Here is a 235,553-nt window from a genome sequence, read left to right as displayed (position 1 = left end):
CATATCAATTACTTGTATAAAGAATGTCTGACTCCTAGTATTTGCCTGTGGTCCCTTTAGGAATAAACTATCTGCTTGTGTAGCCAGATGATCTCCGGGATTCCTGCCACTCTATGATCAGTTTAAAGCATCTGGAAGAAGCAGAGCACAGCACTGCAGACTGTAACAGCGCTAGGGCCACTGCAGTCAGAGCAGAAACTGGAGATGTTGAGAGGCTTAATTAGGGTTTCTGAAATGCTCTGGTGAAAGGTGCCATAACACTGCAATGTTGTATTCCCATTTCATGTTGCCACCGAGATTTCAAATTACTGCAAGCATTTGCACCAGAATATCATGGAAATTGGAGGGTCTTGCCACAGAGCGTCTGTCCAGTGGGCCACAGAACCAAACAAGAAAGTAAGCTGGGTCTGGTACTTTATGCACATGCAGAGAATTCAATAGCAAGCTGCTCATTAACAAGTTGAGGTGCTTTATGGTGTCCACGCATCTCTTCAATGCAACTCTATTTCTTAATAAAAGTAGCGTTCCAAATCAGAATCACGTTAAGTTGGCTTTTCTGGAGACAGAAGAGCAAATCTACAAAGGAATAGTACTGCATGTAACACCTACACAATACCAAGTCCATCTAGTGCCCAGTACTATAAAGGTATGAGATATTGAACTTCTACGGTCCAAAGCCCATAGACCAAACCATTAGAATCCTCTGCCCCACAAGCCAGTAAATCCAGTCTCCAACCACATTGTTCATGTGTGTGCGTGTATGCACAAAAGTGATTGCTGGTCTGTAATACATTTCCTTGCCTCAAACACAGGTTACATGGAAATGAATGAATGAACAGGCATCCCACACCTGGCTGTGTGCTAAAACAGCTTCTGAGTGCACTAAGTGACTCCGAACTTGGTGCAGAAAAGGACAATGCTTCTGAGAGGAATGGGGGCTGATGGGAGATGAGACAATTGCATGACCATCCATTCCATGAAGCAAGCTAAGCTCCATTACACCTTACTGTGAAAGATCGGAATTGGGATTTTAACGATCTCTTGTTATTTAAAAGTGGTTTGCCAGCAGAGCTAGGGATAAGCAGACTAAGCAATTGCTCGGGGCCCTGAGCGGCTCAAGGGGAACCCTGTATTCACTTTTTAGTATGTGTTGGGGGGCAAAATATTCCTGCTTAGGGCCCCTAATGGGCTAGCACCACCTCTGTAATAATTGCCAGACTTGTTACTTTGCACATATATGTCACCTTCCTGAGGAGCTCAAAGTGCCCTGCAAAACTTCAAAACACCCTTGTGAGGTGGGTGAGTTTTATGCCATTTTACAGGAAGGGAAACTCAGTCTCACAGAGATTAAGACCTTGTGTACACTGAGATTTTAGCTACCAGTTTCAAAACCAGGGTAAGCCGCAAATTGCATTGCACCAATGTAAACTGTGCATGCACTATGGATTTGCACTAGTGCGGCTACACCAATGGCTAAAGTCCCAATATAGACAAGGCCTAAATAACTAGCTCAGTGAGTCAGTGGCAGATCCAGGAATAATGCCATGGAGCAGGATTCAGTAGGACTAAAGTCCTATTTTGTATATTGGCAATCTGTGGGGAAATGGGCATGACCAGTTCATCACCCCATAACCCAGGGGTCTCAAACTCAAATGACCACGAGGGCCACATGAGGACTAGTGCATTGGCCCGAGGGCCGCATCACTGACACCCCCCCTCACTGCCTCCGACCCCGCCCCCACTCCACCCCTTCCATGAGGCCCCGCCCCTGCCCCATCTCTTCTCTATCTCCTTCCCTGAGTGCGCGGCTCCCTGCTCCTCCCCCTCCCTCCTGGAAAGTGCTAAGCGCCACCAACAGTAAAGCACCTCACTCAAAGGACAAAACACGCACTTAGGCTACGTCTTCACTACAGGGGGGGGGGGGTCGATTTAAGATACGCAAATTCAGCTACGCGAATAGCGTAGCTGAATTCGACGTATCGCAGCCGACTTACCCCGCTGTAGGGACGGTGGCAAAATCGACCTCTGCGGCTTCCCATCGACGGCGCTTACTCCCACCTTCGCTGGTGGAGTAAGAGCGTCGATTCGGGGATCGATTGTCGCGTCCCAACAGGACGCGATAAATCGATCCCCGAGAGGTCGATTTCTACCCGCCGATTCAGGCGGGTAGTGTAGACCTAGCCAGTTAGATTTACTTCTGTTAAAGCCCCCCCACTGCACTGGGCTGCACCACCACTCCACCCCTGCTCCGCCTCTTCCAGGGGTAGCAGGTTTGTAGAAATTTTGGTGGTGCCCAGAACCTGCCCCCCCAAACTCCACCCCCCACCTGCCTAAGGCTCTGGGAGGGAGTTTGGGTGGGGGAGGGGGTCTGGGGTGCAGGCTCTGGGATGGAGTTTGGGTGCTGGGGGCAGGCTCTGGGATGGAGTTTGGGGATAGGAGGGGGTGCAGGGGTGAGGGCTGTGGGGCTGGGGATGAGGGGTTTGGGGCATTGGAGAGGCTCAGGACTAGGGCAGAAGGGCAGGGGAAGGGCAGCCGGATGGGGGCACTAGGACCCTCCGGCAGCAGGTGATGCCAGAAGCCAGCAGAGCGGAGTGGAGTCAGCATGAGCTGCAGGCTCCGGGGCGGTGAAGGGGCAGCAAGTGAGCCCGGGGGACACTCGGGGGAGACGCGTGGGGGTGGCAGGTGGGGCCGGGGAAGAGACCCGGCCCCAAACATTGGGGAGCAGGGAGCTTAGCTGCCACATAAAATAACTCGGGGGAGGGGGAGGCGGAGAGCTTGGTGGGCCGGCCCGCAGGCCGCGTGTTTGTAAATAAATTAGGTCAAACCTTTCTTCTCAAAAATCCTGTTAGAGCTCTTGTTTTCCCTCCTTTCCCTGGCTGCACCACACTTCCTTCCCCTGCCAACACATTTGTCTGAAATGTAAGACCCTGTGAAATGCGAGGCACACAGCACTTGGTATAGTCAGACACAGGCTCCTGAGGGAGAGGGCAACTGGGACAGCAGGAGCAATGGGGCTGGTAAGTGAGTGTCCTTTGATCTCAAGCCAAATCCCTAACACACTGCAAGATGCATTCTTTAGTTATCTTTCCTCTCCAGAGGTCATTACTCTCTCTACATACAAATCTCTCCCAAAAACCCATTTCAGTTGTGACTCAGAGATGCAAACTGATTAAGGCCCCTCTGAATTGGGTGCTCGGAGATTAGACATCATACAAAAATATTTCATTGTGTTATTAAAACATTATGGGTGGAATTTTCATAGGAGATCTAAGGGACTTAGACACCCAATTTCTACTGACTTAGGCTCAGTTTACATCACAGCATTTGTAATCTAGCATGGCCAGTTACCTTACAACTGGTCATATGTTGTCGATCACAGTTCCCCAGCATTTTGATTATGTGTTTGTCTATTATAAGCTCTTCCTGGCGAAGGACATTCCTCCTTCTGTGCTTGGAGAGCACCTAGCACAGGGGTAGGCAACCTCTGGCACACGTGCTGAAGGCGGCACGCGAGCTGATTTTCAGTGGCACTCACACTGCCCGGGTCCTAGCCACCAGTCCAGGGGGGGGGCTCTGCATTTTAATTTAATTTTAAATTAAGCTTCTTAAACATTTTAAGAACCTTAGTTACTTTACATACAACAGTAGTTTAGTTATATATTAGAGACTTATAGAAAGAGACCTTCTGAAAACATTAAAATGTATTACTGGCACGCAAAACCTTAAATTAGAGTGAATAAATGAAGACTCGGCACACCACTTCTGAAAGGTACTGTTCTCCTAACCCTAATGCCCTGCTTTTCCGAATTATTTCCTTCTGAAACAGATTACAATTCTGATAATCTTTCACGGACACTTGGTGAAGTGCTGTGATAGAGGCCTGAGATTAATTGAAAGCTTGCATTCCTCTGTGTGCGTGTGCGTGTGTGTCCGTGTTTTCTATTCAATAAGCTTCATTCACAGAACCAGCTTTCTTATTCCTCTCCAGCCTGGCCCTTTAAGTAACCTGATCCTAGAGGCTGGAACTCCTCAGCCCCTGAAAAGGGAAGGAAGAGGGATGATTCTGCTGCTGCTTTTTTGGCCACTTTCTTGTCAATTTTCCTTCCTTTCTTTCCCTTTTCTTTCTGGTACAGAGGGGGGGAGTGGCTAGGAGCCGAGAGCGGGTATGTTTCAGGGGACAGAGCTACTCTTCTGAACCCCCAGGCAGATTCAGCAGGGCAGACTCCAGACTGTTGCCTTTTCTCCACCCAGAAATCAATGTAGCAGGTTTTGTTGATTTCCTTGTTGCAGGCTTTGGCAAATCCAAATGATTTCCAAACCTTTTATTTCTTTTGCTGCTGTGGCTGCTGCTGCTACTACTGCTGCTGGGGGTTGGAGCAAGGGATTAATGATTTGCTTCTCCTTCAATGTGTAATTCAGGGATAGGGAGAAGGTCAGGCCTGGTCACCTGACATTGTGAATCCTGTCAATTCTGGCCACTCTGGAGGGGGGTTGTTGTATTTTCCTCCTGCCCCGCTTCCTGCCCTGTCTTTTCTTTACCCTTCTCCTCGTTCCCTAGCACTCTGTTTTGCTCACACACAATCCCCACCATGAATTCACAAGCAGCTTCAGGACACATCTGGCTGATTTTCTTTTTCTTTACCAGCTCAGCAAAAGGTAAGTGACTTTGCACTTCAGCTTCTGAAATAACATGAAATGGGAAAGTATCCTGTGGACCTGAGAAACAGGATGCTTGTCACACCTTACACAAAACTCTGTATAATGCCTAGTGCTTACTGGAATTCTAGATCTCAAAATTATAGTCCCACAGTCAAAGAAGGGAAGTAGAAGGAAAGCTCTGAAAATGCTCAGATTTCTAATCTCTTTATGAAGATTTATTAGCATAGCAAGTAACAACAGCTTGTGCATCTCCAGAATTCAGGGACAGGTGGCTGGCTATAACTTAGTTTCAGGCTTCGTGATTAGAAGCTTCTCTCTGGGTGCCTGGAAATACAGGAATACTGGCCTTTCAAGATTCAACTTCATGTAAAAGAGCCAGCACCAGTTACCTCTGATACACAGAGAATGGTTTAAAGAATTCAGCTAGATTTACACCTATGTATCCCTGGATCTACTATGGAGTTTTCCTTTCATGGAGACTTTGGCATCCTTTGGGGAAAGTTTTAAAACCTGTTTTGCTGGTTATTATAAAGGATCAGATGACAGAATTCCAAAACATTTCTACATTCACAATGAATTGGAAGAATAGTAGGTCCTTTTGAGAATTTCAAACACAACTGTATCTTTAGATAATGGATTGAACGGATTATTCCTCATGGCAAAAGCAAACACAAAAATCAGAGTCAATCTTTAAGTATATACAAAGTATAAAATACACAAGAAGATTGATCTCAGATAATTCTAGACATACTACGTAAAATGAAAAATTAAAGAATACTAAGGCTGAGGTAGAAAAACAAAGACATTCTGAGGCAAGGCCTCTCCAGCATCTTTATCCTAGCCTGCTGTGGTTAGGTAAATGATTAAGTTAGGGACAGGGGGTTATGACTTAGCTACACTTCTCATCACTGCTACTTTAAAACAGGCAAAAGAGTGGATGAAAGGGGGAGTATGTCATCTCTTCCCTCACCATCAAATATTCTAGGTTGTCCAAGGTAAGATGGAATGAATGGTCATCTCTGTAAGAATTCTTCAAACTTTGCTGAGCATGAACATATCCATGGAACTGTGCTATAGGACTAGAATTCAGTCCCTGGAAAGAAACCTCTGGCACCGGCAGCAGTGGACAGGAGTAGGAAATGAAAAAGGGACTGACGTCTTCTGTTGAGAGCTAATCTCCAAGGTCCCATATGAGGTCTTGAAGTCCCACGGCAGGGTTCCCGTTTTTATTTACCTTTCAGCAGAATTGTGCAAGCTAATCCTTAATGGGCCAATGAATCAACCACTATCAACCCTATCAATCAAAAGATCTCCTGACACTCAAATATTACAGCGATGGGCGTGTTACAAGAACCTACACAGAATAAAATAGAAAAAAACTGCAGCAAATTAAGGAAGTTTTTACAGGTTTCCACTGGTTGACAATAGCAAATGTTATTGTATTATGATACCAGCAATCTGTAATTCAACAGTTTGTAAGGGATTAAGAAATAGAATGAAGGTTCCCTGTAAATTATGAGTGGATGGAGTTTACATACAGCACTACTCAAAGGTGAATGATAGGGCTACTTAGTAACTTTACCCAAGGTCTCAGAGACCACAGCAGAGAGTGGAAGAAGATCCTCATCTGATATAATTTGTCATAGCTCCATTGTTATAATGCCATTGACTTCAGTAGAGTTATAACAACTTAGACCAGTTGAGGATTTGCTCCAGGCTGTGTATTCAAACTGGTGGTGAGACACTACAGTGCACATAATTAATTTTAATAGGCCCACATTTGGCTGCTAAACTTGCTATGGACCTGTGCTGGGTAATTACATAGACCAATGAACCCTTCCATGCAGTGATTTTGTTAACAAAGGCATCTTACTAAATTTTCATCCTTAGTCCTTGATAAACCCCAGATATATGAGTGATAAGATGGGGAAGGCGGGATCAGGGAATCCATTCATTTATTTTCTCATTTAAACAAAAACACTTTCCCACAACCAAGGAAAGAAAACCAGTACCACTGGGCAAACAGACTTTTGTGCATTTGCTGGAAATGTATATCCATCCCTGAAAAATATAGTGAGTATATTGGTAGTGTAGTAGTGCCCTACTTGTATTGGTTGAAGAGGGGGACTGGGGAATTAAGCATTTTCTAACAAAAACTCATTGTATCCACCTATCAGTATTGGTGCAATATTGTCTATTTCAAAAAGCAAAGCAATACAATTCAGAAGTATTTTCATGAGCCCAAGGGATAAGTCATCGCTGGCAGAGAAGGGAGCGAACTCCATCAGAGTTTGTGAAATCAATCCCAATTCACCCTTCAATCTGATGATGGAACTGTATCAAGGAGCTTTTGATCAGCCTTTTACATTCCCTCCCAGCATCCATTAGAGCCAAGGGGAGTCCCCCTGCCCCTCTTCCCAGCTGAATCTGTAGAAGCTGGGTTGATCTTCTCATCTGAAAGTCACCCTGTTCGCATCAATTCAGCAGCATCCAAATATACGTTTGAGGCTAGAACATCAGCAGGTGTAAATTGGGGTAGCTTCGTTGAAGTTTGGGCTAATTTACACTAATTGAGGATCCAGGCCTTGAAATTCAATTTTCTGAGTTAGATACAATAAATACTGCTAATTCACTCTCAGTTTTAGAAGTGATTCCATTTATTTTTCTGCTCTGTTGTTGATACACTGTAAAATGGAAGAGACAGGCAGATAAAGCAAATAGTTTTGTTGTTGTAACATAAAAATGTTCTTTCCCCTGCCAGTCACTGGGTTAGGCTTTAGTGCAAATTACTCAATGCAACTTTTTAAGGTGATATATATATATAATCTTTCAAGCTTTCAGAGTCAGTGGAGTTGGACAGAGAGAAATCCAAACGACTGTCAGACATGGAAGTAGTTTCATCCCTAGTGTCACTCCACTGGCTTCATCTGCAAATGTACATTGCCAGTATTATCATGGACATTAGAAATAGAAAAGCCCTTTTAGGTCACTTGGCCAGTGCTGGCCAGCCCTGTTCTGTATATTGTTTCTAATGCTTTATGAAGTCTAGTTCTAAATGTCTCCCTGGATGGCAATTCCACCATTTGGGTGATTATGCCACAGGCTACAAATCTTGAGGCCAGGAAGCATTTCTTAGTATTTAGCCTGATTTTTCTCTTTTTAAATTTTAATTCATGGTGCAAGACCCATTACTGGGCTAAAGCTCTCATAATGTCATAAATCACTGGTAGTTTTTGCAGGGTTCCACTTAAAGGCTCTTTGTACAAATCACAGTCTTTGAAACATCTACATCTGTGAGGGGTGAGTTTGTTATTGGCACTTAGTGGGGAAAAGCAGAGCAGAGACACAAGCTCTCAGAAAGCTCAGTCAAATCTAAGGGTGTGGACAAGGTCCTTTCTAATCTTTACTCCTAATTGTACCCCTTTTTTGAAGGGCCCAGGAACAGGAGTTACTAAAGGCAGGATAAGTGGAGGTTCTTTCTACCAACCCAGGCCTCAGTAGCAGGACCAGGGAGAATAAGAAAACATATGTATTTCTCTCAGACAGGTTCTGATCTAAAGCCCATTGAGGTCAATGGGATTCTTTTCATTGCCGCTTAACCTATATGCTGAGATAAATTTGAATCCAAGCCACCATGGGTACTGAAGAATGTGAAAGTGTGTGCGTGGCTTCAGTTCTGGTCTCCTTTCATAGGGAACTTAGAGACACCATCTTTCCAGCCTGGAATCCTCTATCAATACCGCTACTCACTGGAGGTGCAGCTAGATTATGTCTCAAGGTTGTCCTTGCAAGGAAGTCGGATGCGGGCTGAAGCTTTGGTTCAGGTGCATCTGCTCTGGAGAAATCATGCAGGGGAGCAGCTTCTCCAGATCCAGGTATGTGATGGTTTTGTCCCCTAGTACCTGCAGGCCTGAGAAAAGCTATTGGTGCTTCTAGTACCAACAGGCTATGAGGATTTCCTTTTAGTTCAAGTGGTAGAACTACTACTGCTGGATCATCTTGGGCTCCATCGGCAACTGGTTCCTCCCATGTAAGCAGATGAAGTTTTTACTCAGGCATGCTGACTGTGGAGAAACTGGCCAGTGGCTTGTCCTTACCCAAACATTAATAAGCCAGTTTAGGGCCAAAGTGCTTGCCTGAGAGTTTCTTCACTGAATAAACACATAGCAATGCTAACTTCAGTTGGTGGGCACAGGGGACATTCAATCCTAACCATCTTCTGTTTCCGACATAAGTGGTGTCTGTGAAGAGTCTATGAGATATGTTAAAAATAGGGCTGTCAAGCGATTAAAAAAATAATTAACAGCGCGATTAAAAAAATAATTGCCATAAAAATTTTATTGCGATTAATCACATGATTAATCGCACTATTAAACAATAATAGAATACAATTTATTTAAATATTTTGGGATGTTTTCTACATTTTCAAATATATTGATTTCAATTACAAAACAGAATACAAAGTGTAGCGTGCTCAATTTATATTTATTTTTATTACAAATATTTGCACTGTAAAAAAAACAAAAGAAATTTTATTTTTCAATTCACCTAATACAATGTAGTGCAATCTCTTTGTCATGAAAGTTGAACTTACAAATGTAGAATTATGTACACAAATAACTGCACTCAAAAACAAAACAACGTAAAACTTTAGAGCCTACAAGTCCATTCAGTCCTACTTCTTGTTCAGCCAATCCCTCAGACAAACAAGTTTGTTTATATTTATGGGAGACAATGCTGCCCGATTCTTGTTTACAATGTCACTTGAAAGTGAGAACAGTTGCTCACATGGCATTGTTGTAGCTGGTGTTGCAAGATATTTACGTGTCAGATGCGCTAAATATTCATATGTCCCTTCATGTTTGAACCACCATTCCAGAGGACATGCGTCCATGCTGATGATGGGTTCTGCTTGACAACGATCAAAAGCAGTGTGGACCAATACATGTTCATTTTCATCATCTGAGTCAGATGCCACCAGCAGAAGGTTGGGGTTGTTGTTTTTTTTGGTGGTTCGGGTTCTGTAGTTTCCGCATCAGAGTGTTGCTCCACACCTCGTCCCTCTCAGATTTTGGATGGCACTTCAGATTCTTAAACCTTGGATCCAGTGCTGTAGCTATCTTTAGAAATCTCACATTGGCACCTTCTTCGCGTTTTGTCAAATCTGCAGTGAAAGTGTTCTTGAAACGAACAATATGTACTGAGTCATCATCTGAGACTGCCATAACATGAAATATATGGCAGAATGTGGGTAACACAAAGCAGTTATGTAACAAAAAAATCTACTGTAAATTGCACTTTCACGATAAAGAGATCGCACTACAGTACTTGTATGAGGTGAATTGAAAAATACTATTTCTTTTGTTTATTGCTTTTACAGTGCAAATATTTGTAATAAAAAATAATATAAAGTGAGCACTGTACACTTTGTATTCTGTGTTGTAATTGAAATCAATATATTTGAAAATATAGAAGAACATCCAACAATATTTAATAATTTTCAATTGGTATTCTATTGTTTAGCAGTGTGATTAAAACTGCGATTAATCATGATTAATTTTTTTAATCGCGATTAATTTTTTTGAATTAATCGCGTGAGTTAACTGCGATTAATAGACAGCCCTAGTTAAAAATGAACTCTGTGGCTCCCTTCAAGTCAAATGGCCGGAGATGCTGGGAAGTGGGACACACACACGCTCTGTGACCCATACCCTCATACCTTCCATCTGTCTTTTGTGGTTTTAGATCCAAGACCTAAAAGTCTACCATGATTCAAAACATGAGAAGATTCAGAATGTAACCAGAGACCCATCCACTGAGGTTGTGCTGGGCAAAGAGGACACCGCAGAGCTTCAGCTGCCAGTTTTCCTCCACTGGAATAATGGGAAGGTGTGTTAATAGTACCCCACCCACAGACACACCAAAAGCACCTCCCATCCTTATTCGAACCCTGAGGAGTCCCTCATTTCCCCTGCTTTACATTCTTGCCACTCTCAGTATGTGGCAAGCAGCACTCCTCTGGCCATGGACCCCAAGATGAAACTCTCCTCAGATGCTATCAGTGCTGCTGTTTAACTGGCTAGTGGGAGAGACTGTTGAGTAGCAGAAGGCATTCCCTTTCTGGGAATAAGTGCCCTACCCCAGCCTTTCAGTGCCTAAACACCTGCCAGCCCAGACAGTTAGTCACTTCACTTCATGCACTAATGGAAGGCACTCCAATATTATGGTGAGGAGTGTGCTATGAGCACCTCTATAGAACAGAATAGAGCAAATGAAAGAATTTGGAAGTAGATCTCCTGCACAGCTGTGGGACTATAGAGTCAGCCAGTGGGCTCCAGGTGTGATAGTTCTGTTGAAATAGAATAGTCTTGAGCAGTCTGGGTTAGCAGTGGTGGCTCTAGGTCAAATTTTTAGGTGGGAGAGTGTTGGTTATTACTGCATAGAAGCTGATTACTTAAGAGAACTCTTGAAAGCTCTCCTACACTCCCCATCCTACTCAGACAGTCTCGCCTCTGCTGTGACTTATAGGTTGTTCAGGGAGGTACCGACACTCTTTCTGAAGTCCTGCTATTGCTACAAAGCCCCCTGCTCTGTCATACATTACACAATTGGGTGGTCTATAGGAGCTGCCCCTGCACTGGTCCTACATTTACTGTTCAGTTAACAGCTGTGGATGCCTCATAGGATTCGGATGAAGATAAAAGAATGTTATTTCGACTCAGTAGAGCAGTGTTCCAGGTACCCACAGGTGGAACTGCCACTGCTTTAAGGTTTGCGCAAAGTGCAGAGGCCTCACTTTTTAAAAAGACTTTGTAGCCATAAATGTATTGTGAAATTAAGCCCGTGCTAGTCAGGGATATCAGGGTTTGTTTTTTTTTAAGCCTTTCAAAACAGTGTAATTGTCACCTAGTTCTAGTACAGTGGCAGCACAATGAATGTTTCTCTCATCCCCCATGGAGTCCCATGCCTGAGGTTCTCCCTACTGCCCCCTCATCTGAAATTTTTCTCCACCTTGAACTGCAAGATCAGTCTAGAAAACCCTTCTGAGAGCCTGGGGAGAGGGCAATTCTCTCATTATCATGCTGAGTTCTTGTCCCTTTCTCAGCAGAGTCTGGGATTCTCTCCCATAAATCATAAATTTCTTCTCATAGGTAGAAGGCATCTACGGAGATAAAGGAGGAAGGTCCCAGACCTTGAATCTGAAACAGGGCCTCATCAGTCTCCTCCAATTCCAGCCACATTCTGGGACAGCAACTGAGGTAGGAGCAGAATATAGTTTTTTGGGTGTTTTTTTCCCCCAAAGAAAAAGATGCAGGAACTTGATCTTAGTGCATCAATAAAACCATCCCTGGAGTGAGAGGGTGTTTCCCTCTCCAAACCTATTCTTCTTTTCTGCAATTGCTAATTAATGCTAGTTACAATAATGTTTTTCATAATTTCTGTCATTATATTCATGCTCTTTTTGTGTTTACTTGCTATAATGACTTAAATGTCAAACACCCATTTGGGTGTGCAGTTGCCTGATTTTATACACTCAGTTTGTTGCAGTAACTATGCTAGCTAGAATAGGCATGTGGTTTTTGAGCCTCATTTTCAAAATATGGCCCTGTATCTGGTTCTGTGCAGATTTTCTACATAATCTGTTCAAATTGGATTGAATCATTTTTATGTATAGTGAACTGTATTTTATTCTGCCACAAATTCTACTCACACATTATCATTTCATGACATGATTTCTTATATTTGTTTGGCTTCAGGAGGATGTTTCTGGGAGCTGTCAAGTCACATATGTTGTTTCCGAGGATTCCATTGTAAAGACAAAAGATCTGCAAAGCTGCACAAGGCCAAAGTTTGGATTCACCTCCGTTAACAAAGCAAGTCCATTCCTACATTGGTGGTGGTGGGTTAGAATGTTCCTGCCAGGGCCGGCTCCAGGCACCAGCTGAGCAAGCTGGTGCTTGTGGCGGCAGATTGTTCGAGGCGGCATTCTGCCCAATCCTAGGGCGGCACGGCTGCTTTTTTTTTTTTTGTTCCGCTCCGGCCGCCCTGTACGGGGCGGCGGCGCGGAGAACCAGAGCGCCCTGCAGTGCAGTCCTCTTCCTTTCTTCTCCGCCGACCGGAGCGGAGCCCTCGCGGCAGGTGGCGGCGCAGCGGGAGGGGCCGCGTGGCAGCGCCCCTGCTGTAGCCCTGGCCGCCCCCTTCTCTCTCTCTCCCACCCACTCCCCCCCACTCCCCCCCCCCCCAGCCGGTCCCCCTGCACCCGCGCTCCGGCCGCGCCGCAGGGTTTTTTGTTTTGTTTTTTGTTTTTGCTTTGCCGTTCTGGCCGCCCCGTTTTTTTTTTGCTTGGGGCGGCCAAAAAGCCAGAGCCGGCCCTGGTTCCTGCCCCAGTCACACCCCTTTTAAATGTACTACACTTCTCCAGATCTTACCTTAGGGTCAGTAACTTCAGGGAGGTCCCAGAGTGAACAGTCTCAGGTGTATTATGATCATTTCATGCTGGGGCTTAAAGAAAGCTTTGAAAAGAAAGAAAAGTTCATTTTTGAAGCCTCCTTGGGGTCTCTTCTGCCAAAGCTTGGTGGTTACTGAAAAATTAAGGCAGAATCAGATTAAATGATCATTCTGAGCCTCATGCTCAAAAGGAGCAAAGGAGACTGAATATCCAGAAATATTTGCTAATAGTGAAATCAATTGGATTGTGGAAGTGGAAGAGTGTGACAAGGGAAATGGCAGAAGCCCCAATGGCTGGTTTCAGGCATTCAGACCTGGTAAAATTAGGTACAATTCTAATGATGCTAGTGGCCTTACATCTGCCTATGCCAAGAGTGATTTGACCCATATCTTAGATTTCACTGAAAGCACTGGAGAATAAACTGTAGGGAACGAACCTGCACTTTAGGTGACCTAATAGGAATATTTATATAAAAAAAGCCATTTAAATGTAAACATGGCACATTTCCCACAGAAAATAATGGAATTTCTACCAGGACCAAATTCATGAGGACACAGGTTTGTCCAGGGTGGATGTGTGTGTGAGGATAAGGTTGAAGGCAGTGGTAGAACTTTAGGGCTCAGTCTAATAATTCCCATTGAGTTAATGGAAGTCCTGATCAGGATCAGGACAATAGTGCCTTCACTGGGCTGAGAGACAACATGGTCAAGTGAACTGAGTGCTTGGCTAGAGCTCAGGAGACCTGAATTCCATTCCTGACTCTCCCACAGGCCTGTAGTATGACCTCTCTGAACCTCAGTTTTCCCATCTGTAAAACAAAGCTAATGATACTGACCCACCATTGTAAAGTGTTTTGAAATCCACAGATGTAAATCACTGTATAAGAGCCGGGTGTTATTACTCCTATAATTCACTATGTAAACTGGGTCACTGTATCTCATGTACAAACATTCACAAAGCAAACCCGGTAGTTTCCTGCAGCTCTATTCTTCCCCTGTGACTTCCCCATTCATAAAGAATCCTCCAGATAATGGCCCAGGTGCTCAGATGTCTCCTGAAGTTATCAGAGGTCTCTGAGTGAAGTTGAGGGCAGCAGAGAGGTGATGGTGAAGTCCGGCAAGTGTGTCATTTCTTTGGAAAACAAAAGAATCTTGTGCAAGGTCACTCTGCAGCACAGCAAGGGAGCCAAGCATTTTTGGCTTGGGTTCACTTTTGATAATTTGTGCTTTTTCTCTCTTTTTTACTTGGTGAATGGCCTTGTGAATAAGCACACTAACCCAGGAGGCTTTCCCTTTCTGTGCTTTCCTTTTTCACAGGAGATTGCGGGGTGGGGGTAAGGGTATTTCTGGTGAAATTTGCTGGATTGACACTGCTGCAGAATGAAGCTTCTCTTTATCCACAAAAGATCCCCTCACATTGCCCCTTTAATATGATTTGGTCACACTCTGTATTAGGAATCTATTTACACATTGTTTATAAGGGGTTACTAAACAAATAATAGATGTTACAAATGTGAGTTGTTTGCATTATAGATGGTTATAAGCATAACAGTAGAAGAACATAAGAACATAAGAAAGGCCGTACTGGGTCAGACCAAAGGTCCATCTAGCCCAGTATCTGTCTACCGACAGTGGCCAATGCCAGGTGCCCCAGAGGGAGTGAACCTAACAGGCAATGATCAAGTGATCTCTCTCCTGCCATCCATCTCCATCCTCTGACGAACAGAGGCTAGGGACACCATTCTTACCCATCCTGGCTAATAGCCATTTATGGACTTAGCCACCATGAATTTATCCAGTCCCCTTTTAAACATTGTTATAGTCCTAGCCTTCACAATCTCCTCAGGTAAGGAGTTCCACAAATTGACTGTGCGCTGTGTGAAGAAGAACTTCCTTTTATATGTTTTAAACCTGCTGCCTATTAATTTCATTTGGTGACCCCTAGTTCTTGTATTATGGGAATAAGTAAATAACTTTTCCTTATCCACTTTCTCAACATCACTCATGATTTTATATACCTCTATCATGTCCCCCCTTAGTCTTCTCTTTTCCAAACTGAAGAGTCCTAGCCTCTTTAATCTTTCCTCATATGGGACCCTCTCTAAACCCTTAATCATTTTAGTTGCTCTTTTCTGAACCTTTTCTAGTGCTAGAATATCTTTTTTGAGGTGAGGAGACCACATCTGTACACAGTATTCGAGATGTAGGCGTACCATGGATTTATATAAGGGCAATAATATATTCTCAGTCTTATTCTCTATCCCCTTTTTAATGATTCCTAACATCCTGTTTGCTTTTTTGACCGCCTCTGCACACTGCGTGGACATCTTTAGAGAACTATCCACGATGACGCCAAGATCTTTTTCCTGACTCGTTGTAGCTAAATTAGCTCCCATCATGTTGTATGTATAGTTGGGGTTATTTTTTCCAATGTGCATTACTTTACATTTATCCACATTAAATTTCATTTGCCATTTTGCTGCCCAATCACTTAGTTTTGTGAGATCTTTTTGAAGCTCTTCACAATCTGCTTTGGTCTTAACTATCTTGAGTAGTTTAGTATCATCTGCAAACTTTGCCACCTCACTGTTTACCCCTTTCTCCAGATCATTTATGAATAAATTGAATAGGATTAGTCCTAGGACTGACCCTTGGGGAACACCACTAGTTACCCCTCTCCATTCTGAGAATTTACCATTAATTCCTACCCTTTGTTCCCTGTCCTTTAACCAGTTCTCAATCCATGAAAGGACCTTCCCTTTTATCCCATGACAGCTTAATTTACGTAAGAGCCTTTGGTGAGGGACCTTGTCAAAGGCTTTCTGGAAATCTAAGTACACTATGTCCACCGGATCCCCCTTGTCCACATGTTTGTTGACCCCTTCAAAGAACTCTAATAGATTAGTAAGACACGATTTCCCTTTACAGAAACCATGTTGACTATTGCTCAAGAGTTTATGTTTTTCTATGTGTCTGACAATTTTGTTCTTTACTATTGTTTCAACTAATTTGCCCGGTACCGACGTTAGACTTACCGGTCTGTAATTGCCGGGATCACCCCTAGAGCCCTTTTTAAATATTGGCGTTACATTAGCTAACTTCCAGTCATTGGGTACCGAAGCCGATTTAAAGGACAGGTTACAAACCTTAGTTAATAGTTCCGCAACTTCACATTTGAGTTCTTTCAGAACTCTTGGGTGAATGCCATCTGGTCCCGGTGACTTGTTAATGTTGAGTTTATCAATTAATTCCAAAACCTCCTCTAGTGATACTTCAATCTGTGACAGTTCCTCAGATTTGTCACCTACAAAAGCCAGCTCAGGTTTGGGAATCTCCCTAACATCCTCAGCCGTGAAGACTGAAGCAAAGAATCCATTTAGTTTCTCCGCAATGACTTTATCATCTTTAAGCGCTCCTTTTGTATTTTCATCGTCAAGGGGCCCCACTGGTTGTTTAGCAGGCTTCCTGCTTCTGATGTACTTAAAAAACATTTTGTTATTACCTTTGGAGTTTTTGGCTAGCCGTTCTTCAAACTCCTCTTTGGCTTTTCTTATTACACTCTTGCACTTAAGTTGGCAGTGTTTGTGCTCCTTTCTATTTGCCTCACTAGGATTTGACTTCCACTTTTTAAAGGAAGTCTTTTTATCTCTCACTGCTTCTTTTACATGGTTGTTAAGCCACGGTGGCTCTTTTTTAGTTCTTTTACTGTTTTTCTTAATTTGGGGTATACATTGAAGTTGAGCCTCTATTATGGTGTCTTTAAAAAGGGCCCACGCAACTTGCAGGGATTTCACTTTAGTCACTGTACCTTTTAACTTTTGTCTAACTAACCCCCTCATTTTTGTATAGTTCCCCCTTTTGAAATTAAAGGCCACAGTGTTGGGCAGTTGAGGTGTTCTTCCCACCACAGGGATGTTGAATGCTATTGTATTATGGTCACTATTTCCAAGCGGTCCCGCTATAGTTACCTCTTGGACCAGCTCCTGCGCTCCACTCAGGATTAAATCTAGAGTCGCCTCTCCCCTTGTGGGTTCCCGTACCAGCTGCTCCATGAAGCAGTCATTTAAAGTATCGAGAAATTTTATCTCTGCATTTCGTCCTGAAGTGAAATGTTCCCAGTCAATATGGGGATAATTGAAATCCCCCACTATTATTGGGTTCTTAATTTTGATAGCCTCTCTAATTTCCCTTAGCATTTCATCATCACTATTACTGTCCTGGTCAGGTGGTCGATAATAGATCCCTAATGTTATATTTTTACTAGAGCATGAAATTTCTATCCATAGAGACTCTATGGAACCTGTGGATTCGCTTAAGATTTTTACTTCATTTGAATCTACACTTTCTTTAACATATAGTGCCACTCCTCCCCCTGCACGGCCTGTTCTGTCCTTCCGATATATTTTGTACCCCGGAATGATTGTGTCCCATTGATTGCTCTCAGTCCACCAGGTTTCTGTGATGCCTATTATATCTATATCCTCCTTTATCACAAGGCACTCTAGTTCACCCATCTTATTATTTAGACTTCTGGCATTTGTGTACAAGCACTTTAAAAACTTGTCCCTGTTTATTAGCCTGCCTTTTTCTGATGTGCCAGATTCTTTTTTATGTGACTGTTTATCATCTGATCCGGCCCTTACATTATACTTTTCAGTCCTCTGCTCCTGACTATAACCTGGAGATTCTCTATCATCAGACTCTCCCCTAAGAGAAGTCTGTGTCCGATCCACACGCTCCTCTGCAGCAGTCGGCTTTCCCCCATCTCCTAGTTTAAAAACTGCTCTACAACCTTTTTAATGTTTAGTGCCAGCAGTCTGGTTCCACTTTGGTTTAGGTGGAGCCCATCTCTCCTGTATAGGCTCCTCCCATCCCAGAAGTTTCCCCAGTTCCTAATGAACGTGAACCCCTCCTCTCTACACCATCGTCTCATCCACGCATTGAGACTCTGAAGCTCTGCCTGCCTACCTGGCCCTGCGCGTGGAACTGGGAGCATTTCTGAAAATGCCACCATAGAGGTCCTGGATTTCAGTCTCTTCCCTAGCAGCCTAAATTTGGCTTCCAGGACATCTCTCCTACCCTTCCCTATGTCATTGGTACCTACATGTACCACGACCACCGGCTCCTCCCCAGCACTACACATAAGTCTATCTAGATGCCTCGAGAGATCCGTAACCTTCGCACCAGGCAGGCAAGTCACCATATGGTTCTCCCGGTCATCACAGACCCAGCTATCTACATTTCTAATAATCGACTCTCCCATTACTAACACCTGCCTTTTCCTAGAAACTGGAGTTCCCTCCCCCGGAGAGGCAACCTCAGTGCGAGAGGCAACCCCAGAACCATCTGGAAGGAGGGTCCCAACTACGGGAAAGTTTCCCTCTGCTCCCATTGACTGCTCTACTTCCCTGGGCCCTTCTTCCTCCTTAACAGCACAGGTGCTGTCTAAGCGGAGGTGGGACAATTCTACAGTGTCCCGGAAAGCCTCATCAACATACCTCTCTGCCTCTCTCAGCTCCTCCAGTTCCGCCACCCTGGCCTCCAAAGTCCGTACATGGTCTCTGAGGGCCAGGAGCTCCTTGCACCGACTGCACACATACGCCACCCGCCCACAGGGCAGGTAATCATACATGCAACAGTCGGTGCAATAAACTGGATAGCCCCCACTCTGCTGCTGGGCTTCTGCCTGCATTGTATCCTAGTTAGTGAAAGGGTGGTTTACAGAAGGGAGTTTTGGAATGTGGTTTGGTTTATAGGTTTTAGGGGGGGGCCACGGGGATGGGGTTACGGCTGGCGAGGGACTCCCACTCCCTTCCCACTCCCCTTCTAAACTCCCTTGCGAAACTCCCTGTTAGCAGCCCCTGTTCGCAAAGCTGCAGCCCCTGTTCGCAAAGAAGATGTTATAGATCTTAGAAGATGTTATAGATATTTATGAGCCATGGTTATAGTGACCTGCTAGGCTTTATAACAATCTATAACATCTGTTACTAATTCCCTGAACCATAATCCCCCCCCCCCAATTAAGGGTATCCCTTAATTGCAAGGATATTGGGGGTGAGGATGGGAGTTGTCTCTCTAGATTGTCTGAATGTTTGTGACCAGAATGAGTGTGATATGAGACAAAGGCAATAGGGAGTTACCTAGAAAGAGAGCTGAAGACAGTCAGACCTGTAGTGCTGTCATCAGAGGCTGATGGAACGCCATTCAGAATCCATTGCTATTGCCGTGAGAGGCATTCATTTCACATTTGTTTAGCTAGTGATTGCACAGAGCACTGTGTATCTCTTGATGACTAAAAGAAACAGCCAAGCCACCCAAAGCATAAGAGATGCCCTGTGTTAATACATTTTGTTATTCATCTCTGGAGACCAGGGCTCAAATATGGAGTAAGTCAAAAGTGAAATGTGTTTGGTGAGCTCAATATAGTCCCTGGGACATGTGCCCATAGCACAAAACCACTTCACAAAATTATGTATCAAAACCCATCTTCAGTGCCTTTTCCTGGGCCACTACTTGTGCAGTCCTGTGCTGTACATGAGTGATTAGAGGCTGGCTGACCCCAGACAGTAATTCTTTCTCCCCTAGTCCAAAATCCCTTCCTGCTACTTTCACCCTGAGAAAGCGTCACTATTTTTCCCGTTAGCTAAGGCTTTGGCAATGACAATTTGTAATACATGGAACATTCCACTGGGTGTCACTGTTCCTCCACACTAATCTCCTCTATAGCGTGGGAACCTGACAGGAAACATCTCTCTTTAGTTTAAGTGCTCTGGTGCTGAACATGGCGCCAGATGTATCTTGGAAGACCCACTCCTCCCATGCAGGCTGAATGTTCCTCTTAGAGCCTGTTGTTCCACTTACAGAACATTGCTGGTGGGAGTTATGCACGTTCTGGCAGCAGTGAAGGGATTAGCAAGATCCTACTGGTGCCCAGAGAATGCCCTAAGAGTAACTATTAACGTTGTGCTCTACAGTTAGATATAGAAAATAGAGTAGGCATTTCTTTATTTTTCCTTACATACATTTTAAGATGAATCTGGTGTTCATGAAAGGGTAGGATTGAGATAACAACCTTTCTCCGCAGCCCCCAGCCTTGTTGAAGATGGCCCCACTCAGCTCTGCCAGCCCACAGTTCAGGAACTGAACTAGACTGTTCCATTCTTGGGCCCTACCCCATACAGTTATTCCAATGCACTTGAGCTCTCAGATAAAGCGTCTCCAACTGTCCTACTCCTGTCCTCTCACAGCTCAGTCAGCCTTCCTCATTCCTTTTCTAGCTATTCCAAGCCTGTGCCACCTCCCAGCTCTTCAGTGCACTTAGCTGTAACCTGAAGCAGTCCCCCATAGTCTACTACTAGATCCCAGCTCAGTTTAGCAAATAGACACCAGTCTTAACCTGCAACAACCACTGATATCCCTGCCTTGGATTCCTAAATAGCTCTGTCTCTGTACTTTACTTCTGATCTGACCCACCCTCTGCTGAACCACCTCTTAGTTCTGCTATTGCATCTCAATCCCAAGTTACAGTATGCCTTGTCATTATAGTCCTGGACTCCACACAATATTGCCAATATATGCGATGCAGGACCTCCTACTATTATAGTCATAGATCTGTCCGGGCACCTCAAGCCCCACAAACAACATCCCCTCCTAGTTCAGTCCTGGGCATCTTCCCTAATGACCAGAAATAGACAAAGCTGCCAAATTGTGTGGTGGTTCTGTCATGAGGTGGTTCTTTCATCCAGTAGGCTCCAGGGTAAGACTATCAAATGCATAGACACAACTTTTGTTAGAAATAAAAAGGAGAGCAAACATTGAAAGGAGAAAGAGAAAGGAATAGATTGGCAAAAAGATAATGTGTTCGTTCCATTCTTTTGCAGATTTTTGGAGTTCTGTGGCAACCCACCAGCAAAAGCTTTTACTCTGTACAAGGAAGTCTCATCCAGTCAGTGCTGTCGGAGGAAAGCCACGTGGTGTCTCCAACCTTGAAGTCCTCCATTGGCACCAAGATCATGTCAAGGTTAGTGCTGTGCTGGTTCCAGGGGCTTGCATACACTGAGTAGGCTGGAATGGGATCAATGTCTGCCTACCAGAGATACACTCCTCCCGTGTGGGCTTGATGTCCTTGTTGTGTCTTGATGTGGGCCGTGGAGAGATGGTGTGAGATAAAAATTGGGCATACTGAAAAAATCATCCCAGAGGATTTATATTTTCTGGCTCCTACATAAGCCCAGGGCAGGCTACAGGAGTACAAAACACACCCCAAAATTAGCTACCTTGAAGGCTCCTCCCCTCTTCTTCATTTTCCCCTTGCACCTTCTGAAATACTAAATGCCCTTCATTTACCACTAGGTCCATTTCACTTCACCATAGGATAAACCAGTGGTTCTCAAACTTTTGTACTGGTGACCCCTTTCACACAGCAAACCTCTGAGTGAGACCCCCCCTTATAAATTAAAAACACTTCTTTATATATTTAACACCATTATAAATGCTGGAGGTGAAGCGGGGCTTGGGGTGGAGGCTGACAGCTCACGACCCCCCACGTAATAACCTCGTGACCCCCTGAGGGGTCCCCACCCCCAGTTTGAGAACCCCTGGGATACACCATACTGATACCAGCACATGTCCTGACCAACCTCTAAGCAAAGGGAGGTTTAAAAGATGAAATCCTTCTCAACAGCCTCTTTTCTCTCATCAGACAGCAGCTTGAACTTGTGTCTTCTTCGATGCCTGGCCCTGCAGAGACTCCTGGACAAAGCCTTCAGGAAGCTCTGGCTGGCATACTGGAAAAGCACCAGCCTATAAGCACAATTAGCGAGCCCTTCAAGAGGACCTGCATGCAGTGCCCATCAGTGAGTAGCACCAAATGCTTGCAGAAGAATTCTCTTTCTAATGTGACACTTGGAAATGTAAAACAAAGTGAGATCTAGCTGGAGAAGGCCAAAGGGCCTGAGAAGTTTAAATAGAAAATCAGTACACACTGTGATGGCAAGGAAGGGCCAACAGCAGCTACACAGCCAGTATCTATCACTGTGAGAATAAACACAATGGCTCAAAAGAATTCCCTGGCTAACTTTGACCCGGGCAGTAGGTAGGGAGATTGTCCACCAAAGTCTCATGATCACAAGGGCTGCTTCATCTCATAAAGTAATGAAGTACTAGTGTAAAGACACTTTTTCTAGTGTGCCCACAGGGAGAAAAGCAACTAGAGATTCTTCCTCCAGGCAACACTTACGTCAGGTATTCTTATAGTTTTCCATAGTTCCTCAGTCTGATTGGAATGTTATGCAGGGTCCCCAAAGTGCCGCATAAGTTTTCAAAATGTTATTGTTCATCTGCAGCACTGGAATAAAGGGCTCTCTGAGTAAACCCATGCAGTGTGGTAAGCCGGTCTGCTGTTGTATACTCTGAAATAATACACACTCAACAATGGACATTAAAACTATTGTACTGAGAGAGGAAATATTGCCCAAGATACTTGGGCTACACTCCATTGTTTTTGGAAGTGTGATGGGTTCTTTAATAGCACCTGAACAGTAGCCACCAGAGATGGAAAGAAGGAACCGTGGGTGAAAGTTTCATACCAAGGACAGCACCCCTAACAATGCCCATGTTAAACATTCTTTGTATTCTAGTGGTGCCCAGGGACCCCAGCTGAGATGGAGACCCCCTTTGTTCAAAGCCCAGTAAAAAGGATAGTAAGAGCCAGCCTCTGCTCCAAACAGCTTATAGTCGAAATAGACAAGACAGAAGGGAAACAGAAGCGAGAAGTCACTTGCCCAAGGTCACACGGCAGTGTAGTGGCACAGTCAGGATCAGAATCCAGGCCTTCTGACTCCCAGTCCAGTGCACTATCCACTGGACCATGCCTTGTACAGGTTATCTCATTAAAGTGGTCAGACCCTTGATAGAGTTCCAAGCCCTCATTGTACCAGTTGGGGCTATTAAATTGTCACTGCACAGCATGTTTCCCTCTCATGTCTGTTCTTCAACACATGCTTCACAGACCAGCCCATTTAAATGCATTTTCTCTGGTTTTGTGATTTTGTGGATGGAGCAGTTGACCTTAGCCATCAAAGTTTTCAATTTCATGTCAGGTTGCATGCCAAAGGCATAGCCCTCTGCTCCATTATGAACCCACTTTCCTGATTGGTCAGAGGTACTGTCTAGTTTCTTGTCAGGTGTTTGGCCTCAGTAACTAGTCCTGGAGGTTCACTGCTCACATGCTTTTCTTTAAGAGCTTTGATGATTGAAGGTCTGGCATTGAAATTATTAGCTTTTCAAGGCTGGTGCTTTAACTCCCCTGCTTGATCTTTTTGAAAGGGTGATGAGAAAACTACAGCAGGAGAACACCTGGTGTCTGAGACTCCTGAGAGCTGAGTAGGAGTAACTTGCCTTGCAAATAGAGAGGCCAAGATTCAGCTCCCACTTCTCATTCTTCACACTGTAGTTCTTCGCTTTGTAGTTTCTGCATGTCCAAAGTTGTCAAGTCCACCCATGTTCCCTGTGAGGGAGCAGAGGTGTTTAGTAGCCTGGAGCCACACTTCTGTGAACTTGTCAGCCCACATAATATAAGTGGAGTTGAAATGGGTCAATACAAGGCACTACAGAAGGAAGGAATGCGGTTGATGCAGAAGGTAGTACTCTTCCCTCTGAGTCACTATTTAATCAGTGTCCCAGTCTGGTATTGCAAGGGGAGGGGGGGAAATGATGGAGAATTTGCAGCTGGCAACTGAGATCTTGATTGTCTCTGGTCATTGAATATCTCATGGACTTTTTACAAGAATAAAGATATTAGTCCTGGCCAAATTCCAGCTGGATCATAATATTCTGCCTACCAAAATTCCCCTTACAGTGACATGCTATTCTTTATTTCTGTCCTAAATATTTGGATCTAATGTTGTTGCTAACTGTGGAAAGGCTGCCAATGTCCATGCCAGAGATGGCTGCATTTAAGGGATGGGTGAAATAATCCCTGTCTTTATACTGTGTACATTTTGTCCCATGCTATGGCATCTATATAAAATTGCCTTTATTGATAATATGAGTGTTTGTTTTCAGCTCAAAACATATTTGAGGACTCTTGGTAACAGGAGAGTCAAAATGGATGTCTCCAAGGTGTCGACAACCTGGCAATTCCACAGGTTCATCCAGATGCTGCGTAGTGCCAAGAAGAGGGATGTCCTCCAGCTGCTGAGGAAAGGTCCGGAGAAGATGGTGTAAGTAAATTCCCCAGTGACTGTCCAGAAAAGGCAGCAGCCATTCTTACAGACACCTGTGCACAGGGCAGTTTCTGGACTCATTTTAATGATTAACCACATTTCATTCAGGCAGACGCAAAAAGGGCACATTATCATTCCCAGTATCTCAAATGACCAGTCTGAAGAAGTTCGAGGGCCACTTTTTTTAAGGACTTGGCCTTTTCTTACAAGGTACCATAAGTTAATTGGATGTGTTGCAGATTCAGCACATTTTAGAGTAAACGCTCTGGTGAACCTTTCAGAGACATGTGCCCCATATAAATGCAGATCCCTGCTCTACATGTCCCATTCAGTAATTCCAGGACAATGTCATTTTTCACTTCCTATGCTGAACTGTTGCATGGTGTTACCGTGCGCTTTTAAAGGCTGCTGCCTTCCACCCAAGAGGTGGTTGCATTTCAGTGCTAGGTGAAATCCATATGTGATTACATATATATGGTTCCAGTTCAGCAACTGGTGTAAATTAGCTCATTTATGGATGAAAGCTTCTCTAGAAATGGCAGCTAATTATTTATTTTTATAATTTATCCAATTGAAACTGCAAAGGGTGTTTATATAGGTAGAATGTAAGTTGAGCTGGAATTACCCTGCACACTTTTGAAAAGCCTCTGGACCAAATTTAGCCCTGATGTAAGTGGGTGCAGTTTCACTGACTTCAATGGAGGACTGAATTTACTTCCTTATCTGGAACCGGGGGAAACAGAAACAAGGGATCAAATTCTCAGCTGGTATATATCGGTGTGGGTTCATTTGACTTTAATGGACCTATGCCAGTTTACACCAGTTGAGGATCTAGCCCCAAGTGCTTCCATCCTCCCCATGTTCAGCTGTACATGGTGCACATAATTCGCTTTCTCCTCTCATTCCAGTACCTTCTTCATTGATGCTGCAGTTGCTGCCCAGTCAACAGCTTCCTTGGCAGCTCTCTCTGAATTTCTGGATTTTAGCAACAAAGGACAAGTGCCCCTGCTAGAGCAGTTTCTCTATGCTGCAGCCTTCTCTCCTCGGCCCTCAAAAGAACTTCTGCGCCTGGTGCTAGTAAGTCAGAGGCATTTCCTCACTCCCCTTCTGCTCTTTGGTGATACGACTACTGGATTTGGGCTTCATCCTGCTCCCATTAAGTTAAGGAGAAACTCTCAGTGACTTCAGTGGAGCAAGATCAAGCCCTCACAAAGGAGAAAGATAAAATGCTAAGTATGTCCTTTGTCCATCCTAGCATTTAATGAAGGGACTTTAGCAGCAATCCTCATGATTTTTGACAAAATGCTGCCCTGTATTAAAGGGAGCAAGTTACCTAGTTGTATTGACTAGAACTGGTTGAAATTTTTTCAAATAAGATGGGTTTTTTCCCCCCATCAAAAATGGTTTGTTTGGGAAATGAAATTTTACATGAAAAACGGACTCTCTTTTTCATTATTTTTCTATTAAAAATGTATCAAAATCATTACGGAAATGGTTATTAACATGTTAAACTTACTGAAAAACAGATTTGATAGTCAACAAAAAATCACTAATGCTGTTAATTAACATGTCAATAACAATTGAAAAAAATTCAGACAATGAATGAGTTCATTTTGATCTCAAAGTGGAAATAATTCTGAAATTGCAACATTTTTTACAAATCTCTTTTCTCCAGCCAGCGTTGATGTTGACATCTCAATAACTGTACTTACACAAGGCCACAGGGAGTGGGGAGGGAGGAAAGGGAAATGAGGAATTCTGTGAAGCAACCCCTAAAACCACGGTTAGCTCGGGCAGTCTGAGATCAGAGGGGCACTGAGAATGATCTCCTGCCGCCATGTTGTTATGTAGGAAGGCAAACCTAAGATGAAGTTGGAGTTCCTTTTTACATTTCTGGAGTAACCAGTGGGCCAGTAGGAGTGTTCCAGGCTGGCCTCAGGACAGAGCACAGCCTCATACCATCCACACTAGTGGAGCCTATGAGAGCTTGGAGGGAAGGTGTTTTTACACCTCTGTTGACAAAGAGACTTCCTTTGCTCAACAGTAATCCAATTATGGCCCGGGGTTGGCCTTCAAAGGGAAGCCTGTGCAGCCCTCCTCAGCTAGAGTTCTGAGACCGCATAAAGTAAAAGAAGGGTTTATACTGGAGGGAAAAGCTGGCCAGGATCTTTAGGACTCCATCCAAGACACGCAAAATCCCACCAAAGGGATTAAGGTGGGAGAGGAAAATTCATTTCTGTGTAAAATCCCTCTATTTAAACTATTATTGTACATGAATACTTGAAATGGGAATAAACATTCTGAGGAAATAGGTGGCATGGCTTTAGATCAGTGAGCTGATATAGACAATAAAAGCTTAATTGCCTGTTACGGAAACCTGAATATTGTGGGACTAGGCCATGAATTGCCCCCTCCCAGGCAGATGAAAGCAAGACTAGAGAGACTCTCTCAATAAACCCTTTGGGGTAATAACTAAAACATATTCTCTCTCTCCCCCCCATGTCCTGCCTTCATTTCGTTACACCCACTCTCCCAGGACAAGCTGAATGGAAAGGAGTTAGACCCTGCCATCTGGGAAACAGGGATAATTGTCATTGGCTCGCTAGTTGGCAAGCTGTGCCGGATGAAGCTGTGTGGATTGCAGGTGGGTTTCCTGACAGGATTGCTTCAGTTATTCTTTTTAGCCCTCCCCTTTTTTCCCCACAGCTGCCTAAAAATTGTGTCATGCTTCTTTTTCACCCTGCTCTGTTTCTCCCTCCTCCAAATAAACAGGAAGTAGGACTTGGAATGGAAACTGTTCTGAGAAGATTAAGAGACACCAAGGAGAATTCTGAGATAATCATTTACCTGTTGTCCCTGCAGAATGCCCTGCTCCCAGAAACCATTCCTACTCTCCTGCATTATGCAGAAGAAGGGTCAGCAGGGGTCTCAGGTACAGCAGTATCTGCCCTACAAAGGTTCTCCTCTCAGCATATCACTGGTGAGGTATGGAACGAGCCTACTTAGAATCAGAGCTTTTCCTTATGCGTTTAAAACACCCTTCCATGAAGCAGCCCAGGTATCTGTGTCCCAGGAAGTGTATGGGATATCATTCTCACCAAGTCACTTTGTAACTACCAGCATTCTCCATCTTTCACATCTGGGAGATAATGCTTCCTTAAATTTTAGCTGCTATTCCCAGAAGTTCCTCTGTCCTGCACTGAGAAGGAAATAAGTGGTGTGCTTGCCCCATGGTGCTTAGATGGATGTATCCAATTAGCAGAGTCTCTGTGTGATGACTGGACTTGCTGAGACTTGTTCTGCACATTACTGGAGCTGAAATTAACTGGGAGCTTTGTGGCTCATAGACATTAGCCATACCTGGGGAGCCAGAATGGAGACTCCCTTTACCCAAGTCAGTAGGAAATGTGATAGTCTTTTCAAATCTGATAGTAGTTCCCTAGATCTCAGCCTGTCTTTCTAACACCTAGAGGTCTCTCAACTTTCCTTTCCGAGAGAGCATTCTCCATGCCTTGCCACCACTAGGAGAGATGCCATCTAGATTAGGAACAGGAGGCAGCTCTGCAGGGCATTGGTGATGACTATACTTCTGGGTTTTTTCCTGGAGTTGTAAATAGTAGATCTTCTGTTCAAAGCCCAAAGTGTAGTGTGAGATGCCATAATTATATATTTGGTGTTGGGAATGGTGAGAAGTAAAGTTTTAACTATATTGTGGCATTAGGTGAAAAAGGCAATGAGGAGGATTTTCCATCAGAAAAGCAGAAACTATGAAAAAACCTCTCGACTAGCTGCTGCTGAAATTCTGTTGGATAATGAGCCTTTGCCCATGGACCTCACCAATATCCTGCTGGCCACCAGAGACCTGGAAGCAGAAATGTCAAAATTTTTACTTTCGAAAATCCAGACTAGTTTACATTCTCACCATCACCCAGCCAGGTGAGTATGGAGACTGGAAAGTATTAATTGTCACTCTAAGACCCAAATCCCTTTTCCCCTTGTTCTTCCTTTTCCTCTCTTTCACATTCTCTCCAACATTCTCTCTCTCCACTCTCATCTGTTAATCTTTCCTTTTTTGTTGTTTTTTCCCTTAAGCAGACTAATTTGATTTAAATTCCCAGATTTGTTGCCTCAATCCAGTGGTATTCCATGTGTGGTTGCCAGTTCAAGGCAGTAAACAATATAATACGGAACACCAAAATGACAGTGTAAAAACTGTAGAAGTGTTCGGAAGCTATCTATAAATTATGAGCAATTATATTAGTCTCTCCAGATTCTCAAAAAAAGCCCAACCCAACACCTGACTGAAATGCAAAAGTTTTTGAGCTAGGCAAATAGTGATAGACTCGAGGAGCTCAGTCTATTTAGCTTAACAAGACAGAAGGTTAAGGGGTGACGTGATCACAGTCTGTACGTACTTACATGAGCAACAAATATTTGATAGTGGGCTTTTTAATTTAGCAGACAAAGGATAACAAGACCCAATGGCTGGAAGCTGAAGCTGGACAAATTCACACTGGAAATAAGATGTAAATTTTTAACAGGGAGAGTAATTAACCACTGGAACTATTTAAGGCATGTAGGGAGTGATTCTCCCTCAGTGGCATTTTTTAAATCAAAATTGGATGTTTATGTTAAAGATACACTGTAGTTCAAACAGGAATTATTTTGGGGGAATTCTATGGCTTGTTGTATACAAGAGGTCAGACTAGATGATTATAGTGGTCCCTTCTGGCCTTAGAATCTATGACATATCGCACCAATGTATTTGAATACATTTATTCAGGTAAAAAAGTGAATCCAGTTCAAAAGTATTCACGGCCTCTTCATTCATTTTCTGTAAACATTCATAACAAGCAACTTTTCATTCACAAAAATATACACAGAAAGGGAAAGTGTTGTAATGCTCCAATGAACAGATATTCACAGGAGTGTTCACATAACCATCTTGAAAGCTCTTTGGGGATTTGGAAGTCATCCAGTCAAGAAAGAAACAATACCATGGTCACCTACATTACAATCACATGCTTGAATAGTAAATTAGAAATAGCCATTAAACAAAGCAGTGCTCATGGTAAATCGTTTGTAAGCAATTCACAGGCCAGGATATGTTTGCACAAACCAGTTCTTAAATCATTCTGAACAACAGACTAAATGATAAAAAAAAAAAATCAGTCAATTTGCAGATAATCCACCAATAGAAGAAGATTAAGTTTACTGACCACATTGGCCAATGTGAATACTTCAGCCAGCTCTAGCACATCACATTCTATTCTTGTAGGACTAAAACTACACCCAGGCCAAGGAAACCCTGAGCTAGGAAAGGCTTTTATACCATTTCACAACTCCACTCTGCTCCACCCTCTCTTCCTCATTTTCTTCTTCTGTCCTGCTCCATGTTCTTCTGTCCCGCTTATGCTGTAGAACCATTAATTACAACCACCACTAAGGCTCAAACTTATGCATGTCATGAATAGTTGCTCATGCCATAGGGGATATTGCTGAGCTATTTTCTCCCTCCTTTGGGAGATACAAAAGAAGAGAAAGATTATAAAGGAGCTTGTTTAAGTAAAGCTGTTTTATGCCATTTAAATTGTTCTTAACGTGTTGTTAAATATATATATATAATATTTAAGTGCATATCTCCTACCCTCCCTATAAAACCTTCCAAAATGGCAGCTGCCTTTTCTGAGTTTCTATTTAGATTCAGACAATAGATTTTCCTCTTTTTCTGCCCCACCCATACACACCTTTTCCTTTTTTTTTTTTTTCTAGGAAAGCAATGAAAGAAATTCTGAAAGATCCACAGATCAATAATTACAACTACCTCTCCAAAGCTGGCAGTTCCTCTTCTTTCTCAGGACCCTTGGCAGGTGACAGCATGGACAAGATTATGTTTAAGTTCATCTCAAAAGACCAAGTGAAAGTGGTCTTGTGGAATCCATTGTCAAGGGGCACTGGGAGTTACAAGGGATCTCTAACTTGTGTGACTGTCCCAAATTTAACACGAGGTGGCAAGAGTCCTCTGTATGTGTCCTGAGATGTCTAAGCACATTGGTTATTTCTCCATTAGCTCTAGTTGCATGTACTTTAAAAGCAGTGGAGAAGGACAGGCAATGGAAGGATATGTGAGGGAAAGAAACTGCTGTGGTAGGGCCACCACAATCCTAAAGCTGGCTCTACACGTAGAGAGTAAAATGACTTCTTTATGGAATGAGGCACAAAATCAGTCAGACATAGTCACACATTAGCAGAGCCATTGTTCTTGATTCTTTGCAAAGCGTATCAGTGCCACTCTGAAGCTGGCTGTGTGGAGTGATGTCAGACACACACCACATCATCCAAATACATCTGTTTCTGACATACTGCTTGTCAAAGGGCACCCCCACCCTGGAGCACCCTCCTGTAACAGCTACAGCATGCCAAGAATGCCTGTCTCAGTTTCCCCTTTCAGAGGCCCCAGTAACTCCACTTCAGGTTCGCTTAAATAATACCCCTACCACACCCCGGGTATATAGTCCTTAACACCCCATTCTTCCCAGCAGGCCACTTCCCACACCACTTTCTTTGTTGGGAGTCTTTCCATGCCATACTCCAGTGTCTTCCACCACACCTAGGCTCCTTGTCAGGCCTCTTCTGTCTCTCTGCCAGGATACCCACACCAGCCCTTCCAGCTAGAGTGGAACCCCACCTCTTCCCAGTAGGAACCCCCACAGCCTTTGTGCTGGGAGGTCATCCTCGCCAGGGGAGAATCCCTCACTCCCCCATCCCTCTCACTGTTCTGCTAGATCTAGGTCTCCAGGATGGAAGTGCCAGTAGATAATCCCCTCCGCTGCTCCCTAGCCTTCAGCCCTCTCCAGCCCTGAGTTGCAGCTCTCCAGCTTAGAGCCAGCAGGCACTTCCCTCAGCTGCTCTCTGGCTTTCAGCTCTCTCCAGCCTTTCAGCTCCATTGCTCTGGTTTGGGGAAATCAGCCAGCAAAACCACTCTTGTTGCTCTCCTGCCTTTAGCCTTCCCCCAGGAACCACCTACAGCTTTCTTCCAAGACTTTTCCACAACCCCCTGGTCTCTGGCAGCTCTCACCTATTCTTTTCCTGATTGACTTGGCCAACTCTAACTCACCAGGTTGGTTGGGGTCAGGGTCAGAGATGCTCGCTCGCTCCCCCTTCCACCACCATCCCATGCCATATCTAGGGCCCAGCCAGGTACCCTCTTTTAAGCCCAACTTGGGGAGTCAGCTGACCAATCACAGGTGCATTGGCCTCTTCCTCTTAAAGGACCAGTGCCACCATGTGGTACTTCTTCCCACACACTTTGTACAAACACTGATCATGCCAGTATCACAGTTCTCCCAGAATCTGCTAGCACAAGAGATGAGCCAAATCTAGGACCTAAACCTGTGGTAGATCGCTTGTGTGATAGAACACTGCTGCTATTGCTAGGCCAAGAGACTAGCTCTATTCCTGATTATTTCTTAATTCATTAGAGTATTTTAATAAGCTTTTCAAAGGGGCAGATCCTTAGCTGATGGCTGTGACAATTTACACAACCTTTATGATCTGCCCAAATATTTTTATCCCCACCCTCCAGCTCTCATTTCTGTCCCCATTCATAGCATTTCACCCTTTTACCTTTTAATTGTCTTCCTTTGTATATCCTCAAAGGATATTCTGGGCATGCAGAGGCAAACTAAATGGGAGTCAGGAACATTTTAGGGCTAATCCTTTGATTATTATAAGTTTGGACGGAGATGAAATTCCCTCATATTTCAGCTTCTTGGTCAGACTGTTAATTGTTAGTGTATGGGACTGTGCTGTTCATCTACCATAGCCTGGAAGGGAAGAGCTATTGAATATAATGATATGATCTAAATGGGGTTAGTACTTACCAAAAGGCCTCTAGCCTCTTGTCTGATTTACCCAGAAACCCAACAGGTTATATAGCAAAGTATTGTTTCCTGCACCCCCATCAGAGCTCTTCTGTACTTTGAGTTATAATTCCACTGAAATTGACACCTTGAACACAGAAGACCACACTGGAGTTCTCTTCATTCCCATGGCAGAATCCTCAGATCTTCCCATTATATTACATGGGAGGCCGCCAAGCTCTTTATTTTCCAGTGAGATAGTTGCAAAGTGTCCCTCCCCTCAGCCATTACTGGAATGTTTTAAAAATGGATGTGTAACATTTTGCCAGTGATGACTGCTGTGCAGCTCTACTTGTTGGTGTCTCTTTCTGTCTTTCAGTCACTGATGACATGCTGTCCACTTTCAGTCTGGAGCTGCTATTCACTGAGAGTGGTCTCCTGAGGAAGAGTGTCTCAGGTTTCATGCTGCGAAGCCATGGCCACCAGCTTCAGGCAGCTCAGGTCTGCTATCAGGTTTTGTCCCTAGATGTGAAACTTTAGATGACTGAACAACAGATACACATGCGGGAACCCAGGACTCCTGCATTGTGCCAGCAGACATTCAATAGCTCCTCTTTAACCTTCCTTGTAGGCCTGGGGGGTTCCTAATATTTGACTTGGGATCGGTTTTGTTCAATATCTTCATTAATGATCTGGAGGATGCCGTGGATTGCACCCTCAGCAAGTTTGCAGATGAAACTAAATTGGGAGGAGTGGTAGATATGCTGGAGGGTAGGGATAGGATACAGAGGGACCTAGACAAATTAGAGGATTGGGCCAAAAGAAATCTGATGAGGTTCAACAAGGACAAGTGCAGCGTCCTGCACTTAGGAAGGAAGAATCCCATGCACTGCTACAGACTAGGGACCGAGTGGCTAGGCAGCAGTTCTGCAGAAAAGGACCTAGGGATTACAGTGAACGAGAAGCTGGATACAAGTCAACAGTGTGCCCTTGTTGCCAAGAAGGCTAATGGCATTTTGGGCTGTTTAAGTAGGAACATTTCCAGCAGTTCCAGGGACGTGATCATTCCGCTCTATTCGGCATTGGTGAAGCTTCATCGGGAGTACTGTGTCCAGTTTTGGGCCCCACACTACAAGAAGGATGTGGAAAAATTGGGGAAAGAGTCCAGCGGAGGGCAACAAAAATGATTAGGGGGCTGGAGCACATGATTTATGAGGAGAGGCTGAGGGAACTAGGATTATTTAGTCTGCAGAAGAGAAGAATGAGGAGGGATTTGATAGCTGCTTTCAACTACCTGAAAGGGGGTTCCAAAGAGGATAGATCTAGACTCTTCTCAGTGGTACCAGATGATAGAACAAGGAGTAATGGTCTCAAGTTGCAGTGGAGGAGGTTTAGGTTGAATATTAGGAAAAACTTTTCACTAGGAGAGTGGTGAAGCACTGGAATGGGTTACCTAGTGAGGTGGTGGAATCTCCTTCCTTAGAGGTTTTTAAGGTCAAGCTTGACAAAGCCATGGCTGGGATGATTTAGTTGGGGTTTAGGTCCTGCTTTGAGCAGGGGGTTGGACTAGATGACCTCCTGAGGTCCCTTCCAACCTTGATATTCTATGATTCTATGACTTCATGTACCCATTCAGAAGCCCTCACAACAGAGAACATCTGCTGCATCTAGCCACACATAGGAAGGCTTAATACCTTAGCTGCTTGTTATTCACTGTTCTGAAGTGAGAACCAGGGCAAACCTGCTGTTTTAAGAGTGCCTGCACTGAAAGTTGCTCACCTTGGGTAAATGTCCCACATACGTCAATATTTTCCTGACATTTGTATTCATCATCTATCTATGGATATATGGGCCCATATCCTCAGCTGGTGTAAATCAATCTCATTCCATTGACTTCAGTGAAGTTGCACCTATTTATGCCAGCTGAAGATCTAGCCCATGGCATCTTCAAAAAGACTGGAACAGAGACACTCAGGGCTGGCTCTGGCTTTCTGGCCGCCCCAAGCAAAAAAACAAAAACAAAACCTGCGGCGCGGCCGGAGCCAGGGTGCAGGGGGACTCCCTGCCCTGCAGATGTGCCCCGGCTAGCGGGGGGGGGAGGGAGCAGGGGGAGAGAGAGAAGGGGGGCGGCCAGGGCTTCAGCGGGGCACTGCCACGTGGCCCCTCCCGCCGTGCCCCCTGCCGGGAGGGCTCCGCACCGCTCCCGTCGGCTGGGAGGGAAGGACGCGGGCTGCCCTGCCGAGCTTGCTGCAGGGTGCTCCCGTCCTCCACGCCGCTGCCCCCTACAGGGCGGCTGGAGCGGAACAACAACAACAAAAAAGCGGCCGTGCCGCCCTAGGATTGGGCGGAATGCCGCCTCCTACAAGCTGCCGCCCAAAGCACCAGCTTGCTCGGCTGGTGCCTGGAGCCGGCCCTGGAGACACTGCTGTTATATTGATGTTTTTAAATTTACTACTACAAAGACTGAGTGAAATCCTGGCCCCTAAAGTCAATGGGAGTTTTGCCATGAATTGGTCCAGGGTTTCATCCCAAAAGTCATTAGATAATAACTGGTTTTAGAGTGGTAGCCGTGTTAGTCTGTATCAGCAAAAACAACGAGGAGTCCTTGTGGCACCTTAGAGACTAACAAATTTATTTGGGTATAAGCTTTTGTGGGCTAAAACCCATAGAGACTGTCCGGTTTGGCCAATGTACATGGCAGAGGGGCATTGCTGGCATATGATGGCATATATCACATTCTATTCAAGGGACACCATCACAGGACCTAACCACATCAGCCACACCATCAGGGGCTCGTTGACCTGCACATCTACCAATGTGATATATGCCATCATATGCCATCCCTCTGCCATGTACATTGGTCAAACCGGACAGTCTCTATGCAAAAGAATAAATGGACACAAATCAGACATCAAGAATTGTAACATTCAAAAAACAGTAGGAGAACACGTCAGTCTCCCTGGTCACTCAATAACAGACTTAAAAGTGGCAATTCTTCAACAACAAAATTTCAGAAACAAACGCCAATGAGAAACTGCAGAACTGGAATTAATTTGCAAACTGGACACCATCAAATTAGGCCTGAATAAAGACTGGGAGTGGATGGGTCACTACAAAAAGTAATTTTCCCTCTGCTGATACTCACACCTTCTTGTCAACTGTTGGAAATGGGCTCGCTTAAAGTCACATTTTTCAGGAACATAACTACAACTTAAGCGGGGAGTTACTGTAATAACTGTTATCCTGAATGTCCAAGTAGAGGTTGGGTGAAATCTGGAAGCTGCTAAGTGCCCCCATATTTTGAGAAACTTTCCTCGCACGTTCATGCTTAGTGTGAGACGCAATTTTACATCATGGTCTGATCCACATTTGACACAGTGCAAGGAGATCTGAAACCCCTCTAAGATTTCTATGGTGCTAATCACTCTGTAGGGTTGATTGCAAATGGAATCTTTGTTCTATCTATCTATCATACTTATATGACCCCCATCACTGTAGTATCTGATCATCTCACCATCTTTAATGTATTTATCCCACAACACCCCAGTGAATTAGGGAGTTGCTATTATGCCCATTTTACAGATGGGGAACTGAAGCACAGAGAGCTCAGAGACATGCCCAAGAACACTGTGATGGAGCAGAAAACTAAACCCAGTCACCCAAGTCCCCAGCTGGTGTCCTAACCACTGGACAGCCTTCCTCTCTACTTTAATTAACATCCTTAAAATAAACAATATCAAATACTAGAACCTGATTCTCCACTGCTTTGCCACCTGTGTTATCATTTACACTCATCCAAAATTGGTGTAAAATAATACCAAATCAGATCAATAGTGTTTTGCAATCACTTTGTTCAACTTAAATGACTGCTCAAAAGATAGGCTAGTGTTGTATCAGGCTCACTGGGCTTTAAATATAATCACTTCCCAGTTCACTAGGCCCATGGGTAGATATTACTTGAATCAGTAGTACAGTAATGTAAGATGCCAACCAACTGCTCCCAATACAAGTGTTTCTATCAGTACATCAGCAGGTTCTTTATCCAGCTTTCCCTAGTGGAAGCATCCAAGGGTGCTAAAGGAGTTGGCGGATGAGATTGCAGAGCCATTAGCCATTATTTTTGAAAACTCATGGCGATCGGGGGAGGTCCCGGATGACTGGAAAAAGGCTAATGTAGTGCCCATCTTTAAAAAAGGGAAGGAGGAGGATCCGGGGAACTACAGGCCAGTCAGCCTCACCTCAGTCCCTGGAAAAATCATGGAGCAGGTCCTCAAGGAATCAATTATGAAACACTTAGAGGAGAGGAAAGTGATCAGGAACAGTCAGCATGGATTCACCAAGGGGAAGTCATGCCTGACTAACCTAATTGCCTTCTATGATGAGATAACTGGCTCTGTGGATGAGGGGAAAGCAGTGGATGTGTTATTCCTTGACTTTAGCAAAGCTTTTGATACGGTCTCCCACAGTGTTCTTGCTGCCAAGTTAAAGAAGTATGGGCTGGATGAATGGACTGTAAGGTGGATAGAAAGCTGGCTAGATCGTCGGGCTCAACGGGTAGTGATCAATGGCTCCATGTCTAGCTGGCAGCCAGTTTCAAGCGGAGTGCCCCAAGGGTCGGTCCTGGGGCCGGTTTTGTTTAATATCTTTATTAATGATCTGGAGGATGGTGTGGACTGCACTCTCAGCAAGTTTGCCAATGACACTAAACTAGGAGGCGTGGTAGATACACTAGAGGGTAGGGATCGGATACAGAGGGACTTAGACAAATTAGAGGATTGGGCCAAAAGAAACCTGATGAGGTTCAACAAGGACAAGTGTAGAGTCCTGCACCTAGGACGGAAGAATCCTATGCACTGCTACAGACTAGGGACCGAGTGGCTAGGTAGCAGTTCTGCAGAAAAGGACCTAGGGGTCACAGTGGACGAGAAGCTGGATACGAGTCAACAGTGTGCTCTTGTTGCCAAGAAGGCTAGCGGCATTTTGGGCTGTATAAGTAGGGCCATTGCCAGCAGATCGAGGGACGTGATCGTTCCCCTTTATTCGACATTGGTGAGGCCTCATCTGGAGTACTGTGTCCAGTTTTGGGCCCCACACTACAAGAAGGATGTGGAAAAATTGGAAAGAGTCCAGTGGAGGGCAACAAAAATGATTAGGGGTCTGGAGCGCATGACTTATGAGGAGAGGCTGAGGGAACTGGGATTGTTTAGTCTCCAGAAGAGAAGAGTGAGGGGGGATTTGATAGCAGCCTTCAACTACCTGAAGGGGGGTTCCAAAGAGGATGGAACTCGGCTGTTCTCAATGGTGGCAGATGACAGAACAAGGAGCAATGGTCTCAAGTTGCAGTGGGGGAGGTCTAGGTTGGATATTAGGAAACACTATTTCACTAGGAGGGTGGTGAAGCACTGGAATGCGTTACCTAGGGAGGTGGTGGAGTCTCCTTCCTTGGAGGTTTTTAAGGCCCGGCTTGACAAAGCCCTGGCTGGGATGATTTAGTTGGGAATTGGTCCTGCTTTGAGCAGGAGGTTGGACTAGATAACCTCCTGAGGTCCCTTCCAACCCTGATATTCTATGATTCTATTCTATGATTCTATGAAGTAGTGAAGGTCAACCCTTGAGGAAGCTTTGCCTTGTGCAGCACATTTTCTCTGCTTGTGTATTTTAGGTCTCTATTGAAGCCCAGGGGTTGGAATCTGTGCTGGGAGAGAGTAACCCTGAAGGAGAAGAGGAACAGGAGCTCATGGCTGGGATGTCTGCCATTTTCTTTGACGTCCAGTTACGGCCAATTGTTTTCTTCCAAGGGTATACAGATTTAATGACCAAGGTCCTCTTAAGCAGCGGAGAGCCAACCAGCGTGGTCAAAGGGACTGTCCTGCTGATGGATCATGAACAGGTAATGGCTGTATGATATGCGGACCTTCCCTCATCCAAGCTGCCTGTTAAACAGCGCCATGGTACACTGCAGCGTAGTGAATATTCTGGAGGGGGCCTGCTTGCAAGCCATCGGCTCATGACCCATATTCATGATGGTGCCAAATCTAACCATGGGATGGCATTGATCAAAGGATGTTAAGAATTGGTTTTCTGAGTTGGCTTATTAGAGGTGGGTTCTGCACTGCCATGTGGGAGACCTGGCTTCAGTTCCTGTCTTCCCCACCCCAGCCCAGTAGGCGTTGGGAGTGCAAAGTAGGCAGCGTCCCCTCTGGCCAGCTGTTGTTTAATATTTTTGTATGAGCACCTAAGATCAAGAAAAGTGCTTCCAAAATAAATACGCTCTTTTCTGTTCTACAGGCAATTCCACTTCAGTCTGGACTGCAAACAGTGGTTAAACTTCAGGGGGCACTTGGGTTAGATATTTCAGCCAACATTGATATGAATTTATGGGAGCAAGAATCAAGAACCAGCGTCAAAACAAGGTAAATGAGTGAAAACTTATTTAATCTCTGAACACTCAGGAGACTTAGCAGGAACTAGCGTAAATTAGAACAGCCTCAGAGCTGCTCCAAACATTAGAACAGACTCAGGGCTGCTCCAACTTAGGCTGACTTGTAACAGCTCCCAAAGGGCTATTTTATATAATTGGCCAAAGATAACTAGAGCCCCATGCTTTCCAGCCATGCCTTGCCCACCAAATACACCAATGCACATCCTATGCTCGGACGGTGAGGGCTTTTTTTGTGGGGGGGAGTGGAGGGAGTTGCATAGAGTCTCCTATTCCTCTATACCAGCTGTGAGAATTACATCTGTTACACGCCCCTTTAAACCTACCCCGTTGAACCTGTATGTTCAAGGATCCCACAAAAAGAAGTTAGCAACTTCTGAAAGATCTGCTTCCCCATGAACAGAAACACCCATCACTTATCATTGTCTTTAGGCTCTCATAACCTGTGCTTGGGATCAGGCTAAAAGCCTCACTTTGATAGGTGGGTTTAATTAACATTTTTCTGCACCTCCCCTTCCTTCGGGATCAGGAAGCACCACACAGCCGCTGACAAATTAAGAAATAATGAAATCATAGAGTGCCAGCATTGCATAGACAGTGCGTTCCCCTGGGAGGCATTGTTCAGTGACAGGATTTATGCTTTCTCCTGTTGCAGGGGTGGACTGGCCATTGATTTCACAGCAGAAATCGATGCCCCTTTCTTTCAAGCCAGTGTGAAAAGCCAGACAGAGGCGGAAGCCTCAATCAATTTTGATACAGCGGTGAGATTTTCTGGGAATCCTGTGCTCATGTGTCTGCAGCTAAGGGAGGAGCAGCTCCCTTACAGGTAAACTGAGGCATTCTAGTCCAAGACTACCAGGGTGTGGATTTCTACTCGGGGTGGGGATTAGGACACGCCTACTGTCCGGGACATTAGTTTGTGACTCCCAGTGGCGGACAAGGTGTGGAGGGAGATCATGCACTACTTCCTCTGCCCTCCTGACACTAGAGCTCAGTTCAGAACCTTAACAACAGTGCTCCCTAACTCCAGCGGTGCTTGGCCTTCCACAATATCATGGGCATCTGAGATAGCCAGGGATACGAAACCTACAGGATACAAGAGGGGAGGCTATTATGAAAGCCAGTTCTCACTCTCCCACTAAGAAGCGAGTTATTTATTGCCCTGTTTCTTGTAGCACGTGGTAAGAGTTTCATTGTCCAGCATTTGACTTAAAGCAGGTTCTGTTGAGTCCCTCCATTTGGAGAGATCAGTAAAAGGTTAAAGGAAGCCTTGGACGATGCTGGAGAGTTAGCCAGCCTAAGGAGTATTAAGACAGCCCTGTGCCCAGAAGAATGCTCGGCCGTCTTTTACAGTATTGTGGCGATAAACCTCTTTTATACTGTAACTGCTGGTCCTAATCCCAATATTGATTTTGCCCCAGACATAACATCACTATTTTATTACGCTGTTACTGATAATGGCTCCTTCTTGACATAAATAAGCGTCAAGCAGTTTGTTGCTGCTGTATGGCATCAGAGGCAGACACCCTGGCACTGTTCCCGTGACTTACTAGCTGACTCAAGCTAACAGGGCTGAGTGTAGCTGTCTGAAATACTTGCAAATAATAGATGGATAGGTTCCCATAGAAAGGCCTTGGGCCTCCTAACCACCCCAAAGATACATCAGGGACATGAAGGGAACTTCACCTACAGGTCAGGCATCAAAAACAGGGAGAGAAAGGAGCCCTTGGGTCCAAGGTCCTTTCCCTTTGAGGAGTGAAACTCTTGAGGAGTTATTCATTTCTCCACAGATCAAATCTCGCTACACAGCTTTTCCTGGAAGTCCAGTCTGCTCCATCTCCTGTTCAGTGTGCTCTGCAGACTGGTGCCGGAAATCAACTCATTCTCTAAGAATCTTCCCCATTTCAGTCAATTGCTGGGAGCGGAGGGATAACTTGAGACAGCAGTGGTTCATCCTCCTACTGAAACATTTAGGCCCCATCCACATTATAGGTGAAACTATCAGCAAAATTACCCTGTCCAGTGTTGCGAAATGTTGGAATTATTTTAAAGTGTGCTAGTTAATCTGTGCTAAAGATTAAACTCACAGCAGCCTCTAGCATGGTTATACAACGTGGATATAATACTGTTTTCAAGGGCAATAAATCCCTATTGACAGAAGTCAAGAAAAACACCTGTCAGAATATGCCATAACATTCCAACAGCTCAGACTTTTAAGGAATGGAACATGCTGATTTGAGGACACAAGTTGGGTCCAATCTTGTCTCATTCTAAAGTCTCCTAACTACTTCGTTGTTGCTCTTGTTGTTCTGCCCCACAGAGAAATCTTTACAATCTCCGAATCTTCACTGAACCAAAGCATCACTGTTCGCAAGGGGAGATGGGGCACTATTGCTGGACGTGAGCTTTCCTTGCACAGGGCCAACTCCGAGATGTGCAAGATCCTGTTGACAGAGGCAAAGGAGCAGTAGAGGAATCAATGTGTGCTGGGTCTGGATTTATCATTCCTCCTTTTTCCTTGGTCCCAAATTCTCAGTGAGCTGCATCCATGAGCCAGACCCAGGACTGATGTGGGCAGCCCAGAGCCCTTTCTAGCTCCCACAAGAGTCTGCTTTTTACTGACTGTAATAAAAACAAGTGTCCCTATTGCAAGAGAACATGTTGAAATCAGGGTGTCAAATGTGGTTGGGACATGAATCCATAGAGTCCATCAAGGAAAGTCCCTTGTAAAGGGCCAGCTCTGAGATGTGCAAGATCCTGTTGGCACAGTAAAAGGAACAGCAGAATTAACATGTTCTGGGTCTGGCCTTGAGAATCCTTAAGACACCAAGAAAGGAGAGAGGTAGAATTTTCATAATCATGTACCCTTCCCTATGATGGTCATTCTCCATATGGGATGGTCCCTTAGGGCACGTCTTCACTACCCACCGGATCGGCGAGTAGCGATCGATCTATCGGGGATCTATTTATCGTGTCTAGTGTAGACGCGATAAAATCGATCCCCGATCGCTCTGCCGTCGACTCCGGAACGCCACCGCAGCGAGAGGCGGAAGCGGAGTCGGTGGGGGAGCGGCAGCAGTCGACTCGCTGCCGCCCTCACAGCCAGGTAAGTCGACCTAAAATACGCAACTTCAGCTACGCTATTCGCGTAGCTGAAGTTGCGTATCTTAGGTCGACCCCCCCCCCCCCCGTAGTGTAGACCTAGCCTTAGAAGCAAAACTGGGCCACCATAAACCTCACAGCTAAGACCCCTTGCTTTGAGAGTCAAAAGGTGAATTTCAGGCAGTCTTAAGAAAGTGTTCTGAGAGAGGATACCCAGAATGGCACGTTAATCACACATTTCTCCCCACTCATCTGAGTAACCACCAGGGGTGAAAGTGAGCCGGTACTGGCCAGTACTCCATACCGGTAAGAACCCGCACCGGTCCATACACAGCCTACATTAAAACGCTCGCAGAGCTTTAATGTCCCTGCCCCTTTTGCCTCCCCTGTCAGGGGCCCTGGCAGTAGGGTCCGTACCGGCAGGGCGGCCGGCGGGGGGGACGACAGCAACGTTAAAGCGCTGCTGAGGCAAAGGACCCTGCAGCGCTTTAACGTCCCTGCCCCTTTTGCCCCCTCCCCCAGCTGCTGACGGGCGGGGGGGGCAAAGGGAGCAGCTGCCCTGGGGCCAGCGATTTAAAAGGGCACTGGGCTCCGGACGTCGCTGCCCCTACTGCAGCAGCAGTGTCCGGCGCTCTGGGCCCTTTAAATCAACACAGGAGCCCCGGGCGGCGTGGGCCAAGGGCTGGCTGGGGGATGTTGACCCCCCCAGCCCCATCCCTTCCACCCGAGGCCCCGCCCCTTCTGGGGGCCAGAGCCACCCCCCCATACTGGTAAGTGTCCTCAGTTACTTTCACCCCTGGTAACCACAATCAAGTGAGCTCTCCCAGAGGGTCTGGTCAGAATTTCCCAGGGCTGAGGAAGTGAATGGAATCCAATGTTGCATGATTTGGTGACTGCGATAGTGTACCATGCATGTGGAAAGGGTAGCTTGATTTTTTGGGGTACTTGATTTTTGAAAAAAAAGCAGTAAGACAAAAAAAGCTGCATAATCTGTCAGCAATTATGTACATTCCGTTTGGTATAATTAAAAGTGTTTGTATCTGAATAGGCTTTCATCTCAGTTCCCTCACAACTTGAGCTTCTTCTGCTTGATCCTCCAGTGAGTTCATGCTCTGTTACCAGGGAAATGACTGATGTCAGAAAACCAGAAAGAGAAGATGATGCTGAAAGTGGCAAATCCTTTGTTTAAATAGGGCAAATTCACCTCTGGCATAACTTCTAATTTTAGGGGTTAGATGGATGAATTTGACCCACACAATTTTCAGTATTAGCAAGAATAATTAAACACATTATGGAAAACTAATGTGAAGGTAAATAGGGTTGTGCTTAAGTAGGGTGTATCTATAATATAAAAATATATAGTATAAAAATTGCCATATATATATATGTGGTAATTTTTCCCTTGGGAAGACTCCTCTTTTAAGGGAATGGAAGTCCACTAGGGATATTACTTCTTATTTCACCAGTACATGAGTGGAACAGTGGAACCACTACTGGGGCACGGGGTCCAGTTCTGGTGTTCACACTTTAAAACAGATGTTGAAAAATTAGAGAGAATTCAAAGAAGAGCGACAAGAACGATTAGAGATCTGGAAAATCTGCCTTACAATGAGCAACTTAAGGTGCTCAGTCTGTTTAGCTTGTAAAAGACCAGGTTGCAACACGATTTGGTCATGGACTATACTTACACAGGGAGAAAATATCAGATAGATGAAGGATCTTGAATTTAGGAGACAACAGCATAACACGATCCAAAGGCTGCAATTGAAGTCAGCAAAGTTCAAACTGGAAATGAGACACAGTTTTTAATAGTAAGAGGCTTTAAACATTAGAACAGATTACTAAAGTATTTGTTAAGTCCCATCACTTGGACGTTTTTCTAAAAGATATGCTCTAGTTCAGCCCACGTTACTGGGTTAAAAGTAGGTATCACAAGTGAAATTCCCTTGCCTGTGTTACCCAGGAGGTCAGATTAGATGATTATAATGGTCCCTTCTGGCTTTGAAATCTATGAATCTATGAAATGGAAAGTTTGGCCAAGATTAATACAACAAAGACATTTCATATAGTTCTCTCTCCCTCTCTTTTCATTATTCAACAAAAATTGAACAGAGCAGTGTGGGGGTGTCTTTCCCAGTATCCTACTCTCCTCCCAGTCTTGTCAGAAGATAGCAGGAGTTAGGGGAAGGACGTGTTTATGTGTATATATATATATTTATATATATATATATATAAGAGATTCATGTCCTCGTGGATAGTTATCTATGGTGCTCCCCCTTCTAGGTCAGGGGTAGGCAACCTATGGCACACGTGCCAAAGGCGGCACACAAGCTGATTTTCAGTGGCACTCACACTGCCCGGGTCCTAGCCACCGGTCCGGGGGCCTCTACATTTTAATTTAATTTTAAATGAAGCTTCTTAAACATTTTAAAAACCTTATTTACTTTACATACAACAATAGTTTAGTTATATATTATAGACTTATAGAAAGAGACCTTCTAAAAACGTTAAAATGTATTACTGGCACGTGAAACCTTAAATTAGAGTGAATAAATGAAGACTCAGCACACCACTTCTGAAAGGTTGCTGACCCCTGTTCTAGGTGATCCTAGGTTTACATAGTAATGGAAAAGCCTTTTGCATCTCTTAGTTTCTTAAAAGTGGTACCACTCTTTTAAATGAAGCACAAGGTGACGACGAGACATTCCTCAATGCTAAAGATATATGAGGCAATATTCAAGTAGCAAAGTGATGGAGAAACTTTCCTTTTCTGTTTATATTTTGGTTATATTTGTGGTAATTAATGTACATTGTAATTTGCTTTTTAGAGTAAACATTGCTTTTTTAAATTTTCAATGATTTTTCTTTTAAGTGACCAACATTATTTAATCAGTTATCATTTTTGTGCTACAAATTGAATATTACTGCAGCAATTGCAGAAGGAAGGGAAATTAACATCAACTAGCAATGCTACTGGATCACTTTCTCATAAGATTTCTTGTGTCCCAGTTTTGCTTCCCACTTACAGTTTTTATATCAGAAAATACTTGGGGATAGGGTGGTTGTGGAGTATGAGAACACTGCAAAAGCTGAGGATTTTGTTGCCTGATAGCATTTCATTCATACTGATTCTCATATTTTTGCTTGGTGGTGTTTTGCTGCTTTTTCTGAGGGAGATACTAATTATGCTAATCATTTGGTTTAGTTTAATAAATGTAATCTATTTTTTTAAAATTTTATTTGACTTTGTTAATTTTTCCTTGCACATGAACAGAACAGGTACATAGGCAGAAATCAACTACTTTGCAACACGTTCCCAGCAGAAGCCAGAGGGAATGGTGTCATTGAAGCCAGCTATATTTAACACTGCTAGGAGCTGGACAGGAGCTTGCTTTACAGCTTCAGTCTCAAGAAGTTCCAGAGGGCTGAAGCTAAATTCTCACAAAACTCCAAAGCCCTGCAGGACCTCTGGTCTCTTCTGCTCTGCCTCTACAGAGCTTAGAGATGCCCTTCAGCCCTGTGAAATTCATAGGCCTAAAGATCCCAGTTATCCAAACCCTCCTATTACTAGGTAATTTGCACTGAACAGGCCCAAGGTCATATAGATTAATTACAATGTAACCTGCTCTCTTGTCTAATTGGCAGAATTACCCCCTGACTGTGGACGGAAGGAACATGCTTCACTTGTTATATTTCTAGACTGTATTCTGGGCTTCAAACTGCTTTCAAATTCAAGTTATCCATCAATAAATTCTATCCCTCTTTGAGCCTCATTTACTTGCTTCTCCATCTTTACTTTTTCCCTGTGGGGTCCTACACTCTCTCATCATCATCAACTTTAATTCCTGCTAGTTTGATTCTCCTATTCCAATGCTGCTTTCCTGTCCTCCCTGTTTGAATTAAAACACCTCAGAGCTTGCTAGTAGTTCTGCTGGCATGTACCATTGTGCTTACCTCCTTCGGTGGAACTGAAGATTAAACTGCTAATGACACAGTCCTGCGGTTAACCCTGCCTGTAACTTATTCCACAAATGGGTTGGCAGCCACAGCATGAGGCCTGAGTGATCTTAATTCATGTCTGAAACCACGTTATTCTGCAAGGTGCCTGGGAAAGACAATTTCAGAATTGAAACCTCCATCAAACCAGAACAGATTAAGCGGTTATACTCCTTCACTACTAGTCCAAACCAATGAACAGAATGGTCTGGTTGCCAGATGTCGAGATGCTACTTGAGTGCATTCCCAGAGTTTCACCTCCTTCCTGGCTTCCTTTAACTTCCCATGTGCTCTCCTAGGATTTACAGAGGTCTTTGCGGCCCAGATGAGGAGCTGTATTACCTGGGGTCAAATAGGAAATTACATACACAGCAGCACATTCTTGGATTAAAAAAATACAATAATTGTATACACTGGGGCTCATAAATTGGAAGAATTTAACTGTGGTTACCCAGAAAAATGTGTCAGTTTTGCCCTAAGGAAATTGAGACCGTTCCTCAGTATCTGCTGTATTCCCTGTTATGAAGCAATCCTTGGCAATGCGTTGTTAAGATTGGAGCTAAATTGCTGTTTAAACATGTATTTTGCATTCTCTATTAATACTTACTTTATGGCACACCTTGACAACTGCAAAACCCGAGGTCAAGCTATTTACTTCTCGGCATCAATTGGCAAGTTTTAAGAATGGCCACTGCCTATTGGAGTATGGCAGGAGGCACTGATTGTCACCAACAGTGCTCTAAGTGGCTGATTGGACCTTAATGGTGATGTTCAGACACAGCTATGCACCACGGTGCACAGCCAAAACTTCAAAAAGAGAAGAACCCCTCTAGCCCTTATGTTACTGATGCTTTTAGAGCCAGGGCAGTCAGAGTAAAGAGCATTCAGATCCTGCCAAGTCCCACTGGCCCCAGCAGCATCTTCACTTTCCCTGCTACTTTGTCTTGCCCTTGTCCTAAGACAGCCACCCCCATAGCAAAGTTAAGGCCTTGACTAGCCACAAACCCATGTAACAGTTTCAAGATGACCACCTCTGGTCACAGAGGTATGTATAACACTGGTAAACCAGTAAAAAGCAACAGAGGGTCCTGTGGCACTTTTAAGACTAACAGAAGTATTGCAGCATAAGCTTTCATGGGTGAATGCCCACTTCATCAGACGCAAGTAATGGAAATTTCCAGAGGCAGGTATAAATCAGTATGGAGATAACGAGGTTAGTTCAATCAGGGAGGGTGAGGTGCTCTGCTAGCAGTTGAGGTGTGAACACCAAGGGAGGAGAAACCGCTTCTGTAGTTGGATAGCCATTCACAGTCTTTGTTTAATCCTGATCTGATGGTGTCAAATTTGCAAATGAACTGGAGCTCAGCAGTTTCTCTTTAGAGTCTGGTCCTGAAGTTTTTTTGCTGTAAGATGGCTACCTTTACATCAGATGCCACAGGACCCTCTGTTGCTTTTTACAGATTCAGACTAACACGGCTACCCCTCTGATACTGGTAAACCAGGTACCAGCTCTTGCCAAGGCTGTAGGTGTCAGCTGAGCACTGACAAATTCATAGCTGGAAACCAGACCAGCTCACCTAAATATTAGTATTGTTCAAGATAGGTGTTAGACTTACAAGAATGTGTTTAGTGTTTAGACTCTATAAAATGCTTGTAAGTTGCTGCATGCATATGCCTTAATTGTAATATCAGTATCCCATGCTATAAGATAATATGTAAGTTTTGCTATATAATTGTGAAAATGCCTTCTCTTAACTTGTGAACCTCAGCAAGAAGAGTGGTTTCTCCTGCCTGTCAAGAAGGACTATCAAGACTAAATGGGCCATGGAGGACAAAACCTTTGTTGATTGCTCCATCCATGAGAAAGTTATGTGCAGGAGTGCTCGCCCCATCGGTTTGAACTCTGGGGAAAGGGCATATAAAGATGCTCAAAAGAGGAAATGGTTATCTCTTGGCTGTTTGGACTCTCACAAGGGCTGGAGCTAAGGAACAAAAGCAGAGAACCCCAGGGTCAACCTGGGTTAGCCCTAAAAGACATTCAGTGGACAGATTACTACATCTCTGTCACCTTTTGGAATCAAAGACTGTACCTCATTTGTGCTTAAATGTTGCTGGCTTTAACCTGTACATAACTCATTTCTTTTTTATAGCTGATAAATCTTTTGATAGTTTATTATAGGATTGGCAACAGCATTGTCTTTGGTGTGAGATCTAAGATATAAATTGATCTGGGGTAAATGACTGGGCTCTTGGGACTGGAAGCAACCTGAATATTTTGTGATTTTTGGTGTAAGTGACCATTGATCACTGAGTCCAGCATGCCTGGGGTTGGGGAGATGTAGGGAAGAGGATTATATCTAAAGTAGCCTAAGATAGTAATTAGGAGGGAGTGAGGGACCTGACATTTCAGTGTGGGATCAGAAGATCTTAATCTAGGTCTGGTTCAAGGATTCTACTTAAAGAAATAGTTGTATTTTTCCCCATAAAAGAGTAGTAAAATTTCTGGCCTTTAAGAAAGATTATCTCCTCAGCCTCCCAGGTGGAGAAACTAACTCTTCATATTTTGTCTGGAGGCATATTTCTAGCTTCTTTGGAAGTTTCTGGAAAGTTTTGAAGTGCAATTCATTAATTTTTGCTACTGATGGCAGTTTTAATCTCCTTTTCACAAGTTAATGAAATCTTAAAGTTTCAAGGTCCATTCCAGAGGTTTTTCAACTCTAGCTGTTCCTTGGTTTGACGTCCTGCTCAGGGCACCCAGAACTGTGATTCACTGTGTCACACCTCTGCCTTAACAAGAGCAAGAGCTTTGCAGCTGCTCAACTATGTGTCGGCTCCCTGACATACCAGCCTGTCTGCCTGGCCAGCAAACTCTTCAAGACTCTGCCAGTCTGAATCTTGCCCTGCAAGGAACAAACAATTCCTGGACGACTCCCTGAAGTGTCCAGTCCCTCTGAGTGGATACTCACAGAAATTATTACAATCGCTGCCTCCAGAGAGACAGAGCCCACACCAGCCTCTTAGGTTAGCTGAAGACTCAGACTTTGCTTTAATACACAGCACTGAGATGGATTTGTAATAGAACAAGTTTATTAAAAAAAGAACAGAGATTTAAGTGACACTAAGCAAGAGAAAGAGAGAGGGGGTCTGAATACAAACAAAACAAAATACACTTTCTAGTGACTAAAACTTAATCTTAGCAAGTTACGATCTTTGCCTATGCAGTTTTCTTACTCACATCAAGTTATCAGCATCTCCAGCCCTCCAGATTGGGGACCCAACAGTCACAGAATCAAAGGGAGCTGCTCTCTTTGTTCCCTAAGGGTATGTCTTCACTACCAGCCAGATCGGCGGGCAGCGATCGATCCAGGGGGATCAATTTATCGCATCTAGTCTAGACGTGAAAAAATCGATCCCCGAGCGCTCTCCCGTCAACTCCTGTACTCCAGCTCGGCGAGAGGCGCGGGCAGAGTCGATGGGGGAGCGGCAGCAGTCAACTCACTGTAGTGAAGACACCGCGGTAAGTAGATCTAAGTACGTCAACTTCAGCTACGTTATTCACGTAGCTGAAGTTGCGTAACTTAGATCGATCCCTCCCCCCAGTGTAGATCAGGCCTAAGTGATGGATAACAAAAATGACTTTTTGCTCCACTTACATTACCCAAAGGCCATTGTCTCTGCCTCAAGAGCCAGAAAGGATTCCTGGGGTGCAGAGTCTTCCCCCACAGTGTGCTCATTAAGGGTATGTCTACAGTTAAAATGCTACAATGTAGCCACTACCTACACCAACGGGAGAGGGTCGCCCATCTGCCTAGATAATCCACCTCCCCGAGAGGCACTAGCTAGGTTGACAGAAGAATTCTTATGTGAACATAGAGCTTTCTATGCCTGGTCAGTATAGCTGTGGCTCTCATGGGGTGTGGATTTTTTATACCCCTGGGATACATAGCTATACCAATATAAGTTCCTAGTGTAGATCGGAACTTAGCTACTGCTCATTAGCTGGATAGCTTTGTTCATCATAAATATAAATGTACTTTCATTGTCCTCTGCCAGTAAATCCACATTCCTTTTTCTAGGGTGGGCTGGGTTTATGCACTGACTCCCAAACATATTTTAAGAACATATTTCCAGCATACACGTATAACTCTTTGTACACAACCCGTACATACATTATGCAATGATTTGGGGGGCTGGCGTGTCACCAGTTTACATATGATACTTTACGTGACAATTTTTAGATACACACTATGATAATAGAGTGTTGGGGGTAATGAGTGTATCAGGCCTGATCTGAGTCACAGTATGGTGGGCCCTCTGGCAGTTGACATTGAGAGGGTCCCAGGGTCATACTTGGAACCAAAAAGTAAAGGGCGGTGATAGATTGGGCCAGGTGGCCTTTTCCTAAAATTGTCAACATGTGTCATTTGTGTTCCTTAAAGGGTCAGCTCATCAAGTGACAATATGTTATAAACCCAATTCCTAGTCATGGTGTGACGAACTGAGACTGTTCTTAAAGTGGTCTGTGAATGCTGACAGGGGAGTGTGGCTAGGATGGTCTGCATTGGGGGATGGGAGAATGACCGAAGGGAAATACCTGAGCCTGTAACATGAGAACCCAGGAGGGGGCTGGGGCGAGGTGACACCTTTGCCCGGGAAACTGAACAAAGGCTGTGGGAGGAGTCGCTGAAGGCAGAGTCTGGGAAGCTGGCTGGTGAGGTGGCTGGCAGGCAGGGAGGGCTCTGACCCCTGGAGGGGGGCTGGGGTGCCCGAGGACCCCAAGATGGACCTAACTGAGGGGTATCCTGTTGTCTGTGCCTGCAAGACCTGTCTCGGACTGTATTCCCGTCGTCTAAATAAACCTTCTGCTTTACTGGCTGGCTGAGAGTCATGGTGAATCGCAGGAAGCCGGGGGTGCAGGGCCCTGAGTCCCCCCTTACTCCGTGACAACTGGTGGCAGCGGCGGGATCTACTGCACCCCGTGGACGGCGCTTCCTGCAGTAAGTGACTGGGGAGAAGTAAAACGAAGGGGGATTGACGGGGACCAGGCGTGCTGAGGAGTCAGAGAGAGACGGTTATCACCCCTGGGAGTGTGTGACCAGCGAGAAGGACTTTTGCAGTAACAGGGTCCCCCGGGGGATCGCAGCGAGTGGTCCCAGGGGCGGAGGAGTCTGCCGCTCAACCCTGGCAGAGAGGTGGTGACCTCGAGAAGGGCTGGCACACTAGGGGTCTCCCTGGAGACTGTGGGGAGCGGTGAGCACACAGGCCTGTGAGTGGCCAGCAGGAAGATGTATGCCAAGCGGCTTAAGAGCGACCTGGTGGAGCTGTGCAAGCAGAGGGGGGTGCGCATTGGGAAGCTCACCAAAGAACAGCTCATTGCCCAGCTGGAGAAGGAAGATCACGCGAATGAACTGATCCCTGTCTCTGAGGGAAGCAGCCTGGCAGATGCAGCGCAGGCCCCAGTGTCTGTCCCATCTGGGAGTGGTCAGCCGGCTGCTGAGGGCTTCCCAAGACCCCTCCTTCCTACGCCTAGGGGAAGGGTGGGGAGGAGCCCAGCAAATACCGAGGGCGCAGGGACCCCCCCGGCCAGCAGGGGATCCTCCCGGCAACGCTCGCCGGCCAGCAGGGGATCCTCCCGGCCACGCGCGCCATCCGTGGAGCGGAATGGGCTGGAATGGGAGATAGAGCTAAAACTGAGAGAGCTGGAGGATCGTGAACACCAGAGACAGCATGAAGAGAAACTGAGGCAGCATGAACGGGAGGAGAATGAGAGACACAGGCAGCATGAAGAGAGACAGAGGCTTCATGAACTGGAGCTGGCGAGGCTGAAGGGCCGCGAGCCCCCGGCTGTGGTGAGCGAGGGGGGACCCAGGACTGCACGGAACTTTGATAAGTGCATCCTGGCCCCACGTAAGGAGGGGGAGGACATGGATGACTTCCTGGATGCCTTTGAGACGGCCTGCGAGCTGCACCAGGTTGATCCTGCAGACAGACTCCGGGTTCTCACCCCCTTACTGGACCCCAAAGCCGTGGCCTTGTACCGCCAACTGGAAGAGGCGGAAAAAGGGGACTATGAACTATTCAAAAAGGCCCTGCTACGTGAGTTTGGGCTGACTTCCGAGATGTACCGGGAAAGGTTCCGGAGTCAGGATAAAACCCCTGAGATCTCATATCTGCAACTAGCCGTCCGCATGGAAGGATACGCCAGCAAGTGGGCTGATGGGGCCCAGACAAAGGAGGACCTGGTTAAACTGCTGGTATTGGAGCAACTGTATGAGCGGTGCCCATCCGACCTGAGGCTGTGGTTGAGGGACAAAAAACCAGAAAACCCGCGACATGCAGGCCGGCTGGCCGATGAGTTTGTGAAGAGCCGGTCAGGGGCTGGCCGGGAGGAGTCCCAAAGGAACAGTCCCACCACAACGCAGAGCGAGAGTCACCATGGGCCATCCCAGCGGGAAAATACGGAGAAACCCCACCAAAGGGGAAGATCCAGCGTCAGGTCCATCCAACCCACTCGAGGGAACCCCTGGGACATGGTCTGCTATCACTGTGACCAAAGAGGTCACATACGGGCCCAGTGCCCCAGGCTCAGGGACAGACTGAGCAGACCAAACCCACAGAGGGTTGACTGGGTAGAGACCCAGCCGGGCGAGAGGCAGCACTCCCAGGGAAGGGGGGCTGGCAGAGTACCACCTGCTAAGGAGGGAGGAGAGCTCCAGGCCTGCTCCTCTGCGGGGCGGGATGCTCCAGACTCAGGGTTTTTGGTTTATACGGTGGGTGCGGGGCGGTCCCTCCGGAAAGAGTACCTCGTTCCCCTGGAGGTGGATGGGAGGAAGGTCGATGGATACTGGGATACGGGCGCAGAGGTGACGCTGGCCCGGCCCGAGGTGGTGGCCCCAGATCAGGTGGTGCCCAACACCTACCTGACCCTGACGGGGGTGGGCGGGACACCAGTCAAAGTGCCCGTGGCGAGGGTACGCCTGAAGTGGGGGGCCAAGGAGGGCCCCAAGGACGTGGGGGTACACCCGTATTTGCCCACTGAGGTGTTGATGGGGGGGGACCTGGAGGACTGGCCAAGCAACCCCCAGAATGCACTGGTTGTGACCCGCAGTCAGAGCCGGCGAGGAGCACTGCGCCCTGACCTTGGGGAGGGTGCCTTGCCCGAGGCGCAGGACCCTAACCTGGTGGGGAGGGAACGCCCAGGGACACGGCTCAGGGAGGCTGCGGCTTCAGACCCAGCCGGCGAGAAAGAGCAGGTGGCCATCCCTGTCCCAGCTGCTGAGTTCCAGGCCGAGGTGCAGAAAGATCCCTCCTTGCGGAAGATAAGGGACCTGGCCGACCTCGGTGCGGTACAGACCATGGGGAGAGGCGGCCGGAAAAGGTTCCTGTGGGAGAAGGGGTTCCTGTACCGAGAATGGGCTCCCCCAGGGAAAATGGAGTCAGGGGGGATCAGGAGGCAGCTGGTGGTACCCCAGAAGTATCGCCGCCAGCTGCTGTACCGGGCCCATGACACCCCCCTCTCAGGGCACCAGGGAACCTGGCGTACCCAGCAGAGGCTGCTACGGAGCTTTTACTGGCCTGGGGTCTTTGTTACTGTCCGGCAGTACTGCCGATCCTGTGACCCCTGTCAGAGGGGGAGGAAGGCCCGGGACAAGGGGAAAACGGCTTTAGGACCCTTGCCCAGCATAGAGGAGCCTTTCCAGAGGGTGGCCAAGGTTAAAAGGGGGGCTCTGAACCAAGAGAGCCCGAAGCACAGACCTCCAGACGGGAGCGCTGGGAGAAGACCCCAGCCCAGTTGGAACCCCAGGGGTATTGGGGTGGGAAAAGGGCACAGGCCGCATAACCCTTCCCACATGCGAACTGCGAATGCCCTCGAGCACCCCCGACCTAAGGGGGGGCGTGAAACTGGAGGGGCCTGGTGTAATTCTCACCAAGGAATGGGAGGGATGCGGGGGCATCCATGGGAACGGGGGTAGGTTCGAACTTCCCCGGGTCACTGGCTAAAGTGACCCCGCTCAGTTCGGTCTCGGAGGGGGGAGAGATGTGACGAACTGAGACTGTTCTTAAAGTGGTCTGTGAATGCTGACAGGGGAGTGTGGCTAGGATGGTCTGCATTGGGGGATGGGAGAATGACCGAAGGGAAATACCTGAGCCTGTAACATGAGAACCCAGGGGCTGGGGCGAGGTGACACCTTTGCCCGGGAAACTGAACAAAGGCTGTGGGAGGGGTCACTGAAGGCAGAGTCTGGGAAGCTGGCTGGTGAGGTGGCTGGCAGGCAGGGAGGGCTCTGACCCCTGGAGGGGGGCTGGGGTGCCCGAGGACCCCAAGATGGACCTAACTGAGGGGTATCCTGTTGTCTGTGCCTGCAAGACCTGTCTCGGACTGTATTCCCGTCGTCTAAATAAACCTTCTGCTTTACTGGCTGGCTGAGAGTCATGGTGAATCGCAGGAAGCCGGGGGTGCAGGGCCCTGAGTCCCCCCTTACTCCGTGACACATGGGTCTTCCAGTGTCATATAACTTCTGTTCTTTTCACAATAAAAGAAATTGATGAAAGTACTGCTCTCAATCCTCAATTGTTCTACTGGTTTTTTATATGTTACATTTGAATTCAATAAATGGATCACTTCTTCCATGCTGCTTTTTCAACTAGAGGGGCCAATGGCCTGACCATGCAAAATAAAATGCACAAGAGGAAATACCATAAAATAACTTAGTGCACCCAATACCAAGTGATCATATCCTTTGGTATTAGAGCAGGAGGCATACACAGAGTTTGGCACTTCCACTAACTACTCTAAGAGCAGTAGCAAAAATTTAACCCATGTTAGGCTGCACTCCAATAAAGTGTCTGTGCTCCACTTTTATAAGTGCATTAACTTTTCCTTGTGGGGAGGTTATGGAAAACTGGATTCACCAACAAGACTGCCAATGTCATGGAAAGTTCCAAAGAAAACTCTAGAGGATCAGAAACCACTGAGTATGCATGCTCCCATCACCAGTAAAAGTTAGTTACGTTGTGTGGTATACTGCAAATGGATAGACTGATACTAACATGTAAAAAGGTCATTAATTAGAACCCTGCAATATTAATTAAACAAGGGAGGGAGGTACCAAGAAGAAATGGAGAAACCAAAGGAATCCACATCTACCTTTCCATTAAATGAATGACATTTTTAATGGGCAACTTTAATTACCGACTTGTTGGTGTGAAGAATTAGCAGCAGTGATTCTAGTTTTAAATCTTGATATGCTATTCACACACTTTTGCACTCAGCGTTGGCAACTGTCTTTCCTCAGGAGACCTAGGATAGTTCATGAGAAAATGTCCTCCCCAGGCTGAGAAATGACTTGCACTAAATTGATCTGCACAATTAGAACTGATGGTCCCATTCATTTCAGTGCAAGGTTATTTCATAAAGAAAGATTTAGCACTGAAAATTAGGAGAGATTTCAAGTGTGCAGGATTCCATCCCTAGCCTGGTGCTACGTGCCAGCAATCATCTATCTAACTGGGATTTTGTGAGGTCATATTAAAGGATGAAGCCTGTCACATAATAGCACCTTACCAGAAGATTGTTTCAAACCTTGCATTGCTTTTTGTAAACTAGACTGACATCTGGAAGCAATTTTTCCAAACATCTCTCCAAGAGTCACTTCATATATTGTAGCTCAGACACCTCCAGTGGCTATTTAAATGTATGCCAGGGAAGTCCAGGTTTCCCAGGTAATGGATAGTAGGCAATGAGGAAAGTCTTCTAACTCATATATATACACACCTATGCATACCACACAAGTAGCCCATTGCAATACTCATATTAGAGATGTGACTAAAGAACTCTGGCAAAGAAGGCTTCCACTACTTCTTCACACAATAATGAAGCGGTGTAGAGGAAGCAGCACCTTCTCTTCTTCATTGCAAGTGCTGCATTTAAAAGCACTGACCCAGTACAGTGGGAAGTGGTATGAGTTCTTGCAGCACCGGAGAGGTCACAGGATGTTCTGTGCTCTTCCTCTCTTGGCTACAGTGAAAAGAAACTTTGAAACGTGGGTGAGACTAGATTGTGCCCCTGCAATGTGCCAGCCAGCACTGCTAAACTGATGCAGAGGGTCGATAACCTGTGTCATGTACAGGTCTGGTGCAAGTTGCTTCCTCCTAGACCAAATCGGGAAATCAGGGACCAGAGTGTAACTCTGAGTTCCTTACTCAGGGCTTGTGGTATAACCACAGTCTAGCTCTTGGTTAGTCAGCAGGAGTTCTCTTGGAAGTACAGTGAAAATGCTCCCTACTGCCTCTTCCCCAGCTACTTTCAGCATAGGAAGCAAAGGGGCAAGTTCAGAACCCCATGTGATAGTACATTACTACTAGCCCTCCATTGCTGGCTAAACGAAGTAATATTTTAAGAACACCGTGTAAAGAGCAAGACAACAGATGGGTTCCATCCATCAAGACTGGTGATAAAAAGCTATCTGAATGCCTATTAGCTTCCTGCAGAGACTAACACAGAAATGTATGTGCAAAAGTGACAGGAATGAGTATAAGAAGATACAGTGTTATATGAAGGACATTGCTACTGTGGGGAGGAATCCAGGTACTGGAATACAATTCCAGTACTCTGAGTCCAGGACTGGAATACAAGGTCCATTATAGATCGACATTGACATGGAGGGATAAAGTTGAGATGTGAGGATGGGAAGCTTGTACGTCATCTGTCGCATGGTGTAGCCATTTGTATCCATTCCACATTTGCAGGAGTACTAGAATTCATCCCTTCCCAAGTGGTTGATATAATAGCCTTGGTTTAGCATCCTTTGGGGACTGGGACGTAAATGCTCTCCTGCTAACTTCATGTGGAATAAGGAAAGGGGCACTAACAAGATCAAGACCTTTCCTAGTGATTGGGTGTTTTTCTGCAGCACCTTATGAGAATGGGTCAGGTATTACAGAGCTGCTGACATCCCATGGGAATCTTTGGAAAACATTCTGTTTAGAACCAGTTCTGCTTCTAAATAATATTTTGGCATTTTTCATTTGTTCCTTATTACTAGGGACTATTGCATGAAAACAGGTTCTTTGTTTCATAGCAGCTCATCTTTATATGATACTTACTCCCCTTCCTGAAGTCAGAATGCTGTGTTTATGGTATCACAAAGCCAGCAACAGAAAGGATCAGTGCTGCCTTTTTAATTCTGAACCTCAGAAAATCTCCAAGCCCCCGGGAAAGCAACAAAATAAAAAGGAAGTTTGGATCAGTCCCCTCTCAGCCACTTAACTTAGCACTGACCACAAAAATAGTGTGGTATAAAATCAGCACTCCATAGGGATCTAGATCATAGGACAGATTTTCAGCCACCCTCCAAAACTGTCTGCAAAAATTTGCAAATTTGCTCAGACATGTCAAGTTACATGCACTAATCTGGATTTGGCACAACCGGGCGCACATGTGGAAAGCGGAAGACAGTGAAACAACATGGCTCTAGAAACTTTCGGGGTTTGTGTCATGGGAAACAGCAGAAAGAGAAATCAAACAAAACATTTTGGACCTAATTCTCCATAGCTCTGAAGCTTGTGCAGTCATTTAGACCAATGCAAAGGGATTGCGACCTGGGTGTAGAACACTACCTCATTCTGAGTTAGTAGAGTTCCCATATAGCACTGGTATAAATGACCTTCCAGATGTAGGGCAGTGGAGAATCAGACCCCAGCCCATCAACTGAAATAAAGATGCCAAAGAACTCAGCATTACAGAGTTTTTATACAAGCCCCAGAATGGAAGCTCAGTGCAGCCTGCAGCACCCCCCCCTTGATCATCATTATGGATGTCTAAGTAGGTGGCCTCTGAATGAGCCAGTTTGCTTCTATGAGGATACCCTTTCAGGGGGAAACTAAGGGAGATGAGACTGTTATCCTAGCTGACATGCCCCTCTCCATGTTATGTGGAAGAACAATGCAAAGGTCGAGTGCCAATCTCAGCTCTGCCTTTCTTGAAAGTGCTAGTTGGAGTCACTGAACCCACTATTTACAATTTAAAATCCTAATGTATTTACAATAGAAACCAATGTATTTAAAAATCATTAAATATATAAGGCATAAGGCAAGCAATCAAAATGGGTGATTGTAAGCGTGGCAGTCTAGCACGAGATAAAGTAGAGGATGGAGCAGTCTCCAGGGACAGGTGTTATTGTTTGAGTTCCTAATACAATATAACAATGCAATATAACATCCATTTGCAAGTCAGTAATACATCATATGCCGAGTGCCAATCTCAGCTCTGCCTTTCTTGAAAGTGCTAGTTGGAGTCACTGAACCCACTATTTACAATTTAAAATCCTAATGTATTTACAATAGAAACCAATGTATTTAAAAATCATTAAATATAGGCATAAGGCAAGCAATCAAAATGGGTGATTGTAAGCGTGGCAGTCTAGCACGAGATAAAGTAGAGGATGGAGCAGTCTCCAGGGACAGGTGTTATTGTTTGAGTTCCTAATACAATATAACAGGCAAGCTTAAGCATGTGAACTAGGAGCGGAGCAAAGGCAATCTGCAATGACAAGGAAACTGAGGTTTGCCCAGGCTCATTAAGGGAGATATTGTAAAATTTGGTAGGCAACAAGCTTGACCTACCTTTCTGTAATTATAACTCTCTGTGAAGTCCATGTCATTCCTTATGGAGAGGACGATTTCTTCAAAACAACCACAAAGAAGCAAAGTGCTCTCCTTTCTAAAAAACATTCCCAAACAATCCAACGCCAGTAGCCCAACACCCAGGATGTGTAATCCTGCAAAACAAACCAGTCAGAACAAAACCCAGAACTCAGAGAAACCCTGTGCCAATCTATAGCTTGATCATCTGAGATCAATTAGAGGTGTTGCGGTAGGATGATACATTCAAATGTATGGCTGTAGGCAATGAGTGAAACCATCCATTCAGCCTGAAAAATGAAGAAGTTGCCTGAAACAAATGGGGCTATCAACAAAAAACAGGTTTTGGTGTAACAAGGACAGTTTCGGAGAGGTGATAAGTGAAGTTTCAAACAATAGATTTAATGTCTGCACTGAACACTTCCCCAGGTTCAAGGGATTTGTAAAAAGGACTGCAAGTTAATTGGAAACCATCTGAAAGGCTGTCCTGTCCAGGAGCTGCATTCAGTAATGGATACAAATGGAACAGTGGGTAGACAAACAGAAACAATGATATGCTTACTCTAAGAAGCTGTGTTTGAAAAATAGTCTGTACACTGGTACAACAAAAGACCTTTAGCCACTGATATCAATGGCAAAATGCCCACTGACTTTATTGGGGCCAGGATTTCATCCCTCATATCTTAGACAGTAACAGGGACTTTTTCACACCTGAACATCAAGGGGAGAGATGCAGTGTAAATACAGGGTGTAAGCCCAAGGGAAGGACAATGGGAGAATTTTTCATTGACATAGCAACTGTCACAATAACCCAGGAGTTTCCTTACTTGACTCAACAGACTGTAACTAAAATTTAATTCTGTCTAGCAAGAGAATGTTACATCTTAGACTAGACAGGAATTATCCCACTTACCTTATGGATTACTGTGCTCTTCTCCTTATTCACTAATTTCGAAAGGTAACAAGGCCATTATTTAAACTAATACAGAATTTACTGTGATTTGGGAATAAGCATTATGAGCAGCCCTCGGATAGAAGGAAAATATGAACGTAAGAATGGCTATACTGGATCAGACCAGTGGTCCATCTAGCCCAGTATCCTGTCTTCCAACAGTGTCCTATGCCAAGTGCTACAGAGGGAATGAACAGAACAGGCAATCCTTGAGTGATCCTTCCCCTGTCATCCATTCCCAGCTTCAGGCAAACAAAGGCTGGCATGGTGCTGCATCCCTGACCATCCTAGTTAATAACTATTGATGGACCTGTCTTCCAGGAAGTTAACTAGTTCTTTTTTGACCCGTTATAGTTTTGGCCTTCACAGCACCTCTTGGCAATGAGTTCCACAGGTGGACTGTGCATTGTGTGAAATACTTCCATTTGCTTGTTTTAAACCTATTGCCTATTAATTTCATTGCGTGATACCCTAGTTCTTGTGTTATGTGAAGGAGTAAATAACACTTCCTTATTCACTTTCTCCACACCAGTCAAGATTGTATAGACCTCTATCATATCCCCCCCTTAGTCATCTCTTTTCCAAGATGAAAATTCCCAGTTGTTTTAATCTCGCCTTATACAGAAGCTGTTCCATACCCCTAATGATTTTTGTTGCCCTTCTCTGTACCTTTTCCAATTCTAATATATCTTTTCTGAGATCAGGTAACTAGATCTGCACAGTATTCAAGATGAGGGCATACCATGGTGTAGTGAGTCGGTGGGCTCCCCTCCTGTCCTGAAGAGGGAGCACCGTTGCAGACACCCGAGTGGGCGGAGCCACCACCGCCTGTCCCCGCCCCCCGGAAGTCACGGGGCGGGACAGGAAGTATAAAGGCCGGCCGCCAGAGCTCAGTCAGGTGCCGGCCACCGCAGGGAGCAGACGTGCCGCCGGGAGCTCCCCGCCAGGATACCTCTGAGGCCCGAGGCGGATGCCCTAGCTGGCCGGAGCTGCCCCGAGCTCACTACAAGGAGGAGCCGCCGGAGCCCGTCCGCTCCCATCGTTGGGAGGGGCCCTTGGAACTCCCCCACAGCGACCCCGAAGGGGAGGCCCCACCAGAACCCCTGCGGCCCTGCTGTTATCCGGAGGAGCCGCCCGAGTGCCAGTGGCCGGACTTCCCTACGGAGCTGCCGGACCTGCCGCCAAGCCCCGGCCGAGAGGGGCCCGCGCTGATGGACTGGACCGAGCCCGGTGCCACGGACGAGGTAGGCCCTGAGGGGGATACTGGAAGTAGCCCGGGGGTAGCCGACCCTGGTCAGGCTATAGACGAATGTGAACCCATGTCAGTGTGTTTCGGTCAGGATACCCCACTGACCGGCAGCGAGAGTCATCGCTGCTAGGGCCCCGGGCTGGGACACAGTGGAGTAGGTGGGCCTGTGTCCCCCCCCTGCCACCCGCACTCACGGGTGGCAGGCTTCCCCCTCACCCAACGGTCAGGTAGGAACCTGAGCCCCTTACCTGCCTGGTTGCTCAGCCCCTACACCAGAAGGCCTGAGCTAATTGACTGTTTGTGCTCCACCCTGAACCAGGGCCGGGGCTCCTGAACTGTTTTGCCTGCTCAGCCCCTGCTCCAGAGGGCCTGGGCTCCTGAACTGTTTTGCCTGCTCAGCCCCTGCTCCAGAGGGCCTGGGCTCCTGAACTGTTTTGCCTGCTCAGCCCCTGCTCCAGAGGGCCTGGGCTCCTGAACTGTTTTGCCTGCTCAGCCCCTGCTCCAGAGGGCCTGGGCTCCTGAACTGGTTTGCCTGCTCAGCCCCTGCCCTAGAGGGCCTGAGCTCCCGAACTGCTTGCTTGCTCGGCCCTGCACCAGAGGGCCTGAACTGACTGACTGTTTGTTCCGTGAGTAGGGAGTCGGTGTGGCTCCCCTCCTGTCCTGAAGGGTCGAGCCCCGGCACGAACCCTTTTACACATGGATTTATATAGAAGCATTATGATATTTTCTGTTTTATTATCTATCCCTTTCCTAATGGCTCCTAATATTCTGTTAGCTTTTTTGACTGCTACTGCATATTGAGCGGATGTTTTCAGAGAACTATCCACAATAACACCAGATCTCTTTCTTGAGTGGTTACAGCTAAATTTAGACCCCATCATTTTGTATGTATAGTTGGGATTATGTTTTCCAATGTGCATTACTTTGCATTTATCAACACTGAATTTCATCTGCCATTTTGTTGCCCAGTCACCCAGTTGTGAGATCCCTTTGTGACTCTTCCCAGTCTGCTTTGGACTTAACTATCTTGAGTAATGTCGTATCATCTGCAAATTTTGCCACCTCACCATTTACCCCTTTTTCCAGATCATTTATGAATATGTTGAACAGCACTGGTCCAAACACACCCCTGGGGGCACCACTATTTACCCCTCTCCATTCTGAAAACTGATCATTTATTCCTACCCTTTGTTTCCTATCTTTTAACCAGTTACTGAACCACGAGAGGACCTTCCCTCTTATCCCATGACTTCTTACTTTGGTTAAGAGCCTTTGGTGAGGATTTCTGAAAGTCTAAGTACACTATATCCACTGGATCACTCTTGTCCACATGTTTGTTGACCCCATCAAAGAATTCTAATAGATTGGTGAGTCATGATTTCCCTTTATAAAAGCCAGGTTGACTCTTTCCCAAGAAATCATGTTCATCTATGTGTCTGATAATTCTGTTCTTTACTACAGTTTCAACCAGTTTGCCTGGTACTGAAGTTAGGCTTACTGGCCTGTAATTGCCGGGATGTCCTCTGGAGCCCTTTTAAAAAATTGGTATCACATTAGCTATCCTCTAGTCATTTGGTACAGAAGCTGATTTAAATAATAGGTTACATATCACAGTAACACTCAGTACCTGCCTAGGACACCTGATCAGAATCATGGGAATGGCATACAGAAACCCTAAGGATTAAGGAGGGGATAGGCGATGGAGGGCTGAAAGGAGACACAGTGCTATAAAAATAAAGCAATGTAATCAAACAATCATGGACAACCCTACAATAACAAACCAGTGTATGCACAATTAAGACCTCGTAATGAGTGATGGTAACCACAAACACACCAACAAACTGGTATAGCTGAGGGAAATGGAGGGGAGACACTTCAGTTTCAAGCTTCTAGAAGTGTTAGTATAGATGAAGAAAAAAACAAATAATAAAATAAAGAATTTCCAAAAAGATGAGAAGTTCTCTTGAAGGTGTCCTCTAAATCTCTATCCCCCTTGGGACTTTGACATTCACCTGACTTGATGAACCAAGAGCTTTACTTTATACCTCCTTTGTTTAGACTTTTTTTTTTTTAGTTACTTTGCATACTTGGCTTTGAAGTGCCACTTCAGTACTTTGGAGAGCAGATGAACCAGGAGCAGTGAGATAACAGAGGTCTTTATTTTCTCATATTACATTATGTTTGCCCCCCGTGGCTCAGTACTGGAGCATGTGAACTTGTCTCCACCCTCCACTGTAGTTTCTCTCCCAGTTACTCTGTCTCAGGGTGACCCCAATTGGGCTTAAAAGAAGGCACCAAGGCCTTAGGGGGAAGGAGACTGGGTGAGTCGGAGGCCTGGTGAGAGAGAGCTGCCTGAGGAAGACAGAGAAGGGCAGGTGAGAGCTGCCGGAGGAGGAAAGAAGAGATCCAGGGAGAAACAGGAGCAGAAACAGAAGCAGAGGAGAGCTGGTACAGAGAGCCACTGGGAAAAGCAAAAGGTTGATGGTGAAGCCTAGTCAGAGCTGGAGAACCCCTGCTGAGCTTGTGCAGAGGCCCCTGAGAAGAAGGGGAAGAACCAGTCTAGTTAAGAGAAGCTGAGCCCAAAACAAGAGGGTTGATACTGGAGGGTGGATCCCAGGAGCGGGGTAGGACTCACAAGCAGGGAGTCCTGGCTGAGTGGAACACTGTGAGGAGTTCTGTCATGGCAATCCTCACTGGGAACTATCAAAGAAGACTCATGGGAGAGAAGCAGGTCTTGGGATTCCCAGGTAGCAGGCCTGGGGCCAGGCAGCAAGGGCTAAAGGAATTGTGAGAGTAGTTAACTCAGGTGGGTGACCTGGGAAGGGTGGCCTTTGAAAGGGATTAAGTATCGGGGGTAGCCGTGTTAGTCTGTATCTACAAAAACAACAAGGAGTCTGGTGGTGCCACCAGACTCCTTGTTGTTTTTGAAAGGGATTGAAGAGTTGGATTGGAGAGGAACTGTTTTTATTATGAGGGATCTGTGAATTGTGGGACTTTATATGAATAAAGGGGTTTGGCTGTGACACAGAAACAATATTCCTTTGCATGGGTGGATTCCGAGGGGAAACTGAGGCAGGTGTACCAGTTGTGTAGCAGCCTGCTGCAGGAAGGTGCCCTAAGAAGGGGCAACACTATGACGAAATATACATTTTTCAGCAATACACGCAGAGCAGTATAATCATAGCATCATAGAAATTAGAGATCAGAAAGACTTATTACCCTCAGAGCACACACACATACACACACAGATTAATGCAGTATTGTTTCCTCCAGACCTTTCCCTTCTCCGCGTGACACCCTTTAGATACACGTAGACTCTTTGGTTAAGCTATACAGCTTTAGTTCTTTCTTTATACATCAAAACCTCATGCCCCTTACATTTTTTCCCCACTTCTCTGAATTACCTCCAATTTTTGACATTTTTCTGATACTGAGGATTGCAGAATTACAGAGCTAAATTATCCTATTACCCCAGGGTCAAACTTTAAACAGGAGTGATTTTGCATGCTTGCAGTGAAGGCTTATATTTGTTGTCCTCACCATGTGGTACCACAACAGAGTTCCTGGGTGGGTTCACTATGGCAAACAAGCAGACAGAGAGGCAGTCAGTGAATCACCAAGTTCTCAGGAGAGGTAGCAAGGAGTTAAATGCACTATAAGAAGCCATCTAGCCCAGCTGAACACACTGGCAGATTTTAGACCTTAAAGAGCTTGATCTCTCTTTATCATTGTTACTCTTTCAAGAGTGAATTTATTAGTACTGGCAAAAGGTGCCAGGCCTGAACACTGAGGTCCATAATGGGAAGCAAGTGCAAAGTGCAAGCTTCCTACCTCTGAGCTCGTCATAGGTCATTCTTGACCTGTCTGAGTCTGCTAACCAGTGTGACAACTAGGTGTCACCTGTGATAGTTTTTTTTTTTTTTTTTTTTTCCAGACGAGTAGCTGTTTCTGGGCACTGAATAGAGTTCACTATCTCATTTCACAAAGGGCACCAAACAGGAATCAAATGGTAACAGAGAACTGTCAAATGACCAACATTTGGCAAGTCAGATCAGCATTTTTAGTGAAAGTATTCATATCCACTTCCTAACAAACCAGTTATATCCGGTGTTATTCTGCCATGGTTGGAAGGGTTCAAAGGGTGCACATTTCCCATTTTAACCAGAGCAGCAAGAAGCTTACAGCCTACACTACAGAAGATTACAGGCCTGGAACTACATTCACATCCTGTTTAGAGCCAAAAACATACAAGTGAGTCTGTTATAGTTTGTGCACAGAAACCTTCATCATAATCTTCAGTGGATACCTACAATTTAACATAGCTCATGTTTCCTATATGGTGTTAGCCCTAGGGACCTTCACGGTGATGTGGGTAGAGGGGCAGCTGCCTTAACAGAGTAAAAATCAAGTAGGTGTTCACAAGTAGCTGAAATGGTGCATGTGGGTGATTAAAATAGATTTTAATCTGGGATATCTAACCTCAGAATGGTCCTTGCTCATCACAGTATGTTGCCGTTTGTTTGGAGAGAGAAAAAAGTTTCAGGAGGTTCCAGAAAAGGATTAGTAACTGATTGATATGTTTGGAATACAGTAATGAGTCTGACTGTCCAAAAGCAAGGGAAAGTGCTGACTGTAAAAGGTCTAAAAAGAAACATACAAAAGCAGTGATTTCTCATTACTGTGGGTGCCTCTCTCCGGCCCATCCCTCTGGTTGCCTTGTCCTTGGATGCTCCTCATTCCAGCTGCTTTCTAGAAGCATGGTCCATATCATCAGGTGTTGTCCTTCAAAATCACTATAAAGGCATGATTTAGTGCCACAGTCAGCCTTTGCACTGAATACAAGAGGCAGCAGACACCTCCACACCATGTTGTCAGCAACTTTCAAACTGTGCTGTGGGATCTCACAGGAGCACCTCCGAAAGATGACTGGTAAGCAGAACTCTCCTTGATCTATAAAGCAGAGCATACAATATACTGTAAATATATTCCTCCATGTAGTGTCAACCACGGAAAAGTGTTGTCCTCTGAATAACTGGTGTGATTCTACAGGACAACCACAATAAATCTCTATGTCCTGTACAGTGGACTCTCTCAGTCACACAGAAAATAGCATCAGTCACCACTCTATAGATAAAATATACTGTATATGTATGTATTTATATAGACATACACTCAGAGAGACACATTTATAAACAGGCTGACATGTATATAGTGCATATATTCCTATTTTGCTATATCATGTTTAGGAAGGGTCAGATTTTAATCTGTAAATGCTGCTAATTGTTCTTTCCCTTTATGCAAAAATAATGGCATAAAAATGGGATCATTAATAATTAACATATATAGGGAGGGAAAGTTGAAAACACATGGAGCCAGATCCTTAGACCATTTATATCAGCTGAGGATCTGACCCATAGGATATGTTGCATTGGTAGACAACAGGTACCTTCTTCGCTAGCAGACCCAACAAATAATCATTACATATTCTCATGGTCAAAAATAATGACTTGGTTCCTGAATCTATTACATTCAGAATAAACAACAATTAGTATCTTGGAGAGGGACGGTAGTTCCTGCTAGTGCAAAAAAATCAACTTAGAAGTATTTGGAAATAAACATTGGCATCCACGGAAATTTATCATCAAAAATCAAATCCTTCCAAACCAAATTTTTGATGCCAGGGAACAATTCATTGTGATGCCCATGAATCAGATTTCCCCACAGCATGATGTTCCTTGCTGCACTGTTCTGCAGAGAGACCCTGGTCTATGATACAGGGATCCTCTTTGAGGCAGTCAAGTACAGTGTATTACAGTAGGATGCAGGGAGAGGGTGTGTTTTGAAGCAGATATTACTGATTTATAGCAGAGGTGCAAAACTGCAGTGAGACAGGGCTACAATGATGTGCAGCAGCTCAGTGAAATATGATGTAACATCCTGGGATAAAAGTGAACTGTGCTAAACATTTTATACTGTAGCTTTCATTAATTTATGATTTGGACAGGAAAATGTTAGAGAAAACTGAAAACGGCAAACTCCCCTCATTCCTCCACTGGAATGTTTTTGACAGCCAAGGTCAAATGGAAGTTATGGGCTTGATGCAGGAATTACTGGATGAGTTTCTAAGGCCTGTGTTACGCAGGAGGCCAGATTATATTATCATAATGGCCTTAAATTCTAGGACTCTATACATCTGATTCTTTTCTGCAAGCTACCAGCAGTGTGGTGTCATTAGAAATTTTCACCATACCACTTAAGTGTCCCTCATTTTGAGGGATGATAGTAATTTTAGTCCCCAAATTACCTACATTCCACACAAATTTGATGTCCCCTTACCTTTATTGTTGAAAACTGTTTACATTAAAGTATAATAAGTACTGAGGTTATAAAAAAGACCATTTACCCTGACAGAAGCAATCCCACAGCATCTGAAGTTTCCTATATGAATATTTAGTTCATGGTCCTTATTTTGGGCCATCATCACAAACTTGGCCTTGACAGTTCATGAGGCCAACACACACCTTCCCGTGAGGAGTCCTGCTAGATCAGATTGAAAAATAGGAACATTTCTCATGAAAATGTTTCTGTAAACTTTATCCCTGTTTGCATGAAAAATTTTGAAACTCAGCACTTTTCTGTCAGGTAAAAAAATTTGAAACATTTTGGTCACCTCTACAGTTCCAGGCAATTTTCTGGCAGTTCACCAGATTCTTCCCTCTCCAAACAGTTGATTGCTACTCTACCCTGGCTGGAAAAAACACCTGCCATGAGGCACAAGGGTTTTTTAATTTTATTTTCCAGCTAAAATAAACTAAAGCATAAGGCAGTGAAGTGCCTTGCCCAAAAGCCATCCACAGTCATCCAGTGAGTGAGTGACTCTAATTAGTGTTATCTTTGCTCTCAGACCTTTGCCTCAATTTCCAGGCCAACGTGCCTCTGTACTGAATGTGATACATTTTACTAGCTGTCTATGTTTGTCCCCCTCTAGGTTTGAAGAGAATGGCTCTCTCAGCTATTGGGCATGACACAAGAGGACTCATGTCAAAAGGATCTCACTGCCTGTCTTCTACAGTTCCTGATTATATTCGGAGGATAATGTGGAAGGACCCTGGTAAGAGTTCTGTTTATCACAGATGCTTGGATGTTGCATGTCCTAAGAAATCTCCCATAGGTGGTTCCTACTGCAGCTGGCACAGCCTCTGTGTGCTACCTGCAAACCCATGGATGGATGGATGTGTATTAAAAGACTGTTCTGAATGTGGCTGATCTATAACCAGAGGTAGTGCTATACTGCAGGGAGCACAGAATTAATGTTATTCTCATCACATGAGAGGTCTCAATACCTTGAATAATTCATAACCATCTCAGTATTGGCTAGAGGCCAGAGTTTTGTAATAACCAATGGTATATTCATCCTGAGACTTGTAAGAGAGACAAAATGAACTCACCACAAAATGAAATCCAAAGACTTGTAGAAAAGGTTGAGTCCAGTCAACAGTGTTTTGTTATATCTAGACAGTGTTTTTAGGCCCATCTAATAATTACCTAAAGATTTGCAGATGGGAGCTACCTGTCCTGTTCTTTTGAACCATTGGTTGGAGAGGCAATGTGGTATATGTAATGCTACTAAATAGTCCCCATCTGCATTCAGTTTCTATCACATTACTGTTGGGAACTAGTTTTAAGTGCAATTTTTTGAAAATACTTTTCAGCAAGTCAGCACATAGCTAGTAACTGCCTCCTGCGAATGGTTTTGATTTTATCAAGCCCCATCTCTACTGACCAATACAACTATGGTCACTGAAAATGTTTTTATACCTTGCACTTAAAAACAGTTTCTTATAATGGTAAAAGCTGTGATGTAGATGCAGGTGCCTATATGTCAACACTGGGCTTTTGAGAGCCATTGTCCAAGTGAGGCTGTAGTAGAAGAGGCCTTTCATTTTGTTTTATATACGTGGCTTGATTTCAGGAAAATGTTGTTATAGTTGGTGGAATGATGCTACCTGAAGTGACTGGGCCAATCAGCATATTGGCGATGGTTTATTTGGATATTAATGCTATTGCTTAAAAAGTCACCTGTTTAAATGGTTTTCTACTTTAAAGATATTTTATTCCGCAGTTGTGATGTCATGACCAGGACTCCTAGCCTTCTGACAGCAATGATGGGAAAACTGACTTAAGTGGCTAGCTGGCAATGGGATGTTGCTCTGTATGTTACATTGGAGATGGCCCCCCCAAGCAAAGATGTTCAGGTCTAGACTTCTCCAAAGTCAGAGAAGATTCAGATCTATCTTCTTAGAGGCCTGGGCCTGAGTTGAGAGGCCCATCAGTGCACACTGTAATTCCACACACAACTCATAAAACAACAGATCCGTCATGTATCTTTATGAAAGGCCAGAGTATACAGGCAAAGTAGGGAGGCTTTGGAACATTCATGAACAAGTACTTTGCGCTTGCTCCTGTAGCTGCGGGTGAAAAACATGGCTCTGAAGTTAACTCCAGCTGGTTTTCAAACACGGAGCTTTCCTATGTGAATCAAGGAGAAGCCACCCTGCGTAGGGCTTTAGGGATACTGCAGCAGCAAGATGGCTGGCAGACAGAAACCTACCAGGTACAGTCCTTGCACTTGTTGCTTTTGTTACTCTAGTAGTCCAAAAAAGCTTTCATGCTGAGAAAATCTTGGGGAATGGGGAAGGGCTAGATGGAATCAGTCTCGATCACTTCCTCTTATTATTGTTAATAACTATCTCTAGCAATGCCCTCCCCCATAGAGCTCCTTTCAAGACTAAAAGGCCAGTGTCAAAAGAGCAACAGCAAAATGTCTATCACATTTCCACCTGTCTGTGCATGGAATGGACTATGGGTGAATTAGTTTGAGAGGCTAGAGGGCTGTGTGTGAGAGAGAGGGTGTGACTGCCAGGGCACATGGTATGTGTGAAGATACAGAAAAGCAGGTAGATAACAGGAGTGCTTACAGGAAACCATTCTACATTATGGTCAATGTAAAAGGAAACAGGTGCAACTTCTGACAGACAATTGGCTAAGCACATGCAAGAATACATTAAACAAATAGACAAGATGAAAAGGCTTTGAGGGGAAAACGCAGTCAATCATAGTCCCAGAGAAAGTTCAGAATGTTTATGCTACAAAATTAACAGATACCAGCTCATGGCTGTGTTCTGGTTTTTGTTATTTATGTGTTTATAAATTAAGATCTTTACTAGGATAGTTTCCTTTAGCTAGAAAGGAAACAGCAAGCACAGAATGAACCTCTGGTGGTGAATATTTTATAAATAACTAGTAGTGACATGATTTAAATATAATGACTTTCATCTATAAAACAAATGGTGATGAAAAAGGACCAAAATCATTTATTAGAAAGGCCCATTACGTCAGTGAATGATTCAGTGCCCCGTGGTGCATGACCTGGCAGGGAGTGCGGGCAGGCTAACTGACATAGGCCTGGGTCCTGATGGCAGCACACCTACATTATTGTGGTCAGGATTACCCTGCCAGGTGCTCTTTCATCCCAGGGAAAAGGAGAGTTGGTGCTGAGTACAGTTCTTCCCAGGCTCGGCAAAGTCTTCCGAATGGAGACAGTGCTGGACGTTCCAGTGGACCAGCTATACTATGAGCTGTTTGAGAAGCTGGAGCAAATGCCTGAGTGGAATCCTACCCTTAGTCGAGTCAAGGTAAATGGAGAGATGGGTCTGGATATTCTACAGCCTCCAGTTTCTCGTCTGCTACTGGTTTGCCTGCTCACAAATCTCTCCCAAAGCCTCGTGCAGTTATTTATTTACATTTATATAAATGCTCTCAGGACCAGGGCCGGCTCTAGGCACCAGCTAAACAAGCTGGTGCTTGGGGCGGCATGGCCAGCGCCAGAATGCCGCCCCTAAAAATGTGCCCCGGCCGCCCTAGCTCACCTCCGCTGCTGCTGCCACGACGCGCGAAACAGCTGATTCGCGCGCCGCTACTCGCCCTCTCTCCCAGGCTCTCAAGCCTGGGAGGGAGGGGGAGCAGCGGCACGCGAAGCAGCTGTTTCGCGCGCCGCGGCCACTCGGGGTCTCCCCCTCCCTCCCAGGCTCTCAAACCTGGGAGGGAGGGGCAGATCCGGAGCGGCCGCTGCTCTCCCTCCCTCCCAGACTTGAGAGCCTGGGAGGGAGGGGGAGAAGCAGCGCCCGCGCCGCGGCCACTCGGAGTCTCCCCCTCCCTCCCAGGCTCTCAAACCTGGGAGGGAGGGGGAGACTCCAAGTGGCCACGGCGCGGGCGCCGCTTCTCCCCCTCCCTCACTCCCTCCTAGGCTTGAGAGCCTGGGGGGAGGAGGCAGGGCTGGGGATTTGGGGAAGGGGCGGAGTTGAGGCGGGGCCGGGGGTGGGGTAATTAAAAAACGGGGAGGGGGGGGCGGCCAAAATTGTTTTTGCTTTGGGCAGCAAAAATCCTAGAGCTGGCCCTGCTCAGGACCCTTGACAGAATTGAAAACACAGCCAAATTAAATACCCAAATATAGCTAAAGTGCAGCTGTGTCCTTCAGTATAACCCTCCAGCAGCAAGCCAGGCAACTCAGGAGCTCAAATCCTCTCTTCCCTCTAAGTAATTCCCCATTTATGACAGCTTCCCACCACCACTCCCCTCCATTTCCAATGCCTGGATACAGAGCTGAAGTTTGCAGCATGGCCTGAAGGTCAGCAGGCTGGGGCTATTTCAGGCCAAGGGGAAGGGTGAATTCTAATGCCCTGGGGCCATTGCCTGCCAGCAGCCCCTTTGTGTATTGTATATGCCAGTGGGGCTTCAACTCCAGCGCCTCTGCTGATCTCAGCTGTGACAGTATGTCACAGGGAAAGAGGTGGTCTCTCCGATAGGTAGGACGTAAGCCATTTAGGGCTTTGTAGGTCAAAACCAACACTTCAAACCTTACTTAAAAACTCACAGACAGCCAATACTGATAGTGGAGCTCCAACAGAATATACTTGTGGTAAGATTCTCCACCTACCAACTAGACCTAGGATCACAGGAACCTATATAGGATCTTAGAAGAGAGAAATGTGTTGAATGTCAATGCCATTCCCTGAAAGGGCAGGATATAAACCCACAGACAAAACTGCACAGAAGGACTCAGGCTATTTAGAAGAAGTGGAGCCTATTACATACAACTATTGCACCTTGCTGAGAACACGGACATGAAACTAAATGCAGTAAAAGAGCAGGTGTTAAAGTGGGGCAGGGAGTTGTGATACACTAACATATATTTTAAGATTTACTTGATAGTGTGAGCGCTGGGGGGCTTTTTGTTTTGGATACCATATTCATCAAGAAAGAGGAAGTAAAACAATTCCCTTGGGCACCCTGATTATAGGAAACGTATATTGATCATTGTCCAATATATTAGTGACTGGCCCATGAGACCAAAGTTGGAACTCAGAACGGGAGGGTCATCCCCTCATTGTGTGATCAGCTGTTAGATATTTGCATTGGGTCACAGCAAACAGTGAACTGGAATAGTTTAGTTTTTATACAGAAACAAGTTGCTGCTTTTATGGCCCCATGCAGACATCAGTGTGCAGAGTTTCTTTATAAGACCATCAAGTTAAGGGACCATGAACTAATGCGTAGATAATGCTAATTAACTGAGTGAAATGAATGTATGTGCTGAGTCATTTAATGAAGTCCATGTAAATCACAAAGTTCACAAGTCAGATGTACAGCAGAAACCTATTGGAATGCTGACAGCTACTTGGATAATTAAACTGATTATACAAAGATCTTTGAAGGGGTCTTCAGCAATAAAATAGAGAAACACACCTCCTTTCCCCACCCCAAAACCAACAGAGGGTTGGGTTCTGAGATGGGCCTTAATAGGAGGTCAAATACCTAATCAGAAGTAAAGAAATAACTAGTCAGAGCAGAAGCAGCATTTTCCCATTGGCTAACAGACTAGATCTGACCATTCCTATCCTGGGATGTTTTCCCAGAAATGTTCTGTTCTTCTCAGGACCCAAGACTGCTAGTGATGCTGCTGTACTGCAGGGGGGAACACAGCACTGGGAGTGGATTTTGAGTGCATTGCAGTTTAGAATTAAGTTTCTCTGCTTTGTTTTGATTTAGCCTCTTAATTCCTGCTCTCCTAAGTTTAGTAACTTGCTAGTCAGAGATCAATGTTACCTCTGCTGCATTATAGCTCAGGGCACATCCCTGGCTAGCTCCTACGCAGGCTAGTGGAATCACACAGTATTTCCTAATCAGTACATTCTGTCTCTTTCAGTTTAGCTTCCACACTAGGATTAGAAACACTCCCCACCCCTTTAAAGGAAGTGAAGTACCTAACCCATAAACTCTTGCTAGCTAATGACATTTCTTCTTAGGTCAACAGGACTAACTACTTCTTTCAGCCCTCACAGTCTATCACTCCTAATATTGGTTAACCCAAGTTCCTAGGAGCACATCCCCCTTATACTGTGCTGGGAGGATTACTTAATTATCCACAGCTGGTCAAGCTCTCCCACCCTGCCAGTCCCTGCACTTGGTGCTTGCAGCTGTGATCTTTCCTCTGCTGTGGAAGACAGTGTTAACCCCAGCCCTGCCAACCCTTAGGACAGGTTGATACTTTCCCAATCATTAAGCCTATATAGGCAAGGAAGGAACAAGTTCTAAATGGGGCATGAAATCCAGCCTTTGCTACTGTATATATGCCTTGATCATAGCAGCTTTGGAAAAAGATGGGGGGATGGTTAGTACATTCCACCTCTACTACTCAAAGATGTACCAAGAATACATTTAAAGGTGGGTTTCCACAGCTATGGAAAGGTGCCAGCAAGGAGAACAAGCATTTGTTTTGCAAAACCATTAGTGCCTTTAAGGGAACAAAATGGCCAGCTGGTTCAAGGGCTGTTGCCACCCCCTATGCTTGTTTGGAAGGGGATCATGTTTTCCAGACTGTTTGGTTATTGCCGTTTCCAATCCAGTAGTTTCTATTCAGTTCTTTGGTTTGTGTTCTTGCTAAAGATCCTCCAAAGAATTGGGAAGGACACTGTTGACTCATGAGATCACTGCTCAGTGCCCTGGGAACCTCATTGGTCAAAGGGACTTTGTCAGCGTACGGCACTGCTGGAAGAAGGAGACAACTGTGTATCTGGTTGGCACTGCAACCCACTCCGAGTTCATGCCCATGCAAAAGGGGCAAGTCAGGTGAAGGCTCTGAATGTTAACAGGAATCTGTGCATGCATTATTTTAGCATGTGTGTTGTGCACTCAAGAGGTACATCTTCCCTATAGATGCTGGTGTGTGTGTGTGTGTGTGTGTGTGTGTGTGTGTGTGTGTGTGTGAGAGAGAGCATGAATGCACAATTTCAGTGGAATACAAATATGTTCAGCACAACACACATCTAGGCCCACATAGAAACCACTCTTCTGAACATGTTAAAAATAAAATGTAAACACTCAATTATTTAACGCCTTACCTGCCTTGCAGTTAGCACCTAGCAACTGCAAGGCAGGTAAGGGGTTAAATAATTGAGTGTTTACATTTTATTTTTAACAAGGCACCATTACAAGTGAAGATCCCAGCCCTCTTTTGGGCCCATCAAGTGCACAGATGGATACCAATATCAGTCTCTAATCAGGAGAAGATCTGAAACAGAATAAGGTGCAGCTTAGGAATGTGATGCCTTGGTAGAGGGGGCAGGACTGGAATGGTAGGTTCTGATGCAGATTAGGCCTGAGGTGCATTAGATGGGCTGTATAGAGTGCTATGCCTGGTTTCTAGCCTGCATCGCTGGTACACTCCATTATGTTTATGAGCACTAAATTCACTTACAAAGTACAGGCCTGACCCTACAATAACATCTGCACAGGAATGCCCACGTGGCCACGCAGAGACACATTAGCTGCAGGGGTCTGCCTGCACAGATGTCATGGAAGGACCGGGCCAAGGAATCTAAAATGAAATGTTACTAGTGAGGTGATGCCTATTAAGCTGAGAGCTGATACCTGTATAGTTCAATGGTTAGTCAAACTTCTTCCCCCAGGAAGAACTACTCATCTGTGGCATTGTTATTCGACCTTAATAAATGTACTTTTAATCTATTTGTATTTAATTCATGCACAATTGGCTCAGTCCAATAAGAAGGGATGTCATGGAGAGCTTGTAAGCAGGTTTCAATGTGAGCAGATGTGCTAATCCAAACCTGAGGTAGCTGGGACTACTTTAGTGTCCAAGTCAGAAGGTTCAGTCGGTCTCTCATTGGAAAGAAGCTAAATCCCTTTTTCTCCCACAACCGCCAGGGCTGAGTCTGGGTTGAGCTGCATTGTTCTGCAACCGCTGGAGGGTGACCAACGTCAGACTCGCTTCACCTGGCTCCTGAGCATGGACCTCAAGGCAAGTTCATGCTGCCTTGCTAGGAGATATGACCACTTTGCTCCTGGCACCTATGGGAGGCAGACTTGCGGTATGAGGAGGACTCTAAGGCAATGATCCTTTCTGGGAGCTGGGGAATGGATTGCTGTAAAATAATAGCGAGACACTAACTTCACGCTCCTTAGCATGGTGTGTTATCACATTAATACTGGTAGCTAGCCAGGCTGTTTATACTCTCAGGAGCCCCTGGGATAGGTGCATTCTCTTTTCTTTTGTTTCAGGGAAGGAACACACAGTGCAAGCTGACACAGTACTCCTGGGGGAATTCTGCGCTACTGTGCATGTGCAGAATTTATGTTCCCTGCAGATTTCTTTGCTTCCCCGTCAGAAAGTCATTTTTCTGTGGGGAAGCAAAGGAAAGCCACGAGCACTCATGCAACCTTCCCCAGCAGTATGCTTCAGGTGCCCAGGGCAACTGGCAAAGAGGTAAATCACTGTGGGGTAGGAGACAGGACTGTGGAAAACCCGGATGGTGACTCCGACCCTGCACCGGGCTCAGCTACTAGTCCCGGCTGGGCTGAGGAGGACAGGACTTCTTCCCCTGCACAGCATCCAGGGCTGGGTCAGACCCACCCCCAGATTTCTCCCCCAGCTGTAGAAAACTGTGCAAACTCCCCCCCCCCTGCCTCCGCTTCCTGCACCCATTGTGCCTCAGGTGCAGGAGGACGGAGGGGGCTCACTGTACAGGGAGCTGCTCCCCCATCCGCCCAATCCCCGTGCATCCAGACCCCCCGATGAGCTTCACCCCCCTGCACCTAGACCACCCCAATGAGCCACCCATACCCAGATCCCCACCCTTCTGAGCCCCAACTAACTACACCTGGATCCCCCCCCGCACTGAGCCCCACTCCCCCAGCATCTGGACCCCCCAGTGAGTCCCCCACACCCTCCTGCTGAGCTCTATCCCCCCCCTACACCCAGACCCCCCGCGCTGAGCCCCAACCACCTTCACCTGGACTCCCCTGCAGAGTCCCATTATCATTGCGCTCAGAACCCCCCAACAAGCCCCTGTGCATCCAGATCCCCCCCACACCTGGATTCCCCACTGAGCCACCTGCACCCAGATTGCCCCACACAGAACCCTCTCAACCCATACCTGGACGCTCCACACTAAACCCCTCCACACTTGGATCCTGCCTTGCTAGCCTGCCTGCCAGCACACACCTGGTGCAACTGGTACAGAGGGGCAGGGCCCTGGGGTGTTTCTGGGGCAGGCCTGGTCCTTGCACTGTGTCAGGGTCAGGTGCAACCTCACTGCTGAGTCTGTGTCTGGGGGGAATCTGTGCGCAGAATTTTTAATTTTTTTTTTGGCACAGAATGCCCTCAGGAGTAACGGATGTGCCGTGTGGGCAAGATTCACCCCGTGCTGACACTGGGGCAGGGACCGAGAGGAGGCATCTTGCACCGCCATTATTCAGACTAGCTTTAATTGCTGAGCCACAGGATAACCTCAGGTCTCTGTCCTTGTCTCCTCTAGTCCACCCTTGTATGACCCCCAACCCCGGGGCTACTGCAGTGGGGGCACAAAGCTGACACAGCCGGTTCTGCACCTGCAAAGTGCCCCCCTCCCTCCGATCCACATGCCCCGCACCCCCACACTGCAGGTGCATTCCCCAGGAGGGACTCCAGGCTGCCAGACTCCTGAATTTGCACCTACATGGATGGAGCCCTCTCTCCAAAACTGAGCTGAGGCTGTCAAATTCGTTGCACTGACATCTTCAGCCCCGCTTATTTAAAGATGTTTTGTTTTTTTAAGGGATGGATCCCCAAGTCCATTATCAACCGTGTCCTACCTCAGTCTCAAGCGGACTTTATCAGACACCTACGCCAGCACCTTTCCACCACAGCACAACCCTGAGCTTCTGGGAGGATAGACTCTCTCATAGCACAAGGCTGCCATAAAGGGAGGAGGAGGAGGATGCAGGAAACAAGGGCTAGGCCTGTGCCTTTCATGTTTACTTAAATGCTGCTACAGCCAAGGCGGCATTACAACTGGAGATCAGCTGAAAAGCAAAATTCTGATCCTGGCGTGAAACACCCCAAAGCTTGGAGGGTGTTCAGCTGCGGCACATGGGCTGCACCCACTGTAGGGCTAGGGCCTATAGGGATGGTTTGGGCTTCTCTCTACTTATGTCTTTCTCCACCACTTTTCTGCCCAGAGCTGGACTGGGCAGTGACCCCAGCAGCCAGCAACATACAAGTTGCGTTCCAGGTAGCGTGTAACACTAACAGGAGCTCAGTTAGTGGGCTGCTGTGCTGTGTTCGGAAGTGGGCGGATGTCATTGAAATAATCTCTGCTCATTAGCACGACATTAGCCCAAATGACAAGGCACTTGCCTAGTGAGCCTAAGGATTACCCCAACCTGTGAGCTCACCACTTCCTGTACTAGAACAGTAATATGGTGTCTGGCTCCCTCTAGTGGTATGTCATCTCCTACCAGAGGACCTACAAGGTATTTTATACTTTTTCATATTGACTTCTGTTTGACGTTTATGAAGCAGAGTTTCTTTCTCTGCTTTAGTCTGTTGTCAGTTTCATCTGACATTGAAAACTTGGGTGGTGTTCTTTGGCTTGAACTGCTCAGTCACCTTTTCTTTAGAAAGTCTAAACTGATTTTTATTTTTCTCTAATTTGATGGTACCAGATATAAAGAGAGAAGCTTCAGTCCCCAGAGCCCTAGCCCCTGTCTTGATTGGCAGAAAGGGTGTGTTTTTCAAACATGTTAGCCGGTGTCTTGATGGAGCTTTCCAGTCTTATTAAGCTAACGCATTTGAAGCCATGTTAGCAGGCTGTGCGGTAACCAAGGATGTAGCCTAGGTTAAAACAGGGCCAGGTAACATGGCTTCAAATGTTTGAGCCTAGGTCTTGATGGGACTCTCCAATCATGTTAAGCCAAGTTGAATGAGGTAACACGCTTTTTGTCCATCAAGGCAGAGCCCTGACAATCAAACTATACAGAGAACAGGAATGGAATTGCAGTGAGTTACAAATACACTTGGATTCCATCCAGGGATTCCAGTAACATTCTAATCTGTGAGTAGAGGTCATGATCTGTCCATGAGATGGGATTTCCTGGTGGTTGCATTGCTACACATTTATAACTAGGATAAACCATACTTACTACTCCAAATTTGTAGCTTAAAACCACTGGGAGCAATTTCTCTGGCCCTTTAACTAGCATGGCCTTCTTAGAAATGGGATGTTTGTTTGAATGAATCCATCCCCATTTTGCTCACCAAACAGATGGCCACATGTCTCACTGCATAGAAACTATGAAACATAATTAAAACCAAACACCGCAATAGTGGGTCAGACTGCATGAACCAAGCAGGCTCGTCTGGTTTTTATGAAATGTAGTTATTGCAGCCGTTTCAGTGTGCTTGCTAATTTATAAGTGCATGTGTTTGTGTGTTTCTTGGGCCACTCTCATTTACTGAATAGAAACACTGCCAAAATGTCTCTAAGATTTCATGGGACCCAGCCAGGTGTGTGTCTGTATGGGATTTGTTGAAGTTAAATAAAGAAATGAAATACTGTTCTTCTTAAAGCCTGAATTAACTGATTCTGCCTCTGATTTACACCCCAGCCAGAGAGGTGGACTGGAGGTGGGGAAAGGGTTATTGAACACAGTCCCCTAATGATAGAAATATGGACAAAGCTCATGCTTTGGCTGTTACACTCCACTAATCCAGACTCAGTAGTACTGCGTACTCACTTTAAATAGGTGCCAGGCAGTGGAGATGTGGCCCATGCAAGGACCTCAAAGTGCTCTACAAACTAATGCAATGGGCCTCTGCACTTGGCATTCTACTTCGTCTAATGATGGGACTTTTCCCATCACTTTTATAATCTTCCTCCCCGTATCATTCTTCCTGAACCCAGAATGAAATCTACTTCCTGCCCATTCCTTCCCTCTTGCATAACGTGCAGAGAGATACAATCTGGGACTACTGCCCAGGACCCCTGCTACTGCTCAACCCACTTCTCAATAACCACACACAGGTTGCATTATTCACATGGTATATTTCCCCCACTGCCCTCAAAAATAAACCAACAGAAAAAGGTGAGGGCATTGAGTGGATTTTTTACATTAAGAGTTTCAAAAAAACCCCAACAACAACAAAATTAATAAATATTAAAAAGCTCTGAATCTTATATGTACAAAACTTTATACATCATAACACTGGACAAGGTTACATCACAGGAATGATTTGACGTGTTCATCGGCCAAGGAGGAGATAGGAAACCACCCCAAGTCCCAGCTCCACTCACCCTGTTAGGTATCGGCTGCAACATACAATCTTATTGTGGGTGGGAGTGGCAGAGGTGGGGGGAGACAAATCTTCACTACTGTGGGATGGAGAGATTGGTGATGTGACTTGCCCCATACACATAGTGTCATTAGCTGGTGTGACACTGGTACATCCCTGTGCAAGACCTTAAACTGCACCTCCTTCATATACATTTGAATCTCACTGTTGTGCCCAGTTCTGGTGTTGACTAGTGTTTTCTCTGGTTTGCAAACCACGTATGTATTAGGACTTCACCAACATCAAACAAATGCCCAACTCACTATAGATCAGTCTACACTGAGCAAGAAAACCATTTTAGGGACATCAATCGCATCAACTGGTTTGTTGTGTTGCTTGTCCTTGCAACATTAATACTTTTGCAGAACTCTCTTGGTACATCCACACACAATCTTACAACCACTGTTGTACCCAGGGCCGCCGAGACCGGGTTCGGGCCCCGGTGAAAAAATTTTTTCGGGCCCCCCAGCAAGGGCGGACCGAATAAACAGGGCCAACGGGGGGGGGGGGGGGGGGGGAGGGGAGAAAGCCGGGCCCCGGGCCCCCTTCCGGACTGCCGGGCCCCGGTAATTTGTACCGGCTTCCCCCGCCTCTCGTCGGCCCTGGTTGTACCAGTGGGTTCCAGGATCCTTGAAGCACCATCCTATAGTGCTCTATCATGTTGCAGGGAGTGAGGGCTTTGGGGTAATTTCCAAATCTGACACACTACACTGTGGAACATAGGCGGCAGAAATGGGTGTACTGGTGTAGCTGCTAAGCTTATAGCTTCCTGCTCACAGTAGGGACAAACTACTGTAGACCGCGCTCATTCAGCCAGTCCTGAGACAAAGACTTGCTCCCAGATGCTGCAATACAAAACTTGTACAACACCTAGGACAGCTGTTGTGTGTGGAGTGCAAGGGCCTGCACATGTTTCTGCTTTCTGGAGACATCCCAAGCAATGATTGTTAGCAATCGTTTTTTAATGCTTGATGTAAACAGGTTTTGTGGGGGGCAAAGAGCAAATGTGTTGAACTTGCTTAAGGGAAAAGTTTTGCTTCAGGGGGAAAAAGCTGAAAAACTGCCTATGTTCATCTTAATCCCATTGAGTTGCCACAGAACTAGCAGAAGTGATGCATGTTACCATCTCCACCAGGCAACAGTTCCCTCCTCTCAGCTTTTCCCTGTGGATTCAAAGTAAATGTCGTAGCAGATGTGGCCTACAAGTCACTAGTTCACGTTACGACTTTGGAGCTGATGCAGTGAGTCATCACAATTACGTACTATGTTTTAGTGCATAATTTATATTAATTATGTGCTATGTTTATATAAGGTGTCAAACCTGAGCCCTGAAATCAGGGCTCAGTTTGACTCCACATGTGACAGGTTTCCAGACCTTAGCCACGCTGGTGCACTGGGAGTAGTTGTTGGTGAGATGGAGAATGGTTCCTACCCCACCCCAAACTCTCCAGAGGCTGGGGCTGAAGTGGAGCTGCTGGTATTCTGGCACTCAGACCTGCTCACAATACTGATCAGGAATGACCACTGGCTACAGACAGTTATTGTGGAGGATGATGCGGTATTTCCTAACCCGTTCCACCCAGTGGGTGTTGCCATCAAGGTAATGTACCTTGGTGGGAGCTGTAAGCTTCAGGTGAGAGTCTTAGAAAAGAATGCTCTTTAAAGAGTAAACAACACACAAAATGAAGCATTATCTTTGGCATAATAAATAAACACTGACACTCAAGCACTCCCTTAAAAAGTTCATAATGATATTTCAATCAGAGAGACAAGCCACTAATGTTGTGTGCAGTTTGCAGTAAGAAGTCGTCTAAGGGCCAGATTCTGATTTGTTACACCTATGTAAGTCTGGAGTAACTCCATTAAAATCAATGAGGTTACTCCAGATTTACATTGGTGAAGCTCTTGCCAGAATTGGGCCCAAGATCTGCAGCAAACTTAGGAAAGGGTCCATGATGGTTCCAGAAACCTGCATGCCTCTATCACAGACATCCTGTTACTGCGTTTCCTTACATGTGTTGTTAGTTTTAAGAATGCTTGTTTGTTACATTTTGGTAAGGGGTCTGCGATGGTCTGACATGAAATTGCACTAGCTACTGGATTAAGGTTTCTGCTTTCACTAGACCCGTTTTATACCTATACCTATCTCCTAGAACTGGAAGGGACCCTGAAAGGTCATCGAGTCCAGCCCCCTGCCTTCACTAGCAGGACCAAGTACTGATTTTTGCCCCAGATCCCTAAGTGGCCCCCTCAGGGATTGAACTCACAACCCTGGGTTTAGCAGGCCAATGCTCAAACCACTGAGCTATCCCACCTACGCCAGTATATCTCAGGGCTGGGAAAGTGTCTCTGAGGGACAATAGGTCACAAGCAGTTTGCATTCAGGGATTGGTTGATCTGATCTCCAACAGCTTCAAATTCCTTACAACAGAAACTAACCAGCTGCAACAGACCAGGCAGGTATTATTGATACAGCATGCACAGTGTCCATGGCTTCCTTTTCTTGGGCTAAGTCTCCAGCACTACACTGGCCTTTAAATACTTAATGTAGCCTTCAGAAGCATATAGCTGGGACTCTGAGTTCCATGCCTGCCAGTGACCTCACGCAGGCCCAAAACATGTGGGCACCCCAGCTATCCCTCCCCTGTCTCAGATTCAGAGAGATAGTTCCCTACCCATCTTGTCAGCCACATGTGAGGGTGCAGAGAGTCACTACCAACCCAGACACTCCGCATTTTTTGCCCTTGGCTAAAATGTCACAGCAAGCCTTCCAATGCAGAAGGTAAAAAACAGAAAAATGTAAGAGGCAGTAAAGAAAGAACGAACCATTTTTCACTACTCCCCATTCCTGCCAAAAGGCCCCAAAGGATTTCATTAGTTTAACAAATTATTGGGTTTTTTGAGCGTTTCTACCCCTTTTGTCACTTTGGTGTATATACACTTCTTTCATACTATAGAGCCCTTCTTCTTGCAAACACATCATTTAAAATTAAAGCCTTAAAAGCACTAACCAACAATATAGGCGCATGGACTGGATTACACCTTGTTAGGGGTTGAGTTAAAACCTCACTGAAACTGACATACGAATGTGACTTCCATTTAAAATAGCTGTGAGACATTTAAGGGACCACACTTAAAACAAGGCCTAACAGAGCCCACCCAGGAGTTTTGGATTGTGTAGGTGGAGGGGTTGAGTTGGGGGAGAGGGGGAGAACACCCAGAAACTGAAGACAGACAAGAACAGAGAGGCACGCAAAAAGCAAGAAAGCCAAGCAATAGCCTGTGAGCACAGTGTGACCCTGGACAAAACTAGTGGGAACAAGCTTTTGGGCCTGTTGGCTAAAGAGGCTTGGGGCAGTAAGCTAAGGAAATGCTCCTTTTGCTCTTGATTCCTCCTGCAATCAGAGAAACAGGGCTTTGCACATTCCTTGTAAATAAACAAGATTGCAGCAAAGAAAATATCAGACTCCATCGATTGTTACTTCCAGCGGGAACATCCCAAGGCCTGAAATTTGACTAGCTGCTCGGGTCAAAAAAGGGCAACAATATCTTTCTCTTTACACCATCCATTTGAGTCAAGTGAGCGTCCTCGTCTCTGACACAAGAGGAAGATTATCTAGGACCCACCCCTTCAGGATGCTGGGCACCTCCTACAAAGGGCTGGACTTCCTCAGCAGCCAAGTCAAGACGAGGTCTGGACTCAGCCCTTCACACGAGGCATGAGGTGGATCTGACGCTTACTGCGCTCTGAACACTCCTTAACTCCATGAGGCTTGCAGTCTAGAGACTGAGGGCATGCTGCAAATCAGCTGACCCACATTCTTTCCTGCACCAGTGACAACTACAGGGGCACAATCCTGCTCCCATTGAAGACAGCATTGAATCAGCCAAACACTGATTTCAGTGGGAGCAAAAGCAAGCCCACAATAAGCACAAATGTCAGAAAAATGTATTTTTGAGAACGGATTTGCAGCCGGACTCATGTCTCAAGATCCATCTGCCAAGCCAGGCCTGGCCTTCAAACCCACCTACTATTCCAGCAATTTTGCCTACCTTATTCTCATTTGCAATGATCCCCCACCTGCCTTTGCCCGAACTGTTGTCTTGTCTTATTTGTGTCCATCTTGTCCAGATTAGGCCTGGCTTCTGCAAAGCACCGAACACCAGCTGCAATCTTCTGAGAGCCCTCAACTCCCACTGAAGTCAGCCCTTTCAGGAGATGTTCAGCACCTTGCTTGACTGGGCTCAATCCTGCTCATGGGAGTTTTGCCATTGACTTCAGTGGGAGCAGGAATATAGTCAGACTAGATGGGTATGTCCACACTGCAATTAAACACCAGTGGCTGGCCCGTGTCATCTGACTGGGGCTCACAGGGCTCAGGCCACAGGGCTGTTTAACTGCAGTGTAGATGTTTATGCTTGGGATGGAACCCGGGCTCTGGGACCCTCCCCACTCACGGGGTCTCAGCAGGAATCAAAACAGCACCTTACAGAACAGTTTTAGAGGACAAGCACACACCCCCACAGCCAAAATTTCAAATGAAGAGACGTGCATTGTCGATCCACATGTTGCTAACCAACTGTTCTACGCAGGGGCTGCTCTCCTCAGGACCGTCAGGGCAACATACTTCTTTCACAAACACAGGAATTTGTAACATATTTATGTATTGAATTCCCTCATTTTCTCTGCAGTTAATGCCACACTTCTTCCCCCACTTCTGCCTCTTTCTCTGGTGACTGACCTTGTTATTGCCTCACTACATAGAGCCTCCAGACACAAACACCGGCTGCCAGCCTTGAAAGGACACCCTACGCAGCTGGAGACAGGTTGTGAGCACAGTGCAGTTCAATGACTCCCCCCCCCAAAGAAGCCAAACACCCCTGCCATGTACCATCCCTCTCCCAGTTGGGTCAGGACACTGACAGCTCCGCTCCTGACCCTGCTTTTGAAACTGGGTCTCCCCATCCACACGTATAGAGTACAAGTCCATCGGGCCTGCTGTTCCCCTGCCCCTTGCTCTGCTCTTCGCTGAGGTTAAGAATAGAAAATCTATTTGCAGCACCATTTCCAACAGGATTTCAGAATCCACTGTGATCCTTGCCACATGGATAACAGCAGCAGTTGAGTGAGGACTGAGCTGAGGGTCAAAGGTCCTTTCTGTTGAGTTTTGTTTTATTGCTTGAAAAATCTCTTTGTAGCACCTTGGAAGGAAATGCCCGATTGATTCAAGCCACTCTCTGAGGTAACCAGGCGTGGTCTACACAAGCTGTGCGCGCTCAGCCACTGTTTGGGGTTCATTTGCAATCCAGTGGCCAGTGCTGTTTCTTCCTTTTGTTTCTTCCTTTGATTTGATCTTTTTTTGTTATTCCAATAAAGAATTAAAAAGTGACACTGCTGAAAAGTCATAAAAATGAAGCCGTTTTTTCGGTAGCCTTCTGTTTGGTTTTTAAATCTGTGTCTCATCCGTTTCCGAAAGTGGCTCGGAAACTTGGCTGCTCTGCCCATGTAAACCGTCGACAAGAGAGACATTGGGAAAATGTTTCATGTCACAACAGGGGAGGAGGTCCTGAGACTATTCCCCAGCTGCTCGGATCCCGTACTATGCCTTCTCCGTCGTGCTACGCCCTGGGAGGGGACAGAGGAATTGCTTTCGCTGTGTGCACCGGCAGGTTTGTTCAAGGCGGGAGAGAACCATTGAAAGGCAGTGCTGCCCCAGAGTTCTCCAGAACTCTGCCCTGCTGCAGCATACCGGCTAGGAGGTAGTGGTCTTGAGGGGTCAACTTTTGAAGTATCATCGACTGGAGTGCCCCGAGACTGGGTCGCAGCATTAGCCCAAGAGGTTCCATGGGCAGCTGAACCTTCCGTGCTGGGCAGCTGGGCATGAGCAGCTTGGGATGCATCTGTCTCTTTGGCAGCTGTGCTTTGTATCCTATGTGGGCGATGCCGGGCAGTGGGATGAAAGGGCAGTGGTGTGACTGGGCTGGGAAAGAAAGCACCCTCGTGAGTTCCAGTCTCTGAAGCACCTTGGTCTACACTGGGCGGCACGCTGGTGGTGGAGACCTTTTTGCCACAGGACTCACAACAGAGTTTGTTGTAGCCAGGGATGGAGCAGTAGCGAGCCAGAACTTCCATCTGGCAGAATATGGACTTGTCCCCAAGGCAAGGCTCTTCTGTGACAAAAACATTTATAAAGAAGCTAGTGAGTATAACTAGGATGTACAATAATAATGTGCACAAAATACGATCCAAAAACACTGCATACATGGGTTTAAAATTATCCCATAAAGCTGCTGTCAGAGTAAAATGCCATATTACACTTGGTGTTACATCATGTTTCACATTGGTCAAATTTCAAATTCAAGGTTTGGTTTAAGCATTGAAAACGGTGAACTCTCCTGTGACACTCTCTGATCTGTACATCTTGACTTTCTGGTTTCAGGCATGTTGGAAGCACTCAGCTCCTCAGAGGAAAGGTGTAACAGAAGTACCAAAATATTATTTATTATTATTATTAGAAAAACTGTGCATACCAAAGGTACAGCTTGCTTCTCTGCAGTATTTTGGTACTCCCACTTCCTAACAAAATCAAGACGTGCAAAGATTCACAAATGTTTTCTTAAATGAACCAAAATGGTGAAATGTTTGGCTGAGGGGATTAGCAAAAGGATGTAGGACCTTTCACCTTTAGGAGACCAGTTCAAATAAGGCAGGCATTTCAGAGGGAGTTTACAGACTCCAGATGCAGCCTTATAAACATTGCTACAATTGTCACTACAAACCAACATAACCGAATGACTCCATTGTTTTAATTTGACTAGCTGATGTTAGCGTTGAGTGGTAGGTGCTGGAGTCACATTGCTGCTGGAGACATCCACCCACCCACAGGGCAGAAGAAGTAAAATCAACAGCAGTGGAAGCTCCTTCATGCCATTAGGCCTCAATGCTACTGAGGAAGAATCATCTTTAGGGATGAGACGCTAATTAAAGACTCCAGGCTCATTTAGGGCCTGATGCAAAGCCCAGTGAAATCAATGGAAGGTATTCCAAGGGCTTTGGATCAGACCCTTAATCCTTCTCATGTCTACTTCTTTGGAGCTCTGATACAGCAAGGTACCTAAGAACATGCATAATTTTTAGCATACATCCCATTGACTTGAATGGAATTACTCTGTATGCATGTGTTAAAATGCCTTGCTGAACTGGGGCCTGGGACAGGAAATTTGTCTTCTTCACATCTAGACAAGAATCTAGCATACTTTTGGCAGTAACAGGTAAAAATGACAAGAAAGTCATTTGTTAGAATCATGTTGTGATGTTGACATTTGCCCACTAATAGAATGGGACTATCAGCTTTATCAAATGATAACAACTTCCTGTCACTACCTCCCTATGTCAGATTTGAAATAACTTAAAAGTTACAAATTCCCTGTCCATGTAGCTATCCAGTTTCCTAACACAACACAAGAACTCTAAGATTAGGAAAAGGCCATCTGACCCAACGTATCGCTGCTCTTTGTACCACCACAAAAATAATGACATTAAAAAATAATGACAATATTTACAAGGGAATTCACTGGCCAAAAAATATTGGGGCTTGTGCGTGTGTGTGTGTGTGTGTGTGTAAAGTAACTCCCTTCTCTTCATGTGCCAATATATATTTATGCCTGTATCTGTAATTTTCACTCCATGAATCTGAAGAAGTGGGTTCTTTACCCACGAAAGCTTATGCCCAAATAAATCTCTTATTCTTTAAGGTGCCACCAGACTCCTCGTTGTTTTTGTGGATACAGACTAACACGGCTACCCCTCTGATACTAGGAAAATCCTTGCAACTGTATATCAAGGGCCACTAGATGGCACCCTAATTTCAGGGTTAGATACAAAAATGAAACAGAGACTTGTTTAATTATCAAGGGAAAGACTCAGAAGAGAGTTTGGGTCGTTCTCCAACTGCAAAACCCACAGAAGGGAGCAGGGAGGGTGGCAGGGGAAGAAATGGGGAAGGGAACCTATAACACTTGAACAGAGTGCCGCAAAGGTCTGGTTTCTGAACAGGCAGCTCAGGTGAGTGCTGAATGCTGACTGTAGGGAAGGACAAAGAACAGTGTTAGTGGTCTAACTTCAATCTCACTAAGCATGAAATAGGGAGGTGGTGGGGCACTTCCCAGCACACCCATCTTAGCACAGTAGCATTTGACAACTTCAGATTGCAATCAAGCTAAGCTTGTATTTTCCTCTGGTGTCCATTATGGGGCATTAACCTTTTGATCTCCCTTTGAGAAAGGTTTCCACTAGCCTTCAAAAAATGGTGTCCTCCATTAAGTTATTTCCACTTCAGTCACAGAAGAGGAAGAGGACGGCTTGTAAACATTTAATAGCAGAATCTCTTCCTGAGTAGTGCAGGTAAAGAGACTTCTGCTCCAAGAGACAAACTTAGGAAGAGGGGAAACTTACTTGAAGATATCTTGTTAACAGGATTTTGGGGCCCATCCTGGGGTACCCACTGTACTTTTGGAGTCACATGATCACTGGTGTCTGCCTTTGCTGCAATACTTGGTAGCTTTCCTGTAGGTAGATCAAGGCCAGAAGGTTTAGGCATAAAGATTAGCCCAACAGAGGCATTTCCAAAAGAATTTGAGAGTAGGTATGGTGGGGAGGGTTCCTTGCACTAGCACTTGTCTTCTAGAGACACACATCAAGATTTTTTAAAGTAACAAGGGTTTTGGGGTGCCTCAGTTTTTGGGTGTGCAACCTGAGCCACCTTAAAAAGGGACCTGATTTTCTGAGAGCAGGTGCCCAGCTTTCTGAAAATTAGGCCCCGTAAGGAATCTTAGATTGGGCATCCAAAATGAGGCATCCAAAACCACTGTTAAAAATCTTGGCCAAGGATTAAAATAAATTTGATGGCCTCATCTTAATCATCAATTATTTACACATCGCAACACCATCAGAAAATTTTACACGATCTCTGGTCCTAAAGAAAGGACGAAGACTGGAAAGGCCAGGAGTGCTGTACATTTCCGTAATGTCAGTCTTGTCTGTTAACGTTTTTCCCTGCTGGTCCTCAAGGTCACTTCAGCTGTGTTGCCATTGTGTCATTAGCATTCCCCTGAAGCTGATGGAACATCAGGGCTTACTGACTAGTACAGTTAGCAGCACAGCGCAGGTACTCTACCAAGACAGTAACAGCGGCTGTTTTAAATTGAAGCGAATGGGAATATGTGAATACCTGTATCTAAGGAAGTGGATTTTCAGGAACAACCTGAATCCTTAACTTATATCTTGTAACACCTTCTTCTGCTCCTTGGCATGTAAACTACATCACCTTTCATAGCTTTACACATCAGTAGAATAGATCTACATGCAAAGGAGTCCAACTTGTACCACATCACTGACCGTTTCTCGGTTTGATTCCATGACTGACTCTAGGAAAGTCTGCTCCAGTGACATTTCAGCTCCTCTCACCTGGGCACGCTGCCATTTTGCAGACTTGGACAGTCTCTGGTTTCTCATCTTCACATTGCCCAATGCTATTGTCACTGGCCTTGCACACCACCTGGCGCTGCTGGATGCCTTCTCCACAGCTGACTGAGCACTGTGTCAAATCACCAAGGAGGGGAAAAATACACCTATCAGTGCCGGGGGGGAAAAGCAGGGATGGAGACACCGAAATGCACCTCATGCTACAAACAAGGGGCTTCAAAAAGAACTGTGTGTGTGTGTGTGTGTGCACATGTGCAAGACTATGTATATAAACACACACAAATTAGTATTCAGACCAATGGATAGAGATCTCCCCAGCTTTGGTGAAATTTGTCCCCTTGGCTGGATACTGCTTAACCTTCCAACTAAGAATGACTTTCATCTCTATATCATAAAGGTACTTTTGGAGATGAAAGGTTTGGCTTCTCAAATGCACTGAAGTGAATTACATACCAAGCATTTCCCCCTAGGTTTGATACCACTGGTCACCCATTATAAGCGCCCCCAAATCCCCCATCCTTACTCTGCCACCAATGACTTAGCTTTCTTCTGGGCTGGACAGAGGCATTACCATGCCCACATATACACACCCCTGTCTGCCTCTAAAAGGACTACCTGGAAAGCTACTTTTCTCTTGTCTTCCTACAAACCCAAACAATAATGTCACCAGCCGTCTATGTCATTATCTAGTTCATTATAGAATTAATTTGCTATCTAGGTGATTTACATTTGCTGTGGGTTAATGTGTTCCTCCCACAGGCCTTGTCCTCTAGGGCCTGATCCAAAGCCCAAGGAATTCAATGGAAATCTTTCCATTGACTTCACTGGGCTTTGGATCAGGCACTTAGAGTGAAATATATCTCCGGATAATGTTACACTGTGTGTGCTGTATAAAAATATCCTCCTGACTGAGAAAACGCTCTCAGCTCCCACCAGAATAAGGGAGGTTTCATTGCTAACCCCCAGCTACTCAGCATGGCCACTGGCCACCAATCACCCAAGATTGGTGAGTTTTCCATAGTAGTGAAGCAGGTTCTTTTGCAAGCCAGCAGGCTCCCGAGATGTATGATGATCATGCTTTCTGGAGTTTTTGAATCAGGTAGCAACCAATTAAAGATCTGCACATCTATGGAATAAAAGCTTTACTATGTCCCAACATCATATGCATTGCAGAACCTGGGCTCACGCACCTGGGACCAGGCACCTGTCCTCCATTGGGCTGGACAGGGCAAGCGGCTGCAGGGCCTGCGTGTGTCCGGTCGATCTCCTGTGCAGTATTTCGTGTGTACCGTCCGGTTTGTGCCATTCAGGAGGTGCTGGACACACTGCACCACTCTTATCTGAACTCCTAGCTTGCCACAGGACTTGCTGCAGGCTCCCCATTCCTCTGCCATCCAGCTGAATCATTAAAATACAGCACTGTCAACAGGTTGAGGGGGAGAATATTTGGACTTTTTCAGATTCTGATTGGCTTATCTTTCTGGAGCTTTGAGATCACAGATTGAGAGTCCTTGGAAGAGATGTGGGAGCTCATATTCCTAGCTGTATCATAGTCTTCAGATTAAGGAGCAAATCCTCAGCAGGTGTCAACCAGGATAACTCCACTGAACTCAGTGGAGCTACTTGATTTACAGAAGCGGAGAACCTGTCTCTCTGAGCCTTACAGTTGGGTTTTGTGCTGATCTAATGTGTTGGACTCCAGTAGGCCAAACAATGGCAAGTTTGTCTTGGTCCCTCTATGACAGCCTGCATAACCCATTAGGAATGGTTATGCCTTCCATAACTTAAATCATTGTCAGTTCCCTCGCATGTGTCCCTGCCTTATTTGGACAGTACTGGGTCACCAAGATTTTATCCTTTTGCACTTTTCAGGATGGGGGTGGGATGGGAGGAGGATTTAAAAGAAAACAACTTACCCTTTGCAATATTTGGATCCCTCCACCTCTTTGACTTGGGAGGGAGGGGGGAGAAAGGCTGCCTCATGCTAGCTCTTGCACCAACGCCAATAATGAAAATGACCAGAGCCTCCTGCCTTAACCCTGAGCACACTCATGCAGGCACAGCAGAGTGTCATGATCGTAGGGGGGAGAACTCACGCTGGCTGGGAGCACTCCTGCGGGTTACATCGCCTCCGGATCGGCTTGGGTTTCTTGCCATTATCACAGAAGTTCCGATGCACCATCCGGTTATCGCTTTTCCTCCGACAGCCATACTTGGTGTACTGGATGCCTGAAGGAACCACAGAAAGAAAAATACACAGGGAGTAAAGGAATCACCAGTATACACACAACTTGGTTTGGAACTCCACCTTGATGACCATTAGTTGGATCCCCCTAACTAGCTCCTCTTGCTTTTTTACTATGACTTTGCACTCCAACTATGGAGTTCAGCATGTCATACAAGGGGCCATAATGCAGCCAGACAATACTTCCTCTAGGCTGTACACACACAAACGCACCAAATATATTTGCAGTCAACAAGGAGGTGGTGGTGAGATATTGCTACTCAAGTCTGGAATACCCCAGTCATTCCCATCTTCCTGCCTGACCCATATGGTTGCTGGCTGCTATGTAGCCAATGGGAAATGCCATTTCACCTCTGCAAAACTAGGACCAGATTCCAAACTGCATCCTGACTGCATCCAAGTTCTGCTCAGACACAGGGTGAGTGTTCAAGGGAGTAGCTCTAATTTAGGCCACTGCCATAAGGTCCCTCAGGGATCACAAAGTGGACTTAGCAGACGAGCCCCTGAGCTCTGGTGCATTTTGTGGCTATTGAAAAGAGTTAGATGGGCCTCACTTTGGAGCTTACTTCCCCTGATGGAAAAGAAAAGAATCCACATCACAAGAGAGCCCCAAAATGTTGTTAGAATTTGGCACACTGGTCACATTTGCTTGGAAAAAGACCAGGTCTGGGCTAAGCTAGCCTGAAGCATGAGCTTCCATTCACTCTTCTAGAGGGTGATCCCTTCATGTCAGGATTGTGTTAATTGGTGGAGCACGTATAAGAGAAAGTCATATTGCAGCAGCTTGTAGCTAAAACAAGGACTTCAGTTCCATCTCTGCCTGTCCCTAAACCTTCCCAAATGCCAATATTTATTTTAAAAAAATCACAGTTACAAGGAAATGAGAACAAGGTGGAACCATCAGATCTGCATTGAGTTTTAAAAACTGATTTATTTCAGTGCTCTGGATAGAGTTTACATCTATTTGCTCAATAATTATGATGATTTCACCTGCCTTGAAACGGGAGCTATAAAGATTTGTAACTTGTGTAACTGTGGCGTCTTATCCATTCTTTTGCGTAACAAGCACCCCAGAACCTGCACACACACTTCCTGTCTCTCAGTGTAGGGAATGACCCAGGTACCGGCGGGAACAAACCAGCAATGACAGGCGGAAGTGTTACTGGGTCTTACAGGTCTTTCCATTTCTCTAAGTTGCTATGATTAGGCCCTTCCCCAAATCTGTAAGAATAACAGTGAGATGATTCTCATTTGTATAGAGCCTGGGTCTGTGCTTTTAAGCAAAGCTGCAGAAACCTGACTTAAAGAACCCTGGTTACATTTTCAGAGATCCTCCTAACTGAGATTACAAAAATTGCTAGTGCACCTTGTGATTGTGCAAAACCAACATTCGCACATAAAAAATGGCACCTATATGCACAACTACCTATGCTGTGTGCACAAAAGATATCCACTCAAACTTCTGCAGGTATAATTAAAAAAGAATGTTGAAAAATATGACATTGTGCGTTTGGAGTGGAGCTGCATCAGAGAATGCTCTGCAATAATTGCCAGGGTCTTTATAACTGTCATGGGGCAGCCCCTTAGGGTGCCCTCCAGCATCATGCTGCAGCACATCCCATGCACATGCCTGTTTCCCCTTCAGTGGATCATCCCAGAAATAGTCCACAAAGACTTTCCAAGGATACCTAGCCTTTGCAGGGTTAGTTTATTACCAAATAAAGCTCTGTGCACATAAACCATAACAACAGTCCCATAACCATCATCCAGAATTCCCCAGCACAGTCCAAATAGTACAGTCAGTCTCCAAGTCCCAATAGTCTATGAACACACCAAGTACAGCTCCAACATCTCTCACCAGGCTCGCCTTTCTAGTATGGCTCCAGTGTCTCTCACCATGCCTCCCCCAGTCTTTAGTCCTCTTCTGGCTCTCCAGCTCAGCTCTCCGGCTCAGAGAGCCAGCAGGTATCTCTCTCTGCTGCTCTCAGCCTTCAGCCCTTTCCAGCCTTTTCTGGCAAAGATGGAAACTCTCTGGCCCAGGAAGGTCAGCAGGCTAGCCCCTCCTCCATTGGCTTCCTGGCCCTCAGCCCTTTTCAGCCTCCAAGAACTGGCTCTCTGGCTCAGGAAAGTCAGCAAACTAGCCCTCCCTCTTTTCAGCTTTCCCTGGAGACCTCCTCCAGATTCTTGATCTCTGACAGCTCTCACCTTCCAATCCACGGACTGACCCGGTCTGTTGTTAGGCTCTCCCACTTATATGGCCCAGGTCCCATCTCTTAAAATCCAACTGGGAAGCAGCTGACATGTCACAAGTGCATTGGACCACCCCAAAACCTCCTAAAGGGGCCAATCTCCCTGTGACACTCAAATTACCATCTCGGAAATCCCAGGTTCTAAGAAGCCACAGAAATCTTAAGCAAATGGGAGCATCAGATGATGCGTCAAACCAGACTCCCAAATAAAGCAGTATATCAGAGTGCTGCCAAAGGAAGATAGATTGACTCCCCAAGCATGCTGGAATTTAAGGCTTGGAATTGCTAAAGAATAGAGAATTAGGTAATTAAGGTATATGGATATTTAAAACCCAGAGGTCTACTTTGACTCATACTGCCATACAGGTCCAAGAAATCTGACCACGACATACATGTGACCGTGTATTACATCTTAACAGACATATAAAAGAGAAACAGACCTCCTCCGCAAGCCTTTGAGCACTGAGACCAGCTCTTGAGGGCCCACTCATAGGAATCCATCTCTTCAAGAAGGACATTATTGTTTCCAATCACTGGCAGCAGGTCTTCATGGATAATGTACTTATACATCAGGCTGCTCTTGGACTCATCTTCCTGTGGGATAACCTGGGATCAGAGAAAGAACAAAGACAGTGTAGAGGGAGCAAGGAAGAGAAAAAGAGAATGAAATTGGGGAAAGGGTGAGAGGGGAAGGAGGAGAGGAATTAAAGAGGACGCAAACAATGACAATGTAGCATATAGACACATAACATGAAAAGTAGAAGAAAAGAAAGTAACAAGAAAGAAATTAAACAAGTACCATAGGTAGAAAAGAGAAAACTTTTAGTTAACATGAAGAACTCTTGATCCATTCAAAATATTTCAATTAATCTAAAATGACTGGAAGGATTCTAAAATACTCACAGAACATACTCTGTATTGGACCACTGCACATGTGCAGAAAATGCCCATGACATATCAAAATATATGCTCAAACTCTAGACTTCATACACAGAACTTTCTACCTTATCTGCATAAATAGGAAACTGTACTATAACTTTAGACATACAAGGAGGCATAGAAGCGTTGTTTGTAACACTCTATACCAATAAGTGAACACGTATTCCAAGACATTGGGGGGCAGGGAGGATGAGCTTTTCTTCCACGGAGCCATGGGGAATCTAGATCCTGTTAATGCTGGGATAAGCCAGAACAGGGTGTGTAAGGTAGGCTATGGTAGGGCCTTGATACGTTGTCAGATGCAAGGTCAAAAACATTCAGAGTTCTGAGAAGTGTATTCGTAGTGTATTTCTGCACATCCTGAAGTATCTTAATCACTATTAGATTATGGCTAGTTAATTTCACTTTTTAAAATAACTTTTAAGAGTTTTGTAGGATTTACGCCATATGTCCTTCCACTATGAAATTCCGCCACTCCATTCTACATTGTATATCAGGCTCTTCTAGCATTTGTAACAGTGATTTCACTGTGTGCTCTGCTTCAGAGAATGATTGTGCCCATCACATCTCCAGAGGACAAGACAGTGTGACTCACCAGCACACTGATTGCTTCATGCAGGGGGCCACTGGTTTTCAAGCTCTCCTTGCCGTTCTCAATTGTGTATTCCCACTCCAAGCCCATCTCAATGAAGGTTTTGCTTTTGGCTTCCTTGGCTTTGACATTAAGGATGAAGTTTCCAGTAGCTTGATTCTTAACAGCTGGGAAAAGAAGTTCACAAAGTAATTTTCCCCTGTCAAAGAACTTTAGGGACAGAAAATGAATTGTGAGCATAATGCATGGGAATTTAACTGACCAGAAGAAATCCCTAAGGATGGGAATTGTATGGATAGACCTTCATGGTGAAAATATTCCTCATTACAGACCAGATATTCATAAAAAAGATCTCAGAATCCGGGCCCAGCTGGTTGGTCTTTTGAAAATCCGGCCATAAATATCACAGTGGAGCAGCTGGGAGCTGAGCAATTGGGAAAATCTGGCTCTTGTTTAGGTGCCAAAATAGCACCTGCAACTCTGGCCCTATATATTAACAATTGAATACCCTACTATTGACTGTAAGCAAAGCAAGTCCGATTAGTCTTTCGATTGTGATCTAATCATCTGCCAGAAAGGTAAAAGTAACGTTATTCATGGACGAGACTGCAGGCCTGGACTGTGCCATGGGTTAATGCACTAGATCTTAACAGAAAAACATCTCGGCTCAAATAGTGGCTTAAATGGCAAGCGAAATGGGTTTACCCACAGCACAAACCGACCATTTAAGATAACACCCTACAGGGAGAACCAAAAAAGAGATAGCAGAGGTGCTGTAGGTCAAGAGTGAGATGCACTGGCAGAGCTGTGTAAGGCCCAGGACTGGAATAGCAAGGTGTACTGCCGGTTGGAACTGAGGGGCCCTGGCAAAGGCCTCAGGCCCAGAATTTGAGGGGACACACAGGCAGATGAAAGTGTCCCTTTTCAGCCCTTCTAAAGAAAATACATCTTTGTGGGGCTTGTGTCCGCGGTGCAGAGAACAAGGCTGTGAGCAGCTGCTTATGGAAGAGCCTGAATACATTCCATTGAATGAACAGGCATGTGCATATAGGGCTGGTGATCAAGAAAGGGGCCTTGGCAGGGAATAACCCTTTAAATGTGTAAAATCTAATGACCCCACACTCCACACCATGCCTCTCCGGCATGAAACTCTTATTTCCCCAACCTTTAAGAGAATCACACTCCCTCCATCCCACTTCCCAATTGTTCCAGGGTCCCCCTGCTTTCCTAACATTAACTCTCTTCATCTTCTCTAAACAGTCAGTCTGGTTTGACCGTATTGCTGACATACCAATCCCCCTGACATTCCAACTCATCCTTTGAATTAATGGTCTTCTGAGCAGAAAGAAAACACACGGACACATACACACCCTTCCTATGTCTGAAAGAGATTTGGCTTCAAGACCCAGCCCTCTGAGAATATACCTCACACAGAGGAGCATTGTGTGAGTTCTCACTACAGGATCACACAGGCAGAGCTCGACTGGCCAGCTTCACTCGAAGGTTCACTAAGAAGGATTTTGGAGACAGCAGAAAAGGAGAGCTGCAAATTGAGATGCAAGAGGCTGGGGAACAGCTACTCCAGCTTAACTCCTTGGTCATTTTCAAGTAACTTTCTCTCTCAATCATACGCACACACACAAATACCCACTCACTCCAATGTGCTTTTAAACAGAGCGGAATAAGAGAAACAGAAGGATCACTCCATAGAAGACTTTAAAGGCCAGGATGTTGCCCCGCTGTGCCTCCCTGGCCCTGTTCTAGCAGCACAAATGGGCTGTAAATCTAGCTTAACCAGATACATAGGCTTCCCCCAGTGTGGAGAAATCCTCAAGTGGCCTAGGGCCAGCACAGCAGCTCCTACACTGTCCCCTATGCTCCTGGTATAGGCAGGCGTGGCTGTGGAGCTGCTCTATCTAGCCAATCCCCAGTTGTTGTAAGGTCCCTTGGGAGCCATTACCAGCCAGTGCAGCTTAGAACAGCCAGGAGGATGTTCTTAGATGCACCTCAGGACAGACTTGGCACCCAGCAGCCACAGGACTGGGTTGGGTAGGATGGGTTTTAAGGTTGCCTCTTAACATCCTTCCCCTTCTGAAACTGCCAGGCACAGAAGGCCCTGTCCCAAGGATTTGGCCCCAGGACTCTACATTTTCTTTTTTTTCAGCTGACTGTTAGTGCTCATGGAAGTAAAGGAATGGAATCATTGGCTAGCGCCCGCCATGAGCAATAACAATTGTTGTACACATTCTTTCGCCCCCTGCTCCCACCTCTGCCAACATACCTCAATTCTGACATGGAACACGTCTTGCTATTCCACTCTTGAGCGCACACACCCAATTCTGCCAAAACAGTTCAATTCTTCACCACCCTTTGCTATTCCATTCCAAGGCTCCTCCTAAGCAGCAACTGATATTCACACAGAACTGGGCTAAATTGTCTGGTAGTTCTGTGATAAGAACAACTGTTGGTCTTCTCTGACTTTTGTGCAAGGAAGTGGGCTGAGAGCTACTCATTTCACTGGGATCTGGGCGATAAATCAGCCTTTTGCACTCAGTTTCCCATTTTATCCATGCACCTGAATATTTTGTGCGTGCAACTGCCCTTTTGCACTTCCATACACATTTTGAACGTGTGACTACCACATCTATTTTAGATAACCCAAGCCTGAAAGCTTCTTTGATTAACAACACTAGGCCAAACTGGCTAACACCCGTCTCTGAGTCTGTCTGTGCTCTCTGGTCGTTCAGTACTCACCAATGCTATGGGAGGCCGGCTCCATCTCTTCTATCTGAATGTATCTGGCCCCAACCGGAATCTCAAACATTTTCAAAACACCCACTGAAAATTAAACAAAAGTAAAGCATTCTCAAAACTGATAGCAAAGCAGGCAAGTTTAAATTCTGTGGAATACTCCCACTAGGTTTTGAAACCACAGGATTCTTCAGTGAGAGAAAGGAAATGGAGAAGAGCATTTTGGTTGGTGCTTTTACCTTGTGCTTTTGCTGATGGTAAAAGACTGGTTTTATATAACTCTGTGTTTGCAAGATCAGCCCCTATCCAATTATGCAGATACTAAATACAGTAAAGCACTAGAAGGCAGTTTACTGAGCTAACAGGAAATCTGTGTTTTTATTAACTATGGGTCAAATTCAAAAGATCCAGTGATTCAATTCAGATAATCATCCAAAAATGTGGATTCTTATCTGGAATGTATATGAACATGAGTTGTTTGCCCTCCCATTATGCAGTTCTCTCATAACTCCCTGTTTTCTCTCCTGAAACCTCCCAAAATTTGCCTAAGAGCCTCCTGGCTCCTCCTCTTCTCCCTAAATCTTACTTCAGTGAGAGCCTTCCAGCTTCCTATCTTTCTCTTTCTGATGATCCCACCCATGCAAAAGTATTGCATGATCCTTCTCATCTCCTGGTCAGGTTTCCAGCATTCTGTGGCTACCCCCTGCACTCTTCCTTGCTCCTATCACATCTCTCCCTTCTTGCAACACCACGTTTCTCTAGAAAGGCTCTTGCCTTTCCACTACTTTGTCCTACTCCTAACCCCTGTGAGAGTTTAGGTAAATAGACAGACATTATTTTCACATGGATTGCTAAAGATACTGTAGTATCTTGACTACTCTTATGCAAAGCGCTACCCTCAGCAAAGCTCTCTCTCCTTTCTCACTTCCTTCATAGTGTCTTGAGGGATCAGACTCCAAGTGGCATCAGTGTGATCCCACCCATCTGTTAGCAAAACACCTACATGAGGATGTATGTCTTGCAACATGCACTGAAGTTGGCAAGGTTGGGGGCTCAGGCTGATTGATCTACAACACAAGCAAGCTCCATAACCTTCACAAGGTACGCTCTGGACTCTGTCAGCTAAATGAAGCTGCCATACGTGGGCACAGACAGGGAAGCTGTAGCTGAGATAGCCTGGCCCCAGCACATCAAGGGCTTTTTAGATGAGGACCACAACCTTGAACTCAATAGGCAACCAGGGCCTGATCCAAGCCCCACAGAGGTCAATGGGACTTCTTCCACTGATTTCAATGGGCTTTGGATCAGGCCCCTGGCACAAAGGGAAAAGGAGTGGTGTGATATAGTTGTGCCAGTTTGTGCGGTTTAGCAGGTAATCCACTGTGTGCTGTAAGAACTGTAACTTCTGGATAGTCTTCTCCTACAGTGCATTGCATCGGTCTAGCCTGGTGATGCAATAGCTTGAATCATATAAATAGCCAGATAATAGATAGGTAGAAAGAAATAGATACCATAAATAAGCTGTTGTAATTAACCTACTAAATGATTGGCTCCTTGCTCAATCAACAGAAGACCAAGCACAGTTGGGAACTATCACTTTGGCAGTTATAGAGGGCATATCCTTAGGTAATATCAACCGGCAGAGCACCAATGAAGTCAGTAAAGATACGCTACCTGATGACCATCATATCTGAGCACACAACCAGCACTTGGACATCAAATTTCTGGGCTTTCGTTTTGTTTGCCAAAGGTCTGCAGAGTAAGGCAAAGGTCTAGTCTTCTTTCTCAGTATTTTGTTTTAATTTCAAAATGCAAAACCTGTATGTAATAGCCTGTTAAGTAATGTGCAATTGGCCAGAGGCAACATAAGCAAGCATTCTGAGCCTGTGGATACACTTCTGGCTAGAAAGACATGGCCTTCATTTCAGCAGCAATATCGCTCTAATGGTCTTCCTGTTCTGTGTTTGTACTGTGCTTCTCACAATGGGGTCCTCGTCAATTACTAGGGCTCCTAGGCATTATGATAATACAAATAACTACTACTACTACTACTGATAAACTATGAGATGTAGTTGTACTTATATCTGTAGGGCCAAATTCTCATTTCAGCAACACCCGTGTAAATCTGTAGTAATTCCAATGGACTTCAACAGAGATACTCTAGAATAGGTTTACACAGGCAGAACTAAGAGTAGGTTTCAGACCACAGATGGATTATATTTGTTACGTGCAAAGGTGCATTAAAGCAATCACTTCCAACATATGAATACTCTTCCTCTACTCCCAGGCCAGACTCTCACCTGGCTGCTTTGGGGATTTGATGAAAGTCCCTTTCACCGTCCGGCAGTGGGAATTGTCACCCCCGCAAACACCACATTTGTCATCCTGCTTCAAAGAGCCAATTTCCTTGTCACATCCAACATGCTGTCACCAAAGAGGGAGAGAAAGAGATTTAAAAAAGGTCACATATGAGAGCCTCAAAATGCAAGGCAGGCATCACACCTCGTAGCTTGTGCTGGGCTTAAGCCACCCTCCAGTCTTACAGCAGTATGACAGCAGTGCAGATGTGTATGGCAGGGGAGGATGGTAGTGACTTTCCAGCGCAAACCCTCACAAAAAACTCTGCCAGCTGGTGAATCATTCTCACTAGCAGTCACTCCCCACGACAAATGGGGAGATGGATATGATATCATGTGCCCTACTTCTTTTACGGTGCTAGGGAGCTTTTAGGCTGATGTAAACCTTCAGGGTTGTCCTGCTTCAATTCTCTGCTACAATTGACCACCACCTGGTAGCTCCAAGTCCCCCTACATCCCTCAGAAAGAGTCTATGGGGTGAACTGTGCAGCCTTCGATGCCAACTTTGGATGGAAGTCTTAGACCATCTACCAGTATAATCAGCCACTTCTCTACTGGCACCCTTGATTCTCTGTTTATGAAAACAGTGTGACATAATAAAACAGAACTTGGAGGAAAGTATTTAACGGGCTTCCCCACATTGCTAGTTGAATGCACATGAATTGCCTCCTATATACATACATACATACATACACATACACACACACACACCCCTTCTCTACCATTGTGAGTGCCAGGGAAGCCTGGGTAAATAACAGTGTACCTAAACCTTTATTTACTCTTCACACAGTGCTCCAGTTTAGAAAGGAATTTTAGATTCCTATGGAAAAGTCTGTGAAAAATGTAAAACGTTTAAGATTCCACTGAGTCCAGAAATTTTCGTGCTTGTTCTCTCTCTCTTCCTCTCATTTGAATAGAGGACAGGCAAAAACTGCCAGACCCAATGATTAGTTACATACGTACCACACACTCCCCCCGAACACAGGCGCTGTATTGGTCTCTGTAGCTGCATCTGGTACCATCATGAACCACCTGGTTCATGAACACCACATCTCCTGTTTCTTCTGACTGACAAATCAGCTCACACTTCTGAGCATCTGCAGCAAAATAAACACTGAAAAACCCATGTTCATGGAAACACAATGGAGTCAATACAAAATATCTTAATAAGAAGAACTTGCTATCTTGAATTAGAATATTCTCAAAAGCCAGTCCCTTCTTGTCTCTAAGTCCCTCCTACATTTGCCATTCGGTACTCCATATTCTCTTACAACAAACTTAGGGAGGTGGATGTTAACCACAACATATTAAGATTTGACTCTGGCAGAGCAAATTAAATGATCTAAGTACATGATTGGGCAAGCTGTTTTCATACTTTGTTGAAATCTGAAATGATTGTTTATGTAGTGAAACACCAAATTCCGCCTGCAGATATGCACGTGCAAGTCCCTTTGACATCCTCACAACTGCAAACACATTGAGTCAGCTGGTACTACAGAATCACTTGATTCCTTTAATTCAATGAGAGTTGTGCATATCTGAGGACAGAATTTGTCCCACAACAGCTACAAATACAACATATCATCCAGCTGTGTAAAGCAACACAGTGTTATGAAAAGACTGTAAAATAGTGACATAAATCCAACCTAAAAAAGTGCAGACAGATAAATTTATGTTTAAAACAAACAGCAAATTCTCTCCTGCATCAAAAATCCTAATGGTGAAAGACAGTGGGGGAGATATCAAAGCACTGGTTATGGCTCCCTGATTCTGTTGGCTTGTCTTCACTGTCCCTGGCCCTGATGTAGGTCAGAGCAACTTATGGGCCGCATTAACCAATACCAGTGGCACATGAAAATCAGTTTTGCTCCTCTTGCTTGCCTGGATCTAGGTGCAGAGGTTTTATTTCCCCTGCAATTATTGAAAATATCACATATAATACAAAGAGCATTTTCCTGCTGTATTTCAGGTGCTTGTGATGTTCTTAGTGCTCGCAATGGAAACCCTCAGCATAGGCTTCTGTAGGTAAGGGAAAGTGATTTTGGGGAACCTGAAGGGCTGGTGATGGAATATGGAGCTTTTCTCTTTAAAGAGCACTGAGATCATACAAGCGTGAAAGATGTCACATAAAACCCAATTCAATTTTTTCTCTTTAAATGACAGCTCAGTGGGGGGGTCTTTGATAGTGTCCTTGCAATGTGAAAGGCATAATCACGTACACCTGTAGGAGCCACTACAGTAGGCAAACAGTGGCAGCAGTGTCATTCCAATAGCAAGGAAAAATATATATACAGGTCATAAGTAACTCAGGACCAATCCCAGAACTGTCCAAAGAAAGAGCTATCCCCATTGCCATACTGTAGCCTATCCAAACTCTTCTGAATGGTCCCCAGGGAATGTACGCAGCCCACAAAGCAAACAGAAGTCCAGTTGATGACTACACGAGCACTGCCTGGCCGAATGGGCGGTCTCCACTCACCATCATGGTGCTCATAAGGAAGCCAGGTGTGTTTGGAGTTCTGGTGGGTATAATAAGAGTTACGCTTAGAACACTGCTGGGCACGGAAATCTTCGTAGGGTCCACGACACTCTTCAGTATTGCAGACCTGGTACTCATAAATGGCACCTGGGCAATGGCGCCCACCATAGGCCGGACTAGAAAATAAATAGGGGGATAAAGACTTTTGAAACTATTTCAGAAAGGGGTACTCAGACCTGACGCAGCACAGTTCTACTTGGGATCGTGTGTGAGGGAGGCTGTCATGACTGCCTCTCTGAAGCCTGGATGTCCTAGTACAATGGCATGAGGTCCCATGAAAACTTTAACTCTAGAAACACTGTCCACAGGTCTCTGTGAAATACTTTTTTCTCTTCACTTGACTGACTTTCCCCACAATCCAGTCCAGACTACCATCATGTTAAAGGACAAACACATGTTTGCACAGAAAGACTCATTTATATTAGGTTAGTCATTTAAAGCACCAAAGTAACAGTGAAAGCTGGTGAGCCCACAATCCATACCTATCACTACCAACTTTGTGCTACTTTGACAGTCCATGTGAGCACACATGCCTCACAGGTTAGGATTCTTATTCCCTGCCAGCATATAAGAGCAATGAAGTGGTACAAAGTGCACGTGTATTGCCATCACTGCTAGCTGCTATCACCAGGTCACTGAGCCAAGAAGCTGGGTTTGATCCATTTGGAGCCCATCTGCCTTGACAGTGCTTCTTTGTTGTTAGTGCTCCTCTGGGTTAAAGGAAGGTGACCAGCTCAGTTTGATTACGTCAAGCTTCAGTCCTATTAGGTGCATGTGGAGAGAAGGAGTTAAACGAATTGTAGCTCAGCGTTTAAATTTAGGGATTACAGCTGGGATTTTCAAAGGAGCCTAAGGGAGTAGGATAAACAAATCCTATGGGAGTTAAGAGCCTAATTCCCTCAGGCTCCTTTGACAATCCCATCTTACATATCTGATCATAAGAGATGCCCATGATTTATAGCAACCAAAGTGAAGAAAGGATGAACAAGCATATCCCTAAAGTTTGCTAGGCTCTGAGAAGGAGAGTTCCCTTTAATGCTCTGACACTCAGTGCTGTGGTGCCTAGGCATGGCCCTTCCTCTCTCCAGCTTACACTCAACTGTCCAGAACAACACTCTCGCCTTCCTTGTGACTGAGCTACTGGAGGAAGAAGGAGGAGGCCCTTGTTCTCTGCCACTTTCAATACGGCAAGGACTAAGAGAATTAGCAGAAGGCCAAACTTACGGTGGGTTGTTGCAGTTCCTGCTGCGGGAGCGCACCCCACCCCCACATGTCCTGGAGCAGGAGCCAAATTTGGACCAGGAACTCCAGCTGCCATCCTGGCTGTAAGGCTGCTCTGAAGTCTTCCAGATGCAGTGACCCTTGAAACACCACTGGAACAGGAGAAGAAACAGGGGTTACCGGAACACCTGCCTCTTCATAACTGTCCAGTGTTAGTGAGGAGAGAGATTCTATAGCCACAGGGGCACCCAGCTTAACAATATGGTTTGGAATCTAGGTCTCCCACTCCTATTGGTCAGATGGACATGACAGACAGTGGTGACTGTGAAGTCATGAAACCTTAAAGTAATAAAGAAAGGTCTCGGGGGCCTGTGGTGAGGAGTGGACTAATGAACTAGCCTATCACCTCCAGAGAGCCAAATTCAAAACCTGACATAGGTCACCAGTGAAAGTGAGCTGGGTTTGGTGGTTTCATCCTAGTTCCCATTTGTTCACATCACATTAGGTAAAACTTCTGCTCAGAAGACAGCTAGGAATGGATTGGCAGGGTTCACTGCACAGGTACAGCTCTCTGTGTCCCAGGACCAATATAGCAACGGACATCACAGATCAGGACTGAGGTGCATTGGCAGAGCTTGCACAGCATTTGCCTCTATTCTGCTTGGTTCTCACATGTGCAACAAACTTCTCACTTTCACAAACACAAAATTCAGTAACAAATGTTATAACAAAATCTCCCATAAAACAGAGATTTGTCTCCATGAAAATTGCCTGGGTCCAGAACCTCAGCTACAGCTAGAAAGCACATAGCTCAGTTCAGAAAGGGGTGCAAAGGCTGCTCTAAGTTACGGTTGCCAATGGTTCTAAGGGGCACATACAGCACCAGGAGCACTGGAGGAATATAGAGATGTCCTAGCCATGCCTCCTTTCGCTCAGCCACACCCATTATGCTGGCACCCTGGGGCTGGTTGTGCTAGCTACGTGCCCAGATTACAACAGTGAAGTAGCAGCACAGCACCTCAGGACCTGAGCCATAGTTTTGTTGACTTTGGTTTTGGGCTTGATACACTGCATCTAATTATTGCTGACCGCAGGGTGTATACCACAGATCCTGCAGCGTGAATGGCACGTGTTCCTCAGCTTCGCATTTAAACAGACAGTGAAGCAATCCAAATCCAGTGGCTTTGCCACAAGAGCATAGAATTACTCTGCGGCCAGGACTAATAGTCTATAATGCTTCAGAGGAACATTGTCAAGCAGTTGAGGCTCAAAATTTGACTTTCCTTAGAACTGCTACAAACTGATGAAGAATATCCTCTAGTTGGTAAATATATAGGGCCAGATCCTCAGCTGGAGTAAAACAGCATAATTCAACTGAAGTCAATATAATGATTTACACCAGCTGAGGGTCTTGCATCTGGTTTGTTTTGGGGTTTTGTTTTGTTTTAAATCATCTCTTTGTATCTGAGAAACTGAAAAACACAATGGCCACTGTGTTGCATCTGAAGAAGTGAGGTTTTTACCCACGAAAGTTTATGCCCAAATAAATCTGTTAGTCTTTAAGGTGCCACCGGACTCCTGGTTGTTTTTGTAGATACAGACTAACACGGCTACCCCCTGATACTTGATACAATGGCCACTGTTTATTCATGACAATATCCTATGTTTGCCCCACTGCTCTAGAGACAAAGGCAGAAAGTGCAGGAGGACAAGTTCAAGTTTGTTACCTGTGAATGCACAAACCTTGCTAGAAGCTGTTGAATGCACAAACACACATCATTAGATGATTCATATGCAAGAGATGCCCTTTAAGATCCTTTTTTATGTAAACTGTTTTTTGGGTTTGTGGCTTGGCTTTCCCTCAACTCTTAACTTTCTATCTGTTCAGAAACTCCAGCATGCACTGCATTGATGATGTCAATAACCCCTGTCATTAGTGCTGTAGTCTGCATATGAGGCAGGATAACTGTGTTTGCATTCAATATTCAGCAGCTTTCTACATTTTCTGGATTTTTACTTTTGAGTTCTTTAGGATATCCAATAAGAATATTCAGCCAAAGCGCTTCCTTGGCCCTTCTGCAGGCAAAACTCTTGTTGAAATCAGTGGGAATTTTGCTACAGTAAAAACTGAGTATGAATTTCAGGATCTGATCCTTTAAGGAGAAAATGTTATTTTGAATAGAAAATGACTCGCAGGGATGATTTAGTTGGGGATTGGTCCTGCTTTGAGCAGGGGATTGTACTAGATGACCTCCTGAGGTCTCTTCCAACCCTAATCTTCTATGACTTGCCTTATCTTGAAGGCATTTGGTAACTTATAAAAAAGTTGGCTTGCTTCTTGACAAATCATGTCCAAGAATATTTGCCAAACTGAAAAGGTCCCAATCACTAGGAAAAGGAATGTTAGGAGGCAATAAAATATGGATAATAAAACAAATAAGCATTTTAGCAGGATTGGCTATATTCCTAGCTCTGCCACTAGACAGTTGTATGACCTTAGGTGAGTCACTTCATCTCAGTTTCCTCTGCAATCCTTTGTCTTTCCTCTCTATTTAGATTGTTAAGTTCCTCGGACAAGGACTGTCTCTTAGTCTGTGTCTGTACAGCGCCTGGGCACAATGGACCCCTGATCAGTAGGTGCTACTGTAATAATAACAAATAATTTGATACAGTGCACAGGCTTTCACATCTAGTCAGCCAATTCAAATCCAGCCCAGGTAGAGACATGGAGCTGTCTCTACAAGGGCCTTTTTTTAAATGGGTTGGTCGTCTCAGTCCAGATCCCAGTGGACAAGGATTCGTAGCCCCAAACCACCACCACAACTGGCATTAACTAGACCAGGGGTTGGCAACCTTTCAGAAGTGGTGTGCCGAGTCTTCATTTATTCACTCTAATTTAAGGTTTCGCGTGCCAGTAATACATTTTAACGTTTTTAGAAGGTCTCTTTCTATAAGTCTATAATATATAACTAAACTATTGTTGTATGTAAAGTAATTAAGGTTTTTAAAATGTTTAAGAAGCTTCATTTAAAATTAAATTAAAATGCAGAGCCATAGGTTGCCTACCCCTGAACTAGACCCTTTTTGGCAGCCACAGGAGAGAGGAAGGGAAATGAACAGGTCTGGAGACTAAACTATCTTTCACCTCTAGAAGCGACAGCTCATGGTCAGCGTTGAGAAACACTGGCAGGATGATGCCACTGCTACCCATGCTATCCCCGTTGTGTGAATAAACCATGGATTTCAGTCTCCAGACGTTTCAGTTTCGGCACCTTTCACCACCATTATATATAACATGCACAGACACATTAACAACCTGATTTTAGAAGTTCTAGACAGGGCTCATTTAAGGACAAGCCGTTCAGTAAGGCAATATCTTGTGTGAGATCATTGTGACTTATTTTAAAGTTATTAGAAATTGCTCATTATTTTAAACACGTCCATCCATTGTGAAAAGATTTCATTCTCAAATGTTGGTATGATGTGGAATAGGAAGCTTCATCCTACAACATCTAAACATTTTATATCCAGATTCCCCCTCCACCCCCTTCAAATAAGTCTATTTTGGGGGCAGCATCTTCAAAATGCAAAGTTTTCTGCTGTCATTGCCTCTGGGACCTTATGTCTGAGTCCCACGCTCCAATTGCTTTTCTGACTCATTGGCACTTGCATACTGTGGTAACGAACATTATAGGAAACCCTGAAGTAGACAGATCCTGTGATGAAGTCATAATCATGAATTTATGACATCACAGCCTGTTGCCATGGCATTAACTGTAACATCACAAAGTTAGCAAACAGTGCGGCTTCACTTTAGAACCGAGCAGCAGGAGCAGATGGTCTGTAAGGAAGAAAAGCCCTTGTCTGAACATAGATGTATTGGATAACTAGGGAAAAAACAACAATAACTGTACTTCTTTAAGTGAGGAAAATGTTGAATGCACATAAGTGGAAATGGTTATGACTGAGTTATTATACAGTAATCCTTAGCATGGACGCTTCTCTCAAAGGCTCACTGTTGTCTCTAAAGGAATGGGCCATTCCAATCTTTCTGAATAAAACATATGGTACAGAGCAGATGTAAAAAAGAGATATGCTTTTCAAAATGCATGAGACTATAGTTCCTCTTTTCCCCAGGCCTGTAATTTAAATATGACTTACAATTTTCTTACAGCATACGGTGTACGTTCAGTGTGTGCACGTACTTGGATCTGTGTGAGTCAGTGTGTGCACTCGTAAGTAAATATCTGTGCATGTATCAGTGCATTTGCATGCCTTGGCATGTATGTGCATGTACATTTTTGAATGTACCATTATGATGAGGGTCATGTCTATTTCCCAGTAATAGTGAATCCAGTCTGTATCCTGCCCACTACCACAGGTACCTTGCCTGATGAACATTCGGTCCCATCCAAGGGGGGCCCTTTCTTGGTTTTGCAGAAGTAAGGGTTATCTGGATGGCTGCACCACAGCTGCTTGCAAGGGTCAAAGGTTCTGAACTGTGAAGCAAACAAGAGCCCTGCTGTTATTTTAATGGGTAGATAATCTAACAGCCTCATCCACTCCCAACCTGAAATTATGAGCATGTAAGAGAGAGAGAGCAGGTAAAGTCAAGAACTCTGAACCTTTCCCATTGCAGAGACTTGGACCCCAGGGAGGCAGAAGCAACTTCATGAAATTAGTTTTGAAGTGGAGCTGAGAGCGTCTCTTGTTTCAAACAACTGTTTTCAACCCACTTGGACCCCTTCCCTCTCCTACAGTCTGAATGTGGACAATCCTAGCTCCTTCGTTTTGAAGTCACTTTTCTACCCCCCAGTCCAGAAATTTGTTGCAGCTCTTCCATCAGGGCAAACAGAAGATGCAGTCATCCTCCAGGGTGCTATCACTTCTGATCCAATCTGGTGAACGGGCGGGAAAGAAAAAGACTGGAGCCAGTCCCTCCACCCAAATCCTCTTGGTGGCTAAATAAACCACGCCAGATAATGACCAGAGACATCGCAAGATGCTACCAAACCCAGGACTATTTCACACTTGGCCCACAGAATCACTACGCAACCCCCTTCCCCCCCCCCCCCCCCCCCCCCCCCCGCTGCCTCCTTAGCACACTCTATCACTGAGGGGGACTTCCTTTCATTCTACAGCAAGAGAAAGAGAAAAAATCCAGACCCTATTAATAGGAGCAATACTCACAGCTGTGCATGTTTTGTAACCCACTCCGAAGTCAAAGCGGCATTGTTCATCCATAGAGTAATTGATTCCCGGGAGCTCTGGTAACTTGGGCCATTCATGCTCAAAGGGATCGTCTAGCAGGCAGTCATAGGAACTGGAGTGACATCAGGTAAAGACAAAGTTGGGTTGAATGTTGCAAAATTTACTCTCTTTCTCCACACCTTTCTTCTTTATTGTTTTGTGGTTTTACCTATCTATTTCCCTGACCCCCCTGCATTAAGATATCTTTACTCTCTTGACTATCCCCCACAACCCTTACATTAGCCACCACCACCATGTGCATTTTTCCATCAGCTAGGAGAGGATGATGCATGGCCTCCACCAAAGCCACTTCACAGGCTGGGAGCAGCACCCTCCTAGAAAAAATTTGTCTCCGCTACAACAGCTCTGGTGGTGTTCATCATCACTCGCTGACAACTCCTTCCTTGGAGTGAAGAACCAGCAAGTTCACTACCAGGTGCCTAACTGTCACTGTCAAGGAAAAACTCTACATTAGCAATAGGTGCTGTTGTCACAACACATTCAAGGTGATCAGAAGATTCCAGTCCAGGATTTATTGCTACTTCTCCTGCCCAAAATAAACAGGTTGAAATGCAACCAAATCCTGGCTAGATTCAGCTGGTTATAAATCTGTCCCTCTGGTAATTCTTTTTCAATTTTACTTCAAACAAATGCACAACTTACTGGGGTGTTACACTCTCTGCAAGATGCAGAACACTGGCCAGTCTAAAGGATAGGCGGGGCATTGCAGATAGAAACATGCGAACTGCTCAACTCAAACTGCAAAATTACTTAATATCAGCTTTGATGTTTCCTCAAAATAGCAATGATTCACTTGAAGTGTGTGTGTGTGTGTGTGTAACTTTTTGTGAACTTCAGCTTCAGTGATATCTGCATCTTTTTTCAGGCTACTATTTGCACAGTCCGTTGAGTAAGAACCTGATTTGTTAAGGCAGGTCACGTGGAGAAGGTCACATATTTTTCTAGTGTGTTTCTGAATGGCAAGACCTATCCCAGGTGATCGTAAGGGTCATTTCACCAAAAGTCACTTTCACATAAACATTTTTCAATGAAGATATGAACATGATCTTTGGAGAAGCCCAGGGGCTCTCCCTCCAATATGTTTTTTCATGTATTGAGTATGGTATGTTCTGAGCCTATTCAGCAATGATCATCAGTCCATAGCACAAAATTAACAGAGGCTTGTCAGTGCAATTCATTATATCACTAAAAGAAGGGGAGAATTAACCGGGAAGCTAAAGCAAGCACTATCTTTCAAGGTCGGGGTTCAGAAACCAGAGTTAAGGCCCTAAGACAAAGTTTATATTGTGTCTGCTGCACAAGATTCTTTTTGGTTTTGCTTTCCTTATTCAAATGTATCTTTGCAATAAGATGCTTCCACTCTCATTCTTCCATGCATACGCCAGCTCATACAAATGCATGCAATCATTCATTTGTACAATAAAAACATAGACTAGCTAGTCTAAATCATAGTTGTTGAAATTGACCTACTGTATGTATCGGTTCAACTCCTGCTTGCTGCATCGGGACCAATGGTAACGGTGAAATGCAGCTTGCACCAGTGGTGCCATAATGCTCCCCATGCTGGTCTCATCTGCACACCGGTTCCCCTGGCCATCATGTTCCATACCTAACCTGTTAAAAAAGCCTGTGAGTTGTGTTCCAAAGGGACATGCCAGATAGACAGTTATCAGTAGCATTTTGAATAAGGACATTTCCTCTAAAAGCCTCTATTTAACTGGATGAGGAAGGAGGCATATTCATTGTGTCTCTTCCACTGGTTGGACCAATAGTTGCCACTTTTCCAGCATTCCATGCAATTCCAGCACCAGGTCTGCACAGAGACAGAGCAGGAATAAAATGCAAGGAACTGAACTTACCAGCTATGGCTATTAGAACTATGAGCCGGCCTCTAGGATATAGCTCAGGCTCAACTCAGGGGCATAAGAAAAGTCTTTGTCCAAGACAGGAACTTATAGAAGAGGCTTCTAAATTTTTCACGGCTGAGATCCTGAGTAGTGATGTGCTAGAAATTCAAGGATTTGCAGACACTACAGGTCCTAGCAGATAATGCTCCATTTTGATCCTAACAGCCCCTTCAGAGTTAAATAAGAAACATTTTTTGATGGAATATGTACTGTCTGCCTGCTACACACCAATTCTAAACGTGAGCACAGGCACAGGCCTTGTTGCAGAACTTTATTGGTCACATTTGGCCTGTGGGCTTCAGTCTGGGCATTTTTCCTTTAGAGGAACTTCAGAATGCTGACTTGAGAAAAACTCAACTGTCTGAAAACCAGAAAATGCGAAGTTAAGATTGCCCATGAAACTTAACACACTGATTGCAGCTGGAGTGTATGTAAACAATTCCCATTGGCTACTGCCAGGTCCAGGGGAGCAGAGGGTAAGTGGCACAGATTTTTTTTTTTAAATTTTATCCTCTAATAGTGCTATATGGAATCGCGTGAGAGACACTGAATGGATATATAAAAGGAGGTGAAGAGGTTGTACATTTCTGGGGTTGGCAAAGTAAAGATATGTGTGTTAACGGGGCACATTGGCGCATTGCTGAAAGACGGAAGAGTTAAGGTTCCATAGGCAACCTTGACTCTGCATTTCCTGGTTTTCAGAAGTTTGAGTTTTGCTCAAGTCAGCATTCTGCAAGATGACATACCACCAAGCAACCGTAACTCTGCATTAATGTACGTTGATTGTTTTTTGCCATTGAATACATATTCATACACCCATTAGCATTCCTGAGAAGAACAGAAGAACAGAAATGAGATGGAAGAGGTCTATTCATATCAAGATTGTTCACTACAATATTTTACAGAACGTTTGTCCAGTCTAGTTTGAAATTATTCAAGCAATAGGGCTTTCTATCACTTTGTCCAGAGCCTGGTGTTTCTCACTTTTGGAAATATTTCCTTCTGTAGACACCAAATATTGCTATTCTTGATTCCATCCCATTATTCCCTCTTACAGCCCCTTGAATCACTCTGTTCTCGACTGAGAGGCTGTTGTACCCACAGGAGAAGAAGTCAGACAACCTGGGGGCACTTGTACATACCAGAATGTGTCTGGTAATTAAAGGTCTTTGGAGGTTATGATTTACATCTATACATGAGTAGTAGGTGAGATTTTATGTTTCTGCCCACTTTACAGCACCTCCACCTACAGTTCATGTTTAGAAACAAAACCCAACAGCCAAAGACATCCAATTTCCAGACTCATTCTGGTACCAAGGTGACAGATTCTAAGATGTGCAGATATGTAGACTGTAAACTCTAAGGCAGAGATTGCCTTTGAGTTGCTTGCTGCACTTACTATACTACAAAGAGATTTATTCACTCCTGTATTTGCCCGTTTTAGCAGCCGTGTTAGTAACTTGGAGGGCCATTATTTCATCACATCACAACTTTTCATACATCAGCAAGTCCACTGCACATGGCAATGCTGAGCCTGGGGGGACTAAACACCCTGCTGAGCCGCCGTGCAATGATGAAAAAAAAAAAAAAAGATGAAATGTCCAACTGTCTCCTCCAATGACTTACACATGGCCGGTCTCGTGGGCAACCACGAATGCTGAGGAGAATCCATCCTCATGGTTGAGAGTGCAACTGCGTAGAGGGTGGCACATACCAGTGACAGGAGCATAACCTGGAGCGAGACAGAAGACAAAGCAAGAGAAAGGAGCTGGGGCGGTTCATGAGAAGGGAAAAACCACAAGCTAGAGCCATTCCAAATGTATTTCATGCCCAGCTCCCTGCTGAGGGACACGGACTCCACAGCTGCCTGGGAATATAAATGAAGCCTATCATATGTTCCACCAGCTCATAGCTCACGGAGGGAAACGGGCTTGGAGGGTATTAGAATTACACACTGCTTGAACCTTGCCTTGCCACCTGCAATAACTGTGTTGCATTCATTCCTGACTCATTCTCACACTAAAGGAACAGCGAACATTGTCCGTATCTTAAACAAATGCACCAGCAACTGCTATAATCCAACGGCCACCTGTTCAGACGGATTGAAAACATATTTGACAGCCTCCTCGCCCCTTTCTGCACCTATTCACATCTCTGACTGCATGTCTGACTTGCCAGCTCCTTCACAGATTAATCTCATAGTAGTTTCCTTGTAATTTTCCTCAGAAGCTTGTTGCACTAGGTGGCAGAAGGGACTGCTCATGGGTTACAGAGTCTTCCACCCTTAGGGTACGTCTACACTTACCGGAGGGTCCGGCGGCAGGCAATCGATGTTCTGGGATCGATCCCGGAAGTGCTCGCCGTCGACGCCGGTACTCCAGCTCGGCGAGAGGAGTACGCGGCATCGACGGGGGAGCCTCCCTGCCGCGTCTGGACCCGCGGTAAGTTCGGACTAAGGTACTTCGAATTCAGCTACGTTATTAACGTAGCTGAATTTGCGTACCTTAGTCCGAAGTGGGGGGTTAGTGGGGACCAGGCCTTAGATTGCTGTTTCGACTCTAATCCAATCCACAGTTCCTGAAAACTGTAATCATTTGATGGCTACTTGATAATCTATGTCAGTGGCTCTCAACCTTTACAGACTACTGTACCCCTTTCAGGAGTCTGATTTGTCTTGCATACCCCCAAGTTTCACCTCACTTAAAAACTACTTGCTTACAAAATCAGACATAAAAATACAGACATGTCACTGCACACTATTACTGAAAAATGGCGTACTTTCTCATTTTTACCATATAATTATAAAATAAATCAATTGGAATATAAATATTGTACTTACATTTCGGTGTATAGTATATAGAGCAGTATAAACAAGTCATTTAGTTTGTACTGACTTCACTAGCACATTTTATGTAGCCTATTGTAAATCTAGGCAAATATCTAGATGAGTTGATGTACCCCCTGGAAGACCTCTGCATACCCCCAGGGGTACGTGTAGCCCTGGTTGAGAACCACTGGCCTATGTGAAATGGACTGGCAGTCTCAGCCCAGTTTATAGTAGAGAGGTGGACACCAATTGACAATCTCATGAAACAAAAACTTAATCAGCCTGGAAGCCAATCTACCTTCACAGCTTTTCCAGGTCAAGGAGAGGGGTGGTGTGGAGCAGCCTGTACGCTGCAGCTGTCAGCACAATGGCTATACAAGGGATAGTCTCTGTGGCAACTTTCATCAGCACTAAATTAAAAAAAAAATCCCTCTGACCCTGGAATGCTCCCTGGCATTTCAGGCTCTTTTGGGGCAATGAGCAAATGGAGAGAACTAATCAAGGATGAGTGGGAAGTTCTCCCCCGTCCCTCTCACAAGTTGATTTAATTTGCACTAGCTATTCAGCAGTGAGTGATAGTATCTGGAGCACTGCAACAGCAGGCAAAACTAAGAGGGTAACATGTCAAGTAGGTGATAAGAGGGGAAAACAAACACTACCAAGAAAGAAACTTAAGCCAAGGAGTTTACCAAATACCTCAACTGGTCAGTACCCACTGGGACATGGACATGGTTTCCGGTGAGGTCATCTTGGCTGCCAGTGCCAAGAACAGGCTAATATTACACTTACATACCCAAACATTCCTAATATTTTCCATTCCATAATGGTAATGCATCTTGACTAACCAGACTGCATGTGTAGAATGGCACCATTGTTCAATTTAACCCCATCTCCTCCTACAGGCAGCAGACCTCCTATAGGCGCTGTGCTCTAACGACTGTTTCAGCCTGACTGACTCCCTCCCCTGGCTGGTATCCCTATTTTGAAGATTGACACTATGCTGCCGCTTTTCCAGGAAGCTTGTGACTGCAGTGACTTCTCTGTACTATGTATCTTCCAGGCCATTTGTTCCCCAGAAACCCAGTGGTGGTGGAATAACTAATATTAATTACTCCGGAACAAGGTGGAGGCAGAAGGATGTGAGTGGAAGTGAATCTAATTCATAAACTGAATGAATGAGTGGATCAGCACTTTGTACAGCTGGCCCAGGATGATAAAATAATAAGCAAAAGTGAACAGTTTCCTGAAGACTTCTCCCAAATGAAGGTCCTGAAGACATCAGTAGTTGACTCCATGGCCACCCTGATAGGACTGAATGCCCGCGTTAAAGGCAGTTGTTAAGAAAAATGGAGTTCAATTAAATCGTTGTGTAATTCTTTACACTTGTGCTCGGTGTCTGCCTGTTTACCTCATGCTACAAGGAGTTTCCAAGACCAGCAACTATGTTCCAGTATTCCCATAGTAATGGTCCGTTACAAGTAAGGTAGTTAACTGGGCAAACACGGAACTGGACAAGACATGACTTCTCAGCTCCTACAGAGACAATGGATTGGGGTTCCGGCCATGAGAGTCATTTTTGTAAATAGGGATTTCAAGGAGGTAAATAAGCAGGGCCCTTCCAGGGATCTTCTGGAAATGCAGGTTGAGAGAGTCATAGAAGCTACATATTTGGGGCGAGGGCCAAGGGTGTAATACACCTTTAGGTGCTCCATGGTTGGTAGCCTAGCAGCCACCGTTGTTAAACAGGGATTTGGGACAGGGAAAAAAGAAGCCTCCCTGAAATAGTCTGAAGGTGGCAGCTCAAAGACTGAGCCACATGGAGCCCAGAAGAGACTAGGGAAGAGGAGAGGAGGGAGGAACGACAAGAGACCATGCTGTCTTATTGGGCTGTTCTGGGTCAGATACAGCCACTTATGGCCACACTGCTGGGCACACTAGAATTACTGCAATACAATCCCAAGGCCATTAAAGAGAAATCAGATAGTGGAAGATGGGGAGCAGGACAGGATCTATTGGGGCTTTGACTGGTATAAACAACACAAATACACTTCAGGAGGACAACAAGGGGGGCATATAGCTGGCAAATATGCAGCAGTCTCCCAAACAGCTGATTTCCAATCATTCCTTAAGAAGGAGAATTCAATAATGATACAAATAGGCACCAGTCTATCAAATGATTACTCCTGACTTTCAATCACTCTTATTTAAGTGCCCTCAGGGTGCAATTGCAGAAGAAACCCTATGGCCAATTCTGGTAGCTACCTCTGACTCTGGCTTAATAGTGTGCACCTTCTGAGATGCATGTGCACACAGAGTATGTGCCATGTTATGTATGTTTATTGAGAGACTGGATTGAGTACTATTTGGTGAATATGTTATTTGGCAATTTTGTCGGTTTTCAACAAATAATTTTTAATTATATTCAACCAGCTCAATAACCGCTGTAATACTACTCATCAATTAAATTGTTTGCTAAAAAACCCAGCAATTTTAAGTGAATAATTTGTTTGAATATTTTTTCTGACATTCAGCCAATTGTCCTTAGAAACAGAATGTATATTTTCTATAGAGCCTGCTTACTCTGGAATTTTCAAAGGATCATAAGTATCTTAAAATACCATTTTTCTTTTTTTTTTCAAACCAACCCACCCAAGTCAAGTTCTTAACAATGTAGCCTTCTCTTTGAAGAAGTATGGTGAGATTTTTTTAACATGGGAAATGTGTGTTCACCCTCTCCAAACTCAAATGGCTAAAGGGACTTTATTCAAACTCAAACTTTTACTCAAACTTTCAGACCAAAAAATATTATCTTCAGAAAAAGACCAATGCACAATTTTTGAGAGCTTAACGAAATCATCTGCTCTAGGTGAGGTGGTGGTCAAAATGGCAAGCAAGATGTGACAGGCTGAATCAAGAAAAAGACAGAGTAATGTTGAAAGTATAAGAATCCCATTGTATGGGCCACACCTTAAATACTGGGTTCAGTTCTGGCCAAACCTTTTAAATAAATATATAGAAATGGTCCCAAGAGGGACAACAAAAATGATTAGACCCATGGAAAGTTTTTCTATATGAGGAGAGATTGAACAGATTTTGTTTAGAGTTCAATACTGAATGGAAGGTCCATTTACTGAAAGGAAGGTCCATTTACTCTCTCAAAGCAGAAGACCACCAATGAAGGAGGCTACCCAATGAATTAAAAGGACAATCCATTTGAAAATGATAAAAAAAAATTACTCAAAAAATGCCTGTGAGCCTCACTGGCAAAAGGTTTTATTGCGGCAAAAAGCACAGTAGGATGCAAGATATGATGAGATATTTATATGGATAATAAAAATGTCCTAAGTTATATCAGCTAGCATTACAAAATATTCAGTAACGTAAATGATCCTGTTTCCAGACACATGCTAACCACTAACTGGATTTAGCAAGAAACTTCCTCCAACTGCCTGTTATCAAATTATTTCCCATTATTGAGGGTTTACTCCTTCCTGTGGCACATCTGGTGCTGGTCACTGTCAGAGGAAGCTACCAGCTTAGATGAACTATTAGTCTAATCCAGTAGTATAATTCCTATGTTCAGACAAAGACCAGGCACGGAAAATTTCAAACCAATAGATTAATGTTTTGGAAAATTATGGACATAGGAAAACAGGATGCTATAATGGACACAGTTTCAACCTTAACTATAATGGCTTCAGTGTGTACCTGCTACAGAGGGAGGGAGGGAATCTTATTTTGTTTCAGTTTAAACATTCCTTTTTTTCTTCAGTTTCAATGTGCGCTTGAGTGTGTTTCTGAAAATGATCAACTTGATTCCCCTGATTCTGACACCTTGTGGGACAATTTCAAGAATAAGACAGTAGCTACTGCCAAGGATGTCTTTGGAATAACAAAGGAAAAACACCCTGACTGGTTCACAGGGTCTGAACATCTGCTGCTCCCACTCATAGAAAAGAAGAAGCAAGATCACTTAACTTTACTTCAACTACCAACTAGGTCCAGAACTCTTATGTTTAAAGAGGCTAAGACTGCGGTCCAGAAAGTCACCAGAGAATGTGCCCAGAAGTATTAGCAAGACCTGTGCAAAAAGATTCAGACCTGCTTAGAAAGAGGGGACCTTTGTGGTACCTATGATGGAATCAAAGAGGCACTTGGTTCAACTTGTAAAAAGACTGCAAACCTGAAAGCGAAAGATGATAACCATCCTGACAGACAGGCAAGAACAACTTGTCTGTTTATCAGGGTTGTGTCCTCAGTACCTTCCTTTACGGCTGTGAAAACTGGGTCACATACTCCGAAGAGGAGCAGAGACTGAACAGCTTCCACCTTTGCTGTCTCCGAAAAATCCTTGGAGTCACTTGGGACCAACGGATCACTAACAACAAGATCCTTGAGAGAACTGGCCTACAGTCTATGCAGACTACACTGGACACTCACAGACTTCGCCGGCTGGGACACGAGGAATGTATGCCTCAAGATCATCTGCCAAAATCTGTGCTCTATGGCCAACTCAAGAACTATTCGCAATGCAGAGGAAGGTCAAAACTTTGATATAGCGACAAGGTCAAGCAAGGCCTCAAGAAATTCAGCATTCCCACTGACAACTGGGAGAACCCGGTCTCCTGCTCAGTCTGGAGAAGCCAGGTCATGGCTGGTGCAGTCATCATGGAGAGCCATAAGAGACCCCAGCCTGAAGCCTGCAGGCATGCCAGGAAGCAGAGTGTGCTCCAACCAGCGAATGGATCTGTAGCCACTGTGGGAAGGTCTGCCGCTCACGCAATGGGCTCTTCTCCCACACTACTGTTAAGCACCATTGACTGACTGACTGACTGACTGAGCCATATTTCCTTTCGTCTGTCAAGATATTGGATGGCCATATAGTCCATATATTTAAGCTAATTCAGATACTTGTAATTTGTTTTATTGGGTTGGACTTCCCCATGCGATGGTTCTAGACTCTGAGGTCAATGGTTCAGTGCTGTTCCCTGCAATTTGAGCCAGCCATGCTGCTGCATTCTCTAAGCTGTATTCTGGCATCCATCTGCTCACTCAAAAATACTATGTGAAGAACTGAATGATCTATGGATGTCTACTGCAATTAATCTTTGAATTCACTGGTCCTAGGAAATTAAGAGGAGCTATTCCAATGTGAAGTCTGTCAGTTAAGCACACAGATCCTATTGTTTGTTAGTTTGAACTATGTACTAGACTAAAGCACTCTGCTTTGGAACAGAGTTCTATGGGCTTGCGGGTTCTGCAGTCTTTTATGTGGATGAAGAGCAAGGGTGGACTTGTTATCAGCTAAAGACTGATTCTTGGAAGAGCTAAAAGAGGATAGCTCAAGATTTTTTCCCTGTCCCTCATCCTTCCCACACATACAAGAATGACTCAAGCCAAAAATGAATGTGTTTTTATGCAATGTTCCAGTTACTGGTGTGTTTCATTATCGTCATCAAAAATCTCAGACATTGTCACCACAGTCTGGAAGTAGTCATGTGAAGATGATGGTATTAAAAAAAATGGAACATGCTAAGACAGAGAGAGGAATTAACCCTCATATGGCCACAGAAGCCCGGCCACAGACATTCATTTTTCAAAATGAAAACGAAATGCCAGAAGGCACTTCATCAAATTCACTGATATCTGAGCTTCTGAGTTCCTATGCACAGTATAATCTCAGCCTCTAAGGTCAGAGGGCCAACAGGAGCATCGGAATTGCAAGTGTAGAAGGCTTTTATGGGTTCATGTTCCCATTCTCAGTTCTATGGTGACCAAGCAACTGGCCCTTTTAAAATCAGATTTTAAAATATTTTGTGTGCAGAGGTCCTCCCACTGGGCACAATGAGCAAAGCTGAAGTTTTATGCTTTCTTTACATTGTTGGGTTTTTGTTTTGTTTTTTTGCAGTACCTGGAACATTATTGATATGTAAGTGTCTAACGTCCAACATAGACATTGTTGGGTTTGTGATGATGGGGAGAGCTACATGATGAACTGACAGCCCAGTGTGAAGGTTTCAGCTCTCTCGAGACACATAGCAAGATTTATGTGCAGTGCTGGGGAGGAGCTGGTGGTTTTGGTACATGTAGGTACTGATGACATAGGGAAAGGTAGGAGAGAGGTCCTGGAGGGCAAATTTAGGCTGCTAGGTGAGAGATTAAAATCCAGGACCTCCATAGCAGCTTTCTCTGAAATGCTTCCAGTTCCATGCGCAGGCCAGTTAAACAGGCAGAATTGCAGGGTCTCAATGCATAGATGAAATGGCGGTGTAGGGAAGGATAGGTTTCAGTTTATTAGGAACTGAAGGACCTTTTGGGAAAAACAGAGTCTTTACAGGAAGGATTGACTCTACCTAAACCGAAATGGAACCAGATTGCTGGCATGTTAAAAACGTTGTACAGCAGTTTTTAAACTAGGGTTGGGGAAAGCTGACAGATGAGGAGGAGCACATGGTTTGGACAGGGACATCCCTTAGGGGAGGATCTATTAACAGGGATTCTCTATATTCTAGTAAAGAAGAGAGAATAGAAGTTGATAAAATAGGAGGTAGGAGCTGAAGAGAAACAGTCAAATGAAAAAAAAAAAGTACCATTCAATTACATCACATGATGGCGGACAACTAAATATTGACAAATTTTATAACTGCTTGTATACAAATGCTAGGAGTCTAAGATGGGTGAACTTCAGTGCCTGGTATTAAATGAGGATATTGATATAATAGGCATCACGGAAACTTGGTGGGACCATAATAATCAATGAGACACAGTAATATCAGGGTAAAAAATATACAGGAATGACAGAGTAGGTCATGCTGGTGGAGGAGTGACACTTTTTGTGAAAGAAAGCATAGAGTCAAATATAGTAAAAATCTTAAATGAATCAAACTGTCCTATAGAATCTCTATGGATTGAAATTCCATGCTTGAATAATAAGAGTATAGGAGTAGGAATATACTACAGTAACTCCTCGCTTAACGTTGTAGTTATGTTCCTGAAAAATGCGACTTTAAGCGAAACGATGTTAAACGCATCCAATTTCCTCATAAGAATTAATGTAAATGGGGGGGGGGGGTTAGGTTCCAGGGAAATTTTTTTCACCAGACAAAAAATAACTATATATTATATAGATATACACACAGTATACGTTTTAAACAAACAATTTAATACTGTTCACAGCTATGATGATTGTGAAGCTTGGTTGAGGAGGTGAAGTTAGAGGGTGGAAGAGGGAGGGATATTTCCCAGGGAATGCCTTGCTGCTAAATGATGAACTAGCACTTGGCTGAGCCCTCAAGGGTTAACATGTTGTTGTTATTGTAGCCTCTCACACAAGGCAGCAGGAACAGGAGGGAGGGAAGACAGCATAGCAGACAGAGACAGACACACACCTTGTGTGTGGGAGAGAGAGAGAGAGAGATGCACACTGCCCCTTTAAGTAAGCTGACCCACTCTTAAGTGCCTTGTCTTTTTAAGTGGATCAGGAAGTTGAGACAGCAGCTGCTGCCCCAAGCTCTCTACGTCTCTCTCCGTCCGTGTCCCCACCCTGCTCTATATGGAGAAGAGGTAAGCGGGGTGCAGGAGCAGGGGGGAGGGGGACACCCTGACATTAGCCTCCCCTTCCCCCCCGCACAGCAAGCAGGAGTCTCTGGGAGCAGCTCCCAGGCAGAGGGCAGGAGCAGCACATGGCAGTGGGGGGAGGGACAGCTGAACTGCCGGCAATTGATAGCCTGCTGGGCAGCTGCAGCACAGGGAATTTAGGGGAGCGGGGAGCTGATAGGGGGAGCTGATAGGGGGGCTGCCGGTCCACCCTGGTTCCAAGCCCCCACCAGCTAGCTGCAACGGGCTGCTCTTCCTGCAAGCAGTGGACAAAGCAGGCAGCTGCCAAATGACGTTAGAAGGGAGCATTGCACAAGTTTAAATGAGCATGTTCCCTAATTGACATAACGTTAACCGGGACGACTTTAAGTGAGGAGTTACTGTACCAACCTCCTGCCCAGGATGGTGATGGTGACTGTGAAATGCTCAAGGAGATTAAAAGAGGCTATAAAAACAGAAAACTCAGTAATAATGGAGGATTTCAACTCATAGATCAGTAATTGGTTAAAAGACAGGAAACAAAGGGTAGGAATAAATGGTCAGTTTTCAGAATGGAGAAAGATAAATAGCGGGGTCCCTCAAGGATCAGTACTGGGACCGGTGCTGTTCAATATATTCATAAATTATCTGGAAAAAGGAGTAAACAGTGGCATGGCAAAGTTTGCAGTTGATACAAAATTACTCAAGATAGTTAAGTCAAAGCACACTGCAAAAAGTTACAAAGGGAACTCACAAAACTGGGTGACTGGTCAAGAAAATGGCAGATGAAATTCAATGTTGATACATGTAAAGTAATGAACATTCAAAAACATAATCCCAACTATACATACAAAATGATGAGGTCTATCTTTCTTGAGTGGCAACAGCTAATTTATTTTGGAGTCGTTGTGGATAGTTCTCTGAAAACATCTACTCAATGTACAATGGTAGTAAAAAAACCTAACAGAATGTAAGGAACCATAAGGAAAGGTCAAGATAAGAAGACCCCCATGGGATTCAATTTTGTCTTTTCTCCATTCCTTTTATTAAGTTCTAATCTTTATAACTTTTTCCAAGACCTTTGTGGACCTCAGCCTGTAGGCACACAGACTGTGTCAGCAGGAAATCCCTTCCAATTGCTGGCTTTCCCCCAAGCCCAGCAAACTGTACATACATGATCGAGATGAATACAGTACCTTGCATACCTGCTGGACCAAAATCTTGCCTGGTGAGGAATACGGCATGGTCATGGTATTCAGCATGGTCTGGGTCTGAGCGCTGCTGAGAATGGGCCCAGCGGCAGACCTGCTCCAAGCTCCGAGATGGGTTCCCCCGCTCTATTAGGCTGACTGACTGGGGGGTGAAAAGAAAGGAGGGGGCATTACTGGGTGACAATGAACCTGTCCCAAGTTTTGAGGTACAGGGTACAGAAGATCCCCAGATAGAGTTTCCACGACATTAACAATGAAAACATAATATTTTAAATTTCATAGAATCATAGCTTAAAGCCAGCGAGGACCACCAGATCATCTAGTCTGACCTCCTGTATGTCAGAGGCCACTAAACACCACCCAGCCCCGCACAGTAAACCCAACAGCCAAAATCAGACAGATGTATCACAACCCTCAGGAGACTAAGCTCTTGTGTATCACAGAGAGAGAACAGGAGGGGCCAAGGTGCACCGGTGCCCAAGGCCCCTCCGATGGCAGGGAACTGATTGAGATATACCCAGTTGATCCTGGCAAGTGACCTGCATCCCACACTGCAGAAGAAGGGGAAACAATCCCAGGTCACTGCCAATCTGATCTGGGGGAACACTCCTTCCCGACTCCATGTACGGCGATCAGTTAGACCCTGAGCATGTGAGCAAGAACCAGCCAACCAAGCAGAGAGAGAAAATGCTTTGTGCCACCTTAGAGTCCTGGCCCACTCCTCCCAGTGTCCCATCTCCAGCCACAGCCGTCTCTGATGCTTCAGAGGAAGGAGACAAAAAAAAATAACAGAATATATTTGGGGCAAAATACATCCTTCCTTGGCCCCTCCTCCTCCAGAAATTACAAACATGCAGCACCCCCAGAAATGGAGGATGTCTGGCACACAATAAACGGAATAGCAGTATGGGGAGGGCTAATGCTGGACAAAGATCCCAAAGTAAGTGCCTAATCTTATGAAAACCTAGGTAAGATCTTCAAGCACAGCAGAGAGGATCTTGATTGTTCAGATAACCCATACATAGTAAACTGCATGGAACTCAATGTACTGTAGAAGGATGAAGGGCTGAGTTGGTCCTGTCAGGATTGCAACCTGTGGCTTCTAGTTCACATCTCAATGTTTAGACCTTCTGCTTTTGCCTCCTTTGCATCTTCAGTATATCATCATCAATTAGATGCCGGCATTAACACCTTAGCTGAGAGGCCAGAAACCCTATCTCCTTCCTCAGATGAAATGATGTTCTGTTGTCACCTGCCTGGAGATGCTTGCCCCAATGTGGGCTGCCTCAAATCTTTTCCTCATGTACCTGGGAAACCATGATCACCACCTTCAGGATACATGCAGTTTCTGCTCACCAGGAATATTTCTCTTGTAATCAGATATTTTCCAGGAAATGCTGGTGTTCTGTATCTGCAGCAGCTCATAAAATGGCTATTTGCTTCAGTTCAGCAGTAACCAGACAGAGAAACCCTTCCATCGGTGTAGGCTGCATCTACATTACAGGGCTATGGCAGCACAGCTATGCTGGTAGGGCAGACATACCCTTTGACTCCTTAAAGGTGTTAAGGGTGTTCAAGACCTCAGAGAAAGCTTTGTATGCCATTTTGTTAGCATCATCACAACACTTTGGGCTTATGCTGAACATTATAGCACATTTAATGAGAGGATCTCAGTGTTCCACATCAGCTGACCAGCCCTGTGATTTAAATATTCTATTTACAGATAGGGAAATAGGCACAGAGTGGTCTAAGCTCACACAGCAAGTAAGTGACAAAATCAGGATTTGAACACATGAGACTCACTGAGAGGCAATGTTGTCCAGTGGACGGAGCAGCAAACTAAGCCTGACTCCAATCCTGGCCCTGACACTGATTCACTCTGTCCCCTACGGCAGTTCACCTAACCTTTCTGTGCTCTGGTTTCTCCATTTGTAAAATAGGAATTAAAATAGTTACCTGATGGACTGTTGTGAGGATTAGTTAACACTTGTCCTCTGCTTTGAAGAGGTGAATCATGAAGGCCCCAATTTGGGAAAGCATTTAATTAAGTGTGTATCCATATTCACCATAGTACTTAAACATTTGCTTCACTGGAATTCAATGGGACTTGAGCATGTGCGTAAGTCCTGTCCTGAGTAGCAACATTTTCCTGAATTGGGGCTTATGTAAGTGCTAATTATTACTGCTAGCAGACACTACCCAGACTGTTGCTGTGCACTTAATTCCCTTTTGAAGGGCGACAGGGGAGTATTGTGCCTTGACTCTTACTTCGTACTACACGCACCCTCCACATTGCTCTTTGTCTTGGTGAAGAGCTCAAAATGAGTGCAGCTATAGCAAAACAAAAACCAAACGCCACAGAACCAGTCCAGAAAGCTTCTTCTCTGCACTGTGGTGTGACAGAAAATCCCTGCAACCAAAAATTAACCTCAGTTAACCAAATAAGATGTTAATTACTGAGAGATTAACCCTCCTGCCCTACCCCTTCCCAAGCCAGCTCAGAGCTGTAGTCAGCAGCAGCAGTGGGGGAAGGATAAGAGTTCTCAATCAAAAACACAGGGGTACTGTAAGGCAGAGATGTCCTCATGTCTGCCTTCTATAGAAGGAAAATCTTTGGAGTCTAGGAATTTCAGCAAGTCTCACGTGAAACAGAGAGATTCAAGATCGTTTTGTTTCAGTCTGGCAAAGCCACAGCATGTGACAGCTGCTTACAGAGGGAATGGAACTAATATTTCATATTTGAACAGAAATCTATTTGCCTTTCACACTTAAGCAAAAGATCAAAAATAGCTCTTCAGAGCAGGGAACTTGCCTTACTGTTTGTAAAGCCCTGTGCAAATTTACCACACTGAACTGCATACATTATTTTTAACAACAATAATTGTATCTGCATTTAAAGTAAAGCATTTGCTCCTTTGTTTTTCCATTCTAGCAGGTCCTGTGCTGAAGTTACAATGCTGATTGCTGACCCTGTGAGATCCCAATCATTTCTATGTAACAGATTTTGATACCACATACATCTGCACTGAGGATTAGCTCAAGGAGAAGCTTGGCTGTGAGGAAGAGGATCTCTTAATGCAAACACTAATATATAACTAGACTGAATCCTGAGTCATCTCCCCAGACATACACACCAATCTGAAAGCAGGGGGTGCAAACGGGGAAGTTAGCTGAAGGTGTTGTTTTAATAGACATAACCCAGTCTGGAAGCTTATTGCATTCCTCAGCCGAAGCATGCTGTATATTGTGACTGTCCCCTTCCCCTAGATAGCATCTTCTGCTCACTCCAGCCCTGTATTTACCTGTCTGTAGCCCACCATGATCATTCTGACCAGGACAATGTTAATGTGAACCCCCAAGGACTCGTCGTGGTAAATTTCATCCACCTAAGAAAAAAAAACAAAATAGAAAATAAAGTTAAAAATAACCCTACTATTTAAAAAAAAACTGGCTTTTGAAATGTTCTCATGCCTATAACAATAGCAAACCTCTCCAGATCCTATGACAGTACAGAGTATCTGCTAGCTTTCTTCATGTGACTATTGATCTAAACAACAGAGGGTCCTGTGGCACCTTTAAGACTAACAGAAGTATTGGAGCATAAGCTTTCGTGGGTGAATGCCCACTTCATCAGACGCAAGTAATGGAAATTTCCAGAGGCAGATATAAATCAGTATGGAGATAACGAGGTTAGTTCAATCAGGGAGGGTGAGGTGCTCTGCTAGCAGTTGAGGTGTGAATACCAAGGGAGGAGAAACTGCTTCTGTAGTTGGATAGCCATTCACAGTCTTTGTTTAATCCTGATCTGATGTAAAGGTAGCCATCTTACAGCAAAAAAAACTTCAGGACCAGACTCCAAAGAGAAACTGCTGAGCTCCAGTTCATTTGCAAATTTGACACCATCAGATCAGGATTAAACAAAGACTGTGAATGGCTATCCAACTACAGAAGCAGTTTCTCCTCTCTTGGTGTTCACACCTCAACTGCTAGCAGAGCACCTCACCCTCCCTGATTGAACTAACCTCGTTATCTCCATACTGGTTTATACCTGCCTCTGGAAATTTCCATTACTTGCGTCTGATGAAGTGGGCATTCACCCACGAAAGCTTATGCTCCAATACTTCTGTTAGTCTTAAAGGTGCCACAGGACCCTCTGTTGCTTTTTACAGATTCAGACTAACACGGCTACCCCTCTGATACTTGATCTAAACAGGAGCAGTGGAACACTAAGGGTATGTCTACACTACGAGGGTATTTCGATTTCACTTAAATCGAATATGTGGAATCGATATTGCAAATTCGAACGTGTGTGTCCACACTAAGGACAGTAATTCGACTTTGTGAGTCCACACTAACGGGGAAAGTGTCGACATTGGAAGCGGTGCACCGTGGGCAGCTATCCCACAGTTCCCGCAGTCCCCGCTGCCCATTGGAATTCTGGGTCGAGCCGCCAATGTCTTCTGGGTAAAAAAAATGTGTTGAGGGTGCTTTTGGGTAATTGTCGTCATCCGTCCATCACTACCGCCCTCCCTCCCTCCCTGAAAGCGCCAGCGGGAAATCAGTTCGCGCACTTTTCTGGTTAGTGACAGTGCGGACGCCACAGCACTGCGAGCATGGATCCCGCTGCGACCATCGCTGCAGTTGTGGCCGTTGTCAACGCCTCGCAGCTTATCATCCACCTTTACCAGAGGCAGATGCAGATAAACCAGGCGAGGAGGCTACGGCACCGCGGTGAGGGCCTGAAGTCTGAGAGTAGCACAGGCCTGTCAGAAAGCACGGGACCCAGCACCGAGGACATCACGGTGACAATGGGTCATGTGGATGTTGTGGAACGGCGATTCTGGGCACGGGAAACAAGCACGGACTGGTGGGACCGCATAGTGCTGCAGGTCTGGGACGAATCCCAGTGGCTGCGAAACTTTCGCATGCAGAAGGGGACTTTCCTTGAACTTTGTGAGTTGCTGTCCCCTGCCCTGAAGCGCAATGACACCCGGATGCGAGCAGCCCTGACTGTCCAGAAGCGAGTGGCCATAGCCCTCTGGAAGCTTGCAATGCCAGACAGCTACCGGTCAGTCGCGAACCAATTTGGCGTGGGCAAATCTACCGTGGGGGTTGTTGTGATGCAAGTAGCCAACGCAATCGTCAAGGTACTGCTCTCAAAGGTAGTGACCCTGGGAAACGCGGAGGTCATCATAGATGGCTTCGCTGCGATGGGATTCCCAAACTGCGGTGGGGCTATAGATGGAACTCACATCCTTATCCTGGGACCGGAGCACCAGGCCAGCCAGTACATCAACCGAAAGGGCTACTTTTCAATGGTGCTGCAAGCACTGGTGGACCACAGGGGACGTTTTACCAACATCAACGTTGGATGGCCGGGCAAGGTTCATGACGCTCGCGTCTTCAGGAACTCTGGTCTGTTTAGACGGCTGCAGGAAGGTATTTACTTCCCGGACCACAAAATAACTCTTGGGGATGTGGAGATGCCTACAGTGATACTTGGGGACCCAGCCTACCCGCTAATGCCCTGGCTCATGAAGCCCTATACTGGCGCCCTGGACACTGAAAAAGAACTGTTCAACTACCGGCTGAGCAAGTGCAGAATGGTGGTGGAGTGTGCTTTTGGCCGTCTCAAGGGGAGATGGAGAAGCTTACTGACTCGCTGTGATCTCAGCGAAACCAATATCCCCATTGTTATAGCAGCTTGCTGTGTGCTCCACAATCTCTGTGAGAGCAAGGGGGAGACCTTTATGGCGGGGTGGGAGGTTGAGGCAAATAGCCTGGCTTCTGATTACGCCCAGCCAGACAGCCGGGCGATTAGAAGAGCCCAGCGGGATGCCCTGTGCATCCGGGAGGCTTTGAAAGCTAGGTTCCACAGTGAGCACGGTTACCAGTGACTTTTCAGTTTGTGTACAGGGAAGCTGAACCTGCCCCCGTTTCTTTACCCAGTTACTATTGACTATCCTCTCCAGTTACATACCCCCTTCACCCCCTTCCAAAAAAATAAAATCAGTTTTATTTTCTTAATGAACACCGTTGTCTTTATTACTGTTTTCGCGGGAATGTTTTAAACCTGGGACGCAGACTGTGGTGGGGAGCGGGTGTAGTGTACTGATGCAAATGATGCTTCTAAACTCCAGGAATGACAGGATTCGCAGTGGTGGACTGGTTGTTTCAACGGAGCCTGCCAGCCCTCCTGAGCGGGACTGCGTGTATGTGGGGCCTATGTGACTTTATGGCAGGGGGAGGAGGGTTACAGATCCCCTGCTGCGTGGCTCTGTGATCCAGGAAAAGGACCGCTGCATAAGATCTGTAACTGCCCTCCCCCGCCACAAAGTCACAGAGCAACCCCCCACACCCCACAGAACATGAAAACCACCTCCCAGACTGACCAGGGTAACTACTCACTGCACTGTGTATGTGCCCTGCTGCTGGACATGCCCACGCCTCTGTACCCTGCTAAAGGTGACTGTCCTGTCCAATTACCAAGCCCCTTCCCCCCCTTCAGACAGACTCTCCTCCAAAAGAACATGATGGAAACAGTAATGAACAGAAACGTATTTTTTATTAACAACCACACATGAAACTGGGGGGTGAAACTTGGACGGGGGCTTGGGTGAGGCGGGAAGGAAAGGACTTTTCAAATTTTGGGGAATGACAGCCTTCTGGTGCTTGAGCAGTCTGCAGGGGTCGAGTGAGAGTTTTCACGGACTCTGCCGCCCCTCCTTCTTTGGACTTTGGGCGAGGGGGGTATGGGACTTGGTGGCGGGGGAGTGCGGTTACTGATAGACTGCAGCGGGGCTCTGTCCTCCTGCCTCCGTTCCTGCAGAACATCAACAAGGCGCCGGAGCGTGTCCGTTTGCTCCCTCATAAGTCCAAGCAGCATTGCTGGTCTTCCTGCCGCCACCTCTCCTCAGGTTCCATGTGTGTCCGGTGCATTTGGGACAAATTCTCCCTCCACTGGTTCTGCTGTGCTGCCTGGGCTCAGGAGCAGCCCATTAGTTCTGAGAACATGTCCTCTCGCGTCTTCTTCTTCCTCCGCCTAATGTGCGCTAGCCTCTGGGAGTGTGATGCCAGGCTGGGTTGGGAGACAGTCGCAGATGTGGCTGTGGGAATGAGAAAAAGGTAGTGAATTCCTCCGAAAGATAAATGTAGTTGTGAACAAAGAACATAGTCTTTCTCTGTGAACAAGACCATGCACTGCACCTATCACATGCGCACTCAGGACAAGGTCGAATTTTCGGACCTCGCCTTCAGTGCCTGGGGTCTTGCACTGCCGATCTGGGAAGCGGGGCAGGACACCGGAATTTCTGTAGCAGGCAGACATGGTAAGCCGTAGACTTGTGGCTGCTTAAAACTTTAAGAGTAGCACTGGCCTCCTTTCACATTGAAAGCAATGCCAGTCTCTGCTGCCAGCAATCGGCCAAGCATGAACTCTGCCCCTGTCCCACCCCCTCGCGGATGTCCCAGGGAAAGATCCCTGTATGCTGCCCCTCTCCCGCCTCCACCGCGTGGCTGTAAACCGGCGGTTACAGTTCTGTAAAGGAACGGGCAAGCAGTCCCAATACTAACAGTCCCCTACCTAATTCAAAGCAGGTCATCATGAGCGACATCACTATCATGAGGATCTCGGACAGCGATAAAGAAAGGATGCTTCGGGAAAGCCTGCAAAGACCAGGGCCGTATGCCGCCATGCTGTGCAAGGCTATGATCCCGGAGTACTTGAGGATCTCCTGGCGCGGAAACGTCTCCTACTTCGGAGGACCCAATAAGGCCGCTCTCCCCAGGAACCTGATGAACAGGCTTTCAAATTACCTCCAGGAGAGCTTCGTCGAGATGTCCCTGGAGGATTTCAGCTCTATCCCCGGTCATATAGACCGCATTTTAATATAGCTGCACTGGCAGGGACTAAAGAGTGGAGCGGCTTGGGCAGCAGAATCATGCACAACCGGACATTGTTAGTTTTTTTTTAAATAGTTGGGACTGAAACGTTAATCGCCTAGGGCACACAAATCATGAAAAACACATTGTTCTTATCGTTAATATTCCAGTTCTGTTAAAAATAAATGTTTCGATGTTTAAAACACTTACTGCTTGATCCTTCCCCTGAATCTGTGTCCGGGTTAAATGCTGGGGACGGTTGGTAGGGGATCTCTGTAAGGGTGATGAAGAGCTCCTGGCTGTCGGGGAAATCAGCTTGGTAAGCGCTGTCGACTGCCTCGTCCTCCTCATCTCCTTCCTCATCTTCCCCGTCCGCTAACATGTCCGAGGAACCGGCCGTGGACAATATCCCATCCTCAGAGTCCACGGTCAGTGGTGGGGTAGTGGTGGCGGCCGCACCTAGGATGGAATGCAGTGCCTCGTAGAAACGGGATGTGTGGGGCTGGGATCCGGATCGTCCGTTTGCCTCTTTGGTCTTCTGGTAGCCTTGTCTCAGCTCCTTGATTTTCACGCGGCACTGCGTTGCATCCCGGCTGTATCCTCTCTCTGCCATGGCTTTAGAGATCTTCTCGTAGATCTTTGCATTCCGTCTTTTGGAGCGCAGCTCGGAAAGCACGGACTCATCGCCCCACACAGCGATCAGATCCAAGACTTCCCGATCAGTCCATGCTGGGGCCCTCTTTCTATTCTGGGATTGCACGGCCATCTCTGCTGGAGAGCTCTGCATCGTTGCCAGTGCTGTTGAGCTCGCCACGATGTCCAAACAGGAAATGAGATGCAAACTGCCCAGACAGGAAAAGGAATTCAAATTTTCCCGGGGCTTTTCCTGTGTGGCTGGTCAGAGCATCCGAGCTCGGACTGCTGTCCAGAGCGTCAACAGAGTGGTGCACTGTGGGATAGCTCCCAGAGCTATTAGCGTCGATTTCCATCCACACCAAGCCTAATTCGATATGGCCATGTCGAATTTAGCGCTACTCCCCTCGTTGGGGAGGAGTACAGAAGTCGAATTTAAGAGACCTCTATGTCGAACTAAATAGCCTCGTGGTGTGGACGGGTGCAGGGTTAATTCGATGTAACGGCGCTAAATTCGACATAAACGCCTAGTGTAGACCAGGCCTAAGAGGAGACACTGTCGGACAACATCTTTAAAAAGCAATATAATATTTTGTCTCTCTTGTAATTGGTTCTTCAAAACTTGAAAATAACACTTACAATAACTGCTGATCCCTTTCCAGGTAGAGCTGTTATAAGCAGTATCTCTCTGAAGGTTCAAACCCTATTTCAGCTTATTAACCTCTTTTATCACATGGGAGTCTCTGGTCACAGTCAAGAGATTCCCTGCTGAGTGATACCTCAAGGATTTACTCCACCCTTGTGTGGTGGAGTAGCATGTTCTTTAATTTCCAGACACTAAACGCAGCAGTGCCAGCTGTACTCCCCTTTCCCCTCACACGACCGCTAGTATATTAACTAGGTCTTTGTTCCGAGCTCCTCCTGCGCCTACATGTAGAGAGGTTGCTATTTGATGTAGTAGTTCTGGTTTGGGGGAAGGACTTACATAGTATACCAATTCTGGGGATGCAGTGTAACAGTTCTTATGAAGCAGGTATTTCTATCCATGGCTCTCATTACATCCATTTTAAAACTCTCTTGGGGAACACAACGCAATCATCCTGCACTGTGGTGGTTCCCTCTCCAAAAGGGTCTTGTCGCTAACTCCTTGAAGAAAAATGCATTGTACTTGATAAGTAGCTAGTGACACTAGCCCACTACTGGGGGTGTAGTCTCAGAAAGGAGACACCCCATATCACTCTCAATTGAAGGAGACAAAAGCATGCTGGCTGCAGGTCCTTGTCCACACCATGGACCAATGGCTATGCAGGGTGTGGAAAGTTTTGCAAATCCAGCAATTCAAGTAGGTGGACATCCATTCAATGCTTTAGAATGTGCATTATTGCTTTGATACATCACTGCCCAACCCCCAGGAGCGTAGCTAGGGGGGTTCAGGGGAAGCAGCCGCTTCCCCTCAGCACATTTTTCAAAAGCGGCGCCTGCCGGCCGGGCTGAACTCCTACAGGCAAGGAGGGGGCGGGCAGCATGGCCGGACTCGGGAGGAGCCATGGGGGGGGCGGAGGGGGCGGGCGGGCACGGCCGGAGGAGCAAAGGGGCCGGCTCCTCGGCCATCACGCCCAACGCTCAGCGCGGCCCCAACATCGCCGCGGCCGCCTCCTGCGGCAGCTCAGGGCTCGGCGGCCGAGCTTCCCTCCTTCCTGCTTCCCTCGGCCCGGGCAGCCCGCAGCTTCCTGCTTCCCTCGGCCTGGGCAGCCCAGCATTAGCAATACCCCGCCCCTTGCTAATGCTGGGCTGCCCGAGCCGAGGGAAGCAGGAAGTTGCCGGGGAGAGGGGATCTGCCCGCCAGCTGCGGAGCGCTCGGCCGCCGAGCTGCCGCAGGAGGCGGCCGCGGCGATGTTGGGGCCGCGCTGAGCGTGGGGCGCGATGGCCGAGGAGCCGGCCCCTTCGCTCCTCCGGCCGTGCCCGCTGCCCCCCCCCATGGCTCCTCCGGGCCGAGGGAAGCAGGAAGCTGCCGGGGAGAGGGGAATCTCGCCAGCTGCTGCCCGCCCCACTACTCCGCTCCCCCCAGCCCCCGGGAGAAGCGAGCAGCACCCGCCCGCCACCCCTTCCCCGCGCCCAGCCCCCCCCCGGACCGAGCCCCTCCGGGGGAGGGCGCAGCATGGCCGCAGCGTGGCCGAAGGAACCATGGGGGGGGGCGCAGCGCGGAGCGGCTGGAGGAGCCAGCCATGGGGGGGGGGGGGCGCGGAGTGGCCAGAGGAGGAGCCAAGGGGGGCGTGGCCAGAGGAGGAGCCAAGGGGGGGCGCAGCGCGGCGCGGCTGGAGGAGCCAGCCATGGAGGGGGGGCGCAGAGCAGCCGGAGGAGGAGCCAAGGGGGGCGTGGCCAGAGGAGGAGCCAAGGGGGGGCGCCTTTTTTATGTTTACTCCCCCTGCACTTAGAACCTGGCTACACCACTGCCAACCCCCAGCCCTCCAAAAGCACTTCACACTCATCCCCCATAGCAAAAAAAAAATCAGGAAAAGCCTCCGATAAAAAGCTTTCAGAGTCTCTCTTCCAGCTATGCTGTTTTGGGTTTTGCTGGCAGAATTGTCTTTCTGCCACTGCCAAGAGATCCTATCAGAGGTTCTTTCTGAGGGGCAGCTGACAGAAATGTCCCAGGGACACCAGAGGATAATACAGAGACAAACTTGCTAGATGTGATTCAATGCCCTTCTCTCTCTCTCACCGCCCCCTTCAGTACACAAGCCCCTTCCTCACCCTGTCCTTGAACAAAGCAGACTGAATTCAATCTGTTCCGATTCGCTCTGTGAGGTCTCTCCAGACCGCTTCACCTTCTCTCTCCTCCCAGCTCTTCGCCCCTCCCTTCCTTTCTCATGTTTGCTATGCATTCATCTTATGAAGTCCTAACTCACATGCCTCACGGGAGCAGGAAATGGTTAAAATAATCTTCCCTTGCTTCATTTGAAGAAAAACCCTGTAAAGCAAAACTGACAGCAGGATGACAAGGGTAGAATATCCTTCCTTTCCGGGGTGCCTATCACATAACCCACATGAAAACGCCTTTCATTTCTGGAACATAGTGGGCTGTTTGTCTCCACACAGGGCAAGAGACAGACTCTCTTCAAAAGATGTAACACCAAATAAATATTTAAACACACACACACACAGAGTCACACACATCTACACATAGTCTGTTTGAACAGTCTCCATAGTGACACTTAAACACTGTCCCAAAGCCTTGCCTAGCCCCACTCCTGCTCCTTTCCTCACTCTGATTCTGATATACAAAGTCATGCATGGCCCAGTGCAGAGTTAGTGTCTTTCTTTTTTTAATAAATGATCCATTTTTAAAAAGCAAAATTTCCAAATGATTGGGCACGTTGCTGTCTGATGATATCCCCATTATCGTCAACTGAGTCCAGAACAGCTAGATTTCCCATGGCAATTGCATCAACCTCAGATCATCCTGCAATGAGTGGTTACTACCAGTGAGCATCTGAACTCATCCAGTGGAAGGAACTGTTTCATGTCCTAATATCCTCGCATTTTAAGGAGAAAAATGGCATTTCAGAGAGAGATACAAGATCTTATCAAGCTGAGTGAATTAGTCATCTGAAAGTCCACATCAGCTATAAGAGCCTGTTAAATCTGACCTACCAATTCACATGCCAAGGAGGAATCCAAATGAAAAGACAATACATTTTTAAAGGACAGGACCTGGCATCAGGAAGAACAAAAGATGTGTCAACATTTGTAGTTAAAGGTAACCTGCAAATGAAAAAAAATGGGTTTGTGCCGTTTTCTTCCCCCTTTCAAGGATGTATAAAGGAGGCCTGCAAGGGTCTTTCCCATCAGCTTCAAAAAAACTTTTCTTCCACATATGTTTAAAAGCAGAAATTCAGGTCTTGTCTACCCTGCTTTTCCTAGAAGAGCCTCTGGACAGCTTGAGAACTAGTAGGATCATGACATCACATATAACAAGCAGGTGAAACCTGATTGAGTGAAGGGAAGTTATTTTTATTCAGACTGTTTACAACTATTTGTTTAAAGGTTTTGTTTGTTTTTTCTGTTAACACCTATTTCATGCATCATGAACTATAAATGGCCAGAAGAAAATATCTGTTTCTTAAGATTTAACACCCAGCACCTTACAGTTAAAGTTTAATAAAAGTCTTAAAACATATCAGATACCTCCAACAAAAACAGAGAGGGAAAGACTTGACATTCTTTGAATTTCTAAGGTAAATACAAGCAGGAAATAATAATTTAAAAAATCAGCCAACATTTTCAAGAGTCTCGAGTGATTTGGGGGTATCTCATTTTTTGGGTGCCCAACTTGAGGCACATTAAAAGACCCCACTATTCAGAAAGTGCTGAGCAGTACCTCCCCCCCTCTGATAATCAGGCCCCTGTAAATTGTCTCAGGTTGGGCACCAAAAAATCACTAGTCACTTTTAAAGATCTTGGCCCTCAAACCTTCATTATACATCATGGAGAAAAGGGACAAAGCCAGGGTTTATTCTTTGCAAGTCACCTTTAAGAGGGACAAATCCAGGGTCTGAATTCTTACTGCTATTCCCACTGGTCCTTGCCTTCCATAATTCAAGAAAGGGTTTTCTTGCAGTATTTTACTGAGCGAGAGGATATGGGACAGCTTTAGGAGCACAGGAAATAGGTCATTGCAGTAGAAAGGAGCACTAACATGTGCAGGTACTCTTTGTGCCTATTTATCTCATGAAATAATCTCTGCGTGATAGAATGTCAATTTATTATCTGGCCCAACAAAAATTATCATGAAGCTCGAATCTTGCAGATCTCACAGGGCTGGGTCTGAAGATTTTTTTTTAAACCTTGCTACTGCGATTCTCCTCAATAGCCTACTCTGTCCTTTCTTTTGGAAGCTATTGTAGAGTCTACAGTAAACAGATGCCCAAAATAAAATTTTAGACTAATGAACCACATCTGCCAGCAGTGATAACTTCCATCCCAGTACAATTTCCTTAACACACTAGTGGCTTTTGGGAGATGTAGTCCATTCAAACCAACTATCCTGGTGGAAACACAAAGGGGGCTGTCTGAAAAGTGGAAAGAATAAAGTTTGAAGTACTGAAAATGCTCTTTAAAATGGTTTTGTTAATGAAGTCAGCCACTAAGCAAAACACTTGCACAGATGCCAAGAAAGCTAGTCTGTGCGTGCAGCTCCAGTGACAAAATATATACAAAAGCAAGAGAGACATCTGTGGCCCTCAACCGCCCACAAAACAGATGTGAATTTGGCAGAAAAACTGGTCTATAAAATATTTTGATTTTTATAACATCAGACTTGCCTTTTTCAAATGCTGATCAGGTTAGCACTGCTATGGGGCACACAGCTGGAGTGAGGATAGGAAGGGTTCCAAAGCTATCAGTTGTTTTTTGCTAGATCCTAAGTCTCCCAACTAAACCACTGGAAATACAAAAGCCGGAGTCGTCACAGATTTAAGCAAAAGGTGAACTGGATTGCCAACTATCAGGAAATATATTTAAAACTGTCAGTTACAGTCAGTAAAAAAAATGTACAGTATGTTAGTAAAAATGGTAAGTTAACTTAAATAGTTTCCTTATTTCATCCAAAAGAGAAATATTTTTCCTTTACTCTTCCATAAATTTCCAGACTATAAGAATATTTTAAATATGTCATCCAGATTTATGGGACTTTTCTGTTTTGATGGCTAAAGTTGTGGATTCTTTAAAAATTCATACAGATGTTGTATGAAGCCAGAATTGCAATTTTCCAGACTACATTAATACTTTTTAATGTATGGAACCTAGAATATATATACTTATTTTGTATTTGAAATGGCATCAGTAATTAAAAGCTGGAGTGTAAGTCAATTTTGAATACAGTACAACCTTGCTAAATCTCTCTAGGGATTAATACAGCTACAAGATAGGGTTACCATTCGTCCGGATTCCCCCGGACATGTCCGGATTTTTGAGCTAAAAATAGCGTCCGGGGGGAATTTGTAAATGTCCGGACTTCTCCCCCCCATGCAGAGCGCGCGCGGCTAACAGGGCAGCCGGACGGATGGTGCCACTTACATGAGGCTCCGACAGCCAGAGAGAGCCCCCCTCCTCTCCCCTGCGGCAGAGATCACTCCCTCCCTCCCTGCATTTGCAGATCGCCTCCGGCAGTCTGGAGCTCCTCCCCTGCTCCTCCTCCCCTGCCAGCCAGCCTGCCGGGACCAGCGTGCCGGGACGAACGGCTCAGGCCGTTCCTGAGCAAGTTCACAGAGACATTAGGCGAAGGCCAACAACAAGGGGGCCAGGGGGTCGGAGAAGGGGCAGGGAGGTTTTGGATGGGGCAGTCAAGAGACGGGGGGGGGGGGGTCGGGAGTTCGGGGGGGGTTTCTGGGGGAGGGTGTGGATAAGGTTTTGGGCAGTCAGGGTACAGGTAGGGGGTAGGGTCCTGGGGGGCAGTTAGGGGGGTGTCTTAGGAGGGGGCAGTTAGGGGATAAGGAACAGGGAGGCTTAGGTAGGGGGTGGGGTTCTGGAGGGCAGTTAGGAGCAGGGGTCCCAGGAGGGGACAGTCAGGGGACAAGGAGCGAGGGGGGGGGTTGGGAGTTCTGGGGAGGGCTGTCAGGGGGCAGGAGTGGGGAGAGGGATCAGAGCAGTCAATGGGACAGGGAGCAGAGGGGTTTAGATGGGTCAGGAGTTCTGGGGGGGGCTGTCAGGGGGTGGGGAGTGGTTGGATGGGGCGTGGGAGTCCCAGGGGTCTGTCTGGGGGTGGGGGTGTGGATAAGGGTTGGAGCAGTCAGGGTACAGGTAGGGGGTAGGGTCCTAGGGGGCCAGTTAGGATGGGGGGAGGGTCTCAGGAGGGGGCAGTCAGGGGACAAGAGGCAGGGAGGCTTAGGTAGGGGGTGGAGTCCTGGGGGGCAGTTAGGGGCAGGGGTCCCAGGAGGGGGCAGTCAGGGGACAAGGAGCGGGGGGGAGGGTTGGGAGTTCTGAGGGGGGCGGGAAGTGGGAGGGGCAGGGGCGGGGCTAGGGCAGGACGGGGGCGGGGCTAGGGCGGGGCTCCTCCCGTCCTCTTTTTTGCTTGCTGAAATATGGTAACCCTAACTAAGAATTACTGATGTTTGCAAAGGAGTAATTTAAGCGCTGATCCTGAAACTTGTTGTGCACAGGCAGACACAATTAAAGTCAATGGGACTTCCTGTGCATTTATACAGTCTCCTCACATGCATCAAGCTGCAAATAGCCTTAGACATTTAGGGCCTGGTCCTGCAGCCCTTACTCACACGATTTGTCTCAGTGTTTCCTGTGAGACTGACTACACACATGCAAGCAAAGTTTGCACAAGTGGGCCCTTATTCAGCAAGTGCAGTAAGCAAGCAAACAAGACCAACAAAACAGCATGGATAATACATCACAAAATGTCCTCTGATAATGTATTCAGCAAATGTAGCTCAGTGGAGCTGTGATAATATTTCATAGCATGTTAGTAAGCCTTCTGAAGTATATTTTGTAAAAATAATGAAATATTTTTAGTAATTACTTGCTTATTATTTCTTATTGAAAAAAGAAAGCTTGGTTCTCTGAGAGTCATAAGTAGTTATCTATCCATCTTGGAATTTCTAGCATATTCATCATCATCATATCTAAGCACCAAGATCTGAGAATCTCTTTGAGAACAGTTCTATCCATGTGCAACACAGTGATCCAAAAACTGCACTAGCTACTTACAGACAAGAAAAATATTCTGGCACTGAGAAATAGAAGAGAACTGGAGTTAGTATGACACATTTCATACTAAGTTCATATACACCTCAAATGTGTTTCACAAAGCAATGAATTCAAACTTGATCTAGAGTAGCACAACGCTTATGGGAATGGTTGTAGCCATTAGGGCTCAAAAATAGATTATGTAAAAGTAGGACACTGGAAACTATTTTACTGAGAGAGGGAATTTCATCCCTACTCTTTTTTTAAAGGAATGTCTTGGGATCTTTAACTCCCACCTGGACAGTTATGTGCAGAAAGAACTTCAGTCTAAAGTCTCCCCCAGATGACTGTTACTCTAACAGAGCAACAGAGTAGCTCCTACCTTTTATGTACATAGGTGCTGACGCAGAAATCTAATTCTCTACCACCAGATAGAGATCAGGGTCGTTTCTACAACACTTTAGTAGGAAACTAAAGGATGCATATCTGATAGAAACTAATATGACTTTCACAGGTTAATTTAAAAAAAACCAACACATGTGGATGAGCATTGCCCAAGGGGTAAACTGCACAGCATATTTTTTATATCCAGATTATATAATTGATTGAACAAAATCAAAAGTTTCTGCACTGGCAAGAAGCACAGGGGTGCGCTGCTTTCTGGTGTGATGAGCCCGACCCCAATCAGGAAGAGTTTCTAGGAGGAACGCCAGCACGGGGCCAGCTCCTCCTGCCCTCGGGCTAAAGTGCCTGTTGAGTTAGAGAAAAACTGGCAGAGCTTCAAAAGCACACCAAACGCCAGCTCCTTTCTGAACCTGACAGCTCTGACCTGAAGTGCCTTAAGAAGCATTTTGGCAGCTTACGCCACCCCCTCAACGGGGTTGGACTTGGCTGGAGTGGAGAGGAGGTAAGAATGAGGGCAAGGAGAGAGGATGGGCAACAAGAATTTGGGAGGGGAGGTGGAGAAGAGAAGGGAGAGACTGCAACTCGACATCATGAAAAACTTTAGGTTAAATCTGCCAATTGGTAGCAGTTTGTTTCTCTCCACCACATGAAATAAATCCCTTCCCTTGTCTCCACAACTCAAAAATGATTAATCCTTTGCCATATACACTTATGATTTCAAGTTAGATTGAAGCTGAAGGGGCAAGAAGGGGAGGGGGGTAGGGAGGGAATCCTTGGCCACTCTTCCTTTGCAGGAGATGCTGTTATACACTTTCCTTTCTAATCAATGGGAAAGATACAGTTACACAGACACTGGAATATCCTGGAACACACTCAAGCCTGCACTGAGTAGAAAAGCAGAGCAGCTACTGCTGATGGAAACCTTCTGTGCACTTGTTTCTAGGAGCAAGCCCCAGAGAATATTTTCATTGCCATGTGAGGAGCATTAAGTGAATGGCATGACTCTTCATGCCCTCTGCTGATACCATTAGCTGGTCAATGTCTTAAAAGAAAATCCCTCTGTGCAAATACCTGCTCAGCAAATGGATCTGTTAAAGGGACCAGACTACATGAAAACAGCTGGTGTGAAACTCTTATTATCAGACTTATCAAATAGTTTATATACCCAGCCCTCATAATGCTCTGATGAGGAATACCCTCCAAAACCAACATGTCTATTTAATAAACAAATTTATCACCAACATTATTGCTAATTCCTAGAGTCTACCTATGATTTAGGTGCCCAACAGCAAGAAAAATCAATCTGTATGACCCTGGCTGGCTGTATAGCAGTAGGTAACATCAAAGCTCCTAGGACTGTGCTGACACAGTGGATGATGCTGGTACAGTAAAACAAGGAAGTGAACATTAAAATACTGCATACCATCTCTCCTGTCAGTCACTTGATAAACTTGCCTGTTCCATCAGGTCCTTTCTGAGTCTGGCTAGTTCTGGAGGTGAACCTTACAATTCTGCCACATACCATGGGAGCATTCTGATGCTCCTAATTCACAGTGAGTACTTGCCCAAATACAGCACATATCACTAATATGTAATCATGGCAAGAGGCACCAGAGGTCTGCATGACAACAAAACAAATTTGCAATTTCTAGACTTCACTGTCTTTGAGCAATGACTTGACAAAAAAAATGGAATTTTCCAAATGAGCAAAATCATTGACATTTCTAAATCCGAGATCTCAGATTCAGCTTGGCAAGCTCATCTCAAACTAACTTCTGCCCCAATTTCCATGCCAATATGGACTTGTGAAAAATCTTTTCTGGAGCTTTAAAGGCGGGGGCAAAAGCACTACTTACTATACTAAGTATACTCAGAGCTAATACTAGAGAGCACTTTCCATTTTTGGGTGCCACACAAACTAAGTTGCTCTCCAAACATTTCTGTAAGTTAGGTAAGTGTTATTATCCAGATTTTACAGATGGGGAAACTGAGGCACAGAACAATTAAGTGATTTGTCCACGACTGCACTGCAAGTCAGGACTTCCTAGCTTCTAGCACCAATCTCTACCCACTACACAATACGGCTCCTCAACAAAACAACAACAAACGTGTGAAGAGCCTCATATCCAAACAGGCAACCCCCACAGTTAACCACTTTACAACATACAAAAGAAGCCTGTTGAAAGTTATGTTAGGACCCCTTTACACTGCAAGTGGCTGCAACCCTGCTGGATTTGCCCACCACAGAATACCCCTAATGTAAATGAATTCCCCGCATGGCATAGAACTGGCTAAATGATTTTTGCTGGTCCCTTTTGGTGGCCACTTAAGACAAGTTTCTCTATATATGAACTTTGAAATAAAAATGGTAGCTCATACCTTCGAGCCCTTCACATGCAGCTGGTTGTGCTACTATGATTAACACTGTCCCTGCTGTTTGCAACAAGTCTTCCTAATAATAAGGCTACTGTAGTGATGGCTCCCAGACACTGTGCTTAGTTACTGTACCAAGTTGTCCCTTCTTGCCCCAATGTCAGCTTTAAAAAGGGACTTTTCACACTGAAGCAAATTTGTAAACCAGTTATGCCTAAATCATAATGCTTTGACATTCTGTATTCATCCTGTCATGGCTGAAGATGTGTGTTTGAATAAGAGCTTTCTCCCTCCCAATATAGTACCACATTCAGCTAGTTGGCCCTTCAAAGTATTCACGATAATACTTGACTTTTGATATTACAATCATGGAAACGACTGTGATCTCAGAAATCTATCATTGTGACTGGACTGCAAGATCGAGGCAAAAAATAAAAATGGCCTGAGGAGGGTAACGTTCCTCATTAAAACACCAATATCTTGAATAAGACTGTCAAGGAAAATTGTAATACATGAAAAGATAAGTGCAAGTCTGTTGTTCTAAAGAATTTCCCCAATGTGGCAATCCCCTTTCCAGAGTTAGAAACCTACAATCCACAGGAAGTTGTTTCTCCAGCAAGATTCTTCCAGAGGAAAATCTTTTCTCTTGAACATAATCTCCACCTAAAAGTAGTTTGCATTTTCTAAAATCTCTAAATAAGGCTTCACTAAAGTTCTGTTTTGCTGAGAACTTACAAACAATGAATTGCTTGACAGAATGGTAGGATGTAAGTCACTCCTCTAGCAGAACTCTGAGTCAGGAGGTTTCCTTAACAACCCAAAACAATAGGAAAATACTTAGTAACTTTGTATTGTCAAGCAAATTCATTGGAAATATCTTATCACCCAGGTTTTCTTAATAGGTAGATTCGGAGCATTGGTGAGAAAACACCAATAGGAAAATTCCTAGGCTGCAGTCTGGTTCCAGTGAAAGAAATCTTTGTCTACCTGCCCACCACACTACACAGAAGTAGAAAATGAAAATCCTTCTTCCAGCAACTCGGTGAAGGCAGAATTCCTGTTATAGCTATGCCATCTTTGGATCTAATGATATTGGTTCTACTCTGCCTACTGTGTCAGTTCTGCAGGTGGATAACATGCCCAGAATTAGTTCTGTGAGCACAAAGCATGCCCAGAATTGGTTCTGCAGGGAGAGAAAGAATGCCTAGGATTAGCTCTGCAGGCAGCTTTCAGAACCTAGAATAAAAACTAAATCCAACCCCCTGAGTTGATCACTTTGCACCTCATCTTCAATTCATTCCCATGCTGAGTTGAGAAATATAGTATCATTGATTCCTCTCTGGGTAAAACCTCTAATCTCCTGTCAAATCAAATGCTGCAGTGAACGCAAATGAAAAGGGTGTTTAACTTCCAAAATCAGAACCAAACTGAGTGATGACTCCCCAAAATCTAATTGAAGGGCACTTACAGGGAACCAGTGTGGCCTGATTGTTGGGCGAGATGGGACCGTCTCCCAGATTAGGGGAGAGTGGAAATTCCAATTCCACCGAAGGATTCTGGCTGTGTTCCTTATAATGCTTTGCGCCAATCAAAAGGGAGCAGGAGTCTGAAATCTGATAACAGACCAGGGATTGCCGCTGGGGAGTCCCACAGGGCTCCTACTCTACCCTTGTTCAAAACAGTAACAGAATCAAGCTTTTTACCATGTCCCTCTGTTTTCTCTGTTATAAATTCACACTCCTTACTCTTTATTTTTCCTATTCCCTTTGGCTGCAGTTACTGTAGCTCCCTGGCTGCCAATATTTGCTCCTAGCCATTATGGTCTTGTGCCACATAGCACACTTAGGCTCCTCTGCCTGAACATGGCTGGTTGCTTTGAGTTAGGTCGTATTTTTAGAATATAGTTTTATCTGTTTGATTTCTCTGTAGGTTCTTGTTGTACCTGAACCTTCCCTCCAAATCAGAACCTGAATGCAAACCCCAAATCCTCCCCCCAACTCCTATTCCTTGCTATTCAAGCTTCTTCAAGAGCAGTTTATTAAGCAATCGTGCTCCAGCCCATATACGCTAATATCCATTTATGGAGCCATAGCCAACAATTTTCTGTATTGAGTGCAATCCCCTTTCTTCTTTTGTCAGAGTGGGGCCCAGCCTGATCATTAAAAATATAAGCGTGAGTGGACAAATGCTGGTGGGAACTCCAGAGGAGAAAGCAAAATGACACCCTTTATGTGACAATGTTCCCCATGAAATCTCCTTAAAGGGATTAAAGATGCACGCACACATATAACAAAAAATCCTCATATAATGAACAGGATGAAGTTCCTGCCCCACTGGGGGAAGGGTATGAAGGGGAAAAAAGCCAACAACCTTCCATCCTTTCACTTCCCAGCATGGGCCATTCTCATCCCACCACCTTTCAGAAATTCAGAAGGATTTAGAGGGATGGCCAAATCCCACTGCTATGATATGAACCCCGGTAGCAGCAGCAGACGGTGAATGGGATGGTGATGCTGGGGTAAAAGGAGGAAACAACTCCTTTGCATTATTCTTTAATCCTAAAATCACGTTTCCCATGTCTCGGCTTTAGAATCTCAGAGTCCCAGTCTTAATTGGTTAATTCCCTCTTCATGAGCTCAACAGAATGACAACAGATTGAAAAGCAAAGCTGGGTACAAAACATTTCCTCTCCTCTGTCCCTCAAACAGTGTTAGATATAGTCTTAATTCCCACTCCCAGGAACCCCACACCCATACAGTGCCTCTCTCACACAAACTGTATAGTCACTGAAAATGCTAATGTTTTAATAACAGGAATTCTAATATTATTTTCCCCACAGGCAACAAACTTTACAAAGTAGGAGCTTTAAAACAATACAGATAATCAAATATTTATCTCTAGATGACAACATTCTGGACATATATAGGGATTTATACTTAGCTAATTTATCTCAGTTATATAATTAACTTTATACTAAGTTCTTTGTTGGACAAAATGCTTTAAAAAGAGGATGGTAAGAGGAAGACAATTGTGGGAGAAGAAGGAAATGGAATGAAGATGAGAAAGAGGGATATGTACTACCAGATATTCCACACTATTATTCTTGGAGGATCATGCTATAAGATAAGTGAGCAACGGAGCTGCTGGGTGCTCTATTGTAAATCTGGCTCTAATTGTGTAATACGTGCATGCACGGAAAATTTAAATTTGTAGCTATACAGTACTGGCAAAGATACTGAGGGTGATCAAATCTCAAGCTTCTGCATGTAAGTTAGTCAATCATCTTTGGGGCTCAAAAAGGACTTTCCCCCTCATATTCAGCACTGCACAATGTTTCAGGGACATTATGGGAGCATTGAGAACAATGGGATTCATGAGGTGCTGTGCTCTTTTGAAAATATGACTGACTCCTGTACAGACCCATGGAAGATGAGCATGATCTATAACAGTCTCACAAATCTGTGCTCCTGTTGCAAGAGGAATTTCCAGGACTGAGTTAATATTATCAGAGGTCATAGTCAATATTCATAACTATTTCACAGTCTGATAGAGTTTAAGGCCAGAAGGGACCATTAGATCATCTAATCTGACCTCCTGTCTATCCTGATTTCTCCATGAACTACAAAACATCCTGGATTTCTAAGTGTCAGTAGTTGTTCCTCGTCCATATACTACTTGCTCCCATGGAGTCCCTAGTGCAGTGTCAAACAGGTAGAAAAAAATTAACAATGTTTTCCCTCCAAATCATCTGGTTTTGGAGTTCCTCCAAATTTTGTTTTTCACAAAATTTCCAAAGTCCAACTTTTCTTCCACCACAGATCAGTTTTCAAAATCCATTTGTAGCTTGAAATTTTATGTTTTCCAAATTTTCCACAGATGTACAATGGTGGTCATCTCTGGTACTTTTAACTTTTCAGTATTTAAGTAACTCATCCATTTAAAAAGAAAATCATCCACACTCCCCAAATAAATATGCGCACGCAAACACACAAAGAGGAATCCATCAGAATAGCACAAAGAGGCAACCAAATCAGGGGAGGTAAGGTGTTTCATCTAACTCCCAAAGCCAAACAAAAATCCCCCACCCTACTTTTCCCCATTATCTGCAACTAAATAAAGTAAATAAGCAAGTGGCTACCGATTTATCAGCAAGTTTGATCTGGGAGTGAATTCATAATAAAGGGTATGCCTGGTGCAATTTAGAGCTGCCTGAAGTGTCCCTCAGTTGGCCACTGGATCATGATAAAGGAGACAATGAGAGAACCTTAACTGCAGCAGTGCTGTACTAAGCTCAGCAAATGCCAAGCTGACAATAAAGCCTATGTACTATACATGACAATCTCCCAACTCCTCCCTCTTATGGCTCCATTTACTTCCAAAACCAGCATTTGGGACACTGGATAATCAGGACACCTCGTTAATGCCAAATGGTAACTGTTACAGATTGAACCTGGCTCAGTGTGAGAATCTGACGGGAAGGATTTTCCCCCTCTAATCAGATTAAGGTGGCAGGAACTAGTGGGCCCTCCTAATGAAAAGCCAACAGGCTCACGGAGAGCAGCCTAAATTCCTTAAGCAGAGGATCATGTGGGAAAATAGCCCTTTTCTTCCCAAGGTCTGGAAAGCCCAATGCTGGGGAGTTTATTTGGTGAAGGTTCTCAGAGCCTTCTCTCTCTCTCTCCCTCTGTTTGGATTTCTGTAGTGCAGTTTCAGAGCCTCCAGCCTGTTTATCTTGGAATGCATGACACACTCATTCAACGAGTCATAGCAAATATATGGGGCCTGATTCTCAGGTCTGGCTGATACTGGCTGAGATGAAGATACTGGTCCTGATTCTCAAAACTGCTCTGGTCAGGAGCCAGCTTAAACTGCCAGTTGAGGATTCCCCTGACCTGAAGAAAACCCCTGTTGGCATAAAGCATAGCTGATACTAGGTTACACCCTCACAGCATAGGCTGGCCAAAAGGGAGCGTGGCCAGGATGAGTCGGTGCCTCTGTACTCCAGCAATCCCCAGCGGCTGCAATGGCCCTCCTGGACTGTTGACTGCCTGGTGCAATTCAAAGCAGCCCAGAGTGGCCCCCCAGTTGGCCACAAGATCATGGTTTAATCTTAATTTTCCTTGCTGAATAATTATCACAGTTTCACCGGCCTTGAAACAGGACCTCTGGGTACTTTGAGATATGGATTGGAAGGTTGTCTACTTTCACTGTTTCTTTGGTAAGTGCTTCTGTGTCCTGTGCTGAAATGGTGTTTGGAACTTCTAATATGATTCCTTCTTGGTGAAACATCCTTACTATAGCAATAGGACACGAAGGCACCAGCAATGGACATATCTATCACTGTCACAAAAAGCTTGTACTGCATCAGGACACCAACCCTTTTTAGACTGACACCTACAAGCCCTGCATTAAAATTATGTCCCTCACTTCAGCAATGAGGCTCCAAGCAGTAACTGCTAACGGGTGCATCACAGGCAGGGCCGGCTCCAGACACCAGCCGACCAAGCACGTGCTTGGGGCGGCACCTTGGAAGAGGCGGCCAATCTTGGGGTGGCGGGGGGCGCTCGGGGTTTTTTGGGTTTTTTTGGTTCGGTGGGACGGCGCTCGAGGTTTTTTGTTTGGTTGGTTTTGTTTCAGTGGCGCGGCACTGGGGAGGAGCGGGGGTTGGCGCGGCACGGCGCTCGGGGTTTGGGCAGCACGGCGCTCGGGGTGAGTGGGGGTTTGGGCGGCGCGGAACTCGGGGGTTTGGGCGGCGCGGCCCGGCTCTTGGGGTTTGGGCGGCGCGGCGCGGTGCTCGGGGGGGGCAGGGGTTTCGGCGGCCCGGCGCGATGCAGCCCGGCGCTGGGGGGGGGGGGTTCGGTGGCCCGGCGCTGGAGGGGGGGCGTGTTACAGCGGGGCGGCCACTCTTTTTTTTTGCTTGGGGTAGCAAAAAAGTTAGAGCCGGCCCTGATCACAGGAAAGGAGAATGGCACCTTACCACCATTACAACCTCCAGAATTAATAGCTGTTTGAAGAAGAGAGTCTCATGCTGGTAAAGCCACCAGGAATAAAGCACTGGCATGTTTATGCACCTCTATCTTACAGAGAGGCTCTTTACATATCACACATCTCTCTCCCAGCACAAGACAAGGAAAGATATCTTTTGAGTAGAGAAACCAAGGGGCACGCTGCAAATCAGAAGTAAAATGGATTTGGGAACAGTTTTCCTAAAGAGACACTGCTCACATTGCCAATGTGAGACTATCAATTAAAAACAAAACAAAACTTCTAAAGGTTCCCTGACAAACCAAGCTGGATAGAAAATGACATGTGCACAGCCTTGTGGGGACGGTGGACCTGTTACAAGACAAATCACAGCAGTTTCCTGCCTTCATCCTCCTCTAAAAATATAGTTCCATTCTACTTAACACTGCTGATGGGCTAACGGCCCAGTGCAGCCTGGCTGCTGGTGTTATGCTTCCTCTATTGTACTCTTTTGCCGGGGTAGTTCCATTAGACATACTGCTGCAACCTGGTTGGCTTTCTATTTTGCACTGGTGAAGTGCCATTATCATTACAGCCCAATCGTGCAAAGGTACAGTAACTCCTCACTTAACGTTGTAGTTATGTTCCTGAAAAATGCTACTTTAAGCTAAACGATGTTAAGTGAATCCAATTTCCCCATAAGAATTAATGTAAATGGAGGGGGGAGGGGGGGGAGTTAGGTTCCAGGGAATTTTTTTTCCACCAGACAAAAGACTATATATATATATATATACACACACACACACACACACAGTATAAATTTTAAACAAACAATTTAATACTGTACACAATAATGATGATTGTGAAGCTTGGTTGAGGTGGTGAAGTCAGAGGGTGGGATATTTCCTGGGGAATGCCTTACTGCTAAATGATGAACTAGCACTTGGCTGAGTCCTCAAGGGTTAACACATTGTTGTTAATGTAGCTTCACACTCTACAAGGCAGCACGAATGGAGGAAGGAGACACAGCATGCCAGAGAGAGACACACACACTCAGGGAGAGGGAGAGACAGAGACACACACCGTGTGTGTGAGAGAGAGATGCGCATTGCCCCTTTAAGTACGCTGACCCCACTCTAAGTACATTGCCTTTTTAAGTAGATCAGCAAGTTGAGACAGCAGCTGCTTACAGCAAACTCCCTCCTTCCTGAGTCCTGTCATGCCCCCCTCTCCCCTCCCCACCCACTTCACAAGGCAGCAGGCAGGAGCAGCATATGGCAGTTGGGGGAGAGACACCTTAACTGCCCGGCACTTGATAGCCTGCTGGGCAGCTGCTGCACAGGGAACTTAGGGGAGCTGATAGGGGGGCTGCCGGTCCACCCTGGTTCCAAGCCCCCACCAGCTAGCTCCAATGGGCTGCTCTCCCTGCAAGCAGTGGGCAAAGCAGGCGGCTGCCAAACAATGTTATAAGGGAGCATTGCACAACTTTAAATGACAATGTTCTCTAATTGATCAGCAACGTAACAACGAAACAACGACTGTGATCTCAGAAATCTATCATTGTGACTGGACTGCAAGATCGAGGCAAAAAATAAAAATGGCCTGAGGAGGGTAACGTTCCTCATTAAAACACCAATATCTTGAATAAGACTGTCAAGGAAAATTGTAATACATGAAAAGATAAGTGCAAGTCTGTTAAGTGAGGAGTTACTGTATACAATATGAACCACCAGCTTTTGCGGGGAAAGGGGATCAGGAGGGGAAGGCACACGACGCCTGACATTTAAAAACAAACTGCATATATATGAATATTGACAAATTATTTTTGTTTACCTTTGCCAGCTCAACATACTTCCAAATGGGTGAAGAATGGGTTAAACCAGTGTTTATATACAGCAATGAACAACTTGTTCACCAGATGAAACTATAGTTCAACAAGCATTCGTACAACAGTGTTCTTGGAAAAGAGAAAGTATTTGCCTTCATTTCCAAGCAGAGCCACAGATGTTAGCAATTCCACCCTCCCCACACATACTTCTGATGCACTGCCACAGAAGGACACAACCACACAGCTCTCACAAAGCCCTGCAGAAACCCCCACGGCATGCTCCTGACTGCAGCATCCAGATACAAACCTCAAGTTCCCTCAGTGTGAGCTCCTCAGGGCAGAAGTCCCATCGTTCTTACAGTACTCAGTTGGCCACAGCAACAGCTCAATTAGCCTTCTGACAGTGTCTTAAAAGGTAGCGTCTCTTTCTTCTTAGTGCAGGTTGTTAACCAAGCGTGACCTCTGGCAGGAAAGGTCTTAGGGACATTTCTCTTGTTGGTCAGACCACTGGTGCCTCAGAGACCTGACTGGGTTGCAATATGGAACTGAGCTCACCCAGAGGTCATGGATATTATCTCAGAGTCACAGATCAGTGGCAACAAATTAGCAATCTGTGAATGATGGCATTTGGGGTGGCAGTTCCCTGATGCATTCAGCCATGGTAGCATCGTCAGTAAAGGAGATGAACACGGTTAACAATACAGTGTCAAGCCCCTGGCCCAAAGACTCTGCATAAGGGACAGAAGCAGAGAGGGGAGGGGTGTGGTGGGGGGTTGCTCTTCAGTGGCTGAGAATAGCTAACTACTGTGAAAGGGCAAAGCAGTGGTGGAGAGGCCTTTGACCCTGTACCGCGCTGAAGCAGCACTGAAAGAGCCCTGATCCTGAGCTGGGAATTGCTGGTATAAATAAATGTAATTCTGTTTATATGTTATAAGAAGTACTTCTTAGGCTATGAACTTTCAGAATCAGGAGCTGGGCAAAAACTAAAGATGGCTTACATCTGACTACACCTCCATTACATAAGGGTTGAGTAGACATCTGGCAATAGATTTTTCAAAATATTTGTGGCAAGTTAGCCCCTGCATCTCAGTTTAAAAGCACCAGTGGGTAGAAATCCCTAAAAAACACCCTGAATAAATGGTCCAGTCCTCTTCCACTGGCATAAAATACCTTGAGATTCTTTGGGTTACGCCCTCCCAAGAGCTGTGATGATTCTAAATTTTGCAAACATTTCTTGATGAACTTCTGAATTCATTGCTCATCTAACCCCTTTACCTAGGATATATTTAGATTTTAAAACTCCAGGAGTTTTGGCTCTCATTTGAGCCTGCCTCACTCTTTCTAGTTAGTCATACCGCACTCCAGCCTTGCCATGGCTGAGCTACCAGCTTGTTAAATCCTCCCTTGTTACAGTCCTGATGGCACACCAGCCAAGCCTCTCCTCTTTAGCCTTGCCTTGAACTAATGGGATTAGTACTCAGTTGTGTGGTCTTGGTCAGGTTGTGATTTATAGACGCTGGCATCGTCCTCTTGTGCACTCCTTCCCAATGAACCCCTAAGCATCCTCCTATCCCCTGTGTCCTCCAGACCACAAAGCACAGACTATGCGGCTGAAGTGCACATTCCACTAACATGTTTTCAGTTAAAAAAAGGAAAAACAGAGAACTATTCTAGAGGAATGTTACCGTCCAGCACACTCTTGTGTTCCCTCCGCAGTGCCAGGACAGTCTTGTCAGTGCTATGACCTGTCTTCTCATGGCACACTTTTGGCTCACCAAGTGCATTTTAAAACCTTTTTATGCTGAATTCGGTACTTTAGGGAATTACTACAACAGTATGTAAAAGGGAAGCAAGGCTGTCAAACTGAAGTGGGGGTGATGTGGAAAACTCCACACCAAGACACCTTCCCCCCCTCCTCCCCATATACATCCTGTAGCCCTTTGTGACATCATGACATGGTGGGGTACTGGCTTGAAGAGAAGGCTCAGAAGGGTCCCAGACAATGATGGATAACCAGCGGGTGAGTCCATTAAACTGTGAGTATCGCCCACTGAGTGCAAGAGATGCGTCAGAGCCAGAAGCAAGAAAGGAAAGAAAAAGGCCTCCTTGAAGGGAAATGCTTTGGTAAACTATTCATTTTGCATATTACCCAATGGGGTCATGTTTTCCCCTTTTATTGATCTTTTCTTTCAAACTCATTAAACTCACAAACGGGCCCTTTATTTGAAAAGACAGCTGTCCCTCTTTCACTCAGCATAGCATCCTGAACATTCACACAGTGAAAAGCACTCCCCGCTGCGTATAAACCATGAAATGTGTTTGAAAATAAAGCTTTTGATTAAAACTGACAATTCTGAGCTTCCCATGCTGTCCCCCAAGCTGAAAAAATGACATCATCTGTGACACCAGCAGTGTGGGGAGAGCCCGGTGTCAGAGCATGTAACCCCTTCCCCGCCTGATTTCAGAACAATTTAACAAACAAATCAATGGGGCAAATTTTCTAAGGGGCCTCACCCCAATCTCTGTTCTTGAACAGATAAGAAACTTACTTGCATTTTCAATTCTTGTGCATGCAAATGACAGGATTTAGGCACATGAAACCCATTTGTACAGGCAAACTGTTTTACAGATGTGACAGAGCAAAAGAATTGTTACCATGACTGAGCACACAAACAGAGACAAAGTCAAGGGCCCCCTGATAAATTGGCTTTTAAGGTTTCAGGGAAATATTAAAAATATTTTAGTCTCTTTGGGAAGAGAAGTGCACTCAGCCAACTAAAATGATCATTTTAACTGAAAATGTTATTTTAAAAAATCGTGAAAGCTGCCGTGAGGACTCCACCTCCACTAAGCAAACCTCTCAAGACACCACTTTAAAGTAGCTCCAGTGTTTGCAGTAGTTAAAAGCCGTCTGACCTTTTGTTAAAGAACAAGTAAACATCTTCTGCTGGTCTCTTTGGGGGTTGCTTAAGAAGATCTCATTATAGAATCCTCACTTTAAATCCAGTGAGAAGCATGTGGACTTTCAGGCGAACCTGGATGTTATTAGCTTAAAGTTGAAATGCAGAGCTCTCATAAAAGTGTAGTAAGCAATGTAAAGTCCCTGATCAGTTACAGGATCTTTGAATGGGCAATTACACCTTACATGAATTATCTGGAAATCGCATCTTCCCACATATGCTGAATCTATCAAATTCCATGATCAAGATTCAAGATTTCCTCCGCAACAGCTGAAGACAACACAGATACCCAGCTTTCTCAAGCTATTCCCAGCTCTGTCATCAACTGCTACTGGGGAGAAATGGAATCCCAAACTCAGGTTCTGTCAGGTAAGTAACGAAGGAACTGGATTTTCACCACTCTGCTTCACTGCTTTGTTAGTTTTCTTCTCTCTCACTCTCATCTTCGCACCTTCTTCCATGTTCCCCTCCCCCACATGCCTGGACTACCCTTTCTAGTCCAGTACACCTCATACTTAGCCTTCTTTTTATTCAAGTCTCTTTCTGAAAAACTCATTTCCCCTATAAAGCTCATAATGCTATAAACCATACCTGTAAAACACAGCCCCAAACCTTTACTGAAATAAAAACTAACACAGAGTAAAATGATATAATAGTGAACACTCCAAGGCCCTGATCCTGCAAACATTTACCACATTCTTTGCATATGCAAGTAGTCTAAACTTAGTCTAAACTGAACTCAATGGGATTATTCACATGCGTAAAGCTAAATAAGTACATAAGGGTTTGCAGGATCAGGGCCTAAGTTACCACCATGCTGAGGAGCTCTTAGTGATTTTTGAGTTTTATCTTTGTCTATTTACCCTCTAAGCCAGGGGTTCTCAAACTGGGGGTCGGGACCTCTCAGGGGATCGCGAGATTATTACATGGGGGGTCACGAGCTGTCAGCCTCCACCCCAAACCCTGCTTGCCTCCAGCATTTATAATGGTGGTAACTATATTAAAAAGTGTGTTTAATTTATATGGGGGGGGTCCCACTCAGAGGCTTGCTGTGTGAAAGGGGTCACCAGTAAAAAAGTTTGAGACCCACTGCTCTAAATGCTGGGGGCAGGAGCCTCATATTTCTTTGTGTCTTGTGCAGCATTGAACAAACCCTTGGTGCTTGATAAATAAATCAGGAGAATGCACAAGAATGAAAAATTTCACATACTTTGTTTTAAAATTTAAAACTCTCTGTAATTTTAAGCCCACTTGTATATTTGGGGATGGCAACAGTGTTAAATAATAATGCAAGATAGCAATGGAGGATGATAATGCCAATTAGGAATGCTTAAGGAACTGCATAGTACTGTAGGTTCACAGTAATCTAGCCATGTCAGAACTATGTTTATTGCAATTAACAGAAAAGAATTACCAAGAAGCATTACTATTTCTTTATTGTTATACTGATATGCCTTAAAATTCAGACTTCAGGAGGTAAATAGCTAGCAGGTGTGTTAGGAATTTAGCTAGCTGATTGGCTCACACTGACATTAATGGGAGACAGACAAGTAAATCCTTACATCTCACACTGATAATTTACCCCCAGCCTGATTGGCACCATAGCGGCTGCAATGCGAGTTAATGCTGTTTTGGTTTCTACATTTTAAAAAGTCTTCATAGATTTGTCACTGCAGAACTGGTCATGCCTGCATAACACTTTCCATGACCCTGCAGAAAAGAATTGAAACAGGGAGGCAGGGAAAATGCATGAAAGGAAGAATAGCTGTTTTCATTCTCCAGTTTCCATATCTCAGCTGGTCCACCTGACATCACTTGGGCACCCAGTTATGAGAAATAGGGCTTTGAGCACAGAATACACGTCTCTAGCTTCCAGACACCAAAGCAGCGAACGAGAAAGCAGGAAAGACAACAGGGTTAGAAGGAATTTCTCTTCAGGCCCCATCTGGTGCACAGACACTGCATCTACTCTGTCCTAGCATGAGACATTCAGCCAGGGAGAGAATGAGGAAGGGAAGTGAAGACTGAGGGAGGAGGAGGGAGAGAGAGAGAAAGACCTTTGTGAAGACTGCTCATATTTGCAGCTATTTAGGTGCCAAATGCTCAACAGCGCAAACACTTTGAACGATTAGTAGTAAAATAAATACTGGTCTTCCAGGTCAACCAGCTCTTTCGGAATATGCACATTTTGCTTTCTTTTTTGTTAATAAATGGTTAAAGGAAAATTCTTACACGTCAGTAGGAGGGGAGCTCTGGAGTAGGGTTCGGGGGAAACCAGGAGAGGCTACTCAGAACTGATGGAGAGGGGCTGAGGATTGCCAAAGAGGAGCTTCGAAATGAGGGAGACGCTCCTGATTTTCATCATGAATAGCTGCTCTTTGAGCACAATTTTCAAAAGCACCTAAGTGACATAGGAGCCTCTGAAAATTTTATCCTTTGTCAACATGAAGCAATAATTTAAAAAAACTAAAGCAATAGGCCCTTTTCTGTTCACTCTGGAAGAACAGCTTTCACAGCATTTCCTGGGATTTGGGGGACAGTTTTCAGGGAGGTGCAAAAGGATTTGACATTTCTCTCTCTCCATCCCTCGTGGGAACATCCAAAACAAATAAGACATTCTCAGTCTGTCTTTGCTGAAGAAGGTAATTCGAATGAACCCCACACTTTTGTTCTCTCCCTTTCTCCCAACCCACCCACCCAACTTCAGTGCCCCTTAGTCAAACAGGTGTTCTGGACAGCAGCCATCATCCACAAGGCCTCTATAGGGATTTTCATACAGAGCTTTTTGTTTAGGTCATAAGCCCCCAGCTCCAGCCTGTCAAGAGTTCTGCAAAACTATGAATTGTTTATATACTTGCAGAGAAAGCAATGCCATTCTTGCTAATATTTCCCTGCAATGAGGACAGTGTCAGTAGAGCAGTGTTTCCCAACCAGTGTGCCATCAGGCCCAAACAGGTGTGCGGCAGAATTTTCTGAAAAACTACATGTGAGAACAAAAAAAACCCTTCCCTTTTATTTTAATTAGTGTCAGAGCCAGATTGCATTCTGTACTTTTCCTCTGCGGGACGAGGCCCCTTTCAAATATTATGCATGCATCACGTTCCATTCCCCAAAGTGAGGTTAAGAGGGATAAACAGTAAACAAAGATGACGTACCCTGATGAATGCAATGCACGGAATTGAGCCTTTGATGATGATGCACACAAAAAAACATACAAGTCAAGCCTAAGTTTTATATTTACATTTGACTTGGGGTAAAAGCCAGAATGAGCCGGACCCGGGATTGCATGATAATTAATTACATTGCATTTTAAAATGGCGGAGAAAGTTACACACACTTGGGAAGACTATTTTGGGAATGAGAAGAAATGATTAATTATTAATTGCTTGTCAAAATATTATTCTCAAGTGCGGGTCACTTTCTCCAATGAGCATGCGTTTGTCCAGAGTTCTTATATTTAGCTTTAACACTAGTTTCCACTGTTGAAAATGTTAATTCTGGCACAAAAGACAGATCACGATCTAACATTAGCCGCCATGGTTGTTTTGATTTTAACCCTACTAGCCTCATTCTGGATTGGCTCATAAATATTCATGAGACAAAATTAAGAGTGGCCTAGGATAGATGCAACATTACACTATGGTTATATGAACTTGACGTTACGGGAGTCAAGTGGTGGTTAGTGCGTTTTTCAAATCTTACAAATCTCAAAAGTTACAGTGGTGAATTTTGAATTTATGACCCCAAAATGGACAAATATTTAAAGAAAAAAGATTTTAGCAATTTCACATCTGCTTGCAGTGATGAAGCTGAACCTAAAACTAAGAAAGTGGAAGTGGTGAACCGACACTTCTGTGAGAGCTATCCTCAATATGGGGAACCATCTTGCACTCTTCCACATTGTCTCATGTGCAGGGAGAAACTCTCAAACAATGCCACGGGGCCAAATAAGTTAAAACAACACCTTACAAGCAAACATTCATCCCTTGCCAAGAAGGACACACTTTGTTTTACACATTTGAGGGACCAGAATGAGAAGCAAGCATGACTTATGATAGACTGTGCAACTGTTTCTGACAAAGCACTGGAAGCAAGCTACATGGCTGCTGAACTTGTAGCAAAGGCAAAAAATAGGGTTACCATACATCCGGATTTTCCCGGACATGTCCAGCTTTTTGGTCCTCAAATCCCCGTCCGGGGGGAATTGACAAAAAGCCGAACATGTCCAGGAAAATGCCGGCATTACTGAAGTGGCTGGGGAGGGGAGTGTTTGTTCCTTCATTCCCCAGGGGACATGTTTGTGTCTCTGCATTTTCAGAGGAGTTGCGGGGAGGATCGGAACTTTCAACAGGACGCAGGTCTGGGGAGGTGGCATATGATCATGGGAAAGCCAGGCGTGGGGGCGGGAGCAAAGGCAGAGATCGTGTATGCTCTGCTTGCCGGGACCTGGCTTGTCCAATTCCTCTGCACCTTTGGCACCAGCGGGGCCGAGATAACGTGCCACGCCTGCCTGGCCCCGGGGAAGCCGCCTCAGCCGCCGTGGGGATTATTATTCATGCCCGGGTGGCTGGGCCGCGGGGAAGAGGCAAGGTGGTTCCTGGCGGGGAAGTGACCTCCTCGGCTGCTCCCAGCCAGGAGAAACCGACCGGCCAGCCCGACCCCAGCGCATCCCCAGCGCGCTCCGCTGGCCCCGGTCTGCCCCGAGCTCCCCCCCCGGGGGACTGCGCCCGCCCTGCCGGGCCGGCGAGGCAAAGAGCGGACCCCGGCTGGGCGTGCGCCCCGCGGCAGCCAGCTGAGAAGGAGCCAGGTGGAGCGAAGGAGAGCCAGGGGGGTCCCGGCGGAGCGGGACCAGCAGGGCAGGGAGGCGGCAGGAGCATCCCCCGAGCAGCCGCAGGGCAAAGCCGCCCGCTTCAGGCTGGAGGAGCTGAAGCTGAGCAGCAGCACCTTCGCGCTGACCGGGGACTCGGCGCACAACCAAGCCATGGTGCACTGGTCGGGCCACAACAGCAGCATGAGTAGACCCAGCACCGCGGCGGGGGGCGGGATGCAGACCAGGGGGCGATGCAGCGCCGGGTCTTGGACAACGTGCAGAAAGCGGGGCTGGGCTGGTGGATCTGGCTGGTCTCTGGCCCTTCGCATCGGGTGTCACTCGGCAGTTTGCAGCTGGGCAAAGGTGCTCCCAGTGCCTTTCTGCTGCAGCAAAAGTTTTCTTCCCCCAGCCCCAACTGCCACCTGCGTTGCACTCTTGTTGCTCTTAACTGGGTGAGGCCACCGGGAGGTTTGGAGAGAGGGCAGGGGTGTGACTGGAGAGGAGAGAGGAGTATCCTCCGGGCTCCGGCTGTGTTGGGGAAGCGCCCGGCCGGGGGCGCAGGGTCTGGAGGTCTGGGGGCTGCCCGGCAAACCGTGAAGCCGGTAGCGCTCAGGCAGCTGTTTCGCGTGGCTGGGAGGGAGGAGGGGGAATGCGGGGCGCTCAGGGGAGGGGGCGGAGTTGGGGCGGGGACTTTGAGGAAGGGGCGGAGTTGGGGCGGGGCCGGGGCAGGGAAGGGGTGGGGAAAGGGGCGGGGCCAGGACCCGTGGAGTGTCCTCTTTTTTTAATGCTTAAATATGGTAACCCTACAAAAAAGCCACATACAATCGGAGAGACATTAATTTTACCAGCATGCAAAGAAATCGTGAGAGTAATGTTAGGTGCACATGCAGTCAAGGAAATTGAAAAAGTTCCCCTTTCAGATAACAAGATAAGTCACCGCATTGATGATGTCAGGTGATATTGAGATGGTGCTCGAAGAAAAATTAAAACCAAGTGGAAAATTTGCATTGCAGCTTGACGAATCAACAGGTATCAGTGGCCATGCTCAACTCTTGGCTAACATAAGATAAGTTGACGGAGATAGTATCAAAGAAATTTTTTTATTTTGCAAAGAACTGCCAGGTCACGTGACTGGAGAGGATATATTCAGTGTGACAACAGCCTACCTTGAGGAAGGAGAACTTCACTGGAAAAATTGTATCAGTGTTTGTGCCAATGGGGCAACCTGCATGACTGGCAAAGTGAAGGGGTTTGTAAGCAAGGCCAGGGAACAAAACCCAGATGTGTTGATGATGCGTTGTTTCCTGCACCATGAAGTTCTCGTCACCAAAACACTGCCAGAAGAAATGTCTTCAGTGTTAGATGGAGCAGTAAAACTAATGAACTTTATAAAATCGCGGGCCTAAATATCACGCATTTTCTCCTTGCTGTGTAAGGAAACAGAAGCAGAGCACCAGAGTTTACTTTTCTACACTGAAGTACACTGGTTTTCCCATGGAAAAGTTCTCTCATGCTTGTCTGACCTGAGAGAGGAGATCATAATGGTCCTAACTTCGGAGAAATCAATGTACACGGACTTGATCGCTTATGTGGCATGGTGTGCAAAGCTTGCCTACCTGTCTGATACATTCTGCCACCTCAATGAGCTGAACAGGAAAATGCAAGGTAGAAATGAGCATCTTCTCTCCAACATGGATAAACTGCATGGGTTTAGGTCTAAGTTAGCCCTCTGGCATGAAAAAGTAGCAAAAGGAACAATAGAAATGTTCCCCTTGGCAAATGCAGCAGATCCTGCTGGCAATATTTTGGTCAGTGTTGTTTCTGAGCATTTGGAAAGTCTGGAATTAAAATTCAGTTCATATTTTCCTTCAATTAATAGAGAAGATTTTGACTGGTCCGAGATCCTTACAGTTCCTCTGCAATGCAAAGCGCTAAGAATGTTACAATAACGGCTCAAGGTCAGCTTGCTGAATTAAGGATGGATCACATTTTGAAAATAAAGCTTCATGATATGCCGTGGGACTCTTTCTGGTTGAAGGTGGGAGGAGAATATCCTGTAATCTCTGACCATAGTATCTCCATTCTGTTGCCCTTTTCAACCTGTGCAAGTTAAATTTTTCAAGCCTGACTTACATCAAGAACAACCAAAGAGAGCAGTTGAGGTCAGTGAAGCAAGAGCTCAGAGTGGCACTGATAACATTTCCTCCCAGGGTTAAATGACTCTGCGCATCAAGACAAGCTCAGGTGTCTCGTTCAAAGTTTTTTGTTATTTATTTTTAATTCTTGTATATAACTTATGGTCATTCATCACAGACTGTGAATCACCGTGTGCATCGAATTCAGGGTAGCATTTCAGAGTTCCATTCCATGTCAGGTGGTGCTAGGCTTGCAATCTCTGGAGTTTGGCTTTTGATGTTGCTCACTTCCAAAGCCATACAAAAGAAGAAGTGGCTCAAAGATGAAAAGGTAATACCGTAAGTCTTGATGCATAATAATATCACTAGTTGACGTTTCTTGATTGGCACAACTTTTGTAGTATTTGTTGTTCATCATATAATAAAACAATTATTTTTTTATTTGACATCTTGTTGATGTGCATGTGTGAGTCGGCTGAAAATATTTGTCACAATCTGTACAATACAGCTAATGATGTTAGACTTTAATATGGTGGTGTGCCTCAAAATAATTAAAGGTAGCAAGATGTGCCATGGCAGAGAAAAGGTTGGGAACCACTGTAGTAAAGGGATAGTTCACTTGAGCTCTCTCTCATAACTATGCCTTGTCTGCACTCTCTCATATACTGCAGCTCCAAAGCTGTCTTCCAGATCTAGACTCACATATGGGGAAGAGAAAGAAAAATCTTCACCCCTTAAATAAAACAACTGAGTGAGACACTTAAACCCAGCCAGATAGCAACAAACACTGCCTACTTCCCCTTCCTGGGACTCCCAGGAACAAAAGAGGCACAGATTAGGAAGCAGTTTTGAGACACTCTGCAGTGACAAAACTGACAATGCACATACAGCTTGATGGTGCAATAGCACAACTGGGTTACGGTGAATTAAGAAAACCACAACCACCAATCAATACAGACTAGTAACATTATGGAGGACACTATACAGTCTTTTTAGCGTATGTGCAACATGCCACAGCTGGCACGTGACCAGAATTCATCACTGAGTTTGGTCTGCTGGTTGAATCAATGGCTTCCCCGGCCTGGGCTGGGTACTGACGGGGAGTGCCACGTGAACACTGATCCATGCCCCAGTAGTATGCCATTTTGCAGTGGTTGAGACAGTCACAGAGACGAGTATAAAACCATTTTTGCCGCATATCCACTTTTCATCATTTCAGCTACATTTGTTAAGTGTCAAAGACAACCGTTCTCAAAGCTTGTTTTTCAGAACAATAGATTTGGAACATCACAATAAGTTTTGTGTCAGAAGACTGTGATGGCAAAACAGGGCATAAGGGCTTCACTACAGGACACCCTACAGCTAGGAGGGCACCCTGAACTCTGATCCAAATATCCAAGAATGAGGGGAAAATTACACTAAAAATAAAACTGTCTTTTGTACACAGGCCCCTTCTGTCTCCTGTCTGACCCCAGTGTGAAAATTCCTCTTAAAAGTCCAGAAAGGAGAACCAACAGCCTTCATCAGGCAAATCCATCTCTCTTCCAAAGGCACACCGAAATATACCTGGATTACTTGACTTATTCATATTCAGAACTCAGCCAAACTGCTAGTGAATAAACTGGCTATAGAATTGCCACTATATGAAATCATACACACTGTGTATGTAAACAAAGCAATGCTTTCAATAGTAATTATCACTACCAATTTCTATTTGCATCCACTCAATCCCCGCAACCTCCCACATCCCTTTTAGGACCAGTGCTTTATAAACAACAAAAGAAAAGAAAACCTCACTATGTTCATGAGTGTGAGGACATAATTCTGGACGTGTTCCTTCCCATGGAACCGCACAACTGTATCGTCCACTGCCAGCAAGACCTCAATGTTGTAGTCATCCTTCTTGGCGTGGCGTCTCTTCCTGTCCACTTCACCGAGCCGGTCTTCAATCAGGTCCAGTGAGTTTGGGAGCTCACCCACACTGAAGCTTGGAACTGAAGGGGTGAGAGGAAAGAGGAAATGGTGAGCGATTTCAAGGCTGCTTCATGCAGAACAATGTGGCTTTAGCAATGTTTCCTGGTTCTAATAGTTACCATATATACTCGTTCATAAGCCGAATTCTTTTAGTAAAAAAGGGAAGCACCAGAGAAGGGGGTCGGCTTATGAACTGGTATAGAGAGGGAGAGGAAAGACACGGTTTTGTCAGCCTGAGGAATAAAGAAGTGTCTGGTGGCTGTTTAGCAACAAAGCTGCAGTGTCTGGTCTTTTATTCCATTTAAGGAGAAGGTGCATGTGTGCTCCAGTTTTTATTCACTGGGGAACTGGAATGCAGTTTTGGCTCCAAGGCCCAGAACCAGCCATTTCTAATGTCAGCTTTCTCTGGCAGTCATGACTTCTCCAAGCCCAAAGGACTACTCATCCTGGGTGCCAAGAGGAATGTCACTCCCCATGTCTGCATACACCTTGAGACCCCACACTGTGCCTACTCTCTCCCCACCTCTGCCAATAACCATAGAACAAGTGGCTATTTCAGATGCTTTCTATTTCTGCAGTGAAATGTTATCATCTCCCTGATGGGAAAACAGCAAGTCCAACATTCTGAACATTTTTTGGCTACTATCTTGCTTAAAATCTCTAATGACAGAAATAAGAATGCATCTTCACCTTCACTATTACTGTTCAGTGTTTGTATCCAGGATTGGGGCCCCATTGTGCTAGGAGTTGTACAATACACATAAGAAGGACCATAGACAGGCAAGATATATAGGAAAACGCAGGAAAGCGAAAGGAGATGAGAAGAGTGATCAAAGGGAGACAAAAGGAAACAGAAAGTTAAGACCCAGATCCCCAAAGGCATAGGAAACAGGCAGCTAAATACCTTTGAGGAGCTGAGCCAAAATCCATCAGATGTCATTTCTGGAAGCAGCACCTTTAGTGGCTACTGAGAGCAGGCATTGCCAAAACCAGAAAGGATGAGTTAAGGACTTGGAGCATGTTTTATTTTAAAAGTGACTATCATGGTGGTGAAAGGTACAAGACTAGACATCAAAGGGAGATGACTTCCAAGGATACTAACATCATGGGAAGCAGGAACATTATCAATCCCACTACTCACTAAATTCAACACTAAATTCGCCACTCAAGCCAAAAATCTGAGTAAGTGCCCCCAAAATGAGTTTTAAGGGTTCTCTGAAGACAATAATAACTTATGGGGTAGCTGGGCAACCTCTCCACCCCCAAGCCTCTTGATAGCCACGTGATTCTTTGATACTTGTGCCCTATTTGGGAGCATGTCATCTAGCTAAATAAAGCTGGATGACATTAAGAGAATTCCATTGCTCCAAACAGTGAGTCACATAAAGCATCTCTCTCTTCTGGTGTAAGAGCTCTGATCTCCGCACAGCACATCTTGCAGGAATTTCTGTATTTGCCAACGAGGGGGTCGTTTTCAAGCAGATGGATGAAGACTGTGAGGCCCAAGCTGTGAAACTGTGTTTAACATTGGTCAAGAACATTAAATATAGCAAAGCAAAAAGCTAAGCTCTCACCACAACTCAGACTTTGGCCCCACACCCCCATCCTACCACCTTTAAAATAACTTATCCAGTCACAATGTTTCAAGAAATTCCTTCTCTATTTTTACCCTCTCTCCTTTCTACAGAGCAAGCTTTGACAGACACATCACACATTTGCGCCAGAGTTGTCGATCCACTCTTACATGATGTCCTCATTGGCCAGGTGCCTGGTTACAGCATAGAATGTGCAGACAGATGGGAAAGACCCAACAAGAGCGCAAGTAAGTAAACACAGCCAGTGGGCTTTGCCTCAGGTAATGTATTCACTCTTCCTATGGCAAAGCCTTTCTTTTTAAAGTGAATGTAGTGCTCATGAAAGGTGTCTGACTGGCAGCTTTGATTACCCACCACATAGCCAACAAGTGATGGTGACTTGCAGGGCCTGATTCCCCCTTCCTCTGCACCCTGCGCTATTACTAGTGCAAAGTGGGGGTAACTTATTCCCATTCTGATGGGGTAGTGATTTACATCCACTTTGCAGTAGTGTAAATGATAAGACAAGGTGCAGGGTAATGGAATCAGACTGATTGAATCCACACAGGAAAGAGTGATTTCTGGATGGCATCATCATCACCTGAGCATTCCAATCCTCCAGCCTCCTCTAAACAAGAACTAGTAACAAACATGAAAGGCTCCATCTCCAACCAACAGTCCCAATAAGTCATTCATCACCTTTTCTTTGCCCCTATTGCTTCATGACTCTTTGCAAAAAAAAATGTTATGAGATATACTTAATCTTAAAGAGCAGCTGACATCACATGGAAGACTTTTAAAATCCCATTCTCTTTAGAGGTAATTCTGCTCCCAGTATGTGCTGCATTTTTGGTGTGTTTCTTCACCTCCTTCTTTACTACTGAAGTACATAGGCTTGCTAATAGGATCTTTTCTTTGTTAAGATTTATTTGCTCCTGCCTCCATTCCATGCTGTGTTTATAACAACACAACTTTTAGCTGTGGAAATGAGTATGATGTTACAAGAAGGAGATAATGCTAAAGAATGTTAATTCTTACTCAAACACATACAAAGTGCCAGTGCTTTACAAACTTTGGTCCTGATCCTATAAAAAAACTTCTGCACGCACTTAACCTTATGCATGCAAGTAAAGAAGTCAGCAAGACTATTCATGTGTGTCAAGTTAAGCACATGCTTAAGTGTCTACCGGCTCAGGGCTATAAATAAGTCACGCCTCATGCCCAAAAGACCTAACAATCTAAAAAAGAAAAGACAAACACACAGAAGACAAGACACAGGACAAAAGTTCAGGAAAAGGAAGATTTAGGGATTGTTATTTACATCCAGAAAAAATCAACACCTAATTTCACTAAGTATATTCAATTAAAACAAAAACCTGCATCTACACATCTGTCTTCAAATCAAAAAAGTTGCAAAATTACAAACAGAACCAGCCATTCTAACCTCAATTCACCCTTATCCCAACTCCATTTTACTCCGGTGCTTTAGCTCATAAGATGTGAGATTGTCTATTTTATCTATTCTTCTTGGCCTCGTCCCTTTATCTCAGTGCTAGGGGAAGAAGTGGCTGACAGCAAAATCAATTTATTTTAAAGATAAGTCTCACCTTTTCCTGTTGCCGCTAGGAGGGAAGGGGGAGAAAAAATTGAAATTTGAATCAGTTCCAAATGTTGCAATTATGGATTCTCTGGACAACAGACCAAACCATCCAATTATTTTACTTAAAGGAAAAACCTACAGAAAACACTAAACCTAACTAGTACCTTAGCCTCACTTCAAACTCTAAGGCATTAACTCTCATTGGACCCCCTAACAGTAATCAATGCTGAATGTAAATCTGCCAAGAAGATAGTTGCCTACTGGTTTTTGACTGTTATGATTCTTGAACCCAGGAACCCAGGAATCCCAGGAACCTATCCTTGCAACAAAGCCCGATGCCAACTCTGTCCACATATCTATTCAAGTGACACCATCATAGGACCTAATCACATCAGCCATGCCATCACGGGCTCGTTCACCTACACATCTACCAATGTGATACATGCCATCATGTGCCAGCAATGCCCCTCTGCCAAACCGGACAGTCTCTATGCAAAAAAATAAATGGACACAAATCTGACATCAGGAATCATAACATTCAAAAACCAGTAGGAGAACACTTCAACCTCTCTGGCCACTCAGTAATAGATTTAAAGGTGGCAATTTTGCAACAGAAAAGCTTCAAAAACAGACTCCAGCGAGAAACTGCTGAACTTGAATTAATATGCAAACTAGATACTATCAATTTAGGCTTAAATAGAGACTGGGAATGGCTGAGCCATTACACACATTGAATCTATTTCCCCATGTTAAGTATCCTCACACCTTCTTGTCAAACTGTCTTAAATAGGCTATCTTAATTATCACTACAAAAGTTTTTTTTCTCCTGCTGACAATAGCTCATCTTAATTAATTAGCCTCTTAGAGTTGGTAGGGGAACTCCCACCTTTTCATGTTCTCTGTATGTATATATATCTCCTCACTAAATGTTCCATTCTATGTATCTGATAAAGTGGGCTGTAGCCCACAAAAGCTTATGCTCAAATAAATTTGTTAGGGTATGTCTACACTACCGCGGTAGTTCGACGGCTGGCAATCGAAGTTCCGGGTTCGATTTATCGCGTCTGGTGTGGACGCGATAAATCGAACCAGGAAGCGCTCGCCGTCGACTGCGGTACTCCAGCTAGACGAGAGGAGTACCGCGGAGTCGACGGGGGAGCCTGCCTGCCGCGTGTGGACCGCGTCTGAACCGCGGTAAGTTCGAAGTAAGGTATGTCGAATTCAGCTACGTTATTCACGTAGCTGAATTTGCGTACCTTACTTCGACTTGGGGGGTAAGTGTAGACGAAGCCTAAGTCTCTAAGATGCCACAAGTACTCCTGTTCTTTTTGAGGGTAAATGGTGATCTATCGATATTGGAGGCTAGCGTGATCTAGTCTGGGCTCCAGGCAGTTACAGGGATCTCTCACCAGTTTTGCAAATATAACTGAATGAAAGTGAGACTGATTACACCCATGAACCAGATAAGCTTTGTTATCCCCAGACACCAGCTCCACTGACACACTGAGATACAGGGATCCAGGGGGAGTAGTGCTTAGAAGGACTGGAAATCAGGAGACCTAATTTCTAATCCCATCTCTGACAATGACCCCATGTGTCCTTGAGAAAGTCACTTAACTGTCTTGGTAACAAAACCTACTTTACAGGAGTACTGTGAGGCTTAACCAGTTACTGTTCATGAAGCACCCTGAGAGTTTCAGGTATTATAGAAATGCAAAGTATTACTATTATCATTACTGGTTTCTTAAAACTGGTCTTCCAATAAAGGCATCCTTACGGCATTATGACCAAGTACCAGATCTTTAATTGCATTGAAACCAGTACAGAATTCAAAAGCATGCCCTATCATACTGAAGAGAATAAATGAACTCAGTGACAGCAGACTTCTCCATTTCAATGTTTATCCAGGGAGAGGAGACTTGGGGTTTTCTCTGCACCCAGTCACCTGCATTTTTATTTTTCTACAGATAAAACACAAATCATTTCCATTCACTGGAACAAAATTATGGAGTCGATTCATCCCAAGGTACTTTCACTGGATTTAGGAGATTCTAGCTGCCAAATTCTCTGGTGCTTTAGGGCATAAAGAGGCCATTAAGCTTAACTGAGCTCCAAAGGATTCTCACCAGGATTCCTCCCACTTCCCAGCACAGGTATCATGGCTGAGCAAACAGCATGGCTAGCAGTGATTGTCAACCGCCAGAAAGCTCCGTGGGAGCTGTGGGTAGCCAAGCATAATCTAGAGCAGCGCAGGTACTCTAAGAAGCACCATGGACAAATATACACCTGGTTCAGGGAAACACAAAAGTTGCTGAAAGCTCCCATTATCAATCAGATTTCGTGCCCTAGCGCAGCTCAGCCAGAGCTAATGAAGCATGTGCATGCAGCATGTAGTAAACAGTCACACACACACACCCACGCGCACACACACACACACACACACACGCATGCACACACACACACACACACACACACAGAGTCCTACCTTCATTATGAAGATCCTTGTGTGATTCTGCTCTTTCCTGTCTGATGGCAGATCTGCGGTAGACCACATGTGCCCTCCCATTCTCTTCCTTCTCCTGCTGCCCCTTCTCCAAAGGCTCAATGAAAAACTCACTACTGTCTGTCCGAATCAGGCCAGCCTAGAATGCACAAAACAGAAAGGGGAAAAGGAAAGAAAGAAAGAAAATATATATACATTCATGGTACTGCTAAAAGAGTGCATTAAAGAGAAGATGCAGACATGGAGTGAAACCCCAGAGTACAAGACCACCCCCATAATAGTGTGGACCAAGGCAATTTGCATTAAACTCTTTAACACTAGAGCATCACTGCTCGCTGCAAAAAAAGAAAAAGGAAAAAAATGCAAAAGTCTCATGTGCAACAGCCAACTCCTAGAGTAAACTTGGATACTGTATTTAATTAATAAACTACCAACAATGACAGCTGGTGATGGAAATCAAGATAATTTGAAGTCAGCAAATTCACTTTACTTATGACCTTAAATTCAAAGGTACAGCCTTGCACATTCGTTAGCCTACCCTTCTCAGACCTCACGTTATTGCCAGAGACATTTTTGCCAATATTCATGGAATTTGGAAATTAACTGATGAGACTACTTGCACAGAAAGGTATTACTCAACCATGAGTGTGGCAGTATTGGTCCCTTATGGCATAAGCTCTTTAGAGCTGGGACCTGTCTTCCGTGAATTTTCTCTGAAGAGGCTAGTACACCTGTGTGCGCAATAAAATAAAATAAAATAAAATAAAATGCTAGGGTTACCATTCGTCCGGATTCCCCCGGACATGTCCGGCTTTTAGAGCTAAAAATAGCTTCCGGGGGGAATTTGTAAATGTCCGGACTTCCCCCCCCCATGCAGAGCACGCGCGGCTAACAGGGCAGCCGGCCGGATGGTGCCACTTACATGGGGCTCCGACAGCCAGAGAGAGCCCCTCCTCCCCCCTGCAGCAGAGCTCACTCCCTCCCTCCCTCCCTGCATTCGCAGATCACCAGCCGGCAGTTCGCACCGGCAGTCTGGAGCTCCTCCCCCGCTCCTCCTCCCCAGCACGCTGGTCTGAGCGGCAGGGTAAGGGGGCCAGGGGGTCGGAGAAGGGGCAGGGAGGTTCTGGAGGGGGCAGTCAAGAGACAGGGAGCGGGGGGGGTGGTATTCAGGGGGGGCTTTCTGGGGGTGTGGATAAGGTTTTGGGCAGTCAGGGTACAGGTGGGGGTAGGGTCTCAGGAGGGGGCAGTTAGGGTGGGGGGTCTCAGGAGGGGGCAGTTAGGGGACAAGGAACAGGGAGGCTCTCTTAATGGCTCTCCATGCGTCTCTGGACCCTCTCAGCTGTCGGGCTTGGACGGAAACATTGCCTGAGGGTAGTGAGAGAATGGGTTATCGGTGAGGTGGGGGTGGGCGTGAGCCCGGTCAATAGGGGCAACCCCTACCAAGATCTGAGCCTTTTCTCACACGCCCGTTAGAGCTCGACATTATGCTGTTTGGGACCCCTCTTCGAGGAAAGCCTCTGGATTGCAAGTCCAACCGCTACCTCCTCGTGGTGAGAGTCGGTAACTGGCTTGGATAGCCAGGCGGATTGCGGAGGACGAACCCACATCCCACATTCAGTGGGGTGTGGGACGGGGTTGGGCAGCCCCATATGGTGCCACATGGATGCCCCCCTGGTAAGGGTAGCCTCCCCCAGGTACGGGTTGACTCCCCCTGGTAAGGGTTAGATTCCCCCTGGTAAGGGTAGTCTCCCCCAGGCACGGGTTAGTTTCCCCCTGGAAAGGGTAAGTTTCCCCCAGGTACGGGTTAGTTTCCCCCTGGAAAGGGTTAGTTTCCCCCTGAGAAGGGTAAATCTTTTAGCTATGGAAAAAAGTAATTTATATTTTTATACCGGATTGGCGCTGGACCGGGTTAATAACGCCCCCGCTGTTGGCTTTGATGCCCCGGCTGACAGTGTTAAATATATTAGGGGTGTGATTAGGGTCGCTGGACCAATGGATAAAATGGTGTGGACTATAATGAAGTCTCATGAGCATGAGAGTGAGAATCAAGTCCTCCCAGTGGAGCATGGAGAGGAGGTAGAGGAGACTGTTTGTGATGATCATGGTGAGGAGATTTTATCTATCTTACCGATGGTTTTTACAAGGGACACTTTTAATGATTTAACTATGGAAAGTTTTAATCCAGATTTTAAGTATTTAAGTACATTTGATGATCCATATGTTAGTGAATCGGGATATCTTAATGCTCATTTAGTTAATGGGTCTAGTTTATTAAATAGTTTTAGACCAAGTACTGATTTTAATAGGGATCGTAATAAGGATCTTAACAGTACTGGTAGTAATATAAATATATTAGAAAGTAGTTCGTGGAAGGATGGGGTTTTTTATTTAGAGTATCCCGTTGATAGTTTTAATTGTCCAATATGTCCCCAGATATTACCAACATTTGGTAAATGGGCCAAACACATTAATGTGGTTCATAAAAGTAAAGCCATACGAGTTGTATGTAGTAAATGTGGAAAATCTTCTCAATATCATAATATAGCTTGCCACTACCCCAAGTGCATACCCAAGAAGGAGGATACCCCAATGAAGAGCCATACGTGCTCGGTCTGTGGGCTTGGTTTTCATACTAGATCTGGATTGAGCCAACACTGTAGACATAGACACCCTGCTGTGAGGAATGAGCAAAGAAAAGAAGATATGGCTGCTAAAAGTAAGATCAAAGAGGGATCGACTAGATCTCGTATATGGACCAAAGATGAGGTTGCGCAGCTTATACAGTTGGAAAGGAAATATATTGGGAAAAGGAATATAAATAAATGTATTGAGAGCGAGATGAGGACCAAAACGAATAAACAAATATCAGATAAAAGACAAGAATTAGCAAAGAAGAAGTTAGTGGTAACAGGAGATAGGGAGGAAGTGACTGAGGTAGAGGACATTAGAGTAAATATATTAGAAATTCCGCCCCCAAGAGAGAGGATTTTCCCACTAAAAGGACATCCAGAAGTGGATTTAGTGGAGAAAATATGTAAACGGGGAAAACAAAGTAGGGAGGGAAGAGAAATAATAAATAGTTTAGGGGAAATTGAAGGATTATTAAAGGAGGATTTAACAAAAGCTCTCGGATGGGCAATGTTGGAAAAATTATGTTATTCATTAGTAGAGGGAAAGGACCCTAGAAATGAAAGTCAAATAGAGTTGAGGAATAAAGGAAAAGGGAAGATGAGAAAGGAGGGGAGAAGGAAGCAATTTAATGCAATTAGGAGATATGCTACAAAGAAAGCTAAGTATAAATTCTATCAACAATTATTTGATAAGGATAGAAGAAGATTGACTCGCATTATAATGGGAGAGCCAGATAAGGCTAAGTGTGCTATCCCTATGAAAGAAATTGAGGAATACTATGTGAATATTTTGGGAACAATTGGACATGGTAATATGATAGGGTGGCCATCATCCACAGAGAATGGGGATAATGATATATTAATGAGTCCGATCTCTGTGGATGAGATTAGAATAGCTTTATTGAAATAAGAAAAGATAGTGCTCCTGGCCCAGATAAAGTAAAAGTGAGCAATTTGTGGGATATTTTTAATTTAGACTCCTTAATACTTACAAAAAATTTTAATATATGGTTTCTAAATAGACAGGTACCAGATGAATTTAAGAAAAATAGAACAATTTTAATACCAAAGACACAAGATGAGGAGGAAATGAAGAAGTTAACATCTTGGAGACCATTGACAATTGGGTCAGTTTGGATTAGAATCTATACCAAAATATTAGCAAAAAGACTGGTGGAAACAGTTAAGATATGTAGTAGACAAAAAGGGTTTATATCCGCCCCTGGGTGTGAGGAAAATATTGCTATATTAGATAATTTGATTAAAGGGGCTAAACGAAATGGGAATGAAATTGCAATAGTGTTCGTAGATCTGGCTAAAGCTTTTGATTCTGTGGGACACGGACATATAATAGCCGGGTTGAGAAGATTTGGTATAGATGAACATTTTATAGATATTATTAGGGACCTTTATGATAATTGCACAACTAGGGTATGGGTGGGTGATGAAGTTACTGAGTCTATTTTAATTAGGAGGGGGGTCAAGCAGGGTGACCCGTTGTCCCCAATTTTGTTTAATATTGCTATGGATCCCCTTTTAACTAGATTAGAAGTAGAAGGAAGTGGTTTTTATGTTAAGGGCAATGGTGTCACGTCATTGGCTTTTGCCGATGATGTGGCAATTTTAAGTAGCTCATATAAAGGAATGATTAAAAATTTGGGTATCTTAGAGGAGTTTTGTAAAAATACTAATCTCTCTGTTAATGTGAAGAAAACGAAAGGCTTTCATATTTTAACTAAACATAAAACCTATGTAGTTAATCCTAAGGATAATTGGCAGATAGGGTCAGAGGAGATTGAATATGTTCAACCAGGGGATTTTGAAAAATATTTAGGAGCTAGAATAGATCCCTGGATAGGTGTAGGGGGACCGGTACTTAAAGAAAAATTGAAAGATTGGAGTGAGAATTTAATTAATGCCCCATTAAAACCGGCCCAAAAAATATTAATTTTACAGACATATATTTTACCGAAGCTATTTTATAATCTTCTTTTAATAGAACCCCCTTTTAATCTTTTAGACGATCTTGATGTGTTAGTTAGAAAAATAGTTAAAGAGATTTTACATTTACCTCAGTGTACCACAGATGGGATATTTTATTCTAGAGGTAGGGATGGTGGTTTAGCTCTCACTAAGTTTAGTGTGCAAATCCCAAATATGTTAATTCGTAAATGGAGGAGACATATTGTCTCGAGAGATGATTGGATGGACCTATCTTATCTATATGCAGGAGAAAATCTTGTGGATAAAATATTGTCATTTAGTGCAGTAACATCTCATCCCAAGAAATGGAGGGAAGAGGAATTTTTAAGATGGTCGGAACTGAGATGTCAGGGAATAGGGATAAAATATTTTTAAAATGATTTAATTAGTAATTCGATTTTTAGAAACTCTAGTAAAGTTAAATTGTCAGCGTATATCGCAGCATTGCAGCTTAGGGCAAATATTTATCCTACTAGGGAGACATTAGCAAGAGGAAGAGGAGGTATGAATGCTCTTTGTAGATGGTGCGGTAAAGTGCGGGAGACTGTTCCCCATATCTCAGGACAATGTTATAAGACTAAGAATGCTAGGATAAAAAGGCATAATAGAGTAGTGTCTGCAGTTGTAGATAAGGTTGGTAAATTAGGGTGGAAGGCAATGATAGAGCCCCATTTGAGAAATAGTAAGGGAGAGTTAAGAAAGCCGGATATTATATTTATAAAAGGAGATACAGCAGTGGTGGTTGATGTTACAGTGCGATGGGAGGATAATGCCGGAAGTTTGGAACAAGCCCACAGTGAGAAGGTGGCTTATTATCTTGAGTTAGAGGAAGAAATTAAAAACTTAACGGGAGGTAAAAATATTCACTTCTTTGGTTTTGTGCTTGGGGCGCGTGGCAAGTGGAGTGAAGGTAATAATGATTTGTTACAATTATTGGGAATGGACAGAAGTAAAAATTTTAAGGAGAGTATATGTAGACTTGTTTTATATTCCACTATTGGTATGATGGCTATATTCAGTGACAGGTAAAGATCCCGGAGTTTCCATTCCGTGTATCTTGCCAAAACTAAATTTTAGCTATTTTGGTTTCCATGCTCTAAATTTTCAAATTTTTAATATTGTTTTGAACATTAATTTATTTAGTGTTATTTAATATCTGTCCTTCAATAGAATGGTTTTAATTATATAATAAATACTTATTAATGGATGAAATTCCAATTTAAATTATTAGTTTATTTAATTACTGGATGTGGATGCGGACTGGCCGCGTATAATAACCAGGAAAGGGCAGGTAGTCACGCCTGTACATAAATAGGGGGTGGGGTTCTGGAGGGCAGTTGGGAGCAGGGGTCCCAGGAGGGGTAGTCAGGGGACAAGGAACGGGGGGGTATTTGGGAGTTCTGGGGGGAGGCTGTCAGGGGGCAGGGGTGGGGAGAGGGATCGGAGCAGTCAGGGGACAGGGAGCAGAGGGGTTTAGATGGGGTCGGGAGTTCGGGGGGGGGCTATCAGGGGGTGGGGAGTGGTTGGATGGGGCATGGGAGTCCCGGGGGTCTGTCTGGGGTGGGGGTGTGGATAAGGGTTGGGGCAGTCAGAGTACAGGTAGGGGGTAGAGTCCTAGGGGGCCAGTTAGGATGGGGGGAGGGTTTCAGGAGGGGGCAGTCAGGGAACAAGGAGCAGGGAGGCTTAGGTAGGGGGTGGAGTCCTGGGGGGCAGTTAGGGGCAGGGGTCCCAGGAGGGGGCAGTCAGGGGACAAGGAGCAGGGGGAGGGTTGAGGGTTCTGAGGGGGGCGGGAAGTGGGAGGGAGTGGAAGGGGCGGGGCTAGGGCAGGATGGGGGCGGGGCTAGGGCAGAACGGGGGCGGGGCTCCTCCCATCCTCTTTTTTGCTTGCTGAAATATGGTAACCCTATAAAATGCACATCAACAAAGAGAGAAATTTAGTGACATATTCAGTTGTTTCTACTCCAAAACACTGTCTTATGTTCCATGATAATTTAGAAAAACATACTAACCCCTAAAGATTGGAATAATCCTTATGATACTGCCTTAGATCCCTTAGATACTTCTCAAAACCATTTTAAACGCCTTTCCAATATTTAGAGTTCTTCACTCAAAACTGTGCAGAAATTCCCATTTCAGTCCCAATAGGGCAGATTTCCCCTCCTTGTATCCTCCATTGGCTCCCCCTTCTCCACCACATGAAGGGCAAGCTTGCTATCTCCATCTGTAGCCCTTTACAATTAAGCCCTGCCCTATCCATTTGATGCATTTTACCATAATGTCAACTTCCACCTGTTCTTTACCAACATACTAGCCTTTGTCATCTGCCAGTATGTTGCTTTCTCAAACACCTCCATGTTTCCTCTGATGCCACTCCTTATGAGTGGGAAAAACTCCCTGAAAAGATCCACAAAGCCTCCACCTTATCTCCTTCAAGTATCTCCTTAAAAATACCTTTACTGTCATGTCTACAATACAGCTGGTTAGTTCCTCTTGTACAATGACGTACTCACTTTACTGCTGTCTTGCCTTGGACAGCATCTTTGTATCATTCACATTTTGCATCTTGTCATAACCTAAATCGCAAGTTCTTTGGGGCAGGGACTGTCCTACTATGTGTCTGTAGGGTGCCTAGTATAATGTAGCCCCAATCCTTAACTGGTGCCCTTAGGTGCTACTGCAATACAAATAATAATTTCCCTTTGTTTTCCATGCCCCTTTATTCCCCTTACAGTAACGTGTATAGGAACAACTCATCACTCTCCATGAAGGGCCTTCGTCTGCAACCCTTCCATCAGTCCAAGTAGCAGTACTTTCCTTGGGAGACTCAAGAGAGGTATCTATTCAAATCAAATTTGTTTTGCAAAACTGATTGACAATCTATCAGAGAAGACAGACTGAGTGGGCATCTTTTAGCTGTTTAATTTCTTTTGACCCTTGACCACCGGCTGTCATAAAAGGTCCCTCAACTTCTCCTTCTTGATGGAAAAGAGGAATGAATGAAAAAAACAATTTCAAACTAAGCTCCTTATGTGGTTACAAAATCCCTTTTCTTTTGATCAGTTACAAGTGTTTCTATTTAACTCATCCACACCCTGGGATCCATCATCTATCATGCACTCCTGCTTTCAAACTCTAGCAACCCTCCAGGGCCCTCCCCAAAGAAGAGAAGATGAGGACAAAGAGGGAAATCAGCCATTCTACCAAACATATTAACTCCACTCACAGCTACAAGAGGATCATCATCCTTGGCCATGAAGCCTTTTGAGAACATTGGATTAAAACCACTTTATGAATACAAAGTATTACGACTAGTAATACCTCCCAGACAAGGAAAAAATGTATGAAATAACAAATGTTATTAGAAATGTTTTCTGGCGACCACATGTTCTTAATTAGCATTAAGCGTCCATTAAATTTACCTTGAAATTGACCAAATCAGTTATGCACTGAAACTCCAGCTGGCTAGGACCTTAGGCAATCAAAAGGAAATCACACACTGAGAGATGCCTAGTTTTAGCAAAATCAAGTACCATGGTCTAGCGGTCACCAAGTCCTTATATCATATCACTTTTACTTCATCCAGTGACCAAGAAACAAGTTCTTTCACAACACACACATCACAGTGCCCTTGGAGACTCAGCAGCAGGACTAAATATCTTTCACAGTTTTAAAAGTTTTTTTCCCTCGTTATTAATCAACAGGCTCCTTCAGGAGTTTGAAACTTAACACTGTCATGTTATGAAAGTTGTTGGCCTCCATCATGCACATGTATGCTAATTTGTTCCTGCAGGCTTGCCCATGAATGATGGGCTGTCCACACTGGCTTATTATTGTATGAATGCCTGTGAGTACCAGGCTGAGCATACTGGTTTGTTTCTATAATATTGCCTATGAGTGCTGGGGCTGTACATACTGGATTATACATCAGTACTAGGCTACTGGAATTTTTTTTTAAGTGCATTGAAAAGCACTGTTTTACAAGAAGTACAAACAAATGACTGGACTTGGGAGACATATTTAGAAGGGACAGGAAAGGCAAATCTGGGGCCCTTCCAAGCTGACTGTGTCATTTGATTCCCTTCATATTTGTGTACAGTTGTATTCATTGTGGCATTAGCCAACCTGGCTTGCTTGTACTCCACCAAATTTCCTGCCCCACTTCAGTTTTATTAGCTGCTTAATGCTTTTGGAAACAAGTTTTTCCCCAGGAAAATAGGTATATTTAGTTGTTCTAGGATCGTAACAATGGCCTAAAATACCATTTCTCTTTAAATATTCTTCCTGGCTATGAAAATTGTGCTTTTCTCATGGAAACATCCACTGACCATTCAACATTATATAGGATTGATTTAATGACAAAGCCCACCTGTTACACAAATATCATTTCTTGGGCTTTTCCTTACTTCACTACTTTAAAAATAGAACATTTAACACAGAGATCTTTGCCTTCCCTATAGTCTCCTGTACTCCCTACACTATTATTGAAGAAGGCTGTGTTTGGAGATGGGCTTCTCACCTTTGCAAGCCAGCTCCTCCTCTTTGATCATGTAGTGTGAACTCATGACTTTCTAACCATCCTATTGGCCAAGGAGTGCTGAAGCCACTCATTAAGGGAACAGTCAACCCAGTTAGGCCCCCAAATGTACCACTCTTTGAAGGAAGATATATCCCTGGCTGATTTTATTATTTTATAGATTTAGGCCTAAATTTTCAAAAGTCACTAGTGATTCTGGGTGCCTCCGTTTCTGGGTGGCCAACCTGAGACATCTTAAAGGGGCCTGATTTTCTGACGGTGTGTGCTCAGTACTTTCTGAAAACCAGACCCCTTTAAGATGTCCACTTGAGCAGCCAAAAATCACTGGTCACCACCTAGGATCTACCTAGTAAGTCTACCAAGAGTATGCTACCTAGAAAATTTAGGCCATATACATACACATATGTAAAAGGGATACACAAGAGATAGTTGCATAACTATGTGATAACTGCAGAGCCATATGATATGTTGCAGATATCATGCAACCTTCAGCTTCACAGGCCCTTCCACATTTCTGGGTAGTACTACAGCATCAGTTAGTGTGTCCTGCTGGTGCCCACCATCTCAGCTCTTCATAAACCCAATTACAATGGCACCAGAGGATTACACTGTCAAAAAATGCAAAGCCATCCTACTCCATTTTTCCTTCAGATTCCTAATAACATTATTATGCACTCACAGATGTTATACTTTTTAAAAACTCTCCACATTTGAAAAATACTTGAAGACACTTGGTGACATTTAAAGGCAACAAATGTAACATGGATAAAATACCTTTTATGCAACACATCACCTGGGAAAAATCCTATGAATCAGCATACTGGGACAACCATAAACTTAGTCCAGATGAGTGACATTTAATTACCTAAGCACAGATCCCCAAAGGTAGTTAGGTGCCTAACTCCTATTGAAATCACTTTTGTACTATAAATGGAATGTGCTTAAAAAGGCAATTAGCTGCTGCTGTTGTAGCAATGCAGTACCACGTCTGCCGGCACCCAGATGACATATGGTGACGGTGAGCTGAGCTGAGCTGAGTGGGCTCCATGCTTGCTGTGGTATGTTGTCTGCACAGGTAACCCAGGTAAAAAGGCGTGAATCGATTGTCTGCCGTTGCTCTGACGGGGGGGAGGGGCCTGACGACATGTACCCAGAACCCCCCGTGACACTGTTTTTGCATCATCAGGCATTGGGATTTCAACCCAGAATTCCAATGGGCGGCGGAGATTGCGGGAACTGTGGGATAGCTACCCACAGTGCAACGCTCCGGAAGTCGACGCTAGCCTCGGTACTGTGGACGCAGTCCGCCGACTTAATGCACTTAAAGCATTTTATGTGGGGACATACACAATCGACTGTATAAAACCGATTTCTATAAAAGGGGCTTCTATAAATTCGACCTAATTTCGTAGTGTAGACATACCCTAAATCCCTAAGTCTCTTTAAAAATCTTGTCCTTAGTGACTTTAGCAAAGCCACATAGTTCATCAGTGGCAGAGCTGGGATTACAATATGGAAGTACCTGGTTCCCAGTGCGTTTCTGCAGTTTTGGAATTGTGCACACAGCTAATTATGTATGGTCCGGAAAAAAAGTCATACTTTCTTGTCAATTAAATACAAAATCCATGATGGCCTTGGAGAAAAATTACTCACCTGTGCTTTTTTACATTCTTGTGAAGCTAACTGTTGTGGAATAATATTGAGGCAAACAACTCAGTAAAATTCAAAAGAGGATTAGACATTGTGAGCCAGATTTTCAAAGTCAGACAAATCCAAATTACTGCGCTTGCCTAATTTATGTTTGCAAATCTTTGATGCACGTGTGTAAATCAACTGCTTGTGATGCTTAGCTGCCCATGCATTATGATTATGGTATGCACATAGAAGATTGCCATGTATATGTTAGACAAGTGCAAAAATTTTGACTGCTTCATTTTTGAAAATCTGGTCCTATATGAGAATACACTGTGAATTTACACTAAGAACAATTTAACTTCAAGGGCTTTAAATCCTCATGTTTTAGGATATAAACTGGCAACAGGAATAAATAATCCCCACCTTCATACACTATAGTGTCATACATTTATAGTAGTGCATTATAGTGGGGGAGTTTGCCTTGTTCTGAAATATCCAGCTTTAGTCAAGACCAGAGGCAGCATACTCAAGTAGTCACTGAGCAGCTTGAATGTTAGTCATGTTGCATACAGGAACATCTTTCCTTCAGAAAAAAAACAATGGTGTGTTTAGCAATTCAAGCAATCCTATTGCCTGAATATACCTGGGTGATTTTGAATTTTCTTTTGGAACAAAGTCATAGCTGTACATCTGCTAGTGACATATCCCAAACCAAACCAAACCAGGAGCCTAATGTCATAATTTTACCTCTCCTGACGGACCCAGGACCAACCATTTCAGTGAACTGAATCACGTGTTTCTCTCAGGAATCTTCTCTGCAGAGCAGCTCCAGAGTTTAAGCAGCTCAGAGCCAAGAGAGATTGCTTGGCACAAAATCCTGGCAGCCCCAGGACAAGACGACAGCAGGCAATGCTTCAGCAATCATTGCCAATGTCTGCAACCACTGCCAGCTGCCTGTGACCACTGCCAGACGCCTGGTACAAGTTAGAGTTTCGACAATTAGGGTGAAGAGGGGGAGGTGATTACATCTTAAGATACTGATGATTTTGTTAATTATAAATTTGAAAAATCACAAACTTCAGAGCTTCCCATATCAGTGTAGAAACACTAACAGTTTCAGTGCACAAAAATTCCATTGGCCTTTTGCAATACTGGTGTTCTTCTACCACTGGAAAAAAGAGGAATAAACAATAAATAGTCCCCCTAGCATACTGCTGTTGTGGGAGGCACGGAGATATAAATTGCAGTAGATTGAGTATTACCTAAGGAAATTACAAAAGAGCATTTTTATCAGCAGGGGACACAGAGTCATTTGTAAAGTGTACAATGATGCTGAGTGTATCCATTTATCAAAGTCCAGAATTCCCACTGCAAGGCAAGTGAAACACTAATGACTAATGTGCGCACTTAATCTATAATCAAAGTATTCTAATAAATAAAAAGTAAAGCACAAACCACAGCAGCCTTTCGGGTTCTTGAAAGAGAAGGAAGGCGCTCGGAATGTACAAGTTTGCCCATTCTAAAACCAGTATTGCTTTATTTAAATATTTCAGCTGTGTAAGAATTAAAGTGACACAGCAAAAAGCTCTCAGATGCAACAACCCTTGTTCAAAATACTTAGCCTGAATCTTTACAAGAGGTTTATTGGGTCATCAGTGATGCAGTGAGTTTACCACTTTTGGGCTTGCCCCTACATCTCTATTCCATCCATTGACATCAGGAGAGCCAATAGTAACACACCATTTTAAGTACCACACCTGCCCTAGTGGACATCAGAAAACATGGGCTCCACTCCGCCCCCCACCCTCTGCAAATGCAGCGTGAGGGTGCCTGTCAGCATCAGTCATCTGTTATTTTCTCTGTTCCTCATATCCTTAAATTCATATGGGCACTCTGCACACAAGCCTCCTCACTATCGCTACGGTTAGAGCATCATGAGGTAGTTCCATGATAAATGCATGAAAACCTTTTTATCGCAAAGGGCCCAATCCTCAAGTGTGTGTTAAAACAAATCCCATTGTAGTCAATGAGAGTTTTGCCTAAGTAAGGAGTTCATGACTCAGTTCCTACTTGTCAGCATCTATGCCTTGTAAAGTGCTTCGCTGTCTTTGTGTGTGCGTGCACACGTGAGCCACGGAATATGTTCCTCTGACAGGGCTTTATTAAATGGGCTCCATTCCAGGATGGTGCAAGCTCATTTAGCTCTCTGAATACAAAATTACTTTCCAAAATCTATTTCTATTGATGTTGTATTTGCATATCACTCAGAGGTTAGATTCTGCCGTCCATACTCATACTAAATAGTGTCTTACTCCACAAGTAATCCCGATTACTCACTGAGTAAGATACTACTCAATGTAAGTAATGTGGAGAAATATGACCCACATTCACCAGCCGGGCAATTGGTGATTAGGAACAAGTTTCAAGTCATTTCCTTTATTCCCTTTGTTATTTTCAAAGGTAGGACAAAATTTCACATTGTTTTGAGTGCCACTCAGCTGCTGGTAAAAATGGCACAACTTGCAGGGGTGCTAATTAGAGCCAATTATAACTTGATTGACCTGACTTGTACATTTTTTAAATACTAACTAGAACTAAATCTGTCTTGGCAAGATGGAAATATTGTTGCTAACTTAAGAAACTCACTGTTTTATGGAGCTGGCTGTAGTTTTCAGTCAAAGATAATTATCAAAGCAGGGCTTGCCTTAATCAGTCTTTGTGACAGAATTCCACCATAAACACTCGTAAATATATTTAAAATATTACAGTAAACTTATTTCTATCTAGGCTCAACCTTTACAAAGAGTACTGGGGAAGGAGGTTGGAGGATCATGAGTGGGGGGATGGGAAGAGTGTTAGTTCTTCACTGATTGTCAATGTACACTGAGGGACAGTGGAATTCACAGAGCTGGAGAGATGCCAGGCTTCTGAACAGAAGTCAGACAGTTGGGCCCAGAGATGGCCCACCGAGCTAAGGGTAAATCTCTCCCCCCATTAATGTTTCCTCTATAATCAGTGGGTAAAAGAGGCTCAAACTCCCACAAAAATATAAAATTATCATTTCATCTGGATAAACAGTACTGGGAAGAAGTGATACCTGAGCAGAGGTGCCATCCTTCAGCTTAGACGTTAAACTGAGCTCTCTCATCTGGAAACCCATCAGTAAGAGTTCATCCCTACTATATTCCGTTGCAGTAGAAGCCAGCATTGTGTTAAGTTGGCAACTGCGTTGGCCCACATTACTGGTATATAAGCACAGAAACTGTCTATCTCATGGGGAGCTGATCTCTTGACACATTTCTAAGGGCCAGATTCTGATATCTATACTCATGTTGGGTAGCCCCTTACTCCAGGAGTAGTCCGACTGAAGTCAATGGTGCTTTTCAATTAAAGAAGGGGTAACAGAATCTGGCCCTAAAAAGGGTAAAGGATAAACCTGTCGCCCTGACCCACATTCCCTCCTCTGATAAAACAGGTTCTGATGTTTGACAATTGTTGTCATGAGTGCATGATAACAGCGGCATTTAGCTAGAGAACTCTGTATCTAACCCATCACATTGGAAAGCAGCGTACAATTCCCTAAATATGAAAGGCACTATTCAAAACCAAATTCTGTTCAATAATAAAATTTATTGCACAGATGGTATGTTTCAAATGAGACAATATATTTAAAATATTACAAAATTAATAGCCTTTTTGAAATATGTTATGGCATAGTACTCTGCACCTTAAACAAATCCCATATGTCATAATTTGGGCAGCAATGTAACACACTTCCAGTATATTTTATACATTGTTACATGTGGAATAAATTTTATAAAACACAGCAAAGTATGGAACAAATATACTGAAACTAAATTAGAGGCCTTTTTAGCCACTTGGATAACTCTAGACCAGTACATTTCTTGCAAATGAATATGGGCTTCATCCAGCACAGTTCTGCTAGGTGAAGTTACTGGGAATTGAGGTCTTTATCTGCCCTATTTACCCTGTTGGTCCTGTGTCACAAACTCAGGAACATGCTGAGTGGCAATGTGAGATGTGTCTAAATGTTCTTCTTTCAGACTTCAAAGTGGGAGCTAAATTCTCCCCTCAAATATGTTTGCCTCATTCCCATTAAAGTCAATGGGAGTGGGACGCTCATTTATACTGAGGGTAAAATTTAGTCTTACAGCACTTTGGATTGAAGCTGAATGATCAGGAATCAAAAATATTAGCTTCAAATGCAAAGAGAATTATTGAAATGGGACCCATATGTACAGAATTAGTGCACAACTATGTCTGAGAAACGTGACTCCCGTGCAAACTAAATTTCCCAGCTTCCTCCTTTGACTTGCTCAATGTTCCAAAAAGAATAACAGGCTATATAATAAACCCATGACTCTGCAACCAATCAAATGAAAGCTAGGTAGCTATTTTTTTTAGCAGATTTAATGCTCAGGAAAAATGAGAGAACAGAACTGGGTTGAGCCTAGCACAGTACAGGCAAGACCTGTGCAAGTTTTTCCTGCAAACCTTTGCCAGCACACCTCAGTCTTGATCTTCAACATCTCCTACTGCTCTAGTTCTGGGCTTCCATGCAACCCTGTCTATGCACATCAATTCTGACCTGCAACAACCTTCCTGTTCTAGTTATGGGCCTCTCCTTACCAGAGATTGTCAACAGTGCAAAAGTGTGCCAAAATGAGCAGTGGTTTTGTGATGTCTACGAACAGGAACTATTCTGAACTCATTGTTATTTGTGCCCTAAGTTGGAATTTGAATCTAGGTCTTGCAGAGGTGAAAGTCAAGGGGAGAGAATCACTCCACTAATTAGCTCTTCAACCAAAATAGGGCCTCCTTTTGATCTCACTTACACCACTGCAAATTAGAAGTAACTCCATTTAAGTGATAGAGTTAGACCCCGGTAAAATCAGTCTCCATGAGATTGGTATCAGGCCTATAGTAAGCAATTAGATACACCTTCCTATGAACCTTTAAACAAGTGACCTGTCTCCTTCCTAACACTAAGCCCATGCTCCAGAAATTACAAGTATAATCCTAAAAGACCAACATCTACATTTTGGGGTCCAACCCTCCTCCTATTGAGATCCATGGCAAAACAATCATTATATTCAATGAAAGCAGGAATAGCCCTTGTGGAGGAACTTACCTAGTGCACAACCCTGGGGAAAAAAGATTCAAAAAGCAATTTATTTATCCCTTCACTTTCTTTGTTGCTGCTTCTTAAAGACAATGGGACCTGCTTTTCTGTTGTAAAATGCTAGCAGTCTGATGTGGTAGCATTTTACACTTACTTTGCCCTAGAGTAAATGACTAGTTGCAGGATAACAGAGAATGAGACTCACTGATGTATAAATGAATACATTTCCACAACCACCTAAATTCTTCTTCTGCTGGTCCCTGCTGTTAAGACACAATCTTGTGTTCAAAGCATCAAAACATCAAAAAATGGCAAAACTCCCTTTGCCTTCAATGCGGTCTGGATTTCACCCCAAGTCTGTTCCCCTGGAATTGATTGTGATGTCACAAATTCAGCATTATATTGTTACTGCTGCATCAAAAAGGAGAAAGAGAAGTGATTTAAAGGAGAATAAACCTTTGCTTCTAAAAAAAATCCTCCTTGATAATTAGCAAAGAAAATTATGAAAAACGCATGCATTGATCAAACTAACTAGTGGTCAAATATATTATTTTATCATTTTTCCCCAAAATGGGTGTCCATCTTTACACCTGAATTCAGTGTCTCATATAACAGCAGGATACGTTCTCTCCCCACCAGCAAATGACCTCTGCAATTAACAAAACACTGTGACAGCAAGATACAGAAAAAGCAGAAAAAAACGTCAAGGGCTCTGCTGCTGATCTGTGTCTGTGCAACACTCAATTGCTCTAATTACTGTTCCCATAAAAATACTTGGAATCTTAGCTCAATTTCATGTGTGTGTGTGTGTATATATATATATATATAGTAAAACACTGCCAAAAAAATGAGATTCCTTAGCTTCCAAGAAAACTAAGGAGCCTGCAGAGGACTATGTCTGGAGGGGAAAGCGTGATGGCAAGTCAAAAGATTATAGCTATTCCACTCTTACTGTTTCTGAACTCAGGGCTGCCTTTGGAACTAATATGGAAGACAAGGACTCAACAGCCTATTACAAATGCACCTGAGCTACCCACGACAAAATTTTCAGACTCAGGTGCCAATAGCTAGGCATAAAAATGGGAGACGCTGTGGGCTCAACACCTTTGAAAATCAGGCTACCTATTTACGTGTGTAAATATGGATTTCGGACAATAATTTTAAGCACTTTCTAAAAACTCATGGTCCCAGTTCCCAGTTTTGACACAACATAATTTATCTGTACATGTTCTTCATTTGAAGCACTTAACTTTATCAACACTGTGTGGTACATCTACACTGCAATAAAAGGCACACAGAATGGCCATGGCTGGCCTGGGTCAGCTGACTCGGGTTTGCGGGGCTTGGGCTGTGGGGCTAACAATTGCAGTGTAGATGTGCAGGCTCAGGCTGGAGCCCCGGCTCTGAAATCCCGCGAGGATGCCCAGGCTCCAGCCCGAGCATCTACACTGCTATTTTCAGTCCTATGGACTGATCCAGAGACAATTGATCTGGGCTCAGAGTCTTGTGGCCACAGGTTTTTTGCAGCAGTGTAGATGTACCCTTAGTGACCAAGAGATCCTATGTGTCCCACACAAGCTATACTGGAACTTAAGAGCTATATTCTCTTTTTGAAGTTTGTGGATAACTGCTAGTAAAGTTAACAATTACAGGACATGTACATAACAAAGGGAAATGCAACACCCCTTTGGCCAGATTCTCCCCTATTAAAGGGGCAGGTTTGTACAGCTCCGCTATGTGATTATGTACATATTCTTCTAGATTTCCCAATTATCTTACTGCCTACCTTGTAAATCAACACACCCACCTTTTCTACGCTTAATCACATCTGCAAATAAAGTGTGGTTATGGTCAGAAAAGCAACTATAAATATTACCTTGAAAATTCTGCCCATATCTGTTCCCTGAATGACTGTTGAATTTCTGAGTTTTATCTACTAAAACCAAGCTTTTATTCCCCTTCAACCTTATAGGTCCACTATGGGGGCCAATCCTCAGCTAGTGTAAATTGTCATAGCCCCAGTGAAGGGAATGGAGCTATGACAATTTACACCAACTGAGGATTTGTCCCTGCATGCAGCAGAGCAAAACTAGATACTACTTTGGACAAAAATGTCATTTGACACCCTGAAATCACAGTCTGCACTTAGGTCCTGTCTTTCTGACCCCTCCTCTCCCAACTTGGAGATGCCACTCCCATTCCAGGTACTTGGACTAATGATGGGAAGGAACTTGCTGCTTGGGGAAAGGCTACTTATGTTTTAGCAGGAGAACAGGAAATGCAATGTCGGGAAAATTAGCAGCCTTCTTCTTCCCCATGATTCTACTGGAGCTATAAAGAAAGAAAGAAAATACCAAAAGGCAATGTATTTACTTTTTTAAAGATGTAACATCTTGTTTTGATTTAGCTTGGATGACAGGGGAGACCAAAAAGTGAGTTGCAGCCATTGGGAGTATATGGTTACCGAAGCTCTGAAAAACAGCATACTGCAATTCTACTAATCTCGCTCTGCAAATCAGCAAAACCCAATGAATCCTGCTCTGCAAATCAGCAGGTCCTACAGAAACACTGTTTACTGAAAATTTTTGAATGTATGTTTGAAGATACGAAATCCTTTATCCATCTACTACAAGAAAATTTCTGGATAGTTCGGTATTTCTTTGGGCTACCAAAAGCATGGGGTCCAATTAGTGATATGTGGTAAATTAGCCAATGGAAAGAGGCATTCATAGACCTCTGACAAGGCTGAGAATTGTTTTACTCACTGGGTCATTGACTATGTGAAGAATGAGAGAAGAAGCTGTTACAGGGGTAAAGGGGAAAAGAAGGAGCATAACTATCAGTGGACCATGACAAGAGGCAGAAGAAAAACTCCTGAAAGTCAAACAGGAAAGAGACATCGATCTCCATTCTCAGAAGCCAGGAACGGGGAGTCTCTGCATACCTCCCCATTAACAAAGTAGAGCTGTCCTCCTCTTAAAATCTTAATTCTACCCTCCCAGCCACCATTCCTTTCCTCCAGGTCAACCAGAGCTTTGATCACCACACCAGCCACTGCTTCCTAAACGTTACGTCAAACCTCTCCAACTTCTACAGCGCACTGAGTTCTGCAGCAAACTGTAATGCAAGGGGAAACATCCACAAACAATTTGTTATTGAATTCAATGCAGCAAAGACCTTTTTTGAAATGTATTTTAATATTTAATTTAATACAAAAACTTCCATTCAAAAATGATTTTCCATGCTGCTCTGAAATTTTGAGTTTGTTGCAAAATCCAGCACAATACACAAACCCCTGCCAATGTGAAATGAATAGGTCATTTTAGTCCATTTCTTATGCTTGGCCTATACACAGATTTTGTACTGATTTAACTATTTTGGTTAGGTGTGGGGGTTTTTACCAATATAGTTATACCAGTAGAAGCCCTAGTTTGGATGCAGATACAGAATGATAAAGATAACTTATACTAGTTTAGTTTATTACCTTTCCCATACAGGAACAGCTATCCCAGTATAAAGCATCTTTATATCAGTATAACTACATCCAGACAAGGGGGGATTGTACTACTTTAACTATACCAGTATAGTTCAAACAGTACAATTTTTGTGGGTAGACAAGCCCAAAGTATAGGAGCATCCACATCACATGCTACCTCCACAATTGGTGCTATTGTCATTAGACTGAGCAGGGAGCCTAAGGACTGAATGGGCCGAGAGAGGGAACACTTCTGACCTCCTGCGGTAAACTCTCCGGGTCAGAGGTGAGGTATATTGGTTTCAACCCCACCTGCCCAGGCTTATTCTTTTTTATGGAGCAGAGGATTTCAGTCTCCAGAGCTGTCAGCTGGGCATCCTTCACTTAAGAACAAAATTCATTAAAATGTAAAGAAAAGAGGATCTGCATCCCCGATTACAGATGGATACAAATCGCAGGCTAAGAGAATACAGATATCAAACGGCACAAAGGGCAACCTTAAAAATGTGCACTTCTGAAGAAAAATGTGTGTGTGTTTTGAAAGATTCTACCATTTCTAGTGGAATCCATCATTATGCACACAGGAAATCTTGCAGAAAATCATAGAATCTTCTATTTGCATTCTTGTGACCCAGGCGGAGTTCAGCTAATCTAAGGGATAGAACAGTGATGGTGAAATCAGGCAGCTCAAGGAAGCAGTGTGATAGAGTCACTAGAATAACTATAAATAGTGACTTCAGGTACCCAAAGAGAAAACTGATTGAACATCCCATCAAGACCTGGTGCCATAAACAACTGTTTCTTGGAGCAGCTCATTTGGAGCACACGTTACTCTTGACTTGGGCCTGAGTAAAACACAAGAATTGATTAAGGAGTGGCAGTGAGTGGGGCTGAGCCACCTAAAGCGGTAACCATAACATAACTGTTTGACATCCTCATCGGATCTTATCAGATCGTTGCACTCGATGTCAGGTTAAAAAATTAAAATCCATTCACTCAGAAGGGAGGTTGCTTAATATAGCTCAAGTGATATTATGACAAAATAACAAATATTGGCATGTGGAATAAGGAATAAATGGAGTCAGACAAAATTTGAAGGGCAAATATCCAAAGATGTAATAAATAATAAGAAATTTCCCAAGTGTATCAAAAGAAGCCTGTGGGAATATCAGTTGGTTGCCCCGGGTACAGAGAAGTGATGAAATAACTCAAAAACTTAAATACTGTAGCAATAAATTAGCAATACTAGATGTAGTTCACCTACCAGTTCTGAAGAAATTAAAGTCTTGAAAAACTGAGCTATTAACAAAAACATGTAAGTTATCAGTGAAAAAAATTACTATCTTTTCTAGAGAAAAGGAGGGCAGCAATATAATACCTGTTTTTCAAAAGGTGCTTAGTGTGATCTCAGGAATTCTGTAGATCACTGAACCTTACTTCAGGAGCAGGAAACATAGCAGAGAAATGCCTTGGAAATAAAATCATAAAGCCAAATGAGTATAATTTGATATGAACTAGCACAGCTTTTGAAAGAAGAAGTCACACCGCTATAACCCATTAGACCTTTTCAAAGGAGTTAACAGAATAGTGTTTAAAATGGAACCAGTGAATCCAAAGCATTTACACGTCCACATTTTTGTCAATGAAGCTCCTCACAAAAGATTATTGAGGAAACTTGGGAGCCATTTAGGGCTCAATGGGAATTACAAATGCTCCAGCATGAGCTCAGCTCTTCGACTGGGAAGTCTCCACCTAGGCCTTGATCCTACAATGGGCTCCATGTGGATAGTCTCATGAGCCTGCACAGAGCTCATTACAGACCTGGTTCCTTATTACTGTATTACTTTTACTTATTAGAAGCTCAGGGACTTTGTCTTTATAGCTGTCTGTAAAGTGCCTAACATATACTGTTGGTGCAATACAAAAAGCATTTGTGGTGATCACCACCATCACCACAGGAAAAAAGTGAAAAGTCCTCTTATGGATTAAAAATTAGAGTAAAATTAATGGCCCGTTCTGAATGTGGAAAGTGATTACTCCTAGGCTGCCCCTGGGATCAGAATCAAGACTGCCATGGTTCAATATACAGCATTTATTAGCAATCTGGACAAGCGGGTGAATCTTGAGGTGGCAGTGTTTGCTATAAACAAAATGAACACAATTAAGGTTACTCAAGTTTAGAGACCATTTTGAGGGAAGACTGCTTCCCCTCCATTGCACATCATAAGGAGAAGGGACCACAGCTCGGGCCTGGAAGCGCAGAAGGAGCAGACTGGGGCAACACAGCACACTCTCCTGTCCCCAAGCTCATAGAAGTCTCCTCTTACTAACAACGTGCAGTAGGCATCTCCTTATAATCATCCAGGAATGCTGTCAACCAGAGCTGCAGCAGAGTTGGGGAGCAGCAATCCTACAAGGCAAATACCCCGGGACATCCACTGGATTTGGAGCGGATTTCCTAGCCAAAGCTAATGCTCATCCATAGAGAAGAGAATAGTAGGGAAAAGAATAGTATGAGGAAATATCATAGAGGTATAGAAAATACCGGGTAGTGGAGAATGTTTTGTAAGTAGTCCTTTTTGCACTTTCTCATTATTAAAGGAAAGGGGTCATTCAATAAAATTAAAAGTTAACAGAAGAAAACAAAACTCAAAGAAAATATTTCATGTGCAATTTACTATCAAGTTGTGAAACTCCCTGATACAAGATATCAAACCTCCTCCACTCCCGACTTGGTTGTAAACTAGTGGTGGGTGAGATGATTATACATTGTTTAAAGGTATACATATATATTTTGTATATATGTATACACAGGTACACATATATATTTTGTAAACCGCTATGGGGGTTTACACTTACATTATCTCAATGTAAGACATAATTATTACATTAACTTTGTAAGATTCTAAAATTATATGAACAAAAATGGTGCCTCTGCTGTTACACCGACTAAGACAACGATAACAAAGGCTGTCTGACAAACCTCATGCTTCAGGGCATAAGATAGGAGAAGAGACACGTTGCACCAACATTGACCTCTCAGCCAATTAAACAATGCTGATTGGTTCTAAAGAGACTCCAATCCTACGTTCCTTGCCCAGAAGACTGATGCAGGAAAACAAAAATAAGAGGATCTATAGGCAGTGAGAGATGGAGGTGAAAGGCAGGGGAAATAGATATCCTCAGGGCAGAACCCTTTTGAGGGAAATAATAGACAATATACTGTAGGCCAACTAAGGGAAAGCTAATCTGTGGCAATGAGCCAATGAATGACAACCTGCTGCATGCTGCAGGTGGTCAACCTACTACCAGATAACATAGTTAATTGGATCTGTAGTTCATCTCTCAAGAGTACCACACACAGGGCACTACAATTCAAAACCTAATGAGACACGCAGAGTTGGCCAGATGGTTCCTGCCCTCAACATTCTAAAGTGGAGAGCAAGTTTCTAGGAAAGCTGGCACTTCTGTGCGCTGGAAGAGAAGAACCAGCGGGGTTAACATACATGGAAAAATGTCTCCTTGGCTTTTACGTTTCCTTCTGTACTAGAAATAACCTCACATTATAGACCTGGTCATGTATTTTTGGCAGCAGGAGGAGCACTGAGGGCACATTGGGAGCAGACAGGGCAGGAGAAGGGAATTGCAAATAAGCAACCAACATCTTCCTGTTATACTTTTAGATGGAAGGTTTAATTTTAGCAACAAACCAATCCTGTCAAATTTGCCATAGGCCTCTCTGCTCATTCCTTGGGTTGCCAGCAAAGAGGTATTGGAAGCTCTGATGCGAGTTGCTTCGATACAAAGCCAAAATTAAATCACCAATCATAGAAAGACAGCAAAGGTTAAATAATGAGGCAGAAGAGAAAGGGGGAACATTTGTCCTGAAAAAGGATGATCTGCCTTCTGCTTACCAGTCCATCACAGTTGCTGATAGCCACAGTGGCACCCGGCATGCCTGAGACGTCCCCGGTGAAGAGACACTCCTGCTGGAGCGGCTCTCGGAATAGCTCTTGAAAATCTTCCTGCCATTCGGCAGAGGCTCCAGGTGGCACAAGTCGACGGTTGGGCTTCAGGCGGAGATGCAGTTCTTTCCCAAAGACCGTGACATTGAAGTATAACAAGCGATTTCCAGCTCTGCCTTGGTGCAGTGGCTCATCCAGGGTGCTGCGGGCCACCCTGTGCCGAGCAGAGGGTGGGGTGGAAGGATGGCTGGCTTCAGCACTGCCAGCCGCCACTGAGCCAGATACCATGTGTGAGAGGAACTGTCCCTGGCAATCTGTACTGAAGGGCACAATCACACCATACTCACTTAGCTTTCCAGACAGGAGGTGCTCTAGTGGAAATAAATACAGATAGAAAGACTTCAATACATTCAAAGCAAAGAGCAATCCTTTGTAAATGTGTTATGAAAAGTGTTTCCTCCACAGTACTGTACGTTAATTTCCACATGCATCAGGAATTTCGTAGCCATTTCGACACTGGATTTTCTTGTTAAATTAGATAAACATGTTTAAGCCAATAAACTTTCTCCCCCTCCTATAAACTCCTGTTTATTCTGTGTCTACTTTGTATTTTTAAATCAGCAGGCATATCAAATGTAGCAGAATAAACTCATCCTGACATACACTTATGCCTCTTGCATACCCAACTAACACCAAGCATGTAAACTATTTATTGTTCAGCTTCCATCTAACATTACCTATCAAAAATAAGGGATCCCATTAAAATAAAGCTATATCAGCATCAATTTAGAAGTGTTTGCAATGGACGCCCAGTAGGATACATACCTCCTTATTGCAATTTCCTATCACAATCAACACAGCACAGTTCCAGCCAGTTACATAAAAATACACCTGTCAAAACATCCTAAAACACTCCTACCGCCTAAATCAGAGAAGGCAAAAAATAACTAGCCGGACATGCAGACAAGTAGAAATTACAAGCATACAATGAGTCTAACGTTTTCAAGTCAAATATAGTAATGTATCTTTTTAATTGGCATGTTATTGCACAGATTTGATACACCACACACCCACACTAAGTAAATTTAGCATGACAAAAATAACATGGGACATTGGAAAGGTAGCCTGTGCTTTCAATGAGACTGATGACTGAATGCAAATCCCGCACTCTAACTTTTTAGGCAATTATGTTTTTCCCATGCACACTTAAATGCCAATTAAAATTACTTTGCAAATCTGACAGAAGGCCCGGCACTTGTAATACCAAGCGTGCTGATTTCAGTTTGAGCCTTTGATTTCCACTCCCTGCCCCCATCCCATCATGAGAGTGTAAATGAGGCTTAGGTAAGGGGTGGGGGGTTATGTAAAGAAAGTATTTTTCTGCACTGACTGGCAATATGGAAAAATGCTAAATTCCCACCAGTTTAAATAACTGAAAACCTAAAAACAGTTAAAAGGAAGGGAAGATGGATGGATGGATGGATGGACGGATGAACACATAGAGAGAGAGATTCACACAGGAGCCAGGAGAAAAGTAAAGGAAATTAAACTCTTAATATTACACTAGTTTTCCCCTCTGTTCAACTCCCTTCTGTGAGCGCCCCTTGCAGCCCTGTTGGCATTGCTCCTGTGAATCTCCCTTTCTCTTTCCGAATCCGATCTCACTGATTTAAGTGATGTCTGAATGCTTTAGGTTAAAAAGAAAAACCAACTCAATCCATGAACTCTCCTACCTTCGGGTTTTGCTGCCCTCGCTGTAGCGAACCAGTAGTTGAGAGGAAACAAGCAAGACAGCATCACACAGAGATAATCCATTTGGTGCTAGCGAAGCGTTTTCTGGGGGCTCTCTCCGAAAACAAGCGCACAAGGGAGCAGCTCTCCAAAGGGAGATGGAACGAAGTTTCTTCCCCTCGGCTTCCTGCTGCTCCTCCGGGAAGCCGGGCGGCGAAACGGGCTCTGGTGAGCTCAGCAATGCGCCCTCCTCTTGGAGTGCTGCAGACTGTCAGAGGCGCACGCAGAGCAGGAGCCGGTCCTGCTGGTCCCCGCCGCACTGTGCACAAGTTGGACAAGCCCCCATGCATCTGACAACGCAAAGTGGGGAGGAGGGAGGAGACGCTGCCTGGGAGGGAGCCCGGGAGGCTGCCGCCGCTGCTCGGTGCAACGCTGGTGCCAGCTGGGGGGTCCGCGCAGTGACGCCGGCGTGTGAGTGTCAGGCCGGCTGCGGAGTCCTGGGTTGGGGGGGGGGGGGGGGGCAGCGAGGGCCTCTCCTGGGGGAGGCACAAACAGGCGCGGAGGGGAGGTCCCTTGCACGTGGCGCTTTCAGCATTGCTACAGCTGCCATTAGCAGGCAGAGTGCAGATGGAGACCCTGGGGAGCCCCACATTAGGGCTGTTAGCAGGCTGCTGCTCTCCTTCTCTTGCGAGCGAAGACCTGCCCCTCTGCTCCACGACATGGATTGTGACCGCATTTTGCAGTCCTGAAACAGCGGTCTTGTTGGTGGGTCCCTGTTACTGGGGCAGCCAAAGGTACAAGGTATTCAGCAGAAACAAGCGGCTGGGAGGCAGGTCCCTGGCTTTCTCAGTGTACCTGAAAATGCTGTGCTAGTCCTACAGCTTTGTTACAGACTAAGGAAAGTCCATGGTACCCAGTAATTCTTGGAGCCCATTATAAGCACCGGATGTACAGGCAGGGACATTCAGATCCTGCTAGCCAACCATTATTATGCAGCTACAAGCACCCCCAGCCCATGACAGGTTTACTGGACTAGTAGATGGTGAAGGCAGTAGACATGATATATCTTGATTTTAGTAATGCTTTGGACGCAGTCCCACATAATATTCTCATAAGCAAAGTAGGGAAATGTGGTCTAGATTAAATTGCTATAAGGAGCCTACGCAACTGGCTGAAAGAAAGACCATACTCGATTTAGGAGTAATTATCAATGGTTCGCTGTGAAATTGGGAGGGCATTTTTAGTGGGTTCCACAGAGGTCTGTCCTGGATCTGGTACTGTTTTCATTACTGACTTGGATAATGGGAGTGAAGAGCATGCTTATAAAATTTACAGATGTCACCAAACTGGGAAGGGCTGCAAGCATTTTGGAAGACAGGATTAGAATTTAAAATTACCTTGACAAATTGGAGAATTGGACAGAAATCAACAAAATGAATTTCAATAAAGACAAGTGCAAAGTGCTACACTTAGGAAAGAAAAACCAAATGCACAACTACAAAATGGGGGATAATTGGCTAGGTGGTGAGTCAATAATGTGATGCAGTTGCAAAAAAAGGCTAATGTCATTTTAGGATGTATTAACACCAGTGTCACAGGTAAGATACAGGAGGTTATTGTCCCACTCTATTGAGAACTGGTGAGGCCTCAGATAGATTACTGTGTCCAATTCTGGGTGCCACATTTTAGGAAAGATGTGGACAAATTAGAGACAATCCAGAGGAGAGAAGCAATGATAAAAACTTTAGAAAACCTGACCTATGAAGAAAGGTTAAAAAAACTCGACATGTTTAGTCTTGAGAAAAGAAGACTGAGGAGAAGCCTCATAACAATCTTCAAATCTGTTAAGGGCTGTTACAAATAGGACGGTGATCAATTGTTCTTCATGTCCACTGAGGGTAGGACAAGAAGTAATGGATTTAATCTGCAGCAAGGGAGATTGAGGTTAAATATTAGGAAAAGCTTTCTAACTACAAGGATAGTTAAGCTCTGGAACAGGCTTCCAAGGGAGGTTGTGGAATCCCCATCACTGGAGGATTTTAAGAACCGGTTGGACAAACACCTGTCAGGGATGATCTAGGTTTACTTGGTCCTGCCTCAGCACAGGAGGTTGGACTCAATGACTTCTCAAGGTCCCTTTCAGCCCTAAATTTCTATAATTCTATGAGGGATTGAGAAAAAGGGGTGTCCATCTGGAAGCTCAAGGTGTGGATCTGGTGAGCTACTTCTGGTTTTCCACCCTGACTTTGGGTCTTCATCTATACTGAAGCTAGGCAATGGCAACTGTTTCCCTTTTTTCTTCTATGCCAGGAGGCTCTGTAGAGGGATGCACTGAGGCCAGCAAGGAAAATCCCTCATCTGATGCACTGAGTTCTGGAAGCCAGATTTCATTAAATGGCCACTAATTGGACATCTGCTCTGGAAATCATGCCCCCACTCACTTTAACACAAAACAGACCTCCCACCTAGGACAAAAGTATCTTTTCTTTCCTATGGTTGCCAGTCCACATTTTAGCCAAAACAAAGTTTTGCTGATGTGATAGTGTAACACTCGCTTATACAATCAAAGCGATTTATTAAAACACTGCAAGTACCATCTCCAGCACACACAGAGAGGATGGAACTTCCTGCTAACCTCTCCCCCCCACACACACACACAATCAAATACAACAACATAACACAATTTAACACTAAGATATAGCACCATCTATTGGAGCAGGTGCCTTTTGCACTAATCATTACATTATACTTGAAAATTGAATGAGAACCCAAAGAAAAATGGCAAAATTGATAAAAGAATTAGAAAAATGCAAAGAAAAATTTAAGGTCCCGATACAGCAATGCACCTAAGTACATGCTTAACTTTAAGTATGTGAGCAGCCCCCTTGAGTTCAATGGGTCTTTTACAGGAAAAAAAATCACAGAAGCTTTGTGAGCATTGGCACCATTTGGATTGCAACAGAAAAGTGTGTAGGTGAAGTGCGTAAGGACTGGTCTGTTTGCCTATTCAGTTGGTGCTTTGCCAGCATCTAACTCTTTACTTTGTGAAGTGCTTTTGATTCAGCCTGTATGAAAAGAGATGCAGAAATGCAAATATTATTGATATATAATATTTCCATATATGGTGCAGAGAGAGAATGCCGCACACTAAGAATGCATAACACTCTAAACAAAGACACAGAAGTCGAAGCCCCATCATTGTGATTCTTTACAACTGCCTTTTAAAATCATTTACAATTTTAATTTCATTTTGATACTGGTCTGTGCACATTAGTCCATTCTGGCAAAATTGTGTCATACCAAAGGTGGATCCTGATCAAATAAGCCCAATGGGCTAGGACAAACCAAATTATTTGAATCCCTTAAAGAGCAGCTTATGCCTCAGGGAAAATTTTGAAAAAGCTTTTGTTTAGAAACAGTTGTGTTTATTTTTCATAATTCCCTCTTTTTTTATTATTAGGGACATTTGCATTCTTGTTTCTTCAAATTACATCTTGTTTCTTCAAATTACATCTCCTGCTGCATATTCCCCACCTGAAGCCATAAGACATCTTTCATCTGATTATTTCCACATCCACTGAATGGACAATTCTGTCTTCAGGTGAGAGGTATGCAGCAGAAATGGAAGTTATCAAAAGGACCTCAGTTCCCATATACCTAACCTTATCACTAGTGATAAAAATGAGAGAAGAGAAATGCAAATGACACTAGCAGAATGGCTTCTAACTACATCGGTGCATAAATTGCCTACAAGGCATCAGTGGCTGTTTAAGAATAAGATTTACGGAGATAGCTTTTTGCTTTGTTGTTTTGCTTTATAAACTTTAATTTGTGATTAGAACTTTAACATAAATTGTCATTCTTATCAGTTTAGCGTGGGTAGAAACAGGAAAAAAAGTTCCACTATTCCTTGTCAAACAAGAATGAGAAGGACAAAGAGCTTAGAAATATAAACACCATGAACTAGCAGAAACTATCAGACAATCAGACGTAGCTTTCTCAGGGCTTATTCACAAACTCTTCTGGGCAAGAAGAGAAAGTAGGAAAAGAAGGGGAAAAAATAGCGTAACAGAGATCCTAGAGAAGTAGTAAGTGCATTACTTCCATTAAATCTTTGCATGACTAACCCAGAACAAATATTCTCCTTAAAGTTAAACAGGATTTCAACAAATTCTAATACAGAAAAGAGGCTTCACTCATCATGTATGTTCACTGTAAAGATCCCATCAGGAATCTGGCACCATATGATTACAGCACAGGTGATGTCTAGATCCATCTAAAACACAGGCCCACTAATGGCTTACAGTCCTGCTGGTGCACCTCAGCTGGTGTCCCATGTATTAGAGACCTATAACAAATAAATAAATACAAAAGATATAATCCTATTCATAAGGGTTGCCATGAATATTCGATTAACTCAAAAAAATTAATCACGATTAATCACCGTTTTAATCGCACTGTTCAACAATAGACTACCAATTGAAATTTATTAAATATTTTGATGTTTTTCTACATTTTCAAATATATTGATTTCAATGACAACACAGAATACAAAGTGTACAGTGCTCACTTTATATGATTTTAATACAAATTTTTGCACTATAAAAATGATAAAAGGAATAGTATTTTTCAATTCACCTCATACAAGTACTGTAGTGCAATCTCTTTATCGTGAAAGCGCAACTTACAAATGTAGATTTTTTTTGTTACATAACTGCACTCAAAAACAAAACGATATAAAACTTTAGAGCCTACAAGTCCACTCAGTCCTACTTCTTGTTTAGCCAATCGCTAAGAGAAACAAGTTTGTTTACATTTACAGAAGATAATGCTGCCCGCTTCTTATTTACAATGTCACCTGAAAGTGAGAATGAACATTCGCATAGCACTTCTGTAGCCAGCATTGCAAGGTATTTATGTGCCAGATATGCTAAATATTCATATGCCCCTTCATGCTTTGGCCACCATTCCAGAGGACATGCTTCCATGCTGATGCTCATTAAAAAAATAATGCGTTAATTAAATTTGTGATTGATCTCTTGGGGTAGAATTGTATGTCTCCTGCTCTGTGTTTTACCTGCATTCTGCCATATATTTCATGTTATAGCAGTCTCAGATGATGACCCAGCACATGTTGTTCGTTTTAAGAACACTTTCACTGCAGATTTGACAAAACACAAAGAAGGTGCCAATGTAAGATTTCTAAAGATAGCTACAGCACTCGACCCAAGGTTTAAGAATCTGAAGTGCCTTCCAAAATCTGGAGGGACGAGATGTGGCACATGCTTTCAGAAGTCTTAAAAGAGCAACACTCTGATGCGGAAACTACAGAACCGAAACCACCATAAAAGAAAATCAGTCTTCTGCTGGTGACATCTGACTCAGCTGATGAAAATGAACATGCATTGGTCTGCACTGCTTTGGATCGTTATCGAGCAGAACCTGTCATCAGCATGGACGCAGGTCCTCTGGAATGGTGGTTGAAGCATGAAGGGACATATGAATCTTTAACACATCTGGCATGTAAATATCTTGCGACACCGGCTACAACCGTGCCATGCGAACACCTGTTCTCACTTTCAGGTGACATTGTAAACAAGAAGTGAGCAGCATTATCTCCTGCAAACATAAACAAACTTGTTTGTCTGAGCAATTGGCTGAACAAGAAGTAGGACTGAGTGACTTGTAGGCTCTAAAGTTTTACATTATTTTATTTTTGAATGCAGTTATTTTTTGTACATAACTCTACATTTGTAAATGCAACTTTCATGATAAAGAGATTGCACTACAGTACTTGTACTCGCCACGGTGGAGTACAGGAGTCGACGGCAGAGCAATCTACTGGTGTATATAGTAAGACAGTATATAAATCCCTGGTATGCCCATGCTTAAAGACTGGGACTTTTCATCTTGGAAAAGAGATGAATAAGGCCTGGTCTACACTAGGGGGGAGGAATCGACCTAAGATACGCAACTTCATCTTTAATGCCATTATAAATGCTGGAGGCAAAGCAGGGTTTGGGGTGAAGGTTGACAGCTCGCAATCCCCCCATGTAATAACCTCGCGACCCCCTGAGGGGTCCCAACCCCCAGTTTGAGACTTTGTGACGGGTTGGATCACAGAAACCGTCTTGGGAGCTGCCACCCATTGTGCCAAGACTACTTCTGCTCCTGCTTTCCCTGCCAGCTCAGGACCCCAGCACCCTGTCTTGCTGAGCCAGACACTCCCGTCTGCTCCAACAAAGACCCAGGGTCTGAATTACTTGCCCCAAAGCTGCAGGTTTACCTGAAAGCAGCTAACAGAAGTGTTACTGTCTTTAACACTCAGATGCCCAACTCCCAATGGGGTCTAAACCCAAATAAATCCATTTTACCCTGTATAAAGCTTATGCAGGGTAAAGTCATAAATTGTTCGCCCTCTAGAACACTGATAGAGAGATATGCACAGCTGTTTGCCTCCCCCAGGTATTAATACATACTCTGAGTTAATTAATAAGTAAAAAGTGATTTTATTAAATACAGAAAGTAGGATTTAAGTGGTTCCAAGTAGTAACAGACAGAACAAAGTAAGTCACCAAACAAAATAAAATAAAACACGCAAATCTATGTCTAATCAAACTGAATACAGATAATCTCACCCTTAGAGATGCTTCAGTAAGTTTTTTCCTCTGACTGGATACCTTCCAAGCCTGGGCACAATTCTTTCCCCTGGTACAGCTCTTGTTCCAGCTCAGGGGGTAGCTAGGGATTCTTCATGATGGCTCCTCCCCTTTGTTCTGTTCCACCCATTTATATATCTTTTGCATAAGGTGGGAATCCTTTGTCCCTGTCTGGGTTCCCACCCCTCCCTCTCAATGGAAAGACACCAAGTTTGCAGATGACACAAAGCTGGGAGGCATTGCCAATACAGAGGGTATGTCTACACTACGGGATTACTCCGAATTTACAGAATTCGATTTTTGGCAACAGATTGTATAAAGTCGAATGTATGCAGCCACACTAAGCACATTAATTCGGTGGTGTGCATCCATGTACCGGGGCTAGCGTCGATTTCCGGAGCGTTGCACTGTGGGTAGATATCCCATAGCTATCCCATAGTTCCCGCAGTCTCCGCCCATTGGAATTCTGGGTTGAGATCCCAATGCCTGATGGGGCCAAAAACATTGTCGCGGGTGGTTCTGGGTCCATCCTTCCCCTCCCTCCGGGAAAGCAACGGCAGACAACTGTTTCGCGCCTTTTTCCTGGGTGAACAGTGCAGACGCCATACCGTGGCAAGCATGGAGCCCGCTCAGCTCAAGACAGCAGTCATGAACATTGTAAACACCTCGCGCGTTATCGTGCAGTTTATGCTGAACCAGAACCTGCAAAACCAGGTGACGAGGAGTAGGTTACGGCAGCGCAGCGACGAGAGTGATGAGGACATGGACATGGAATTCTATCAAACCGCGGGCCCCGGCGCTTTGGAGATCATGCTGTTAATGGGGCAGGTTATAGCCGTGGAACGCCGATTCTGGGCCCGGGAAACAAGCACAGACTGGTGGGACCGCATAGTGTTGCAGGTGTGGGACGATTCCCAGTGGCTGCGAATCTTTCGCATGCGTAAGGGCACTTTCATGGAACTTTGTGACTTGCTTTCCCCTGCCCTGAAGCGCCAGAATACCAAGATGAGAGCAGCCCTCACAGTTGAGAAGCAAGTGGCGATAGCCCTGTGGAAGCTTGCCACGCCAGACAGCTACCGGTCAGTCGGGAATCAATTTGGAGTGGGCAAATCTACTGTGGGGGCTGCTGTGATGCAAGTAGCCAAAGCAATCACTGAGGTGCTGCTACGAAAGGTAAATGTGCAGGTCATAGTGGATGGCTTTGCTACAATGGGATTTCCTAACTGTGGTGGGGCGATAGATGGAACCCATATCCCTATCTTGGCACCGGAGCACCAGGGTACCCAGTACATAAACCGCAAGGGGTACTTTTCAATGGTGCTGCAAGCACTGGTGGATCACAAGGGACGTTTCACCAACATCAACGTGGGCTGGCCGGGAAGGGTTCATGACACTCGCGTCTTCAGGAACACTACACTGTTTAACTGGCTGCAGCAAGGGACTTCTTCCCAGACCAAAAAATAACCGTTGGGGATGTTGAAATGCCTATAGTTATCCTTGGGGACCCAGCCTACCCCTTAATGCCATGGTTCATGAAGCCATACACAGGCAGCCTGGACAGTAGTCAGGAACTGTTCAACTACAGGCTGAGCAAGTGCAGAATGGTGGTAGAATGTGCATTTGGATGTTTAAAAGGTCACTGGCGCACATTACTGACTTGGTCAGACCTCAGCCAAACAAATATCCCCATTGTTATTGCTGCTTGCTGTGCGCTGCACAATATCTGTCAGAGTAAGGGGGAGACCTTTATTGCGGGGTTGGAGGCTGAGGCAAATCGCCTGGCTGCTGATTATGCACAGCCAGTCACCAGGGTGATTAGAAGATCACACCAGGAAGCGCTGCGCATGAGAGAAGCTTTGAAAACCAGTTTCATGACTGGCCAGACTACCGTGTGAAAGTTCTCTCTGTTGAAAATCCACCCCCTTGATTGACTCATTCCCTGTAAGCAAACCACCCTCCCCCCTTCGATCACAGCTTGCTTTCAAAGGAAATAAAGTCACTATCATTTAAAAATCATGTATTCTTTATTAATTGATTATAAACATAGGGAGAGAACTGACAAGGTAGCCCAGTTGGGGGTTTGGGAGTAGGATAGGAGGGAAGGAAGAGGCCACTAAAAAAATTCAATATAATGACAGCCTTTTGGCTGGGCTGTCCACTGGGGTGGACTGGGAGGGTGCACGGAGCCTTCCCCTCCCCCCCCCCCCGCGTTCTTACACATCTGGGTGAGGAGGCTATGGAACATGGTGAGGGGGGAGGGAGGTTATACAGCGGCTGCAGCGGCACTCTGTGATCCTGCTGCCGTTCCTGAAGCTCCACCAGATGCCGAAGCATGTCCGTTTGATCACACAGCAGCCCCAGCGTTGCAGCCTGCCACCTCTCATCTCGAGCGTCCCTCATGACCTCACGTTCACTGGCATCTTTCCTGTACTTTGATACCGTGTCCTTCCACTCATTCAAATGAGCTCTTTCATTGCGGGTGGATTCCATGATTTCCAAGAACATCTCGTCTCGCGTCCTCTTTTTCCTCCGCCTTATCTGAGATAGGCTTCGGGATGGAGGAGGGAGGCTTGAAAAATTTGCAGCTGCTATAGGGAGGGAAAAAAGGAGAGAAGTTTTTAAAAAGATACATTTTACAGAACAATGCTTATACTCTTTCACGGTGAACAACACTATTCACATTACATAGCACATGTGATTTCAGTGCAAGCTCACATTTTGCATCTTAATATTGAATGCCTGTGGCTTTGCTGTTAGAGATCACAGACGCAGGTCCAGACAACAGAATTCGGCTTGCATGCAGCCATGGTAAGCCATTGTCTTTCGGCTTCTGCGCCCTCCTTTCCCACATACCAAGCAAAGCCCATTGAGTGCTGCGGTTTTCCTGTTAACCTGCAGCAGCAGAAAACAAACTCCCCCCCCCCCATCCAATTATCTGGGATGATCGCTTTACCCCTCCCCCCACCGCATGGCTGGTATCAGGGAAGATCCCTGCTAGCCAAACACGAAAAGCTCAGCGCCAATTACCCCCACACACACTTGGCTAACTACAGGGAAGGATTTCTTTTCAGCCACAGGCAAACAGACCAGTAGGAATGGCCACCTCTGTCCCCTTAATTAAATTCCCGTATTTCAACCAGGTTACCATGAGCGATATCACTCTCCTGAGGATTACACAGCGAGATAAAGAACGAATGTTGCTTGAATGCCAGCAAACACCGGGACCATACGCTGCCAGGCTTTGTCATGCAATGATACCAGATTACTTGCTACTAGCATGGCGTGGTCAAGTGTCCTACCATGGAGGACGAAATAAGGCTGCACTGCCCAGAAACCTTCTGCAAAGGCTTTTGGAGTACCTCCAGGAGAGCTTCATGGAGATGTCCTTGGAGGATTTCCGCTCCATCCCCAGACACGTTAACAGACTTTTCCAGTAGCTGTACTGGCCGCGAATGCATCCCAAGTCCTCAGGACAAATTAATCATTAAAAAACACTTGCTTTTAAACCATGTTTTATATTTTAAAAGGTAAACTCACCTGAGGTCCCTTCCATGGGGTCATGGTCTTGGGTGCTGCCTTGGGAGGGTTGGGAGGGTACTTCACTCAGGCTGAGAAAAAGATCCTGGCTGTTGGGGAGAACGGAGTGCTGTGTGCTCTCCGCAAGCTCCTCCTCCTCCTCCTCCTCTTCCCCGTCCGCAGAATCCTCAGGTGTGGCTGATGAGATTACCCCCGCCTCGGAATCCACGGTCAGAGGTGGGGTAGTGGTGGCGGCCCCCCCTAGAATTGCATGCAGCTCAGCGTAGAAGCCGCATGTCTGCGGCTCTGACCCGGAGCGACCGTTTGCCTCCTTTGTTTTTTGATAGGCTTGTCTGAGCTCCTTAACTTTCACGCGGCACTGATATGAGTCCCTATTGTGGCCTCTCTCCATCATGCCCTTGGAGATTTTTTCAAAAGTTTTGGCATTTCGTCTTTTGGAACGTAGTTCTGCTAGCACTGAATCCTCTCCCCATATAGCGATCAGATCCAGTACCTCCCGTACGGTCCATGCTGGTGCTCTTTTTGGATTCTCGGACTGCATGGTTACCTGTGCTGATGAGCTCTCTGTGGTCACCTGTGCTCTCCACGGTGGGCAAACAGGAAATAAAATTCAAAAGTTCACGGGGCTTTTCCTGTCTACCTGGCCAGTGCATCCGAGTTCAGATTGCTGTCCAGAGCGGTCACAATGGTGCACTGTGGGATAGCTCCCGGAGGCCAATACCGTCGAATTGCGGCCACACTAACCCTAATTCGAAATGGCAATATCGATTTCGGTGCTACTCCCCTCGTCGGGGAGGAGTACAGAAATCAATTTTAAGAGCCCTTTATTTCTAAATAAATGGCTTCGTTGTGTGGACGGGTGCAGGGTTAATTCGATTTAACACTGCTAAATTCGAATTAAACTCATAGTGTAGACCAGACCAGAGAAGGACTGGGATATCATACAGGAAGATCTGGATGACCTTGTAAACTGGAGTAATAGGATGAAATTTAATAGTGAAAAGTGCAAGGTCATGCATTTGGGCATTAATAACAAGAACTATTGTTATAAGCTGGGGAGGCATCAGTTGGAAGTAACAGAGGAGGAGAAGGACCTCAGAGTATTGGTTGATCACAGGATGACTATGAGCCGCCAATGTGACATGGCCATGAAAAAAGCTAATGCGGTCTTGGGATGCATCAGGCGAGGTATTTCCAGTAGAGATAAGGAGGTGTTAGTACTGTTATACAAGGCACTGGTGAGACCTCATCTGGAATACTGTGTGCAGTTCTGGTCTCCCATGTTTAAGAAGGATGAATTCAAACTGGAACAGGTTCAGAGAAGGGCTACTAGGATGATCTGAGGAATGGAAAACCTGTCATATGAAAAGAGACTCAAAGAGCTTGGCTTGTTTAGCCTAACCAAAAGAAGGCTGAGGGGAGATATGATTGCTCTCTTTATAAATATATCAGAGGAATAAATACCAGGGAGGGAGAGGAATTATTTAAGCTCAGTACCAATGTGGACACAAGAACAAATGGATATAAACTGGCTATCAGGAAGTTTAGACTTGAAATTAGACAAGGTGTCTAACCATCAGAGGAGTGAAGTTCTGGAACAGCCTTCCAAGGGGAGTAGTGGGGACAAATGACATATCTGGCTTCAAGACTAAGCTTGATAAGTTTATGGAGGGGATGGTATAATGGGATAGCCTAATTTTGGCAATTAATTTGTCTTTGACTATTAGCGGTAAATATGCCCAATGGCTTGTGATGGGATGTTAGATGGGGTGGGATCTGAGTTACTACAGAGAATTCTTTCCTGGGTGTCTGGCTGGTGAGTCTTGCCCACATGCTCAGGGTTTAGCTGATCGCCATATTTGGGGTCGGGAAGGAATTTTCCTCCAGGGCAGATTGGCAGAAGCCCTGGGGTTTTTTTGCCTTCCTCTGCAGCGTGGGGCACGGGTCACTTGCTGGAAGATTCTCTGCACCTTGAAGTCTTTAAACCATGATTTGAGGACTTCAATGGCTCAGACACAGGTTTGATACAAGAGTGGGTGGGTGAGATTATGTGGCCTGCATTGTGCAGGAGGTCAGACTAGATTATCATAATGGTCCCTTCTGACCTTAAAGTCTATGATTCTATGATTCTAGGTGGATTCCAGTTCAGGTAACATGATCACATGTCACTGCAAGACTTCATTACCCACTTGCCAGCACACAGGTATACAGGAAGACTTACAGGTAAAACACAGCCATCTGCAGTCAATTGTCCTGGTTAATGGGAGTCATCAAGATTCCAAACCACCATTAATGGCCCACACTTTGCATAATTACAATAGGCCCTCAGAGTTATATTTCATATTTCTAGTTTCAGATACAAGAGTGGTACATTTATACAAATAGGATGATCACACTCAGTAGATTATAAACTTTGTAATGATACCTTACAAGAGACCTTTTTCATGAAGCATATTCCAGTTATATTATATTCACTCATTAGCATATTTTTATAAAATCATATAGACTGGAACATCACACACCTTTCCTAATTGTTCCTGCCATTCTGTTAGCTTTTTTAGCTGCCGCTGCAGATGTTTTCATAGAATTATCCACAATGACTCCAAAATCTCTTTCTTGAGTAGTAACAGCTAATTTAGGTCCCATCATTTTGTATGTAAAGTTAGAATTATGTTTTCAAATGTGCATTACCTTGCATTTATCAACATTGAATTTCATCTGTGATTTTCTTGCCCAGTCACCCAGTTTTGCGAGATACCTTTGTAACTCTTCACAGTCTGTTTTGGGTAATTTTGTATAATCTGAAAACTTTGCCAACTCACTGTTTACCCTTTTTCCCAGATCATTTCTGACCATGTTGAACAGCACTAGGCTCAGTACAGATCCCTTGGGGACACCACTGTTTACCTCTCTCCATTCTGAAAACTGACCATTTATTCCTACCCTTATTTCCTGTCTTTTAACCAGTTACTGATCCATGAGAGGATCTTCCCTCTCATCCCATGCCTGCTTACTTTGCTTAAGAGCCTTTGGTGAGAGATCTTGTGAAAGGCCTTCTGAAAGTCCAAGTACACTATATCCACTGGATCACCCTTGTCCACGTTTGTTGACCCCCTCAAAGAATTTTAATAGATTGGTGAGGCATGATTTCCCTTTACAAAAGCCATATTGAGTCTTCCCTAACAAATCGTGTTCATCTATGTGTCTGATAATTCTGTTCTTTGCTATAGCTTCAATCAATTTGCCGGGTACTGAAGTTAGGCTTAGCAGACTAATTGCCAAGATCACCTCTCGAGCCTTTTTTAAAAATTGGTGTAACATTAGCTATCCTCCAGTAATCTGGTACAGAAGCTGATTTAAGTGATAGGTTACATACCACCGTTAGTAGTTCTGCAATTTCCTATTTGAGGTCCTTCAGAACTCTTGGGTGAATGCCATGTGGCCCTGGTGACGTATTACTGTTTAATTTATGAATTTGTTCCAAAATCTCCTCTATTGACACTCAATCTGAGACAGTTCCTCAGATTTGTCAGAAGAATGTCTCAGATGTGGGAATTTCCCTCACATCCTCTTGGCATTGGTCTTCACTGCAGAATTCATTTAGCTTCTCCGCAATGGCCTTATCTTCCTTGAGTGCTGCTTTAGCACCTCAATCATCCAGTGGCCTCACTGATCGTTTGGCAGGCTTCCTGATTTTGATGTACTTAAAAACAAATTGCTATTAGTTTTAGAGTCTTTTGCTAGTTGGTCTTCAAATTCTTTTTTGGCCTGCCTAATTATACTTTTACACATGACTTGCCAGAGTTTATGTTCCTTTCTAGTTTCCTCAGTAGGATTTAACTTTTTTTGCCTCTGCTTCTTTTACTTTGTTGTTTAGCTATGGTGGCATTTTTTTGGTCCTCTTACTATGTTGTTGTTTTTTTAATTTGGGGTAGAAATCCAAATATAAAGAAAAGGAATGACATGTTAGCGTGTTTCTGAGCTTATGCCATTCAGTACAATTTATGTTTTCGGAAGCCGCTATTATTATTAATAATAATTATTTGTAGTATGATAGTACTTAGGGGCCCCCAATGTAGATCAGGGCCCCATTGTGCTGAGCACTGGACAAACACAGAATAAGAGACATCCCCACCTCAAAGAACGTACAATAAATGAAACAAAGTGTGGTGGAAAGGGTGAGATCATGCAAACAGTGAATAACATGATGGTCTGCAACCTTCATGTAGTGCAACTTTGTTATTTCCTTTCTTTTAAATTATATCGGCATGGTGGGGTTTTGTTGGGAGGAGATTAGCTAACCAGAGAGACAAAGGAAGGGAAAGACTGCATGGAGGGGAGGGGAAAGGCATAGAGGGTGGGAGAAGAGGCACAGGAGGAGGGGAGCATAGAGATCAAGAGGAATGAGGTGAAGACACTGTGAGATTAGACCTCAGATACACTCAAACTGGTGTAAACTAGGACCTCAAACACATTTTAGGAGGTGGGAACAACAAACACTGAACAGCTGACTCAGCCTCCTGGAGGAACAGTACAGCTTTTCCAGTTTCCACACAAGATATGCTGTGCTGCATACAAAGGAAGCTCTGAAGTGGGAAAGGACCCTTAACACCACACACAAAAAAATGTTCTGTTAAGAAAGCCACCCTGACCTTGGCCTCTAACAGTATGAAGGTTCCACTATGTCCCAGGCTGACGGGGTGAGGGAGGATTCACATGTACCAGGGTCCTCCCCCCACACCAGAGATTTCTCTGCTACCAGCCATTTTTTCTGCTTAAGCTCTTATGGCAGCTGTACTTCAGTGCTCATGAATCATATTATGCAGAACAGATGTTGCTGAAGTGTCACTGTGGAGTAGAAGAAAATGAAGAGCTGTGTCACATTTGATGGGAGGGGCTTTGACTTTTCTTTCTTGCAATTATGAAAATTAAAGCAAAAATTAAGCAAAAGGAAAAGCAACTAACCACCTTCAGAAAAGAGACAAATTTATTTAAATTGAATAAGTTGAAAAAACAATGTTATTTTTTCTAAATAAAGTATTTTGATTGATTTGTGTTTTGCAGAGTTCAGTATATAATTTGGTTTTCACCAAGAGAACCATCCAACTACTCTCCTCTCAAAAGTGCTGGCTTCACCATAACCAAATAATAGCTTTACTGGTCAACAATTAATCTAAATGTGGCTGAAGCGGTAATGGCTACACATTTAAATTCAAGTCTCATATTAATAATTTTTGTCTGCAAACCTGAGTTACTAGAGATAACTCAGGAAATACATGCAATTTGGCCCAATCCTGTAACTTGGGCATGGGCAGATTGCTGCACATACATGGAACCCAAGTTGAAGATCTATGCACAGAATCCCCTCCACTCATAGATACTCAGGTAGCAATCCCACCCCACCAATAATATTACGCACATTAAATATTAAAATGACCAATATTAAAAATGGACCTTGCTGTTCCCTAAAGTATATGGTGATATCTTTACAAGGGAGAGGACCAAGCAATCCTAATTGTGACAACAGCCATAAAATAGAAGGAAACCCCCTTCTTTTGGAGAGAAAACACACTCATATTTAGCTTTCTTCCCCCTTTAAAAAAGGGGGAGAAAAGTGAGAAAGGAGTCAGATTTTTCCTAACAAAACGAAATTAATTTTTTTAAAAAAATTTGAACATTTTCATGTAGAATTTTTCTTCATAAAATGAAAAATTTTGTCAAAAACAAAACTTTTCCATAAGAATCTTCATTTTTGTAGAAAAGCCATTTGTCATCAAAATGGAAAACATTTTGACCAGCTGTAGTATTAAGCAAATAGAGATCTATATAAACTGGAAATGAGTCTAAAAATTACTCTAAAAACCTATATATTTTAATGGAGTACAATATCCTTTCTCTAGGTTTTTTTTTTAAAACCACCCTGGAGAATTATAGGCAGGAATATAATTCTTTGTTAAATTCTAGAGTATGGTTAAAAAAAAAATCTATAAAAGAGTTATCATTCCCTATTAAATTCTGTAGGGCTTTTCCATAAAGGGCATATTCAGTTACAATCAAAGATAATATCACAGTTATTTTATGGAGCCTTAAATCTCCTCTCCCAGCTAACCTTCTCAAAAAGAAGGACAAAATACTAGACTAGAAATATTCTAAAACCTCCAGCATCAGGTAGGAAGGGTCTAGTGCAGTGATTCCCAAACGTGTTCCGCCGCTTGTTCAGGGAAAGCCCCTGGCGGGCCGGGCCGGTTTGTTCAGGGCCGGTGCTACCATTTAGGCAAACTAGGCAGTTGCCTAGGGTGCCAAGATTTAGGGGCGCCAAAAAGCGGTGCCCCCAATTTTTTTTTACTGCGTTCCTACGCCCCCTCCCCGAGCGCGCGGTCGCCGCTCCACTTCTCCCGCCTCCCAGGCTTGCAGCACCAATCAGCTGTTTGGCGCCGCAAGCCTGGGAGGGGAGGAGAATTAGAGCAGGGGCGGCGTGCTTGGGGAGGAGGCGGAGTAGAGGTGAGCTGGGGTGGGGAGCTGCTGCACGGCTCCCCGAGGGGGGGAGGGGCTGCCACGGGGGGGGCACCTCAGGGCGGGGGGGGGAGCTGCCGCGGGGGGGGGGGGGAGCTGCCGCAGGGCTGGGAGGAGGGCGCAAGGTGGAAGTTTTGCCTAGGGCGCGAAACTTCCTTGCACCGGCCCTGGGTTTGTTTACCTGCCACATCCGCAGGTTCGGCCAATCGCAGCTCTAAGTGGCCGCGGTTCGCTGCTCCTGGCCAATGCTTCTTACCTTTTTTAATTTAATAATTGCTTTTAACCTTTTATAAGGATTGGCAAGACAGCGATGGTATGGTAAATAATTCTACCCTTTGCTCATTCACTTTTTCCTCAGTGCCTCTTTACTTTGCTGCAACATTATTGCAATTTGCTCTGAAAACATGTTTTCACATCACCTGTATAGGATTGCCTCTATCTGCCTTTGGTTGTTATATGGAGAAAGATCTGTAGCAGTGGAATGGGAGAATTTAACAATTTTCTTCCATAACTAGTACAGTATCATAATAGTTTCCTTGCAGAAAGTTGCTAAAAAAGTGAGATACCTTAATTGAATATGCCATGCTGTAGTTCAGGCAGGAGCAAGGGGCACAGAGAAGCACCTGTGCTTCCAACAGAAACAAGTGTCTGATTGCCAATAACCCGGAAGTGATAAAGATAGTCAGCAATCACATTACATCCAGGTGCAGTGGCCCCTTCACTCAGCTTCTTCAGTGCCTTACAGAACATCTCCCCTCTTTTTAGCTTCAGAAACACTTATTAATATTGGAAAGGCCAACAAGGCCTAACTATAAACTGTAGCCGGAGGACAGGGTAGACTAGCAGTTCTCAAACTGTGGGTCAGGACCCCAAAGTTTAATGGGGTTGCCAGGCTGGCATCAGACTTGCTGGGGCCTGAGACCAAAGCCAAAGCCCAACGGCTTCAGCCCTAGTTGGGAGACCTGTAATCTGAGCCCTGCCACCCAGGGCTGAAGCCCTCAGGCTTTGGCCCCCTCCCCTGGGGCAGGTTCAGGCTTCAGTCCCCCCTCCTGGGGTCATGTAGTAATGTTTGTTGTCAGAAGGGGGTTGTGGTGCAATGAAGTTTGAGAACCCCTGGAGTAAACTACCTGAACTACTGAATTTGCTGAGAACGTGCTTCTTATTCCACTGGCTCTCTTGGCTTCCTATGCTTCTTTCTTTCACTTTTTGCTTGCTCTTTTCCTCCTTCTTGACTTGAAGCTTGGCCTTCTTTTTGGCTTGGCCTTTCTATTCATCTCTTTGGCTTTATGCTTGGCCTTTTCCGTCCTCCTTTTCTGGTTTGACCCTTCTCTTTGACTTTTAGGCTTAATCTTTTTCTTTTTGTCTTTGACTTTAAGAGTAGACCTTTTTCTTGACTTTTCCCCCACCCAACCCCTCTCCTTTGATTTTTTTTTTGATTTTTTGGTCTCTCTTTTTTATTTCCTTGGTTTCCACTTTCTCTAACAGCAGGGCTGGGTCAGAACTCACATTTCTTGATGAAACAGGCCTTCCTCTTCTGCATCAGATATGTCAATGACATCTCTATAGCTCTCAGAGACTGATATTTTTCTGGGAGATTTAGTACCAGGACCAGCCTGCGCCCGGGCTCCTGCATATTGCTTCTTTCTTGTACACAATTAAGAGGCCATACTAATTATAATTATCGAGAGCCTAGCTTCCCCAAGGACGTCTCGTAATGTCAAGTGCTGAGAGGTATGGTCTAGTACAGGGGTGGCCAACCTGTGGCTCTGGAGCCACATGCGGCTCTTCAGAAGTTAATATGTGGCTCCTTGTATAGGCACCGACTCTGGGGCTGGAGCTACAGGCGCCAACTTTCCAACGTGCCGGGGGGAGCTCACTGCTCAACCCCTGGCTCTGCCACCTGCCCTGCCCCCACTCCACCCCTTCCCACGCCCTCCCCTCAGCCTGCACTGCCCTCGCTCCTACCCCTCCCCCCCAGAGCCTCCTGCATGCCACAAAAGAGCTGATCAGGGAGGTGGGGGGAGGAAGATGGAGGTACTGATCGACAGGGCTGCTGGTGGGTGGGAGGCGCTGGGAGCGGGGTGGGGGAGCTGAGGGGAGCTGCTGACGTATTACTGTGGCTCTTTGGCAATGTACATTGGTAAATTCTGGCTTGTCTCAGGCTCAGGTTGGCCACCCCTGGTCTAGTCAACATGCTGTGGCAGTGATAATGTCCCCAGTTTCAAAAATCTGCATCTGAAGTCTTTCCTCCAGCTTGCTGATGCCTGTATCTGCCCTCCACCAGCAGAGGTAGAGCCTTTGTGGAAGGGGAACAAAGCTGGCTTTAAGACCTCCTCCCTATTCAGGGCTGCTGCAGGGACCAGTGCAGCCTATGGTGTAATTTGGAGCTACCAGGAGTTGCTCTAATTATGGCTCACAGCCACACACCCTCCTCCAGGCTGGCTATGGGCTACTCTGCAGCATAGCACCCCTCCTACCCTGGGATTTGCAAGGGGCCTGTGTGAAACCACCTATGACTGGCCTCTGCAGGGCCTACATCAGGAGGGAATTGTCCTTCATCCAGCTAAGAGGCCTTTACAGCCCCAGTAAACACCCACAGTAACATAAAAGGATTGTGGCAGCAGGAATCTGGAGTGTGTAGCTTTAGTGCTTGGGGGGAAAAAGTGGAGAACTCCTGTAATTCTGCAGTGCTGCGTGGACATGGAAAAGCAGAACTAAGTATTAGAGAATAGATTCAGTTTCTCTCCCCTCTCATTTTTGTTTTATTTGCCTTAGCTGTTTATTTGGTCCATTCAATATTTACGTTATTTTCATTTGTCCAAGTAAAAAAGTATGCAGCTCTCTTTTAGTCTGGAGGCACTCTGCTTCTGTTGGCAAAAAAAAGTATGGATGCTTGGTTCCTGCTCATTTTGAGCACTCCTCTTGTTCCCAGGATTACATTTGTTTTTTGTAATAAACACCTTTCCAGTCAAAACCGTGAATAAATATATAGCTATAAAATCATATCATATGCACATGCATACACAGACTTTTATATGCCGCATGTGATCGTGTGATGCGCTATACGGGTTTACTTGGCCTGTGTCTGGAACGTCTGAATTACTAACAAGTGGTGAAGTGGAGCTAATCCGAAACGAGTGCCAGTATAACCTTTATACCACACTATAATGCATTCTATACATGCCACATGTTACAGAAGAGCTATTTTAGTAACATTGGAGGGAGTTCTAAAAAAAATTAATTGGGGTTATTTTTTGTCTCCAAGTGCCTTAGATATCATGAGTCCAACTGTGCAGGCCTCATAGGGAGAGGAGAGTTATAACTAATAAAATGTGAGAAATCTCCATACGTTACCTAAAATAGCTTGTCTACCCATAATATCATGATTTTAAAATCCAATATTTTGGGACCCACCAGGGTTAGAAATGAGAGCTTAATTTCCCACTGGAAAGCTGCAAAATTTTCTCTTTCCAAGGATATAAAGATCCCACTTACAGACCTGATGTGGTAAAAGATATTGGACTGTCAGCCTGTCGACTGCTCCAAGGCTTAATATTGACCATCCTGCACCTCAGGGCAGGGGGGATTTTGGCAGAAAATTTTAAATTTGGGAATGGAAAAAGAAGCGATGTCTCCGGCAGGTTGTTTTACGGTCTCTTGAACGTGACTGTTTGAAGCTGCTCAGTGGATTGCCACCACATGACATTACATATATACAGAGAGAGAGAGAGAGAATATGAGAGGAAGTTTGATCTGGTTGATTAAGGTGCAGTCTACATGATTTTAGTTTGTTCCTAAGCTCTGCATTGTTGCACTAGTTGTTAGGATGACATTCAACATCAATATACACTACTGAGTGTCGTGTGGTGTCCGTGGTCCTACTGCCTTTACAGAGATAGTGAAAGCCTCCCCCTAAGGGACTGAAGAGAAGCTGCTGACAGTCTCTCTCTCCATGAATGAGCATGACCTCATCCCTCAGACGTGCAGAGCTGTGATTAGATTAAAATGGAAAATATTTACTGCTGCACCATGAGTGGTGAGAGGGAAGCATCCCTGATGCAAGAAAAAACAGCAGAACAACCCCCCCACCCCCGACACACAGCAAGTACAAAAAGCATGTTAACTATGAGCAGAGAAACCCATCAGTGTCATGGAAAAGTCCTTACAGGGACAGAGCAAGCCAGAAAAACAGCTCCCCAGAGAATTCTAGAGCCACATCCTGGCCGAAGCAATTTTAATCTCTAGAACGCACATTACATTCTTGTCAAGTTGTCTTAAAATACTGGTAAAATCCAGATCCCACTCTTTCCCCCCCTCATTTGTAGTCTTCATACCTACCCCTCCCAAGCCCATTAAAAAGGCTTGCTGTCTGCCAGAATACGGAGTTGAGTCTATTATCAAAAGCATCGGGGGGGTTGCAGCAAAAAAGTGGGAGTCACTGAAACGGTTTGAAGGTTTAGGTAAATGACAGATACACAGCTAAACTTTTTCAGAAGTGGTACCAAAATAAGGAGAGAGGGAAGTAAAATAAATGCATTTCTGGGGAAGAGCATACCTACGGAGTAGGCTGATCACCTTTTCTAGAGCCCCATAGGACAAGTAACTATAATGTTGTGAAGCTCTGTCATCCTGTCTTGTCTCATCGCTATGCAATATAATGACATTTATGCCTCAGCACTGCAGTGCAAAGACAATCCTGCAAATTGCCATTACACAACTTAGGGTGGAGATGAAAAACAGTGAGATGAGGGGCTTACCCGAGGCTCCCTGCAAAGACATCATGGTCACGACACATGCCATGGCCAGCATCCAAGCTCTATGATGAAGGATTTGAAGAGTCATATTAAAAAGTTGCTCCCAACAGAGTCTCCAAGATGCTGCATTTTGAAAGGGCAACCTTTATTAAGATGAAAGAAATGAGCATTTTCAAGTGGTATATGGGTTTTAGAGACAGAATGTGGGGATACACTGAGCAAATTTCAAGAGGGTTGTACTGACCCCTGGCAAAAAAATGGTAGTAAAGGTTTAAAGGCCTTTTTCTTCAAAAATACACATGCCTGACTTGCATACTCACAAATTCCAGTGTGTTGCTAACGTATAGAGGCACATATCAATCTGTGTGCACAAATCAGGAGCTGCGTGCCAACACTGGCAATTTTGCAGGCATGTGAATCAGGACACTTGTAAAAATGTGTGTGCACTTCTGAAAATCTGGCCAAGTTCCTATTTTGAGGCTCCAAAACTATTGTGGGCTACTGGGGACATTAATGAGAGTTTCAAACATCTTGCACATTTTTTCAAAAGCATATTAAACACCTCTGCATTGCTGCACCTTTTATTCAAGACACTGTTAGAAATCGAAAGATAATTAATACAGTATATACTATGTGAATTATTAATGAAGACTCTGTACTTAACTAGTGACTCCTGATGTGAAATTCCACTTTTATGTCTTATTGCTTTTCAGTGGGACTAAGGTTCCTAAGTCACTTTGATACATTTTACAAAAACACCCAAGTGAAAATCTCTGTTTCTCCTGGGCAGTCAAGGCCAGCCAGATATGGAAACTACAGTTATGTCATATAAGAACAGAGCCCTAATCTCTTCCCTTCCAAGAACACTAGTAAAACACAAACACATTTTATGGCTGACTTTTGCAAGGGAGACTGCCCTCTAGGTTTCCATGGAGTCATAGAGATGCTCTTAGCCATAGTTACATTAAGCCATTTCACTTTGGTAAAAAATTCTATGGTGCTGACTAGAAACAATAAACCAAAAACTGTGAAATCAAGTTATTATAGGGAGATCTTGAGGAAATATATGCAAATGACAGGAAAATCCCTCCTGAGAACAGTAAATCTTCCACTAAATGGGGTTATGAGGATGTCCGTCATTTATTAACCGCATGTGTTGCAATAACTGGATCCACGATTACGAGACTTTGCTGCTGAATTGCAATTACTGAAAGGTTTTCATCCCCTCCTCCCCCTGAGGTGATCTCCAAATGCTTGCTGGAGTCTTGAGTTTCCCGTTTTTTCTTGATATAGCACCTGGTTCACCTGCAGTAACCTTGCTCTTTCAGACCTGAGGCCACACACCGAACTGCCAGCATCTCCACGCTAACCTGCAGGAGCAAAGACTCAAATGGGCTGTGAAAATATACTGAAGATATTTTCTTCTTTTTCCTTTCGTTTGGAGTTTTGGCCTCCCAACAGCAGCAGTCTAAAACCATAGTCTCTCATCTGAGCGGTATTTCTCCAGTCCAGTATCCATCTATCCAGACATTTATGTGGCACGGGGAGCAAATGGCTTGCCATGGAATGGAATGCATGTCACCCTACAGAGGTGAATTTCCTTCTTGTGCTGGTTGATAGAAATCAGTGCTGCTCTTTCCTAGGGAAGAGTTCTCTGTCTTATAACTCTGAACTGCAGGTGCTCCAGATTGGTCCTTAGTATTGTTGTTCTAGCACTCATTTACCCCTGTTATTTCCCTTTCTGACCTTCACCCAACCCATGTTTCTATGATTTTAACACCTGTCTTCTGTCTGGGAGGCTCAGCACAGCACCTGCTCCTTTTTAGCTGACTTTGTGCAGTGGTGTTGAGGTGGAAGGAGCCCTTTGGTGATCTTACACTAACTTTATTAGAAGCTCAAAATGCAATGTCTTTCTCAATGGATTTTGTCCTTTGTCAAATTATCAGTGATGTCAATGCCCCTCTGTAATAGAAGTTATTAATTGTATGTTTCTGCAAAGGAAGCATGATACATTGGGTTTGTGTGAGCCCTATAAATACAGTGGTCCATACAGTTCCCTATGCAGACACTGGAAAAATCAGTGAGCTTCCCTCACAGAGTTCATTCTGGATTGTCTCCAGAACAGTGCTTGTCCTGACACCCTTGTGGGATGATCAGAGGGTTCAGCCTCTGCACTCCAAAGAGCTGCATAAATCTTGGGGGAGCAGGAAGGGCCAGGACAAGCAGAGGCCCTGTGCCTCTCCACTCCTTCCCTAGACCTCTGGCTCAATAGCAGCTCAGCTCTCACTCCCCATCTGGCCCCAGAGCACACCTGATTCGTTGTGCTGCTCAACAGCACGGAGCATGTGTGCAAATGAATTAATACTGGCTCCATCTTTATTAACGTTCTAGCTCAATCACTGCCCTGTTGAGATGAGAATGGTGATGCATTAATAGTGGATGGGTCCCCATCTCTGCCCCCTCCTGACCTTGGTCTGCCCTCTCGCTAGCCAGAGATTTGGGGCCTCGTGAAAGGTCAGCTGGGGGTTCTGGTGGAAATTATGTCAGAGTCAGCACCTCCATCTGTGGCCTCCCCCAAGATTTTAGTCTAGAGAGACAGGGGGGATGATTTTGGCCACTGGTCATTTGATTTTCCCTACTCTTTAATTTCTGGGCAAAAAAGTGCTAATCTAATACAAAGGGGAAGTCAAAGTTTGAGCCTAAACTTCATTACATTGTCTTTTTTAGTTTTGTTTAAGACAAACTTGTTGAATACAGCTCTTAGATCCTTGAGTGCCTGGGCTTTGTGGTCTAGCATCATTCCATTAGACTTCGCCTGAGTCCTGCAGAAAGGAACCAGAGGCCAAAGCAGCACTTAAACAGCCTGCCTTTCACCAACATTGGTATCTACTTTTAGAATAATCAACAAAACTCTTTCCTTGCAAAGCTCCAGCTACATTTGTGCCTCAGAGTTCCTGAAAGATATTTTCTTTGGTGATGTTGTGTGATCAAACCTGGGAGGTTTTAGGTCAGGAAGTAGGACAAAAGTTGCATGTAGGCCCATGCCCTCAAACTATTGCATAATTCATGCCTTCCATGGGTGGGGATGGGGAGAGACAATGATAAATAGGAAAGTTGGCAAATGAAACTGTAGAGCTGAAAAACAGGTAAAATGTGCCAGAGACTCAAATCATGTTGTGGAAACAAATGCAACCCCAGCTAATCTCAGAAACTTGATTGAAAGGTCAGAGCTGATGAAACAGGGTCATTAGGATTTATACTGACAAGCCTGGATGCTTTCCAACGTCTTCTGTAACTGGCTAATGAGGGAGCTAGTGAAGAAGGATACAGTTAAAATAGGTCTCCTTCTAGGAACCATTTATCTGAAGCAGGAATAACTAATAGTTTCAGAAGAAAGCAAAGTTTCAGATAAATGTTTACCATGACACATGTCAACGAAAAGTTCTTCTCTGCTTTAGAAAAAGCAACCAACCACTAGGAGGTCACACACTGTTGAAAGAAGAACAAAGGAAGTGGGGGGGAGGAGAGAGGGAGAAAGTGAGAGAGAGTAAATTAGACAACAACAACAACAACAAGGTTCTTTCTTTATAATTATAAATCAAACCTAGAGAATGATTGAAGCTGACATTGAACTCCAGGTCAGCAGAGACCACAGAGGAGTTCAGACAGTCTGCACAACCTCAGATTAAATAAGAAAGCCACACAGAGGTTTTATTACAAGCTTCAGTCCACCCTGAAGTGCATAAACCAAAAATACAAATGACATCACTTCAAAGGCTGTGACCTCCAAGAAAATAGGACGCAGCGGGGAAACATTACAGATTTTCCTGGTTTTCAGGCTAGGATTAACCTGATAATTCAGTACTTAAAAACTCTACAATCTAAAAAAGGTAAGTGACAGTGCAGACCAACTCTTGTGTGCTAAGAACAGGATTCCTCCTGGCCCACCCTCCTAACTTCTTTTGTTGTGAACGGTCTCACCAAAGCCACAAAGGCCAAGAAATTAACTTCTGAAGATCTGAGTTAAAATTTGCCTCAAGTGACCCATAAAATAAATCAGGCTGTCTCTGTATAGTTCCCAGGAGATGTTTGCCCAGATCACAAATCCTTAACCCAACTCTCCACAGCTGTCACACTGCTCAGCAAGGTTGCTTAGGACATAGGCCCATACTTTTAAAGGTATTTAAGGATTGCTGCTCAGCGTTGCAGTGCCTAACTGATTTAGGAGCCTTCTCAGTCTCATTTTTCAGAGAGATTTACGCAGATTTTTTCCTAAGTGCCTAAATCTTCAGAAAATGAGACCGAGGCTCCTAAATCAGTTAGGCATTACAACCCTGAGAACAACTAAATACCTTTAAAAATCTGTGCCTGAAATACTGTGGTGATGGGTACACTCTGTAAATACCACACATATTAGATAAATATCAACAAAAGCAAGTGCTACAGGTCAAAATTCAGGTACATGGGTAGAAATGAAAAGTGTCCAAGGAGGGCACAGAGCAGGGGGTATAGCATGTCAGGAATGAGATGCTTTGGCAGACCTTATTCAAGAGAAGCTTGCATAGCACCTGCCTACACTATATCTAGCTTCAGACAGTGCTATTAGTCTCACCAAATTAAACAGCGAGACACTTTGGTCATAAAAATAGATGGATGGAAGTTGCACAAATGCCTGTGGATTGACAAGAATGGCATATTGTGTTCTGCACTGGACTGTGGAAGATGCTTTGACAATTAAGTCCTATTTTCGTTGGCTGAAAAGAATAAAACAAGGTTGATGAAAGTTGCACCCATAGATGCTGGAACTAGGAGTTATGGGGGTGCTGCAGCACCCCCTAGCTTGAAGTGGTTTCAATGATATACAGGGCTTACAGTTTGGCTCTATAGCTGTCAGCACCTCCACTATACAAATTGTTCCAGTGTACAGTCCTGGTTTTAAAATGTTTAATAATTTATCTATGGAAACTTGGTCCACGTATAGTATTTCCTTATTTCATAGAACCATTGGGGTTGGAAGCAACCTCTGGTGAGTCATATCAATCATTCTAAGTAACGGCGGGATTGATTTCTATTCAAAACTGATTCTTACACCACTCGTCAAGTGCCTTCCAAAAGTGCATTAAATGACATGACAAACATTGGTCATGTGTGGTTTTTTTCTTCTTTCATCCTCTCCCCAGTGGGGAATTGTGTGCTCAGTGGAATATTTTGTATTGGTGGGGTTTTGTTTTTGTGGATTTTTTTTAAGTGTACATGTTGACCCATTTATTTTGGAGAAGGCCAGGTTTGAGAAGTGTACCTTGCACTTAGAGGCAAAGATGGTAACGTCTGTGATGGTCTTTAGTCCTGGGGGAGTTTATTGTGCTGTCACAGATTGGTCCCTCAAAAAGCTCTGTTTCCTGCATCAATGAGCTGTGTCCTTACTGTAGAAAGTTCCATTGTGCCAGAGGAAGGGAGCTCTCAACCACGGTCCTCATCCTGGAACATTAGGAGAGCTTTTAGATCTTTCATTATTCATAGATCACCCCTGGGATGTATTTCAAGTCTAGCCTTCAATATCTTCAGTCATCTTCCTTTCGCAGCTTGGTTCACTCAGTTATTGCTTTCATACAGGTAGCTATGAAGTTTTTTTCTAGTGTGTAATATACACTTTCCCTGCTGCAGCTCAAGCCCATTACTTCTAGTTCTGTCCATATTTACTAATGAGAGTAATTAAACCCTGTCCACTTTTTAACATCCCTTTACAAAATGTGTAGATAGCTACCAGGTCTCCCCTCCATCTTCTATTCTCTAGGTGCAACTTGCCCAATTCACTTAACTTTTCCCCATAGGTCTGACTTTCCAGAACTCTTCTCTCTCCTCTGAACTCTGTCCAATTTCTCTATCTTTTTTCAGGGTAGTGCTAATCAGAGCCAAGTAGAGCAGAATAATTGCCTCGTATGTTTTACATGCAATACTTCTCGAACCAATTGTCAGGGATCAGGCCCTGAAGCAGAGTCAGTCTCCTGGCAACCTAACAAGCATAGCTGGCCTGCAGCAGACTACCTGATTGACTTCACCACCTAATTGGTCAGGAAGGGCGGCTGGCTGGCAGCTGGCTCTGGCTGCTCAATGCGAATCATGCCTGCAGCTGCACTTTGCCCTTGGTGCAGTAGTGCCTGCTCCTGCTTTGTTGCAGCTCTTGCTCCAGTTCCTGTTCCAGACTCTGCTCCAGCCTCAGTTCCCCTTCAGCTCCTGTCTCTCCAGTATTCATCCTTGGCTCCACCTCTGGCTTACGACTCTGGCTAACCCTCTGGCTCTGGCATTCGATTTCCACCTCTCCAGTACTGATCCTCGGCTCTGCCTCTGACCTATAATCTGCTTACCCTGTCTTCAGCTCTGGCATTTGGCTTCTGTCCCTCTGGCACTGACCCTCAGCGCATTCCTGGACTCAGGTCTAACCAGTAGGCTGAACTCCCACTTTAGCTACTAGAACAGACCACCCATGGCTAGGGTGACCAGATGTCCCATTTTTAAAGGGACTTTTTTTTATATAGGAGCCTATTATCCCCCACCCCCTATCCCGTTTTTTCACAGTTGTTATCTGGCAACCCTACCCCTGGCCCAGTCTCTAACACCAATGCAACATGTGTCTTTTTTTGCAGCAGCAGCATCCCATTGTTTCATGTCCAATGTATTATCCATTCTGATTTCAGCTCCTTTTCTAGGGCACTCTCTAGTCTTTAGTTGTTCATTTTATCACTCCTGCTCATGAGAACCTCTTCCATGAAGCTCAATTTATTTATATTGACCCAGTTCTCCATTTTATAAATACCAGCTGAGTTTTTAATCCTACTGTATCTTTCAAAGAATTTGAGATCCCTCCTAGATTCATGCCAGCCACCAATTTGATTAACATACTCTCCAATCCATCTTTCCAAGACATTAATGAATAGGCGGATTGAATGACATTGGGACCAAGATGAGTTTGGGCGTTTCACAAGGGAATGCAATCCTCAGCTGTGCTGAACAAAAGCTCAGGGACCAGAAGCAAGGGTAGCTCTGAGCTATCTTACTCCTCCCCTTGATCCTGGGGATGGCAGAGGATCAAGCCATCCTCCAGCACAAATTAAAGCAGCTGCTGGACCACAGAGCTGCTCTAACTTGGCCTAATGGCCATTCTACCAGCCGGGGATTAGTGGAGTATGTTGCACTCCCAGCTCACGCCCTCTGATCCCCAGGAAAATAAGTTACTGCACATCAGAGAATGTGGTGCCGATTCTAGGCAGTGCTTAACATCAGTTTACTTTTTTATATGTAAAAACCAATACAAAAGCAAACCCCGCCACTTGATTTTAACATCTCACAGCCTAATTTTTTGGATGCAACTCAGTTTAGGATTTTAGCTAATTATTTCCATTTAATAGTTGCTCTACCAAGTCTACATCATTTCTCTAGTTTCCCTAGGAAAATGTCACATGGAATGACAGCAAATACCTTCCTAAGTAGACATAAATAAGAGCTATGGCATTCAGTGCATTTTTTTCCTCTAAAATAAAAAAAAAAAAGTTAACTTGGCATATGTTTGTGACAAAACCATGTGGCTTTCTATTTATTGCCATGTTTTCCTCTCAGTACACAGGGACTGAGTTATTACTTTTTTACCAAGCTCCCGCTAAAGTTACCATGTAGTGGCATGTAAATCCCACATCTCCTTTTCTCTCTCTCTTAAACCTAAGAAATTTGCTTTTTCTACTCCTCTAGGTCCTCATTTGTCCCCCAGCAGTTCTCAGAAATAATGGTTATGATTCCAGTATGATCCCTGCCAATTCACTTAGCACTTTAGAGTGAATTTCATTTAACTGTGTCTTTCAGTGTCTTCTGTTTGGTTCCTGAACCGTGAAAATTATTTTTTCATTTGCAAAAGGGTTTGGGAAATTCAGAAAGGAAACACCCCAAAGCTAGGCTAATTCTTCATGGACAGGAAATTCTCTCATCCACAACGTATGTTTGCACATTAAATGTGAGAAACAGGTATAATTTGTCATTGATATGTCTTACTAGCTGATATGCAGGTATAATAAGGTAGCTAACCATCTAAATGACAAATTATGTCTGCATTCATACAGGAGAGCAAACTTACAGCCACAGCTATTTATACCTTGAGAACTGTAGGCACGACAAGGGAGGCCTGGTTAAAGCCAAAGTGAAATCAGGCTCTACACACTTTTACGTTGTTGGAAAGATGAAAGCAAATGTCTGGTTGACAATAGCATGTGGCAGATGTCAGGTGCTAGGTATACTGTGCTGGACATTTGACTGTGTGTCAGCCCACTGGAGAGCTCACAGCCTTGCTAGCCTAAGAACATCAGGCAGACACTGGTATGTAAATTCCTTTTTGTTGGCTGAAAAGAGCCCAGTCTCCGACCAGTGTTTGAGGTTTCAGGGAGCCAGAAAAAATTAAAACAGAAGGGGATTAAAAGAGAGACCAGTCCAGACATATAGTTTTTCTGTAAACTAAACACATACAGACTTTTTTTTCATTGTATCCTTTTCTTTACTATTCCTTATCAGGGAAAGCTTCAATATATGAGAAAATGACTAAGCTACCGGCCGAGAAAAGCTTAGTATGGCTCCTACTGGCTTGGCTAAGCAACTGAAGCACCTCCTTAAATAATAGGCATCCTGGTTATAGGCTTAAAGGATCCTGATGGTTCAAGCTGCAGAGCAGCCTTAGGTAACATACACACAGTTTGTCCCACCTAGAGATGGACACGCTCTTCAGAGCACCCAATTGATTCTTTGCAGTTAGCTCCATTTATTGTCAGCAGATTGTGGAAATGGTGACCTGCTCGTGGACAAATTTGTTAGTTTGCTGCATGTATTTCTTTTTGAACAAAGGCATTTCAGTCTAGGGCTTTGCTCATAGACATTTAAGCTTTATTATCATCAATCACCTCATCACATGGTTGTTGTTTTTTTGTTCCCTGCATGTTGTGGGAGGGTTGGGCGAGGTGCAGACTGGCTGGCCAGGGCTATCACAAGGAGTGTCAGGGAGAACCACAGAGGGTCAGGGCCTCTGCACTGATGCCTTGGTTCTCCAAAGATGTCCTGATAACCAGGAGATTTCCCATCCAGACCTTATACACCCAGATCTGAGATAGACAAGCCCCTTCCCATCTCTGCTAGCATGTTGTGGAAATTCTGTAGCCCTGAGTTCAGATTTTTCCAACCAGTTTCAGCTTTCCCCTGAGTTTTTTCTGCCGGTGTATATTAACTGGGCCTATGTACCACACAAGATAGCATGCAGTCATAGCAGTTACTTGTGAGACAGGAAGTTGAATGCCCAAGTGCTCTTAACTGTCTGAGAAGTATGAGTATCTGGCATTCCAATATTTATCAGAACACATGGTTTCTTTTAGAAGTGTTTCTGGTAGATTTTTGTAATATTAAGCTAGTGGGTCTGATACACTTCCAATTATACCAAATATTCACAGTCCAAAATTCCTCCTTTCATAACGTCCATTTTATACACACATATGCATCACACTCACATACATAAAGTCAAGCAGTGTATAGCATACCTGTGCTCTGATCCAGGGCCTTCTCAGGAGTTCACTCCAGTACCCTGAAATGGAAACCAGCAATTTGGCACAGAAATGAATACACTTGAGGGTCTGACAGGGCTGGAAGGACAAGATGGGGGGAAAAGAAAAGTTTATGATGCTCAGAGGGATGGTATTGTGCATAAATGGATTTTTTTTTAAGCACTCCAAGACCTGGCTCCACAAAAGCTTCTTAATTACTGTTTTTTAGCTATTAAATGAAACACAGATGCTTTCTTTTTGCAGAGGGCCAACAGTTTAATGGGGGGTTCGTGTACAGTGGTGCTTCATAGCAATAAACACATGGGAATTACTATTATTTTAAAAGAACAATTATGTCAGAGCGAGTTGTGGCAGCTTTACAGCACCACATGCATTCCCGGCCCGGTTTTAATTATTTCATTTGTACGGCTCAATAGCTGTGGCCCTTGTGATGACTTCTGTCAGCTCGAGGGCAAGCTTTTGGCCCCCTCTTCATCGCGTCTCCAGCCTAGCATTCAAATACATAGGGAATATGTAAACCCTGATCTCCGAAATGTACCTCTTTCTCGCTTTTGCCAGAAGTAAGATTAAAATATGGCCAAGGTAGAAATCAGGAATATTCTCAAGGGAGGGGCATGGCTTCTGGTCTCTCTCACTGCAACAAGCTTAATTTAAAGCACTGAGACCCTTAGTTAACAAAAGATCTAAGCCAATGCTTAAGTACCGCTGAAAGTGGGATGGGCAGCCAAATCCAAGACAAGGGTGTGGTAAATTGGTGCTTTTTATCTATATAGTCCTCTTGGAATTATTGAAGGAAGATAGCTGCAAGCATCACAACCAAGAGCAATGTATGCGGTCTCTGGTCTCCTTTGGCAGCTATTGTGGAGCTGATACTGGAAGGTCCTAAGCATCTTCCACTCCCACAGAAGGCAGTGGCAATGGAGGATACTCAAACTCTTGTAGTAGGCCAGTCAAAGCCAAATAGAACTGAGCCCTCTACGTCAACTATAGCTGTACAAAACTTCCATAGCAACACACAGCTAGGAAGGTTGGTTTAGTTACAATTCTGGTAACAAGACTTGGGGCATAAGCTCCCAAAGAGATGCATGGAATTTTAGCTGCATGACTCCCATTCACTTTAATGAACCCTAATGTCCCATTACATCTGTAAGGCAAGATAGCAGGTGTTGTGAATTAAATCAATGGACTAGCTCCTGTCAACTGTCATTTTATACCTCATATAGACAAAGCTGCAAATATTGTGTGCCTGCTCACTTCAGTGATTTAACTCAAACAGAACCTAAATGGGAAACTTGGTACAATATGCCAGTGGAATATTGGCTTCATGCTATATTTTCCTCTCTGTTTATGAAAAACGTTAAGCAATGTTAACTCTAACCCCTAAGGAGTTCTATTTCCCCCACATGAGAAAAGAGAACTGGCAGAGTTAATAGGGCTCCATTCCTCGCACCTCTGCTTTGAGGCCCAACTGTGAAATGTGGGCTACGTTTTCAGAGAGAGGTGTGTGTAAAAAACAAACTCAGCATCTGACTGGGAACAACTGCATTTGCACATACTTTTACAATTCAGAGTCTAAAAACAATTGCTAATAGTAATAAAAGCATGTAGGAAGCATCTGGAGTATGGTCCCCAATTTAAACTTGCAAATATATTTTTAATAGAATTAGGCATTTGACTGTGTGTCTAAATTTAACAGGACAAAATAATATCTAGCTATTTTTACTCTATTGGCTACAATGGAGTTACATCAGGGATGAATTTGGCCCAGGATTCATTTTTCCATACACACAGAAGAAACCGTGTACTTTCAGTCTGAATGACTTGTTTTAGATGAAGAGAAATGACTAAAGTAATATCTGAATGAAAGTGTGTGTCTGATCTAAAACACTGCCTGAACTCTGGCTTGCAAAGTGTCTACTGCCCCTGCTGGCAGACACACTCCTTTGAAATTGAAAGTTTTAATACAGAGAAAATAGAGCCATGATCAATTACATAGTTTTATACGCCACAGTCCAGCTGATGTATTTGGAATTGCGATATACCTGTATTTCCTATTCAGTTTAAATTATAACTTTCAGGTGAGACAAGCCTCAAATGGCTGCCAAGCCTGTGTGCCTCTACTAGTAGGTAGGCAGAGGAGGGGTTGCATGCCCCCTGTACAGCATGGAGTGCTACTCGGTGCGAGGTCCCTGACCCTGATGAGTAAGTGCAGAGGCTGGATGAAGATGGGACCTGCGGGAGCCAGAGGAGAAAGCAGAATTTCTGCCAGTGGGCAGATACTCCCTCTCAGGAGGGTGGTATAAGGGCCCACAAAAGCTACTTCATCCTCTGTGTAGTGGCTCTGCAGCCTTAGGTAGGAGAATGCTTCCTTATCTTCCTTTTCCTTCTAACACCAAACACATCTTCCCAGCAACTGACTCAGCTACGCTGGCTGAGGACTGGGCACTTGATTTGGCCCAGATACTCACATCTCCCCGCCCCCCGAGCCCAGCTGTGCCCCCCCGGCCCAGACACTTACACCCCCTCTCCCCAGAACCCAGTTGCAGGGCCCTCCCACAGCCCAGACACTCACACCCCCTTACCCCTATCACCCCCAGAGCCAAGGGATCCAGAGGGAGAAACAGCCTGATGCTGGGTCCCAGGTTTGCACGGAATTTTCGGCACACTGCCTCCTTCCTTCAGGGCATGCTGGAAACTGCAGCTGCCGGGACCCCTCCAGGTCCTTCTCCCCCTCCCTCCGTCAATGTCTTCTACTTGCGAACGGGGCTCTGCTGGGTTCAGCGGCCCTTAGTGGTGCCCAGCAGCACTGTAGCCCATTTCTGGGGCGGGGGGAGGGGGCATTAATTTCTGCAAAATTCTGCATTGTGCAGTGGCTCAGAATTTCCCCGGAGTAAAAAGCTCCCTGCGCCCTTGTGCACCTGCTGCTTTTGTGGGTGCAGGAAAGAGGAGAGATGGGCAAGGGCTTAAAGATCAAGCATTGTACAGATCCTCTGGTCATTTCCTCTGCAAAGATAATTCCGAGGGCTGTCCCCCTGAGGCTTCCACTCTGAGCTGGCAAGAAGGATTTCTCTTTTCTGGCTACTCAGGCTTTGTGCTGGGAACAGCACTTGATCCCATATCTCAGTGGCTCTCAACCTTTCCAGACTACTGTATCCCTTTCAGGAGTCTGATTTGTCTTGCATACCCCCAAGTTTCACCTCACTTAAAAACTACTACTTACAAAATCAAACATAAAAATACTGAAATGTCACAGCACACTATTATTTAAAAGTGCTTATTTTCTTATTTTCACCATATAATTATAAAATAAATCAATTGAAATAATAACATTGCACTTGCATTTCAGTTTATAGTATATAGAGCAGTATAAACAAGTCACTGTCTGCATGAAATTTTAGTTTGTACTGAGTTCGCTAGTGCTTTTTATATAGCCTGTTGTAAAACGAGGCAAATATCTAGATAAGTTGATGTATCCCCTGGAAGACCTCTGCATACCCCCAGGAGTACTTGTACCCCTGATTGAGAACCACTGTCATATCTGACTCTGGCCATCCTTCATGAAGGAGGATGGCATTGTGGTTAAGGCACTAAACTGGGACTCCGGAGACCTGGGTTCAAACTCTTGGCTTTGCCACAGACTTCCTATGTGACCTAAAGCAAATCACAGTCCCTCTGTGCCTCAGTCTCCCCATCTGTGAAATGGGGATACTAATACTTTCTTTGTCTCTCTTGCCTAATTAGATAGAAGACTCTTTGGGACTAGAACTAGTGTTAATGCAACATTCAGCTTGAAAAATCAAGCATGCAGAAGCTGGGAAATGGAAAAGTTGGGGTAACTCCCACCTCATTAACTCAGCAACTTGGCACACGAGGAGTATTCTATATACGTCTTAAATGTACATGGGGGCCTGATTTTCAGAAGTTCTGAGCAGTCATGCTTCCAGCTGAAGTTAATGGGAACAGCAGGTGCTCACCACCTTTGAGAAAAATCAAACCCTCAGTGATTCTGACGTACAGTAAAAACAACCGGAACAAGGGTTCTGTGAGTGAATTAGTGTAACTTTTCAGTGTACTGACTTTTGAACTCTTGATTTTGAATCCTAATGTTGCTTTAACATTAATTCTCATTTTATACATGTATTTGTATCTGTTACATTGATGCTCCATACTCAGGAATTTCAGACCCTCATGGTAATCTAGATGATATTTGGGAATGACATGCCTTTTAAGTTAGGGAGAGATGAATAAGACATAATGAGCCGGTTTCTTTGGAAAAGTGAAACACTCAGGACCATTATAAGCCGATGGAAAACATTATTCACATTGAGTATTTTCAGGATTGTGGCAACAGCATTGATGGAGATTTAGAGATGAGAAGGGCACCACGGCCTCCTTAATAAATATTGCTCCAGTGCTTTTGCCAGAGTAAATATCAATACAACAATGCATTTAAAAGCTGCCACATTAGAGGGGACATACCCATGAAAGGTGTGTCAAAGAAGAAAAAGTGGACTGTGCATTATCCAAACATTCCATCAGCTATACGCCCAGTACCCCACGGAGAAGGACTGCCGGTTCCTGATGCACCAGAATCATTCTCACTTGAGTCAGACGAGGAAGAGGAAGAGGATGAAACTTCTGGTCCTGAACCATCAATGTCACAGGACCCACATTTTCTCCCATCCTCCTCCTCTGAACCACACCTCATAACACAAGGTGAACTGAATGACCTTGTCAGGGATTTGGAACTACCCAAAAGTAAGGCAGAGCTGTTGGGCTCCAGACTACAGCAGTGGAATCTCCTGGCAGGTGATGTTAGGGTTTCCATGTTCCGTGACCGTCAAAAGGATCTTGTCCCATTCTTCTTCATGGAAGGTGATCTTGTAGCCTGCAACAACATCGATGGTGTGATGGCAGCCCTCAACATCGTTCACGATCCAGATGAGTGGAGACTGTTCATTGATTCATCGAAGACGAGTCTTAAAGCTGTTTTACTGCATAATGGCAATGTTTTGCCATCAATTCCAGTTGGTCATGCAGTCCATAGGAAGGAAACCTATGACAACATGAAACAACTTTTGAGGTGCATAAACTATGACCAACATCAGTGGCAGCTTTGTGGCGATTTGAAGGTTGTTGCTCTCTTGCTTGGTCTGCAGACTGGATACCCAAAGTACTGCTGTTTTCTCTGTGAATGGGATAGTCGTGCAAGAGATTCCCACTACATCAAGAAAGACTGGCCACTCCGACAGTCATTGGAGCCTGGGAGGAAAAGTGTTCAGCATCCACCACTTGTTGAATCAAGGAAGATTTTGTTACCACCCTTACACATCAAGCTGGGTCTGATGAAGAACTTTGTCAAGGCCATTGACAAAACACAAGCAGCTTTCAAGTACCTCCGTGGAAAATTTCCAAGGTTAAGTGAAGCTAAGATAAAGGAAGGTGTCTTTGTTGGTCCTCAGATTCGTGAACTTCTTCGAGATGATGCATTTGACCATGCACTGCGTGGCAAGGAAAAGACGGCATGGAAAGCCTTCCAGTTAGTGGCAATAAATTTTCTCGGAAACAACAAGGCAGACAACTACAGGTTGTTGGTGGAAAACCTCCTCAAGGCATACAAAAGCCTTGGTTGCAACATGTCACTAAAGATACATTTTTTGCACTCTCATCCAGATTTTTTTCCACCGAACTGCGGAGCAGTGAGCGACGAGCACGGCGAGCGATTTCACCAGGACATTGCAACAATGGAGAAACGCTATCAGGGCAAATGGAGCCCATCAATGCTTGCAGACTATTGCTGGACAGTGACAAGAGATGCTCCATTTAATGAATACAAGAGACAAGCCAAGAAGCGCCGAGTAGACACTGAATAGGACTAAACTATGTACATAATAGTTTTTTGCCTTTTGTTTCATAATAAATTTTATTTATATAACCCTTTTGCTGATTTTTAAAGTGTTACATAAACAGGACAGGTGAAATATTATCATGTAAAGCAACCATAAACACATGAAAAGATCTAGGTTTACAATTTATGATTAAAACTCTACTATCTACACAATATACATAGACATAAAATGTAAAAACTTAAATATCTTAGAAACAGTAGCCAATCAGTTGTTTTAATTGTCATATTTGAATTCAGCACATCAAAATACATAATAAATAGCACATTTTATCTCTGAAGCAGACGACTTCTCAAAAATTGTAGACCAGTGTAAGTGGTGTTTTTAAGAGTTTCCATGACATTTCTTAGCCTCAGCATACAAACATCAAGAAAAAGATTTCCAGTACCAACCATTTCTACTTGAGACATTCCTGCACATACACGGTAATCAAGACAGAGAAAGAGGAAAGGATGTGGGGGTGGAGATCATAATCCAAGCATGTTATTCAATAATCAACCCCACACAAGTCAGTCTTTGCTGCATCAGAGCAGGTAAGACTCACATATGCATCCCTTTTACCACTTCAATTAGAAGAACCCACATCATCTTTTTTGTTGCATGTGACCAGAGATCTACACATGAGCATGAAGCAAGCCTGCTGAAGGTGGTTGGATATCTCCCTGATGTCAAAGGAATATGTCTCCCTGATACTTCTTCTAGGATTAGGGATCCAGCATCCCACAGCTGGCCTCTGGGAAGTGGAATTTTGTTTGCTACAAAGCATAGTCTCAGCATCTGGAGGTGCACAAAATTATACTGGTGAGTAAAGATAAAATAAAATTTCAGTTCTTTGGTGATTGAAATCATTAGCTTTGTGCCATTCAGCTTCACCAGAGGTGTGCAATACAGTAATTGCTCCCAGCATGCCTGGATGTTTTAGATGAAACACCTGGCATTTTAGTGATATAGTGAAATGACAAAGTAAATAGTCACTTGACCAGTTGACTCTACTGTACTGCACACCGCTCCATATGATAATTAACCATAACTTTTCCTACTCCCTGTTTTCATTTTAAAATTGCACAAATAATATTTTCATCACTGTTATGTTTTCTCCTGCACCTAGCTGGTTTCTGCTTTAATTAGGCCCCTACATTTACCTTCCTTAATACACACGCACACTGCAACACCCTTGAGGAATGACAGAGCTAGCTTCAAAAAAGTTTTCCCAAAATTCACAAAACACTGTTCCATTTTATTTGCAGAAATGTTGAATGTGATGAAGAGTGTCATTTGTGAATGATGACATTCTTCAACTGCCCTAGAAAAATTCCTTTTTGGAGAGGGATAATTGTGATAGTAATTCCATCAACGGATAAGGCTTTGAACTGGAATCAGCAGATCTAAGGTCTATTCCCAACTCTGCCACTGACCTGCTGCAAGACTTTGGGCAAATCACTTCACCTCTCTGTTCTCCCTCTCACCTTTTGTCTGTCTTGTCTATATAAATTGTAAGCTCTTGGGGACAGGGATTGTCTCTCGCTATGTGTATGTACAATGTCTAGTACAATGGGGCCCCAGTGTTGGCTGGGCTTCATAGCACATAATAATAATATGGAACCTTTCAGTCAACTGGTCAAGTGACTATTTCACATAAGCATTTGACCACATCACTAAAATGCCAGGTATTTCATCTAAAACATCCAGGCATGCTGGGAGCGATTACTCTATTGCACATCTCTAGTGAAGCTGAAAGGCACAAAACTGATTACTTCAATCACCAAAGAACTGAAATTATATTTTATCTTTACTCACCAGTATAATTCTCTTTCAGCATGCAGAAATCCACCCAGCAGCATGGACCGATATAAGTGCCACCAAATAGAATTTTGAAATGTTAGATCTTATTCAGTAGCATTTGTCAAGATTACCAACACTGCTAAGAAAGAGAATGTATAGTCCCAAATCATTTTACTTTGTGTACGCATTTATTCTCCATTTCAATTGTTTAAACTCACTCTCAGCAAGAAGAGGCTATTATAAGCAGTTGGACAATTGGTCTGACTGCCTCTGTGTTGGAGGAGACAGTATATCATAGCAGGTGAGTCAGAAGCAATAAGCCTGACAAACAACCTTAGAGTGATGCCATCAAGAATGACACACTCCCTGGCTAATTCAGCAACATGGTTGGGGAGGTCTTTACATTAGAGAGGGCTACAGACTTGGGTTTTGTTATCACTGTCACTGCAGGGGCCAAACATGACAAAGTGCAGCCAAAGTTTTCCACTTGATGGTTAGGATAACTAATGAGTAGAGAGTTGTTGAAACAGAGAGAAGGAAAGGAGTCCGGTTAGACTAGTATATCACAGAGTGGGCTGTGAGAGTCCTATGTGAAGCTTTAATTCTCCATTAAATAGATTTGACACCATTTTTGTGTGTCTCAGTAGAACAAAACTGCTTTTTACACCATCTCCCATATCAAACAGTCAGCTGGCTACACACACATTTCCTACAAAAGATTCTGAGTAGTGGCACCGGGAACTTCAAGAGTTTGTGACCATAGGAATGTAGTCACAGAATAAGAACTCAGTGCATTGTTCTTAGACATGCACTGTTCAAACACACATTTTTTTTCTCTTTGAAGCTCAGTAACCACTGTTCTGATGCCCCCCAGCAGTTCTGCATTAGCACTCAGTTCTCAAAAGCTCCCCCCCCACCATTGACATCACCATAAAGCCATGTTCATTTCACACTACACTAGAAATACTAGAGAAGAGATCAACATTCAGCAAATGGAAAAAAATGAACAAAACCTAGGACGGAAAGGGCTTTTATTTTGCAGCTACATTATGAAGAGTTACAAACAATGAATGGGTATGATGGACCCTGCATGGATCAGGCCCTTCTTAGAAGGAATTAGGGGCTTGGTGAGTGTCTCTTCAGCACCATTAAGTCCCTGTCTCAAGACAGGTAGAGAACCCTGTAACCCAGTGGTACTCAATACGCAGCCTGTGGGCCAAATGTGGCCCAACAATGCTTCCTGTGTGGCCTGCCTGCTCACCTTAAAAAAAAGTTTATAATTAAATTCACCACGTGGGACTGACAGCCAGAGTCCACCATCCAGGGCTGACAGCCAGGGCCCCACTACCCGGGGCTGAATCAGGGGTGCTGGAACTAAGGGTGCTGTGGGTGCAGCAGCACCCACAGGCTTGTAATGGTTTTCATCATATGTAGGGTTTACAGTTTTGTTCGTGGCTTTCAGCATCCCCACTATAAAAAATTGTTCCAATGCCGCTGGACTGAACTCAAAGAAAGGGTGCCAAAATATACTTTCACCCAGGGCACCATTTTCCATAAGGCTGGCCCTGGGCGCCACCCATTTTTTCACTAGTGATGGAAATGGAGCAAAAAATTAATGTGAGTGGAGTAAATGTTGCAAAGTCAAGAGTGAAAACTGAGCTTTTAATCCAAACTGGACAGCAGATTTCCTTTTTATTATGCCACCTCCTTTAAATACAAAACCTTTGTGTTTAATATGCCAAGCCACTGTATCTGTCTGTAAGGTCATCAAGGTGAGGCGCCACTTTGAATCAGAGCACAGTAACTTCAGCGTGGCCTATCCTCCTGGCAGTGTTGCAACACGTGACAAAATTAAAAATCTGATGTCTTGCTATCACCCTTCAAATGTCATTCTCACAACATCAGCGACTGTAAGGAAAAAGCAACAGCTGCTTCTCTTCAGATAATGTGGGTACTAGCTAAAAAGAAAGAGCCTTTCCTGGATGCTGAGCTTGTGAAAGAGTGCATGCTGGAAATGCTGGAGGAGCTTTTGCTGGAGATAAAAACAAAGATGACATTATGAACGGTGTGAAGCAAGTGCCCGTCTGATTCCGTGGCGGTGCGGAGATTGGAGGTGATTCACAAGGATTGTTTGTCAGAACTGCTTTCCGATTTAAAAAATGCCAAATACGTGTTGTCAAGGCTGTATCCCCACTTTGAACTTTAGGGTACAAGTGTGGGGGCCTGCATGAAGACTTCTAAGCTTAACTACCAGCTTAGATCTGGTCCGCTGCCACCATTCCCACAAGCTAATTCCCTTCCCTGGGAAGCTTTGAGAAACCTTTCACCAATTCCCTGGTGAATACAGATCCAAACCCCTTGGATCTTAACACAAGGAGAAATTGACCCTTCCCCCCTCCTTCCTTTCACCAACTCCTGGTGAATACAGATCCAACTCCTTTGGATCTAAAAACAAGGAAAAATCAATCAGGTTCTTAAAAAGAAGGCTTTTAATTAAAGAAAAAGGTAAAAATTATCTCTGTAAAATCAGTATGGAAAATAACTTTACAGGGTAATCAAACTTAAAGAGCTCAGAGGACCCCCCTCTGTCTTAGGTTCAAAGTACAGCAAACAAAGATAAACACTCTAGTAAAAGGTACATTTACAAGTTGAGAAAACAAAGTAAAACTAAGACGCCTTGCCTGGCTTTTTACTTACAAGTTTGAAATATGAGAGACTTGTTTAGAAAGATGGGGAGAACCTGGATTGATGTCTGGTCCCTCTCAGTCCCAAGAGCGAACAACCCCTTAAACAAAGAGCACAAACAAAAGCCTTTCCCCCCCCAAGATTTGAAAGTATCTTGTCCCCTTATTGGTCCTTTGGGTCAGGTGTCAGCCAGGTTACCCGAGCTTCTTAACCCTTTACAGGTAAAAGGATTTTGGAGTCTCTGGCCAGGAGGGATTTTATAGTACTGTACACAGGAGAGCTGTTACCCTTCCCTTTATAGTTATGACACGTGTCTCTTGCAGTGGACGAATCAAGCGATTTAAGTGACACTGCCCAGCTGTCGCTGTTTGTTAGATTTTATGATAGTGTGTTTTTCAAGGAAGAATTTTAGTAACCTACAGCACAGGAGAGATCATTTTTGAAAAGGCAAAAGGCTTTTTTGAAAAAAATGGTTAAGATTTCCAAAGAGTAAACTTGCTTGTTACAGCCAGAGGTGCCTCCCTGGCAGGGAAAGAGAAGGGCTTTGCTCTACCCTTCATTAAATATACTTCACTGCATCATTCACCAGCCTGTCCTGGACAGTAAATTGTCTGGGGACTTAAAAAAAATACACCTCTACCCTGATATAACGCGACCCGATATAACATGAATTCAGATATAATGCGGTAAAGCAGTGCTCCGGGGGGATGGGGCTTCGCACTCCGGTGGATCAAAGCAAGTTCGATATAACGTGGTTTCACCTATAACGTGGTAAGAATTTTTGGCTCCTGAGGACAGCGTTATATCGAGGTAGAGGTGTAATGGGCATTGAGATGAGATTAGTGAACTACATACGTTCAATTTCTAGCTTGCAACATCGTCTTTTTAAAGCTCTTTTACAAGACATTTTAGCCAAATACAGTGACCTGTTGCAGCACATCAACGTTCGCTGGTTAAGTAGGGGGAGTATCTTAGAGAGGTTTTGTGTGCTTCAAAAAGAAATAGAATTTCTTTCAAACCACAAGATCAACAAGGCTTGGGAGCTCCTGGAATTTATGAATTATGTCCCTTCTATATCAGAGATAGCTTTTCTGCGCGATATTACTGGGTCACTTGAATTCCCTCAACTTGCAGCCCCAAGGCCGTGCAAGCAGTGTCAGGGATCTGTTTGCAAGAGTGGGTCCCTTTCAGAAGAATCTTGAAATCTTTCAGACTTAACAGGAAAGATGTTGCACTTTGAATGTCGTTGCTACAGGTGAAACTTTGATGAAAACAATGCAAGAATTCCTAAACAATGTGATCTAAAATTTTAAAATGCAATGTGAAAATTTTAAAATGCCAAAAGATTTGCTTTTATTTGTTTGTGATCTGTTTATTGTCTCTGCTGATGGACCTCATCCTTCTGAAGCAAAGAACATTCTTGATTCAATTGATGAAGGTGCCCTTCAATTAGAAATGGTAAGGCTCCAGAGCTCAGCTGTCTTGAAGGAAAAATTCAAAGAAGTGGGACTTTATGATTTCTGGACTCAATATGCTGACCAGTTACAGAATAGCCAGTATCTAGCCTTCTATCTTTTAATGATGTTTGGATCAAAGTACCTCTTTGGATCTGGGTTTTCTACCACGAACATTATAAAAAACCAACACCACAATCGCCTAACAGATGAGCATCGTCATCAGTGCATGCGCTTTGATCTGACCTCCTACAAACCACTCTTCACAAAGCTTGCCAGAGATCATCTGTCACCTCTCCCATTAGAGATTGCCACAAACACAAGTAACAATGTTGATGTATAAACTTTTTTAAAAGATAGAAACACTAATACTTATGTTGCAATCAAGGTCTTTCTTTATTGGCAGCTAAATTTTTTTTTTAATTTTGTCAGCCTTCTGCGCAAATGGCCCACCTCTAAAATTCTCAAATCGGCCCACGGGCAGATCTAATTCAGTATCATTACTGTAGCCACTATCACTGATTCTGCCCAAAAGTTAATGCAGCCTATGGCTGATTCATTTCTGGGGAGCTCTCTCCAGCAAGGGACTCTCAGGCAGCCTGGCTCCATTAGAGCTGCATTCAGAGCTGGGGGCCCAAAGGAAGTGCAGAGGCAGACAGCCTCAATGCAGAGGGCTGCATATCTCTGGCAGATTCTCCAAGATCTATGGGCTTTGGAGGCCACTCTGCAGCCCATTCAATAGAAGGGAACCTCCTGCCAAACTTATCACCCAA

At 44.5% G+C, this 235,553-nt stretch overlaps 3 protein-coding genes across 3 annotated transcripts; 2 read left to right on the top strand and 1 right to left on the bottom strand.

Moving 5' to 3' along the window:
- Positions 1–4,589: 4,589 nt before the first annotated feature.
- Positions 4,590–41,104, top strand: LOC135881171 (microsomal triglyceride transfer protein-like). The gene is made up of 18 exons (XM_065407719.1): positions 4,590–4,656; positions 8,353–8,534; positions 10,405–10,548; positions 11,811–11,918; positions 12,417–12,533; positions 20,988–21,127; positions 21,809–21,962; positions 24,172–24,329; positions 25,241–25,409; positions 26,869–26,976; positions 27,105–27,317; positions 28,054–28,268; positions 30,105–30,202; positions 32,574–32,695; positions 37,857–38,084; positions 38,483–38,607; positions 39,289–39,459; positions 40,954–41,104. The coding sequence occupies exons 1-18, from the start codon at positions 4,590–4,592 to the stop codon at positions 41,102–41,104; spliced, it is 2,670 nt and encodes an 889-aa protein (XP_065263791.1).
- A 24,335-nt stretch (positions 41,105–65,439) lies between these two features.
- Positions 65,440–76,848, top strand: LOC135881421 (steroidogenic acute regulatory protein, mitochondrial-like). Its single transcript, XM_065408076.1, is given in 8 exon segments — positions 65,440–65,503; positions 67,563–67,685; positions 69,043–69,188; positions 70,111–70,269; positions 73,580–73,605; positions 73,607–73,762; positions 74,858–74,951; positions 76,747–76,848. Coding segments are annotated over 8 exon segments (870 nt in total).
- A 7,995-nt stretch (positions 76,849–84,843) lies between these two features.
- ADAMTS14 (ADAM metallopeptidase with thrombospondin type 1 motif 14) lies at positions 84,844–191,987 on the bottom strand. Its single transcript, XM_065407718.1, has 22 exons — positions 191,906–191,987; positions 190,122–190,543; positions 166,790–166,946; positions 160,954–161,150; positions 125,772–125,855; positions 122,455–122,611; positions 112,483–112,588; positions 110,420–110,563; positions 108,869–109,001; positions 108,064–108,177; positions 103,682–103,830; positions 102,398–102,573; positions 100,882–101,015; positions 99,862–99,985; positions 97,565–97,648; positions 94,814–94,977; positions 93,720–93,885; positions 90,882–91,014; positions 89,976–90,183; positions 88,768–88,897; positions 87,757–87,867; positions 84,844–85,472 (listed from the first exon to the last, which is right to left on the bottom strand). Exons 1-22 carry the CDS (start codon positions 191,985–191,987, stop codon positions 84,844–84,846), a joined length of 3,804 nt encoding a protein of 1,267 aa, XP_065263790.1.
- Positions 191,988–235,553: the final 43,566 nt, after the last annotated feature.

The sequence above is a fragment of the Emys orbicularis genome, chromosome 7, assembly GCF_028017835.1.
Source record: "Emys orbicularis isolate rEmyOrb1 chromosome 7, rEmyOrb1.hap1, whole genome shotgun sequence".
Taxonomy (NCBI): domain Eukaryota; kingdom Metazoa; phylum Chordata; order Testudines; family Emydidae; genus Emys; species Emys orbicularis.
Note: the sequence above shows the minus strand (reverse complement) of the source record. Positions and strands in the feature narration are given on the sequence as shown.

Bases quoted from the DNA above. Each gene is read 5' to 3' on its own strand.
- LOC135881171 (XM_065407719.1), top strand. From the start codon at position 4,590: ATGAATTCACAAGCAGCTTCAGGACACATCTGGCTGATTTTCTTTTTC. The intron at 24,330-25,240 runs GTAAGTAAATTC...CTCTCATTCCAG, and splicing joins AAAGGTCCGGAGAAGATGGT to TACCTTCTTCATTGATGCTG. The intron at 39,460-40,953 runs GTAAACTGAGGC...TCTGCCCCACAG, and splicing joins GAGGAGCAGCTCCCTTACAG to AGAAATCTTTACAATCTCCG.
- ADAMTS14 (XM_065407718.1), bottom strand. From the start codon at position 191,987: ATGGATTATCTCTGTGTGATGCTGTCTTGCTTGTTTCCTCTCAACTAC. The intron at 101,016-102,397 runs GTGAGTGGAGAC...ATTTTGCTGCAG, and splicing joins TCCTTATGAGCACCATGATG to ATGCTCAGAAGTGTGAGCTG. The intron at 91,015-93,719 runs GTCTGTTTCTCT...TGGTTCCTTCAG, and splicing joins CTCAAAGGCTTGCGGAGGAG to GCATCCAGTACACCAAGTAT.